General features: G+C 42.4%; 2 protein-coding genes across 7 annotated transcripts; one reads left to right on the top strand and one right to left on the bottom strand.

The window, feature by feature from the left end:
* Positions 1 to 30,394: 30,394 nt before the first annotated feature.
* On the bottom strand, positions 30,395 to 54,492 carry TXNL1 (thioredoxin like 1). Of its 3 annotated transcripts, XM_081213161.1 has the most exons (9): positions 54,302 to 54,492; positions 47,446 to 47,542; positions 44,995 to 45,168; positions 42,261 to 42,383; positions 41,478 to 41,547; positions 40,366 to 40,538; positions 37,917 to 38,021; positions 33,160 to 33,208; positions 30,395 to 30,660 (listed from the first exon to the last, which is right to left on the bottom strand). In XM_081213161.1, exons 1-8 carry the CDS (start codon positions 54,397 to 54,399, stop codon positions 33,179 to 33,181), a joined length of 870 nt encoding a protein of 289 aa, XP_081069287.1. In that variant the 5' UTR covers positions 54,400 to 54,492; the 3' UTR covers positions 30,395 to 30,660; positions 33,160 to 33,178. The 3 variants fall into 3 exon arrangements, with proteins under 3 accessions (XP_081069287.1, XP_081069286.1, XP_081069288.1); XM_081213160.1 differs by lacking the exon at positions 33,160 to 33,208 and having other exon boundaries at positions 54,302 to 54,489; XM_081213162.1 differs by lacking the exons at positions 30,395 to 30,660; positions 33,160 to 33,208 and adding an exon at positions 33,215 to 34,683 and having other exon boundaries at positions 54,302 to 54,491.
* A 2,706-nt stretch (positions 54,493 to 57,198) lies between these two features.
* On the top strand, positions 57,199 to 278,392 carry WDR7 (WD repeat domain 7). Of its 4 annotated transcripts, none has more exons than XM_081212627.1 (28): positions 57,199 to 57,385; positions 74,279 to 74,450; positions 78,303 to 78,409; positions 79,649 to 79,727; positions 80,688 to 80,862; positions 80,966 to 81,042; positions 82,239 to 82,358; positions 84,163 to 84,308; positions 85,550 to 85,664; positions 86,139 to 86,280; positions 88,276 to 88,524; positions 89,014 to 89,234; positions 91,676 to 91,871; positions 92,825 to 93,039; positions 102,419 to 103,185; positions 104,106 to 104,194; positions 108,451 to 108,537; positions 112,889 to 113,007; positions 116,132 to 116,255; positions 135,593 to 135,706; positions 178,714 to 178,935; positions 198,985 to 199,171; positions 213,880 to 213,997; positions 216,372 to 216,521; positions 221,808 to 221,890; positions 233,379 to 233,478; positions 269,751 to 269,855; positions 274,686 to 278,392. In XM_081212627.1, the coding sequence occupies exons 2-28, from the start codon at positions 74,292 to 74,294 to the stop codon at positions 274,887 to 274,889; spliced, it is 4,470 nt and encodes a 1,489-aa protein (XP_081068753.1). In that variant the 5' UTR covers positions 57,199 to 57,385; positions 74,279 to 74,291; the 3' UTR covers positions 274,890 to 278,392. The 4 variants fall into 4 exon arrangements, with proteins under 4 accessions (XP_081068753.1, XP_081068752.1, XP_081068755.1 ...); XM_081212626.1 differs by having other exon boundaries at positions 88,273 to 88,524; XM_081212629.1 differs by lacking the exon at positions 108,451 to 108,537.
* The last annotated feature ends 9,966 nt before the right edge of the window (positions 278,393 to 288,358 follow it).

The raw sequence follows: 288,358 nt of genomic DNA, 5'->3' as shown, positions 1-288,358 counted from the left end.
TGTGTGCGCATTATGTGAAGTGGCCTAATGGCCTTACACCAGGGATGGAGAACCTTTGCCTGCCCAAAGATGTTGTTGGACTACAGATCCCATCATCAACGATCGTTGGCCATGCTGGCTGGGGCTGATGGGAGTTGGAGTCCAACAAATATCTGGAGGGCTAGAGAGTCTCCATAATTTGTCCAGGTCCAGTTGCTGTTAAGTATAATTATTTATTTGACAGTGAAATGGGGGGATGTCTAAATGTGTATTACTGAAGGCTTTAAAGTGGGGAAATTCCACTAAAGTATACTAAGTGGTCTCTGAACTCCTTGGTGGGTTGATAATTAACTATTGTTGTTTTCTGCTAGCTAACATGTGAGTGTTTAACCTTAGATCAGGTGACAAAGGTATTTGGTTTCAAATCTCCATTTTGAAAGAGAGTTGCCTTTAGTCTTAGTTTCCAGGCTCCATGGAAGCTCAATAGCCTTTTGAGCTGGCATGCAGGCTAATGGAGCCTATATAAGAGAGAGCTATGTTTGTCAGCTCTGATTACAGTGGTACCTCGATTTAAGTACTTAATTCGTTCCGGAGGTCCGTTCTTAACCTGAAACTGTTCTTAACCTGAAGCACCACTTTAGCTAATGGGGCCTCCTGCTGCTGCCGTGCTGCCGGAGCACAATTTCTGTTCTCATCCTGAAGCAAAGTTCTTAACCCAAGGTACTATTTCTGGGTTAGCGGAGTCTGTAACCTGAAGTGTATGTAACCTGAAGCATATGTAACCCGAGGTACCACTGTATAAGTTCTAAACCTGTGCTGGACTTGCACAATACATTATTTGGGTGTATCTTTGATTTTTTGTTCTGTGTTTTTTTAAATGAAGTTCTGCAAGTAAAGCTTTAATTAAACCTATGGGTCTTGACAATGTTTTATTTCCAAAAGGAGTCAGTTCTTTTGCATCCAGTCACTTCAAGGTGCACCATATCAATATCTGTAATAGCTGCTTTGTGATTCATCTTTGCTGGGCAGTAGCAATGATTGTCTAGAGATTACAGGAACTGTTAAACAGAGAAAAGAAATGCCATGGCGCAGCAGCACAACTGGACACCTTCATCTGTCCTAGCTGCAACAAAACATGTGTCTCCCATACCAGTCTCTCTAGCTCTAACCTTCCAACAATTTGACTTCACTCACAAAGGCACACTCTTCCATTGCCTCCAGAGGCAGACAGATGCCAACAAAATACTAGGCAGAAGTCTATTTCTATCCCACTCTTCCAACAAGGAATTCAGGAGAATGATATACAGCAGAATCATAGCATCACAGAGTCATAGAACTGTAAGAGACCCCAAGGAGTCTAGTCCAGCCTTGCAATGCAGGAATCTCAACTAAAGCATTCATGACAGATGGACACTCAACCTCTGCTTAAAAACCTCCAAAAAGGTCGGGGCCACTACCTTTTGAGGGAGTCTGTTTCACTGTCCAACAGCTTTTACCACTGGGAAATTCCTTCTGATGTTTAGTCAGAATCTCCTTTCTTGTAACTTGAAGCCATTGGTTTGAGTCCTATCCTCCGGAGCAGGAGAAAATAAGCTTGCTGCATCTTCCATTTGACAGCCCTTTTATCAGCTTAGCCAACCTCCCTTGCACACATTCCAGCTTGTCAATATCCTCCCTAAATTGTGGTACCCAGAACTGGACACAGTACTCCAGGTGTGCTCTCCAATTCTGGGCTCCAGGAACATATGGAGGTTCACAAGTTATGCATCTCTACTCTAGCCTCTCCATCATCCCAGTTCTCTCGATGCAGCAAATGTGATGCGCATGGAAGTTGGATTCTGCGTGCACATTGCTTCCTGGCTCTGGATTGGAACCACATGCAGAAATCAGCAGCTTGGAAAGGAGGATGGAAAGCAGTCCAGAATAATTATGGAAAGAGGGAATAGGAGGAGAGGAGGAGACTGAGGGAGAATAGAGAAGAGAAGAAACAATCATGACTGTTATGGCTATCGGGTGGTTTCTCGAGAGCGATCAGGCAAGATGCCTCACTGGTCTTTTCAAAAGCTTTATTATTGGTGCTAAAACCTTGACAATGTGCCTCTGTTCCATGTCTTGCTCACTCACTAGCAGAATCTGAGAGTGGGCGGTCCTTAAACTTTCCCCAGCAGAGTATTTTCTTGACCCCCAGCCGACGCCTCCCCTCTCTGAGCAAAAGCCTACTGCGCAAGGAAGGCTTGGGTAAAGGGGGACCTCCCTCCTCCCTGCTTCGCTCAGGCAAGGTGTCCTGGCACTGCCTTGCATCCTCCGAGCCCTGCAGCTCTTCCCCACTAGAGGCGTGGCTTCCTTCCTCCGCTGAAGAAGTGCTGCTTCCCACGATTTTTGGAGGCTCTCTGTAATCCATCAGCCTTTCCCCCTCTCGCCTCTGATACGATGGCAGTTCCCTGACAATGAGCAAGAACTGCATAACAAGGAAGGTTGATGCACTTATCTATTGATTTCAACTTAGTCAAATCTTGGTCTTCAGCACTCTTGTCCTTTTCAGATCTGACAAAGTCATTTGAAACTCAGTTACTGCCCAATTTGCAGCAAACAAGAGTTTCTCACATGCTCATAATTTTTAAGGCCTGCTTGCATTTTGAGAGTCGGGTCCGTAATAAGGAGAACACTGATTTCAAACGAAGGTGGTCCTTTCTTCTTCTTCTTCTTCTTCTTCTTCTTCTTCTTCTTCTTCTTCTTCTTCTTCTTCTTCTTCTTCTTCGGCAAAAATGTGTGCCTGGACTGACTTCCAACTGTTCCTGTGTTCCATTCCAAAAATATGCATCTAAGAAGAAAAATATGTGTTCAGGGAGGCAGCAAAAAACAATAGCAAATATGCTTTCAAGTCTCAGTACACACACACCCCTCACTGAGAGTGCAACATAATAAGAGTAGGATTATTATGCAGTTTCCCCCTCTGAAAATGGAAATTCCAATGTAGGACAATGAAAGATTAGCCATTGGTGACCAGTTTCCCAGTTTAGCTTTTCCAGTCCTTCCCTTAAAGAAATATTTCTTCCACTGAATTCAGCTCAGTGTGATTGGTTATACAGTGAATTCCCCAAAACCTTGCAGTGGCCACCTCGTTTTACCCTATTGCTGCAGGACTGTTCATAATTTTTTAAGCTCAAGCGGGGTGGGGGGAATAACCTAGGGCTGCGATATGCCCAGAATTTCCTGGACATAGCTGGAATTCATCCATCAAAAATGGAACCCAGGTGGAATTTTTGAAAATTGGAAGTGGGGGGGGGGGGTTTGGTAAATTTCCCAAAAAAAGCTAAAAAAACTTCTTTTTTGGAGATTTTGCAAAAAAAACCTGCCCCCAGCAACTCCCCCCCCCCAACAACTTTTTGTATATGGATTTTCAGTTTTTGATATATGGCAACCCTAGACTAACCATTTTATTGGTCTGAGGTTAACATTCTTCAATGGCAAAACCTCCAGAGGATGCCTGCTAGCAGTGGGAGTGACCAAATGTGGATGTGGCCTCCCCACACTGATGCACATGCTCTTTCACATGTATGCCCAGAGGTACATGGCCCCTTCCCCACATTGCTAGTCTTGGAGAGGGTGATCTGCAGAACTTTGGCCTGGATCAACCTGAATCCCAAATCATGTATACTTGGGATACATCCAGATTGTTAGATTAAGGTTAGGATTATTGAATTTATACCCCTCCCCTCCTCTCCAAGAGGCCCAGGGCAGCAAACACATGCACTCCTTAAAAGAACGAAGAGAAGCAAAAACACTCTAAAATGTTTAAAGCAGTCGAAAAACAATTATACTTTGAAACATTCCTCCATCCAAAGATCTTGGAGTTGCTAGAAACAGTATTCTTCAGCCACCTGGGAAAACAGGAATGTTCTCAAATTCATCCTGAATGTTAAGATACATGCCTAGCTAGAGAAGCCATTCTACAACCAGGGAGCCACCACTGAAAAGGCCCTGTCATGGATTGGAGCCACCAGATGGGGTCCACCTTGAGAACAGTCTCCAAGCATGGAGGCAGAGAGAAGGAGATACACAGGCCGCAGCTCCTCCTTCTCCCCCTCATGATATCATGTTGAATCAGGATTTTAAATCCTGATTTTAAAATTTAAAATCCTGATTAAATATGTGGTCATGAGGTAAGGGGAGAAAGAGAAGCACATCTCATTTTCTTTCCCACCCCACACTGGACCATATAACTGTGCAAAGCCCCGAAATGGGTTCAGGGCTCAGATCTAGGTTAGCCCTGGTTTGTCCTAGTGTAGTCCCATACACAGTCCTAGTCTACTACAGAGAAGTATTTAAACCTTTCAGCCCATCTTTTTCAACTCATGGGGGGGGGGAATATTTAAAAGCACTTTTTCCAAAAAAACCCAGTCTTTTTTGTTGAGGATAATTCAGACGAAAATTCCCAGGTGTCGAAAAAGGTTATTTATGTATGCCATGACTGCGGCCTGTGTTTTGTTAGCCCCAGAATGGAAAACGAGCGAGGTCCCAGCTAAAGAAGAATGGCAACTTAAACTGATGTACAGCTTGTGGACCTAACATATAGAATAAGAGAACAAGAAGATCATGAGTTTAAAGAAGATTGGAAAATGTATGGGGGGGGGAAATTGTGTATACTTGAAAACGTTGACAGCGTTAAGATAAATTCAACAGTGTAAATAAGTTTTGACGGGTGCAATAATGGAATACAGAATGGTTTAGTTTATGTAAAACATGCAGGAATTTATGGCATGCAAAATGAACCATGGAAAGAGAAGAAGGGAAGTCATTGATATTTTAAGGTTGTGTAAATGAATACTCTAAATTGTAAAACAGAAAATTTGATAAAATTATATAAAAGGTAAAGGGACCCCTGACTGTTAAGTCCAGTCGCGGACGACTCTGGGGTTGCGGCGCTGATCTCACTTTACTGGCCAAGGGAGATGGCGTTTGTCCGCAGACAGTTTTTCCAGGTCATGTGGCCAGCATGACTGAGCCGCTTCTGGTGCAACGGAACACTGACACCAGAGCAGCGCACGGAAACGCCTTTTACCATCCTGCCGGAGCGGTATCTCTTAATCTACTTGCACTTTTTGGCATACTTTCAAACTGCTAGGTTGGCAGGAGCTGGGACTGAAGAACGGGAGCTCACCCTGTCACGGGGGTTTGAACTGCCTACCTCATGATCAGCAAGCCCAAGAGGCTCAGTGGTTTAGACCACAGCGCCACCCACGTCCCAAACATTATATATGCATATATAAAATAATAACAAACCTTTCAGCCCATCACTATGTCTACTTTAATAATCCCACTGCCTTTTTATTTCTTCCCTTCCAGCCCCCTAGAAGATCTTCTCTTTTCTCAAAAGACTGCATGTGTGAATGTGTGCTAGAGTTTTGCCTGCACATCACAGAACATGTGTGATTTTCTGGATTGGGGCAGGACATTGGGCCATCGGGCCACATCAGTGGAAGCACTGCTTCTACTTGCTCAATGGGGCTTTCTCCTCTCTTCTCCCTGGGCATGCCCCCTGTGCTCCCAAAATTGACTTGGAAAGGTGGTAAGAAGAACCCCACTCCACCATAAAGCAGCACGTCGGGGAGGAAGTTCTGTCTGTCTGGCATCTAATACGAATTCCACCCAGTGTGTTGACGCTACTCATGCAATACATCCCATATGTGTATTTGCTCAAGAGGGTACCGGGAAACAAAGCTTCTAGAACGGAAGGAAAAAAATGAGCAAATTAATATTCCATGGAAGCTTCGTTTAGCAAAGAAAAGTCATCTTTCCAGTGAATGGCACACTTATAATCTCCCTGTTTTGTTGTCTGGGAATGTGGAGTGGAGAAACAGTGGGCTTGGTGAGTAAAATACATGTTACAAAGGTTAGAAAAAGTCACTAAGCAATTTTTATTGTCTGTTTTTCATCAAGATACTGAAAGTTGAAAATTTCACCCAGTGTTAATAATACAGTATTAGTTACACATGACTGCCTTATTGGAACTAAACCAACATGACTTCTGCTCACTCAGTCCTAAATTTCTCTAGCGGGCAGCTATTTAAGCATACAAAAGGCTTCCTAATTCATAATATAGGTCATTACTTAGCTATGGGAGTTTTAACCATGGACCAAGTGTTATTTGGAACAAAATCACCGTAGGAATACTGCTGTAAACAATTATGGTTTTGTGGAAATTAAATATATGTTGGGTTGATGTTGTTTGTTTGTTTTAAAAAATACATTTTCCATTAAGCATAAGGAGAGGGCAACCTGTAGTCCTCTGTATGTTGGATTCCATCCCCCATCAGCCTTAGCCAGTATGGTCGATGGTCAGGGATGATGGGATTTGTAGTCCAACAACCTCTGGAGGGCCACAGATAGCCAATACTTGCCGTAAATGACTTAGCGCTCTTCAAAAGAGGCACTTCCCAGATCTTATAGCCCAGCCGTAAGACCTGCTGCTTTAACACACAGAATGTGTGTTTAGGATTCATGGCACCCTGTATAGAGACATAGAATAGTTGGGCACAATTATTTATTTACTGATATATTTTTAATTTTTCTTCCTCTTTCTTCTTTGGCGAGCACTTGTAGCCGAGTAAGATTGTCTTCCATAAACACAGTTTTAACAATGAGTCTGTAAGTGACTGGATCCAATTCTGGATCCACACGTCCTTCCACAGTGGGGACATTGGTTTCCGGGTGGGAGCTGATCACAGTGTGGATTTGCCAAGCGTGCCTTCCTCTTAGCACGTTTCTCCCTTATGTTCCGAGTTTGAGTGTCTTCAAAGCCCATTTACAGATAGGTAGCCGTGTTGGTCTGCCATAGTCAAAATAAAAAAATAAAAAAATTCCTTCCAGTAGCACCTTAAAGACCAACTAAGTTAGTTCTTGGTATGAGCTTTCGTGTGCAGGCACACTACAAAATTTGGTATCTGAAGAAGTGTGCTTGCACACGAAAGCTCATACCAAGAACTAACTTAGTTGGTCCTTAAGGTGCTACTGGAAGGAATTTTTTTATTTTTTTATTTCAAAGCCCATGACACTTTTGGTAAGGGCTGTTCTCCAACTGGAGCGCTCGCAGGCCAGTGTTTCCTAATGGTCAGTGCTTATACTACATTTTTAAAGATTTGCCTTGACACAGTCTTTAAACCTCTTTTGTTGACCACCAGCATTATGCTTTCCATTATTAAGTTCGGAATAGAGTAGTTGCTTTGGAAGATGATCATCAGGCATCCGCACAACATGGCCAGTCCAATGAAGTTGATGTTGAAGAGTCATTGCTTCAACACTGGTTTTAATTTTTATACTACCCTTCATCTGTAGATCTCGGGGTGGTTCACAGCATAAAAATACAATATAAAAACACAAAGCACATCATAAAAACAAGAACAAAAACCCACAATGCAAAACAACCACCACCACCCTCCCTCACTAACACATTTACAAGGGTGTCAGATGTTAATCAACCAAAGGCCTGGTTGAAGAGAAACACTTTCACCTGGTGCCTAAAGGGTTTATAATGAAGGCACCAGCCGATCCTCCCTGGAGACAGCATTCCACAAATGGTGAGCTACTGAAAAAAAGGCCCACTCTCATGTTGCCACCCTCTGAACCTCTCGTGGAGGAGACACACGAAGAAGGGCCTCAGAGGATGGCACAGGGTCCAGGTAGCTTCATGTGGAGAGAGTCGGTCCATTCAAAGTTAAGCACTTGTAAGTCTCACTGATTCTATGTGTCATGGGCTGGCTGGATGCAGAGGAGTGGTGGGAGGCCAGGGAACCCCCAGCGGAACAATCCTCAGAGTTAGGGGACTGGTAGTGGGACAACGATGAGTGGTCAGAGGGAGAAGGAGCAGACTGGGAGGAGGTGTCAGAAGCAGAAGAGGTAGCAGGGTTTACTGAGCAGGAAGAGGCTGTGGCAGAGAGCAGTTCAGATTCAGAGGCAGAAGCAGAGGCTGGAGAGGAGGTTGGCCAAGAGACAGAGTTGAGGCAGGCTGCTGAAGAATCCAGGGAGTCTCCCCCTCCTGCTGCAAACAGCTCCCCTCCCCACCGGTCTCCTAGAACATGCAGAGAAATGAACACAGCACAGCAGAGATTGGTTATGTGCAGATGCAGTTTGTGACTGCTTGGGAAAGACCCTGGAGAGAAGGAGTCTTAGAGCAGAGCTTTCCCAACTTTTTATGTTGGTGACACACTTTTTTGACATGCATCATTTTGCGACACAGTCATTCAGTTTTACTGGCAAACCTCTAACCCCTTTCCAGCCCCGGGAGGAGTGTGGGGAGCATTCGTGTGACACAACTACACACTGCAGCTGACACACTAACGTGTCATGACACACAGTTTGGAAAGCTCTGCGTTAGAGAGTGGTCCTTCAGTCCTCACAACTGCCTCATTGGGGAAAGGTATCCCTGAATTTGCACTCCATTTTCCTTTCCCTAAATAAATATTTTCTTTGCTTGAAATTTCTTGTTTTGCTTTGAGTCATTTGCAAATGGTAAATTGGGAACTGTTATATAATTTGCGCCTTCTCTTTGGGCTGTGGAATTCTGCTTTGACTCAAGGAGGATTCTTCCTTGACATATAGGTGAGCCTTTTCTGTAATTGTAACCCAGTTGTGGAACTGCCCCACACCTTCAAAATTTGGTTGGTGCTATACTTCTAGCGAGGGACGCAGGTGGCGCTGTGGGTTAAACCACAGAGCCTAGGACTTGCCAATCAGAAGGTTGGCGGTTCGAATCCCCGCGACGGCGTGAGGTCCCGTTGCTAGGTCCCTGCTCCTGCCAACCTAGCAATTCGAAAACATGTCAAAGTGCAAGTAGATAAATAGGTACCGCTGTGGCGGGAAGGTAAACAGCATTTAAGTGAGCTGCCCTGATTCGCCAGAAGCAGCTCAGTCATGCTGGCCACATGACCCAGAAGCTGTACGCTGGCTCCCTCGGCCAGTAAAGTGAGATGAGCGCCGCAACTCAGAGTTAGCCATGACTGGACCTAATGGTCAGGGGTCCCTTTACCTTTATACTTCTAGCATTTCAACACCAGATTAAAGTTTGATTGTTCACTTGCGTCACTAACATTCTGCTGTGTGGTGTTTTCCCCTCTGTATTTTTTGTGATTTTACTGATATTCACTGTATTATAGTTATATTTTAGGCAACCCTGCCAATCACCTACATTTTAGATGCTTGTCTTTAAACATCTTGCTTAAACCTGTGTGGGCTTTTTCTTCTTCTGCACTTCTTATTACCTGGTTTCAGGAGCTATGCTTCTCCCTTTCCCAACACACTGGGAGCAGGATCCTGTCCACTTATATATCATAAAACAATTAATTGCCTATGGTGATATGTAGAGTCCCAGTGATGATACATCAAGAAGTGTGACACTTGAAATCACATCTTCATTTCATTCTAGAGTAAAAGGGATTGTTGCAGCTTGACATGTTTATAACGGCACTGGAATTAATTAATTATACACCAGACAATTGCCTGTTGGTATAATTCAGAGCCCTTCCATTATGGCTGTCCAGATTAACTTTCAAAATAGTTGGATGGTGTGACAAGAAGATGCACAAGATTCTAGGATCTCCAGGCCAAGTTGGATGAGCTGGAGGAGCATGGCTTGTTTTTCATTATCTTGCGAAGATGGAAGCAAAGCGACCTTCTGGTGTGCATTATCAAAAACATGAGATTTAGAATGGTTTCGTTTTTGTTTCTCAACTTTATAATCTGTGGGTGTCGAGCGCCTGCCGATTAAAAACAGGCTTTCGGGTCGTGACCCCAGAACGGAACCAGATGTGTTTGCTCAAAGGACAAGGGAGCCTCCTTGCTTGAAATCAAAAGTGAGGAAAGACAGTTGACACACTGATGGACTTAATCATGGCCGAAAATGAAAGATTTTAGCAAATCATCTTGGCCTTTAGCAAATCATCTTGGGGTTTGCAAGTCTTACAAATGCAAAACAAAATGATTCTGTAGAGTCAAATTGCAGCTTCTGATTGATTCAAGTGGAAATATTAGTGTGGCTCATTCCATCACCAGTACTCCTCATAATCCTGCTTCTGTTCAGTTCTGTTCAGATTAAGGTATTTACCTGGATAGCTGCCTGCCCTCACCTCATCACCTATAGATCCTTCTTTGATGAGCCACTCTGGGTGACTCCCAATAGAATTAAAAGCCCAATAAAGCATCAAACATTAAAAACTTCCCTGAATAGGGCTGTCTTCTAAAAGTCAGATCGTTGTTTATTTCCTTGACATCTGATGGGAGGGCGTTCAACAGGGCGGGCGCCACTACCAAGAAGGCCCTCTGCCTGGTCCATTCATTTCAGCAGACAATCCAACAGGATTGTCTCCTGACAGCTAAAAACCAACAATGTACACAGTGCTCTTTTAGTGCCCAATTAACTATATGGAACTTTGAATGGCGATTCCCCTACTAGTCTTTTGGCACTGCTGGAGAGGAGGGGTCATTTGCTAGGAAGAGGATTTAATGGGCAGCGCACAGACACTGTATAGTCAAAGCAATGTTCTTTTAGCTGGATCAAATATTTTTCCAAGGAGAGAGGGACAGTTCACATAATGGCCCAGCTATGTCATGGCTATGTGCTGCGGGAGAGCAGGACCACACAATCCCCAGCATGGTTGCCCTGCCCAGAGGGCCAACTAATGCTAGCATGGCAGATGTCGCAGTGGCATGCCTGGGGGACAATGCTTCCTTTTGTTTGTGGAGCCTGACATCGAGAACGCTCTCCCCTACGCTTCGGAGGTTGCAATACTATGCAGCAAGTCCCACTTGGCTCCATGGGACTTATTTCTCCTGGACGAGATTGCACTGTACAGGGGCGCAATGGCTCACCGCAATTGCCACAGTGTTCTTGAGCCATCACTCCAACATGGTTAAAATGCAAAGATTTTCTGGCTGTGTTGGCAAGGGAGATGCTGTTCTAAATCTGCAGCTCTGTGTCAGTTCACACATGCACGTCTAATACTACTACTACTACTACTACTACTACTACTACTACTACTACTAATATAATTTTATTTATACCCCACCCTCCCCAGCCAGAGTCGGGCTCAGGGCAGCTAACACCAGTAAAATTACAATAAAAACATAATGGGGGGCGGGAACCAATTTAAAATATAGGTTAAAATACAATTTAAAATGCAGCCTCATTTTAATAGTAGCCCATAGATCAAAACCATAAGGGGAGGGAAACATAAGGGCCAGACTGAGTCCAAACCAAAGGCCAGGCGGAACAGGAGGTGGAAGGTAGAGGCAGAGGAGAATTTCATTTTGTGTAAAGTTTTAATTGAACGGACCTAATTCACACCTTCCTGCCAACCTAGCAGTTCGAAAGCATGTCAAAGTGCAAGTAGATAAATAGGTACCGTTCCAGCGGGAAGGTAAATGGCGTTTCTGTGTGCTGTTCTGGTTCGCCAGAAGCGGCTTAGTCATGCTGGCCACATGACCCAGAAGCTGTACGCCGGCTCCCTCGGCCAGTAAAGCGAAATGAGTGCCACAACCCTAGAGTCGGTCACAACTGGACCTAATGGTCAGGGGTCCCTTTACCTTTTAATTGACCTCCCAGGCAAAAACACGGTTCAGAATGCAATCATCCTTCAGTATGCTACTTCTCAAACGTCGTAATTTGAGTTCTCTCTTTTTAAAAAAATAAAAAAGGGAAAAAGTGCCCAAATGTATTTATTAAAAATGCAGACTTTGGGATGAAACTGATTTAGAAATGTATATATTGAAATTGAGGGTGTACTGATATTTAAATAAATGTCTTTTTTAAAAAATATGTTTTAAATACATGTTTCAATATGTATTTACAGAAATATGCATTGAAATATGAATTTTCATGCTTTTTTATTTAAACAAATGCAGATAGATGCAGAAAAAGAATGGGATGCGTTTCTTTATTTCTTTATTAAAATTTATACACTACTTGATGTTTATTTTTATTTTTTAAAAAAGCCACACACACACCATTCAAAGCAGATTGCAAAGAATTTATCAATAAGCCTGTGCAAAAAAAAATTGGTATTATTGGAGCAAACCAATCTGCCCAGCCTTTGCAGAAATGGAAGAGCTACTTATAAACACACACAGAGAAGGAATTGCAGCTGGGACACCAGGGACACGCAAATCGGCCAATTTCAGTTTCTCTCCATTCGTCTTACGTTCGGTTTTCCACACTTGCACATCTGTTTGCAATGTTTAAAAAATAAAAGTTCCCATGAAAATTTGTCAGCATTTTAGTACTGATTTCTGCTAATAATTTTTCTACGCAATTGTGCCCAATATGCACATTTTCCAAAGAAATCTTGCCCTTTAAAATAATGCATTTATGTACACTGTTTTCACAAATATATGCATTTATATTTGTACACATTACCTTAATATTTTGCATTTGTGTACATACTACTTGGCTGGCAAACTGCATTGCAAAATTTGGAGAAGTGCAAATCTCAACGGATGGCTGCTTTTTTTGTTTGCATATTGGTTTGGAAAGTATGAATTAGTTTGGTTCGCCTTTGAGTGTGAAGTGAGTCCAATGCTGGCTTTACATATAAGTTAAACAAGCTATAGCTTAGGGCCCCACTCTCTTGCCCCCCCCCAAATAAATTAAAGGGGGGAAAACCCTGGATGTACATTTCCAAAATATAAGATAAAAAACAAATAAAATAAAACCTACATAAAGCATCAGTGTTTTGTGTTGTGTAGGCTCCTATGATGTAAGTAACGGGCCTTGCCTGCTAGCCTGCTCCCTAAAATATCACTGGCTTGCTCATTTCTATATATAGGGTGCCTACATTCTGCATGTACTGGTTGAATGGCCACATGTACAAATGGCTTTAGATACCTAGTAGGTCCATAAATCACCATATAGCATATATTCAACACAGAAAACAGTGACAATTTGTTGTTGACAAAGGACAGCTGGACATATAAAGGGCCCCATTGCCTTCAGTAGCTTAGGGCCTCATCAAACCTACATCCGGCCCTGACCATTCACAACACCGCCATTCTTGACAGCTTCTTTCCAGAAGATGCAGCGGCAATTTCAGCCATTAGCAAGGCTTTTCATCCCTCCCCCACCCCTGCTTATGGGATCTGACAGTCCACCTTCTAAAAATAAGCTTCTCAGACATTACACAACTTGCATCAGCCAGGCCACTCATGGGCACTTACTTAAGCATGTCGGAGCTGATTCAGCAAAGAGGTCTGTCAGGGAACTGACATCGGAGGGAGAGGCGAAGGGGAGGCTCCCAGATGATGCTGGCGAAGGACCCAGCAGCAGGGGGAGAAACAGCTCAGTAGAGGGGGAAGCCAATCAGCGCAACACCAGGGATAAAGGGAGGCAGACGGGGGAATTGGAGAGAGGGCTCCAGGACTCTTCACTGGACATCAGTGAGGAGAGCCCAGGTCCTCCGCTACCCACGCCTTCCCTGCGCAGAAGACTCCCGCGCAGTGAGGAGGAGACTGGGTGTCAAACAACTTTTATGTTGGAAGAGGTTCAAGAAATGCCCACTGACGGATTCTGCCAGTGACTGAGGCAGCCACGATGAGAAGGGGCTGTGCAGTCAGAAAGGTTTAACAAGGCAAATTAACCGAGAAAGGCACCAGTTTACGCACGAGTAACTCATACCTATTACAAGGTCCAACACCAGTTTCTTGTATTTATTGTTGACAAAGGACAAGTGGACATATAAAGGGCCCCATTGCCTTCAATAGTTTAGGGCCTCATCAAACCTAAAACTGGCCCTGAGTGAGTCCAATTTATTTATTTGCTGCAGGTCCCACTTGCCTCTAATATGTTCAAAAAAGTATTCATCCACTTTGCCTTGCCATTCAATATCTTGCTCAAAGAGTTTCAGTTGCTGCTAACATTGTAACAAATCCCCCATATTTTCTCCTAACATCTACTAATCTTAATAATGATCCGAATAATACAGTCCTAACAATTCTAATCCTAATTATCCTAATAACAATGCCATTGCCAAGTCTTTTCTAAATCTGATTCCTGTTATAGCATTTAAATCATATATATATATATATATATATATATATATATATATATATATCCCTTAAATAGCTCGTTTCTCATAGCAATGCAGTGTAGATTACTCCGTGTCCTCTCCAAAGCCAAGATGAAAGCTACCCACCCAGAAGTCTTGCTTCCCGTTTATAATTATTCATTAAAATGCATTTCTTCCATCTGCGTGGAATTATTTATTTTTCCAAACATTCCTTCCTAGACAAAGAGCTCCACTCCACAAACCTGACATTACTAATTACTAATTTCCTTCTGCAAATGCAACCCACACATATGTACACTACTTTCCAAAGTCTCACAAAAACATTATAAGCGACTTTTTCTTTCTATAGGTCTCAAGTCCAAAGGGCAAAGGGATTCCTGGTTTGTCTGCCTGAGCTCCATTTCAGAGCGGTTAGGCACTATTAAAGTGATTTCTTTTTGTTTGTGACTTGTTTAGGGGTTTTTTCATCTTGGTAAGGACAGAGGAGAGACTCAAATCAATTAGCACTTAAAGGTGAGCCTACTTAAGTCACAGCGCTCAGACCCAAACAGAGCCATCCTTTAAAATCCACATTGCTCTGAATTTTGCAGTTCTCAAGTCAAGTAACACATACAAGAATCCATGTGCTAGGGTAAATTGTGCATAGAAATCCATGTAATAGTGAAGACAGCTTACAAAAATGCGTGAGATGAGAGAAAAATGCATTGCATAAATGTGTATACAATTGTACCTTGGAAGTCGAACAGAATCCGTTCCAGAAGTCCGTTCAACTTCCAAAACGTTCAGAAACCAAAGAACAGCTTCTGATTGGCTGCAGGAAGCTGCGTTGGACGTTTGGCTTCCAAAAATCATTCAAAAACTGGAACACTCACTTCCGGTTTCGATCGCTCGGGAGCTGAAACGTGAGAGTTCCAAGGCGTTTGGCAACCAAGGTACGACTATATTAGGCAAAATTGTACGTAATGACTAAGCTATGTCCATTAATTTCCATAGGTCTTCTCTGAGTAAAACGCAGTTGAATACAAAACCCAAGATGTGTAAAACATGAGAAATTTGAAGTAAAAAGCTGCTAAAACATTTTCATTAGGATTTGTTTGTGTTTTTTTAAAAAAAACTCCAAGTCATGTGGAAATGTGGAGAAGTGTAAACAGGAAAACTGAGAAACTGAGAGAAACTGAAATCAATATTGCTAAATACATGTGATGCTCAGACATAAGTAGGTTGACCTCCCAAAGGATGCTGTTTCTGTGTGTGGTAGCAGGTTATACAAAAAAGGGGAAGGGGACTCATGTCATGGGGAAGGGGTTCTTAATTCTTTTCCTTATACGGTGGTACCTCGGGTTAAGTACTTAATTTGTCCCGGAGGTCCGTTCTTAACCTGAAGCTGTTCTTAACCTGAGGTACCACTCTAGCTAATGGGGCTTCCTGCTGCTGCTGCGCTGCCAGAGCACGATTTCTGTTCTCATCCTGAAGCAAAGTTCTTAACCTGAAGCACTATTTCTGGGTTAGCGGAGTCTGTAACCTGAACCGTATGTAACCCGAAGCGTATGTAACCTGAGGTACCACTGTAGTTACCTTTGACTGGACTTAACCATCCAGGGGTCCTTTACCTTTACTTTTACCTTTACCTTATTGCATTTACAGTGGTACCTCTGGTTAAGAACTTCATTTGTTCTGGAGGTCCGTTCTTAACCTGAAACTGTTCTTAACCTGAAGTACCACTTTAGCTAATGGGGCCTCCTGCTGCTGCCATGCCGCCAGACCATGATTTCTGTTCTCATCCTGAAGCAAAGTTCTTAACCCGAGGTGCTATTTATGAGTTAGCGGAGTCTGTAACCTGAAGCGTATGTAACCCGAGGTACCACTGTACTGCTGCTCTTTTTGGTTTGCCATTGTTTTGCTTGAAGTTCCCTCACTAGCTGCTTTTTTGCTCTACAGGTGTTCACATAGTTTCCTTTGCAGGGCAAAAAGCATCTGTGTTTTTTTTACCTGGGAATGAGATGCTATACATGGCTGGACCTCTCATGTGATTCGGTGACTGAGCACTCTTGCTACCCCTCCTTTGGCTCCCATCTGCCCTGGAAATGGAATAGATTTGAGGAGAAGGTAAAATACAACCCTTCTGGGACTTACGTGTGTGTCAACGCTGAAGAACAAGGTGTCTGCTGACTCGCCGCGCCAGCGTAACCTCACCTCTTCATCGCTTCCTAGAGTTTGTAGCTTCATTTCAGCTTGTCAAAACCTCTGCAACGAGAGGATGTCGCGATTCCATGTGCTAAGACATTTGCATGCAGTGCTTGACATGAGAAGGGCTGAGAAAAAAGCGATGAAGTGCAAGAGCATGGCTTTTCAAATAATTGTGGCTAATGATAGCACGTGCCAGCACTCCTTTTCTTCCATATTTTGTTTGGATTAATTTAATGCCATGAACTTCCAGACAAGCAAACGTTACACACTCTCATGACAAAGTCTCCTCTGAAAACAGCGGTGTTCTTGCCTGCAAATTTTAGCCTTTTGGCACATCCAACAACCAGGTGAAGGAAGAGAAGGATGGGAAGAAATCTCCCCCATAGCCCTTCTTTATGTTGACATTCTCTGTTCAGGTATTACTCCTGAGCAGGGCTTTGTTGCGGCATCCCTCATGTGAAGACAATTAGTACAGTGGTACCTCGGGTTACAGACGCTTCAGGTTTACAGACGCTTCAGGTTATAGACTCCGTTAACCCAGAAATAGTACCTTGGGTTAAGAACTTTGCTTCAGGATGAGAGCAGAAATCGTGCACCAGCGGCGTGGCGGCAGTGGGAGGCCCCATTAACTTAAGTGGTACCTCAGAACAGTTTCAGGTTAAGAATGGACCTCCAGAACGAATTAAGTTCTTAACCCAAGGTACCACTGTAGTGTCCATTGTTAGCCCTAAGCATCCCAATAGCCAATTAATATATGCAGCACCCACTGCAGTGAGCTGTTTGAGCATCCCTCCAATTGTAACTACCAGTGGCGTAGTGTGGGGGGTGCAGGGGGGGGCGGCCGCACCGGGTGCAACATCTGGGGGTTAGGGTTAGGGGGCGCAAATCCACGGGTCAGGGGGCGCAAATTACTTGCCTTGCCCCGGGTGCTGACAACCCACGCTACGCCACTGGTAACTACAGCAATACTAGAGGTGGCTTTCTAATGGAACTCTGGTACACTATTGCATGGCAAGCAATCATCCACACATGTTGTGGTGTTATGGATTGGACCAGTGGTCTTTTTTCTTTACAGAAATGTTTAGGGGTACTCTCATTTTCCTACTCATATTGAAATACTGCCCCTCAGTGAGGCCAAACTTAGATTCACAAAATGTTTAGGGGTATGCGTACCACTACCTCCCACCAGAATTAAAGCACTGGATTGGGCTGATCTCATGGGTTGTTGAAGAGAGCCTATTTGATCAAACAGCAAATCAAACAGCAATGCTTGCATTTGCTTAGTCCCAGCAGACCTCCATTTAAATCTTCATTTTGACTGTATAAAATAGCATCAGTAAAAAATAGTGGTCAGCTCCACGCTTGCCCTCCTGTAAATGCAAGGACTTTATCCCTTCATGAATGAGAATGGCATTCGGTGGAGGACTCCATTGGAGGAAGAGAAGGGGAGGAGAGGAGATTTTTTGCCAATCCTTTGCTAATCCACTGCAGTTTCTAGTGCTACTACCCACACTGTCCCTCCCCTTTACAACAACTCTTTTTTTTGGGGGGGGGACCCAAAGGGCTGTTGTGGGGAGGAGCAATTAATGGGTTCCTTCACTGGAGAGAATGCCATTGTCACTGGAGGAATCCTATTTGATTGTGTGTCGAAATTCCAAGGCCCATTCCGAGTGAAGTGAGAGCAATGCTTCCAGCCCTCACTCTGAATAGGCACCTGCACATTCTGTCTCACCTTTCGGTTCTAGGTGAGACTGCTCTGCAAGACTGTTACTGGACAGGCACAACACACACACACACACAATTTCCTACAGGACTCATGTTGCTGATTAACCATGTTTCTGCTACCATATTTCAATACGATGGTGGTATGTGAGGAACTTTTAACCAAAGCAGCTTCGCTACGAGGCAAAACAGCCGGAGAAACACTCAACCTGCAGAGATAAATGAAGCTCCAGTCTGGAGAGGTTTCCCTGCCAGGTGCACATTAGCCTTTTTCTCTCTCCAAGAAACTCTAGCAGCAAGAACAGATGTGGAAGGGAATGAGAGGTGGGAGCGGGAGGAGGAATGTAATAGTGAAAGAAAACTCAAGGAAGAAGCAAGTGTAGTTGCCTGGACCCAAGATCACTGAGGGACAAAGCCCACAAGAAGAAATGTTTCTGTTCACACATCCTCCTGCATCTGATGTCTAGATAGTAGGCCCATTTTCACATTGCAACAACTAGCAAGAGTCAAATCTAATTGAACTGGCTACCTATCCAACCTCTTGAGCTGTAGAACATAACAGCACAGGGTCACCAATCAAGCAAGTGTGTGTGTGTGTGTGTGTGTGTGTGTGTGTGTGTGTGTGTGTGTTTATTGTGGATTGCCCCTTCTGCTGATAACCCTCCCAAATCTGTTTTGGAGGGTTTGGAGGCCCCCCAGTATGGTGGAAGAGATGGTGGGAGGAGGAGCATGCAGAGCAGTGCTCCCCCCCTAAAAATATATATATATGTTTAGGGGTACTCTTATTTTCCTACTCATATTGAAATACTGCCCCTCAATGAGGCCAAACTTAAATTCACAAAATGTTTAGGGGTCTGCGTACCCCTGCGTCCCCCCAGAAAAAAAAGCACTGATGAAGGGGAAGGGGGATTTGGCAAAAATCTCTCTGCTGCACTTTCCACCAGTGGGAACCTCCTTGAACTCCTAATTCAATCGGTGCTTCACAATGTATTTCATATATGGTTGCCCAGAAAGAGAGAGAGAGAGAGAGAGAGAGAGAGAGAGAGAGAGAGAGAGAGAGAATGAATTGAGCCTGAATATATATATTCCTTACCAAGATGACCCCCACCCCCAAATTCATTTTCTTAATTAAAAAGAAAGAAAGATCAGTGCATGACCTGTGTGTTTGTGTGCAGGGAAGCGTCATCTGTTGAATACCCAACCAAAAAAGACTGATGCACGTGAAATGAAACTTGGGTCGGCTGCTTTACTGAAGTACAGAAGATAGAGTATCTGGCGATCGTCCCTCGCCTCCAAGGCCCTTAGCGGAAAGCTGAAAGGGGGGGGGGGGGACAAACCATTGGCCTATTTACAACCAAGTATGATGTCATAAGCTATTAGTCAAGCAGTGGAAACTGGCCTGGCAAGACAGTTACACCCAAACCATTCTTTGGCCCGAATAAAGCATGTTAGTTAATAACTTTCTGTGCATGTGGGACAGGTGGCGATGCAGAGTTAACCACCTGGAACTTCAGAGATGTGTTTACATATTTTCCTTATGAGGTCTGTCTGCTTTTAAAGCACACTGTAATATATATTTATCCGGTGTGTGTAATAACTGGAACTGCCAACCAGTTTTTAGGATGGATCACTTGTCATTCGTCCTTTGAAATCTGATCTCCCAGCTTGGCCCTTCAAGAACCATCTGGCTCTCTTGGTAGTTTTTGTAACTTTCTACCAGCCAAAATGGTCCCTGGCACTTGGTACAGGCCAGATCCTGTCCCTTAGACCAGCAGCTCCTACCAGGCTGATGCAGAAATCAACGCTGCCTAAAATTGTTAGGGGTTTGTGTGGGTTGAACTTTCTGGGGAGATGCCTGTCTGTTCCCCTTCAAAACTGCTGTTCAGATGTGTCCAAAGTAGAGGCACGTATACATGATGTGCCTGTAGCACATCAAAGTATATGAGGTGTGCTATTCCCCACTTTTCATAGAATCATAGAATAATAGAGTTGGAAGAGACCACAAGGGCCATCGAGTCCAACCCCCTGCCAAGCAGGAAACACCATCAGAGCACTCCTGACATATGGTTGTCAAGCCTCTGCTTAAAGACCTCCAAAGTAGGAGACTCCACCACACTCCTTGGCAGCAAATTCCACTGTCGAACAGCTCTCACTGTCAGGAAGTTCTTCCTAATGTTTAGGTGGAATCTTCTTTCTTGTAGTTTGGATCCATTGCTCCGTGTCCGCTTCTCTGGAGCAGCAGAAAACAACCTTTCTCCCTCCTCTATGTGACATCCTTTTATATATTTGAACATGGCTATCATATCACCCCTTAACCTCCTCTTCTCCAGGCTAAACATGCCCAGCTCCCTTAGCCGTTCCTCATAAGGCATCGTTTCCAGGCCTTTGACCATTTTGGTTGCCCTCCTCTGGACACGTTCCAGTTTGTCAGTGTCCTTCTTGAATTGTGGTGCCCAGAACTGGACACAGTTTGGAAAGAATCATAGGTATACATAGGTATTAAGGGATGCAGGTGGCACTGTGGGTTAAAACCACAGAACCTAGGGCTTGCCGATCAGAAGGTCGGTGGTTCGAATCCCCAAGACAGGGTGAGCTCCCATTGCTCAGTCCCTGCTCCTGCCAACCTAGCAGTTTGAAAGCACGTCAAAGTGCAAGTAGATAAATAGGTACGGCTCTGGCAGGAAGGTAAACGGTGTTTCCGTGCGCTGTTCTGGTTCGCCAGAAGCGGCTTAGTCATGCTGGCCACACGACCCGGAAGCTGTACGCTGGGCTCCCTCAACCAATAAAGCGAGATGAGCGCCGCAACCCCAGAGTCGGTCAGGACTGGACCTAATGGTCAGGGGTCCCTTTACCTATACATAGGTATACATTGTTAGTGGAAAGCTGTCCCAGAGCTATACCATACTGATGTGATATCCATGTATTAAACAGCATACTACTAGGCCACTTCACCTCAAAAAGGACATTGTAGAGCAGAATAAGGTTCAGAAAAGGGCAACCAAGCTAGGAGGTAAAGCAACTTCGCTATGAGGGATGGTTGCAGCATTTGGGATTTATTTATTTTTTACTTCAGAGACAAGGTGAGTGAGAGCTGACGGGACAGAATTTATAAAATTATGCATGGCATGGAGAAAGAGGGTTGTTAAACTATGGAACTCACTGCCACAGGAAGCTTTGGGAAAGTGTTCCTGCGCTCAGGTTTCCCACAGGCATCTGGTTGGCCACTGTGAGAACAGTATGCTGGCTTGGCCTGATCCTGCTGTCTCTTCTCCTGTGAGGAGGTTCATGACTTGGAGTATTTCAGTAAATAAAAAAAAATGTAGGAGAGGGAACAACAGTGACTACTGTGGGAGCCTGCTATAGACTTCTAAGCTGGAGTGAAAACCTGGTTGATGCCTTCCAGGAGGTGATTTCCAAATATTCAAAAAGGAGAGATAGTAGTCATCGGAGACTTCATAGAATCAGAGTTGGAAGGGACCCCAAGGGTCATCTAGTCCAACCCTCTGCAATACAGGAATCCCAACGGAAGAATCCCAACTCTACAATTCTAGTATTCAAAGACAACACATTGAAATATTCAAACTGGTGTTTAATTCTATTTCCATTGCTTCTTTTATTTCTTCTTGTATTTTATTTTATTAATATTTGAATTCTATTTTAAAAATACTTTAGCATGTAGCACAGCATGTTGCAATTGCTAAATAGGAAGAAAAATCAATTAAATGGTCCACCAAGACCACCAGCAATTTTCAAGTGCTCCCAGAGGAGACGGGAAGTTTGAGGACCAATGTCCTAATTTGCTGCAGGGACAACTGAACACCTGATTAGAACAGAGGAAGTGTGATTCTGTCCTGGATGGACACGATCAGTTTTGTATTTTTATAAACTCCGAAGTTCTATGCTACAGAAGAGAAGCTTTTTATATAAGCATCATATGACAACATAAACATTCGTTAAATATCCACTGACTGTCAGTGCATCCATTTTTGTATCATTGGCTCCTTACTTTGAACAATAGGCATCGTTTAAATATATAATTTAATTTATGTTGATCTTCAAAATCCAAACAAATGATTTTCACACATTTCTCAAATGGGGAGAGGCCAAAAGAAGCAATTGTTGCACCATTTTGTATCCAGAGTTCAGACACCCTTGGGTTTATTTATTCATTATTTAACCTACTGGGAAGAGAATCCCTTTCCTTTTTTTCCTTTTTTTTTTGGGGGGGGGAATTTATCTTCTGCTGCTCAATCAGATTCCCATGGCATCAATATGTCGATTGTGTGCTGTTGTCTAAGTGGTGCTATTGCTGCTTGTTGTGCCTAAATTATTGTAAGCTCTTGGGCAGAACCTTTGCTGCCCTGTTTTGGAACAGCACCTACTTCTGAAAAATAATAATAAAAAAATTGACCTAATCTCAGGCTCAGAGCAACTGCAGCAAAACTTGTCCAGAAGTCAGCCCATGGAACAGCCGTACCTTATGCATTTCCATATCTGGACTTTTAAAAAGAAATAATTGAAAAGGAAAACCACTACAGAAACCACCCCTTGGACTGGAACTCATTTTTCTAATGGCCCACGGAGGCAGAGGTCAGGGCAAGAAAATGGTACCCTCTCTGGAATCTGCTGCCTGTTGTTTCTCGCTAAGGGTGACTGGGCGAGCTGGGGGAGAAAATAAACAGAACACAGCTAGGAAGGCGAGAGATAGATGTCTGAAATGCCCTGTGCAGGTAGTGACATCTAGTGGGTGAAAAAAAGGATGGTTATGCTGTTAAATGAAGAGTAATCAGGGTAGGGGTTGGGGATTGGCAGAGCCACTAGCGCTCTTACTTCAAATTTAAAATAATTTGAAGTGTCCCATGACTACTCAAGTCCCTCTGTACTTTAATTTTCGGAGAAAATTTCTAAGGCATTTCCTCTCAAGCAGTTATAAGCACAATGCTACTTGCCTCCTATGGGCTGTGCAGGGGACATGTCAATAAAACAATCTTTTTTCAAAATAACAATAGTTATTATTTTCCATACATAAACATAACAAAATAACAGCCAACAATAATCAAGAGAAAAGAATAAAACAGAAAAAGGAAAAAGAAGATAAAGCATAAAATACATCAAATCACCACATAAACTAAAACTTAATTAATTAATCAAAATCCATCTTCATAAACATATTACTTGACTTCCTCAAATCTCTTCCACCTGAATTTCTTAGCAATTATATATAGCAGTTTCCAATATCATTATTTCATAAAACCATATCACAGTCATAATCATATTTCCTAACTTTTCTTATCGTACATTTCCGTATTTATTTATTTAATCCCAATTTAATCCTAGGCCTTATTGCTACTTTCAAGTGATTACATATCTTTAATATTAGAATGTTTATTCAAATAGTCTTTAAATTTCTTCCAATCTTCTTGGTATTCCTCTTCTTTCTGGTCGCAGATTCTCCCGGTGAGATCAGCCAGCTCCATAAACTCCATCATCTTCATCTGCCATTCTTCTACCGTTGGTAGTTCTTGTGTTTTCCATTTTTTGGCTAGTAAAATTCTGCTTTCCCCAACCTGCAGATGATGTTTTCTTCTGCTCTGGAGGGTCTTCTTCTTCTTTGGCGATCACTCGTAGCTGAGTAAGATTGTCTTCCAAAACAGGGTTTTAGCAATCAGTCCGTAAGTGACTGTGGAGGCCAATTCTGGATCCACACATCCTTCCACAGACATAGGTTTCTGGGCAGGAGTTGATCATGGTGTGGATTTGCCAAGCGTGCCTTCCTCAGCTGCCCTGAGCCCGGCCTTGGCTGGGGAGGGCGGGGTATAAATAAATAAATAAATAAATAAATAAATAAATAAATAATAATAATAATAATAATTAGCACGTTTTTCCCTTTCATCCTGAGTTACAGGAAAGGAGATTCTGACTAAACATCAGGAAGAGTTTTCTGACAGCAAAAGCTGCTTGATGGTGGAATGGACTCCCTCAGAAGATGGTGGACTCTCCTTCCTTGCAGGTTTTTAGGCAGAGGTTGGCTGGCCATCTGTCATGGATGCTTTAGTGGAAATTCCTGCATTGCAGGGGGTTGGACTAGATGACCCTCGGGGTCTCTCCAGCTCTCCAGTTCTATGATTTTCCCTGACCAAAGGCCAGGTTGCCTTGAGCCAACAGGAGCTGAGGTCTCAAACATCTAGAAGGCACTGGGTCATGGAAGGCTGCTTTATTTGATTGACCTTTAATCAAAACAGATCCCAAGGTGATCCCCAAACAAACACCTTCCCCAAGCCAATCAGAAACTTCCAATTTTTGCAAAACAAATGTTGCAGGCCTCCATTTAATTTTACTGCATGTGCTCAAGGATTTCCATACTCCCTGCCAATATACAACAAACGTAGAAAACACTCTTCTGGGACTTGGGCTACTTACCAACCAAAACTTGTTTGACACCATTCTGTTTCTTACATGTCTGATGAGCCTGCCTGTTACCTCTATAAGCATGATAGGCTATATTTCATGAAGATGCCATGCTCACGTTTACAACACAGCCCACGGAAAGGTCAGTTACCTTGGAAGAGCATTTCCTGCTCTCAGCACCTGGTGAACATACGGAGAGTATTGAGACTTCCTTGCTTTTTGCCATCTCTCCTTTTTATCCAAGTGGATTACACCTCTATCTACTATTGGCATAAGATATTCTTCAGAAGTTTTTGTTGAGGTCAAAATTTAGTTCTGCTTGGGTTTTGCTTTTGCTGTTATTGATGTCGGTAGCTTATTGTTAGGTTTTATTAATACAGGGGTTGTTTAATTGCATTGCATACTTAGTGAGATTTTTTGTTTTCCACTACTTGAATCTTCTTGTTTTTATAAAGCTGTAAACCTTTTTTATGTTATAAGCTCCCTTGAGCAAGGCTTAACGATGGAAAGGCAATATGCAAGCAATGATTATTATGTCTTCTGATGCTTATTTCTACAAAGTGACGCCTATCCTTATTGCATAAGAGTGAGGGATCCCTATTGCTGCATTCTAACTCTCATCATCTCTGGCTATACTGGCTGGCACTGGTGAAAGTTGGAAATCTAACAACATGTAGACAGCTTTACTGTCTTTATATTTGACCTGAGTTTGTTTTTCCCCTTTCTCCACCCCACCCATGAGACCGTAAACATGAGAGCAGGGACCTGTCTTACTAATGGTCTTCATAAGCTCCTCCCAGATATTTTTCAGCTTGAGAGTGTGATAAAAATGCTTTAAACAAACAGATGTTTGCTGATTCCATTCAGGAATTAAGAGCTAAGTATATAGGGGAGGACGACACTTAACTGGAAGAATGACATGTTTTGTTTTCCATTCTGCAAACGTTCCTTTGTAAGATGGCATTATACCTTTTTGGTTACATCTTTATGGGGTTGGTTAAGAATAAGCCTTTATTATTGTAATGAGCAGGGGATGCAGGTGGCGCTGTGGGTTAAACCACAGAGGCTGGGACTTGCCAATCAGAAGGTTGGCGGTTCGAATCCCCGTGACGGGGTGAGCTCCCATTGCTTGGTCCCTGCTCCTGCCAACCTAGCAGTTAGAAAGCACGTCAAAAGTGCAAGTAGATAAATAGGTACCACTCCGGCAGGAAGGTAAACGGCGTTTCTGTGCGCTGCTCTGGTTCTCCAGAAGTGGCTTAGTCATGCTGTCCACATGACCCGGAAGCTGTACGCTGGCTCCCTCGGCCAATAAAGCGAGATGAGCGCCGCAACTCCAGAGTCGGCCATGACTGGACCTAATGGTCTGGGGTCCCTTTTACTGTAATGAGCTAGGATACAGGAATCCTTTTTCTGGATTGGATCGAATTTTCTATTACACCCCCACGCACAGAGATTAGCTAATTTCCTAGTTGATGTGTCTTCAATGATACCATGCTTTTTGGGCAACTGTGTTACTCCTAGGATTCCCCTTGTATTTGCCTGTAGTAGCCAAATTTGAGAATCCCAAGAAATCTCAGACACTGAGATATGTGGAACATAGACAACTGCCTGTGTTCTTAATTGAAAGCTTTGCTCATGGTAACAAGGCCAGAACAGGAAAAGGGATAAGCCTCTGTTTTGATACGAACCATCATTCCCTTTGTAGCGCAGGGATAAAGATCAGTGCTCTTGCATATACTCAAGTTTGGTCCTCTGGATGTTGCTGGACTGCGACTCCTAACATTTCTGGTCATTGGGCATGGCAGCTGGGGTTGATAGGAGGTAAAGAGCCGAACTTCCTCTTGTGTGGTTATGTACCTATATGTGATGTGAAAATTGGCAAGGAACGCTACTGGAAGGCATGTTGGAGAGGTAGAAGTTATGCCTTCTTGAGTTCTTGCTGTATGCATACTTGGGAACCAACTAAAGCAGGTGCATAGGACTTAACTCTTAAAAGGGAAAACGAGTTGTAGGAAAATCCACAATGATGTATCAGATCCTACTCTCTGGAAGTGCGAAAGAAACACCAGTTTTCTGACACCACCACCAATCAGTATGTACTGAGGACAAGAATCAGTGGATGAAAAGATCATATCTCATAAGCTTTTTGCTTACTTACTATACTTAAAATTTGCTTTATAACCATTGATGCCCTTTTAGTAAAAGAAGCAGTAACCTGTTCGAGATTTATTTTCTTACCACAAATTCCATCACCTGCTGTCTTTATCCAGAATATACTGTTAACAAGTTAACAACTTCACTCAGGTGTGACACTTCTTCCCCATCAAGATTTCACTATAGAGGTATGAAACGTTTGTTTTAACACATTTCATATTAACTGATTTATTACAGAAAGTCCTATTGATTCAGCAGGATTAACAGTCATTAAAACATGGATGGGAACAGGAACAAGTCACAAGAGAGCATCAGACCATATAAAATCACACACGTCTCGTTCAAAGAGGGGGGAAATTGCCATGTTAACAAATCTTTCCAGGTAAAAATATGAGGTCAGCAATACTTAAGATGAGGCACTTCAACAATAACCCAAAAAGAAAGTTAGCGGTATAAAGTTATAGGTAGGTTCAGGAACAGTCATTTACATTGCCATCATTATATCAGAAATATATATTTACCAATGTAAAGATACCCTTCTAAACACAATGACTAAAGAGACAGGGCAGAGGTTTAGGACCACCCAATACAATCACATCCTGGACAGAGTAAAGAAAGCTACTCTTCACATAGCACAGAACTAAGCCATGCAATTTATTGCTCCAAGCATAGCAATTGCCACTGGCTTGGATAGGTTTATTAGCTGTGACACAAGATCTGGAGGCAATGGACTTCTGAATACCAGATGTCCATACCAGAAAGTAAAAGGGGTGGCATTGCCTTCCTTCTTTAAAAAAATATTTTTATTAGTTTTCCAATAATAGCCAAATTATAACAAATAACAATTAATCCCCAAATTATACAATTATCAAAGTGCAAATCAACTTCTAATTAATACATTTTAGTTAAAGTGGCTCCCTGCGTGATGGTTTGGGTGCACTTCTGATCTTATAACACTGCATTCCATAATCTTAATTAACGTCAGTTACGTTTCCGCTATAATAATAATCCCTTAGTCAACAGCCACGCAATTATTTCCATTCGTGATTTTACAATATATAAATTTATAAAGCTTCAAGTGAAGAACTCAAACTATTACAATGTTACCTTGGTTCTCGAACAGCTTAGCTGTCAAACAAATCGGCTTCCGAACGCTGCTAACCTAGAAGTGTTCTGGTTTGCGAACATTTTTCAGAAGCCACATGTCCAATGTGGCTTCCGCTTGAGTGCAGGAAGCTCCTGCAGCCAATCGGAAGCCGTGCCTTGGTTTTCCAACAGTTTCGGGAGTCAAACGGACTCCCAGAACGGATTAAGTTCGAGAACCAAGGTACCCCAGTATCTTTATTCTGCCCTGCATCTGAGAACTGTTATATCCATGGAGATTCCTTCTGTCCATATATGGCGTTGTCTTTCACTTCCCAGCTGTTGCTTTCTCCAGGGGTGGCATTGCCTTCTAACCCTGCTTGTATGCTCCCAGAAACATCTGGCTAGTTGCTATTGGGAAAAGTATGTTGGACTCTATGGCTCTTTGGTCCAATCCAAGAGGGCTCTTCCTGTATTAGGGATGGGGAACCGGTGGCCCTGCAAGATGGAGGGCTACAGAGTCCTATGTTCTTAACAAAGGAGCACAGGACCAGGTCTATGCCACAGCTCTCCCTTTTCACACCACTTGTGGTACACTGTGATGCAGAGTAGCTAGACCACTAGCATCACAGGAGTTATCACACAGGGAAAATTCCAACCTATATACCACTATTAAACTCATTATCTGGATGTGGCTCCTTCTGCAGTCCAAATGGCATCATTCACACATGAAAGAGGCAGCAACAGGCTTGGAGGAATCCAAAGGTTTGCAGATGTACAAAAAACTCCCCTATAAAAACCTAAAGGGTTGGAAGCCTCAGTCCCCTAAATATGGCTTAGTTGGAGCTAAGATAATTGAGGGGAGAACAATGTGGGGAAGGGTAATGGAATGATATAGCGTGGAAGGGGCATAGCTGGTTGGAACGCTAATCAGCAACACTCCACAATGCAACATACATTCCAGATCTCGCTTGTTGAAAATGTCTTGGAAGTGTGTAAGCAAAACAACTTCACCTGCAATTTAGCTAAGTCCCAACCATTTTCCAAAAGGGCTTTTTTGCAGGAAACATTTCTAGTGGATTGTGTCCAACTTTTATGCACAAGAATTAAGTTAAGTATTAATACCTAAATCTGCCAAGGCAGGACAAAAATGCCTGCAGTATTTAACAAAAAAAGCAAAATAGAAATTACAGAATACTAATTACGGTAGGATTTAAATTCTTATTGGGATTTATTGTACAGAGAAAATGCAACCAATTTAAGTCAACAGAGTAATTATTCCAATTAAAACCTCTTTGTTAAAACTTACTGTGATTTAGAAACCAACCTCATATGGGCATGGTGCCGGTCAATGCACAATTTATAAAATCTTTATGGGGAGCTGTGCCAAGGAGATTTATAAAAGAGGCTTAAAACAATCAAGCCTAGACACTCATCCCTCAATAAAGATAACTATCTGCTTTGAATATTTCTCTATATGAAATTCTAGAGAGATAAAGTGAATTCACTAAAAGTTTATTAAAAACATTGGGTGGGGGAAGCATGACTCCTAATGTGCCGTTATTAGAAATATTTGATCATCACCTTCTCCCAGAGAGGTCAGATTTGGGGGGAAGGTAGCAAAACTGAAAGAAGACTGCAAAACTAGCCTCAGACAGAACACAAAGCTATTCAGCCTCCACATTCATGCTATGGGTGAAATCCAACTGTGCCTCTCCCACCAGCAGAGCTAATTCCCTGTGTACCTCCAAAATCTGTTCCAGAGGGTTGGGGGAGCTTTTGGAGCAGGTGGCAGGAATGGGAAGTTGCAGAAAGAGAAAAGCAAGTGTGCTCATGCAATGTTGGTTATTGCCCTGTGCATCTTACCTCACTATGAGGCAATACAGCGGGTAGGTATGGGGCATTACTATGCAAAACCTTGCTCCAGGATCTGCTCGTTTTGAGATCTAGATTCAAATTTGCTACAAAGCATGAGAAACTGGAACTGTATTGGAACTCCCTTGGCCAAGGATGGTTCACAAAAAAGGAATCACCATAGAAGTTCTGAGCACTAGTGATGTTTCTGGCATGCCATCCATCTGATTTGAGGACTCCCCCCCCCCCAACCCAACCCCGGCATAGAAAGAGCCAACAATATCTCTCTGAATAACACCAGTTGAGAGGGACAGTAGAGGTGATTTGATCTGAAGATTGCTACAAATTCAGGAAAGCCACTACAATTTATCGGCAAACAAGGAGATAGGAAACTCCTCTGAGGAAGAGGCCACAGCCAGAGAGCTTTGCATAAGCTAAGAGATAAGAGCGGCAGCAAACCCAGTCTTTGTGTAAAACATGTTAAGAGATCCTTCAGGTCTTTTTCAATGAACACATACAGTTCAATACAAGCTCCGGGAGAAATGCATCTATTATTAAACCTGATAAGGGTCGGCAACTGGAAACCCCTCAGCCAAATCCGTGGCCACCTAGCCTTGGAGTTGCCACCTGCAGAGAAGCTCTTGTGCCAATGGGATTTGTTGGCAGTTCACCTTGGAAAGGGGTCAAAGGGACATTGGCCCCACACCCTGAAGTCCCCTGTTTTCAAAGCAAGCTACTTTGACAGACAGTTGACAAAGATCTACGGAAGTGTGCCGAGAATTTGGACGAACCAATATGCCTCAATCGCTTGGAATAAAAACCATCTCTAAAAACAGAGACTGGGAAAATGAAGGGTTATTTAAACATTTTCGGCAAAAGATATATATTTAAATTAGAGGAGGCCCGAGTCCAGTTTCCATCTTCAAAGTAACACAGCAAATCTTGCACTAAACAACTTGGCAAAATTAATGGATTTTATTTACAAATTTATGACCCAAGATTACAACAGAAAACACTTTTTAGTGAAATCCTGTATTAACAAAAATGCAGTGATTTATTTGTAATGGTATTATAGTGGAACAGACTGACAGTCTCTCTGGCTATGGTCAAGCAATTTCCCAGGAGCTAGAAATAAATGTGAAGATCCCATGTTGATTGTAAATAAGGCCCTTCCCAGCATTTTCTTCATACTTTAGTGGCTCTCTCCTTTCTTGCCTACGACCTGAGAAAAGAGAAAAGTGGAGTTAGAACTTAGGCAAATAAAAAGGGGAACGGATTCCAAAGAGCAAGTCTTCTAGAGACTCCCCAACATGCATTCTAGCGCCAGTGGGAGAGGGATCTTGTAAACCAGCGACAGGGAACTTCTGGCCCTCTAGTTCTTGCTAGATTGCAACTTTCGCCACCCTTGACTGGCTGGGGCTGATGAGCCAACATCTGGAGGGCCGCCAGTTCCCAGTGCCTCTTGCAATCCAATTTTAGCCAGTAATAAAATGATCAGAGGATCAAATGGGGTAACTTTTAGTATGCACTCAGCCAATAAAGCAAGGTCTTATTCAAATACTGACTGCAATACAATCCCCACATGTTCATACCAAAGTTGAACTACCTAGGGTAGGGGGGGCCATCCAAGAAACTTGCCTACTTGTGCCCACGTTCAGATGCTTACAGCTAAACCACTATCTCTAAATGTCCTATACAGTGGTGCCCCGCAAGACGAATGCCTCGCAAGACGGAAAACCCGCTAGACGAAAGGGTTTTCCGTTTTTGAGCCGCTTCGCAAGACGATTTTCCCTATGGGCTTGCTTTGCAAGACGAAAACGTCTTGCGAGTGTTCCGATTTTTTTTCCGCTCCCCCCCCCTTTTCTAAGCCGCTAATAGCCTTTTAGCCGCTAATCCACTAAGCCTTTAATAGCCGCTAAGCCTTTAATAGCCGCTAAACCGCTAATAGCGCTAATCCGCTAATTGGGTTGCTTCGCAAGACGGAAAAACCGCTAGACGAAGAGACTCGCGGAACGGATTAATTTAGTCTTGCAAGGCACCACTGTAATGTCATGGAGCCCAGAGTAGGCTGAGTAAGCTATGATGTAACAATATTGCTGTGTTGGGTCTACCTGAGCTGGTCCACCAGAAGTAAATCTGTCAAGTATGCAACACGCCCACTGCAGGGAGAGCCAACATGTCAATATTGACTAGATTTCTGGAATGATGGGGTCTCTGTGCACTGAATTCTAAGGCAGCAGGGTGGGATTTGGCCGGAATAGCATACACTGTCATTACCAGTGTGCAAACTCACAATGCACCTCCTAACTTTCACAGCATTTCCTACTGGTGGCACATACAGCGGTTTGACGCCCCAAGGCTTCCTCCTGGGAACGCAGGAATGCAGCAGCTCAGAGGAACAGAATCAGTTTCTCTGCCATTAAGCTTAAGCATACTTACAGGCAGTAAACCCTACTGAAATAATGTCGAGTTACTTCTGAGTACGCATTGTTAGGAGGTTACGCATTGGAAAGAAGTTTCACTTAAACCAGTAAGTTCTGCAAGGTCTTAGTATCACAATGCAAACTAAGCAGACATGCCTTCCATTTGGTATGCGGTCTACCTATAAATCCATTTTCTTTTTTGTGTGGCAAGGGGAACAAAATTACATTTTAAAGCTAGTAACAGGTTTCTGTGTAAGCGAAGTACAAACCCTTGGGGTTGTATCATATGTAGTGCTAAGTTAAAGCCATTTAGAGGCACGCCTTGTTCCATGGGCAAAATGTTTTGAACCAGTGAAATGCTCTTGCAAAAGAGCCCTTGCACTGGAAGGGAACATAAGATACAGTCCTTGGTCATCATGTTAGTGACAAAATACTTTTTATTGCTGCTGACTGTTTCAGCAGATCAGGCTGGGGAAGAGAAAATAAACCGTGTTTCAGATCTATCCCATAGTAAACATTCTTGTGTTTGGTTGAGAGGGATATAGCAACTCCTTGGCAGGTGTACTGCTTATATTAATTCTACAGGTCTCACTTATCATACAGTATTTGTGCATTTAAGAAGGCATTTTCTTTCTTCTTCTTTTTTTAAAAATAGCACACAGTTCAGATAGTTCTGACGTTGATGATAAGACTCTCAAGTGCAACATCTATAAGCCACCAGTGATATCAAGGACCTAAGCTCATGGTCAAGAGACCCTTCCCCAAGCTGCTGCCCTCCAGATGTGGTGGACCCCAACTCCCACCAGTTCTAGGCATCAAGATGATGATGGGACGATGGCCAGGGCTGATGGAAATTATAGTCCAAAATATACAGAGGGCATCAAGCTGGGGAAGGCTGGTCAATACTATGAGGAGTCACACTTTAAGTAATGATGGCTCCCCCCTTTCAAGGGGGTGGAACTTAAGGCTAGCCTACCCTTGTGGGATAAGGATCGTTCTACATAGTGACATGCAGATAATTGAGTCTCAAATGCAGAGGCCAATGTAGAATTATTATCTCACAAAACAACACTGAATGAAAAAACACGCACAACCAACCAAATTAAGATTTAATTAAGCATGTTATAAACAGGCAAACTAAATCCAAGAAAGGCGAGAGAGAAATGTTTATTCTTCGGTAGCGCTTAAAGCATTGCGCTACAGGTTTGGATTAAGCAGGTACACCCAGAAATTAGACAATTATAATGTTAGCAGAGGTGGAGCAACCATTAAAAAATAATAATTGTATGCATCTATACCATTCAGAGAGGGAAATGCTCAAATGCTCAAGTGCCCCATGTGTATTACCTGAAAAATTAAATATTTTTTATATTGACGTTTCGTTAGCATATTTATAACCCCCAACTTTACACCAACAATTTCCAACCATGAGACTAATAAGGTAATTCAAACACAACAGAGCAACGCCTCTTGAAATATTTCATTATTCCTGGCACACTTTTTGCTTCTTATTATCTGTGCACTTCACATAAAAATTCATTCTCCATAAGGGGCAGATTTCACTCAGGTGGGTGACTTGAAGTCCCTTGACTGCTTTATTCGGTTAAGGATTAACTTGTACACTGGCTGTACACTCAAAAGTGGGCAGATTTATGCCCTATAACCCTGCCCAATTTTGCTACAATACATCTTTTAGCCATATACTGTCCTCATGCCACAGAACGCAATGCATTTCCAGATGACGAATGGCAGAAGAATACGGGGACGTACAATGCAGGATTCTTTCAACAAGGAAATGGGCTCACTCTTCCTCATTAGATTAAGAAGGCAGCATTGATAAGGCAGCATTCACCACTGCTGTACTCTAGCCGAGATACCACCTCATTTTTCATTACTTCACTTGAATGTGTCCACCACAGAGAAGATCTAAATTGTTCAATCATTTTTGAAGCGGCAGTGTGAACCCTAAGATGGACCCTCCCCTTCGGTGTTCAGACAAGCTGCTGCATCGTATTTCAAAACACACGGCTGCAAAACTAGTTCTTAGCGGATTGAACCATGGGTCCAGATTACAGGGATGTAGGGCACAGGTTGCCTTGGAGGGAGCCCATGACACATGTGACAGAGCACACGGTTAAGATGTAGCATCGCCGTTTCAGTGCCTGGATCTTCTCTGGACGATTATCTCAGAGAGCTGGTGCAAGAAGGGACAACCATCACTGGCCTAAGAAGGCCCCATGGTGATTCTGTTTGAGGCAGCTTCATACAACATAACAGAGGGCAGCTCAACCTTGAGAAACAGAAAAACCTCCTTGCGTTGAAGAGTCTTAAAGGCAAGTGCAGGAGCTGGGGAAAAAATCCCTATCAGGAAAACTTTAGCCACAGGTCACCCAGACCAGAGTTGCAGTTGAGAACACAGCAGACCTCTTCGAACTCCGTTACTCACAGTGGATACAGAACGCACAGATGCATAGGTGCAAATAATGAGCTGTCAGGTGAATTTCTGAAGCATCTAATAACAGAATGAGATGGTTTTTTGGGGTAGGTGGGACAAAAACAGTGTGCAAAAGAAGTTTTTTTATATATATTTAAAAAATGGTATATTAAAAACAAAGAGAAGTCCATGAGAAAGAGAGATTAAAAAAAGCAAAGAGACCCAGGAAAACCGTCGCAGAGCAGGATATGATGGTGCCCCAAGCGATGGAAAGGAGAAGGCAGATGCTAGATGAGCGGAAGGAGCAGGGGAAAAGGGGCGGTGTGAGGAAAGACCATTTAAGAAACAGAAATCTTCTGCATTTTTATTTCTTTGGGCCAGGGAAATGCTGAAAAGTAATGAAACAGAGCGTTACAACGAAGCAAAGGAAAAACCGTAGGAAGTGAACAGGAAGGGATGGAAGCGCCATGCCACAGAAAAGCTGGCTACGTATCTCATGCGATTGCACACCCTGGATGCCCTCCAAGCCAAAGGGAGTGGCAGGAGCTCTACTGTCGCCCCCCCCCCCCATGGACTTAAACTAACATCTGGCATTTCGAATTAGCAATGAAATCTATGCATACGAAAAAGGTCATGCCAAGCCTTACTCTGACCTAAGCAGCAAAGATTGCTTTCCCTCTCTCTGTCTTCCCGCGCACGTCTCTGCATTTTAAGCCTGCAAAGTTTGAGCAACACATGCAGCAAGCAAAGCATTCCCAGACTTCACTTAATACTATGGTAGCAATGGAAGAACTTACAACAATAAAAATGAAAGCCCTTAGGTGTTACTTCAGGCAGTGTAATTTAAGTCATACTTTCAGTTGCCTTTTAGTCTACATTCCAATTAAAGCAAGAGGGGAGAAGTTAGGACCTTAATAGATATTAGCAAGGGGAGCTATTTTGAGGGGGGCAGAAGTTTGGAGAAGTTATCGAACTCACATTTCTCTATGGGGAGCGGGAATAAAGGGCTATAAAGTATCAGTTTTCCTTGCTATTCTGAATACATCTGTAAGTCGAAGTCCTTCCATTGCATTAATGATATGATAAAGCTGGTCTTGCATTTTCCAAGGTGCCCCATTCTCAAGTTGAACAGAGAATGATGTGGAGAGCCAGAATATGACCCCTGGATCTGATGTTCCCTGTCCCAACTTTTCATGCATGCCATGTAGCCAAGCTTTTGCTCTGGAACTTTGGAGGCAATTCAGATCTTCTACGTATAGATGCTAAGCTATATTGTAGTGTTGCGTCTCTCTACGGCTGGAGGGGAAAATGGCAGCCTGATGGCTCTGTCTGGCCTCCAATGGCTTCTCATCTAGTCACCATTCCCAGGAGTATTCCTCAGTCGTTATTCAGCACATCCGATTCAGAGAGCTCGCTCAGCTCCTCTTCCACCATCACAGCACCAATAACGACAGATACTTCTCTGCTGGGTCTATCTTCTCAGCAATAGCATCAGGACTCCATCCTCAGAGACACAGATGCCACCACTGCTGAAGCAAGGTGAGGGAGCCACACCAGAAACACTCCAGCCAAGCTAGCTCATCCACTAAGACAAGGGTGTCTAAGAGAAACGAGTTTTCCGTGGAAGAATACTGGGCAACACTTTGCAGAATCACCCCCTTCTTTTCCAATGCACATTTAACTCAAGTCGCTAAAAAGGAATGCACCTCTTTTAAAAATCTGGATTTAGTTCCATCCCTGCCTTTAAAAACTTTGGTGTAACTTGCAAAACTTTAAATATTCAGTATTGTTTATTTAATAATGGGCCATTAACACCCCAATTAATCTCAGTATGTGCACATAAAAACTACAGTTTAGCTAAGCAATATATATTATTTTTCACTACAACGATTTTGGGTGCAATCCTATACAGTACTCCCGAATTGAAATCTACAGGATGTTTTGAGTCAAAACATATAGAATTGCACTGTCAGTGATCAGATAGATAATTCTACTGTCATAAGGACAAGGCTCTATGCCTTTTAGGATACACAGAAGTAATAATTTTAGTAGGTGCAGGTTTTCTCTCTCTCTTGCATGGCAAGCTGCATCCAATAAAATCTATTATTTCCACACACCTATGAAAAGTACAGGAGCCCTGCTTTCCATTGCATCTCTTCTCCTACTGGCTACCCAAAGCTCTTCTATTTCATTACTGTACTCTGTCTTACAGTACCCAGAACACATAATGCTAACACATTTCTCCTACTTTTGCCCAGTATCTGAAAAAGCTCTTTTGATGGGAGTATAGAATATTTACTGGGCAGACAAACATGAAGACTAAAACACACCATAAACAGTTAAGAAGTTTTTTTGTGGGCAACGCACAGCAACCCAAGTCAACCTTGATCACTTGAGGCAAATGATCAAGTTTTCTGTGCAAAGAGTTTCCTTCGCTCCGAACATGACTGCATACAAAATACCATGCACATTTGCAATATTTAAATGCACTTCTTAAGTCAGGGATTCCCCAAAATGCCGCTATCACATCTTGTTTCCTTTCAAAAGCATCATCTAAATTGCACTATACAGGGGGAGTGTGGGGAATCTTTGGCCCGCCAGATGTTTCACAACTACAGCACTGGGCCATGCTTGCTGGGGCTGGAAGGAAATCTAGTTCAGAAGCATTTGGAAACCCAAAGGTTCTCCACATCTGGTATAGGCTAATTAATTAACAAGGTGAGACCCACTTTCCTCTGCCTTGCAACATTGCCTTTTAGGTAGCCGACAACACTTGTTGTCAGCCCAGTATTATTTATCACATCGGTGGGTTTACAGCACAAGCTAAGAATCTGGGGGAGAAACAGACTGCTACCCTTTATAGCAGCCTCCTCAATCTAGTGTCCTATAGAGGTTTGGATCTATAACTCCCATCAGCCCCATGAGGCATGCCCAATGGTCAGGGGTGGTGGAAGGTCTAGTTGAAAATATCTGGAAAACACCAGGTTAGGAAAGGCTGAGAAGCTATAGAGTACCTAAGCAGGGCATCTAAAGATCAAAGGACCAACACGATTCACAATTTCTCTTATTCCTCCAGTTGTGTTGCTGGCTTTTTATACTCTCCATTGCTACTATCCAGCAGAGCTTCTTATATTCTGCCATTACAGAACTGGAGGCAGAATAACATCATTATTATTATTATTATGCATGAAGACATATGTTTTTTATACAGAAAACCGGTTTTCGTATTTATCTGAACATGGCTCCATATACGCTACCATAGAAAAGTAGACTAAAAGCCACAGTTGTCTTCTCCCTCTCCTCTTATCTCTGGCCTCTTGGAGATAAAGCAATCAATTCTGGAAAACCCTGGCTTAAGAGGTCATTTGGCTCTGCAAACGTTTTAAAGCAACCGTGCATTCTTTGGACACTTCATAAAGGCAGAATATCCAAGACAAATTCCACTCTTCATTTTTTTTAAAGCGAAAAGGCTACATCAGTTGCAGTGGGAATGGAAGACCTTTGAAGAGTCAGAACTCACAATTTATTACAGTGATGGGGAGCTGTTCAGCTAACACTGTCCCTTGCAGCTTTTAAAAACTGCAATCCAGTCTCCAATTTAAAAGACAGATTTGAACATACCCGCTTAAAATCATTCATGTTTGTTGCTTGGACTGGTGTTCCAATAAATGTGAAATATGAAATTCTCGTCGTTTCCTCATTACCTTGATTGGACTGGACAAATAACTGAAATGGAAAAGATCAGTACTGAGTTACATGATGTGGAGGAATCCAATAGCCCACAAAATAGTCAACTTATTTGAAGTTCAGGGAAAAGCAAAGTGAAGGGAAGATGGGACAGGCCTGACTAGTCTACCCCTTCAAGTTTGTTAATGGAAAATGTTTGGGTTGTATTAACTAAGTGATAGGATTCAAGTCCACGGTGGAGCTTGAACCAGGCAGTTAAAGGATGTCACCACCTTCTGGCCAGAAGAGTTGAGTTACACTAAAGGTAAAGGGATCCCTTGTCACAGCTAAAATGGCCGCTGTTTCTTTAATACGAATAAAGCTGGGTCAGAATGACTCAGCGGTCTGCACCAAGTTGTATATATAAGTGAGAAATGTTAGTTTGTTGCTGAGGCTGGTGTTTGGGTTGGTTGGTTAGTGCTGGTGTGTATAGTTATTCAGTTGTGTTTTGCACAAAGACTTTTAAGAATAAAACTCTGCAAGGATATTCTCGTGGACTCTTTTTGTGCCGACAAGGAGACTGAGGAGACAAAGGGAGGTCAGAACCCTTTCCTTCTTTTTTTTTGCTTTTTACAAGCACTGACATCCCTGACCATTAGGTCCAGTCGTGACCGACTCTGGGGTTGCGGCGCTCATCTCACTTTATTGGCCGAGGGAGCCGGCGTACAGCTTCCACGTCATGTGGCCAGCATGACTAAGCCGCTTCTGGCGAACCAGTGCTGCACATGGAAACGCTGTTTACCTTCCCGCCGGAGTGGTACCTGTTTATCTACTTGCACTTTGATGTGCTTTTGAACTGCTAGGTTGGCAGGAGCAGGGACCGAGCAACAGGAGCTCACCCCATCATGGGGATTCGAACTGCCGACCTTCTGACCTAGGCAAGTCCTAGGCTCTGTGGTTTAATCCACAGCGCCACCCGCGTATTTGGTGAATAGTAGTTACACTACTATTCACCAAATCCACTTCTAAGCTTGCTGGGGTCAAGTGTCCTTGGCCATCTGGTGAGAAGGATGCCCAACTAGTAAGCAATCCATCCTCTGAGCCTGCATTTGCACTGAGGTTCGAAAAGAATAAGTGTGAGAAGAATCCTGCCGATCCTGACCTCCTGAAACCCTCAGTGCAAATAAAGGAGATTCCTGCCTCCTTCCCAACCTCTGTTGAAGGGCCAAATAAGACTTTGGGGGAGGTATTGGGGGAACTAGTGATGAGTACAGTGGTACCTCGGTTTATGAACAGTCTTGTTTATTGTAATAGGTATGAGTTACCCGTGCGTAAACTGGTGCCTTTCTCGGTTAATTTGCCTTGTTAAACCTTTCTGACTGCACAGCCCCTTCTCATCGTGGCTGCCTCAGTCACTGGCAGAATCCGTCAGTGGGCGTTTCTTGAACCTCTTCCAACATAAAAGTTGTTTGACACCCAGTCTCCTCCTCCTCTCACTGCGCGGGAGTCTTCTGCGCAGGGAGGGCGTGGGCAGCGGAGGACCTGGGCTCTCCTCACTGATGTCCAGTGAAGAGTCCTGGAGCCCTCTCTCCAATTCCCCTGTCTGCCCCCCCTTTATCCCTGGTGTTGCGCTGATTGGCTTCCCCCTCTACTGAGCTGTTTCTTCCCCTGCTGCTGGCTCCTTCGCCAGCATCATCTGGGAGCCTCCCCTTCGCCTCTCCCTCCGATGTCAGTTCCCTGACATTTATGAACTACTGTATTTGGTTTACGAACTCTGCAAAACCGGAAGTAGTGTTCTGGTTTGCAAACTTTGCCTCGGTCTATGAACAGAAGCAGAACACAGTTGAAGGGCACCGGCGGCAGGAGGCTCATTAGGGAAAGCATGCCTCGGTTTAAGAATGGATTTGGTTTAAGAGCGGACTTCAGGAATGGATTAAGTTCATAAAACGAGTACCACTGTATTAATACAATCGTCAAAGTAACAAGTAGATATCAAGGTAAATAGCTAGACCTTCAAATAAGCCTCTTGGAAACAACAGATGAAAATAGGTTGCATGAGACTGGATCAGGTTTTCTTACTAGTCTATGAAACAAAAGGGATTTTTGCTGCTGCTTGCAAAAGAGTGATTTTTTTTGTCTGCCCAGACCCATCTTCAACTTGCTCTCCTCTCTTTCAAGCTTGACAGGAGCTGGGTCTGGCAAGCCTGAATATTCCAGGCTCCCATCCCTACCAGTTGCTGTATCTAAGAGGCAAGAGGGGAAAAAACATAGCTGGGCTTCACTGCATTAAAACTATGGTGGAAGTGGCAAAAGTTATTGGCGGATCTACCATGCTTTGGAGTCAGCCTTTTATAATGTCATAGGATTCTGTTAACCAGGAATAAATTCGAAGGTTTATACTCACAGTTACACTGTTAACATTCTGAAACTTTACATAGCGGAGTTGGATAATACTGTCTTCTTTGATATCATCTGGCGTTAACTCCAGGGCCTGAGTGGGTTCGCTTCTTTCTGCCTCTTCAAAATCCATTGATCGAGGGAGGTTGATAAACACTTTTATATACTTTGGACCCTGACCTGCGATTAAAAAAAAATGCCACTGACTCTTTTAAAAACCCTCAAAACATGATTTTATATACTTGACAGTATTTCAAAGTTCTTCTGTGTACGAAAATTATGTAGATTCAGAAGAACCGAGACAGGGAAATTATTATGTCCAATCTGCACCCCAAGGCAAAGAACCTTCTATCAGAAGCAAGCACATCACTTGCTTAAATTTTATAACTTTAGTTAGTAAGGGCTGCACTTAACACTACTGGCCAGTCTTCTCCAGTCTCCAGAAGTTGTAGGACTTTCAATTCCCATCAGCCCAAGCCACCATGGTCAAGGGTCAGGGATGGGTGTGTGTGTGTGGAGAAGGTTGCTACAGGTTGTATGGCTTTTACATGTTATGGGGAGCATTCAAAAGTTCACCCTTAGCAGGCTAGAGCATTAAAGTGACTACACAAAGCACAATTCCAACCTCAGCTGTGGAGAAAGTTAACTGGACTTGCCCAGAACTCCGTTCCTATTGCTGAGGAGTGTGTTCCTAGCCTTCTCAGGGCAGAGCTCATGCTTTCATTTCAATATATGTACCACACCCAATTAAAATAGGTGCAATAGAAATAAATGTTATTAGCAACCACGGTCTTCAGAACAATGGTGCCAAAAGATAGCTATGCTGACATGTCACCTGACAAAAGTGACACAACACATAATTTCGTAAATGCAGATTCTTGGAAATATACCGGAGTAGCCAGCTTGTTTTGCAAAGTTTTGCACTGCCTAGAGTGCATTTGCAGAAACTTGATGGTATGACGGCAATGTGCTTGATGGTCAGGTCCAGACTTTAAGACTTAGGAGCAAGAGAACAGGGTCACAAGCAAGGAACCTGTGTCTTGTGCTTTGTATTTTTAAAATCAACAGCGGCTGCATGCATAGATGGCTTCCCTTGAAAGAAGAAATCTTTTTACTCACCATTATCAGGCCCTTGAAACTTCATAGAATAAAGCTTGACAGGCTGATTAAAAGCTACCGTAATAAGCAGCTGTGGAGAGAGCAAAAGGAAATAAAAAATCTAAGAGGGATCTCAAATGCATTGACCCACAACATTACTGCACATGGATTTAGAATGCTGTTGTTTCCCAGATGGTCACCACCAACCTAGACCCCAGATGAAGTACCGTATTTTTCGCCCTATAGGACGCACTTTTCCCCCTCCAAAAATGAAGGGGAAATGTGTGTGCGTCCTATGGGGCGAATGCAGGCTTTCGCTGAAGCCTGGAGAGTGAGACGGGTCGGTGCGCACCTTTCCCGCTGTCACCCGACTTGGTTAGAAAGCTGGCGGGGGGGGGGGGGGGAGAAGCCTGCTCCTCCCCATCGCCAGCCCCGCAAACTCGGGGGACAGCGGGAGGCGCAGCGCCCCGACTTGGTTAGAAGGCTGGCGGAGGGCTTCCCCCTCCTCCAGCCCCGCAAGCTCCCAGAGCAATGCCAAAGCTGCACGCAGCTTCGGCATCGCTCTGGGTCCCGTTCTGGGGGCTGGGGGAGGCTCGGGCTTCCCCCGCGCCGGGGGGGGGAAAATAATTTTTTTCCCTTTATTCCCCCCCCCCAAATGTAGGTGCGTCCTATGGGCCGGTGCGTCCTATAGGGCGAAAAATACGGTATTTTAAACATGCATACAATTGGGAGTACTATTCTAGCCAAAAGAACACCTTTGTCCTTTTGATAGTATAATGCAATATTCTCTGGAAGGCAAAATACCTGTTCGTCACAGTCTGATTCCAGGAAGGTAGAGTCTTTACGTAAACAGTTATCAAACCCGTGTTCATCACTTTCATTAAGGCATTCACAGCCAGCTTTATTAACGAATGGCATCAAATCCATCTAGAAGTAAGAGACAGTGACAATGATCACCTGGCTGGGCTATACATTTATAAGACATTTACAGGGGATAAACATGCAAAACCAAGTGGCACTTATTTTTCCATACAGATTGATCATCCCTTCTCTTCTCTTTCCTACCCACCGTTTTCTCATCCCTTATCCCAAACCTGGTGCCTGTTGGTTTCTGTTTCCATCACTGAGCAGCTGCTGGTAGTCACAGGACTATGTTTTCATTCCACAGTCTAGATACTGTTGGATTCCCACGGGAAAGGGAGACGGAATGTGACGTTTCCTGGTTTCCTGTTTCCTTTGTACTGTCATTTCTTTGTTGGAGTTGCTCTCTGCTTCTCAGACAAGATGTATATTTGTATGCTCTCAGCATAGCTTAGTAATAAAGCTTAGCAATGTAGCCATACCTGCCTCATCCTTTCGTTGTGGACTCTGGGTTATACTCTACTGGGCTCAAGCCAAGACGAGCCATATCAGCTTGGAGGACCAGAGCTGAATTTAACTAACAGTGCCCTTCACGTATTTTGGACGACTCCAACCATTCCTGACCATTGGCCATGCTGGCTGGGATGGGAGTTGTAGCCCAAAACACCTGGTGGGCACCTGGTTGGAGAAGGCTGCTGTATGTTGTTGTTTCATGTCATAAATTACAATGAGCGCTTTGGCAAGACGGCAGTTTAGAAACAGAACACTTGAAATAATAAAAACAAAGATAAACACCAAAGGAGGGAAAATCTATTTACCTAATTGAAAAGACAGTCCAAGTACAATTCTGCAATCCTTCACTTTTGTGTCCTTCAGGACAGTTTTGAAAAGCTTTAGAAGCAAATGCCTTGTTGGAAGTCAAAGCTGCTACAACTGCTTATTACATTTAACCATTTGCTTAACTATTTGCATTCACACTAGACGCAATGAACGCAGCGGTACAGACAACATTTGTAAATCTGAACTAGTACAAATGCAAGTGGCCTGTATTCACGGGGTTATTTACAGGAAAAAGATTCAGCTGAAAAGGTAAACTGGGTAGCAGGGATTGCGTCTATTTAGCTGTGAATTTAAAGTACTTAACATCTCAAAAGAGATGCATTCTTGCATTTAACATAATTCTAGGTTAGCACATACAGTTTCCCAGCAAAGTCTAATGGATTGCATTTGCTAATTTGGAAAACAAACCATCACAGCACTGCAGCAGCCGGGTGTGCTTTTATTGAGCTACTGAACTATTAGCTGCGCTGGCACTTGGCTGAAATATTAAACACTGTACTCTGTCAGGGGTTGTATTAATATTTTGGGCAGGATGCGAAAGCTGACCCCTTTTAAGAGGAATATTATATCAAATGATGCTCAGAAACTGTCATGAAGATGACAGCTCCAGTTGAGTGTTTTGTCACATTAAGGTTCTCATTTACATGTACGTGTCACTCCAGCTGTCAGACAAGCCCTGATTTGCAACATTCAGGAGACCCAAGGTAAAACCTCAACAAGGAAAGATGGTTTTTTAAAAAGAAAAATCTGCTGACAGCTATCTTCTCTTAAGTCAAGGCAAAACCTTGAAGGTGGTGTTTGACAAAAAGATGATTAGAAATTCTGGTCTCAAGACTTCAACATCTGGACTAAAAGATTTTAAAACTCCCCTCCACTCCACTGCTTAGTGTAGGATCCTGCCCCAATTAAAAGTTCTAGAGAACTCAAACACCTGCACATGATTTAAGACATTTTGGCTGATCCCAATAGCTATGTGGACTTGCTGTGGATTTGACCACTTTTGTTTTTCCTGTGCCTTGGGAAAAACTGTTCCCAGCTCTTCAGGGCAGAATCCATAACCAGGAGAATGTGGGGTTGCTTTTTTAAAAAACCACCTGAAAGGGGATTTGTATTTTGAGGGTTATGTGCTCCCTAGACACCAAGCAACATTACACATTTTAGTACCCTTTTTTGAACATTTTCCAGGTCTTCAATAACCTGTTCAGCTACCGGAACTGTATGCAGTTCTGCATACGCACCATATGTTCATATCAAGGTATTATGTTATCACCAGTTTTATTTTCAATCCCCTTCCTAATAATCCCTAACATAAAATTTCCCCTTTCCACAGCTGCTAGACAAGAGGCCTGTTGTGAGCAACAGCTATAAAGACTTTGCATGTGCAGTAAGAGCAGTAACAGAAAGAGCTCAGTGTGTGTGTGTGTGTGTGTGTGTGTGTGTGTGTGTGAGAGAGAGAGAGAGAGAGAGAGAGAGAGAGAGAGAGAGAGAGAAGGGGTGGAGGGATGGAGAAAGAGAAATTCAAAATTCTATAATCTGGGCCAGGATTCAAAAAGTACTCTCAAATGCATCAATACATTCTGTATCTCTCCCTCCCTCCTGATGCAACAGAGGCTGCCTGTGGTGGAGGTGGAGTTCTAACTTTCAAAGGCATTATTTAAGGGGAGGAGGAGAGCAAGGAGGGACTGCAGTGGAAAGGAGACCCTCAGAAGTCCCAGATCATGCGAAGAGCTTTTGCACCTGCATGGAAGCTCCATCCTGATCCTCTGGATCCTTTTGAATGCAAATCTTTTAACACTGCACAGATAATAATCCACTAGAATAGATAAAATATACATACATATCCTTTTGGAATATCGGTATCCTCATTATTTCCAGGATCATTTTCTAGGTGCTGTTTGATTTTCTCTTCCAATCCAGCAGCGTCGGCACCTTGATACTGGTCAATGCGCACTTTGCTCCGGAAGAAAAGAAACGTTGGGGTTGCCGATATATTATTGGTTGCAGCTGTTCCCTAGCATTTGAGAAGTCAACGGTTAGCAATGTGTAGCAAGATTTTAGTATTTAATGAACAAAAGAGTACCAATCATCCCAGGTCATCCACATAAACATCAGCAGCAGAATGTTTGCTGCTTATATGGAAAAATAGTGCTAATTGGAAATACAATTTTCTATGTTGCTCCCCAACAGAGAAAAAGGTTTTCATGATGACTTTTTAATACAGTGGTACCTCTACTGAACGTGATCCATTTCAGGGTGCTGTTTGCACCCCGAAAAGTTCGTAAGTAGAGCGCCGCTACTGTACGTGCGCGATAGAGCACTTCTGCGCATGCTAAAACACTGTTTGCCTGTTGTATATTATTTGTAAGCTCAAGCCATCGTTAGGCATGGTGCCTGAATTGAGCCATTGGGCTGGTTCAAACATAATCATCTCAATGTAATAATCCCTGATAGGAACAATGAAGATGATGTGCAAGGGAGGAGCAAAGGGAAACACTAATTCTTAATAAGCCATGATTTATTAAGCCACACAGTTTACATTTGAACTGGCCAAGTGTCAAATTTTGCAGCAGTTTTGAAAGCACTGTGAAAAAGTTGACAAGCAGGAGTTGCATATCCACTGTTGAAAGACAAAGACGACACTTAAAAGCTCTCTGAATGTCTTCCCCTCACAAAAGTGAAGCGCATTATGATCCTATTACTATCTTTCCATGCACTTTTAGATGTGGCCTTATGTAATCTTGTTTTTGCGCATGAGATGAGATACAGGCTTAAGCCTTAGCCAAGGACTATTAGAGCCAGCTTTCTCCTGCACAACTAGGGAAAGAACACTGTATTGCCACATTCTTTTTAAAAATTTTGCTTCAAAGACCACTCGCAAGTTTCTTCAGACTCCCTGCACGAAGTTAAAACCACCCGAGATGAAACTGCACCAAATGATATTTTCCAAAGTTTTATAACTGTACTGAGAATAATGATAAGACCCCTATTACTATGTACCCAAGATACTGTTAGTTCATAAAAGAGCGAATGAACAACAGCTTTTTAATGGCTTAAATTTAATAATGTAAGCCTTATAGTACAACTTGCATTGTTAAATGCCAACAATAGTTCTGCATAATTAAAAAGCCTTTTATTGGATGAATTTAACATCTATACCAGAAAAAAAACAAACCAAATATGTTCCAAGTAGCCAAATTATACAACACGAGGAAACCAGAATTTGACATTAAATGCTACCAGGCTTCAAGTTAATAGCTGAAAAACGTAGCGTTGCTTGCAGAGGGTTGAAGCGGAGTCACTCAAAGGGCCAGCTGAATTGAACCTTTCTATCCACTGCAGTCACACATCATAAAATGTCACCTCAGCAGAACTTTCTATTCCTAACCCTCGTAATATTGATTATTTAAGATTTGTGTCGTACTCTAAAAAGATCTGAATTAGGAGAGGCAGCACAAGCTTGAATCCTGGCAATACCCCTACTGTGGGTAAGTAGTTTCTGTGCCTGAGAAATTGGTCAATTGCCTGCCCTGGGTGGGGTTGCACCCCCCTTAACGAGCAGCTTCACAGTTTGAGGGTCCTTTCTGGATCCAGCTCTGTCAACTCTGTATTACAAAAGTTTTTTTTCCAAATTTGGCAATACAATCTGAATAATATTTGATTGGAGTTTTATGTCACCTTCTCTGCATCTCAGTGGAGAAATCATGAGAGTTAGGAGAAAGCCCTGAACGTTCATTATATCTGGCCAATATTTGATTCAGACACTGGTATAGGCAAACTGGTAGACTACAGATAAATGTAACCACAACATTCAAATAAAAAAATAAAATTTAAATGACCCAATTTAGCATGGGATCATTGCATCCATCACATGACAGCTTGCTTGTTTTGAACCACCGACTTAAAATGGTTATCATGGATAGATCTGTCTACAGTTGAATGTACCTCCACCCACAGCAGCAAACTTAAACTCTACCAACCTATAACTTAAATTCTTGCCAATAATAACATGAGAAGCAATAGGTTTATAAAACTTAACCCTTACACATTTACATGGCATTCTGCTCCTGATAAATGCCAATCTTGCCTTTTAGAGGACAATCTACAGCCTATTCCTCCTCTGGGGTAGGTGTGCCCACTGATTGTCAACAGGCTTCTAGAAAAAATGTTTTAAATATTTATTTTATTTCTGGGCTGCATTTATATCCCACATATCAAAAAAATACACCTGTAGGAGTTAAATCTTGTTCACTGACACATGCTCATGCACACATACACAAACACTACTCACCTGGCATTGATGCACATCAACTTCTAAAAATGTCGCTTGGGGATATTTATTGCTCAGAGCGTTGAAAGCAGGGGCTATCCTTAAACATGGGCCACATCTGTCAGGGGGAAGAAAAGGACAACACACATCAGCACGTCCACTTAGATAACTGCAGCCCCCTTGGGATTCACATGGTAAAGTAGGCTAAAGCTAAGGATAACAGAGATTGTGTGGCTGGTACTGAGAACAGCAACCCTCACACTGCCATCTCTTCTTCCTTCCAGTAGTATGAAGTGAGATCCATCAAGCTCTGCTGAAGGAAAGTGGGGTGTAAAATAAACCACCATTACGCACCTAGCCTTCTCTCCCATTTTCTTTGGCTGCTGATAGCAGCATTGTAAGTTTCATTGCCACCCTAAGTCACAACATGTGTTTTAGCTTGCTAGATGTTACAGGGAAGGAGATTAGGGCTGGGGGATATCTGGTTTTCAACTCTGTGATATATCACCAGCTAAACATCACGATATACTGATATATTACAACATCTGAAATAAGGATGGAGCTATGTAGAGGCATTGGCTGGCTTCACAGTTTTTCCCACATTGTGATTTTTGCATAGCATACACACACACATCATGATTTGTGCTATATTGCCAAGTCAAAAATTATGAAACTGATACCACGATATGGACTATTGCTATATCGCCCAGCCCTAGAGGAGATGCAGGGCTTCTGCTTTTGTCACTGGCTGCATGCAATCTCCAAAACATCTAGCTTCAGACCGAGGAGATTGATATCCGACACTTTTTCAAGTCAACTTGACGACATCATCATTTCTCAGCAAAATGCATAATGAAAGCATACAGGTTAGCCTATGCAAAGCAAAATCCTTTTATACTCAATTGCAATCCCACAGCGATCGCCCTTTCGTAGAAAACCGTCTCGAAGCTTGGCATTAGAAACACATCTCATAATTTGTGTACTCCACAGTGCTGAGGGACTATAGGTAACAAGAAAACCATGAGAACTTAATGGTTCTCATAAAGAATACTCCCCAAGCTGTAAGTAAACATCCAGCTTTCTCGTGATGTAATAATTCTTGCTTATTAAAATACATTGCTCTCTGGAGAGTACAACACAGCACCTTTTGCTTCATTCCAAGACTTACAAAAGCAAGCATAGGAAAGGAGTTGTGACAACTTGCATCTTCTCTCACACACACTCCACATACGAATATTTCTGTGGCCCACTTTGCACGCACACTAACACCAACACAGCATCTCTGATTTATGATTATTAAATATTTCTCTTCATGTTGGGTTCACATTTCCAGTGTCAAGGAGCCACAGATTTTGGCTCCACTTAACTGAGCAATCCATTATTTGTGAATGGCACCAATTCCCTCCCTCTCCTCCCAAAGTCATTCGATTTGCACAGAGAATTCAGCGGGAGGGAAGAGTGGATAGCTCATCTTCCGCCCTGCTTCAGAGGAAAGCAGAAAGAGTGTGAAAGACTTGTATTGCTTCTGGTCTCCCCAGACCCTAATCAATACGTTGATAACTCAAGAGTAAGGGAAATTATTTTTATGCTGGCAGCTGCCAAGGTGGGGGATCCATACACACCATTCCAATATTTTATGTTCCTACTTCACATTCCTGAATACAAACAACTGTGCCGAGCCATGCACCTGGCTTAAAAAAAGAAAAATTGTGATTTCCCCCTCCCCTGAAGTCAGCAAAGAAATATGACTATCTTCTAATCTATCCATTACAAGGAGGGAGAAAGGTAAAAGTAGTGCAAGAAAAACATCACGAGCAGCTTCAATAATTAGACAAGGACATAATTTTCTTTGTTTATTGCTTAATCAACTTTGAATCTTCTCTTCATCTATTCACCCAGTATAGTTACAGACTATGTAAAAATACAGCAATAGTAAAAATACATAGTCATAACGTTAAAGATGAAACCATCCATCAACAAAGCATCTCAGCAAAATGCACAATTACACTGACCTGGAAATACCTCAGTCTGTCCCAAAGGCCTCTTATCAAACTGACCGGCATGGGAAGAGAATTCTATGGAAAACACAGCTTGAGCAAAATATGTTCTCCCATCAGCAGAAAAAGCAATACAGCACCATCACTTCTCATTGCTCCCCCGCCTTTCATTCCTTATTTACAATGACTTTCTCTCTGCTCAAGTATCCAAACCATTATTTGGGAAAGGGGCAATTTGGTTACAACTAGCATTTACGTCTGTGTTTAAAGCTTATTGCTAGCAGCATTAGAGAATTTCAATTACCCCAAACTACTAGGTCTCTCTACTATACAGACCTCTGTAGGTCAGGATAATAAGCTTAGTCATTTTCAGTATGTTTGTCAACAGTTTCTCTGCCAGTGGATGACACCAATGATGTCCTACTGATTTCCCACTGTAAAAGCTGACTGCAGAGAAAATGACTTTGCTACAGAAAATTACCAATCACAACAGTTCAATACTGCAATAGGGCATAACCAAAGAGACAGCTCTGAAAACTTCACATCAGTTAATAAGGGGATTTAGGACAAATTCTCTATCTTTACAGGGCTTGATCACAATTCTGGCTTCTACCTCTAGACCTTATTGTAGGCAAGGCAGAAGTATTCTGTGAGCTGGCACTTATTTACATAGTGGAATCAGGGAGGACAGAACTATACTGATTAAAATGGAAATCTATTCCTGTAGTCACAACAGAATGGGTCCCAGTGAAAAACAAGATAGCATATTTCAGTGGAGGGTTAGACATCTGACAAAAAAACAAAAGTTAGCTGAAGGCAACTCTGCATTGGGAAATTTAAAATGTCTGATGTTTTACAATTTCTTGTGTGCTGTAAGCCGCCTAGAGTGGCTGGGGAAACCCAACCAGACAGGCAGGGTATAAATAATAAATTGTTGTTGTTGTTATTTGATCAGACAATCACCATCGAATAATGGCCAAGTACTTTAATACTGTTAACTATTATGAAGGCCAAGGTATTATGATGTAGCTAACATAAGCAACTGTCAAGAGATACAGAAGTTCATTTTGAATCTTGTTGACGACCCCAAGGGATAGCCTCCATGAGAAATCATCAAAAATTGTCACACTAGACACCATGGCTATGGTAGGGAGAAAGGGCAATCCTTCCTCCATACCTTCACTATCAGAGAATATGATGATTCAGTGAAGGAAGCTGGGTACCACCATCTTCTTGGCTCCTTACAAAATCTGACTGTGGCCCAATATCGTCAAATAGCAGGTGACCATTTCACTAGTAGCTCTATCCTATTTTCATTTAAAAACTGATTAGAAGCCAACAGATACCTCCAATAATTTCAAGATGAAATATGGGTGTAAATGGCGCCACAAAATAATATTTCTGCAAGTCCAATCAAAATCTAGTGAATATATAAAAGGACCAGCACGAGGCAAATTCAGACCCTAGCTACCAGTTTAGCCATCCTTTCAGTCCACCTTACCAATTTTTAAAACTGAAAGAATTAGCTCTCACATGGCCAATAATGCTCAGCTAACCAGTACTATTGCTGGTTAGCTTGTTCTCATGCAACATTGCAAAAGCTGGTACCAAATGAGTTCTGATCAGGTTCAATCCCGGTTAAGATTAGGTGCAAGCACGTGGCACCTTACAACTTTCCAAAACTTATTACAGGGCTACCGTCCGGCTCTTTAGCTATTCAGAAATACATCCAGTACCAGTGTCAGTAGACATACTAGTTGTGATATTATTTCTTCAGGTCCTACTGAAGTTGCCCCACCCTGACTGATCCACCCAGTACTACCTGCTATTCCCTTCTGCCTGTTACACAGACTGCCAGCAAATGAACAAACATTAAATGAATAGCTAGAAATCTGCAACCCAACAGTTGGTTGGCTGGTTTAAATAAATAAGTGAAGCTTTCTCTAACTCACACACATCAATGCTGATTGGCTCTAGTTGCAACAATAGCAGAAACCACAACTGCCCAAATTGCCATGACAAGGTCTAGAGTGGGCCTAGCAAACCAATTGCACATATGCTCCTTCCTTGTAACGCACAGTAGATCCCACTTCTGTTGATGGGTCTCAGGTGATGTTTTGTTTCAGGTCCTTTAAAAGGTAAAGGTAAAGGGACCCCTGACTGTTGGGTCCAGACGTAGTCAACTCTGGGGTTTCGGCGCTCACCTCGCTTTACTGGCCATGGGAGCCGGCGTACAGCTTCTGGGTCATGTGGCCAGCATGACTAAGCTGCTTCTGGTGAACCAGAGCAGCACACGGAAACGCCGTTTACCTTCCCGCCAGAGCGGTACCTATTTATCTACTTGCACTTTATGCTTTTGGAGCGTACCCTGTTGTGGGGATTCGAACTGCTGACCTTCTGATCGGCAAGCACTAGGCTCTGTGGTTTAACCCACAGCGCCACCCGCGTCCTTTACAGTGCCTTTATTCAACCCCATGTCTGTGACATTCCTTTTTTCCTCAGGACCATACTTGTTTGAGTATGTTTAGCAACTGGGAACTCCTACAAACACACATGGTCCTCCTCTACCCTTGTGCATATATACTCCTTATTTCTCCACTTTCGAAGTTAGTGATAACTATGGTTTACCATGATGCATACTGCAATTTTCTCTCAAACCAGAGTATGAATCCAGGATTTCACCTTCAGAATATCTCCTACTAACTGCAAAAGGAGCATTCCTTTCCAAAGCAGGAAGTACAGCAATTAGTCACAGGATATCACTGAAACCCAAATTAGGGTGTGGGTTTAGTTCCCAGAGAAAGACGAAGTTGTAGTAATGAATCTGGGGAATGATGATGACTCTACAGAGAACAGCTCAGGCTATAACTCTGAAGCAGAGCCCAGCAGATGTAAAGATGTAAAGATATCACTTTGTGAATATCCTGTCACCCAAAAGCACTGTTTAGCCCTCCCTCTTGCAGGCTTAAGCAAACCAGAAGGTCTTTTTAAAAATTCTGCCAAGTCTTTGTACTGATACTATTGCTGGACCCCTAGAGATTGTTTTGTCTGCTTTATGATGTTTGTTCAATGGCTGCATTTTTACTGCTATAGGGCTTGCCCTAAAAGGCAGAGTAAATAAAACAATGACAGTGCATGCCATTTCAACTATGTGCTTATTGGGGTAGGCAGCTTTGAAAACCTGTTCCCTCTCCCTTCATCCTCAACTGCTCCCTATCTGGGTCATGCCACAAAACTTTGGTTTTGCACAGGAAATTACGGTACATGCTGCTTACTTGTTGTCACACAACTTGGCTGTGATGGTGGCAAGCTTCCTACACGTGCATGTGCTTGCAACACATGAGCTAACAGTAACTACGTAAAGGCAGGCTGCACACTGTTCCTAACAGAAATTCTGTAATGTGTGAAGTAGCCCTGAAAAGGGTTCAAGTTGTGAGGACTATCCCACAGAACTCTCACCAGTTGACGCTGGCATTCTGAACACCATATTCAATAGGGCTCCTTCCTGCTTCTGAACCTGTTGCTTCATTATGTTCTTTTAGAAAGTGAATTAAAAATTAAAGAAGTGTGATAATTGGCGAGACTAGTGAAATCAGACCCACACAAAAATCAGAATACATCAATGGCTTCTTGTTCACTTCAGATCTTGTCAGGAAAGCAGGCAAGAGAGAACTGTCCTCCTAATATATGGTCAACAGGAGAACTAGCAATGAACTTGTTTGCAGTGAGACTTCTGGAAATAAAATGAATTACTGGACTGAACATGCACTGAAAGGCACTTTGAGCCTTAATGTTAAAACTATGTTATGCCGCTCCCAGCCACTATTTCGCACTTAGCTCCAGTTGGTGCACCTCCAGGGTCACAAAACCAAACACAAAAACCAAACACAAAACCAAACAGCGCAAACAACAACCCTGAAGTACATCTGCCCCTACCTCAAGATCTATTCTCACAGTTTGTAATGGACAATATGCTTTCTCTACCGCCACACCCTCCTGCTGCAACTTTGTGACCCACTTACCTACGAGTAAGTCCCACTGACCTGAATAGGCCTTACTTATATGATTGTGTGCTTAGGAAAAGAAATCATTTGCTATGCAAAGAAAAAGGAACCATATACAGTATATAGCCTCAGACAATTTTGCTTCAGATCCCAGGGGGGAGGCATGTTAGCTGCCCAAGTCACTGAATTCATTACAACTGGTTAACATATTTGACTTTTAAATAATATGAATGAGCAAGCTTAGAAAGTAAAATTGTTATTTATTTCAGTGTTTTAACTTTTGCATGTTGTTAAAAAATAATTCCCTGGGTTTTAGCGTCTTATCTTTCTTGTAAACTGCTTTGAAATTTTGTTTTTCAATCAAGCTGTGTATACATACCTTACGAAACAAATAAAACAATTACATGCCTACACATTTATTTGTATGCCTCCATCAAACTATGCTCAAGGCGGCTTAAAACGAATAAAATACATAGCTACAACGTAGCAAAAGTAGCCAGAAACAAAAAAGTATGTTGGGTTTTTTTTAAATGCGAAACCGAACCGAGTAATTTCCTACAGGAATCGCAGGGAAACCTAAAATAAAGCTACAGAAAGCCAGCAGCAGCAACAACACCCCCCCCCAAAAAAAAATCCAAATAACATCCCATAAACAGGCGCAACCTCGGAGCGATACAGCTCTGCGTTAAACTAAAACCTGAATGTGGTGATACAATGGGGATAACGCCTTTCCCGTCCTCCGGGACCTTTGTGAGGGACCGAGCGGGGGAGGAGGATGAGGAGAGCCTCCTTTCCTTCAGAGAGGGAGCCGTACACGTGTGTGTGTCCGCTCGTGTGAACGCGCGAAGGGTCCCCGAAAGGGCCCTGCCTACTCACCCCCTCATGGTGAACTTGGCCACGACTAGCCGGGAGCCGGCGGCGCTGAGCTCGCTCTGGAAGTCCGCGTCGTTGGCGATCACCTTCACCCCGACCATCCTGGCGGCGGCGGCAGCGGCAGCAACACGCCCGGTAAGTGCAAAGTCACCGCGGGAAGAAAAGGAGCGCGGGCGGGGCGGGGCGAGAGGCTGGCCGGCCGCGCCCAGCATGCACCGCTCCCGCGCAGGCGCACACGGCCCCGGCCATCCCTTTCTTCCGCCTTCCTCCTCCTCCTCTCAGGCACCCTCGGCTGAGAGTTCATCCAGGTTCACGCGCCTAGGGAGAGGGGAGGGGTCGGCGGCTCACACTTCCGGTTGAAAGACTTAACCAACGGGCGAAAGCCGCCATTGGTCGCGAGTCTCTGTTGGGTGCTCTAGGCGATGTCTCGATGCTGAACTCCACATCCACCCTTAAGGCTCCGGTCACGAATCCATGTTGGGCGCTCTAGGCTTCGACGACTCTATGGTGTAAACCTTCCCCTCTCTCTCCCCTCCCCCCTTGCAAACGCACACGACGCTGCTTCGTCTTTTGCACTGGGGATAACAAAAAGAGTTCGGGTTTGCGCCGGTAGTAGTGCTTGCGGCGGTGGGTGACTTTTGTTGTGGTTCCACCGCTATGGGTTTACCCGCTTGACTCCGCCGGCGACATCTTGGAGAAGGGCAAAGTGCGACCTCCGGCTTCGGGGAGGAGCGCTATTGGTTGGCAAGCCTTGTCGTTTCAGCTTGGTGACCTTTGCGGGCGGAAGTGATTGGCTTTTCAGGGCAGCCGTCATAGTTCAGGGCTCGCGGAAGTGGGGGAAGCATGGGCGGCTGTATTGGTTCCGGTTCTGTGCATACCCGGCACCCTCCTGTTATGTACTGAGCTGAATAGGATCCAAAATAAAGCAGTCTGATTGGTCCTAGAACAATGCAGCAGTATGATTGGTCCGCAGGAGCCACCCAATGCAGCTCCAGGTGGAAGTGAATCCACAACCTGATTGGCCTACAGGAGAATCCCGGAATTAGCCAATCACGTGCGGCCCATTGTGTAAATAATGTATATAATGCAGATATATTGGGGGAACATTCATTTCTTGCTACTATGAGCTGAATAAAGAGCATGAAATCCACACTTGACTCCGAGTATATTTCACCTCCCATCCCAAAAATTATGAACTAGAATCGTATAATTTGCAGAGTTGGAAGGGTAATCCAGTCCAACTGCCTACAGTGTAGGGATAGGCTGCTGGCCAAATCGGGGGTTTTATGGATCTAACTGATTCACTAGCATAGCCTTGCAGAGTTGTGTGGTGTTGTGTGACATTTTTTTGTTTTTAAATCTTTGCTTCTTGAGGTCATCCAAAGTAAATGCACATAGGGTTGCAATGACACCAAGGTCCCACTGAAATCTATGGGCCAAGGCGTTTGTAATTGACTTAAGCGCCCTTCATTCCAGTGAGCCACCCACTCCCGCCGAACATTTGTGGGGTTAGGAGTGCGACCACCTCAAAAACTTCTGCAGACAGTAGAGAAAGCGTGACCTCCCTATAGCATCACGAACACAAATCATTATGAACGCAAAATAAAGTGGAACACCTGGAGGGGCCACAAGCCTATGCATCACTTAGATGTCCTACTGAACTTGAACAGAGCTGATTACCACTTAACTGCAGTCCTGTATTTCAGGTCTTTCTCTCTCTCACACACTGCCAAGTTAGGGATCCTCTATAAATACATGTATTTGAAAGGATGTGTGAAATGTCCTGTATTTAAGGTCTGGGTAGCCAAGCACAGACAAGATTTAAAAATTCATGTGTATGTGGTGTCTGCATGCATGTGTGTGTCTGTGCATGGGCATGGGCATAGCTGGGGGGGGCAGGTAGCTGCAGCTCTCCCCCCCCCAACAACAATAATAATAAATACATAGCAAACGGAGGTTCTGCCCTCCCCCCCCCAACAAAAGGCCTGCCCCTTCCTAACAAAAATCCTGGCTATGCCGACGTGTGTGAGAGAGGAATTCCACAGGGGCTGTCCTGTTAATCTGCAATAGATTGTAATGAATTGCTTTGAAGTCACTTCAGCAGCAGATGAAAAAAAAGCGCAACACAATGACTATGTACATATGCAATAGACAATCTTTATAGAATTCCTTCAAACCATAACAGGTACAAAATGAAATCTTTAGTCTCAAAGTCTCTGAAGCAAGGTACCAGACTTTATACGATGAAAGATAAGCTGTGAAGCTTTGTGTATTCAGCAAATATGTCCAACACTGAACAGTGATTCCGGATATTGACTACTGTTTCGTAGAATTCTTCGTCAACGTGGTGGGAGGATATAGAATTGCTTCATAAACCCATCTTATTTCGAATGAATGCATGTAAATGAAAATATCAAACGCTGTGGAACAGTGCTCATGTAATAATGTAGTACATTTGGCACAAGCAGAGACCAATTCTTAGGGGGCTGGACTAGAGGACCCTCAGGGTCCCTTTCCAGCTCTCCAATTCTATGATTGGGGGGTGGGGGAGGTTATTGTTTTTGTTAGTTTTGCAAATGGGGGGGGAAAGGCGACAGATACATTTAATAAAAAATGATGATGATAAGGCTGCAACACTTCGCAGGTTTACCTGGGCAGGAGGAAGAATTAAGCCCCCGACTGAGCGCCTTTTGCAACAAAACTAGCACACCTCCTGCCTGATTTGCACGCATTTCCCCCCATGCACTCCTCCTGCTGCTTTAAACCCCGCACCCTCTGCACTCCCCGCGCAGCGCCAGGCGAGGGCCGCAGGGAAGCGCGCCGGGGGCCGGGTCGCTGCTCCGTCTCCAGGGCAACGAGGCCTCCCCCTCCCTCCCTTCTGCCGCCAAGCGCCGCCCGGGCCTTTTGCGACACTTGCAGCGGGAGTCGCGGCAGCTGGAGGAGCCCGTCAGCTGATTTCCAGCGCCAGGCGTTGAGGCAGAGAGAGGGAGAAGCAGGGCGAGGGGCGGCAGGCGAGCCCGGAGGAAGGTGGGGGGCAAGCGGGGAGCCCCTTCTGCCGGCGGAGAGGCGGCCCCCGCCCACACCCAGGTAGGTGCTTCCCTGGGGCGGTGGGCGCAGCAGGACTCTCCCCAGACTCCCCTTGTCCTCCCCCATTGCTGAGTAATTTTGCTTTTTTGCTGCCTTCCTTCGCAGGTCGACCGAAGCGTCCTTCCTTCCTTAGGGTGTTCTCACCCTCCCTCTTTATTTTTATTTTTTTAGTGCTGCTTTCTATTAGTATTACCTTTGGGTCCTTCCCCCACCCCACTCTAAGAAGCTCGCGTTGTGTGTGGGGGTTGGTACTTTTGGTTTTCAGGACTCAGAGGCAACATCCTCCTATCTTTTCTTAGTTCCCTCTTTTTCAATAAAAAGAAGTAACAGAGGGGCACCCTCTCGACCAGGTGCCCCTTTTTGCCAACCTCGGCTCCCCCCCCCCCCCAAACCCACGAGAGGATGCTTGGCAGGCAATGCCCCTCTTGTCAAATCCACCCCACCCACCCATTTTGTGCTTCTAGCCCCCTTCCTCTCTAGTGTCGCCTATTCTGCCCCTCGTATATTTTTTCGTTCTTGATTGTTATATATCTAAGTGGGATTGCTTTCATTGCCAGTTGCTCGGCCTGAGGGGCTTCTAGGCTAGGAAGGGAAATGTCATTTTAAGAATAAATAGAAAAGTCACCAAAAGTCACAGTGTAAGGGGCTGATAAGCCCAGCTCCTTCGTATTCCTGAAACCACTCAAAAAGTGGTCTGAAGTGTGTCATTCCTGCTTTGGCCATTGATGATGGCTGGCTTTGCCGTGGTACACTTTTTGCCCTCTCCTTCAGCAGGAAGGTGCCACCCATATTCCCTCTGTGCCAAGTGCACTGCTGCCCTTCTCTTGACATTGGGGGGCAAGAGTGCCCCTTTCATAACCTCCAACACATCTTCAGATCCTTCCTTTTAACAATCAACTGCTTTCTGCTTGCTTCTGCCCCCCACCTTGCCTATAATGGCAACTGACACCTGTTGCCTAGTCTCCTTTGAGACTGATTTTGCCAGGCCTATCCTCAGCCCTGGAGTGGAAACTCCTTTATTCTAGCGCCTTAGAATGGCACCCCATTGTTTACTCGTACCATGTGTTGGTGAAAGTGAGGAAGAGCGGGTGACTGTGGAGTACCACAAACAAAACAAACACCTATTATAGAGTTCAACCAGAGTCACTCTTATGCCTAGAATACTTCCCGGACTTCTGGGAAGATACCTCCTCTTTAATGGCTCCTCACAAAACCCTTCTCTCTGGTGGACTGTGACTTGTGACTTGCATCTCCACAGCAGGATCTTTTGTTTGTAAATGCTACCTTGGCTGTTTGGTGCCCTGTTGCCCTTGTGGTTTGAAATCCCTTCTTCAGAGATGATGGCCACTGAACATTTGCTTGGCATGGTCTGGCAGGCTTAGTTGGCCGAGTTTCCACTGCAACATGAGCAGTGAGTTACTTCATTCTTACTGGTACAAGAAAAAAAGCATCTACAGTGGTGCCCCGCAAGACGAATGCCTCGCAATACGGAAAACTCGCTAGACGAAAGAGTTTTCCGTTTTGGAGGTGCTTCGCAAAACAAATCTCCTATGGGCTTGCTTCACAAGACGACAATGTCTTGCGAGTTCCTGCTGGTTCCCCCTCCTTTCTAAGCCGCTAAGCCGCTTATCAGCTGATCCGATCAGCAGATAAGCCGCTAAAAGCAGCTAAAAGCAGCTAATAGCGCTAAGCTGCTTATCAGCTGATCCGATCAGCAGATAAGCCGCTAAAAGCCGCTAATAGCGCTAAGCCGCTTATCAGCTGATCCGATCAGCAGATAAGCCGCTAAAAGCCTCTAAAAGCCGCTAATAGCGCTAATCCGCTAATCCTTCAATGGGCTTGCTTCGCAAGACGAAAAAAACCGCTAGACGAATTGAATCACAGAACGGATTCTTTTCGTCTTGCGAGGCACCACTGTATTTTCTGTGGGTGATGCAGTTGGGTGGCTGAACTTTCTTGAACTTTCTAGGGTGGCAGACTTTATCAGTCCTTTCCAGCTGTTTCTTTTCCCTGCAAACAATGTGACTCTTACCTCTAGAAAATTGTTGGTTATTTGAAATTTCCCTCACTCCCCAAAGATCAGCTTAAGTGAGTGATAAATAATAAACAATTGATACGCTTAGAAACTTGTTTTTTGGTAGTTACTTGTCACCTTAAACTTGGCATTCTGGCATCCCCTTTCTCCTTGTTCAAGTGGGTCTGTAGCAGAGTTTCAACCTACATTGTTACTGAAACCTTTAATCTTATGATTTGAGGCCATCATAATGCATTGTAACTTGTTTCTTTACATATTAGCTGTTGATCTCATTATGAGACAGACAAATGGGGTGTCTGGAAGAGAGGTATGCAAGGAGCTGGTATGAAAAAGGATAAAATATCAGGGTAAATTACTCTGTGTATGGCTTGAGAGAGCACAAACATTAGAAATTCAGCAGTTTTATGTTGAAGGTATGTGAGATGCTGTGAAGATGACAGCTTTGTTATTCAGGTGATATAGGAGGAAATCCCAGGTAGCAGGAAAGTCCTGACAAGAGGAAGGTAGGATGGCTCAGGAGGGGATTTAGCAAAGTTTTACAGAAATTGGGGGACAGAGAGGCATAATGCATGCTTCTGGCATTTATGAATAGCTGTTTCATCCATGTCTTCTGTTCTATGGCCTAGCTGCTAGGTGTGTGTAGCCACTATCTACTTCCAAACAGGAGGTGTACTTGCACCCCTCAGTAGATTTGTGCAGATCAGTTAGGGATAGTTACCACACCTGTCTGCTGATAAAATAATTAAACTGATGTGTGGGGAGGACCAATCTGTATTGCTATTAGGGTGCTGGGCTGCTTCCACAGTTCTGTGCCTACTTAATTTCCCCACTGTTTGCTTCTGCTGTCAAATCAGTGGTTTCTTTAGGAGTGGGGATATTTGTTTGGGAGGCAGGGATGAGGTCTCTGAACTGAGCTGCGCACCCCAGTTTAGCAGCTTCTTATTCTCTCCCTATCGAGCCAGCTGGAATTGGCAAGAAGCAAAATGTGCTGAGAAACTAGCTTGAGTTAATTAACACAAGTGCATTGGAAGAACCTTTTGTTCTATGGCTACTGAATAGCGTGTGATTTAAATTGTTGCTGTGTAACATGTGAGCATTTTAATCTAAATACAAGTTCATATTTCATACCGCTGAGTTTTGAATTGGTTCAGGTGTTGGTATATAACCTTTCTGCTATCATAACTGTTACTTAAGTATAGTAAACGCATGGTATAAATATTCAGTTGGTCAATTAGCTACCGTAATTTATTTCTTATATTTTCAACATCTGTAAGATCGCTGTCATTAATACAGGCAGACAATATACATCAAAAGTCGCACTAAGCATAGTGGGGCTTACATCTGTGTAAACATGCATAGAATTGCTCTGTAGGTCATTCTTGGAGGAAATGGGATGACAAAGGTGTAATAAACTTCAGATCAATAATATAATCTCTTTGGGAATAGAAGCTTCGGGAAAAGCCTTTAAGTCAGTTTCTTATAGAACAATGTGTTGGTGGCACACCCCAGGACAAATAGATGTAGCACAAATATTTTTGCATGCTTTATTGACAAGAAACCCGTGAATAATCAAGGTGTAAGGCAGAGGTAGATAAACATGTCACTGTTTAGATTATGATGGGCTACAACTCGCATTATACCTGACCGCTGATGGTACTGGCTGGGGCTGAAGGGAGCTGATGGCAGCAGTTTTCCTGCACCCTTCTGTAAGGTTTCCCAAAATGCCAGTTCCAACCCACGCAGTGGCGTAGCGTGGGTTGTCAGCACCCGGGGCAAGGCAAGTAATTTGCGCCCCCTAACCCGTGGATTTGCGCCCCTAACCCTAACCCCCAGATGTTGCGCCTGGTGCGGCCGCCCCCCCCTGCACCCCCATGCTACGCCACTGAACCCACGAAATTCAAGCAAACTTGCAGCTCTCTTGACTCCTGAAGTGCTCAGTTGCATCAGTAGAGAGTTTGTGGAGAAGAGGCAGGGGATAGTATGTACAGCTGGATAGGAAGGTGAATGTGATGGAGGTGTTGTGGGGGTTCAAGGAACAGAGGAGGTGCTGAATCAGTGCTGCTAATGACATAAGAGCTAGGTGAGCATGATGTATTTCCCAACTGTTAAACCTTGAAATTTCATTGTGTATCCCCCCTCCCAACATAATGTTGATTCACCTTTACAAGTGAGAGCGCATTTCCAAAAAGTTTGGAAAAACTGTTTCAATTGTGTTGGAGATATTGGGAAACAAGTGCATGCACACACATAACGGAGCAAAGTACTGATACAAACTGCATATAAAAAAAAACCACCCTGACACACAACCTTTAACTGTGTACATATTTCTGCAAACAGCTATTCTATATACATGTTAACAGAGCCAACATGGTATATGTAGAGGTTAGAGTGTTGCACTTGAACACAGGAAATTCCACTGAGCTATACAGCCAACTGTGTGTGCTTGTTGTGCAGTTCACAGAGGGGTGGCCTATGACAACCTAGTGATAGATCAGTGGAGTGTTGCAAGTTGTACTTTCAGGAGTTAGTAATTTCCTTTCACTGCCATGTTTCTGTCTTTTGGTGAGCAAAAGCCAGTAAATACTGAAGTACTGCTAGACACGAAGAAAAGACTGAGACACTGAGAACTAGTGTGGTAGAATAGCCGGAGTGCTCAGTTTGAACGGGCCTACCCAGATCCAAATCCTGTCTGAGCCATAAAGCTCATTTGATGTCTTCAGCACTTCCTTTCTTCCTAGCCTCCGCCACAGAATCTGTAGTGCAAGAGCATGGCATTGCTGAGCATGCTTACTCTAGTGGACTTCCTCTTGAGGAATTATGTGTTGAATACAAACTTCAGGGATGGTTATGATGATTAATTTTGCCATGGTGAAAAATATCCCTGTGATTCCTTACGGATACAACTCTTTATGCATTAGGGCCATGAAATACAAATCTCTCTGTGTAACGTGTGCCATGAATATGTGTTTTAAGGTAGTATTCTAGATCCGTTGAGGACCTCTTGAAGAAGCAATGTGAGCTTGCTTTAGAACAGAGATATAACTCAAGATTGTGGGGAAACTTCCCCTTTTCATTCTTTGGTTAGTAAGACAAATTATGAATGGTATGGGAGCTGAACTTAGGATTTTAGAAAACATAAATGATTATTTCAAAAATTTATGGATTTGAACTCTGAATTCACAAGTGTGATGAATAATTTGTGTTGTGACAGCTTGAAAGAGTCTCCTTTTTTCGCTTGAAACTATGAAGCATGTTTCCAATAGTGTACCTGAATGAGTGTGTGGAGGGAATAATTTTAACAGTAATGTGCTTTTTATAGTAATCTTAAACCAACACATTGCTTAAAACACTGCAGGATAAAAATTCATCTTGGGGATGAATTTTGCAAATATTTGTGTCTGTGTGCCTGTTTTCTTAACAGCAAGTGGAGGTACATGTGTGGGGATCCTTGGATCTTGACTGTTTTCACACACTAACACCCCATCCTGTGGAATTATATCCATTATATTTCATCTGCACATTCAGAATGAATGTCAGGAACCAAAAAGTCGTATTGAAAAATACAACTTTCAAGAAGTCTGATCCCAAACACGACAACTAGGCATTCCGTTTTGGTGACTGTAACCCTGGTTAAAGGGGGTATTTGGCACCTAGCTTATATATCAGTTTCTAATGCTGCCTGTGAAAAGGAAGAACAGAAGGAGGGAGGGAGGCAAAGACAGCACCAGGGCTTGCTCCAGTTGGACTGCCTCCATCCGCCTGGCCAAGTTCACGTTTTATATACCGTATTTTTCTGTGTATAAGATGATGCTTTTTGCTTAAAAAAAAAAGGCAAAATTTGAGTGCTGTCTTATACACGGATAGTGAATGCAGAGGGGGGACGTGTGATTAATGGCAGCAGCAGGCAGGATTAACGTGTGATTAATGGCAGCAGCAGCTGTGGCAAGGCAGGCGGGCAGGCGATTGGCGGCTGTGGCAAGTGGGCATGTGGGCTGTTGGTGGCGGTGAGCGGGCAGACAATTGGCAGCTGCGGCAAGGTGTGCGATTGGCAGTGGCTGTGGCAAGCGATTGGCAATGGCGGGCAGGTGGGTCAGCGATTGGCAGAAGTGATTCCCCCCCCCCAAAGCTAAACAACTTATTTTCTTAATTTCAGGTTTTTTAAAAATAGGGGTTTTTCTTATACATGGGACCGTTTTATAGCACTTGAAAACTGGGTGCGTTGGCAGAAAGGGGGTCTATAAATGCAATAGATTAATAAATCAGTGCCAGTTATTAACATGGTTCCTTTTGTCTTTTGCCCCACTCCTCCTCTCATCCTTTGTCCTTTTATATGCCTCTGACATCGCTGAATATATAGTATGGGTTGACCGTACAGTAATGCTGTATGGAAATCAGAGAGAACAGATTGAACACAATAGACAATATAAAAACCAAAAAGCTGTGCAAAGTGGTGCAGCTATACTTTGCGTGTGTGAATTTTTAATAAACTTTTTCAAAAGTTTTCACAATAACCTTAAAATCAAATACATTGTTTCGTAAGTTGACTTCCCTGCCTCACCTCCACAGTGTTTTTACTCAAACATTTTCTACTGCATTATTTCTTTATGTATCACAAAAAGTTTCTCTGTTGCAAATGTTTTGTCATTTTTCTTCTGCTGCTTTTATCTCGAGTCCTGCCCGCGATTTCATTTGACTGCAATTTTTTTTAATAGCCCACGAAAGGCCTCCATTCTTCTATGAAAAGTTCATTGTCTCTCAATTTTGCTTTCAGTTTTGCCATTTCTGCATTGCTTTCAAAAGCCGCTCCTCCTTTGTTGGAACCTTCCCTTCTTTCCATTTCTGTGCATGTTTTGAGATTACAATTCCCATCATCCCTGACCACTAGTCCTGCTAGCTAGGGATCATGGGAGTTGTAGGCCAAAAACATCTGGAGGGCTGAGGTTGAGGAAGCCTGTTTTAGCTGCTGTTGTCATATGCAAAGTGAGGATTTTCTTTGGAACATCTGTCCCTATTACACCTATAAGGAAAGGAAGATGAAGCAAAGGGAGTTAGAACTGTTTACTACCTCATTTCCTCCTAAGGAATCTTTGGTTTTGTTGACAAAGGAGTCAACAGGTTTCATTTTCTAAACCAGGGTATCCATTTAGTTTTGGGAACTGCATCAGTCCCCACCACTTCCATATATTCAGTGAGAAGTTCATGTGAACAGGGGGAAATGTACCCGTATTTTTCGCACCAGACCATAAGACGCACCTAGTTTTTGGAAGAGGAAAACAAGAAAAAAAATATTCCGAATCTCAGAACAGCAAGAGGGATCAATCCCTCTTGCTGTTCTGGCTTCTGTGATAGCTGCACAGCCTGCATTCATTCCATAAGACGCACACACATTTCCCCTTACTTTTTAGGAGGGAAAAAGTGAGTCTTATAGAGCAAAAAATACGGTAATTTAACTTGCATCCAAGGTTTCCACTGTGTGCCTTTCTAATGAAAACAAAGGGAGGTATTTTAAGGTTTATTATAAGTTGTATAACTTGCAAAGATCTAAGTTCTTGCATGTTTGGAAAGTATTAAATCCTTCGCAATTTAGTTTTTCAATTGTTTGAAAAAGATTAAGTTTGCAACTATTGGAAGCCTGAGATACTGCAGGCGGATGAGCCTGCTAGAAGGAAGGCATATGAATGCACAAATGAGTTAATGTTTGTGTTTATTGGCACATTATCAGAGTTCTTTCCCTCAGCTGTGTTGAGGGATTACCCTTATAAGTAGTGGCATAGCTAATTTTCCAGGTCAGTTCAATCTTTGGCCCTCCTGCGGATAATGATAGCCTGATTACTGATCGTTGATGTGGATTGGTCTCCATGGCAACTAGGTCTGAAACTGCCTCCTTAATTTCCTAAAAGCCCTCAAACAACCAGGCTCAGAATAGTGATTTGGATTTTTATTTGCAGCACTTTGTCAAAACCAAATAATGTTCAAATCCATTAAATACAAGTGCATTGAGTATTATTGCTGTGTGGGCCTTCCGTTTGGCCCTTGTTTTCTCAGCTTCCCCAGCAGAAGTTCCTAACAAATACAGCAAAAAAATATATTTTTTGTCAACATGCATTTCTTCCCAGATAATCTTCTGGTACTTAAAAATTACCAGAGGACTCAACCATTTCCCTCCTAACCTTTTTTGAATATAAAGGGCACAGTGGACACAACAATGATCTTCAATAGCGATATAAATGAAGCTGAATGTTTCTGAATCCTCGTGTTACCACCAGAATGGAGCACAATTGCTGCAAAACTGGCTCTAATCATTTGTCTCCACACCAGCTCATTTGGGCATTGCAGGATTCCAAGCTTAATTCTACAGCTATTGATTTTTCAATACAGTTTTCTCTCTCTCTTTCTCTCTTTCCATACTTTAATACAAGCCTTTACCTGTAGGAAAATATAAGCAATACTAAGATTTCCTCTCAAATATAAAGCTATAATCTTGGATATTATTTATTGTGATGATGGTATTATTGTGTATTTATCCTAATTTCCAAGGATATGACTAGTTGTAGTAGATAACACCATGTGATAAGTGCCCATGGAGCTATGTTGTATGGGGCTTATGTACCAGATTAATTTTACTATCCTGAATGCCATTTGCACTCTTGTCCTAAAACTTTTATCACTTGCTTTATGTGTGTACTTATGGTTCATCAAGGGACACGGGTGGCGCTGTGGGTTAAACCACAGAGCCTAGGACTTGCCGATCAGAAGGTCGGCGGTTTGAATCCCCGTGACGGGGTGAGCGCCCGTTGCTCGGTCCCTGCTCCTGCCAACCTAGCAGTTCAAAAACATGTCAAAGTGCAAGTAGATAAATAGGTACCGCTCTGGCGGGAAGGTAAACAGCGTTTCCATGCGCTGCTCTGGTTTGCCAGAAACGGCTTAGTCATGCTGGCCACATGACCCGGAAGCTGTATGCTGGCTCCCTTGGCCAATAAAGCGAGATGAGCGCCGCAACCCCAGAGTCGGCCACGACTGGACCTAATGGTCAGGGGTCCCTTTACCTTTACCTTTATGGTTCATCAGTTGAGGTTGATGTGCAGATGAGTCCCCTTCCAGCCCTCAAAATACCTTGGCTTGACTCTTGAGGTGCAATGCAGTGGGTGTTCAGATCCTAAAACCTTTATTTGTTGGCTTGTTGGTATTAAGGTTGCTATACAGTACATCCATTAGGATCAACTGAGCTGAACCTTGCATCACGCTTCAAAATGCAGTTTTGAGTCATGGCTTGAGCATACAGGTGTATAATTTAGTCTTCTCTAATCACCACCTAGTGCTTGTTTGCTTTAAACAATTATCATTTAAACAGATTAATAATGAATAAAACTTTAACATTTATTTTGCCCCCTTGTATGCTGTCAAATTACAGTTTATCTAAGTAGCTTTCAGTGTATTCAGACCTGGCTTTTGCCCTTAATTTCAGCTCATTTAAAAAAGTGTCAGTTTTGCTCTTCATTCCCTTCCTTTCAACCTTTTGGTATCTAAACTTTCCCATTGGCAATTACATAGGCCACATGTCACCAGGCCAGAACCATAGAATTGTAGAGTTGGAAGGGTGATGTGGTCCAATCCCCTGCAATGCAGGAATCTTTTGCTCAATGTAGGGCTTGAACCTACAACCCTGAGATTCAGAGTTTTATGCTCTAGTGACTGAGCCATCACTTGAAGGTGGGAACTAGGATTAATTAGGCACAAAAAAATTAGCAAGATGAAGGATAAATAGGGGCTGTACAGTGGTACCTCTAGTTGTGGACACGATCCGTTCTGGGGTGCCGTTCACACCCTGAAAAGTCCGCAACTACAAGTGAAACTCGGAAAATTAGAATATCGTGGAAAAGTTCATTTATTTCAGTAATTCAACTTAAAAGGTGAAACTAATAGATGAGATAGACTCATGACATGCAAAGCGAGATATGTCAAGCCTTTATTTGTTATAATTGTGATGTTCATGGCGTACAGCTGATGAAAACCCCAAATTAACAACCTCAGAAAATTAGAATATTAAATGAAATCAGCAAAACAAGGGCTGCAAATAGAGCAATCTTGGACCTCTGAGAAGTAGAAGCATGCACATGTACTCAGTACTTGGTTTGGGCCCCTTTTGCATCAATTACTGCCTCAATGCGGCGTGGCATGGATGCTATCAGCCTATGGCACTGGTGAGGTGTTATGGAAAACTAGGAAGCTGAGTACATGTGCATATATGCAAATAAAGGCTTGACATATCTCGCTTTGCATGTCATGAGTCTATCTCATATATTAGTTTCGCCTTTTAAGTTGAATTACTGTAATAAATGAACTTTTCCACGATATTCTAATTTTCATCTGTAGAGCAGCGGTTCTGCACAAGCACGGAGCACGATAGAGCACTTTTACGCATGTGCAAAGCACGCAGAATGCTTCTGCGCATGCGTGTGTGGCGAAACCCGGAAATATACACTTTTCGGGTTGCCGTGTTTGCAACCCGAAAATCCGCAACATGAAGCAAACGCAACTAGAGGTATGACTGTATATATATTTAATATCCCAGGCACTTTGAATCATTCTGTGAATCTGTTTGGTCCTTTTCCTTCTGGTTCTTGGATTCTTCTTTGCTTGTGGTTCCTAGAGTTGAATGGAGGGCTGAACAGTTATTTTCTTGCTTTGTTAAAGTCCAGGTTTTATGTACTGCGAATGCATTCCACAGGTAGGAGGATAACATATGGAATGAGGGACTGGGTAAAAGCGGCTTATAGGTTAAAAAAAAAAAAAGGTAAAGGACCCCTGGACGGTTAAGTCCAGTCAAAGGCGACTATGGGGATGTGGCGCTCATCTCGCTTTCAGGCCGAGGGAGCCGGCGTTTGTCCACAGACAGCTTTCCGGGTCATGTGGCCAGCATGACTAAACCACTTCTGGCGCAACAAGACACCGTGACAGAAACCAGAGCACAAGGAAACACCATTTACCTTCCCGCTGCAGCGGTACCTATTTATCTACTTGCACTGGTGTGCTTTTAAACTGCTAGGTTGGCAGGAGCTGGAACAGAGCAACGGGAGCTCACTCTGTTGTGGGGATTCGAACCGCCGACCTTCCGATTGGCAAGCCCAAGAGGCTCAGTGGTTTGCACCACAGCGCCACCCGTGTGGATAAAACTGGAGGTTGTTGTTGTAGGAACTGGGGAGGTAAATGCATCACTAGAGTTTTACTTAGAACAATCCCCCTAACCCTGTGACGTTATATTGTGACATGAGGATTCAGGGTGGGGCTACTTAGATAAGTACACTTGAAATCTCAGAGGTGGGAATCTCTAGGGCCAGTTGAAGTTTCTACTTACTTGAATGGTGTTCCCAGGTGTACCCTTTCCCCCTCTTCCCATATAAAGTGAATAGCTGCCATTCATTCACTTGAGGGTGACATTTCCCTGATATCTCAAGCCCTGCTGAAGGTATTCACATTGGAGTGCTGTGTCGCTTTAGCACAGAGAAATGTTGCTCACTCCCCCTAATCCTGGCAATCTGCAAGAATGATAGGCATTGTATTAGTTATATATATATATATATGTTAGCCAGCTGAACAAAAAGCTTTTCACTTGCAGGGGCTTGATGTGGACAGAAATGTGTTTATATGACACTGATAGTAATTAGACATTGGTGAGAGGTCAGAGGTGCAAGACCCACATAGCATTTCCAGGAAAAAGGGATGTTCTTAGTTACCCGGTCTGCTTATAATAAACAATAATTTTCTTTCCTTTTTGTTGTATAACCATTAACCTTCCTTTATCAAAATTTTCCTTAAAACCATTTCCCCCCACCCTGCTTTAGGGAGAGACAAGTTGCCCTCATTCAAGAAGGAAGCCACCTATCGGCTCGTTTTGGCGTAGTGCTCACAGTTGTAGTTCCTGTTGTCATATTTAGTGAAAGAATTAAGTAAGGGAGTGCACACTGATTGTGTAAATGAGAAACAACGCATAGGAAATTCTCATTTGGAAGTAAACTCTTTGTGCTTTAAGTCCAGGAGAGTTAGTATCTTTTAGGTGGCATTGTTCTGCTAATTGAAATTAACTGAGCTAACTTAGTCATGTTTATTAATTTCAGTGGGTCTTCTCTTAAGTTGAACCTAGTTGTACACACTTTCGTTTAGAGTGATCATGACTGTGTTATTTTGTGTCTGTGGAAATTTACAGAGATATAAATAGAAACAATGAAAAGACTAATATGCTGCTGAAAAAAGCTTGGAAGGCTTAAAGCTTTCTACAGACTCAGTGGGAGTTGGGTTGAGTTTTCTTTCAGCAGAACAGAGTGTTGGGACCTCCTGAAGGTCTGAGAAAGTGATTTCTTAATGATGTATTTTCAGGTTCTCCAGGCGGAGGGTTGGGGATCAGCACCAGTCCTGCAGAAAATATGTGCTTCAGAGTACAGTGGTGCCCCGCAAGACGAATGCCTCGCAAGACTAAAAACTCGCTAGACGAAAGGGTTTTCCATTTTTGCGTTGCTTTGCTAGACGAATTTCCCTATGGGCTTGCTTCGCAAGACGAAAACGTCTTGCGCTTTTTTTTTTAAAGCCGCTTGAAGAGGCGCAGTTGTGACGGGCCGTGCTTCGCAAGACGAAAAACATCGCAAGACGAAAAGACTCGCGGAATGAATTCTTTTCGTCTTGCGAGGCACCACTGTATAGTTATTCATAGCCCGAAAGCTTCAGGACTGTTTGTTAGCAGATTAATATGTTTGTGACTGTACTTTTCCATCATTGATGTGAAAATATTGATTTTTTTTCACTGAGATATATTTGGTATTCTAAATGTACTGTTAAAGAAGCCTGCACTGTTCCAACCGACCAGCCCTATCCTCTGTCAAAATGAGCCTGTACTTCTTGAAAATGAAGATAGTACTAAAAGCGTTCAGATCCCGCGCTAAAAAAACAAAAGGAAACAGGTAGTTGTAGAAACAACATTCCTTCTTTGACTAGATTTAATATTTCCTTTCTGAAAGCTTGGTGTTGGTTGGTTTTTATGTAGATGTTTATAGCAGCTTATTGGTCCTGTTCATTATGGTATTCCATAATTTTGGGGAATTTTGTGCAATTCTATGCCGAAATGTGTTTGATAACTTCCATGTATCCTGAATTCTACATGGACAGATATAATGAAGTTTGCAATGCTGTATGAATGAAGGAAGAGTGATACTAAATTCATTACCTTAAATGTGTTTTGGGAAAGTCGCAGAAGGGCAGTATTTTAATTTTTTGAAAGCTGAATATATTGATGTTTGCCTCTTGTTTTAAAGAAGTAATCTGTTTTTGATGAATATTTATTGTAATTTTATTAGGCAGAAATAAATAAATTGAGGAAATGTGTGCCTTTTTCAGTTGTGCACTTACTCAGTGCTGCAGTAGTGCATAGATATCTTGAGCACCTAAAATAGGGTGCTATGAAATTAGAAATAAGTTCCGTTCTGTGCAGGTCTAGTACCTTAAGCGTATGATGTTTTATTCTGTACAAATAATACCTGCAGATCATCATTATGGGACCAATGCCCACTTACGGTATAATACTCTACATATCTCCTCAGAATTGAGTCCTATGTAAGTGAATATACTGTATAATTGCAGCCTTGAAGCTGATTCTTGTTTTGTGTGTTTTGCCCTGCTCTCTGTCCAGATTGTGTGGTTCTTCGTATGTGATTGGTTTAAACATGTTTTATGCCAAAGGGAAGATGTGTAGTTTAGATAACAGAGGCTGATGTAAACTGAAACTGTTCAGAGGACTGAAATAAATTGGCAAGCTTTGAATAAGCTATATTCAAAATTTATTGACTTTAAACACTATCAGAGCAGTTGCAGCACAGCACATGAAAGACACACAAAACTTTTTGTATTGGAGAAGGAAGAAAACATGGCCATTTTGAAGCAGAAAATAATTTTGGTAGTCCAACTAGTCCACCAACTTAAGTAACAAAAATTCCCTTCAGCATGCTGTTGGATATTTGTCTTCCGGCTCAAGACATTTGCAGGTCTTGTCTGAATTACTTCACTGAGAGGCTGAGGTATTGCAGTGTGCTTTGGTGCGATTAACAAACCCTGTTCTTGCAAATTTTAGTCCAGCTGCCAGTAACACTAACAAATAAATGGCTTCAGGTGACCAGAAATCTTGGAAGGTGGTTTAGCATGATAAATTTTGGGAGTCTGATTTGTATGTTGGGTCAGGGTGTGTGAGGGTTAGGAAAAGGACCTAGATTGTCAAAGGGCAGGGCCGGCCCTCCAGTGAGGCAAGTTGAGGCAGCTGCCTTGGGGGACAGAAACCCCAGAGGCAGCACCTGCTGCATCACCCAAGTAAGTGAGGTTTCGGCGGGTGATGGGTGGTGGGGCAGCACCTTCCCGTTTCTCCTCAGGTGGCGAAATGGGATGGGCCGCCCCTGTCAGGACTCAGAAGGCGAAGCCTTTGGCAGTCTGGCCAAATCTGTCTGAGGACTGAGGTGAAAGTGAAGGCTGGGGAGGCAGTGGGATAGGTGAAGATGGGGAACTGGGGGAGGTTTTCAGGGCCAGAGAACACACAGGCAAATGATAGCTGGGGAGGGGAAATTGATGGAAAGGTAGGGATTGGGTAGGAACCAGTGCTGGATTTACGTGTAAGCTAGACAAGCTATAGCTTAGAAATTAAAGAAAAAACAACTGGGTGTACATTTCCAAAATATAAGATAAAAAACAAATAAAATAAAACCTACATGCAGCAACAGTGTTTTGTGTTGTGTAGGCTGCTATGATGTAAGTCATGAGTCCTGCCTGCTCCCTAAAATACCACTGGTTAGCTCATTTCTATATACAGTCATATCTCGGGTTACAGATGCTTCAGGTTGCATTTTTTCGGGTTACAGTCCCGCTGAAACCCGGAAGTACCGGAACGGGTTACTTCCGGGTTTTGGGGGTGTGCATGTGCAGAAGCACTAAATTGTGCTTTGCACATGCGCCGAAGCGCCGAATTGCAACTCCCGTGTGCGCAGATGTGTCGCTGTGGGTTGCGAACGCTGTGGGTTGCGAACGTGCATCCCACGCAGATCACGTTCGCAACCCAAGCGTCCACTGTATAGGGTGCCTGCATTCTCCATGGACTGGTTGCATGGCAACATGCACAAATGGCTTTAGATACCTATTAGGTCCCTAAATTACCATATAGCATACATTCAACACAAAAAACACTGAGAATTTGTTGTTGACAAAGGACAGCTAGACATATAAAGGCCCCATTACCTTCAGTAGCGTAGCGCCTCATCAAACCTAAATCCGGCCCTGGTAGGAACCAGTTGCAGTTTGAGCACGGCCAAGAGCCAGCAAATGTTCTTGGGCACCAGGAAGCCTGTGGCTTTAGATAGGAAGAAGGACGGCTACATATTTGTCTGTGGCAGATGATCCTGGTGGCATGGTCAGTTATGACAGACAGGGTCATATCTGATAGTGCAGCCTGCCCAAAGCAATAGGTACGACGCTGTGATATAAGTCAAATTTGTATTGACTTGTACAATGTGTGTTGATCTACTTGGATGTCCTGTGCCCTTATATAATAATTGTTGGCTGCATTAAGAATTACTCTGTGCAATGATTTAGAGTAAGAGGGACCATTGTGGTGCTAATCTTAAATAATGAAATAATCTTAAAATCGGGAGGGTGGAAGCTGCTTCGAAGGTCACATTTTGCTGTGTAATTTTCCTATGGCAGCACAAATCAAAGTTTTTTAAAGGTTTTTTTTTATGGCATACCAAATTAGCTGTTTACCACTGAAGTGATGATGCATTGAAGGGTGAAATAATAGCCAGCTGTTGTCTCTCTTCCTGAAGCACAGGCTCTGTGTGTACTGCAAAAAACCCAGAGAAAATCACAAAAAGGGAGGCCCATAATTGCCCCACAAACTTAAAGTACAAATGCCAATATTGCAAGACATCACTTACCTCCTACTTCCTATGACTATTTTTTACTTAATGGTAAGAAAACTATTTTTAAAATAGTGTACAGACTTTTATCAAATAGAATCCAAATATTTGTTTTTTTTTAAAGCTTCAGAAAGCATTCAGTTGTAACAGATGTAACAAAAAACCAGTCTATGTGTATAAGTTCATTTTTTTGTAATTGTTTTTGTTTCATATCCTGAAGATTTATTTTTAATTTTTACCTCTATATCTGCCTGCATCTGTCTTTGATTTTAGAAAGCAAACTCTGCCATGGATGCATGACTTCCTCTCTACAAATGCAGTGTGTACAGTTGTATTGGTCTGTATCTATGGCTCAGTCACAGTCTTAGTGTGTTGTGCAAATGAGGCCTCTGTGTATGCTAAGTATCGTTTGGAGAAAGAAACTGAACATCATCTTACTTGACTCGAGAACTTCTGAAATATTTATTTCCCAATGATGATTTCTCTTGGGCCACAGCTGATAATAGACAACATGCACTTTCTTTTCCCTAAATGACTGGTGGAGAAGCAAGGCAGCAGTACATTAACACACAAGTTTCTTTAATTAAATATTGAAGAACCCTTCATTACAAACTCAATGTTGAGTATTCCACTGCCCCTCTCCGGGTAACCTTAACTCATTTGGAATTTTGCTGGGTGAATAAAAAAGTTAAAGAGCTTTCAAACAGGTTTTTGTGTGTGTGTATTTTTGGTGGCACATGCAATGGTATTGAATTGAGATGCGTTTCTGTAGAACACTCTTTGATGTTTAGATGCATCACATATCTTAACTCAATACTAATAAAATTAGTTGGGTTATTCTTTACTTTTGGAATCGAAATAAGCCATTTTGGCATGTATATCAATTAATCATCATCATTATGCATATTGCATTTACAGGTGTGATACCATAATGGCGGGCAACAGTTTGGTCCTACCAATTGTGCTATGGGGACGCAAAGCTCCCACTCACTGTGTATCGGCCATCCTACTAATGGATGATGTGTCAATGATTGTAACGGGATGTCATGATGGACAAATATGTCTCTGGGACCTCTCTTCAGATCTGGAGGTAAGTTAACTGTGCACTATACGATGTCTTTCACAATGCCTAGGTTTGTTTAAATGTAATTAATGCCCTGTTTTGCAGAGACACAATTTAAACACATTTCTGAACGTTTATAATCAGATTTGAGTGTGTGTCTGGTAACCTACAGATAAGGCATAGTTACGGTATGCATGCTTCTTCCAAAGCAAAACCTTGTTGCTTGAGCTGATGCATAACAATCAATATATATTATTGATATTCATAGGGTTGCTTTTGTAGGAGAGAGTGTTGATTTTTTTTATCATTAGCATGGAAAATCAATGAATTCTGCTGGAAAGCGGCTCTGTTGGGTTCTCCCTTCCCCCTGACCTTTTGGAGGTCAGCCTGCTAAATCAATTTAACATGAATAACTAATGCAGACGCTGAACCTGGGAATGCATTGTCTCTTGTAAACAATTCTGTTTGTAAAACTGCACTCCTTATCCGCTTGTGTTTTTTTGGTTTGTGGTATAGTTAGGTGGTGGTGGTATTTGCAGTAAGCCTTTAAAGATCGTGGAGGATTGAATGCCAAATAAATAAACTAGAAGCTGAAGTTCACCTCTTCTGCATGCCGTGCCATGTTCTTTGTTCTCTTTATGAGGGTGAGCTTTCAAAGCTAATTGCATGTCTATTGCACATACATAGAAAATGACAAGAAGCAATGGAACTTTCAGTTGTTTGAATGATTATTGGTAGCTTAAACAAGCAATCTGCTCTGTGAAGTTCCAGTAACTTTTAAAATAAAACATTTTTCTACCAATCGTAGCCTTATGACGTTAGATTAGAAAGGCACATAGCAGCTGATTTGGCCAAGGTAACACCGCTTGCAGCTCCTGGATGCCATTTAAAGCAAGAGACACTCATTTTTAAGTGATCTGTTTTAAAGCAAATAGTGATAGGCAATTCTGAAGTGAAAGCAGCAATACAAGGCAGTGTGTTTGTGCTGGAATATTTTGTGGTTCTCTGCCAGTGAAAGGTGTGTACTCCTGACCTGGAATACCTTATGCATGTGAAGCAAAGCTGTGGAATGCAACAGCAAAAACTTTCCTATACAAATTAGATGAAAGGCATCGGCTTGCATAAATTGTAAACTGGTTCTGTATGCAAATAAAACTCTTAAATGTGGACTGGTCTTGCTGAGAAAGCAAGGCATTGGCCACAGAGTGTGAGAGCAATCGTTTGGTATTATGAATAGCAGGCACTTATGGGAATAACTACAGTGGTGCCTCGCAAGACGAAATTAATTCGTTCCGCAAGTCTCTTCGTCTTGCGGTTTTTTCGTCTTGCGATGCACGGTTTCCCATAGGAATGCATTGAAAATCAATTAATGCGTTCCTAGGGAAACCGCCTTCAGACCAGGTCCGGGGACAGTCTGTCCCCCGACCTCTTCTGAAGGCTGGGGGGGGGGGGACAAGGGCTTTTCTTCCCACCCCCAGCATTTTAAAAAACCCTGGGACAGCGGAGGACTTCTCCGCTGTCCGGGGCGATCTTAAAATGCTGGCGGGCGGCATTTTAAAATCGCCCCGGACAGCGGAGGACTTCGACGCTGTCGGGGCGATTTAAAAGCCCCTGGGAAGGCAGGCAGGGGGGACAAAGACTTTTGCCCCCCGCCAGCCTTCAGAAGAGGTCCTGGACCTCTTCTGAAGGCTGGTGGGGGCGAAAGTCTTTGCTCCCCCCGCCTGCCTTGCCGGCATGCAGAAGCCTGCGCGCAGCGCGCCCAGGCTTCGCGGATCTCTCCGCCAGCAGCGGCAGCGCTGCCGCTGCTGGCGGAGACTTGCCGGCATGTCGAAGCCTGCGCACAGCGCGCCCAGGCTTCGCGGATCTCTCCGCCAGCAGCGGCAGCGCTGCCGCTGCTGGCGGAGACTCTCCTGCCTTCAAAAGCCGTCCGGGATAGCAGGAAGCGCTTCCCTGCTATCCCGGACTGCTTTTAAAATGCTGGCGCTGGGGAGCAAAGCCTTTCGGCCCCCGCCAGCCTTCCTGGACCTCTTCTGAAGGCCGGAGGGGGGGGGAAAGGCTTTGCTCCCCACCGCTAGCATTTAAAAGAGGTCCCCAGAGATTTCCCTATGGGCTTTCGTCTTGCGAAGCAAGCCCATAGGGAAATTCGTTTTGCGAAGCGCCTCCAAAACGGAAAACCCTTTCGTCTAGCGGGTTTTCCGTCTTGCGAGGCATTCGTCTTGCGGGGCACCACTGTATCTGACGTTTAGAAGACATCTGAAGTCAGGCCTGTTTAGGGAAGTTTTTAATGACTGATGTTTTAATATATTTTTAATCCTTTGTTGGAAGCTGCCTAGAGTGGCTGGGGAGACCCAGCCAGATGGGTGGGGTATAAATAAATTATTATTATTATTATTATTATTATTATTATTATTATTATTATTATTATTAATCCAGGAACAGAAATTCTTAGACTTAACTACTGAAAGCCTCCTTGTTTTCGTCTAAAAGAATGGCTTCCATTTCATTGAATGTGTCATTAAGACTCAACAGCTTAAACATAATAGAATTTAAGAGGCTGCCTCTTTCTGTGTCTCATTACAAAATCTGAGAACCACCAAGAGCACCAACAAAGAAGTAGTCTTAATGGCTGCCCTCATGTTGTAGAACATCTATTGCCAGCTTGCTAAAGTCAAAGCCTGAGCAACTTTCAGAAGTCTTGCAGGACCTTCTGCTTTGGCAATCAGAACCCAGAGTTAAGGGTGGGGAAGCAGTAGTGCATCTAGGTCATTTGAGACTTTGGGCTGTATCCAGTGTTCTCTGTCCACTAGTGCAAGGCGTCCTGCAGTAGCAGATGGGTGACTTTTAATGTTATGTAACAGAAGAATCCAATGCAGCAGTTGCACTAGCAGAAACTGGTTGCGCAACAGATTGAGTGATCTAAACCGGGAGATGGAGGCACTAGAAGAACCCTTGTTTTCTTTTTGCTACTTCATTGTAAATAAAATAGTTGTGCCTTACATCATTATAATGCTTTTTAAAAAATAAGATGCTTGTCTCCTGTGCACACTCCCTTGCAAGGCATTGTAAAGGCTTTGGCTTTTACGGAGAGCCACCACCTTGTCTGACCAGCAGTTGGCAAAATACCGTATTTTTCGTCCCATAGGACGCTCCGTCCCATAGGACGCACCTAGTTTTTTGGGGGGGGAAATAAAGGAATTTTCCCCCCTTTATCCCCCCCCCAAAACCAGGTCGGGGAACAGCGGTATGGCGGTGCTGCGCCTCCCCGCTGTCCCCCGAGCTTGTGGGGCTGGCAGATGTCTGCCAGGCACGCGGGGCGGCAAGCTTCTATCCGCAGCGTGGGGAGCCCTGCAGGAACTCCCGCAGGGCTCCCCACGCTGCGGATGTCTGCCCGGCGCGAGGGGCGCTCTGCTTCAGAGCACCACTCGCACTGGGCGGCAGGCCGCTATCCGCAGTGTGGGGAGCCCTGTGGGAACTCCCACAGGGCTCCCGGCGCTGCGGATGTCTGCCCAGCGCAAGGGGCGCTCTGCTTAAGGGCGCCCCGCGCATGGGGCGGCAGGCTGCTATCCGCAGCGTGGGGAGCCCTGCGGGAACTCCCACGGGCTCCCCAGGCTTGCTGATAGCTTCCTGAAGCCTGGAGAGCGAGAGGGGTTGGTGCGCACCGACCCCTCTTGCTCTCCCAAGCTTCAGCGAAAGCCTGTATTCACCCCATAGGACACACACAGATTTTCCCTTCATTTTTGGAGGGGGAAAAGTGTGTCCTATAGGGCGAAAAATACGATACTTTCTCCATACCTATGGTAACTTTTGATTCAATGATCAAGCTCGGCAATTCAGGTGCTTTCTCGTTAATTCTGAATACCTTTGTTTCTCTGATCCCAGATAAATCCTAGAGCCCTGCTGTTTGGTCACACAGCTTCAGTTACTTGTTTGTCCAAGGCCAGTGCTTCATCTGAGAAGCAGTATATAGTGAGTGCATCAGAAAGTGGGTAAGTATAGCTCCTTCCCGCCCATGTGATTGATTTCTCAATTTTTCATTCTCTTAAAATATTGACTGCTGTGTAGCATCATAGCCTACTTTCAACCCATGGTGCAAAGGGTCATGAGCACTCATTGAACCTTTGCCCTTCCTCCTCCTTTCATCAGAAGGAGATGTCAAGAGATCAACCAAGAGATTCAAGGTTGTGGCCAACTGAGCCCTTTGTGCATGCAGAACAACTTCCCAAAGCACATCAGAGCTTCCTCTGGTTTGCTTCCTTCCCTTCCCACTCACAGCACCCCTAAAATCTACTCCAGAGATTTTGGGGAACCCCAGAGCAGATTTGAGGGTGCGCTAAGAGGAGAGGGAGGGTTGTTGGATCCTTCTATCTCAAGAGACGAAAGAGCACACCTCTAGGAGTGGAGTCAAACTGCTGTGTTAGCCCGGGACACAAGCCTGGGCAGTGTGTATGGAGGTCCTGGCCTGCCCAGACAACAAGACCCCTCTCTCAGCCTTGATGATACGGTCCAAAGGAAAGCAGAACAATACATTTGACACCAGCTTGGCTGCAGTAGTTGCCGGAAGGAGGCATGCAAGATGCCATCCATCCATCCGTCATAGAGACTCCACTCCAGATTTGTGTAGGGTTTACTCCTGACCCTTTTCTTTTCCCAACGATATCCTGTAAGGCAGTGGATGTTTAAGATGAGAGTTTTCCTTCTCCGATATGAGCTCTGTTCCCACTGTTGGACCCACTATTGGTCCCTTCCACTCAATCTGCCAGACATGCAGGGGAAATCCTCAACTTACTGAGTGTTTGAGAGCCATCAGATACTCTCACTTGGTTTAGCTGGCCAGCCCAAGGTGTGGCTGCTGTTACCTGCTGACAGCTTCTAGGAGCCACAGCCGAGAGCTGAATGCAGGTGGGGACCAAACGTGGACAAACTGCCCCAAAAGGACCACGGCGTGCTCCCACCAGAGGTACAACCCCTCCCCTAACATGCCATTGCATTTGCTGAAGTCATTCTGTGCAGACCTGCAGGTATAGGACAGAATGTAAATTCAATTAATAATAATAATAATAATAATAATAATAATAATAATAATAATAATAATAATAATAATAATAATAAAAAATAATAAAAAATAATAATAATAATAATAAATTAATTAAATTAGTCGGATACAGTCATTGGTTCATGTGAATGCAGGAGGATGTTTGGTTAATTGTCCTTTCTGTGTTGTTTAGGGAGATGTGCCTCTGGGATGTGAATGATGGAAGATGCATTGAATTTACTAAATTAGCCTGCACCCATACTGGTATACAGGTAAATGATTTATAAATAAAAGCCATAACTGGTTTTGAGTGATACTGCATATATAGGCTTCCCTATAACGGCTTTTTAAGCTAACAAAGTTTACAGGAACTCAGTTACCAGTTTTCATACAAGTACGACAGATCAGAGGGTTGAGGTTTTTTGCATTGCGAAACATGTGCACTGTTAATGATGTGTTAGAAAAACTGGCAAAAATATAAGTTGACTACACTTACATTCTGTGTGGGGTAACTGGAACCAGTTTTTCTGCCTTTCAGTACCAGCTGGAGTGTAGAAATGATAATTGGCAAGATGTTTCTGTGGTCTGTTATTAGTTTAGTAAATTCCATTATTAGTTGATGTGTGATATTTTGCAACAAGAATGAATGGTAATACGGGAACTGCAAAGCTAAATAAATGCCCAGTTCCTGTAATCTAGTGCAACATATAAGCACAGGTTGTTGCTGTGAAGTGCACGGCACCAAGATTATACTGCTGACCTTTGAAAAACTTGTTCAGCGTTGATTTCTGGTATTCTTTTAATTACATGTAATGTAATGTTAGCACACAACGTCGTTTCAGAGTTGAAGTTGTTGTGAAAGTGGCAGTACCTGCAGCCGTGCACAAGCTTAATGGTCAGCAGGGAGGTGAATGCTAATAATAATAATAGCAGTTTTGCTAGGAATTGCTAGGAATTTCCCAATCACAAGGCACCCACTGGCTTTGTTAAGAACAAAGCTTGCACTAGCAGAACAACTGTTGTTTGAGTGGGCTACTGCAGTTGGTTACCACCCATAGTTTTTATTATGGGATGCTTTTTAAAAAATAAATAAAAATCTGTTCTTATACAAAAATAGAATGCACCTATGGTCTGAAAGCAGATTCTGCATTGTGGATCAAGCACGCACATCCAGAGTACTAATTTATAAAGTTTCTGATATCTTTCTTTCCCCCCAATTTTTAAATATTCAGTTCTATCAGTTCACAATTGGAACCCAGCGCGAAGGGAGACTATTGTGTCATGGCCACTACCCAGAAATTCTTGTCGTGGATGCTACCAGCCTCGAAGTTCTTTATTCCTTGGTGTCAAAGATTTCTCCTGACTGGATCAGCTCCATGAGTGTTATTCGATCTCACAGAACACAAGGTTAGCCCGTGGTTGATTCTTACTTTTCAGGAACTTTCTCTGCAACCATTAAGAAACAATGTTTGGTGTACGGGTCTTGATGGTCTGTCTTCATTTTCCATAGAGGATACTGTTGTGGCCGTTTCGGTGACTGGCATTCTGAAAGTGTGGATTGTAACTTCTGAAGTGAATCACATGCAGGTAAAGAGAAACAGACCCAGATTCATACCGATAGTCTTTCTTCTTCCAGAATTGGCTTTATTAGTCAGTCTGGCTTTATCGCCAAAAACGATCAACAGTAACTTTTGCTGTGCTCCCATTACAAATATAGACTTATTTTCATAAATGCTTCTATTTCTGCTCTGGACAGATGGTGTTTAAAATCTGCTTGCTTAAGGGCTTTTTCTTATGACATGTTTACTTTGCCTTGACTTAGTCTGATACAGTACGTGCAGATAGAGAATGTCTAGTTTTTAGCGCGCGCGCGCGCGCGCACACACACACACACACATATATAAACCTTTTCCTGGTTTTGTTCCTTCCTTTTGGAAAAGGTGGATTAATACATATTTCTCCCTTAGTTTCATGACCTATCACCAGTGTTGCTTGTTTAGCATTTCAGCTGCTTTGAGAAGGGGGAATGTCTATTTCTAAGCCAGTGTGGTGTAGTGGTTAAGAGCAGTAGACTCGTAATCTGGTGAACCGGGTTCGCTTCCCCGCTCCTCCACATGCAGCTGCTGGGTGACCTTGGGCTAGTCACACTTCTCTGAAGTCCCTCAGCCCCACTCACCTCACAGAGTGTTTGTTGTGGGGGAGGAAGGAAAAGGAGAATGTTAGCTGCTTTGAGACTCCTTCGGGTAGTGATAAAGCGGGATATCAAATCCAAACTCTTCTTCTCTTCAGCAAGTGAATGCTAGATGTAGCCATCATGCTACATGAAAATTGCTTACTGAAGCTGAAGGCGAGTATGTCCCCCAGCTAATTCTTGAAAGGAAGTTATGGTTGGATCCAGACTCTGTCTCTGCAGGTGAACAGTGCGGGAAGTGGTTTTGGGGCCTGCAGGTGGAGAAAGAATTATCTAAAGTCCCCACGTCCTGTCCCCCCCCCCCCAACGCCAGTGGGATCGCTTCACTGGATGAAATTCCTTCTGTGGACAGAATGGAACTTTTTATCCATGGAAGGCAAGGTCTGGATCCAGCCCAGTATGAATTTAAAATCAGTTCCTCTCAAGCTAACTTTTAAAGCTACAAAAAAGTTCATGTGGCAGGAAGAAACAATAAAAAAAGAACAATCTGATTAGTTGTATTAATTATAGGAGTGCAAAGGAGGAGTTGAGGAATTTAATGTATTGGAGATCATTGCATGAGTGACTGAAATGCTTTCCTCTCTCTTTATAGGATACAGAGCCAATCTTTGAAGAGGAGTCTAAACCAATTTACTGTCAAAACTGCCAAAGTATTTCTTTCTGTGCATTTACCCAAAGATCACTTTTGGTGGTTTGTTCTAAATACTGGAGGGTAAGGATAACCAGTTAAGTAAAAGCTGGATTTTCTTTATTCTGCAAGCTACAACTACTGTCAGTGAGACACGTATGCAAGGAAGCTTAGGATAGTCAGATTATAAATCAACTGGATTTTGATTTCATCAAACACATAATCTCTTCAGTGCATGTGAGCTCACCCTGTTGCTGGCGTGTTGCTTTTGTTTTATAATACTACAGGCTTTATTCAAATGATAAGGTAAATTTTGATGCAGGAGTGGTAAACCTATGGCTTGGATCCGGTCCACCAGGCTACTTCAAGTACCAGCAAAATTGTGTATCTGTTTACTTTGGAAATGTGCCTTTTCTCCCTCTGGTCCAGCACCAGTTTTAGGAGGTTTTAGTTTTCAGAAAGCAGGAACGTGTGCTCCATTCTGTTTCCTGAGCAAAACAACTTCTAGCAGTGGTGCTGTAACAGAGGGACAAAAAGTTCTTTTCCAGAGTAAGCATAAGGCTGTTCTAAGCGTTGAGCTGAGAAGAGAAGTCTTCCCTTCTTTGCTGTGTGCTGCCATTGGGAGGAAAACTGCTGTCTCTGGGACCATTTGTGATATCAGGGAGGGGTTCTAATTTGGGACACAGAGAAAGAGTTCTATTTCTCTCTCTCTTTCTGTCTCTCTCATCTCTCTCTTGGGCAGGGGTGGACAGTGAATGTGTGATGTGCTGGCATGCATCCCTCAGAGAATTGCCTAACCGTGAATGTGACCCTAAGGCATAATAATAATAATAATAATAATAATAATAATAATAATAATAACAATTTATTTATTATTTATACCCTGCCCATCTGGCTGGGTTTCCCCAACCACTCTGGGCGGCTTCCAATAAAACACTAAAATACAATAACCTATTAAACATTAAAAACTTCCCTGAACAGGGCTGCCTTCAGATGACTTCTAAATGTCAGGTAGTTGTTTATCTCTTTGACATCTGGTGGGAGGGTGTTCCACAGGGCGGGCGCCACAACCGAGAAGGCCCTCTGCCTGATTCCCTGTAGCTTCACTTCTCGCAATGAGGGAACCGCCAGAATGAGGGAACCGCTGGACCTCAGTGTCCGGGCAGAACGATGGGGGTGGAGACGCTCCTTCAGGTATACTGGAGCGAGCCCATTTAGGGCTTTAAAGGTCAGTACCAACACTTTGAATTGTGCTCGGAAACGTACTGGGAGCCAGTGTAGTTCTTTCAAGACCGGTGAATGAAAGTTAGCCATCCCTACTTTAGTAGAATTACTAAGATCCCCAATATGACCTTTGCTTTCCCAGGCTTTTTTTTCTTACGAAAAGGAAAAGGGGAAAGAATTGCTTCTGGTATGGATTATACAATATTTGCAGGTCTTTGTCTTCTATGTAGGGAGTTCCTCTTGTACCTTCTCTGATGGCTTTCAGACACAAAGCTAAAACATTCATTTTCCACCAGGCTTCTGACCCAATGAGCCGAAAAGTTTCACAAATCCCTTTATTTATGTCTCTCCATTGACTGTGACCTTTTTTTATCTAGTGTTTTTAAGATAATTTGTATCTTAAAGATGTGTGCTGTCTTGGGCAGTTTGCCTTTAAATGGAAAGATGGGATATAGATCTTTTAATAAACAAAATATTTCTTTTAGTTACTAGTAAGATCAGCTGGAGTCAATTACAGTTCATTCTATATTTAGGGGATGCGTTTATAATTTGTTCCCTTTGTATCTAAAAAGTACAGGGAATTGCTGAGTTCTCAACTATCCAACTACAGGACAGAATTTATGATACAGTGATGGGTTTTTTGTTATGTGATTATTTTCTTTAGGTGTTTGATGCTGGTGATTATTCCCTGTTATGCTCAGTCCCCAGTGAGAATGGACAGACATGGACAGGTGGCGATTTTGTATCAGCGGACAAAGTAATCATATGGACAGAAGATGGTCAAAGTCTTATCTATAAACTGCCAGCCAGGTACACAGGGACAAAGGGTTTCACTTTTAAACATTTCATTTAAAGCAGGGGTCAGCAAACTTTTTCAGCAGGGGGCCGGTCCATTGTCCCTCAGACCTTGTGGGGGGATGGACTATATTTTGAAAAATATATATGAATGAATTACTATGCCCCACAAATAACCCAGAGATGCATTTTAAATAAAAGGACACATTCTACTCATGTAAAAACACGTTGATTCCCAGACTCTCCATGGGCCAGATTTAGAAGGCGATTGGGCCGGATCCAGCCCCCAGGCCTTAGTTTGCCTACCCATGATTTAAAGAGACATTCCTCCATGCTATTGGTTTAGAACAAAAATAGGTGATGTTAACAAACGGAATACCAAAGCATGGTCGCATCTTTGCTTCTCTAAAGTAAATTGTGGCTGGGAAAAACCACAGTTCCCTCACTTTGGAAATTGTGGGGAGCTGTGGTTAGTTCTAAAACGGAAGGTTTCAAACTCTTTGCATGTGGGACGGGAGGGGAAGCATAATTGGGCACGCTTTCCTTCAATGCTAAATGAAGGTTGAATGTAAATGGAATTTACAGTTAAAAGGCTGAAAGACGGAAGAAGTTCATGCTGTCCATATGTTTGCATTCGTGAAAGCTCTTCCTTGCTCAGTAAAACATATGGACTGCTCTCACTTATACCCCCCTGCCAAGATAAGGCTTTCTGATTCAGTGAAGTCTTCTGTTAACAGAAGTAGGGAAGGAGGTATTTTTCCTGATTTCCCCCTATGCCTTACTACATGTATTCTAAAGGGTTGGGGGAACTGTATGAGAACAGTTTGGTAATTGGCAAGGAGGGCTGCAAGCAAGAGGGGGGAATTTGTAAAAAATACATTTCCCTACCCACCACTTCTTAGCTTTTTGAAGCCTCTGCTGGAGGAACACAATTGGATGCAACACTATGTGATTTGCCTCTGTGGATTCTTTTGGCATAAAATGACAGGGACAAGCATTCTGTGCGAGAAGTTGGCCAGTTAAATAAGTATAAGAACCTGAAGGAGGTTCTACCTCCTTCTACCTCTACCTACCATTCTACCTCTGAGCCACTGATGTCGACCTAGTAGGTCAAACTAGCTCCTGAAGCAAATGAAGGAGCCTCAGCTCATACCTAGCTGTTTAGCCTGTGACCAATACATGTACACTGAAGCTGTGAGATTAAGCTTGTTACGTTTTGCCGTCTTTATATGTGTATGTGTGGCTCTCCTCCGCAGTTGCTTGCCAGCTAGTGATTCATTTCGCAGTGATGTTGGAAAAGTTGTTGAAAATCTAAATCCCCCTCAACTCCACTGTGTTGTGGACAGAGCAGTGGAGAAATCAGATAAGCAGGTAAGACTTTATTTGGGTTGCTGCAGTGTTCACAGCAAGGGGGCTTGTTAATTAAACGCTGTGTGGACAGTCTTGCAGTGAACATATTGAAACTGACTTTCCCAGCATCAAGTCTCTTATGACTGGAAGGGTCTGCCTAAGCCAGGGTTTCCTCAAACTGTTTTTGGACTACAATTCCCATCATCCCTGACCACTGGTCCTGCTAGCTAGGGATGATGGGAGTTGTAGTCCAGAAAACCAGCTGGAGCCTCAAGTTTTGGAAACTCCAATCGAAGCGCTCAGGTGTGGCTTGCCCCAACCCATTCTACCTTAAATTGTTTAACTGCAGATGCTGAGGATCATACCTGAGACCTCCATGTATTCACCAAGAGCTGTGTAAAACTGGGATTCTGATCCTCAAGGTTGCCCTCTAGTTCTTCCTTTTTCTCTGAGATCACTCTGATGCCTCTTTCTTTTTTTTCTTTTTTTTTGCAGTTATTAATCTGTCCTCCTGTGACTCGGTTCTTCTACGGCCGCAGAGAGTGCTTTCACAAACTGCTTATTCAGGGAGACTCCTCAGGGAGGCTCAGCATTTGGAATATCCCAAATTCGCTTGACCATCCAAGTGTGACGGAAGGTAGCTACTTTGCAATTAACTTTTCCATGCATCTTCAGCGCAGACATTTCCCTTTATGTGAATGGTGCTCATTTCTGTAAAATCTAGCAAGTCTCTAAAAATCCTGGAAAAGCTTCAGCATGCATTGTTGCCATCCCTGTGGGTGGGTGTCGCTAAATTCCCCTGCACACAATTTAATCGCTCATCCTCTCTGTTTCAGTTACAAACCAATTCATAAAAACCAGACTCTAAAAGAATGGCTGCATTTAGGCAGTTGTAATGTCTTGTGACACTTCAGATCTGAAAAAAGGAAGATTCTGGCATGAACATACTCTCTTGTGAGATGTTATTTGAAAATCACTCCTATTGAAAATAAGTATTCTTCATCAGATGTGCAAAGTAAGAAGTCTGCCAAGTGTAATAATACATGCAGGCAGGCGTGGTGAGAATAAAGGATAGAAACACATCCTGAAATGAAGGGTATCATACATGAGAAAGGCACTTAGATGAAGAAGTAATTAAACTTTATTCTAATAATCCTTTCTGAGGTGTAACAATGAGTTCTGAATTTTCAAGATTAAAAAATCAGCCTCTCTTTCATGGTAATCTAATGTTAGTATGAACTTGGGTCTGCAATATTTAGCCTGTTTTATAGGTTAGATTAAGTTATAGATGGGTAGCTTGATTTAAAAAGGCCACTCCAATTAATCAGGCCATAGAGTTGTTGTTGTTTTAAAAAACCCACCTTTTTCTTAATAGGGGAGCTCTTTGCAAAAACATATCGGAAGAGGCATTCTAATGGTGTGCGAAAGGGAAGGCATATAGCAGGATAGTGTCCACGATGACTTTTGCAGTCATCTAAAATAATGTGCCTTTTTCTTCACAGTTGTTTTTTCATGTAAAAATGTATGCAGATTTAATGGATTAAATTCCAAATGATGAATTGTTTAAGATTTCTTTAATCAGAGCACAATTCTAATTGTAGATCGCAGTGTTCTGCCTCCCACTTTCCCTAACCAGCACCTCTCTTTTAAAGTGTGGTGGGGGTGATATTTGTGTGTGTGTGTGTGTGTGTGTGTGTGTTTCAGGTTTACCTATAACCCTCTGGAGTAGATTGGGCATGGGGGTTGTGTTGGGAGGGGAAAGGAAATCCTCTTGCACAGGCAGAAGTCCTTTTGCTAACGGGATGACTTCATTGGGTACACTAGAGATAGGAAGGCCTGAGGGAAAATTGGGGGGGGCAGGTTTTTCCCAATTTTTCCCAATGCTGTTTTTTCCCCAGGGAAAAAACCCAAAAAAAACCCCACACCCCCAACAATTTGATATAGTTTGAATATTCCACATACTTCTTTCCCAATTTTGGCTATGGGAAAAATCTGCCCCCCCCATTTTTTCTGGGTTTTTTCCAGGCCTTCCCATCTCTAGGTACAATCAAATATGTCCACTCTGAGTATTACAATATTGTTTGTTGTGATTTTACTAAATCTTCAAAATAATCCCACAAGCATGGCTAGCCCAGAAATATTTTTACTAGTGTACATGCCAATATTGGTAACCTGCAGGCATCATAGAAAGGAAGAAGCCCCAGTTCGTGAATACCGTATTTTTCGCTCTATAAGACGCACTTTTCCCCTCCTAAAAAGTAAGGGGAAATGTGTTTGCGTCTTATGGAGCGAATGCAGGCTGCGCAGCTTTCGCTTAAGCTAGGAGAGCAAGAGGGATCGGTGTGCACCGATCCCTCTTGCTCTCCTGGCTTCAGGGATAGCTGCCCGAAGCCTCATTCTCCAAAACTAGGTGCGTCTTATGGTCAGGTGCGTCTTATAGAGCGAAAAATACGTTGATTTCCCAGATTTGTCACCAATATGTGATCCTTGCTGTAGACAACCAGGCAGGGGCCGTTTCCAAACATGGTTTTGTAAGGGGTAGCTTAACTGAAAAGCATTTAGAACACTTGTACTTTTACAGCACTTTATTCTGAGCATTTCGTTTTATTCCTTTGTTTGTTCTTTAAAGCAGGATTGAAAGTGACAACTTCCACTTCCCTGCAAGAAGCGTTCACCAAACTTGCTCCTCGTCCTGCTGGAATTATAGATCAGCTGAGCTTCATGCCCAATAGCGATGAGCCGCTTAAAGTGACGGCAAGTGTATATATCCCTGCACATGGACGCCTGGTTTGCGGCCGTGAAGATGGAAGCATTATTATTGTACCAGCAACTCAAACCGCTATAGTTCAGCTCCTGCAAGATGAGCACGTGCGCAGAAGGGGTGTGTGAGCAATCGTTAAAAGTGTGCCTTGAAATGTAGTGTTGAAGCATTTTATTTGCTCTGCTGATGTTTGCGATGTAGTGGTTCTTCTGGCTTAGGGGGTGTCTTCCTGCATTTGTTAAAATAGTTGAACAAACACAGGCATTTACTTTCAAAATCAAATGATAGATGTGAGTGCTTTTGGTCCTACTTCTGAATTATGTTACTGTGCTCTAGAATGTGGAAGATCTAAACGTTGCATTTACAAATGCAGAGTGTTGGAGTGCAGTTGGCAACTGCTGGTAAAACCACCCAAAGATTCCATAAATGGACCATAAAACGGTCTATTATGGGTGTGTGTTTTGCTGAATGGATGTGACAACAGTTTGTTTTGCGTTATCAGTAGTAATTATCATGGGCCTGCCGCTATGTATTTCTTTTTCTAATACTGAAATCCTTAAAATGACTTTCATACCCATTGCATGTTGTGTCTGCTCCCTAACTTTTTAGGTTGGCCGCCCCACAGAACTCTGCGTGGCCATCGGAACAAAGTCACCTGCTTGCTGTATCCCCACCAAGTCTCTACTCGTTACGACCAAAGATACCTGGTGTCAGGCGGCGTGGATTTTTCCGTCATTATCTGGGACATCTTTTCTGGAGAAATGAAACACATCTTCTGTGTGCATGGTGGGGAAATCACGCAACTTTTGGTCCCTCCGGAAAACTGCAGTGTAAGTTGGCGAATGCTTGTGTGACGGACAGCAGAGCCAGACCAGAGTCTGGTGGCGCAGCCTCCCCCCCCCCATTACACCAGAGCGCTGGAGCCCATTGCTGATTGGCTACAAAGTCAGCGAGTCACAGAAGGGGGAGGAGCAGCACTTAGGGAGGGAGGATAAAAAGGGGAAGTTTCTGAGGGAGAGAGTTAGATAGGGCTACGGTTCAGGTTAAGAGAGAGGGCTCGATTTGAGATGAGAGATAGGGAGTAGGATAGGATTTGACTGAGGCAGAACTGGTTCTGGGTTAAGTTAAGCATCCACTATCCATTGTGAGAGGACAGAGCCTCGCAGCTAAAAAGGGAGACCAGGTTATATTAGGAAGGTTATACAGACTGGAGTGTCCTGGGAGGGCTGAGACTGAGCCAGGAGAGGTAGAACCTGTGGGAATTCAGGCTACCTGGGTCTCATACTAGCCAGGAGGGGAGAGTTCTTCTAGGTACAGAAGACTCCCAAGTCACTAACAAGGGGTGAGGGGTGAGGTCATCCCCTGGGTCTCTTATACCATTTGGAAAAGCTCAGGAGTTGGATGGCATAGAGCAGGGGTCAGCAAACTTTTTCAGCAGGGGACTGGTTCACTGTCCCTCAGACCTTGTGGAGGGCCGAACTATATTTTTTTTTTTGGGGGGGGGGGAATCAACGAATTCCTATGCCCCACAAATAACCCAGAGATGCATTTTAAATAAAAGCACACATTCTGCTCATATAAAAACACGCTGATTCTTGGACCATCCGCGGGCCGGATTTAGAAGGCGATTGGACCGGATCTGGCCCCCGGGCCTTAGTTTGCCTACCCATGGCATAGAGAGTGGGTAACTTGAGGAAAAGTGTCCCTTGCTCATGAACCAAGGTATTAATTGGCAAAGGAAGCTGTATGGTGTTAAAAGTATTTAAGTGTCAGTATTAGAAACTGAAGTGTAGCCACTGATTTTGAGAGGTTAAGAGAAGCTGTCACTGTAACACTGTGTTTGGGCCTAAGACTTCTTATAGTTACCGTAGTTAAAGCAAATAAGTTAACTTCTACCTGAAAGAACGCATTTCCTGACTCAGTTTATTTCAAAAACTTCTTTTTGTTTAATGAAACTTTTCTTGTTTGTTTGGTCATTTTCTGCCTGAGACTCTAATCACTTAAGTATTCCCTCACACAAGATCCCCCACAAGATAAACTGTGGTAAATTGTAGAAATTTGTGTAATTGGTGTGCTGTTAGGTGTGTGCACTAAAATTAATTGGGGGCAGTTAGCGGGGTGAGTCCACTGCACTATGAATTGGTGGTAAGCGGTGGACCCGCTACAGCCTGCTTGGATTATGGCCTCTTGTATTATGGTTAATATAGAATTGGTATTTTTAAATTACAGAACTGTTATTGCCTTTGCTCTGGTTCATGTGATGGCTTTTTGTGTTGGTAAATGCTTGCGGGCATTCTAGGTGAATGCTTCTTAAAACTTGTTTAGAAAGTTATATAAATAGTTCAAGGTAACCGAGAGCATCCATTGTGTTGCGTGATCCTTTGAAATGCTGTGCGTAGGTAGAAAATCGTAGAATTTGACATAGGTGTTTATCCTTCAACACTGCTGAGCTTCCACGGTTTTTCCCATTCAGCCTCTGCAGGTATATAGAATCATAGAACTGTAGAGTTGGAAGGGTTCCAATGGTCATCTATCCCGACCCTGTGCAACGCAGGAATCTTAACCAGATTATACATGATAGGTGGCCATCCAAGCTCTCTGTAAAAACCTCCAAGGAAGGAGAACCCACTACCTTTTGTGGGAGTATGTTCCACGGCCAAACAGCTCTTGCTGTCAGAAAGTTCTTTCTGATGTTTAGTTGGAATCTCCTTTATTGTAACTTAGATCCATTGGTTCAGGTCCTACCCTCTGGAGCAGGAGAAAACAAGCACGCTCCATTTTCCATGTTGACAGCCTTTTAGATGTTTGAAGATGAGATATTTTGAAAACAAAGCAAGAGAATAGGAGCTTCTTGGGCATATGATGGAAACTCAGGGGCGGTAGCTCAGTTGGTCTCCAGGTTCAATCCCCAGCCTGGCAAAGACTCCTGGAAAGCTCACTAGAAAGTGAATCAGAACTAAGCACAGAATCGTGCTTGAATTGTAATGGCGGACATTGCTGTTTTCTCTTCGGCTGTTTCCACTTTGGCTTAAGCCAGTGCGCAATGCAAAGGCTTTTAAACAGAGGTGGTTTGGGTTTCAACTGTACAGTATTTGGGATTCACGTGCATCTCTCTCCTGCTCAAACATTCATGGGGTTCCCATGATATCCAGCTTCTTGCATCTGATGGCTTACTGACTAAATAAATGACAAGTACATGGTTTTTAAGATCCAGTGGATTTGCAACTAAAAGATCTGTGCCAACTGAAAAATATTATTTCCTCCTTTTCAGTCGAGAGTCCAGCACTGTGTTTGCTCTGTTGCCAGTGACCACTCAGTAGGACTTCTGAGCTTACGGGAGAAAAAGTGTATCATGTTAGCTTCCCGGCACCTCTTTCCTATTCAAGTCATAAAGTGGAGACCATCAGATGACTACCTAGTTGTGGGCTGTTCAGATGGCTCTGTGTATGTCTGGCAGATGGATACTGGTAAGAGAAACTGTGTAAGAAGGGACTTAATCATTTCAGGCGTACCCTTTAGCAATGTAGAAGGTAGCTCCATCCAATTTTAAATTTTGGAAAGGTTATTACTTGCGCATTATCCTGCCAAATAAATCTACTTTGGGAAACATATGCAAAGCTGCAGTGAATTAGGGGTTATTTGGCTATGAAATACATGATAAAAGGGGAAATGGCTGACTTGTCCCATTTTGTTGCCTTTCTGCTTTTATTATAGAAGATAAATCGTTAGTAACTTTGGGTTACTCATTCAACTAATGAGTTCTGTCACCCAAAGCCCCTGCACAAGGGCTTCTGCTTATGCAATGGGACTTCCTTCTCTGCTCCCCAGTTTGCTCCTGTTCCCTCCAAAATTTGCTCGGAAGGAATTGTAATACAGTGGTACCTCAGGTTAAGTACTTAATTCGTTCTGGAGGTCCGTTCTTAACCTGAAACTGTTCTTAACCTGAAGCATCACTTTAGCTAATGGGGCCTCCCGCTGCCAACGCGCCGCCAGAGCCTGATTTCTGTTCTTATCCTGAAGCAAAGTTCTTAACCTGAAGCACTATTTCTGGGTTAGCGGAGTGTGTAACCTGAAGTGTATGTAACCTGAAGGGTATGTAACCCGAGGTACCACTGTACTAACTCGAGAGTTTTGAGCAAGCACAAAATTGCCTAGAGCTCATTCTTCATAGTGTAGTTTACAAAGTATGCTGTCTTGCAAGAAAATCACGGGAAGTGCATTGCTGAACAGCTGGGCCATACTGAGCCAAAACTTCACAAGAGAAGGAAAGTTAACAACTCTAACTTTCCTTCTCTTGTGAAGTTTTGGCTCAGTACGGCCTAGCTGCTCCTATTCCATTAACTTCAATATACCTTTCTAATGTTTTGAATGCATTTTAACTACAGCCAGTTCACCCCTCTCCCCTTTATATCTTCTTAAGGTGCTCTTGATCGCTGCGTTATGGGAATAACAGCCGTGGAGATCCTGAATGCCTGTGACGAGGCTGTGCCTGCCGCAGTCGATTCCCTCAGCCATCCTGCTGTCAACTTAAAGCAAGCCATGACTCGGCGTAGCCTTGCGGCACTGAAAAACATGGCCCATCAGAAGCTCCAGACTCTGGCCACAAACCTCCTGGCCTCCGATTCAGCTGACAAAGTAAGCTTTGGTTGCGTCTTGTTAATACACATGCTAGCAAAATGCCTGCTGTCAGGACCGGTTGTGTGTTGAGGGAGGCCCTGTGTATTGCAAGGAATCCACAAGATGGTGGTCACAAAGGACTTGGCAGCATCCCAGCCACATCTGACTCCTTTGGCTTCGGGTGAAGTGACTGAAGAGGAGACAGAATCAGCCTGGGACCATCTGGGCTTGCTGTCCTCCTTGTCCTTGGCTTGTGCTTCCTTTGCAGTAGCAGAATGTGTGGTGGCCGGCTGCCATGGCCAGACTCCTCGGCCAGCTGCAGCTCTGAGGAGGAGATTTGAAAAGTGGCCTGAGGTGGTTGTGGGGCTCTGAATGTCTGCCCAGAGCTCCACCGATAACAGCATCACTGGTTGCCATTCATTTATGTGGGATGAAGTGAAGGGGCACATAGCCCTCTATGAATGGTAGCAGTCATAAATCCCTATCTGGATGTGTGTGGAGGAATGTTTTCCGGGAACAAAGGAGGCTGCCATATACATAGTCAGACCACTGATCCAGTGTTGCCTACACCGTCTTTGGCTATGCTTGTGGTTAGTGGGGAGAGAGATTAACCATGAGTCTGGGTACAGATAGGATACTTACCCAATCTTTGGCTTAGCCCAGTGTGGCATGTGAATTCTTCTCCAGCAGCCTGCATGTTCTCACTTTTGTTTGGCTCCATCTTTTGTACCTTGCTTTCCGAGGCTCAAGGCAGCTTCTAACAGGAAATAAACCATAAAAGCAATAAAAGAAGCAGCAAAACAAATTTTAAAAATGCAGTACGAAAAGTGTATCCAGCATCAATTGTTAACTTGACAGTTACGCCAAGCACTGAAATGACTAGTAAACAGGCGATAACTGAACATTCTTGTCTGATGGATTAAAGATTTGGAGTATCCTGGAAATGGTGAAATGAAAAACTTCTAAGGTTTTGAGAAGTTAGAGAGTTCAGTACTCAGCTCGCATTTTAGGGTTGCTGTATTTCAAAGAGCAAAAAAGAGGACACATTTGCCGACTTCTACTTTTAACTGTGGATCACTATGACGACTCAACCAATTACAGTCATACCTCGGGTTGAAGTTGCTTCAGGTTAAGCCTTTTCGGGTTGCGCTCTGCGACGACCCAGAAGTAATGGAGTGCATTACTTCTGGGTTTCACCACTTGTGCATGTGCAGACGCTCAAAATGACGTCACGCGCATGCGCGGAAGTGGCAAATCGCGACCTGCGCAGACACGCGGATTGCATTTGCTTTAGGATGCGAACGGGGCTCTGGAACGGATCCCGTTCGCATCCAGAGGTATCACTGGAAAAAGAGGATGTGTCCTGGAAAAAGAGGACATATGGCAATACTTAATGTTTCTACACTGAAACGGTTGATGCTGTAAGCATGGGCCTCTAAATTATGTACTAGGTGCTTTCAAACCCAGTCTGTCTTCCCACTACCACCCTGTGGTTAAAGTGTTTTACTTGATATATGGTTTTTTTCTGTTTTTTTCTCCCTTTCTGTAATGTGAAAACTTTCAAGTATGGAAAGTGATATTCCAGCTGCATCTGTCCCTTTTGAGAAGTACTTTGTGATAGCGATTGAAGCCAGGATCCGAGAGTGAGTCCTACATATGGCTTGCAACTGTTATTGTTCCTTAGTTCACAAGGAAAACCATTGCAGGAGGAGGTCTGCATGTAGGGATCACAGCTTCATGAAAAATGCATTCCAAGTGAGCCACTAGGGATCAGCTTTGCCACTTTCCTTGCAGTGGGGGATTTGTCTTGCTACTGTGGTGTAGAAATTTCTCATCTCTTTTTTTTGAGGGGGTGGAATTGGGCAAGAGAAACTTCCCTTAATGGCTTTGGCTTTTGGCTACAGTAAAGGAGCAGTTGTAGATGGGAGTAGATGGAGGATCCTAATAGCTAGTTTTATGGGCAATTTTAAAGTGAGAAAACTGTTCATAAATATTACAAATTATATATAAATATATTTTGCTGGAAATTGACTTCATGGCACAATGTCGTGCAACTCCAAAATCCCAGGCAAAATCTTTACAGTGTTCTAAATAAGGTTTCCTAACATGAGAGAGTAAAAATACAGAAGATGAGAAGATAAAACTGGGAAGTGATTTGATATGCTGCCGTAGGCAAGCTTTTTATTAGTAAGGCAGCTTGTAGATGATATATTAAGATTAAAAAAGTTACTTGTTTTAAAGTATTATAGGAAGTTTTATATACTTTAGAATGCACCAAGCAAATTCCCTGTCTCATTCCCCGCACCCCTCTACCCTTGTTTATTATCCCACATTCCACTGACTGCTGGCTGTTTATTGTAGTTCCGCCTTGAATTTCTACTATCAGATAGTGACATGGACCTTGCCTGTTAAACATTTTAATTATTATTTTTCCAAACAATAGATATTTTCCCTCCCCAAGCCAGTACCTTTTTTCGCTAAGCTGGAAATTCAAGCTGTAATGCATTCTGTGCAGGACTGCCCTTGAAAACTGTTCAGAAACTTCAAGTGGCACAGAACCTGATCTGGTTTATTCAGACGGAACCACAGTACATCAGTTCTGCCTATGACCACATTATGGTGTTGATGCTTACCTTTTAAGCCTAAATGGTGTGAGGTCTAGATACCTGAAGGAGTGACGTCTCCCCTATTGATCTTCCTCAGCGTTAAGATTATCAGAGGCAACGCTTCTCCATGATTCATCTATTGACACTATGCATGTACCAAACAGAGGGCCTTCTCTGTAGTGGCACACCAACTTTGGAATGTGCAAGAGAGGCATGCTCTGCAACAACATTGCATTCCTTTCAGCGCTGGGATAAAACCTTTTGATCTGCAGAAGCACTTAAAATTACTGTGTTTTTAGTTGCTTTTATGTTTTCAGTATTGCATTGTGGGTTTTAAAATTATTACATGTATAAAAAAAGATAAAGGTAAAGGATCCCTGACAGTTAAGTCCAGTCGCAGACGACTCTGGGGTTACGGCGCTCATCTCGCTTTACTGACCGAGGTAGACGGCGTTTGTCTGCAGACAGTTGTTCCGGGTCTTGTGGCCAGCATGACTAAGCCGCTTCTGGTGCAACGGAACACCGAAACCAGAGCAGCACATGGGAACACCATTTACCTTCCCGCCGGAGTGGTACCTATTTATCTACATGCAATTTGGGGTGTGCTTTCGAACTGCTAGGTTGGCAGGAGCTAGAACCGAGCAACGGGAGCTCACCCCGTCGCGGGGATTCGAACTGCCAACCTTTTGATTGGCAAGTCCAAGAGGCTCAGTGGTTTAGACCACAGCGCCACGCGCGTCCTATCATTTTTATAAAAAAGGATAAGCCATGCTTTCATTGTTATTGGGCCATTACATGTATACTGGCCCAATAACAATAAAAGCATGGCTTATCCTTTTTTTAAAAAAATGAAATCAGTGCTAGCACTTTCCTACTTGTTCTGCTAGACTAATGCAAAGTCGCAGAATCCAGTGAGGGCTGGTAGAATTGCACAGAGGTCCTGTGCATTTCCCCTGATAGGTTGGATCTGAGTGCAGCATTCCTATTCTTGGTTTCTCTGTTTTGGATTTTTATTTATTTATTAATAAAAAGTTGTAGTCCTTGAGTGTTAAGAAGGTAGGCCTGATAGTTTATGCCAATATCTGGGGACATCTCATAGACACAAGGGATCAGGCTTCCCAGGGAAAGTTTTTGGTGCTTTGTGTTGACAATGAACAAGTGCATGGGCATGCATCCATCCATTTATTTTGTATTTGTCTTTGCTTTGATGAAGAATTTTCCTTTTCCTTTTCTCACAATGTACAATAGCCCCGGCAGTCTCCTATACCCAAATAAGAATGTATACCAATATTTAGCTACATGATGACATTTCCACAGAGATTTAAAAAGATAATAATTATTAGATATCTTCTGTAGTGATACTAATTCCTACTCATATTAACTCTATCAAACAAATGGCTAAGGCTCATGATAACCTGATGTGGTGATTGCATTTTGGCACAAACATTTTAGAACTGTGTTGCCCATATATGAAAGTATACTGAGACGTTCTGTAGTATTATTTTGAACAAAGGGTTGCCTTGCTTTCTAATCAGGTTTGACAGTAGGACAGCAGAGGGCATCAGAGATCCACTTTTTGTTAAGAGTCATGTTTTCCTCCATGGATTTTATGGTTGGTATTCGTAAAATAGGGCAGTTCTGTGTTTTTGCAATTCCCCAGTTTTATATAGATTTTATCCCTGTTTAAAATCAGTGACTCCACACATGTGAAACTGACCAGTACTAGGATTGCAACCAGGTTTGGCTAATCCGCCATATTTCCAATTGTAGCATTCCAGTTTGCTGCCTTATTCCTTGCATGTCAAAATGATTTTAATAGGGTAACAAAGTCAAATGGCAGAGAATGTGTATGTGCACTTTGCCTTTAAATGTATTAGAGCTGGTTTGCTACAGGTACAAATAATATTGTTGTATGGATGAACATTTTAAAGAGAAAAGTAGCTTCTTAAGCCATTCATGCCTTCCATCTTGCTTTAAGAAGAAGAAGAAGAAGAAGAGTTTGGATTTGATATCCCGCCTTTCACTCCCCTTCAGGAGTCTCAAAGCGGCTAACAATCTCCTTTCCCTTCCTCCCCCACAACAAACACTCTGTGAGGTGAGTGGGGCTGAGAGACTTCAAAGAAGTGTGACTGGCCCAAGGTCACCCAGCAGCTGCAGGTGGAGGAGCGGAGACGCGAACCCGGTTACCCAGATTACGTGACTACCGCTCTTAACCACTACACCACACTGGCTCTCTAATTTCCTTCTGTACTTATGATAATTAAACTAAAGCAGTAGAACTTTAAGAAACAAATTCTCATCAATGTTTCGGATGATTGCGTCTTGCCTTGATAAGCTGACCTGTGTATGAGCCATGTGAACACACACAAACAGAGTCAACTATACCCTCCCATTTTGTATGAATCAGAACTGGCTAACTGCTTTGGAACTGCTCTGAGGTCTGTGGATGAAGGGCAGTATACAAATATAATAATAAAAATAATAATTTTTTTAATAAAGAATATGAATCCAACTCCAGACTCTAGCTTCATATACTGTCTCATTCAAAAGTCGTTAATCGTAGTTTGTCAAATGTTATGCAGGAATCCCTCAAATTGCATGGGGGTTGTGTCCCGAGTCATTGTGCGCTTGTGTGAAATTGCGTGCAATTAAAACACCCCATTCTGCCCCGTGCTGCCCCTGCCCCATCCCTGCCCCCACCCTTTTAGTGACATATTTTATTATGTTTCCAAGTCACTTCTGGGTTTGGCGCTGTGTGTGTGCACGGTCACACACATATTGGTCTTACCTAAAACAGGAGTTGCATGTATTTCAAAAATTTCATACAAATAATTTTAAAACAATCAAAATCACCGTTTCCCAATTTTGGATGAAATGGGATGGTATAGTTGCCATTGATGGCCCATTTCATGGTAAGGTTTGCCAATGGCAGTTCTCCTTTGCAAAGGTGAGGGAGCTATTAAGGTTGGTCACTGTGAGAACTGGTTGTTGTTGTTGTTTAGTCGTGGCCTACTCTTCGTGACCCCCTGGACCAGGGCACACCAGGCACTCCTGTCTTCCACTGCCTCCCGCAGTTTGGTCAAACTCATGCTGGTAGCTTTGAGAACACTGTCCAACCATCTCGTCCTCTGTCGTCCCTTTCTCCTTGTGCCCTCCATCTTCCCCAACATCAGGGTCTTTTCCATGGAGTCTTCTCTTCTCATGAGGTGGCCAAAGTATTGGAGCCTCAGCTTCAGGATCTGTCCTTCCAGTGAGCACTCAGGGCTGATTTCCTTCAGAATGGATAGGTTTGATCTTCTTGCAGTCCATGGGACTCTCAAGAGTCTCCTCCAGCACCATAATTCAAACTGGTAGTTGGGCATTTGATCTGATCCAACAAGGCTTTCTTATGGTATATTCATAGAATCGCAGAATTGTAGAGTTGGAAGGAACCCCGTAAGTCATCTAGTCCAACCCTCTGCAGTGCAGGAACCTTGGCTAAAGCATCCATGACAGACGGCCATCCAAGCTCTGCTTGAAAACCTCCAAGGAAGGGGAGTCCATAACCTCCCGAGGGAATCCGTCCCACTGTCAAGCAGCTTTTATTAAACTCTCACTGTCATTTTATCCAATTAAATCTTATCTAATTAAACTTCTCTTAAGAAACAGAAACTGGTGGCTGGATCTGGTGCGTAAACTTGTCATTGCCGCGTGTAAAATAAACAAAAACAAAAATAGATGTGATGAGACGCTCAACGGCTTGTTACAAGCTCTTAGATTTGTGTAGTTTGCAGAGAAGAGCGATATAGCTGACAAACACCCCTTTGCCTCTGCGGCGAGTTCCCAGAAGTCCCTTCCCTGCGAGGAGGTGAAAGGGGAAATTGACAAGAGGGTTGAAGCCTCTTGTCAGTTTCACCTCTACAGCCTTGAGCTTCCAAGATTGTCAGTTTCACTGCTGCTCTTTGAAATCTTTCTGGCAGGTTCTGTGGAAATCTTGCTCGAGTTCAGAGAATTACCTGCAAAGGCTGCAAACCAAAGTGGTGAAACTGATGAGCGTTCTCCATCACCGCTATCGCCAGAGAGCCTCCTTCATTATAGGGGATTTCAATTTTTTTTTCCTTCTGTAGGAGTTTTGCCTTTTGTCAATTTCACCATTACTGTGAAGAGTCTTCGGCAGGTTCCCTGCGGAGGTGTGTGTGTAAGGGGGACTTGTCACTTCCACAGCTGCACTTTTCAGCCTTTTGCGTGAGGAATAGATAACATGCAGTGAGTGATGAACTTGCCGGGGCAGGTGGATGCATGCATGAACAGTTAAGCATGCAGGGAGGGGGAAACACCCACTGTTTGGGATGGAGGAGGAACGTACGCACGCAGATAAATTGTTAGAAAACAGGAACTGGCCATGCAATGTGCAGCTGAGGTCAGGAGCAGAGCATTGGGTTTCTTGTTAAACGGCTTAGAGGTTTTGCTAAAATCACGCAGTACAGTGGTACCTTGGTTCTCAAACGCCTTGGTACTCAAACAACTTGGAACCCAAACACTGCAAACCTGCTTTGAGTGTTATGCTTGCGATTTGAGTGTTACGTTGAGGTCTGCTTGTTTTTGCTATTTATTTTGCGTTTTTGTTTTTGTATTTGTAGCTCTTTTTATTTTGTTTTTGTGACTGTGTGGAACCCAGTTCAGGTACTGGGTGACTGCAGTACATTGTTTATTGTTTTCATTTAATGGATCAGTGGTCTCATTAGATGGTAAAATTCCTGTTAAATTGCTGTTTTAGGGGTTGTTTTAAAAGTCTGGAATGGATTAATCCATTTTGCATTACTTTCTGTGGGAAAGCGCTCCTTGGTTTTGGAACACTTTGGTTTTGGAATGGACTTCCAGAAAGAATTAAGTTTGAGAACCAAGGTACCACTGTATATAAATTTTGTTAAGTATATATGCATAAATAAATAAATGCGTAGAATGGAAGCAAAGAGGCTCTACAATGCAGACTGGAGAAACACAGCTTTGTGAAAATTCATGGGGCTGGTTTAGGAACAGATACTGGTTTGGGAACAACTGCTGAAGCTGAAGCTTTAAATAATGTCAAGCTCTACACTTTCCTACCCTGCTTGGATTTTAAACATGGCCCCTTGGCTACAATCTACAGTGGTGCCCCGCAAGACGAATGCCTCGCAAGACGGAAAACTCGCTAGATGAAAGAGTTTTCCGTTTTGGAGGTGCTTCGCAAGACGAAAATGTCTTGCGAGTTCCTGCGGGTTTTTTCCCTCCCCCCTTTTTCTAAGCCACTAAGCCGCTTATCATCTGATCTGATAAGCCGATAAGACGCTAATAGCGCTAATCCGCTAATCCGTCAATGGGCTTGCTTCGCAAGACGAAAAAACCGCTAGACGAAGAGAATCACAGAACGGATTCTTTTCGTCTTGCGAGGCACCACTGTATCAGCTTCCTACAAGGCAGGACTTGAGAAGGGCAGGAACAGAGAGGATTTTCAAGGCTCCATCATAACCTTGACCGAGACCATCACAACATTTCTGTACAGGATACATTGAAATTCATCAAACAAAATATAGCTAGGATAATCTGGTGATGCGTTGTCTTCTTCTTCCCGCTCCAACCTACCACTGGAGACCAACTTGGTTTCCCATACAGTGTGAGCCCTTTCTCTGCCTGAAAATGTGTTTTGCTTGGTGGTGGAAACAGAGATTGAAATTGACCTCCGCTACTTAGCCCCCGCAAATGGGATTGGTATTGAAATCAGTCTAATTTGGCACAAGTTGAATGCGGCTTGCACTCTAGCGTTGTCTGCTTTCATCATCCTCACTTCCTTGGCAGACCAAGGAAGGATGCACATGCTGTTGACTAGCAAGGTGAGGCTTTGAAGAGGTCCAGGTTGATGGCCAAAGACAGCCTGTTGTTCTAGGGGCTGAACTGAGCATCAAAGGAGCAGATCTTAAAAATGTGTGCACAGAATCAACAAAGAGTTACGTATTCCATTTAGTGCCAAACATAAATCTCTGGGGGTATTTAAGAGGCGTGTGTTTGTGCGTGCTAATTCATTATTTACTGTCTCAAAGTGGCACTGGTAATTTTAACAATGAATTCAACAACTGCCCTGTGATCTTGCATTCCAAAGTGGGGGAAAGGAGAAACCCTGTTACGGTTATAATCTGATTTCACACTTTACCTGTGAGCTCAATGGGGCCTCGACTTCTGAGTGGACATACATGGGAATGTGCTGCAAGTCTTCTTTAGACTTCCCAATGTAGATTGGCTCTGGGGGAGACAATGCTTTTCAATGTTTTATTTCTGCGAAGGGAGTCCTGCAAACACCTGTTTATCAACACATGTCCAAAAAAGGTGGGGAACTGTCCGCGCCTTTGTCTTTTTCATACACGTATCTGTTTCTCTTGGATGAATTAATTTATCCCTTCTCTTGGGATCCTTGATAGACTTGGACACAGTTTGTACAAGTGCTACTATCACATAAAACCACATGGATAACCCAACAGATGCATGTTGGTTCCTAATGTTTTTTTAAAAAAGCATGGGAAAATGCAATTAACTGCTCAGCATATTTTTCAAAAATACGTTATACATATTGTTTTGGAGTGTTTCACATTTAATTATACTTTTTTTAAAAAAGGAATCATATAGTAATCTTAAATCATTCACATTTCAAGTTTGCTGTTTGCTTGCTTTCAAATGCCACAACTCTTCTCCTATCCAAGATACCCAGGTTATGTTTTGCGCAAACTCTTTGCAGAGTACTGCACAAGCCAGAGAAATAACTATTGCATGTTTTATTGCAGGGAAATTTGCCTAAGTACTCTCACAACTCTCTGATGGTTCAGGCCCTGAAGACTAACTTAACAGACCCAGATGTCCATGTGCTCTTCTTTGATGTAGAAGCTCTGATTATTCAACTGCTAACTGAGGAAGCCTCCAGGCCGAATACAGCCCTTATTTCCCCAGAGAATTTGCAGAAAGCATCTGGCAGTTCTGACAAAGGGAGCTCCTTCCTGGCTGGCAAACGAGCAGCGGTCCTGTTCCAGCAGGTCAAAGAAACAATCAAAGAGAACATAAAAGAACATCTCCTTGATGAGGACGAGGATGACGAAGAAGCCAGGCAGAGGAGAGAAGACAGCGATCCCGAGTACCGGTCCAGCAAATCTAAGCCCTTAACCCTCTTAGAATACAATCTAACCATGGACACGGCCAAGTTGTTTATGTCATGCCTTCATGCTTGGGGCTTGAATGGTGTTCTAGATGAGCTTTGCAGCGACCGCTTGGGGATGCTGAGACCACACTGCTCCGTCTCTTTTGGCTTGCTCTCAAGAGGAGGCCACATGTCGCTGATGCTTCCCGGATACAATCAGCCCATAGGCAAGATGCCCTCTGTTGATGCGGAGGTAGGGAAGTCTGTATCTCCCACGGAGGGACATATCAGAGGAACATACGGCATATCACGCGCAGTAACTACTCAGCACCTCCTCTCCATTATCTCCTTGGCTAACACCTTGATGAGCATGACGAACGCAACATTCATTGGTGATCATATGAAGAAGGGACCAGTCAGGTACCTGTAGAAAAAAATAAACAAACCTATTTAATTTACCTCTTTCATCCTTTGCTGTCTCGCTCCGAACCACCTTTCTTTAGTACACAGTTGTGCATTCTTTATTGCTAGATCATTGTTTTGTTGAATTTCATCCTAGATCAGGGTTTCCCAGACTTGGGTCTCCAGCTGTTTTTGGTCTGCAATTCCCATCACCCCTGACAACTGGTACTGCTAGCTAGGGATGATGGGAGTTGTAGTCCAAAAACAGCTGGAAACCCAAGTCTGGGAAACCTTGGCCTACATAAACCCAGAGCCAGATTGCTTTTCCTATTCTTTCTTATATCCTGTATTGTTATTCCAACTTGGCTGAAAGTAGTGAAGTTCTTGGTATTTGTACCTGGACACCAGTTTGGTGAGGTTTCTGTCAAATGATTAAAATGTTTTATTACATTTCAAATAGGCGAAAGTTACGTTGTGAAGGAGGTGGTTCATAAAATGATATTTGGTTTGTTGTTGCCGCTGTCTAGACTCAGTACAGGTTACAGCACTTGACAACTATTTGTCTGGTTTTAAAAATAAAACTTCATGGATAAAATAGAAGCTAAGAAGAAATTTATATAAGAATTAAGGTAAGCCTCTCCAACTCCCTTGACCACCATATCCACAAAAGATACTAAACCAGCCATTGGAAGGAAAGAAGGGAACTATAATTTCCAGAAAATAAAAGGGATAGAGGATACCTAGGGTATTGAAAGAAGAGAGGCTGAGAAAGATAATGATGATGAATTGGGTAAAAAGGGTACCGAGATCTGTGCATGTTTAACAGAAGATGCAACCCATTCTTAAGCTATTCTTATGTGGCACTAAGCCCAAATATTATATGGTGTGCAATATTTTCTGATTTTACATACCCAATTCTTGATTTTTTTTATTTGTAGACCACCTAGACCAGGGACTCCTGAGCTTGCTAGAGTGAAGACTCCTGCTCCAGTTGCCAGTCCGACAGCTCAAGGGCTGATTAAACAAGGTAACCTCTAGGCCCTTGAGATAATGGAGATATCACTCAGACTGTGGAATTGTCTTAATGATACGTTCTTTTCTCTCTTTTTTTCTGAGTGATTAAATTAAGCTGAAATGTCTGATAATTGCAAAGGATGGTCTGATAATTGCAGGTGTTTTATGAAACTGAAGGTTCCTGTGTGCATATGATCTTTTGAGTTCATAGCAGCAACATTTTTCAGGTACCCCGTGCTGACAGCCAAGCACCTTGCTGGAGGTTAAGGTGGTGGTCATATGTCTCTGATCCACCATTCTTTGAACTCACCCTGGATTCATCTCCTGGCTGTTCATCACCAGGGACTGATATGAAACCTGCAGTTGCCATGAGCCTTGCAGTCCAGTTTTGCAATCTGTTCCTAAACTGACGGATCAGCATAATTACAACTCAGGTTAATCCCGGCAGTTGTTCTGAGGGAGGGAATCTCTAGATCCACGCTGTTTGACTCCACTCTCTTTAATGCTTGGCATTACTGATCCTGTATATCTCTGGTATTCAGAGGTGGATAGATTAACCTGCGTGTGACTCAAGGGAGCCCACAAAAGGGCATGGCTCAAATAATATCTGGGCTCTTGGGGGCAGTATTCAGCTACCACATCCCATCAGTGCAAGGATGTCTGCTTGCACAGTGGGACTTCCCTGACCTCTCCTCTCCTCATGTGTGCCTCACCTTCTCCACAAAGCTGCTCCAAAGGGTTGGGGGAACCCCCTAAGACATATTTAGGGGACACATGGGAAAGGAGAGGGGAACAAAGTTCTGTTGTGCAAGCAGAAATCTTTGTCGGATTCCACATTCTCCTTATTTTCTTTCTGGAAGAGGAAACGTGTGTCCATTGACATCTGGGCAAAAAAAGGGTATCACCTTTCTGTAACACCTTTGTTACTCTCTCTTTGTTCTGCACATGGTCTTGTTTAACAGTGCAATATAAATTTGTTTTCCTAACTGGATCCCATGGTCTTCTATATGACTCTTGCAGTGGAAGCCTTTTGTAGTCCCACGACTTTGGCTTAACCAAAGGGCATCACGGCAGAACTGGGGCTGCAACTGTTCGTAATTTCTAGAACTTCCTCTAGTAAACTTTTCTTCCCTGATGAGTAGATCACTACACTTATTAAAATGTGTTGATTTCTTGAAGGTAGTTAATCCGTTAAGAAAAGCACCCTGTGCTTCCTATATGCCTTAATAGCGCTGTGCCTAAGACAGAGGGATCTTCTGCCTAGCATCTGATCCTCTTCTCATGGCTGCTATATTTAAAACATGATAAATCAAGCACATTGCCTTATGTTAAACTCAAGTGTAGATGTCCCCATTGGATGTCAAGGAGGTAAATGACTATACAACTTTTAGAAAGCATCTGAAGGCAGCCCCGTATCAGGAGGATTTTAATGTTTGATGATTTTATATGTGTTGGAAACTGCCCAGAGTGGCTGGGGCAACCCAGCCAAATGGTTGGGAAATACATACATACGTACGTACGTACATACATACATACATACATACAATTATTAGATAACACCCCCCCCCCCGGCCGGAAGGTAGCTTGGTTGTGAATGATTTGCGAGAGAAGAAAGTTAGAAATTGAATACAAATCCCCCTGGAAGTCTGTAGATTAACCCAAGTAAGTGTCCATGAATTCCCCCCTCAGTGTTTCTTTTCCTTTTTTGAAATTTAGTGGAGAGATAAAATTTCATTAACTGAAAAAACTTTTGCCTCCTTTTAAGCCACATTTAATAGCTGAGCAATCAAGTGAATGAAAGCTTTCAGTCTTGCTTTTGATGGGCAATGAACGGATGTGAAAGCAAATATTTCAGTATCTCACTGTATGTGATGCTGTGATGAAGTTTGACTTTTCTGTGCAGTAAAGTGTGTAAATCATTATGGCTGACATGCATTGGTAGCTGCCAGGCAGCAAAAAGGGCTTCTTCTGATATGGTGAAACTTCCCCTTCCCCTGCTCCTCCCCTCAGCCCCTCCAGAGCAGATTTGGGGATGGCACAGGGAACAGGGAAGAAGAATTATGTCAGGCAAGCAGAAGTCCACTAATGTGAGGTTGCATGTCATTTACGTTTTTGATTTTTTAATGTTCACAATGTAGTGTCATCTAAACCATGGTGCACTGGGAGGCCTTTCAATAGAAATAAAATAAAATAAAATAAAATAAAGTAATCATTTCTACCCCGCCCATCTGGCTGAGTTTTCCCAGCCACTCTGGGCGGCTTTCAAAAGAACATTGAAAACATAAAAAACATTAAAAACATTCAAAAGAACATTAAAAACATAAAAAAACCTCCCTAAACAGGGCTGCCTTCAGATGTCTTCTAAAAGTCAGATAGTTGTTTATTTCCTTGACATTTGATGGGAGGGCGTTCCACAGGGTGGGTACCACTACCAAGAAGGCCCTCTGCCTGGTGCCATGTAACCTCACTTCTCACAGGGAGGCAACCACCAGAAGGCCCTCAGAGCTGGACCTCAGTCTCTGGGCTGAACGAAGGGGGTGGAGACGCTCCTTCAGGTATTACCATCCTCATTGGTCATCTGTTAATGTGGTTCATAATGCTATTGTCATATTTATAGTTCATGCTCTCAGATCTACAGTTATTTGCTTACTTCTGCCCTGATAATAAATGGGGGAAAGTTTATCATAAACAGTAACAGCCAGAAGATTTTTATTCATGGAATCGTTAGATTTTTGTTCCACCTTTCTCCTAGCTATCACATTGTAGGTTTTTCTCATCAACCTTCTATCACTCGACTTGGTGCCTGTGACATGTTGTGCATTTCTGTGAGTTTAACTTTCTTAATTGCAGCGCAGCTAACATGCAATGGACAGGGGCTGAGCACAATCAATTCATGCAGCGTATTTTATCAGATTGCTCGAACGCCCCGTTCTGCTGGCCTACCAAGCCAGCTGTTGTTACTTTCAGTTACACTGATTGATATAAACAATGACAGCCAGAGAGACTGTTCTCTTTCTCCCACCCTCATCACAAATTAGTGAAGCTTAAATATCGAACAGTAAACTCTGACAATTGGAGTCTGGGTGTATTTTTGGAAAGCTTGTGCCTTTATCAGTTCAAGATCTTTCCCAATCCTGGTTTTCTGTTATTATTATTATTTAATTCACACGTAATACATGCTAGCTGGTTTACAGCGTTGCGCGTGCCATCGTGATGCATTCGCGTGGAAATCATAGAAGAAGTAATTTTGATGCAGATGTCTTAGAGTGACAAAAGAAGTTCACTGCATGAAAACCAAACATACAATTCAGGAAACAATGCTTAATCTGTTCTGGAGCCTGAGCTCATTGTTGTTCTGCAATGGAATAAAGGAGAGGGATTAATTTGAAGATGCTTGTGCATGACATATGGTAATTCTCTGTGAGAAGGAAGTGTCAGCTAGTGACCTCTAAATCTTAACATTGACCTCTGGTTGTAGAATGGTGTGTGCCATAAGGTCTGCCTGTCCTTTCATATGATAATTTGATTCATGGAGCATTAGCGAAACTATAAAGTTTATGGCTGCCTTTGGACTGCCTTCACATTAAAAAAAATAAGAACGCCACCACAATTCACAAAACGGCCATCGTAAAACGGCAGAAATTTTAATTTGGCAAAAACTATTCTGAGCAATTAACTTTTTAAAGTGGCTTCCTCACTGAAAGAAGTCGACAATACCCACTAAATCAATCTTAGTGTGGGTACTAAAGAGATTAGTTTTCAATGTGTTTTATTCGGCCGGGCCTTAAAACAATCTGCAGAGGTCAAAACATCCCAAATTAGACTTGTCTTAACTGTAAAGCTTTATTCGTGCAGTTGTGATGTGGATGATAATTTATATCCTGGTTCTTTGAGTTTATAATTACTTGTGATTTTAAGCCGCAATAATGTCATAATGTGGACTTTCTGTTAGTACGTGTTACTGTGTAACTGTGACCAGGATTTCCCTACCTAACGTGCTCACTCTGCTGTTTAAAATGGGATTGATGCAAGTTTCTTGATTTAGCATTTCTTGGTGTACAGCCCAAGTAACCAAAGTCTCACCCTGTGTTCTATAATTGACTTGTTTCTCTCTCACTAGAACGCTTCTTGAAGGGTTCTTGTATAGTAATTGCTAATATAGTCCCAGAGAGTTATGGTTCTCCTCCTTTCCCCATTCTTTAGTAATACGTACCGTTTTCTGAAACGTCTGTCTTCATTTTCCTCTTTATTTCTTCTTTCCTGCTCAAGTTGCTCCTGCTGTTTCTGCTAGCACTGAAGCTGATCTCTCTGGCTCTGACCCTGCTCCTTTACATACCTGTTTCTTAGTAAATGAAGGTATTCTCACCTCCGTTTCTATCTACTTGGCCTTTTTCTTTTTCTTTAAACTAACTTGCTCTCTCGTTGTTACATGCCTCTTCTAATCTGCACATTCATTCACTTTCTCAATTTGAAAACAAGCTTCATTTAGCAACCTTTATTTGCAACTAATGATTAGTTTTAATTCATTTTTCTCTGCCTTTAAGTGATGGTTGCACATCACTTAAGCAGCTAGTTTATCTGACTGGAAAAAAGAAATTTATATTTAATGAATTAAGGTCTTTAAATTCAATTTGTCCACCCTTTTTCACCTTGTGGGGGAAGGGACAAGGAGAGAACAATTACATATTTTTAATTTTCCGGTGGCTTCAGAATGAGGATTTAAGCAATTGAATCGCAACTGAAGGGATATTTTGGGTGGCTTAGAGAAAGTTGGCTACCTTGTGGATAACTTTCCTATTGATAAAAATTTATTTGCTTATAAATAGAGGGTGTTTTTCAGTGACAATATCTAAGGGTTTTGTTACCATTCTTTTATCTGTAAAGGAAAAGGCAAAATCTGAGATCTTGTAAATACTTGTTTTCTAACACAGTCTTGTAATGTGCAGGTAATTTCTTTCTCTCAAAAGATCACCTAGAAAAGATCATGTTGTTGTTGTTTAAAAAAAGAAATAAAAGTACCCTACAAACTGCAAAAAAATGAAAAAATAAAAGAAATAAAAAAGCAAAGAGCAAAAAAATGAGCAATTAAATCTGCCTAGCCTTGTTAACTTCAGTGGAACTAAGCTGATTTCTAAAAGAAGATGTGTCAGTTTAAATGATTTGTAGATTCTTCTGTTTGTAGGCGTTTTTGTAAATTCTACTGTTTATGAATTATGGACCAGTTTTCAATTATTTGTATACATTGTTCTCATTCATTGTGCTACTAAATGTATCCAGTTTTTCCTTTACACAAGAAATAGAGACTCTATTCCGCAGGTAACATCTATGTGTCCGATGGCTTAGTTGTCATGCTAAGAGAGAATTGCTTCATTCAGCTCTAAGTAGATACAAGCCTTCCTCTAAGTGGTGACTGGAAGATTTCATTAGAAACCAGCAACAATCCAGATTACTTCTGCAGTGATTAGACGTGGTGTATTAAAGTTGTGTCGAAAATTCCCCCTTTTCTAAGTTTGGAGGGTAAAAGTTGTGATTTTTCCAGGTTTGAAATTTCTCCCGAATACAAAGAAAAGAAAGACACTTCTCCTGAAAATAAAATCTAAATTACAAGCATATGCACCTTTGGGGGTGGTTTTTTTGTTTGTTTGTTTTTTTGCTGTTTTTCCTTATTAGAGTAGTCACATGGACGATCCTATAGTGACTGGGATGACATCATGATACTATAGCCAATCAGACTTAGCTATGTGATGACATCAGCGAGGGTAATTGGGAATAACATCAAATACAGTGGTGCCTCGCAAGACGAAAAGAATCCGTTCTGTGATTCTCTTCGTCTAGCGCTTTTTTCGTCTTGCGAAGCAAGCCCATTGACGGATTAACGGATTAGCGCTATTAGCGGCTTTTAGCGGCTTATCTGCTGATCGGGTCAGCTGATAAGCGGCTTAGCGGCTTAGAAAAGGGGGGGGGGAGGAAAAAAACCCAGCAGGAACTCACAAGACATTGTCGTCTTGCGAAGCAAGCCCATAGGAGATTCGTTTGGCGAAGCACCTCCAAAACGGAAAACTCTTTCCTCTAGCGAGTTTTCCGTCTTGCGAGGCATTCGTCTTGCGGGGCACCACTGTAAAGGCAATTCAACTTACTAAGGAAATATTATTGCAAGGCGGTGAAAATTTATTTAATAACATTTCTACACCACTTGCTTGTTTCAAAAAAACCCAGCACCCTCAAAGTGCTTTACGTAAATGAAAAGGTGTGCATTTTTCGACACAACAAAAACTAAATAGTTTTGCTTCAGCTCTAGCTATTGGAGCCTGCTAGATGGTGCTGCTAACCTAGGTGTACTTTGATTTTTTTTAAAAAAATAAAACCTGTGAGAAATTAATTCCTATAGTTAACAGTATGTGTAAAACACCTAGAGTTCTGCACTGACACAGTGGCGATTTCACTGTGAAACCCATTGCTTTCTGTTTATTTTAATGTCTGTATTGGTGAGCATCAAAACCAGCATTTTTACCCATGCTTTTTTGGTATTGTTGTGCTGTTTAGAACTTTGAAAGAGTCTTGTGTGTTTTATGGCTTTTTAAAGCTAGTGTTCGTTCCTCTGTGTATTTGATGGCTGATTGTCCATGTCTGGCTTTATGTATTGGCTGCAATTCTACACCTGTCTTGCTTATGTTTAAGTTTGGTTTTTAGCAGGGATTTAAGAGGGGAAAAAATCCTTGGAGCATGTTCATCAAGATTCTCAAAAAACTGGTGCTGATACCTAACAGTCTTGTTTCTTTCTTTCTCCTCCTCCTCCTCCTATTATTATTATTATTATTATTATTATTATTATTATTATTATTCATGGATGCAATCCTAAAAAAGAGAGAAAGATGTGCCCCAAGAGAAAACTAATTCTGGTGCTTGGAAATTTGAAATGTATTTGAGCCTTGTTGCTATTGTGCATGGAGGGCAATCTACCACACACCTGAACCAGCAGTACTGCACCTTAATGATTTCCCACTGCTGTTCCTCCATGTAGCCCAGGCACAGGCAAACTCAGCCCTCCAGATGTTTTGGGACTACAATTCCCATCATCCCTGGCCACTGGTCCTGTTAGCTAGGGATCATGGGAGTTGTAGGCCAAAAACATCTGGAGGACCAAGTTTGCCTATGCCTGATGTAGCCCTTGGAGAAGGACCATAAAACACTGGCTCAGGTGCAACTTTCCCTACAGCCAAAACAGGAGTTGGTAGAGCATCCATGTTAGTCTTTCATAGCTGCTAACGTATTCCCATCCCTTCCCTCTGGTTCCTTCCCCCCCCCCGTTGTGCATGGTAGCACATTCACCCTTTCCTCCTACCTCACAGGATATGTCACTTCCTGCCAACTGATTTTGCTAGAGGGCGCCAGGGCACCTGTGGCCTCAGGGCAGGATTGTGGCTGCTGTTCTCATGCACTGTCCTTATCACGTTGTGATAAATCTCTAGCATGAAAAACAATTTCATCGGTTTTATATTTTATGTGGAAAGCATGAGTCTCATACCCAGTCTGATTAAACGTCCTGCACTGGTTGGTTTAAACATGTTATCTCTTGTCCATCTGTCTGTCTGTCTCTCGCACATGCACACATGTATGCACACACTCTTCAAATCAGTCAATAATTGGATACGACGTGTTCGGTCCAAAGAACTTTGAGTAGAAGGAAAATAATTGCCCAAGAATTTATGCAGCATTGACTGTATTTCACTGATGTTTTCATGCTTCCTCTTGTGCAACAGGTTGTGCAAGCAGGGGAACATTAGTGAAATTAATTTTTCTCACTGATTGCTAGAGAATGGAGTGTAAAATTACCTTCCTATGACTCAAAGACACTTTCAGCATGTTAGAAAAGCATATTTACACCCAGTCTTCCATCAGACCAGCAAACAAGCTTAAGCTTTGATGTGATGTTGGATCATGCCCCTCATGGGGAGATTAGGAGGAAGAAGGGAAGAAATGCTATCCTCCTGATGGCTCTTCACATAGCTATTTTGTCAATTGCCCTAGCTTTCTTTTTAATCTCAGTAAAGGAGGGTCCTTAGGTTAGACTTGCAGGCCTGGCCCTCCAGCTGTTTTGGGACTACAATTCCCATCATCCCTGAACACTGGTCCTGTTAGCTAGGGATGATGGGAGTTGTAGTCCAAAAACAGCTGGAGTGCCAAGTTTGGTTGTGCCTCAGTTAGAGTGATTATAAATGCATAGTTATAGAAGGATAATTATCAGGTGGGAGTAAGCCCCTCTGAACCCAGTAGACTTATTTCTGAGAGGGGTTGTGTAGGATTTCACTGTTAATGCCCCAATGTAACTCTGAACTAGGATGAGCTTATATACCCGGAAGCTGTGCTTTCTGAAATCCGAAGTTATGAAGTGTAGGGAACAAATGGCAGAGACATCAAAATAAAGCAGTGAATAATTCAAATGTAGATGATAGGCGCTTCAAATAATGTCAGTAATCAGGAAGAGAGGTTAGCTGCGCATATACCGATAACGTATCAGTTTTAAGTGAAGCTATTCAGTACAACTGCATTCCTGTTGCTTAAGATGCAGTATATTTTTAAAAGGGGTCATTGTGGGCAAGCAGGTCATGATAACTTCAGAATTGACAAACGTAGTTGTGGATGCTAATAAATCTAGTGGCATTTGATGATGGCTGATTTCGTAATGCTTTGCCTGTGTCTTCAACAGGATGGAGTCAACTTGCCGCTATGCATTGTGTTATGCTTCCTGACCTGTTGGGCCTGGATAAATTTAGACCACCTCTCCTTGAAATGTTAGCTCGTAGATGGCAAGATCGATGCTTGGAGGTACTGTTTTTTATTGAAGGCAGCAGTGGGGGTGAGGGGAGGGTGGGTGGGTGCGAATGAAATGAATCTGTTGGCCAACATGGGGATATTATTTTTATGTCGGATATATTGTTCCAAGAAAAGCGTAACATAATTCTGGTTTAAAGGTTGGATTTATATATCTAGGTATATGCAATTCAATTTGCAGGTCAGTTTTGTAAAATGGAGAGTTAACATCCCCTCATAACAACAGTATATTGTAGTTAAATGGGAAGCTAGGCCTCAGAGAACGCGGTTAATCCAAAGTACATGATGAATCTTGCCGGCCACTGGATGTCATCGTTGTTCCATTACAGCATGTGGGACCACTTATGAATACCAAAACCCTCCATTTCCATAAGCCACAGACCATTTCAACATGTTTCGACGGAGCTGCATGCAGTTTGTTTACTCCTCATGCATCAGCAGTTCAATAACTGCTGCAAATTCATTTTTAATCCTCTTCAGTGCTATACATATTTTTAAAAAGAGCAGGAGGGAAGAGCACGCTTAGAGAACAAGAACCCTTGTAAGTCACGGTCCAGGAAACTCTTTCCCTCCACTATGTGTAGTTATTTGAAATGAAATGTTGAGAGGCGCCGCTTCCAATTAATATTAGTTTCCCCTCAGCAATGCTGAGGTCCATCATTTGCTTTTTGGTGTGGGTGATGACGGCAGGCAGAAAAGACAAAGACGTCTTTTGAAATTTGCAATGAATATTCAACTCTCTTCAAATTTTTGGAGCGGTCTTTTGTTCCAGTAAGGAGAAGGGCATTCAGCTGAGAGGTTTCGCAAGTCAGTTTCTAGAGAGAGCTTGCTGAGTTGTTCGAACGTAACTCCACTCGTCGGCAAATGGGGTTGGCATCTACTATTTTTGATAAATGACTATCTGGCCTTGACATCACATCTATGCTGTTGTGGCCAAAAGAAAAAAAGAAGAAGAAGAAGTTGATTGTGCAGCTTTAAAAGAAATATATGAGGAGCAGACCTGTGACATTTACAGTAGTGTTTTGAGCTGGCTCCTAAGCTTAATTGAAAATCTGCTGCCAGGATTGTGTGGCAGTGGTGGAGTTCATGCACACATGGTAGATGAAACCTTACTCTGTGCTAAGCTAATCTTTTATTTCAGTTTCTAGCCTGCCTCATCCCAAAGACTTAGGGAGGAGAAGCTGTGTGTGAACACACACTCTTTAGTGTTGCTAGTGAATGTCTAGCAAAACATGTAAGAATTTCAGCTTTTATTCTCAAGAATATTAAGCTTTAATTCTCCTGTATAATTTATATACCAAACTTCATCCAAAGATCACAGGGTAGTTTACAGTATAGAAACACAATAACACGCACCATAATAACAAACAAAAACAATACCCCCACAGTTTAAAAGGCCATAGATTGTTTAATTAGCCAAAAGCCTGGGAGGAGAGCCTTCCTAGAGACAGCATTCCGCAAGTGGGGAGCCACTGCAGAAAAGGCCCTGTTTCCTTGTTTCCATCTTCCGAACCTCCTGCAGAGGAGGCACGCAATGAAGTGCCTCATATCGCAGGGTCCTGAAGAGGAATCCTAAGCAATGCTGTGTTCTTGCAGTGTATTAAGGCAGTATCATGAATTCTGCGAATCAAGTCTATAATTCCACCAGTGCCAGGTTCTCTGTTACTTCTGAGATTTTTTTACACCCATCTCATACTGTGGCATAGTGGTGAGGGAGGTATTTTCCATTGGTGGCTTTTCTTCCTGAACCAGGTGTGGGAAACCTGTGGTTCTCCGGAAGTTATTGAACCACAGTTCACTCTATCCCTGACTAGTAACCATTCTGGCTGACTGGGACTGATGGTCATTGGAACACAACAACATCTGGAAGGCCACAGTTTAGGCACCACTGTTGTAAAAGGTGCAGTTCTGCTAGAATCCCGTGGGTCCCTCTCAGGGTTTTGTATGGCCAGTGTCTCCATGAGAATAATCTGTTGGCTTTGCCCATATGGCTCTTCCATCCACATGTGCCCTAGCAGGGTATGAGGAAGTTGTACAGTATTGTTCCTATGCATGAACGTGACATTGTTGATCACTGAACTGTCTGGGAAAGATAGTCCCTTTATAAATTCTGTTGTACCTAAATGGATGATGGAAGCATTTGGGGACCTTGTAAGCTAACTGCGGAAAGAGGTTTTTTATGCTATCTATCATGCCAACTATCTTTGCTTTGGTGAGATGTCATTCACAAGCAATATCTGCAACCAATTCATTTTGCATACCAGCATTCTTCTTTTTTTCTTTTTTTACTTGTAGGAGTGTTCCCCCTCCCCCATATCATCTGACTTGGACTTTGAGATTGGCCAGCTTGGGTTAGGGGGAACTTCTTGACCTGCCACCATCAGCTGTTGCATGGCAGGAGGTGACATGGGATCAAGTCTTCACTGTGATAGCACCCTGACTGTTGAATTCTCTCCCCTGGGAGACACCAGCTCTTAACAAAATTCCTGGGTTAAAACAGCTGTTTTCCCATCCAGTTGATTATTGAAGTCCAGAATACTGAAGGACTTAGGATGTGATAAACCATATCTATGATGGTTTTATAATTGATGAATAATTTTAATAGTTTAGTGGTTGTTTTCTCATACAAGCAGTTTTTTTGTGGTGTTTTGAAAATCACTCTGTGATTCCTCTTGTGGCAGAGGGTGCTAGAAAAGGTTCCTTAACGTCTGTGCGGGTGGCGCTGTGGGTTAAACCACAGATTCTAGGGCTTGCTGATCAGAAGGTCGGCGGTTCGAATCCCTGCGACGGGGTGAGCTCCTGTTGCTCGGTCTCTGCTCCTGCCAACCTAGCAGTTTGAAAGCACGGCAAAAGTGCAAGTAGATAAATAGGTACTGCTCCGGCAGGAAGGTAAACGGCATTTCCGTGTGCTGCTCTGGTTCGCCAGAAGCGGTTTAGTCATGCTGACCACATGACCCAGAAGCTGTACACTGGCTCCCTCGGCCTATAAAACGAGATGAGCGCCGCAACCCCAGAGTCAGCCACGACGGGACCTAATGGTCAGGGGTCCCTTTACCTGTACCTTTATGTGAACATTATGGAGTCCTTTTGCAAACATGTGTCTTCCTTGGGTTTGTAGGTACGAGAAGCTGCCCAGGCCTTGCTGTTAGCAGAATTGAGAAGAATTGAGCAGGCAGGAAGGAAGGAGACGATTGACATGTGGGCTCCGTATTTGCCACAGTACATGGACAGTGTTATCTCACGTGAGTATTTTCTGTTTAATCCAAATGTGCTTAAAAATGTGGATTTAAGAGAAGACATTTCAAGTAACAATGGAAACCAGTATATTTCATAGGGAAAGCTAGATTTCAGAGCTTGACATAGATCTCTTTCTCAGATGTCAGCATTGGATATAGGGATGTTGAAAGTCTGGGGCAAAGTAAACAAGTCCTTCAATGACAACTGTATGAATATGACAAGACATTTGTCCTTGAATTAATTCAATATTTCAAATTTACATTGTGTATATACCACCCTGATCTACCTCGAATCGGGCTGTATTGGTTACCGTAACAGACCGGTTGTATCACACCAGTCAAATTTCATCCAAATATAATGAAGTCTTTACTTTGGTGCAGACGTTTCAACCCAAGCTAGATCATTTAGTTCATTTTATTGGTGAGCAGGAATTTGTTTATTTCTAATATAGCAGACATTTTTATGACAACAAAAAACGTTTTGCCCAGCGGAATTGAATTTCCTTTTGTTGAGAGTGTTTTGTGTGTTAAATGCCAATTGATTTTTTTGGAAAGATATATAATGATCTTGTTAAATCTAAATGGGATATATAATCTAGATTTACATGGAGATACTCTGTGCTGTTTCCAAGAACAAATGTCAGTAAAAAAAATAACACTCAGTCTTTTGACCTTAAGTTTAACCCCAGCATTATTTATATTAAATAATTACATACAAGGTACATGGACAATACTTTGGGGGTGTTCGAATGTGGCAATAAACTATGTTATTTAGGTTATGAGATAGGAATGATTCTCCTTTTCAGCTGGTCCCCTTCTTTGCCTTCTTCATCTTCTTTTCTGTGGTTTCCCCCCAAAATAGTAGAATATACCTATTTATGTCCCAGCCAGCCTGTCCTTCAACCAATCAAATACGAGTGACACAGAATTCTCTTCCCCCTGAACATTTTTTCTGTGAGTGACCAAGAGTTTCTACCCACAAACAAATAAAAAGTGTAATTTTACAATCCTCTACCTCTGTATTTAAAATAACCCAGTTTTCCCAGACCAAGCCTATGTCACTAAACAACAGCCAACTCTCAACCAACAAGGAAGGATGCTTCCTATTACAACTTTAACCCTTAACCTCATACACATAAATTGCATCTAAATCAAGCACTGTTCTCTTAAACACATTTTTAAAGGTGCTTTCTCCACAGGTGTTGTTGGGTTACAATTCCCATTGGCCCCAGCCAGCATGAATGATGGGAGTTGTAGTCCAGCAACATCTGGAAGGCACCACATTAGCTGTCAATACCTAAGGTGCACTGCAGGCCCTGTCATGAGCCATGAAAACAGGTGATCAAATATAGCAGTAGGAGAGATCCCAAGAAACCAAAAAGATAGCATTATATTTCGTGAATGAAAAACTCAATAACCCCTGCATAATCTCTATCAATGGCATCTTTTTTGTATATCAATTTCTATTCCATCCTTCTAGATCCTAAGCATTATGTTTGCTTCTTTAATAGAAAAAAAAATGTATCATACAACCCAAAACAAACACAGCCAATATTTGCAAAAAGGGCTTTTGCCCATCTTGGAATAATATGCTGTGTACTATGCCATCGTACAGCTGCCTCTGGAAGTAAAAAAAAAAAAAGGTAAATGACCCCTGACAGTTAAGTCCAGTCGCGAACGACTCTGGGGTTGCAGCGCTCATCTCGCTTTACTTGCCAAGGAAGCCGACGTTTGTCTGCAGATAGTTTATCCGGGTCATGTGGCCAGCATGACCAAGACGCTTCTGGCGATACCCGAGCAGCGCACAGAAACACTGTTTACCTTCCCGCCGGAGTGGTACCTATTTATCTACTTGCACCTTTTGGCATACTTTCAAACTCCAAGTTTGGCAGGAGCTGGGACAGAACAACGGGAGCTCACCCCATCATGGGGATTTGAACTGCCAACCTGATCGGCAAGCCCTAGGCTCAGTGGTTTAGACCATAGTGCCACCTGCATCCCACCCTTTGGAAGTAGAGGGATATTATTACACCAAACCATAGGTAGCACAAGGTATGATTTGAAAAAACCATTTCAAGCAAACCATTATTTCTGTTTGTCTGATGATGTCTCAAATGACAAGGGGCAGTTTACTGAGTTAAGCTTCCTTAAACATGATTTGTTGATGGCTCCCTGATTTGTCATTGGTCCCTCGGTTCTGTCAGGATCTGGCATGGTTTGGCAGACCCAGATGGAAGAGGAGGAGGAAGGAGAAAAAGCAGAGCAGGGGCTTGAAGACTGGCACCCAGGGGTGGAAGTCCTCTCCCTGTGACTCTGGAGGAGAATCTGCCAGCTCTCTCCATTGCTCCTCCAGCAAGGCAGGGGGAAGGACTTCAGCCAGCCAGTGGGAGGGACTGAGCAGGAGGAGGGGGTGGAGTCAGAGGGCAGGGCACAGTCCTGTCGTCGAGATGCAGGTGCCATGTCTGTAGGTAGAATTAGACACCTCTACCTAGGTGGAGAGCATGTTTGAACATGCAGCCCTCCTGAAAGGTAAAGAGTGTCTTGCGAGTGATCTCACCTTGCCTTGTCCTTTAAAGCTTGGGCAGCAAGGTACGGTAACTGTTGGGACATCTTCATTGCTCCTCTTCAGTCCTACATCTCTTGTCTTGCTTGGACAAGAGAATCATTACTTCTTGGAATCATTACTTCTCGGCCCACTACTTGATGCTCAGCAGCGCCATTATTAGCCCGAATCCAGTTGTCTTCTGTATGCTCAAGGAAGAGCCACTTGTCATTGTGTTTTAGGACAGGAACGTGACAGTCATGACATCTCTGTTGAGCCTAAAAGTTCCTCATTGTAAGTGTTTACAACTTTTTTCCAGATGTAAATGTTTTTTCCTCAATACTCTTTTTTTTTTTTAGATAATTTAAGTTGAAGTTAAAAAGGTATAACTGGCTTTGTTTAATTCAGGCATGGCCAAACTTGGCCCTCCAGCTGTTTTGGGACTACAACTCCCATCATCCCTAGCTAACAGGACCAGTGGTCAGGGATGATGGGAATTGTAGTCCCAAAACAGCTGGAGGGCCAAGTTTGGTCATGCCTGGTTTAATTGGTTTGCAATTAAAATTCAGTAGGATATTTGCCAAATCTGTGCTATTCACAGACAAGAGACTGTGAGGGGAGGGACTCCATCAGGCAAGGCCTCTTTCCACCTGCCTTGCTCCACCCTCCCGTCTCTGCTTCTTATTTTGTATTGTATTGTGTTGTGCACTGTGGTTTGCTGTTGTTCTATTGATTGGAGTTTAGAAATTACTTATTGTAATTGTTGAGTGGATTTCTGTTTAATTTTGAAATGCTGATATTTAATATTATTCTATATTATTTTAATGAATGTTGAATGTTATTTTATTTGCATATTGTATATTGTATTATGCATATTGTCTTATTTATATGATGTTAGCCGCTCTGAGCCTGGCTTCAGCTGGGGAGAGCGGGATACAAATAAAATTTATTATTATTATTATTATTATTATTATTCAAGGTGGAATTCTAGAATATGGTCTTTTGACAAAATAAAATAAAGAAATAAACCCAAGCCATTGCATGGCAAGGCTTGTCTCATACGAAAGTTCATTAAATATTTTTAAGGGGAGGGGAGTTCATGTTTTTGTTGATTGTTCTTTTTTCTGTTGTAATTACAAATAAAAAATAGGTGGATAGCAGTGTTAGTGAGTACTGTTGTAGAAAATGCCCTAATATTAGTTCTACTGAAGAGCATGGTATTGATTTGTGCCATTAGTCTCTTTCTGATTTGCTGAAGAACTGAGTTGTTTTTTTTAATGCTAATGGAAATAAAGAGCTTTACAAAACACAGTGCAAGAATACGGGAACACATTTCTGCAATAAAGCAAGTGTCTAGGAAGCTTTTACAATATATATCTGTCCAAGTTTGGTTTGGTGCAGACTATGCTCATGTATATAGCATGTGTTAGGCATTGATTTATGGTACACTATTTATTTTAAGAATTTATAAACTGCACCACCATCTAAAGGTGGATTTCAGGACAGTCTGCATCAAAATTTAAAATCCACAATGCAATGTAAATCATAGACAAACAGAACTGCAAAATTGAACAGAATGAAACTAGTCAACCAACCAAAAATTGGATATGCACACATTAATCATGTCAGCTCACACATTCGTTTTTAAATAAAAAAAAGGTCAAAAACAATTATAATAAAATAAGCAATGATTAAATATAACACAGTATTAAAACAAGTCCAAATTAAAATCAAGACAAGGTCATATAGGAGGAAGAACAGATTATGAGAATAGCATAGCTCAGAGCAAAATTACAAAGCTACAGCAAGATTTAAAAGACCTTGGGGAAGTAAATGGGACGTCACCTGATGTGCAGGAAGCCATCAGAGTAGCTGTTGGGTGGGCTTTCCTAGGACACAGTATTCCATAACTTGGATATCACTGATGGAAGGACACTCTTCACTCATAGCTCCAAAACAACAACTTCCTCTTCTTTTTCTCCTTGCAAAGAAAACTCAGCAACTTTTTTGGGGTGGGGGGAGCAGGAAACTCAACAACTTTTGTGCCTGGCTTTTCATTATTTGAAATATGGCAGCCCTGGGGGCCAACAAGGACTTGCCTCCAACAAGGATGGAAGGGTCCAGGTCTGTGCTTGTCGGAAGATTCCATCTTCCAAGCACCCCAGTCTCTGGCTGTGTAGAGCTTTAAAGATCAGAGGCAGCACTTCGGATTGAGCCTGGAAACAACCTGGAAAGATGGCCAAGCATTGCAACGTGCGATCTCAGGTGGCAATTACGCAACCGTATTCTAACTTTTCAGACCATCTTCAAAGATAGTATACCCTGTAGAAGGCACTACCAAACAAAAGGTTACCAGGACATTCTCTTCCTGTGCATGTAAGGTCATAGCCGATGCACCAACATAAGCAGGTAAAATGGTGCTACCACCAACCATTTACTCCTCTGATGTTACAGATGGATCCCAAATTACTTACCTGGTCCTGAATATAGACTCCCTTGCACATGTGCTATAATGGATCGTGTCCTTCTTTTAAGAAGCAGCTTTATATATACAAACGAATATGCTAAGTGGATCTGTTGCCTCCCTAGTGCTCTGGCTTTTGAAAGGGGACAAATGCTTTATGCAGCTGTAAGAATTCAGTGGGTTGAACAGTAAATTATTATTAAAGTAGGAAATGAAAGAAAACTTGGTGGATGGTTATCAAGATGACTGATTCTAGGGTAACGTAATGTTTTCTCACTTCTGATTTCAACTGATTAATAATAAGATACTTTTAAAAAGCCAAGTTGTGCAGTTTGGGCAGCTTTGCACAAGTTTGCTCCATTTGTGTATATGTGTGTCAGAATTTGACGGTGTTATAAGGCTGCGGTGCAGAGATCCCTCTGCGCATACCCTGCGCATACTGAGGAGCCTTGTAGGGCAGCATCGAATGAGATGGAAAAGGTCCTGCTGAAAGGGAATAGTTTCTCCTCTTCTGCACTCCTGTGGGTGCTGGTGGAGAAGCAATTTGGGTGCAAGTGCTTTTCCCGTACTTTTGCACAGGTTTTCCTGGATCCTGATCTCACCCTTTTTTGTATTCTTGCCTTTGCCAACGACTCTTTTGCCTTATTTGGTATGCAGGATGGATGCCGCTAAAGGAAGAATTTAAGGTTTCGCACAGAATCATTCCCAGATTAGTAGGGTTCTTCTCTTGGTCTGTTGCTGATTAAGGCAGGTGAAGAAGGGAAGGAATGATGACCTGGTGTAATGGTAGTTGATTGCCGCTCTGACTTTCATTACTGTGTCCTGTTTTTGTAAGAGGAGTGCCCCCCCCCCCACTGGAACAAGTTAATTCATGCTTTCTGATGGAGGAAGTTGAGCCAAGTTTCTTCTTCTTTGCTTTCTGGGTCTAGATCCTGAAATGGAGAAGTTTCGGATGCAGCTCTGGAGGGTCGGAGTTCAAAGCAAGAGCAGTTGTCATTTCGTTTTTTCCCATTCATTGTCAAAATTTAGTATCATTACTAAACTACAAGTCCCTTAACTATTAGAGATAATGGTGCTGGCTATAAATCTAGACACTCGGGATGAATTACCCATTCTTCAGGATACACGGTATATTTTGTACTTTGTAAAGCTCTTGGAAGCTTATGTTGATGTCGAGCGGTATATAAATAAATATTAATAAATACACAGTGATACTGTTGATTACACACCTGGTAGTAATTATCATTACTCAATAACTGCAGTGTTAGGGCTGCAATCCTAATCCAGTTGTACGCAGTGCAATTTATTTCCAAGCGAATATGCATAGAGTTGCACTACAGATGACGGGCTGCATCGGAAACAGTTGTCTTGGATTAGGCTGTAAAGCTCAACCCTTAAGAAGTCTGTGCATAGCCCACTGATCTAGCACCTTAGCCATTTTATATATGTCAGACTACAATCCTGTACCCAATTTACCTGGGAATAACGGGAACCGAAGCTTACTTCTGAGTAGGGTTGCACTGTTAACAGAAAGCATTCAATATACTACTAGAAATATCTGCGTTCGTTTCTCCAGCAAATCTACTGATGCACACAAATCTTAAATATTGGGTGAGCTGTTAAGGATTTTCATAAAGGAATGTAAAATCCAGCTATGTTCTTTGTACGCCTGCAATTTTTCACCTGCCAAATACCTTACTCATTTAACATTTATTGTAGCAATTCTGTGGTCTAGTAACCTCTCTTACTCATATTTTTCATAGTTTATGTTTACAGCTTAATTCTCTAAAAGCCCTGGCTGTATGAAGTGATTGCTTCCTCAATTAGTTCAACACTTGTACCTTTTAAAATCCATTTGTTGGCTATGAATATATAAAACAAACACTGAGATTTAATCAGTGTAATGTACTGATGTAACTATATTTTGCTTTTAGAAGCATTACATTTTCATATACAGTAATCACAGTGTTTCTTCTGCAGTTTAAGAGCAGTTTGTCATCTTTTAGTTCCTTTACAAATCCATATGTCTTAAGACTGCAAAGAACCTGTGGCAGTTCGTGGGTTCTCTTCCAACAAACCATCATAATTGGCATCACTGGCGTAAATATATACATGCATTGACAGAGCAATGAGATCCAGATTAGTTTTTTCCATCTATGAGTGCTGGAAGTCAACTTTGATATGTCCATATGAAGACAATATAGGATTTGGAGGAGGCGCACATATATATACACACACACACACACACACACACAGTGGTACCTCGGGATTCGAACGGGATCCGTTCTGGAGCCCTGTTCGCATCCTGAACAGAATGTAAGACGCGACTGTGCGTGTGTGGGTCGCGTTTTGCCGCTTCTGCACATGCGCATGACGTCATTTTGACCGTCTGCACATGCGCGAGCTGCGAAACCCAGAAGTAACGCGCTCCGTTACTTCCAGGTCTCCACGGAGCGCAACCTGAAAATACTTATCCTGACGCGTATTTATCCTGAGGTATGACTGTATTAAGAAACAGAAGAACCAGTGATGGAAGGCAGTCAACATGAACTAACACAAACACATTTTAATGCTACAGAAAATTAAAATACAGAGGAAAATGAGCATTTAAAATTGGTACAAAACTTAGTATTGATTTGGAGATTTCTAGAAATGCTGAGAAACAGAAAAAGTTGGGCGAGAAACCATTGGTCTCAAGTGGCCGAGAGCCAGGTGCAAAATGTGCCTGTTACCTGTGGTGTAGTGGTTAAGAGCAGTGGACTCGTAATCTGGGGAACCGGGTTCGCTTCCCCACTCCTCCACATGCAGCTGCTGGGTGACCTTGGGCTAGTCACACTTCTCTGAAGTCTCTCAGCCCCACTCACCTCACAGAGTGTTTGTTGTGGGGGAGGAAGAAGGGAAAGGAGAATGTTAGCCGCTTTGAGACTCCTTCGGGTAGTAATAAAGCGGGATATCAAATCCAAACTCTTCTCTTCTTCAAATGCTGAGCATAGGGTATATCCCTTGGAAGTTTTGAGGGGTAGATGGCAGCCTTTAATGAAGAAAATTGCAGAAGATAGGCCAGATAGGTTGAGGCTCTTCAGCATGAAATACCTTGTGGCCACTTCAACTTCTAGAGGGTTAAATTCATACTGTTTCCCCTTTCTCCCATTAATGATACTGGTGAAGACTTATTTGCAAGGAAATTAGGAAGTCAGTGGTTGTATCTGTAAGGCAAGCATGATCAAGACTGATCAAATAAGGATGGTCAAATATGGGGCATTCCCCATATTTGAGCTGAGTGGGGATTTGAATCCTGCCTCCCTCCCATCCTAGTCCAATGCCCTAACCTAGGGTTGCCATATTTCAGAAACCCAGGACAAAGCGCAGCCTTTCAGATATTCCTCCCAGATGTCAATTCCGCCCTTGAAATCCTGGGGATGTCTGGGAAAATCCAGACATAATGGCAGCCCTATCTAACCACTATACCACACAGGCTTTTTGTTTATGTGGTGCCGACATCACCTTTACCTGCTCCATCTCCCCCTGTAGCACAATTGCTACATTTTGGGCAGATTTTCCCCAGCTCTTTAGAGGAGAAATGGGTGGGTATCTGGACACCCCGTCAAACCACAGAAATATATTGCTTTTGAATCAGATGAGTGGATCAGCATAGAAGGAATTGTAATCAAATTAATAATTGGATCCCGGCCCCTAACTAAGCACATTAGTCTATTGAGAACTTACAGTCATCCCCTTTAGGAGAAATTCGGATTGTATATAATTTTATACTTTCCTTTTAACTTCTTGTATAGCCTGCTGTGATGTCATAGCGAGAGGATTATGACTCTAGGTGAAAGATGAACAGCAGGCCCAGATGAGCTCTCATAGAAATGTACTCCCAATCCTCCCCTACCGTTTTGGTAATAAGCAGAACATACAGGAAAAACCGAGTGGGATGTTTTGGGACTTGAACATGTTTTTCTTTGCTTCTCCTTTTCTCCTTTGTTTTTATTTTAAAGGTTTAATTTTTAAAAGCTGCTTTGGGTGGGAGCTAGGGTGATTGGCTTTTTGTAACTGCTTTAGTCCTGATGGTGAGCAGTATCCGTCTCTTCCACATAAAACACATTTTCTCTCTCTTCCAAAACAGCTGTACAACTCTTGCACCCTGCTTGTCATGGGCATAGATTGTGTGCAGTCGCTCCTTGCGCAGCCAACTCCAAAATCATTGAATTGTGCCATATATTATTCCATTCTCTTTTTGAATTAAAAGGGCAGCTCGGGGGGGGGGCAGAGGGGGAGAAGAGAGATGGAAAGCCAATGTTGCTGGATAGAATGAAACAAAAGAATTTTTTAAATGGAGGCAATAAATACGTTTATAAAAGTTGATAATGAATTATCAGCAGGGTTCCCTGGCTCAACAAAAACCAAACATTATAGGTTGTAATTTTGTGCACAGTTTCCTGGGAGTAAAACTCATTTAATTCAGTGGGGTTTCCTTCTGAGTAGACACGCTTCGGATTGTGCCCTTCACAAAGTATCATGTTAAATTCCGATAAGCAGATGATGCGAGGTATTACTCAGTGTGCCCAGTTCAATTACTTGGCAATTTTATGATAATTCATCTATGCATTTAGATTATGCTTTAGTTCAGTTCTGATCGGTTTTTTCTTCGCACACGCATATACACAGTGCTTTCTTTCTAGAAAAATAGGTACCCTCACCATGAAGTTGTTACAGTAAGTGCCACACTTTTAAACAAAAAACAAAACAAAACAAAACAGGTGCTGGCACTGTGTGCCCTTGAGTACCCCCTTTTTTAAAAAAAGTGCTGCTATATTCCAGTAAGGTTAAAGGTAAAGGGACCCCTGACCATTAGGTCCAGTCATTAACGACTCTGGGGTTGCGGCGCTCATCTCGCTTTATTGGGTGAGGGAGCCGGCGTACAGCTTCCAGGTCATGTGGCCAGCATGACTAAGCCACTTCTGGCGAACCAGAGCAGTGCACGGAAACGCCGTTTACCTTCCTGCCGGAGCGGTACCTATTTATCTACTTGCACTTTTGACGTGCTTTCAAACTGCTAGGTTGGCAGGAGCAGGGACCGAGCAACGGGAGCTCACCCCATCACGGGGATTTGAACCGCCAACCTTCTGATCGGCAAGTCCTAGGCTCTGTGGTTTAACCCACAGCGCCTTTCCAGTAAGGTAAAAAAAGGCAAAGGACCCCTGGGCAGTTAAGTCCAGTCAAAGGCAACTATGGGGTTGCAGCGCTCATCTTGCTTTCAGGCCGATGGAGCCGGCGTTTTCTGTAGACAGCTTTCTGGATCATGTGGCCAGCAGGACTAAACTGCTCCTGGCGCAACGGAACACCGTGATGGAAACCAGAGCGCATGGATATGCCCTTTACCTTCCCGCTGCAGCGGAACCTATTTATCTACTCGCACTGGTGTGCTTTTGAACTGCTAGGTTGGCAGGAGCTGGGATTGAACAACGGGAGCTCACCCCATCACTGGGATTCGAACCACCAACTTTCTGAACATCAAGCCCAAGAGGCTCAGTGGTTTAGACCGCAGTGCCACCCGCGTCCCTTATTCCAGTATGTCACCATCAACATAGCACGGTGATATGTCTTTGTGTCCGACAGACAAAAGATCCTTATTCTACTTCTACACATTTGATAGCTGTCTTTCTCCGTCCACAAGGAAAGCAGCATGTTGGGGAGAAACATGGAAGCTCATTGGCAAGCTGGATTTCTGGTAGGACTCTGCCTAGTGCGGCAGAGTAAGATTTGGGTACCTCCGTCTTCCTGTGCATAGCCCCAGTGTCCTCTTCTATCCCCCTGGTTCTTATTACTGCTGTTACTTGTGACGGTGTCATCTGTGGCCTTTCGTGCTGGCACCATATTTGTTTTCTGCAAATAGTCCAATTAAGCTGCTGCGTCTGCAGTATCTGTACGGTTCCAGTGGCTTGGAAATGACTGGGAAGGTTACTTGTCAGCCTCAGGGAAGGGGAAATCCTCCCTTGCGAACATTTGGTGATTTGCATCATGAACACTGGCTGATTCAGTTCCTTCTAGATTTTCATCCATAGTATTTCATAGGGCAGTCTTGTTTTCTGACTGGAAAATTGGACACTGTCTCTTAAGGCATGCATATATATATATATATATATATGCAGGTTTTGGTGTCTTCGGGTGTCTTCCCGTGTAAGAGTTGGGGTGTCTAGGCGACGTTTCGACGAGGTCTCACTCGTCATCTTCAGGCTGGTGCTTTCGGCTTCTTGTTACTGGAACAGAGCAGGATCTCAGTGTTTGAGTTCCTATAAATACTGTTGAGGGGGTGTGGTGTATAGCCTCCAACGTTCTGGGCAGAGAGGAAGTTCCCAGGTTAGTGTGTCTTTTCTTCTTTTGTTCATTAATTACTTGAGGGATATCTTGAGTGATTTCTTGAGTGATATTCTGAGTACCACTTAGGAGGGTCATTAGGTGTGGATTAGTTGCTAAAGCTTTCGTGTCTTGACCTCTTGACCTTGTGAAGAGTTTTTTCTGAGAAGATGGCTGTACTGCACTTAGTTGTGCTCTGGCTTGGCTTCGTGTATAGGGGCGAGCTGTGGTTTTGTGCACTGCAATCCCTACACAGATCTGGCTGGCACAGGGCTTTCGTAGATTTTCACGGGTATAGGAATGCAGGTTTTGGTGTCTTCGGGTGTCTTCCCGTGTAAGAGTTGGGGTGTCTAGGCGACGTTTCGACGAGGTCTCACTCGTCATCTTCAGGCTGGTGCTTTCGGCTTCTTGTTCCAGTAACAAGAAGCCGAAAGCACCAGCCTGAAGATGACGAGTGAGACCTCGTCGAAACGTCGCCTAGACACCCCAACTCTTACACGGGAAGACACCCGAAGACACCAAAACCTGCATATATATATATATATATATATATATATATATATATATATATATATATATAGCTCCTGAAACCCAAAATCAGCATTCACAGCATTGTCAGGGGGTGGGGAAATAAGTGCATATATCAGCATTTTTCCCTGTTGTCAATTGTTAGGGTTTTGTGTTTTGTTTTCTTCGTTTTTGCAAAAAGAGATATTTTTAAGCATGGATGTTAATCTGTTCATGCTATCTGAATTTCCTTGTATGCACAGTTCTTAAAGTTACTGCACCATTGTATTCTGCCTAATCATTGATGTGGTGAAATGTTGGGGTCCTGTGTGAACCTTAGAAAATGCTATTTTCATTATAGCTACAAGAGGGTCAAATTGGTCTGTATGTAATGTTGGTTCTTCAAATCGAAATGCATTTTGAAAGGACTCCCCCCCCCCCCGGTGTGTGTGTTTATATATACACACACACACAGACACATATTTTTCGGTCAGAGCAACATCTTTTCTTAAAATGTGAAAATGATTGTTTTCTAGAATATAACACTGGATGTACTTGAAATCTTTGAGCACTCGATTTGTCCAGCAGGCAATAGAAATTCTGATATATTTTATATGTCTGATGGTGCTGCAGATAGAAAGAAATGGCTACTGTGTCTTTAATGGAAAGCAAAAGGTTATCTTTCTGTGGCCTTTGTGTATATGTGCTGATGTGGATGTAGGCAGCCAGACAGGCAATGTGTGCAAAGAGACTAGGGAACCGACTGTGGATCGATAGAAATAGTGTGAAGTGAATTAATGTGAGGCAGGCAGTCTGTCTGTCATAAGGATTGCAGGGAATGTGGGGCAGTACTGGTCAGTCACTGCAGAAATCTCTTTCCAATAAATTTAAACCTTCTGTCTGGAAATAAACTATAGACAAACTTGCACCTCCCATACTGTTAAATTCTTATTCATTTAGATAGTATTTTCACAAAAACTGTGAATACACTAACAAAACAACCCAAAAAAGAAAAATATTTGCAGGATGCTTTATATGAAATGAGCTTTGCACCTTTGAAATGATCCTGTATATCCACATTAGCACTCCAAAAGAAAAAGCAATAAATTCTTTATAGCAAGTATGATTCTGTCCCTATGTATCAATACCTGCTTCTTTCAAATTAAGCCTGCAATCCTGCGCACAGCTACATGTGCACGAGTCGTATTGACTTTAAGTACACATAACAGTTCTTGGGATTCCAGCCTACAGCTTTGCATTATTATGAAGCCTTACAGCAGGGCGTATTCAGAGCTGTACTTTGAAATTTTCGCAGAGCTTTCAGTTGAATATTGGGTCGTGGATATTCAAAATGGAGAAGGTCACATCAGAAATGTTAGTCCAATAAGATCTAATTTTTAGTAATTCAGAGAACTGAATGCAATTCAGATATGTAAGCTCTTAAAAGTGGTTGATACAAAGAAGTGTGTGTGTGGGGGGGGGGTCTTGGTAAGGGGGTGGGAGGAATTTTTCTGCACCCTGTGTTAGAGGTGGCCTGCCCTCTCTTTGGGATCTTCGAGTCAATGGTAAAGGAGTCAATGAACAGTATCCAACTACCTTATTCCTTCACTGCAATGATTTGTGCATGCAAAGCGGAACTTTTCCCATGCACTCCATAAATGAGGATTTTTCTCCCAACCCTCTAGAGCAGATTTGGGGAGGGCACAGGGTGATCATGGGAAGAGGCAGAGTGTTCTGTTGTGCAAGCAAAAATACTGATGGAACATGTAAGTTGGATGCCATCCGCTGTTACTTGCTAGGTTTTGCGAAAGGCTTTGGCATTCTGCTGAGTTCCTGGATAGCCCCAGCCTCTGGAATCCTGATTGGTGCATGTAAATATCATTAGGTTCCTCTGCTTGGGCTACTGACTTACGTGCCTTTAGTTCTGCATGCTCCCTGCCTGCATTGATCCTGCTATTTACTACGCTTTGCTGTTTCTTACTGTTCCTAATCCCTGCTATTTTTGTGGCGTTAGCTCCTTATTTTCTGAATTCCCCTTTGCCCCTCATCTCATGAACAAAACTCTCTGCTATTGGTTTGTGCTTGACTCGTGGATTCTCTTCTGAACCCACCATTCGGCTAATTGCTTTGCCCAGATTTCTGATCCAGCTTCTGTTAGCCCACGGTATATCGTGCTTCGTCTGATTCTGATTTAGTTTACACTTCCCATCTCCACTGAGTCTCTAATCCTGACAGCTGCCCATCCTCCAGTCTCAGATGCTTGTGATGTTGACAAAGGTTTGCTGCAGTTCTGGCCAGCACCTGAACCCCGCCACCCCTTGCTAGGTCTGCAAGCAAGATTTCTTTTCTTTTCTTTTTGCCACAGTTGCCACTTTTGCTACACCACATTTTCTTCTAAACGGGAAGCCAGAGGAGGGGGCTGAATTGAGCCAAAACACTTCTGAATGACGAACCCATTTAATCCTTGTGGGTGCTAAGAGTCCAGTGATAATGGTGGGAAGCTTGTCTTACATATAAGCTGGTCTCCTAAAACATTTTTTTTTAAACATTATGCCTGATAGTCCCTGAATGAGTCTTTGCAAAATGTCTTAGGTTGATTCCATGCCTACCTGCTCAACACTCTGACATGAAATGATAACTCATGTATGTAAAGCATTGAACTGTTCAATGGAGGCAGTTCATACTTAAATCACTGAGTGCCATTTGAGTAATGAGATGCTAAATGCTGCTCCTATGCACTGGTGGCATGCCCTGGGCTTCCCTTCACCAAATTGCCCATCTGCATCAAATACCATTGAAGCAGTGTCTAGTTCTGATATGTTACCTCTTACTTAAGGGTTGCATTGTGTTCTTGCAGTAGTGGAGCCCTTCCAGCATCAGCTACAACCTGATACAGATGGAGCCTCCAGCACCGATGTTCTGCTTATTTATTAGACAGTTTCTACACAGCCACATCACTGTGGTCTAAACCACTGAGCCTCTTGGGCTTGCCAATCAGAAGGTTGGTGATTCGAATCCCCGCGACAGGGTGAGCTCCTGTTGTTCGGTCCCAGCTCCTGCCAACCTAGCAGTTCAAAAGCATGTCAAAAGTGCAAGTAGATAAATAGGTAAATGGCGTTTTCGTGTGCTGCTCTGGCTTCGGTGTTCCGTTGGGCCAGAAGCGGTTTAGTCATGCTGGCTACATGACCCGGAAAAACTGTCTGTGGACAAACGCTGACTCCCTTTTACAGAGCCACATAGCTCCGTAGGGTTCTTGTGGTGGTGTACATCACATCAGAAAACATTGTAAAATGGCTACCATCAGAAGTAGCTCACTGAGTGTGTGGCCTTAGGCTGGTCTCTCACTCTCAGCCAAACCTACCTCACAGGGCTATTGTGAGGATAAAGTGGGGAAAAGGAAAACCATGTACACCACCTTGAGCTACTTGGAGGAAAAGGCAGTATATAGATGTAATAAATAAAGAATGGCTTCTACTCCGCCCCCCAAGATGTTTCTAAAATAATCTCATTATTGAGCAGCTGATCAATTTGTTCAAAAGAATAAGGCCATGTTTTAAAACACCAGAATAATAATTTCTACCATTTTATTTCAAAAAGAGTATAAGAGTTGGCCTGATTAACTGCTCTGGGAAGAGAATTCCATTATGGTGGCACCACCACCACTAAGGCCCCGTTGCTGGTCTTGACTAGTATAGCAACAGTTAAAAGGAAGTTGGAGCTAGGCCTCATCTACTGATCTTAATCCTCAAATAGACTAAAGTTTCCTCCCAGCCTGCAGGAAACAGGTATGGCAACAAACGACTTAAAAGAATAGAAAATATAGGCAAACTATTAGTCTGGAGGACAAGAAGAACGGAGTAGGACTTCTCCCATCCTGTACTGAAGTAACCACTTTGCGTCACATCCACTGTATTTTAGACATCAATTATTTATTCCTTATTTCGTATATAAAATAAACTTATTTGTTGGATTTGCTCTTTATTGGTTATCTAGAAAGCACCGGAGAATAGGAAGGTCAGGCTTGGTAATGCATGCTCTTGTTCATTGACTTTATTTCAAAAAAGAAGCCATATTTCACAGTCTGTCTCCATCTGATTTATTTCTGTTTTTCACATTCTCTGTTCTTTTCTCCTTTTCCCCCCCTCTGGGTTGCTGCGGCTGTCTTCTTTTTTTATTATTTATGATTCCCCCCCCCTCTCCATGGAGATTCGGATGAAATCTCACAGATGATTTGTTTTGTGAATAATAAATATTATTCCCAGCTTTTGAATGTTAAATATAAGCTTGTCTAAGCAGTGGTTTCAACGGAAGCTATGAATGCTTTCTAAAGAGTACTTTCGCACTTGCCACCAGCACTTCCTTGTTAGTTTAGAAGAGGGGTGGGTAGTCTTTTTGTACTTGAGGGCCACAATCCCTTGTGAGCATCCTCCTGGATGCCACATGCTGGGAGTGGAGGGGCCAGAGTAACCACTGTGAATTTTACATTTTGTACAGCAGTCTAGTTTCTACCCACACTCGCACAGCCCTCTCCATAGCCCTCTCCACCCTTTCTCCAGGCAAGCGCAAGACAGCATCATACCTTTCACTCTAGGCAGTCACTCAAGGGGGGTGAAAAACAGGACTGGTGAGGGATGTGGCCAGGGAAGAGTCTCAAGGGCCAGATAGAGAGACCTGGGTTGATGCATTTGGCCCCAAGCCCATGTCTTAGCTCATAATTAAAAGGTAAAGCGACCCCTGACCATTAGGTCCAGTCAAGGCCGACTCTGGGGTTGCGGCGCTCATCTCACTTTACTGGCCGAGGGAGCTGGCATACAGCTGGTCATGTGGCCAGCATGGCTAAGCCACTTCTGGCGAACCAAGGCAGTGCATGGAAACACCGTTTACCTTCCCGCCAGAGTGGTACCTATTTATCTACTTGCACTTTGATGTGCTTTCAAACTTCTAGGTTGGCAGGAGCAGGGACCAAGCAACAGGAGCTTACCCCATTGCGGGGATTCAAACCGCTGACCTTCTGATCGGCAAGTCCTAGGCTCTGTGGTTTAACCCACAGCGCCACCCGCGTCCTCCTCCGGCTCATAATTGCTTTGCAATAAATAAAGGCTTATTTAATGACATAGTCTTGCTGATAAGTTCCTTCTGTGAAACGAGGCTGTGCAATTTAATGCGGCCAACCACAGATTTTCTACTTCTGGGATGGGGTGGGGTTGTGAAAGAATGGTGAAACTTGAACATAGGAACCTCTGTGTTGCTTGTTAAATTATATTCACTTTGAGAATTGTGTGTGCGGATTTCAAATGTGTGAATGATTTCATATAGTCTTTACATTGGCCTGGATTTTTAAATGACTCTGTGCAAAATAAAATGGGGGCACTCCAAAAGTTCTAATTGGGACATGCATTACTTCCACCTCCTCTGCTTAATTCTGGAGTGAGCTCTTGGATTTCCTAGCACCTATAACAGGGCTGCAAGAATAGATAAGAGTGATGGAGAGTCCTTTTCTTCTGGAATAACCCCTTTCGGGACCAGTATAAGACTTTGGGGAAATGCTGTAACTTAGTGACTGGGCACATGCTATGCCTGCAAAAAAGCCTCTGGCATCTCTAGATAGGCTGGGAAATCCTGGAGAACCAGTGCCAGCTAAATAGCACTTAACAAGGTAGACCAATGGTGGTGGTGGTTGTTGTTTAGTCATTTAGTCGTGTCCGACTCTTCGTGACCCCGTGGACCAGAGCACGCCAGGCACTCCTGTCTTCCACTGCCTCCTGCAGTTTGGTCAAATTCATGTTAGTAGCTTCGAGAACACTGTCCAACCAACTCATCCTCTGTTGTCCCTTTCTCCTTGTGCTCTCAGTCTTTCCCAGCATCAGGGTCTTTTCCATGGAGTCTTCTCTTCTCATGAGGTGGCCAAAGTATTGGAGCCTCAGCTTCATGATCTGTCCTTCCAGTGAGCACTCAGGGCTGATTTTCTTAAGAATGGATAGGTTTGATCTTTTTGCAGTCCATGGGATCCTCAAGAGTCTCCTCCAGCACCATAATTCAAAAGCATCAACTCTTCGGCAACCAGCCTTCTTTATGGTCCTACTGTAAGGCCAGCTTCCCATTGTTTCTTTTTTGACTCAACTTCTGGTGACAGGTTTGAGCTTTCTGTTACATGGTGTTGCAGCACATCTCATTTTTATTTAGCTATGTTGATATAGCAGCAAAACCTGCCACTGAATCATAGCATTGTATAGTCTCTCTTGTAAAAGAAACATTTTCGAAAGGGAGCAAACCCCAGAACTGCCACTAAATTGCTGTTAGCCTCTCTGGGCTCCTAAGCAAGGTATGCTGTAAAGTAAAAAAATAATTAAGGAAGACTTGGGATCATCATTCAGTCTTCATAGCAGTGGGGTAATATAAGCAGAACATGGGAGGTCTCTGCCCCAATGAGCTTAGTTTCTTTTAAAGCTTTTCACTTTGGTGGCCATTACTACATCTGGTACAGTGGTACCTCTAGTTACGAACTTACCATATTTTTCTCTCTATAACATGCACCCGACCATAACACGCACATAGTTTTTAGAGGAGGAAAATCCGTAGGCATGCCACCCGTAGGCATTCCCTCCATAACACGCACAGACATTTCCCCTTACTTTTTAGGAGGAAAAAAGTAAGTGTTATGGTGCAAAAAATACGGTAATTCGTTCCGGAGATCCATTCCTAACTAGAAAGTGGTGTGCTTCTGCTAATGGGGCCTCTGGCTGCCGTTGCACCACCGGCACACGATTTCTGTTCTCATCCTGGGGCAAAGTTCTCAACTCAAGATAACTCTTCCAGGTTAGTGGAGTTTGTAACCTGAAGTGTTTGTAACCTGAGGCATTTATAACTCGAGGTCCCACTGTAATCTTGCAGTTTCAATATGTGCTTCATGAAGAACTATTTTCTAGACACTGTCCTGAATCTACGAACATTCACCCTCAATGGACAGTCCCAGGTTCAGGAATTATGAGAGAGGGAGAAGAAGTTCTCTCTATCCACTGCCTCCATACTGTGTGTAACTTTTATACAAACCTTATAAACTTAAAAGTCCCAAACAGTTGTGACTTTTCCTCATAGGAGACTTGCTCTAGCCCCTTGCTCATTTTCGTTGCTCTTTTCTGACCTTTTCCAGCTCTACAATGCACTATGTGAGGATGTTTCCTTTGAGTGTGTATCCTGATCAGATCTTCACGAGGTTCAAACTCACAACATCTTGGGAAGGGTCAACTCCCAAGAACTGGCCTTTTATCACAACACTTATCTTCAGGGAATCTCATGAACCCGGGTCAGGGTTGGCAAGTCTTCTGGGAGAAGGAAAGCTTGACAATCTGATTCCTATAAGAGCTGAGATCTGTATTTCCCCCTCCACTTAAATGTGATGTAAATATAATGTAAAGATCAACATGTTTTCTTTTGTTCTGTGAATTGAATGGTGTTATTTTGACATTTCAGCTGGAGTGACCACAGAAGCAATTCAGACCGCTACTCCTGCTCCTGAACAATTGGTATCTGAAACTAAAATTCCAGAAGAGGAGCATGACCTTGTTGATGAGGACATCTCAGCAGGTAAACATTTGTATGTTTAATCATTCTGAGCCAGATCTCTTCATGTTTTGTGCTGCAAGTTGCTTGAAGTTTCTACTATGCTTTAGTGAAATTGTATCCCAAATCTCATTTTGAAGACATTTCAGGAATAAAACATGGGATATATTTTGCTTAGAAACCATATTACTTCAAATAGTCATTTTATTGCATGCTTTTCCCTCACCAATGAACTTCAGAGGTGGCATGCATATATAATCTTAAAAAAAAAGTGGGGCTAAGCTCTCTTGGCAAGGGCTTAATTCTTCCAGTTTGGCTTGTATTCAGTTTGCATTCATTATGTAATTCAGAAGGTGATGGACGATGGATAGTCTTTTATTGCCATGTGTCTTGTGCTGACCATGGTCTCAAGTAGTTGCATATGGCTTTTAGGCAGTTGTAAAGATTTAAAACAGGGATAGCTGTCCTGTGGTCCTCCAGATGTTGTTGGAGTCCAGTTGTCATCAGTCCCATCTAGCAAGGCTCATAAGTCAGAGGTGAAGGGGGTTGGGAGTCCAGCAACATCTAGCTTTCCAAAGATAACCCCTGATTTAAGAATATCTTCATGGATCTAATGTTGGAAATGTGTATTCTTCTAAGTGGCAGGGTTCAAAGATAATTATTCCTTGGAGCTGCTTACTGCAAAATGAATTAATTAGCACATTACCATCTACATATGCAGTGGCTGACAAAGCAGAAGAAGCTAGAAAGAGAAGCCCCTGCCCTGAGCTGCTTACAATCTAAATATTAACAAAGGGTAAAAAGAGTCTAATGTGAATGAACTTTAAGGTGAAATTACTCTACAGCAACAGCTGCATAGAAAAATATGTTAAATAAACCATACTTCTTTCTTGAATTGATTTATTCTTGCTAACAGAGATGATGTAAACTATGACGGAAGAGTGCTTTGTACCCAAACAATTTAAATAACTAAAACACTTCCTTAGCATACTGGCAAAGCAGCTAACAAGTTGCAAACTTCCAGATTCTGCAGTCTGGCTCTTGGATTCTACGACTTGATTGAGCTCTATATAGATTTCTCCGCAGGTTTAAAAGAAAACTGTATTTATTTCTATCGACTGGAAGCCTATATAAATTACATTATGAAAAAATCTGGTAGGCATACAAAGAGTGAAAACGCGTATCAAGAGCTGTAAATTTTATTTTGGTGGCAATAGAAGGGAGCTGAGATTTAGGTAGTAGCTTGAACATTTATGCTACGAAACAGCATGGGGCAATAAATCAATTTGGGCTTTGGAAGATCTCTTGCATTTTGCAAACTCTGAGTAATGTTTCCTGCTCATTAGACTCACAGTTGTACATTTGTTTGTTTGTTTATTGCAGTTTTTGCTTTCATTTTATGCTTTGGTGGGTGGAATGGTTTTTAATATTTTATTTTTTGTTATTGAGAGCCTCGTTGTATTGAGCTAGGTTGTCAGCGTCCATCTGACTCGAGAGACATTGGATTGCAATTCCGGGGTTGAAGTCACTGGTGTGTTAGCAGCACAAAAGTGACCTCCCCAGAGTGCAAGTCTGGACAACGTTCAGTGGTACTCTCAAACTTAATCCATTCCGGAAGCCTGTTCCAAAACCAAAGCGTTCCAAAACCAAGGCATGCTTTCCCATAGAAAGTAATGCAAAATGGATTAATCTGTTCCAGACTTTTAAAAACAACCCCTAAAACAGCAATTGAACATGAATTTTACTATCTAATGAGACCACTGATCCATAAAATGAAAGCAATAAACAATGTACTGTAGTCACACAGTCAGTCAATCAGTAGCTGAACTGGGTTCCACACAGTCACAAAAACAAAACAAAAACGCCACAAAAACGCAAAAGAAATAGCAAAAACAGAGAGACCTCAGCGTAACACTCGACACGGAAGTGTGGCACTCAGATTGCAAGTGTAACACTCAAAACGGAGGATGTTTGGCTTCCGGGAAAAGTTCACAAACCGTAACACTTACTTCTGGGTTTGCAGTGTTTGGGTTCCAAGTTGTTCGCATACCAAGGCATTTGAGAACCAAGGTACCACTGTATATGGCAGTCCTGGGATGCCCAGATGACAAGAGCTCACTCTTGGCCTCACTGATGTGGTCCAAGGGAAAGCAGAGCGATACGTTTGGCACAGCTTGGCTACAGGAGTTGCCAGAAGGAGGTGTACAAGGCATCATCCAACCGTTGTAGGGACTCCACTCCACTGTTCAGAACTATTAGCTGCTCTTTCATACTGTTTTAAAGGTGTTGTATGACTGGAGTTGTTGTGTGGGTTTTAACATGCTGGGAACTGTCTAGAGAACATAGTTGGATAGACAGTATGATAGAATCATAGAGTTGGCAGAGACAACAAGGGTCATCTAGTCCAACTCCCTGCGGTGCAGGAATCTTTTGCCCAACACGGAGATTAAGAGCCTCATGCTTTACCGACTGAGCCATCAGTTCATTTAACCTATATAAGTCAGCAGAACTGACAATTGTGGGCACATTATTTTAGGCCATATGTAGGGCGGGAGCCTAACTATAATAAAAGGAAAGAAAATGATGGAAAGGCTCCTTCAGTATTTTCAAGCTATGCATGTTTTGTTAATTTAAATCCTAAATCAGCTCACATTTCCTGGAATATGTTAAAGAGGCATTGGCACTAGGGATTTTAGACATAAACAATATTTATTTAAATTCTGTAACTCAGTGACTGCCTTGATAGCTGAAGCATTCTGTTTTTCTTCAAAAAGTAAAGATTGCCTCTGATGGACACAGATGAAGCTGGAAATAGTCAAATCAATTTACAACTATAAAAATGATATGGAAAGAATAGCCCTTAGTTGCAGAATGACAACTGGGAAACTCAAATAAGGAAATATTAAGTTGTTACTGTGACAACTTAAATCTCACCCTGACATCTTAAAATATGATACAGCTTCTTTCTGTATCTGTATTTTAAATGCTAATACCTATTGATTTGCTTCATAATATGTGTGTGCGTGCGCACATGCCATTGTCCCCAGGAATTGCTTTCAGCAACTCACCTAAACTTTTTATTTATCATTTTTAAAAGAGAACAACAACACCCAAGATTTCGTACCAATCCTTGGGGAGATTGATATTTCCTTTTTCTTTCCTTTTTGGCAATTGGGGGCATTTAAAAATGCCGAAGCCTCTTTCAGATACAGATTTCCACATTACTCCCAATTCAAATATTCCTTGGAGGACATTGAAAAAAGAAGAAGAATTGTTGCATTATTTCTGCTTAAAATGAATTACACAGTTTGGTTATTCTCAGCTTCTGATTCGGATATTAGTTAAGCTAAAAGCAAAAGGGAATTTTTCTGCGTTGAATGAATTCAACCGGGAAGTTACAAATTTGGGAAAATGCAAAATAATATGCTGATTATTCCAGCCCAAGAATAGTTGGCTTAAAAAAAAAAAAAGATCTTTCAAGCTTTCAAGACACTTTGAGGAAAACATAACCACACATCCTTTTATTCTTAAGGAAGAAACAAATACATATTTTGATGCACTCCTGGTCTCTTCTTTAAAATGTGTGTTTATGCTTGAAAATTTAAATAGGAAAGTGCTGCACACCCTTTATATTTCTAATGGTAAATATTAACCCTGCTAAGTGGATAGAGCTGCATGGGTTAATACTGCAGTCAGTGTCTGTGACGATAGTCTTCGCCTCCTCATGGTCAGCACAGCTGACCACATAATAGGAGTAAAGGTCAAATGTCACTGACATTGTCAAAAGCAGAGAATATGATACTATATCACGACTTCTTGTTGACAGATAGAACTACATACCTCCAAGTACAAAGCAATATGCTCATAATAGGAACAAAACAGCAGAATATTCCAGAGCCTTAACGCAGAGCACAATGCACTCTTACCTCCCTGACCCATGACTTTCACGTTTCGCATTCGTGCAGAATGGCACAAATTGCATTTTACATCAACACTGGCTGCTTTAGCAACCTCATAAGAGGGGGAAATGCAGTAGTACCTCGGGTTACAGACGCTTCAGGTTACAGACGCTTCAGGTTACAGACTCTACTAACCCAGAAATAGTACCTCGGGTTAAGAACTTTGCTTCAGGATGAGAACAGAAATCGCGCAGTGGCGGCGCGGCAGCAGCGGGAGGTCCCTTTAGCTAAAGTGGTGCTTCAGGTTAAGAACAGTTTCAGGTTAAGAACGGACCTCCAGAACGAATTAAGTACTTAACCCGAGGTACCACTGTATACTAATGGTTGTTGTTGTTGTTGTTTAGTCGTTTAGTCGTGTCCGACTCTTCGTGACCCCATGGACCAGACCACACCAGGCACTTCTGTCTTCCACTGCCTCCCGCAGTTTGGTCAAAATACTAATGGTTACATCCATAGAAAAATGCTCCCAATTTCCCATAAAATCCCCCCAAATGATACATGTTCACCTGAAATCTCAGCAAAAATGCTCCAGCATCTCCTTTTTTGATGCTGTGTAATAGATAGGCGACAGAAACACAAATTTTTAAAATACTGAAACACCTTATTTTTTGTGAATAAGATGGCCTAATTCCTTCCATTGATTTACCCAAGCTTCATCAGTTTCCTACATGCAAACAGAAGAAAGAGCAGTAGACTTATTCTGGATGTGCGGTGAAATAAATTTTGCCACTTACTAGAGTTCAGCTGATTTAGAATAATTCTTGTCAGTGATATGAAATAGACTTCAAAGCAGTCTTCAAAGAGTTTGTGGGTTCTGTCAGTGAGCAGAAATTTAATTTGGAGATCTGGTTTATGGTGATCTGTATTCTGACCTGTTAGCACCAAGCAGAACACATGGAGGGATAGTGAGAAATACATGGACATGTCTTGAAATAGTTCCTCATTGTAGTCAGTTTTTCCATGTTAAGTCATTCACCTCAATAAGCAAGAAACACATTGCTTCGCTCCTTTCACTCCAGTACCTCTTATTACAAATATATTTCGTAGACATGGGAAAGTGCATTATCACTGTAAGTTCAGGAATGTAAATGCAATACAAATGAATCCTTTTTTTTTTAATGCATCTAGTGCTGAAAAATATCCTTTCCCAGTGTTCAGGGATATAGTTTGAAGGAGGATTTAGTGTGAGACTGAGTATTGATTTGGGTTTGTTGCTGGTTTCTGAGGTTCCCTGCTAATAAAGCATCTGTATATTCCTTCTGACTGGCAGAGTTGAGGTAATTTTGCACTTTATTGAAGGGTGAACTGAGTCTAGAATGCAAAAATAGAAGCCACTATGAAAATACATGCCATTGCTACATGCTTGGCTTAAAAACCAGTTTATTCTTCCTATGTCTGCTGCAGGGATATTTTCTAGAACTTTTATACATCCAACAGTGTACAGGGACAAGCAGTGTACAGAAGCTTAATGTGCGTTAAAATCAAAACATTTCACTTCTGGTTCTCAGCTGCATAGCACTTGTAGAAGTTGCAAATCACCCAGGAGATTCCCTCTCAAAAAGTTAAATTCCACCGAGGTCAGTGACACCTACTCAGAAATAAATGAACATAGGGTTGTGATTTTGTGATGTAAGACCCATCAAACTTTGGGTACTCATTTCGTAGAATCATAGCGTTGGAGGGTCATCTCGTCAAACCCCCTGAAATGCAGGAATCTCAATTTAGGCTGCTAAAGAAACTTAGAAGAGTAGCTTTTAAGGGTGTTTGTGACAGCAAGATTTTCCTATCATAATTATGGTTTTAGGATCACAACTCCAGACTTGCAGATTCTGAATGGTGTGCAGCAGAACTATTTGCAGTCTTTACCCATTTAGGAAGCCTTATTACGGTTGCACAGTAATGCTGACCTAGTTGAAGACGTGTTTGGTTTAGTACAAGGGTCTGCAACCTTTAAGACAAAAAGAGCCACTTGGACCCGTTTCCGAAGAAAAAAAACCTGGGAGCCGCAAAACCGGGAAGGTGACGTCAGGACGGTGCGTGACTAACACACGCACCGCCCCCATACGACGTCACAGCCAGTACAGCGCCCGCCACAGTGGGGAGTGTCGGGGCGCACAATGCGCCTCCTCCCCTCGCTAGTATCCGCCCCGGAGCCATGACAAAGGTGTAAAAGAGCCACATGCGGCTCCAGAGCCGCGGGTTGCAGACCCCTGGTTTAGTATTAAACAGACACTCTCTAAAATTACTGTCCCTGTTAATATTGTGAATGAAACAGAATAACTTCCGTTTTATACTCATGGCTGAAACCTGCAATAAATAACAAAAGGCCCCCAAGCCTGTCTTATTCCCTGTTCCTTCAGTGGCGTAACCCACTCTGCTACCAGTTAATATTGGTGAGATGGCATTAGGGACTCTTTTTCAGCAACTCTCTTTTTTCAGTAACTCTCCAATCTTTTTCGCAGTCAGCATGCTGCAACCTTCCAAGTGAACCAAATGTTCTCCTTCATTATCTTCTTGACTTTCTCTGAGGGTTCATTAAATTCTACTGCCCTCAGCTGCCATTGCTGCCTCTGACTATTTTTTTTACAATTAAATTATTATTTTGTTCAGCATGGGCCAGAAAGCTCTTGCTTTGCTTTTCACAAATCTGCATCATGCTGTTTTATAAAGTGCTTTTCATAATGTGAGCCTTTGTTTCAAGAGCCCAGGTTTATTTCCACTTCAGTAGAACCTTTGCATGTTTTTAAGTAAGAGAATCCCAAGATTGCCGGAAGAAATATCAACAACCTCAGATATGCAGATGACACAACCTGGATGGCAGAAAGCGAGGAGGAATTAAAGAACCTTTTATTGAGGGTGAAAGAGGAGAGCGCAAAATATGGTCTGAAGCTCAGCATCAAAAAAAGGAAGATCATGGCCACTGGGCCCATCACCTCCTGGCCAATAGAAGGGGAAGAAATGGAGGCAGTGAGAGATTTTACCTTCTTGGGCTCCATGATCACTGCAGATGGTGACTGCAGTCACGAAATTAAAAGACGCCTGCTCCTTGGGAGAAAGGCGATGGCAAACCTAGACAACATCTTAAAAAGCAGAGACATTACCTTGCCAACAAAGGTCCGTATAGTTAAAGCTATGGTTTTCCCAGTAGTGATGTATGGAAGTGAGAGCTGGACCATAAAGAAGGCTGATCGCTGAAGAATTGATGCTTTTGAATTATGGTCCTGGAGGAGACTCTTGAGAATCCCATGGACTCCAAAAGTTCAAACCTATTCATTCTTAAGGAAATCAGCCCTGAGTGCTCACTGGAAGGACAGATCCTGAAGCTGAGGCTCCAATACTTTGGCCACCTCATGAGAAGAGAAGACTCCCTGAAAAAGACCCTGATGCTGGGAAAGATGGAGGGCACAAGGAGAAGGGGACGAGTGAGGACGAGATGGTTGGACAGTGTTCTCGAAGCTACCAGCATGAGTTTGACCAAACTGCGGGAGGCAGTGGAAGACAGGAGTGCCTGGCCATGGGGTCACGAAGAGTCGGACATGACTAAACAACAAGTAAGAGATGTCATTGAAAGCTTATACAGTTGGCACCAGTGCCCATTATGACAACGCTACAATCAAATACAGATTTCTTACTTCTCTTCCCTTCACTTCTGAAAACATTTATTTAAATGCAATCCTTTCTCTAGTGCTTTGTTTTTAGGATCATTGGTAGTTCTATAGCAAGTCAGCCTACTTATGCATCTAGCTCAGTATTGTCTGGTCTGACTAGTACTGTTAAGCTCAGTAACAAAAATGGAGACCCTACATCTGGGGATGGGGAAACAATGGCAACTTTTTCCTTATTCTCTTCTTAGATCAGTTTCCATGCACAATCGGTGGCATAATGCCTGCTTGAAACACAGTTCTGTTGGGAATCATGGGGCCAGTGATTACCTATGCAACCATCTCTCTGTTTGTTTGTTTGTTTGTTTGTTTGTTTGTTTGTTTGCTTGCTTGTTTGCCCACCCTATTGTGTAAAAACCACTGGATCTGCAGGCGAAACCTTCACATACACACATAGCCGTATGGGTTCCTTGCATAAAGGTGTGTGGTAAGCAGACACCATGCATCTTTTTATGCGTATGGATTGATTCTCTGACCTAAACAGAGGCACTACAGAGCCTGGTGGAAAAGGAGGGAGGGATTTGCTCATCCCTACAAAGGAAACGTAGGGATGCCTACAAAGGTAGGCATTGAAAATTTTTAGTTTTGTGACATTTGTCTTGAGTAATACGTTGCATGGAGGATTGCACCGTGTTGGCTTGGGGGTTTGCATTTTCAGCAATCTGCCCTACATACAGTGGTGGCTTGGGTTACATACGCTTCAGGTTACAGACTCCACTAACCCAGAAATAGTACCTCGGGTTAAGAACTTTGCTTCAGGATGAGAACAGAAATCGTGCAGCACGGCAGCAGTGGGAGGCCCCATTAGCTAAAGTGGTGCTTCAGGTTAAGAAGAGTTTCAGGTTAAGAACGGACCTCCAGAACGAATTAAGTACGTAACCAGAGGTACCACTGTATATAATTTGTAGCACTGCCCCCAAAGGGTTGGATGGGTTGAATAGTATCCGCATATTTCGCCAGTGCCTGTTAGTGGGTTAAACAAATCCTTCAACTTCCCAAAGCCCTTCTGATTCTGAAAAAGGTGAGCCAAGTTCCAAGCCCTACAACAAGGCAGTAAATTTATGTGCACACATTAACATCCAGTTACACATCCTTGAAAATCTCCCGTACTGCAAAGCGTTGCCATTTTTAAAATTCTGCTTAGAAGGCTCTTCCCATAATTTCTGTGGCTTTTCATAAGATGTTATCTGTCTCTTGAAACTTAAACTAGTCTACGTAAATCACTCTGCTCCATTCATGTAAAATGGGCCCAAGTTGGCTGCTTTATGGTCCTCGAGGGTCAGAGTTCACTGCTGCTGTCAGAAACCACCGGCTTTTTCTTTCATCAGCATTACCGTTGCATCTGACAGCTTGCATCGCTGAATAAAGGGAGTTGCAAAGATGGAAAGCCGAGTGATATTGTCTTTAATAATTTATACACATTTCACCATTCCTTAAAGGAGCATGGCTGGCTAAATCTCACTTTTTAAAAATCATGGTTTATTCAGAAAACTTGTAAGTAATCCATGACTTTGGAACTGTGTGCGTGCATTTAGTTTTGTTCAACTAAAAGAAGTGCAAGAAGACAGAGAATTCTTCTTTTCAAAGATGACAAAGTTACTTAGAAAGCTTAAAAAAATTGTATTAAATAACTCAAAGCTGGACGTGTAAACAAAGTTTATTTCACACACCTATTAGTATGCCTACCACAGTTTGTGCTAACCCACAACATGGATCATAAACATCTGTTAAAGTTATGATAAATCCAGTTTTATTTTTATTTTTTTCCAAGGAAAATACAAAGTGTGACGCCGTCCTGGTTTCCTAAAATAATTCTGAAAATAATTTACCCAGATTTAGCTTACAGTGGGGCTGCAGATGTTGTGGTGGTGTTCTTTAAAATGTCGCCACGGAATGTCTTTTCAGGTGGTCCTTGCACTCTGGTCAGTGACCGAAATAAATCGATTCAATTGTGGTGTCCTTGCCTGCGCGTGCCTGCAGCTTTTCTCTTAACCACTTGGGGGTCTCATTTTCTTAAGTCAAGTACTATAATGAAGTTGGTTAGGGCTGGCATATGTCTGGATTTTCCTGGACGTTACTGGGATTTCAAAGGTGGAATTGACATCTGGGGGGAAATTTCTGAAAGCTGGTGTTTTGTCCTGGATCTTAGGCAAGTCAATCGAAAAATTGTGGTTTGGGGGGGTTTGTAAAAAAAAACACACAACAACTTTCGGGGTGTCTTGGTTTTTACTTTTTGAAATATGGCAACCCTAAAGTTGGTTATTAAAACTAAAGCACCTGCCTCTGACATATGTACAAGAAGGGAAGGCATAACTGTGGTACAAAGCAGACCTTTGTGGAGAAATAACCTTCAGAATGAACTTTCAGGTTTGGCCTTTGGTGTGCTGCATGATACTACCTCGCAGATGGAAATAAATTACATTAGACTGTGGCACACTATTATATATATTCTATATATTACATGGATTGCCCTTATAATTGATCACAAGTCCATATGAAAAAAGTTGTAATTCACAAGAGTAATGACAGCAATGTCTCATATTTCAGGGGTTTTACATCACACCTGTGAATTATGACTACCCATGTGCAAACTCTGATAAAAATGGGGGGAAAGGGATTTTTAAAAATCAGGCTGCTGGCCAACTCTGGCTTTTTTAAAAAAAATATGAGGTGAAGTGCACTACCTTTTTCTGAATGCATATACAAGCACCTAGGAATAATTCTTTGCTGGTCAACATAGAGGTGTTTCCTGAAGCTCTCTCTTGGCCAACAGTGCTGTTATATGAACCAGACAGCTGTCTTTAGGAAGGTGTTGGTAGCCGTAGTTGACAACTAAATGGTAAAAAACAAAACAATGGCAATATTATTTCTTGCCTCTATATTTATGCAACAAAGGGCCCTGTCACTTAGCCTTGTTCCTTGTATGTGAGCAAACTTGATCCAGGAATGAGGGATTCTACAGGAAGGTTCTGCCCTGCCGTCTCCTTAATTTTTTGTTATAAGCATTGTTGATCTGTTTTCTTCAGCGTCCAAAGCATCCAATAAAGAATATGTCCAACAAGTTGGTACTTCAAGGAGTTTAAATTAACACATAAGGAAATCGAAAAAGGGGAGGGAAATGGTAGCAGGGATAAACAAGTGCAGAATGTAGTATACAGTTATACAATTTTATTTTTTTATCTTTTAGCATTCTAGAGAACACCGCCCTCGGTGGTTTTGTGGCGCCAGCCATCTCTTCCTTACATCCCCTCCTCCCCAAAATTACCCAGCTTATTGGATGCAAAATAAAAATGGTGTCAAAGAGCTTCAAGTTGCAACTTGAACTTGAATCTGTGCACCCCCCCCAAAAAAAAAGCTTACTGAAAAGCAAAACAAACTCAAATGGGGGGGTCAGAGTAAGCATCCACAGAGGGTTGCTTGTGCCCGGTCATCTGCCCAGATATTGGGTGCTGAAAATGGGTCTTTTTGTGAGATCATTGTGGATTCATATTCCACAGTCCTAGAACTAGCATAGCATAACATCGGCTGAACGCCAACTTGCCATGTAAACTAGCTTGCCCATTTTATTTGTGTCTGTGTGCATTCTGATTCAGTATGTGGTAATCAAAACGGCACAAGAGTCCATGGTGCTTTATTTGCCACAGTTTTGATGTTCAGTATGTGCCAGGGCAGTCGTGCTTATATAACTATGAAACATTGCCAGTAGGTCTGGCTTCCTGGTTGCTTGGAGGAAATTGCTACCCATCCCGAGAAAATGGCGGACTGCATAATGCTACATTAAAAGGTAAATGGACCCCTGACCATTAGGTCCAGCGTGGCCGACTCTGGGGTTGCTGCGCTCATCTCGCTTTATTGGCCGAGGGAGCCGGCGTACAGCTTCCGGGTCATGTTGGCAGCATGACTAAGCCGCTTCTGGCAAACCAGCGCAGCGCACGGAAACGCCATTTACCTTCCCGCCAGAGTGGTACCTATTTATCTACTTGCACTTTGACGTGCTTTCTAACTGCTAGGTTGGCAGGAGCTGGGACCGAGCAATGGGAGCTCACCCCGTTGCGGGGAATCGAACTGCTGACCTTCTGATCAGCAAGCCCAAGGCTCTGTGGTTTAACACACAGCACCACCCGCGTCCCATTGCTACATTGCTTTCATGCAAATGTATAGTTCCTTTTCTTTGTATGGAACAATTCTATGGCAGCTCTAGCTCCACCATTGGCTATGTTGAAATAACCAATGTGGCATGCTCATTCAAATGAGTGAGCCCATGTGCCATTTTATATTAGCACTATCTGAGAAGTGCAAGCTGCTGATCAGATCTAGTGGTACTGGGCCCCCAGAAATCTGCTAGACTTTTCCTTGTGGCCACTATTTGTCATCGTTGTTGCAGTTGTAGCTTTATGGCTTTGTTTAAGTTGTACTTTGTCTTGATTGCCTTTCAGTCATAAAGATGATTTAATAATATGTATAAAAAAATGAAATGACTGTTTCCTGGCCCTTGAAACCCATTTATTCCCAATCCCCTTAAGTATAATCCCTCATATTCTCTTTTAAATCAATTTATATCTCTGACACACACACAAAATATTGGATATAAACTCTCTTGTACTTTATTCTAGCTATAGAACTTGGGTCACTTTGGTGCAAAGTAGGGATGGATGAATCTGTCTATTTCTTGTCTGCGTCAGTTTTGACATACTTCATTCATACGTCTATTCCATCCTGATTCAGCAGTAATTTGAATTTGTAATTTTAAAAACCATATGAAAAGACATACTTAGCTTGTACTTAATACATGCCTTATCATAAAATATATATTTTAATATGCATTTTATCATACTATTTGTACTTAAATACATATCATCTCTGTGTATGCATTCCGTGTATTATTATTATTATTCACAAAATTCAGAGAAGCATACAATCCCAAGAATAATTACATTCCAGTTTGTGTAGTCCATTGGATAAGTTTGTTTATAAATGCGGACCTATACAGATTATTTTCCAACCTTAGTGCAAAGGTGGTAGAGTTGATATTGGAAGCTCTGGTATCAAAATTCCTCGCTGAAGATATAAAAACAGTTTCTAAAGCTGTTTGCCATGCCGAGACCATTTTAGGCTGGTTTCCAAATGTGCTGAGCACACATTGTTGTATCTCTTCTATATAAAATTTTCAAAGCACAGGACTTCTTGGCAGTGTCGATAGGAACATTGCTTGCACTTTGTACATCTTGTTTCTTGAGTTGGCATTAATACCAAAAGCAAAATCTGAGACTTGTGCTTTTTGATGGAGCTGATGGGGATTGTTTTAGTCGGCTAGGTTACAATGCTGCATTGATTTCAGGGAGGTGTTTAACTCTTTAAAATGTTGATTTGATGTTTTAATGTGGGCTTGCTATGTCCCTTAATTGGATTAATTCAGAACCTGAATAAGAACAGACTCGAAGCAATTAGGACCAGGAGCAAAAGTCTTGTTGTTGAAGAAGGCGTTTAACAAGTTATATTTTCTTCATTTCTTCATGTTTCTGTTCAAGGCTATGATGTCTGAGCCACAGTACAAATAATTTAGAATGGTAAATACACAGTATATATTTCTCGGGTGTGCTTGTTGAAGCAAATATACTAGATAAGCGGTGCATAAAATAAATTTACACCCCCAAGCTCCTTTAGTCCCCTTGGGTGCAGCCAGAAATCCTTCTTCACTAGAAGCAAAGACCATGGTTCAAGAAGCCCAGTCTTTCCTGACGACACCACCCTCACAGCCAGTGGTTTATTTCCAGTATCTTCTTCTCTCTTCCTAGGCCATGAACTTCAACAGAAAGCAATGATGAAAAAACCACCTATACCCCCAAGGCCCTTCAGCTTCCTACCCAAAATCTCATAGTCCTCTGGATAAGCCGGGTCTGGCAGTATCATTTATATCCATGGGAATCAGAAGGAAGGGGTTGTAGTCAGTGGGCTTTATAAAAATTGGCACATCGTGAATCCTTGCACTTGGAAGAAAGCGCACACAGCATGGCTCCCAACAGTCCTGCTTTTGGGTGTCATGTTCCACCATGGATTCATCTCCTGCAGTGGGTGATCCTCCTCCTTCCTAGGGGCACCCCCTTCCCTGCATCCGGGACAGCCCATTTTGCTCTAGCAAGAAATTCCTCATCTTGGCTGATACCTCGAAGTGTGGATAGATGACCTTCTATTTGCTGCACCTTTTCTTCCAGCAATACAACCAGCTCGAACTGGCTGAAGATGTAGGTTTGGACATTCTCAGCTGCTCAGCCTCCGCGCCTAACAGCTGATGCGTGGGGTAGAGCAGTCACCGGCGCCGCTTTCCCAAGCACCCTCCAACCAGCCCCAGAGCTTCAGTTCCAGTTGTGGATATTTTGGGTACAGTACTTTTGATCTGGATTGGAGAAAGAGAGGCAGAGGGGACGTTAAGAGGGGGCTTACGCAATTTTCCACTTATGCACGCAGGGCGCCAGAACGTAACTTCTGCATAAGTAGGGAGCTGCCTGTATAACATGATGCTTCAGGAAATTGGGCAGAAGAAACAACAACTGAGAGATCGCAAGTACAGAGAAACTCCTGATCAATCCAACCAAACATGAATTAGAGCTCATTTTAAAACCTAGTCATTTTAAAACCTAGTCAAGAAATCATTCTTACTTCACTACCACTATTGCATCCACTCAATGCTGTCCCAGAGAGTTTTCCTAGGTGGTGATTTAGTCCAGACACGGCTACAATGGACTGCTTGGCAGCCCACTGTGACATGTTTGTGAAGTGCTTTGTAGATAAAATCGCTCGCATTTGTTCTTGGACTCCCCTTTAGTGGTGGTGGCAATATATATGGAGTTTTTGCCTGCTCTTATCCACTCCAATGATTTCAATTGCTTTAGCCTGAGGATGTGGATAAGGTGGTTACTTCTGTGGCCAACCATATATACTCTAGGGTTGCTTACAGTTTAGCCTGCAGTTGTCACCTTTGTTCACTCACCGTTCTCATTGGAATCCAGCCAAAGTGGCTGTAGCAAAATGGTTGCACTCCAACATTTTCCATGCTGTCCTCCTTTCCCCCCGCCCCATTCTTCTATGAATTGAGTTGTGCAGTGAGTTGGCATGGCTTGGGGAAAAGGGCTTTGTGGTCCAAATCACTGAGCCTATGGGCGAGAGATTCCCCACCCCGATCCAGACGTTTTTCAGTCTGGTTATGGGACAGAAGCTGAATTGACTATCCTTATGGCTGACCTTTGCAGAGGTGAGGCATGCAATGTGTGGTGCTGTTGAATCTCTTCGACCTCTTGGTGTTGTATTTCAGTACCGCTTACCATGGTATTCTCCATCACTCCCTGGGAGGACTGGGAACTGCCTTGGGAAGTCTCTTCTCCTAGAACAGCGGTTCTCAACCTGTGGGTCCCCAGATGCTGTTGGACTACAACTCCCATCAACCCTGAGCTCTGGCCTTGCTAGCTAGGGGTGATGGGAGTTGTAGTTCAACAACATCTGGGAACCCACAGGTTGAGAAAGGCTGTCCTAGAAGATAAGTTTGGCCTTCTACTTGCCACACTTTAGCCAACCAACAAAAGCTTTTTCTTTCTGTGATGTTCACTGGGTAAATATTTGCATTAAGCTTAATATATCTTATTTCTGCTTTGGAACCCCCGTGAGGGCTGAGTGTTGCAGATTAAAATTGTTAGGTACCCAAAAGTCTACAGAGACTCCATCACAAGCCCTTTGTCTGCTTCTCATCTGGATGGGTGGTTTGGTAGTTGCTTTCTGAGATGGGATACTTGCAGGTTCCAGCTGCCCATCCTTTTTTTTCATGTAAAAGTGTTTTTATTGGTAGGACTCCCAAAAGATAGACTTTGCCTTGTTGAGCTCCAGTTGCATCTTCCCGGGGTGAGGTTAGAAGAGGTTCAAATCCTCACTTCCTGTTTCCCATTCCATTGTGTTTTCCCACTACCAAATTGGGGTGCGTGGCTTGCGTTTTCTTGCAAAATGCTTGTCTGCACCCACAAACACTGATACAAACATGTTGTGTGCAGTTTTCACAAGCATTATCTCTGTGGATTCATGGGTCCTTTCTGCAGTGGGACTTGCTGTCTCCTTGAGAGCCTGTGACCATAAAGATTTTACATGGGAACCTTCTAACCACTGAATGGGTTTTTTTAAGGCAGAGGCCCTGTTAGCTTCTCCTGGCAGATAACGCTTGTGCACTGTGTGTAGGAGAGCACGTGCTCTTATTTCCTGTGATGTCCTCCTGGCTTCCCAGTTCTGTGTTGCTTGGTTGCCTTCCAAGTAATGTGAGGGTATTTTTAGGGAAACGTCTTGGCTGAGACTCGTGCATTGTAGGGGGTTGGACTAAATGACCCCTGGGCCTGGGGTCCCTTCCAACTCTGCAATTCTTTGATGCTATGTGTAGTGACAGTGCTGACAGGGTTGCTGTGGGGGTAGCTGTCAGCATCGCTACATCAGTTCTTGTTCCTCATGATATCATTTTGCATTCTGCTTGCTGATGGGAGTCGCAGCTAGGATCATGACTACCTTTTTCTGACATGGCTGTGTTGGAAGCTGCCTGCTTAACAGAATCACGGGATCTGCCTGTAAATGATAGCTGGCATGCCGGAGTTCATTTGTTCTTTACGCACCTTCAGTAGTCTAACTGAATTTGCATCAGAATATTTCAAATAATTTGCACCCAGTGAATAAAAACCACATCTTTAACATATTTCACAGAAATGTCTTGACTTGCAAGAATCTGAATAATTCAGCTGGAAAAACAATAAAAGATGACAGGGAAGTAAAATGCAATATTCTGTTGAGGGTTTTTTTTAAAAAAAATTTTACTGCCAGTTACCTTTTTAATGTTTGGATATCAATGGGTACCCTAACACATCATTCACAATGTAATAAGTAACTGATTTGTGCAAAACCTCATCTTCTTGTGTAAATGCCCATTTTATTGGAGCTTGCAGTGAAGAAGATTTTGATTCCAAGTCCAAGGGAAAGGGCATGTCTTTCCCCCCCTTTTTGTGTAGCACCTAGCATTTTTCGACATTGCATAAAGATTGTATAGTTAGTGATTTGTGCCCAGACCTGACAGTTTGCCCTGCCCTCCCTCCCTCTGTTGAAGTTGGGTTTTGTTTAAGTGAAAAATGGCAGGTGCAACCATGCATTACTTCCCTCTCATAAGACCACTACCTAAAAGTTGGTGAGGAATAGAAGTTTGCAACAAATGAAACCATCTGTCATCCCCAGCAAACAAGCCCAACAGCCCCACTGTTCAGGACAATAATGGTGCCAAAGGAGTCAGCCTCTGGACAAAGTTCCTGCTGGGTTTCATTTAAGTAGGTTAGACCAAACCTGAGAACCTTCCACAGATCCTGTCAACATAGATTTTGGTATGTGCTCTTGCAGGAGCCTGTCCTAGACAGATCAAAGAGGCTTTTAATTTGTATTTAATCACTCCTTGAAAAACCATCCACCATATCCTGCCCTGGCTATTATGTCAAATACTTGATGTAGTTAGTTTTTTTCTTACCCGTAGCAAATGTTGCCTCTTTTCAGATGCTAAATAAGAAAACCAACACTGTTTTCAACATGATGTGTTATCTCCTTTCCATTTCAATATAGGTTAGAATGCAAAGCTAAGGTACTGAAATTTACTTCTATAATGGTTAGTTCTGTATAGAACGTAAAGCTAATTATGAAAGCTTATTTCTATTCAGTTTAATCAGCAAAGTTTACAACATGCTACCAAAGGGAATGTTTCTGCAGCCAAATGATTGGGAGTGTTCACATAAATACAACTATTTTATTTTTTTTATGGAAAGCAGGAGTTCCTGGTTATTACACAAACTTCTGTTACTTACTTTTTAATAATTGGACTAATAGGCCATCAAAATAGGCCATTTGGACATAATAACAGTATGAACTTGAAACAAGAATTCAGTTATATGATAAGCAGGATGAACATCTTAAAGAGCTTTGGACATCTGTCCCTTTGAGAAGTCATAGAAAAGCTGTTCTTCAGCTCCTTACGAGGCTCACACTTCTCTGTGAGTGAAAAGCCTTAGAGGGATAGTTGTAGGGTATTAATTTAGGGTATTATAGAAAACGTAAAACCATTTTAATAAACACGAATACTGTTTCAGGGAATCAGATTCTTCCTGGATTTAGGGCGATACAGGCAGTTTTCCCACACAGAGCACTGAGCCAAGGCAGTGCAGAATTGAGACGATCCATTTGAGGGTACCATATTATGAAAAAATACCAAAGCCCGCCCCTGATGTAGGGGTTAACATCTTGGTAACATGGCGGCAATAATCTTAATAGCACAAAATTGGAAGACTGGAGAAATACCATCTAAAGAACAATGGCAAGAAAAACGGATGAACTATGCAGAATTGGCCAAATTAACGGACAAATTGCGTGAAAAAGACAATAGTGACTTTGGAAAAGAATGGGAACCCTTTACAGCATACTTGCAGAAACAACAACAACAAACAAAAGCATGGACATGTTGGCAGGATTTAAATAAACATTTACAACTTTATTTACAGCGTTTCAGATATTTCAGACCCAAGCCATATCGGGCTATAAACACAAATGTGAGCACCTTGGACTTGACCCACAAACTAGCTGGCAATGAATGCAGCAATTTTTAAATGGGGGTTATGCAAGTTCTAAATGAAACCCCAGTCAGTAATCTGGCTGCCATATTCTGGAACAGTTTACAAGTCACATTCAAGGGGTCTTTATTTGCAACTTTCTATAAAGTTGAACTATCAGGGTACGGCAAGTTGGTTTCATTCTGGGGGAAAGGAATAATGCCTGTAATCTCCCCATTTCCCCATCCCACAAGAAAAGGAAGTTTTATTGTAGATTGAATTTAGTTTGGTTTGTTTATGTGACTCTGACAAAGCTTGTTTTTAGTGTTGACAGTCTGTTGTGGAAAATGGTTTTCTAATGCTGCTTTAAAAATGATTTGCCTGTCTCAGTGACAAACTGTGTTTTCAAAATTATTTTTGAAATCCATGTTTGGGATGAGTGAAAGTTTAGCCTGAGGTGTTCCCCCCAACTTGTTTCCATTGCAGATATAATCCTGGGAGTGGGGCTTCTGTGGACCATAGCGATGGCTGCTTCTGGTTATTGTCTGTTTTCGCGTCCAGAGTTTCACATTAAACACTGCAAATATTCATATGATGTTGCGTGAGCCCAGTGGTTTCCAAACCTTCCTCCCCACAGACTACTTGAAAATTTCTGATGGTTTTGGCAAATCACTTCATGATTTTTCTGATTCCTTTGTTTCCGCAAAAAAACAAAACACAACACAACCCTACATGAATGCTGGTATGAGCAACAACAGGAAGTATATAGGAGTGGCTACATTCTTAATTTGGTATATTGTTGAACATTTTGAGGGGGCACAAATCATCTTGAATGTGGGAGCATCAAAAACACAAATAATCCTGCATGGACTCTAAAAAACCCATCTGGATACACCCAAAAGGTGATTAGTTCAAGGCTGAAGCTGGATGAAAGGGATAATTCAAACAAATAATAATAATAATTTGCTGAACCCCTGCAAGAAGAAGAGCACACGGACCGATGGGGCAGCTGAAAGGCAGAGAAGGCCAATTAGGGCATAGGTGGCTCAAGTCCGTACCATATTTGGACTTGAAGTAACTCAGCATGTACAGTGGTACCTTGGGTTACATACGCTTCAGGTTACACACTCCACTAAGCCAGAAATAGTGCTTCAGGTTAAGAACTTTGCTTCAGGATAACAACAGAAATCGGGCCCCGACGGCGCGGTGGCAGCAAGAGGCCCCATTAGCTAAAGTTGTGCTTCAGGTTAAGAACAGTTTCAGGTTAAGTACGGACCTCCAGAATGAATTAAGTACTTAACCCGAGGTACCACTGTACAGAGTACCAGCTGAACTGAGCAGCTCAGGAACACCATGTTGTGCTGTGACCTGCACGTATCAGTTTTCAGACTGATGTCCTCTCATATAGATTTCCACACACACAACCCACTGCTGGTCAAGTCCCAAAGAGGCACACAAATATTTCTACATGCAAGGGGGGGTTGGACTTGCATTTATCAACCAACTGCCCCATGGCAAATTATTATTGAAACTGAGCATTTCCAAGGCAGTTTGTAATGGGGTTCTGCTGCTCAAGAGGAGGAGAGGAGTCAAAAATCCCACCCATATCTTTGGAGATGCCTAACCATTACTGTTTGATCCTACCCTTTGTGTAAATACCATTATTTATTGTTTATTTAACAGAATTTAAGATGCTAATCCATCTTAGAAGAAAATTATTTCCAAAGATAATGTAATTATGTTCCGGCCATTCTGGCTGCGCACTGTCTCGCCAGAGTGGAACATGCTCTGGTTATCTCCTGCTTGTACTACTGCAATGTGCTCTTCATGAGGCTACAACTAATCCAGAATGCGACAGCTAGACTGATGACTGGGGCAGCCAACGGGACCACATACCACCGGTCCTAAAGGATCTACACTGGCTTCCAGTATATTTTTGAGCACAATTCAAACCTTTAAAGCCCTAAACAGCCTCGGCCCAGGATACCTGAAGGAGCATCTCCACCCCCATCGTTCATCCCGGATACTGAGGTCTAGCTCTGAGGACCTTTTGACAGTTCCCTCACTGCAAAAAATGAAGTTATAGGAAACAAGGCAGAGGGCCTTCTTGATAGTGGCACCCACCGCATGGAACACTCTCCCATCTCTCCCATCAGGTTTCAAGGAAATAAATAAATAAATGTTTTTGACATTTGATGTTTCATTACACTTTTATATTTGTTGGGAGCCATTGGGCAAACCAGTCAGATGGGTGGGCTACAAATAATAAAATTGTTATTATTATTATTTAGTTACTACTGATTTAATTCAAAATATGACACTATGAATGTCACAACAAGGCCAGTGCAGTTCACTTTTCTTTCCATTGCTTTTGTTGCATTTAGTCTTCATGACACCCTTTATTTTGAAATGAGGCCTCTTAATTTCAACTCTTACAGCTTCATATGGATTAACATACCCCACTTCCTTTTCCCCAATACACACTGTAGCTCCATGGGTGTCTATTAGAAGTCAATGCTACTCTTAATTCTGGAGTTTTGCGTAACTTGCATGTTTTGGCTTATGTTTAATCTAACATAGCCAGTTGGCATTTGAGCAGGAAAGCAGAAGAGCCCAAGGTGGAGTTAACCCTTTTCCACTTGCCCAAAGTTGTTGATTTCGTTATTTGATTGGAAAAGTTGTCCTGCCAAAACCTAGTGCTACAGACCAGAAAGCAGAAAGAACTACGAAATCATATTCCGCAATACTTCACCTTCTCTCAAAAGTTGTTTTAAGTTGTATATTTCAACAATTATGTCACCAATTTTGCCTCTTGTTATCAAATATTTAAATATTTAAACTTGACATAATATTATTCAAATTTCATCTTTGTTCTTATAATTCAATTATTTTCATGTTCCTTTCCACTAGTTTACTAATGCCGTATTGTTTTTACATCCTGCATCATTTTAACATTCATAGAGTTTACAATGCTTTTGCAAATAGTCCTTAAATTTTTTCCAGTCCTCCTCCACTGCCTCTTCTCCCAGGTCTCGGATTCTGCCAGTCATTTCTGCCAATTCCATATAGTCTATCAGTTGCATCTGCCATTCTTCCAGAGTGGGCAAATCTTGAGTTTTCCAGTGCTTTGCAATGAGTATTCTTGCTGCTGTTGTCGCATACATAAAGAAAATTCGGTCCTTCTTTAACACCAATTGGCCGACAATGCCCAAAAGGAAGGCCTCTGGTTTCTTAGGGAAGGTATATTTAAATACCTTTTTTAACTCATTGTAGATCATTTCCCAGAAAGCCTTAACCCTTGGGCAAGTCCACCAAAGGTGAAAGAATGTTCCTTCAGTTTCCTTACATATGATGTTGTAATTAGGAACACAGAAAAGGGAGACGTGAGGGAGTCATGAAAGAGGGTTATGGAAATGATACTTAAAAAAGTGAATTATTTTCTTTTTTGTGCTTTTTTATGTATTTTTTACTTGTATTTTTGTATGTTTTCTATGCTTCTTTTTTCTTTTTGATTTAAGTTTGTTACACTGTTTGAATTGCTTAAAATCTTTAATAAATATTTTATAAAAAAAGAAGAAGAAGAAAGCAGAAAGAACTACGGTCAATGTTTTCTTTTCCCCCCTGCTGTCTTTTTTTAATCTATTGTGGGGGGAACGTTTAAAGCTGTGAGCCAGCTGCTGTTGAAACTGCTGCCGCCCTTAACAGGCCCCACCACTGTGACTGATAATTCCATTGTGCTGGAGGAGTGCATCTGGTGTGGAAGGTCATGGAATTTGAGAGAGAGGTCCCCAAGGTATCTTGGCACCCAGCCTGTATAAAAGACCTGAGAAATGAAGAACAAAACTTTGAATTTTTGTCTGCTGGAAGGAAAAAACAGAGCTCTGTTGCACAATGGACAGCTGCTGCAGTTTGGAAGAGTTCCTGAACCTTTTTGCATCCAGTCGCTTTTACTTCCTTATTTTCTTTCGAAAGATTTACACCCATGTCATGATGGGCCAGTAGGTAGCATAGTAAAGGTAAAGGGACCCCCGACCATTAGGCCCAGTCGTGACCGACTCTGGGGTTGCGGCGCTCATCTCGCTTTATTGGCCGAGGGAGCCGGCGTACAGCTTCCACGTCATGTGGCCAGCATGACTAAGCCGCTTCTGGCGAACCAGAGCAGCGCACGGAAATGCCATTTACCTTCCCGCTGGAGTGGTACCTATTGATCTACTTGCACTTTGACATGCTTTCGAACTGCTAGGTTGGCAGGAGCAGGGACCGAACAATGGGAGCTCACCCCGTCGCGGGGATTCGAACCGCCGACCTTCTGATCGGCAAGTCCTAGGCTCTGTGGTTTAACCCACAGCGCCACCCGCGTCCCTGGTAGGTAGCATACCCATCTTCAAATCAGCTTCCAAACTTTGCCAGACATAGACTTGGGCTGGGAAATAGAACCCAATGGGTGTACCAAAGAAACGATTACCTCTTTTTCTCGTTGCCATGAGGTTCAGAAATTTGGTGAGGGTGCGATGCCGGAATAGTGTTGCACCATTCACTAGACTGTGTGTGTGTGAAATGCCAGATAAATACTAGCTCAATATAATATAATAGCCAAAATCTTCACCTGCTGCATGATATTCATTCTTCAAGGTTTGCAGTTCCCAGACCTCCTCTTTCCTCTGGACGAAAAAATTAATATGTCTCTGCTAACACCGCCAAATGCCACCTTGTGATAAAATACTTGGGGAAGGTGGCGATGCTGCCTGCCTCTTAACAGAGGACTTTCCCCTGCTCAGTCTGCTACTTGTTAGTGGCTATAGACTTGTTATAGATTTGTTGCTCTGTGTTTGATTAATCAGGACACTGTATACCCAAGGAGTGGGAGGAGAGGGTATTGAAAGCAAAGTGGCTGAGTGTCTCTGCACAGTTTTAAGCCACCAGCATAACCTAATGGCCATTAGGGGTTATCTTGTTAAAGTTTGATTTAATAATGTTCTGGCCTTTTGACCACAATCTAAATGAATGTGTGGCTGTTTGGCTTGTTCCTTCCTCAGCAGTTGTGAATATCTTTAAAGAAAGAAAGAAAGAAATCTGAGAGTGGGAAAAGGCTTTCATTTCAATAACAAAGAGCCTTCATCCACATCATGCTTTTTTATAAAAAAAATCATTTTCTTTCCTAAATAAAGATTGCACATAAAAATCAAATGCAATATGTAAGTTATGCAACAGAATTTGTATAAGCTGAGTAGTACAAACAGTATAAATATCCACTTTCCCCCCTTTAATAAACTAATCATAGATTCACAATATACCTATGATGGCAATTACTTTAGCAGTGAGAGGCTTTGCTCTAAAAGGTGAGACATGAATAAGATATATAATAAATAACACAATCTTAGTAATTATTTGGCATCTCTTCGTTCCTGACAATAAGGAAGTTGACTAGTTTTTCTAAGTATAACCCCCCCCCCCAGACACACACAATGCAAAAAGGTTTGATGACTTTCAATGGGAGAAACCCAGCTGTTTTGTTTTGTTTTGTTTGTTTGTTTGAACGTATTTACTGAGCAGAGTGGAGCTCCCTGGATTCCCTTGCATATGTGTTTGTCCATCAACATTCATTTAAGGTAAATCTGATATCTACAAAGCAATTTAAACACTTAAGAGTATTACGGGAACTAGTGAAAAAAATAAAAATAAAACCTGTTTGTTGACATCCCTTCCTAAGGCACTTATTAGAATCAAATATGTTAAAATAAAACAAAACAAACTCACTTTTGCAAAAGTTTACATTTTAAATTATCAAAAATTAAATAAACGTTGGTAGTAACCATTTTAGACTTGAAGCTAATAAATGTGTCTTGCATCCTTCTTGGTGCATTAGAGCTCACTGCTTTTGAAGTCAACACTGCTGCATTGATTGACATGTCTCGGAACCAATTAAAATTTCAGCATTTCCCTTGGGAGAAACATATCAGTTTACTTGGTCTGAAATATCCTGAATTGCTGTATACCAGCCATTGAGATACCTTTGCGATATTTATGTAAAAGAATTATCTCCTACTTTAGTTTTCAAAAAACTAAAAGTAATTGTGCTTGAGCTTGCTGGTCTTTTTGTGCATTTTTCCTGTTTTAAAATTACAGAAATTCAACCCAGGATTTGTATAGGAATATCAGTGAAAGTGGTAAAAGTGGTTTGCTTTTTTTAAAAAGCAACTTGTTTATGTAATGCTATAAAACAATTAAAAATTCACACAAGAAATGGAGTAAGATTTGCTTGATCAACTTCCCAATATTTTATCTAGAGGGAGCACTAAAACTACTTAATCTTAACAAAGGATTTTTCTTTTAAGGATAAAAAGACATCATTTGTAACACCAAATTTTAGAATATGCATTATACGTAGATGATTTAGAAAAGAATGTTAGTGCTGAGTATAAGTTCTCTGTTCCACATTTGCATCTCTTTCCTTATTCAGAGCATGGCAGGCCTTCAGATGTTAATGTAGTGAAACGTAATTAATTTACAAATACCCATAATCTGGCAGCTGCAAAATTTGCATGTAGAGCACTATGTTGCCACCTTCTTATGCCACGTTTTAAAAGTTTAATGTATGCGGCTCATTCTTGTACCCATTTTTGGCTGTGCGCTTTGATAAATAAATAGATCATCTAAGATTCAATAGGCCAATTGCAGCATATAATAGCTATTCAGAGGCAATTAAACTGCCTTTTTTCTTGCCGGCATGTGAATGCGCCCTTTTCCAACCTTCAACTTGATTCACGGTGATTCAAAATTAACTTAAAAGTCTTGTTTGCTGACAGCTTAAAGCTTAATTGACTGAAAGCCAAATAGAGTGTGTTCTGTATTCAGCACTAGGGCTATTGATAAAGCCATGTGTAAATTGCACATGTTGAAAGACAGCCATTGGGCCCCTGTTCTCGTATTAGCCCACAACTTAGCATTGCTGCACAGTCAGAATTGCTTTGTCAAGTCTTTTATCACACCAGGTTAACTCTCTGGAGTTTCCCCAGCAGCAGAAGCAACTCAGAGTATTGAGTCTCTTGGATACTGTCTTTTACAAATCTGACACCGGCTTGTATCTTATTGTATTGCCTGTTCCTGTCTCCCACCCCTCCATCATTGTAAGCAAACTTTGTGGTCCAATGCTTTCCTCATATTTATTTACCATACTTTTCAGTGTATAACACACCCCCATGTATAAGACGCCCCCTTTTTTTGAGGCTCCAAATTGAGAAAAGAGAGGGGGGAATTGCGATCAATTGTATGATCGCTCACCGACAGCAAACGCCAATCACCCAACCAGTTGCCGCGGGAGCCAATAGCCTGCGGAACTTGCCGCAACGACCAATCACCCGCCAGAACGTCGCTGACAATCTCTGGCTCACAGCAGCCACCAATCGCTCATCCAACCTTACTGCCATCCATGTATAAGACAACCACCATTTTTAAGCTTGATTTTTCAGGAAAAAAAACCTAGTCTTGTACACGGAAAAATACAATTTACTTTTAAATAATGTATTTCTCACCGTTCCGCCTTGGAGCAGCATACAGTTTTAAAAACCATCAAATATGAGAGACAATATAAACAGACAGACGACACAGGCACCACGATATATAGGAGAGCTCAAAAGCCTGATTAGAAAGAAAAGTTTCATCTGTGCTCTTAAGTGTAAGCAGTGAAGGAGCCGGATCTCCCAGGAGTACTGAGTTCCAGATTCAGGGGGCCACCACAGAAACAGCCCTGCTGTGCATTGCAACCTCACATATTTCTGAAGGGACAGCAGTATCATACTATTGTAGAATTGGGAAGGGACCCTGAGGATCATCTAGTCCAGGGGTGGCCAACTCCCAAGAGACTGCGATCTACTCACAGAGTTGAAAACTGGCAGTGATCTACCCCCTTTTGGGGGGTTCAGGTCAAAGATGTTGAGCTTGTTTTATGGAGGAGGAAAGCCCCATTTTGGGGGGGTGCAGGGCAAAAACGTTGAGCTTTTTTTAAGGGAGTCAAAGTTGTTGCGCTACTTTGGGGGGAGCCATTGATCTACTACAGACGTCCAGTGATCTACCGGTAGGTCACGATCTACCTGTTGGACGTGCCTGATCTAGTCTAACCCCCTGCAGTGCAGGATTTGCAGCTGTCCCATACGGGGATCGAACTGACAACCTTGGCATTATCATGTTCTAACCAACTGAGTTAAGCTGAACCTGCAGAAGATCTAAATTCTGGAGCAGGGTAATATGGAGAAAGGCGGCTCTTCAGATAACCTCGTTCTGAGCCAAACCAGCACTTTCCATTGTTATTGAAAGTAACTGTGCAGCCAACGCACTTGAAACAAAAGGGAGAGGTGTAATATGAGCCCTGTACCAGATATTCGCAGTCCCCTTAGGATCATTGGAGAGAGAGAGAGAGAGAGAGAGAGAGAGAGCGCTGAATCAGCATAGCAATGACACTGTACCAGGCGACCTCTTGTAGAGGTTTCATGCAGGTGTTAAAAAGCATAGGAGACAAAATTCAGGAACCGCCTAGAAGCCATGGCATCAAACAAATGTTTCTCAGGCTATATGCCTGGAACTGAGATGCCACCAGCTGTTTACTCTGCCCCCCTAAAAGGCATATTCGAGCTTGGTCAATCATTACCTAACACTTTGGGACCAACAAGTGCTTCCTTAGGAAGTAGTCTTAGCTTTTATTCTTGAGGTTTGACGGCATCATGTCTTGCTGAAAAGAGGCATTAGCCACAACAGTAGCTCAGTCAGCCCCTCTCTGGCAGCTTTTATTACCAGGCTGGGCAGATGTCTAAAGTGCATTGTATAAGAACCGTATCAACACCCTCAGGTTGCACAAACTGAAAATTATCTATCTGAAGCAGGTGCTTAAGTCACTAAACAGAAGACATAACGCAAGCATCTTAAGTTGGAATGAATATGAGCAATTTTATCAGAATAGTGTATTTCAAGTAAGTCGGAACATGACTAAGTTAGGTCCATTAATTTAAAACATAGTTGAATACCTTCTTCTTCTTCGGCGATCACTCATAATCGAGTAAAATTGTTAAAACACAGTCTGCAAGTGACTGTGGAGGCCAATTCTGGATCCACACGTCCTTCCACTGTGGGGGCATAGGTTTCCGGGTGGGAGTTGATCATGGTGCCAAGCGTGCCTTCCTCTTAGCACGTTTCTCCCTTGCGTCCTGAGTTTGAGCATGTTCAAAGCCCATGACACCTTTGGTAAAGGCTGTTCTCCAACTGGAGCATTCGCAGGCCAGTGTTTCCCAATTGTCGGTGTTCATACTACATTTTTTAAGATTTGCCCTGAGATAGTCTTTGAACCTCTTTTGTTGACCACCAGCATTACGCTTTCCATTTTTAAGTTCGGAATAGAGTGGTTGCTTTGGAAGACAATAATCAGGTTGAATAATAATCGGTTGGTTGAATACCACCCGGTTCTTGTCTTGGCTGCTTGAGTGTAGTGGAGAATTTGTGGTTTTAATTTTAGTGCTTAACCCTTTCTTGATAATTTAGGGCAGGCAGATTAAAAATCAAAGTATAAAGTAAAGTTCTATGGAACAAGCACCAGTTGCCACCCTCTGAAATAAAGCCCCCAACCTGAATCAAAGTATTAAAGTGGCCACCTGCCTTCAAAGGATGCTTGCAAGAAGTGAATTCCATTATCTTGGAGCATCCAATGACTATTTCTTTTTCTACTTATTTCTGTATGACTTGCATGGTTCTCTCCGCCTCCATTTTATCCTCACAACAATCCTGTCTGGCCACCCAGTGTGCTTTATAGCTGCCCCTTGGTCTTCCAGGTCCTAGTCCAAGGCTCTAACCAGTACACAGAACTGATTCATGCTTGCTTTGACATGAGAGACAGAAAAATAGAATTGGCTCTTTGTCATTTATGAGACGGTTCGGAGGGTGGCAACATGAGAACGGGCCTTTTCTGTGGTGGCTCTCCATCTATGAAATGTTCTCCCCAAAGAGGATTGCCATCATTACATGTCTTTAGGCACCAGGCAGAAACATTCCTTATTACCCGGGCCTTTGGCTATTAAATAATCTATGTTAAATGTTAAATCTATGACCTGTTAAATGCAGGGAGGGCACTGTTGCTATGATCATTTAATTATAATTATTGTGTATTATTGTGCTCTGTATTATGTTTTTATTACTATGCTGTGTAAATTATGTTCTTAGTGTTGTACACTGCCCTAGGATCTTTGGATAAATGGTGGTATCTAAAACAACAACAACTATTATTATTATTATTAGTAGTAGTAGTAGTAGTAGTAGTAGTAGTAGTAGTAGCAGCAGCAGTAGTTCCCTTTTGTGGAAGGAGGTTAAAGGTTAGACTGTTCCACCTTGGAATATGTCAAGGCATTGTGAATAAAAGCTAGCAGATTCAACTGCATAATACAACTGTCAAATACAATGTGATGTATTAAGAATTGGCCATAAAGAATAAGCTATACATGCATACACTGTTAGGGGGAGAAAGTGATAAGCACAGTCCGCCACCATTTAGTGTTTTGTGCTGCCATGGCAACCAGTGGTATTTAAATGAACATTGGCAGATCTCTGTGGTTATACATTCTCTCCCTTTGAAATAGAAACTCCCCTGCCCGCATCCCTCTTGGTTACACCCTGTTTCTAAAGCACAGCGTACGCCGAATATGCCACGTAAACGGTACGAAATTAGTTAAGTGATTGTGTGACTTAGAAAGCAGGATACAGAGAGAGAGCTGGAAGGTTTTTCTTTCTTGTTTTCGCTTCACACTAATGCATTACAAGTGGAACCTATAGAATTGTGGGTGTGGTCCTTATGGAGCCCCTAGTGCTGAGGAAGGGCTTGAGTAATCTGTTCTATGAAGCTCCTGCAAAGCTAATTCTGCCCAAGAGCAAGCTACGGTAATCCTGTACCCAGTTGGCAAACACCCGTTTGCAATGCCATGGTGTTCACAGTGTCACTAATACCTTCCTCATGTGGTGTGTATGTGAGTGTTTGTTGTTTAAATATGTGTGGGATCAGTGTTGTGAATCTACATGGATGCCAGTTTCAAGATGGCAGAGCTTGTGTATGTTATTATAACATGTCAGTTGTGCTCCACTTTGGGGGTCTATTTGCACTTGAGATGTTTCTAGTTTGCACGTTGCTCACTTAATACTCTTCTATGATTGCAATATTTCACCATACAGGCAATGTTGTTGCAATCCTACTTATTGTACGATGAGGGATTGCGTAATATGGACATGCTTCTTTTGGGTCCTCACCATGTCTCTCCCTCCACCCACTTATGAACCATGCAGAGCCACTGCATATCAGTTGCTTGGAAGCACAGGCGTGGAGAGTGTTGCGCTAAGGTGCTGCTTGTGAGCATCCCATGAGCATCTGGTTACAAAGACCTTCCCATGTGCACTCCGAGAACAGAGCGCTGGGCTACATGGGCCTTTGGTATGATCCTGCGGCTTGCCCAAAAGACTACCTGTCCCTACATAGACCTGATAGATTGATGAGATGTTGTCAGCAGCACCACATGTTATAGACCCATTATATAGTGATTATTTCCTTTTTTTAACGTGGCATTTTCTGCTGTTGCTCCATTCTCTGGACAGGTCTTCTCCCTACTGTACTGGAAGCACCATCAATTGCTTGCTTGAGAGGTCTTTTAAAGACCCATATCCCTCCCCTCTCTGCCCTGATGTTCTGCGATTATTAAGCTGAGCCCTTTTTGTATAATACGACAATTTGTTTCATTTTGTCCTTTTACAACTGTTCTAATACTTTTACTGTACAGTGGTACCTCGGGTTACATACGCTTCAGGTTACATATGCTTCAGGTTACAGACTCCGCTAACCCAGAAATATTACCTTGGGTTAAGAACTTTGCTTCAGGATGAGAACAGCGGCAGCGCGGCAGCAGTGGGAGGCCCCATTAGCTAAAGTGGTGCTTCAGGTTAAGAACAGTTTCAGGTTAAGAACGGATCTCCGGAACGAATTAAGTACTTAACCTGAGGTACCACTGTATATTTTTATGGTGTTTTTAGTTTTGTACACACCACCATGCCCTGTTTGTTAGCTGTCAAAAGAGGTGGGTTTTAGGTTTTGGGGGTTTAAAAAAGTGGTTCATATCCAAAGGTTTCCTTTCTTTGGCAGAAAATTCCTTCCACTGGAAGAAGGGAACCTTTGGATCAAACCAAGCTTCCCTCTGTGTTGTACCGGCTCAGTGACTTATAAAATCTACAGTCACATGTCTAATGTTACTCACCATTTTGCGTTAGGCTAATACTGTGAACCATTGGTTATCAGTGGCATCTCTATGCCACCATGGCCAGGTTAGCACTTAAACACAAGTCATGGTTTGTTTATCAAACCAGCCATAGGTTTCTCCACAGACAGGGCTATTCCCTAGGGAGGGTGGGGCCTGGTGCAAATCGTACTCCCTGCATCCCCCTGTTGAGTTTCTCTACCCACTACCTCTGCTCACAATTTATCTTTTGTCGTTGTTTTACCTCTCAGCTCAGCTTGCATTTTTATTTTGCTGCTACTTTAGGAAGGCAGTGCTGGTAGACTTTTAAATGTGCACACACACCAGGGATGGCCCTGCCCACAAATGATCCAACTATGTCTTATTTCCCAAGAGTTCAGTTTCTTTTCCAGCTACTTTTGTGTCTTTGTATCTTGGTAAAACATCTGGGGTGAAGTGGGGAGACCATCCATATTTGAGATCCATCTTGCATCTCACACAAAGCCATAGTTAAACTAAAGTTTGTAAACTGACTACAAACCAAAGTTTCGGATCATGTAGTTAGGAAACCATTGTTACGCTGCTGAGCGGGTTTCACGCAGAACCCTAAACCGGGGCCCCCCAGTGTGGTTCTTTGGGCAATGTGGCACCCACAGATAACCCCCTTAGTGTCTGCTAGGCCCTGCCGCATTTGTATTTTCAAAAATTGAGAGGGTTTGACTTTTCTTAAAAAGGTAAAGGGACCCCTGACCATTAGAGGGGTTGTTTTATGAGGGGTGTCTCCTCTTGTTGTCTGTGTTTTATTCCTTTATGGAAGGGAGTGAAGGTGTTTGGGTGGGTGTGATCATCATCAATTTTTGTTCCATAAGTTGGGTATTTTGTGTTGCCATGACAGTTTCTTCATTTTTCCAGATGTGCCCCCAGACTAAGCTCAATTACAGTTGACGTAATGTTATTTTAATATGTAAGTAGTCTTGGAGAATTTTTTATATGGAAGGCGACATATAAATGTTGAAAATAAATTACTATTGAGCCATGGCTTTGCATTATGTGAAAACCAGACCTCTAGTATGTTTAAATTCATATTCATATTTCTCTCTTTTTTTTTATTCCCCTATCTATTGCTTGTCTGTGGGCATATTTTACCTAGCAGCGCTCTCTCTTCCCTTCACGAGGCTTGCCTCATACTTTGTAGAACTGTGGTTTTAGACAGCTGTTTCAATATTTACTGAACGATGCGCTGCAAAATTGCAAACGGTTGAAGCTTCAGAATTACGCAGGAAGGAAAATCCAGCATTGTGTCTGCACTTGTTACATATTCAAAACTCAGCTGAATAATAATAGGCTCAAGGAATGCCAATGAGGCTGTGAGCCCTGCCTCCTAATCCTTCAGGAAGTTGCGCTGCTGATTCTGTCATCTGTAATCGTGCTGTTTTCCAACTCTTTCAAAGCACATTACAGCAGAAAGGATCTCAATACCTCACAAGTTCCCACTTCCCAAAGCCTTGTTAATTGTATCTGTGCAATTATTCCTGCTCAGCCTCCTGTTGCTACTGTTATTTGCCACTGTTATTCTGTGATGTTGGTGGCTTTGTGGGATAAAATTGTGCTGTGCAACATTTCTTATCTGTGTTGGGTATTGCCTCTTTTACCATTTTCTTTTTATAGAAGCATTCTTAAAAGTGCTGTTAAAATACCTCTGTAGGCACACCTTTGTTTTGGCATAGCATCCTGTTTAAACCTTTTGTAATATAATTTTTCTTTCAAAAGGATTTAATGAATCGTTTTCAGACATTACATGGAAACAGAAAGAAATGAGGCGTGGAAGGTTTTTTCATTTTTTATAACAGAAAGGCAACTGAATGTAATGTTTACATGATCTTTGTTATTTTGTGGCATTTAATTTTTTTTAGCAGCCAGATCTTTGGGGGGAAAATTGTGGGGAAAATATATTTTCAGTTTCTGTAAGACATTCCATTTTTAGTTTCTGATATTGCTCTATCTCTTATTGATTTCCTGGCAAATCATGGCTATCTAATTTTACCTGCCTTCTCATTGATTTCCAATAAGAATCTGGTCTCTTCATAAAGAATCAGGATAAGTTGCAACTCGGTTTCAAAATGATTGCAATTTAAAATAGTTTGTTACTCTTATACTTTTCAATAAAATAGTAATCATGTTTCAAAATGTAAAATCCAGAATACTGGTTTTATTGAAGTTTTACCAATGCCCAGTGAGGTTTGATACTCCAGAATGAATTGCTTTTATTGATCAGGTGTTTTTTTTTTTTGTAATCTAGCATATCTTTAAAAGCAGGAGTCATTTGGAAAAATATTTTCATATGTACTTTGATTTTTGTCTCATTGTAAGCTAGCCATCAGCATCTAGCAAGGTAACTGATGAGCTTGAAATATTTAATTTTTAGGAGGGTTGAATATTTTTTTAATTGTCATTATTTTATTATACTGTTTTTACCAGTGCCTGTGCATCAGCAAGCAAAGCAACAAATAATGGAGCAGGCTTGTGGATCTGAACATGTCCTGTTTCACTGCATAAATGAAATTTTAATTCATTGCAATTAGCTCAGTTCAGAGGCAAAAATATGAGTCACTCTCTCATACTGAAGATTTAGACAATTTTTGAGTTTAAGGCTATAATCAAATTCTTTATTCTCTTCTTGCATAAATGTTAAGTTCATGTCCTTATATTTCACAAAGCTTCACATATATTTAAGGTGTATATACTGGCACAGATTGCCTGTGTTGCATTTTTTTTTATCTGAGGACTTTTTTCTACGTTGCAAAACAAACATTTCACTGTATTGGAGAATGGGAAACCTAAAATGGTTGAAGGCAACTATTTCCCTAACATACAGCAAGAGCAGTGAGGAATAGTTCAGGACAAAATGGATTCTCTGCAGTTTTGTATGGAGCTGATAGATGATCCCTTTAATCAACCAGAGCTGGATTTTTTTTCCCATACTGCCTCTTCCCCCCCACCCCACCTTCCTGCAGTGTGTCATAGTAATTAATTTAATCCTGTTAGCATATTATAAAGAAGATATTCAATAATCAAATCTGTTTTATATTTATACTAGTATGAATGAACACTTCCCTTACAAATCAGCAACCAACACTGCAAAATCTCAGCAGTTTTTAATAGGCATTAATACATTAACAAGAATTATAGAAAGCTATATAAATTCCCTATTACCCAGCCATCTGATGCTGTTGTACAGATTTAGGCACATTTAAATCTACAGTAGCTAGCTGTGATATTGTATATGACCACCAAGTAGTCACGTTATGTTTCTTTTCAAAAGTGAATACTCTATCACTTATGCACAGCCTGACTTCTATAAAATTATTAGGTACGTCTCTAGAAAATGAATAAGAAGCCTGCTGTCTGCATTGGCTGTAGTGGTGTCAATAACATTTATATGTTGGTCGAGTTCACTGCATCATGGGAAGACTGGATCCCGCAATCACAATATATTGAAATTAGGAACGGAAGTATGCTTAGATTATTTTTGTGTGTGAATTACAATGAATTTCCGGAGGTGTAGAAGTGTGCTCCCACGGCAAGGAACATGACACAGGTGACTGCCATTACAGCAGTGCGGATAAATGTTAATTAATTATGAAAATTTTGCTCCTGTCACCAAAGATGAATGAAAAACCCCGACCAGGAAAGGTTTGAAAAACAACAACAAACCTCCAGCTCCATAAGGCAGGATGCGAAATGGCAAAGCTATAGACGTACTTGCAGTTTTATAACTTGACAAGAATGTCTGTGAGCAAAAAAAATAAAAATAAAGGAAGGAAGGGAGGGAAAAGAAAAAGGAAAAAGCTTGCTGGCTCTTTTAACCCTTCCATGTAATGACAGCAATTTGAAGGAACTTGAAAGCAATAAGCAAGGAGCATCGTTCACTAGGCTCTCTTATTCCACTTTGTGCCTTAGCATGTCAGTACATTGTTAAAGTTAAGTGTATCCACATCCCTACGAGCTAATGAATACTTGGTAGTCTATACTAATACTTTAGTGGATGCTGAACAAGTTTAGATGTTAAGCTTTTTAGGAAGAATGAATGATGGCTAATGATTATTTAATGACAGATCTCTGGACTGAAAGGCACTTAGCACTCAAAGTGTGCTGCAAAGCCTATTTCTCAGAGCTTCAGACAGGTTTATTTGGTCTCACCTTGAAGAGAACAGTGCTGTATTGATTTCATTGGTGTGGATTTAAACACGCCATTGGCTTAGAATAGCACCAACTATGCAGCAGAAAATCAGCACCTTAATCCTTGCGATTACTCGTAAGCTACTATGAAAACATTTGGTTCCAGCTGCTTGAAAAATGGAAGCAAATTTTTAGCTTTGAATGTTGAACTTTGTTTAAAGCAAGGCAGTGCTGTGTTGTGTGCTGTGATTAAAAGGAAGAGATGAGGTCAACTGTTCTTTGACTGCATCCAAGAGCAAATGGTTTTAATCCCATATTTGTCTGTTGCATAGTCTGCTCTATCCCAATATCTCTGAGCGAATTACACAAATATTTAAAATTTCATATTAAAGGGGAACGTAAAAACATTACAGTCCTTTCTACCATATATGGTAACTTAATAAATATTTAGTGCAGCCTTTGAGTCTACATTTCCTACTAAACTGTAACCCTGCAGATGTGCATATTCTCCCCCTGTTTGCTGTTGTTTCCCCTATGTTGAATTTTAGACTAAATTCCTTGGGGACTTGTCAGTTTGTTGCTTTATAAAAGCTCACGCAACTTTAGTTCTATAAGAATAATACATATATAATTTATGGTATTTTTCTTAATTAAGTATTCTGTGTGAATTGTATTAAAATTAGCTACCAATTTCTTGTTAGCCCCTTCTAGCTATTGACTTCAATGCTCACATGGAATCTATGCGAACGTTGCAACTCCTGATGTGGGAGGTTCATTATGCCCAGTTGGAAGTTGACAGCTTTTGTAGTCAAGGCTTAGGAACAGGACAAGACGTGCCCACCGAAACTGTTTAGGGGCCAAGAAGGTAGAGAATGAATAATATTTTTAAGCCCCATAAAATTTGAGAACAGAAGTGTGCTTGCTGTCAGCTCAGCTTAAAGTTTGTATATAAATTTTAAAAACTGATGGTGATCAGACACGATGCTAATCATAATCCTCCAGTAAAGGGTGAATTCCAGCAAACTTCATTGAATGCAGTAAGACATTTAGTTCATATCTAGGAAAAGGAAAAATCTGGTCCTAAACCTCCACTGCCTTGTGGGACATCTTCAAGAGAAGAAGGCATTAAGAAGTAAACCCTACACAAATCTGGAGTAGAGTCCTTAGGACGGTTGGATGGCACCTTGTATGCCTCCTTCCAGCAACTCAGCTGGTGATAAATGTATTGCTCTGCTTTCCTTTTGACCATTTCAGCATGGCCAAGAGCCCAGGACCTCCATTTCCAGGCTTGCACACTAGGGAGGTCACTTAAGTGCTGCTAACTTCACCCTCAGAGGTGACTTCATCCTCAGAGGTGCACTCCGTTGTCTCTTGAGACAGATGGATGCCAACAACGACAAGATGATGATAATAATACTCATCTACCTTATAAGGTTGTTGTAAGGAGTGTGTACATTCACATGTGCTGGATAAACGTTAAGGTAGTACAGTGGTACCTCAAGTTAAGTACTTAATTCACTCCGGAAGTCCGTTCTTAATCTGAAACTGTTCTTAACCTGAAGCACCACTTTAGCTAATGGGGCCTCCTGCTGCTGCTGCGCTGCTGCCGCGCGATTTCTGTTCTTATCCTGAAACAAAGTTCTTAACCCGAGGTACTATTTCTTGGTTAGCGGAGTCTGTAACCTGAAGCGTATGTAAGCCGAGGTACCACTGTATTATTCTTTTTACCAAATCATTTCCCTTAAATTGCTTGTTGCTCTACTTCTTTCATTTTGTTTTAATTGCTGCTTTTCTCTTATGCTGTGGTTCTCTTACTTTGCTTTGTGAGCCACCCTGGAAGTTCTGTCTTGGATCAGAACTCATGGGATTTCATATTTTAAATAAATGGAAGTTAGTTACTACTTAATGTCTTCACAGTCTGAACTGCATAACAGTCTTCACTGTGTTCAACATTTGATGCGCTGTGTCAGTTCTTTCAGCTCATGTGGAAATTCTTGAACAAATATAATATGTTAAGGCAGTTAATATCAACAGAAGAGATTTTGTGGGTGGAATACAGGATATGCAGCAAAGCAGAAATGTTTGTGCCACAGAGAGAGAGGGGGGGCAGGGAAAGAGAGGCATAGTTGCAATCAATGTTTTGCACATCCTGAGGTGCATCTGAAATTTTTATAAGTACTGTTTGGTGCTCTTCATTCAAGGCACATATAGCTGATGGCCAAGTGTAGTTCTGCCTCAAAAGTGGCACAACAGGAATTTTAACACCTCAGAGATGACAACACGGTAAACTTCCAATAGCTCAGGTCAGTAGATGGTGCCACATCTACATGAATTATTAAAGGACAAATAGCAATGCCCGAATATTACAGTTAATGTACCGCATCACTGACAACACCTTTTCTGCATTTAACGCCTCGTCTGATGCTTCCTAGTATCAAGGAAGGATCGAGACTGAAGAAGGATTTTTTTCTGAAGGACCGAAACTTACATTGACCCCAATTTACAGAAATATGGGGTCCAGCAGAAAGTCCATCCAGTTTTGCAAGGAATAGGAAGAAACCAAATAAATTAACTAGGATTAAAACGTGGAGAGAATATTCAGAGTGTTCCCAGCTTGGTTGACTGTTAAGAACCATCGCTTAAAACCACCAAATAGCAAGAATAAAACGCTGAAACAGTAAAGCATAGCAAGCAATGGTAGCTGCATGAAGCCAAAGCCAGGAGAGTAAAAAGACAAAACACTAGTCTTTTTTTTTTAATTTTTTATTGGTTTTACAACATTTTTTAAACAATACAAACAAATAAAAGACAAACAAACATGTATAATTTCATAACCTTTTTTCCCTAACCCTCATTTCTCGGACTCCCCCATACCTCCCCTTTCTGCATTCCAATTTCCAATATTATTTCAGCAGCTTCTAAATAATTTTATCAAATATGTGTCCTCTTAATCCTTTCTTCAACTTAATCTTATGTCACTGTAATCCCTTTTTCTTTCTCAACACCTCGACAAAACACTAGTCAACTGGGCAAATGGTCTTTACACCAGAACTTAAGTGGTGCCAAATGAGCCTCTCTAGAAAGGGCTTTCCATTGCTCAGCACACTTTGTAGGCAGCCCTATATATGAGGCATTCCCAGTATACACACACACACACACACACACACACACACTCCTAGTAGTGATGTATGGAAGTGAGAGCTGGACCATAAAGAAGGCTGATCGCCAAAGAATTGATGCTTTTGAATTATAGTGCTGGAGGAGACTCTTGAGAGTCCCATGGACTGCAAGAAGATCAAACCTCTCCATTCTGAAGGAAATCAGCCCTGAGTGCTCACTGGAAGGACAGATCCCAAAGCTGAGGCTCCAATACTTTGGCCACCTCACGAGAAGAGAAGACTCCCTGGAAAAGACCCTGATGTTAGGAAAGATGGAGGGCACAAGGAGAAGGGGACGACAGAGGACGAGATGGTTGGACAGTGTTCTCGAAGCTACCAGCATGAGTTTGACCAAACTGTGGGAGGCAGTGGAAAACAGGAATGCCTGGCGTGCTCTGGTCCAGGGGGTCACAAAGAGTCGGACACGACTAAACGACTAAAGAACAACAACAATATATGAGGCATTACAGTAGTCCAAACAAGATGTTATCAGAGCATGAATAATATGGCCGGTCTATCTCTTAAGGCAGGCACGTCCAAAGTCCATTTCGGGGGCCTAATATGGCCTGCCAGTCAGTTCAATCCTTCCCCAGTGGCAGTTTATTTTTGGGGTAAAATCATAAGAAAGCTCTAAAAAAAAAAGGTCAACAACTTTGGTTGGCCCTTTGGTCGGCCTTCATGGTCCTTCACTTCATCAAATCTGGCCCTTTTTGAAAAAAGTTTGGACACCACTATAAGGGTTGCAGTTGTGCCAGGGGTTATGAAAGGATCAGAGGATCAGTAAATTCTGTGGACTGAAACCAAAGAACTCACCTGCTCAGAATTCCAAGACACATTTCTATAATAATAAATTGGTATGGCATTTACCCCTCCAAGTTTTTAATACCTAATACAATAAAAGAGTACCATCATGTGCCTAATAGCAGATATAAAGTATCTGGGGGTAGTCCATCTCCCATAAAATAGCCTTTAGCCTTAATTCAAATCCATTGATTCCTGTTCCAGTTAAACCTGTAGAACTTAATATGTCTTTTAATCCTTTTATTGTAAGATAGGATAAAATTAATTTTACACTAGGACTGTGCAAAGCCAATTAACATGATCTTTGGAGTTATTTAGTAAAGTGCTTCAAACTGCTAAATTTATCCTGACCTCTTGGTTGCACTCCCTGACTGCTTTTTAAATGAAGTAATCAATATCTTGCAACCTTTTAAACAGCTTAAACTTTTTTTCAGATATTTTTTTACCTATATTTTATTTAAACAGATTAGGGATGAAAAATATACAGCTACAGTTGTCGACCATTTCCTGTAGGGCTGTTGTCTTTTTGGTTTTGGTACTCGGTCAGTGTGCTTGGAAACCTTTGTAAATGTGGAGTCAAAATGTCCGTTTGGCAAATAATGAAGAAATCTGTCACTTCCATTTACTTAGTGCATAGAAAGTGTGCTATCTCTACAACTTAAATGCACAAACCTTCCTTCTTCCCCAACGCAGCTTCTTTCCCCCCCACATAGGGCTATTTGAGGTTATTAATTTTCTCACCGTGATAGGGTGATCAACCGTCCTGTCAAGAAAATGGATCTCTGTGTCACCCTTTAGCATGATTAAATGGAGGCACATCGCTGTGAGAAAATACCAAATTTTCACGAGACAAATGAAACTTGTAGCGAGGACAACTTTTATAGACATTATTTCATTTTAAAATCTCCCATTTGGCTGTCAGTTTATTTGTTGGGAAGGGTTGCCATTAATTGCATGTTCCTCCTAATAACTCAAAAGACAGTAAAGGGGGGGAGAGAGAGACACCAGTTTCACACCTAAATCTCTTACACAGAACAAAATGTCAGCTAGTGTCCTCTAGTGAACATAGCTCGGTTTACGTAAACTGAGTTGCTAATCAGCTCCCCAAAACTTCACTTCCACTGCTCTTTCTGGCACTAAAACACTTGCAGCTTTTAAGCCTGGCTGCAGAACATTGAAATCTCTTGAAAGGCGGTCAGGAGCCTCAAAGTGCTTTCAGACGGGCGCTTCTTGTGAAAGAAACGCATCCGCAGAGCAGAACTGGAAAAGGCAGTCAACACGTTGATATGTTTTCCCCTTGCTTCTTGAGGTTTTAACATAGGGTTGGCTTGCTAAACCTGGACTTGCCAGAAAGAAGCATTTGGCCCTAAATGAATCCCGATAAAATGAAGGGTTAACTTGAGCTTGCTTTAATCAAACAAAAGGAAGAGCCAACGAGGGGGCTCCTCTCTCTCCCTTTTTGTTTTCCGAGGGGGGAGTTTGCCAAGTGCCCCTGTTGTTTAATTTCCTACTGGAAGCAGCACATGTGTGGGGCTTTCTCTCCCCCACCCCAGTTCTTTTCTTTAAACAGTGACCATTGCAGAGGCTGAGTGGTTGGGGTCAATGCCTTGCCTATTGATCAGTATCCCTGCAGTCCCCCAGCTCCAGCATCTGCTTCATTGGCTTCTTTCAGTGCTTGCTTCAGTACATTAGAATAGAAATCCATAACCAGAGCTGTGCTCATCCGAGCAGGGGAAGAAACTAAATTAAATGGTATAAAACAATCTTGGATCAGGAGTTTGTGCCAATTCATCTTGATCTAAGATGTCACACCGGGCTCTCTGTCTGAGCACCTGGGCTAGAGGCAGCCATAGTGAAAATAGATGGAGCTGCGATCATTCATTTGTCAGCTAAGGAGCTCGGCAGCGGTTAGCAATTCCCTTCTGCAGAGGTCAGCTGACAGAACAATCAGTGCAACTGCAGAATGGAGCTTTCCTTTGAACTATTGTTATGGAGCATGCTTCTTGGGGTGGGGTGGGGGCTGGAGGGGAGGGGAGCGTGGTGGTTTCCTTCCAGATCATTGTGCTCTGAGTGAAGCGAATTAAAAAATGGATCTGCCTAGGCAGACCCCGGTTGCGGTTTGTGTTGCGTTTAACGGTAGTCATTATATATACAAATTGCAGGTGATTAAAATGGTTACGTATCACTTAGCATAGAGTCCATTTTCATCTTTCTTTTTCCATACAAGGTGACTATTGATTTTTATTTTTTTTTTAAAGCTCCTCTCCTTCTCATTGTTAAAGATCACCCCCACCCACTCCTTTGGGTGTAAAACTATCAGAACTAGAGCTGAACTGGGAATCGGCTTTCTTAACAGAGGTTCCAGTGCTCTTTTTCCCTTTTCTTTTAAGAGAGAGAGAGAGAGAGAGAATTCATTTGCTGTAGTTTGGGCATACCATAGCAGAGCGTTTTTTATTGTTAATTCTCACTTTGTTAATCTCCAGACCTTGTAATTCTGTCCGTGAGTACCAAGTGGTCTCCTCTGATTTCTCTCAGAAGAGATTTAACATCACAGTTGTAGCAGGGAAGGGTGAGACTTCTAGTACATTGGCTATAATATACAGAAGTCTGTTTCCTGGTATATTGAAGAAGTTAAAGCTATACCTCAAAATGCAGTTGAAGTCATGGGTGATATACGAGCCATAGTCACGAGTAGACCCATTAATATCAGTGGACTTGTCCATTAATTTCAGTGAGTCTCTTCTGAGCATGACTTAAATAGGTAACATCCAGTGTCCTTAAATTTTGTAAATGCAGCCCTGCATGCTTATAAATATTTCTTATTTCTTTAAGTCATCTCCCGTCCTTCTCTTTAGCTGAAAAGGCTCCCAAAGGAGCTTACAAAAACCAGTACAGTCCCTGCCTTCTTCTGGTGTACAGTCTAAATAGAATGAAACAGAAGGAAAAAGTGATGGTGAGGTAGAAGGGGGAAGAACAAGCTTGGACCATCCTTTCTTAAAATTACAGTTCTTATAAGGACCACCTGGGGTGCAGACAGTTCAGATAGCCTGCTAGTATTGCTGTGTTGTTCATATTCCTTTGCCTACTGCATTCTTGCATTATTTCATCCACTAATGTAAACTGCTTTAGGGTCATCAGCTTTGACTTAAAGTAAGACCCAGAAGCCATGTAAAGTAAGTATTTGAAGGCAGCAAGGGATTGCGTGCTCTAACCCTTCTGTGACCTTGACCCCTAGGCCAGTGTAACCTAGAAAGTGAAACTTAATGCAAGGGAGAGGGAACTCTTCCAGTTGGGTAACTGTCTAGCCTTTCTTGTTATAAATGCCCCCCAGTGTTTATAATGTACTGCCATAACAGAGTGCAGGAAAACATAAATCCATATACTTCATTTGGTGAAACAACTACAGTATTTGGCTTTTAGAAGACATCTTCTAAATGTTTTTAATATTTTGTTGGGAGCCACCCAGAGTGATTGGGGCAATATGATGATGATGATGATGATGATGATGATGAATTTATTATATGTACCCTACAATAAAACACAATACATAAAAAATTCCCTATACTTCAGATGTCTTATAATAATAATAATAATAATTTATTTTTTATACCCCACCCATCTGGCTGGGCTTCTAAAGGTCATGTAGTTATTTATCTCCTTGACTCTGATGGGAGGGTGTTCCACAGGGTGGGTACCACTACCAAAAAGGCCCTTTGCCTGGTTCCCTATAAATTCACTTCTCACAGTGAGGAAACTACCAAAAGGCCTTTGGAGCTGGATTTCAGTGTCTGGGCTGAACGATGGAGACGTTCCTTCAGGTATACTGGGCCGAGGCCATTTAGGGCTTTAAAGGTCAGCACCAACACTTTGAACTGTGCCCGGAAACATACTGGGAGCCAATGTGGATCCTTTAAGACCAGTGTTTATATGGTCCTGGCAGCCACTCCCAGGCACCAGTCTAACTGTTGCATTCTGGATTAGGATTCCTGTTAGCATATGAGAGATGTCCACTATCTGTACCTTCCAGAAACAGTTGAAAATATTTTTGTTCCAACAGTCTTTCCCAGGTAGATAAATAAGTCTTTGCCACGAGTTACTATTTTGTATGGTTTCAGTTTTGTTTCAAATGTGTTTTCTGTTTTTAAAAACTGCTTTTAATTGTTTTTATTATACATCGCCTTAAGACAACTGTTGGAGCACCACCATAGAGAAAGACCTATACCATGTGTTTCATTGGTTGCACAGCAAGTATTAAGAGAACAAGGCAGTGGCTACTATACCACTTTTTAAAAAATGAATAGTAAAAGGAGCCATAAGGCGTGTATTTAAATTCTTTGCACAGTGAAAGGACCACCAGAGTTGCTGGAGTTAGAACAGTTTATCAGCCACCTGTCCTAATGCTCTTTGTGTTGTGTTTCAGGTTCTCTGTCTGGATTTCCGCAAATGAAAAAAATATCTATGTCGTACGAAGAGAGGCGAAAGCAAGCTACTGCTATAGTTCTGCTAGGAGTAATTGGAGCAGAGTTTGGAGCAGAAATTGAACCTCCGAAGTTGCTGACCAGGCCGCGCAGCTCTAGCCAAATTCCCGAAGGGTTTGGCTCAACGAGTGGTGGATCCAACTATTCTTTGGCGAGGCATACTTGTAAGTTTCTCTCTGCCCACTCCCCCTTGATGCAAGCTGTACAGTGAAATATGTAGTGCCATTATATTCTGTTATATAGCCCATTTCAGTAACAATGGGAAAGCCTGGCTTCCTGCCATGAGAACCAAGATGCAGAGAGCAACTGGTTCACACACACTCCACCACCCCTCTCCTCCTCCATGCACCGGAGGACGAAATCCAAAACGGAAGCTTTTGATTTTAAACTATTTCATCCCAAGGAACTTCCAAGGGTTCTGAAGGGTCACAGGTCTAAGACACTGTTTAATGATCATAGCCCCATATATATGTGTGTGCATATCTGGGAGCTGTTGAAAACCACTCTTTGGTACCCAAACACAGGATCTATTCACATGCTCTTAGTACTCTTAGAACTGATCCAGGAAGACCACTCTAAAATGCCTTAAAACACAACAACTAGTTTCCCCCCCTAAACTTGTCCCTAGTTTGTCGCCATTAGCTCAGGCAGCAATGTCTTTTCTGGACTCTCCCTCTCTCCCATGTTTTCATGGAATGCTTTCATGTCCTTTTTTGCAGCGATTTTTTCGTGTCCTTTTTCTGCAGCTCTGACTTTGCTCCTTTTATCCTTGGGGGGGGGGGAGCTGGATCAAGAATTTACAATCCCACTTTTTTTTTACTAGTGATGTCTTAATAGCAAAACTGAAATGTAAAGTTAATTATTCAAAAATGCTTTGGGTGACCATCCAAACCTCTGAGAAGTTACTCATTTTTTTTTATTCCCCTAGTTTATGAATATTGTAGGTGATTACCAGAATGGTTCCACAAACCAGTGGCCTTGGATGAATTCCTAAAGGTTACAGTAATACCCTTTCATTGCATTGAATCTAATAAGGCTGAGTGCTCTTGGGTCTCGTGTATACTTTCTTTCCAGATATACCTTTGTCTCATGCTTAATTCTTAATGCAGACACCACTTAGCTGAGTTTAAATCCAGCGTTACGATTCAAATAATCCTTCTGTGTTCTTTGTATGGGCCACACTGTACCCATGACTGCCACACCTCCCTTCTTATCATTGTTAATAAGTGAAGGTGAAAGGTAGGATGGGAACAACTGTTTATAAAGACTATTTCACTGGAAAGTCTTCATTCTGCTTTGTCACCATATTCTGTGCACTCTCACATTCATCCCATGAATATTAGTATTTTAGTATTTTTTTAAAATTTGAAGTGGGAATTTAAATCAGTGCACTTCCTGTTATGATTTTCAAAATATAACATACGACCTGGCCTCTTGGAAAAACTTTATTTTACTTTGTTTTATGTTTTGTATCTGAACACCAGTGTATCTTAACGTGCTTCCATTTCAGTATCAGAACCTTTATTTCTGACCATTAGCACCCAAAAAAGGTCTTTTTGGCAGCATCTCCACTGCTGAAAAAAAGAGGCGGTGGAGGTTTAATTCAGAGATTTGCATTTCACTTCCTGCAATTCCATGCTTATTTTCTGGGGCAGGCCTATCATAAGAGCCAAACAGTCTGTTTTGTTGAGGTTTACACACTGCCATCCAGGTTCTTCCTCCACAATGGAAATGCAGAAAGAACATCTTGACAGAGTGAGGTTACTTATCATTAATTGTAGTTCTCTGAGAGAACTGAGTGTTGCCTCTCTATAATCACATCTGTTGACCCCTTTGCCTTTTCCCTCGAGTGCTGCTCCCTCATAAGGAGGAGCAGAAGTTCTCCATCTCTCCAACACAACTGCAAATAAATGATACCGCAAGCCCCTTTGGGATTGAAATTATTGGCTGCCCCCTATCTCATGTGAACTTTGGATAATACTTGTAGTAGACCATGTTCATTCTGTAAACGAGTTTCAGCACGCAAACCATAAATACTTGAATGCTTATTCCTATCCCTGAGTACTGCTAAGAATTCCGAAGATGGATTATCATTCTGAAGTAGTCTTCATAATCGCTTGATGTTTTTTAAAAAAACTTGTAGTGATTAGGCCCTGTTTGAAGAATTAATTAAAGAAGGATTCTGGTGACCTTTCCTCCCGACCCCACCCCAAAATCGTGTTGCTTCTCTTTTGCCACGTGTATACAATCAAGTCATGTGAAGGGATCACTCATACAGTTGGCTTCATCTTGACTTAGTTGTTTGGCAAACCACGAAGACCTATCCTTGGAATGTGCAGTGAAGAAAACGTGGTATCCTTCCCTATGAACAACTGCCATGTGAATTTCAATACTAGGGTTGTCCCAAGTGCTGATTGTGAACATCTAGCCTGAGCGGGCGCATGTAGTAGACACAAAGTCCAGGGACGAAAGGAGACACATCATTGCTCCAGGCCAGGATCCAATAAACAAGGTCTGGTCAAGCAGAGATGAAGTTACAGTAAGGCTAAGTAGATAAAGGAGAAAGTAGGTCCAGATAGGCAAAACAAAAGGTGAAAACAGAGGCAGGCTGTGGGGTTACTTCAGCAACCAGGAAACCCAGAATGAACAGTAAGATTGGCAGCTAGCCCTGCCCCTGGGGAGTAGAGCCTCTACTCATAAAGGGTCCCTGCCTGTTTTAGAAGCTTAGCTGAAGTCTTCAGAGCCTGAAGAAGGCAATATGACCTCTTCAGAGAGGTTTTAGCACCACAGACACCTCAGGTGGTGGAATTTCAAGAAGGTGGTAGGTGCTGAACGCTGATTTTGAGGGTACCTTCTCTTGAAGGTTCAAGAAGTCCTCTGTATCATGTCGGCTAGCAACCTCCTCCTCCCAACTTTGCAATTGTCTTTTGATAACTAACACATCACTGGTGGAGGGACTCCACCCCCCTTCTTGTATTGTGCTTAATTCCCCACCTTTCATCAGGGTAATGTCTCTGCCACCACCTATTTTGTCCTATGATGACCCCTCTCTCAGCCAGTCTGGCCACACTGGGAGATCACTTCAGAACATCTGAAACTGAAGTCATATAATTGATCCTCCTAACTCAGTATTGCCTGTTTTGAACAGCCGCATCTCTCCAGGATCTCGTATAGAACCCCGCTCCCCAAGCATGAGCTCTTCCACTGAGCTGGTCCTCTCTCCCAAGGACCAAATGTAAACCACTTTAAGCTCTTAGGAGGAGGAACAATATGTAATAAACACAAATATTGTGGAAATTCAGATCATCCTCAGTGAAAACACAACCTTAGTATGATCAAGGTGAAGGATGCCTGATCTAAAATAATGAGCAGGGGGGAAGGAGTCTGCAGCCGAACTGTGTGTTGTCCCTCCAGCAGTTTAAATTGCAATAACAATTAGAAAGTAGCTCATTTTGATAAGTATCATTGATTTACTATGATAAGATGTAAAACTCTTATCACATGCTTGCTACTGTTGTTTTTAATGCCAATTAATTGTGATATTTCTGCTCTGTAAGGAAGGATGTGATTCTTTAGGAATTCACACAGTGACCTTGCCTGACATCTCACATTAATCTCTGTTGACCTTACAAATGGTTCATGAGATATTTAATTATAAAATGCCACGTAAAGAATTTCTCATTACAGATTCACCACATCACACCTAAGCAGCAGCTAATGCTATGTTTATAAAGTTAATGGGCTGATAAATCTGAATGACTCTTCTGTCCTGAATATGAAAATACTCTGTTCGGTCATTAAAGCAGTGTATTTTTCCAACCATGTGCCATCAATATACCTATTAATGATGAGCATTTTGCACTTCAACTCAGTCAGTGTCATGTCTCAAAATTTATTATCGGGCAGTGTGGATGTTGAGCTTTTTCCAAATGTGTTGTTTATTTCCAACATGCCTGAGTCGCATGTAATGCAGTTTGAAACACAACAGACGCAACAAATCAGGCACGCCCATTAAAGGTTTAACCCTGGTAACTGACCAAGCCCCAGTGAAAGCTTTGCGGTGTCTCTGAGCAGTGGGAAAGGCCTGTCTGCATTAAGCCCCAATCAACTTGCCCTCCTCATACATTTCCCAATCACAGCCAGATATTCTGCAAGCGCTGAGAAGACAGGAACCAAGGCAGATTAAAAGAGAATTTGGAATTGACACCATCATACATCAGGGACTGGACTTATGCAAATTGAATAGAGCCATACGGAGCCCAAGAGATCTGCAAGGGAGATCCACAACATTAGCTGATAGGATAGCGTTGGTGACAAGTGTGTGAAGTGATGGCGCTACATCATGTGTTTCCATAATTACAAGTTATGGTGAAGATGGGGGATTCTAAACAGTATTTCCACTTTGTGAAGGGATTCCCTATTTGTCATTGTGCCTGTCCCACCTTCAAGGTCAGCTTTGAAACTAATTAGATGCGTTCCCTCAAGGGGGCTTTCTGTACTGACAGGGGCATGCTCCAACAGTGTTTCCATCCTGTATACCTGAAGGAGTGTCTCCACCCCCATCGTTCAGCCCGGACACTGAGATCCAGCACCGAGGGCCTTCTGGCGATTCACTCACTGCAAGAAGTGAGGTTACAGGGAACCAGACAGAGGGCCTTCTCGGTAGTGGTGCTCGGTGTGGAACCACTGTGCCCTTCAGATGTGAAGGAAATAAGTAGCTATCTTATCTTTAAAAGACATCTGAAGGCAGCCCTGTTTAGGGCAGTTTTTAATACCGTATTTTTTGCTCCATAACACTCACTTTTTTCCTCCTAGAAAGTAAGGGGAAATGTCTGTGCGTCTTATGGAGCGAATGCCTGCGGGTGGCGGAGGGGATTTGCTGCAGTCGTGAGCAGAGGATCCATGGTTCCCCTTCCTTCCCTCCTCCGTGGCTTGCTTTGCTTGCTTTGAAACAGCAAAGCAGGAGAAGAGCCGCTTAGTGGGGAGAAGAGAGGGACAGAGAGCCTGGTTACAAAGCACGGATCCACATGGATCCTTAGGATTTTTGCACAGGGTCACCCCAAATTCACAATCAGATCACATAGCATGTCCATGGCTACAGCTTGCACCAAAAAAATCACCCACCCACTGTTGACTGGGGCCGCAGTGGTGCAAAAATGTGGTTACAAAGCATGGATCCACATGGATCCTCAGGATTTTTGCATTGGGCTACTCCAAACTCACTGTCAGATCACATGTCTGTGGCCACAGCATGAACCACAAAAATCATACATCCACTGTTTCATTTAGAATATATATTTTTTCTTGTTTTCCTCCTCTAAAAACTAAGTGCGTGTTATGGTCGGGTGCGTGTTATAGAGCGAAAAATACGGTATTTAATGCTGTATTGTTTTTAACACTCGATTGGAAGCTGCCCAGAGTGGCTGGGGAAACTCAGCCAGATGGGCGGGGTATAAATAAATTATTATTATTATTATTATTATTATTATTATTATTATTATTATTATTATTATTATTATTTTATTAAACCAGGTTCTCCAACACTATGGGCATAAGCATTGTCTACTGTGTTCAAAGCAACTGCATTAGAGCCATTTTAAAGGTTTGCCTTCCGCACGTGCTGTTGAGGGAAGTGGGGGGCAGATGGAGCTCGTCAACCTGGGAAGGTAGGCTGTCTAGGAGAAGGAAAACTCTTGACGCTAAACCTCCGCTGCCTTGTGGGATATCTTTGGGAGAAGAAGGGGCTAAGGAGTAAACCCTACACAAATCCTGAGTGGAGTCCCTAAGATGGTTGAACGGCGCCTTGAACGCCTCCTTCTGGCAACTCCTGCAGCCAAGCTGGTACCCAACATATGGTCCAAAGGAAAGCAGAGCCAAGGCCAAGCAAGGCCAAGAGGGAAGTCTTATCATCTGGGCAGCCCAGGACTTCCATACACACTGCCCAGGCTTGCGCCCCGGGGAAGTCACTTGGATGCTGCTGACGCATTGGTTTGACTTCACCCTCAGAGGTGCACTCCATTGTCTCTTGAGACAGACAGATGCTAATAACATTGTTTGCTGAATATGAGTTTCTTCTTGTTAAGTGTGATAGCATTGAGAACAGAACTCTGGTTTAGGATTCAGACATGTTAGTTTCCATGTAAGATAGAATATGGTTGATAGGTGTTAAATATGAGTGGTACAGTTCATATTCTGCTGAAGTCAATAGTAGTTAATTTCTTTATTTCAGTGGTCCATTTTTTTCAGCTTTTAACTTACAGTACAAACATTTATATTAATTTGACACGGTAAGATAATTACAGCACACTGAAGTTAATATTCACATGGGGAAATGCTAAATGCTACATTCCTGCTTTTTAACAGGCTATCAGGTTTTGCTGCAGTTCTAATTATATACTGTTTTAAATATTGAGGTAAATGACCATGTTAATAGCCCTGTGAAATTAATTTTAACTAGAAATGCAGATATAAAATCTGATGCATGCTTGGGGGGGGGGAAGGGTCGCAGTTATTTCCGTCGCGCACTTCTAGATTATAAACAAATATAGGTGGAAAATAACAATTGTTTACTGTTTCCATAGCACTTTAATATAGTTTCATAGCTGGGCTAAGAATACACTTAAAGCTGGTATAGTTGGATTCTCTCCATAAATTGAAACAAGACTGAGCTAAAGCTCATTTACTGTCTTGGAACGGAATTGATCTTGCTTTCACATTTGATTCACCCACTGCAGATTTTGAGAGGAAGAAAAATAGCATTGTTAGGTCAGTTTAACTAGGCCAGAGTTAGACGGAGAAGATTGGCAAACCCGTTGTTCTAATTCTTTTCTCTTTCTTTGTGGGCAATTTTATTAGCGATTGGGCTGATTTAAATGCATTTTACTGCCTGTGTAACATAAATGTGCACGTGTATTGTTCTCCCATCCCTGCCCAGAGAGTGATGTTGCTCCTTTCTGCATCCTTGTACAGTGGTGCCCCGCAAGACGAATGCCTCGAAAGATGAAAAACCCGCTAGACGAAAGTGTTTTCCGTTTTTCGATGCGCTTCGCAAGACGAATTTCCCTATGGGCTTGCTTCGCAAGACGAAAACATCTTGCGAGTCTTGCGATTTTTTCCGCTTTCCCCCCTTTTTCTAAGCCGCTAATAACCGCTAATAGCGGCTATTAACGGCTTAGCTGCTAAACCGCTAATAGCGGCTATTAACGGCTTAGCCGCTAAACCGCTAATAGCGCTAATCCGCTAAGCCGCTAATAGGGTTACTTCGCAAGACGAAAAAACCTCTAGACAAAGAGACTCGCGGAACGGAATATTTTCGTCTTGCGAGGCACCACTGTATATTTGATTAAGGAATCCACGGGTCTGAAGGAACCATGTGCACCTTAATGCTCTAAAAGATGACACACACAAGTTGATTGCTGCCATCTTACACGTTGAGCCCTCCCATTGCTAACATGTAGAACTATTGATGAAGCAGCTGTGTTCATTCCCACTCCGTCTAGGTCAGCAGCATTACAGCAACATGCTTTGTCGCTAGCCTTAAATTGCTGAATTTCTTGATTTCCCATCTACCAGGATCAAATGCATTTCTTTCTTTCTTTTTTAAAAAAGCTAGAATTATTTTCTTTTTAGCATCTGTGATTGAGAGATCTCACTGACATTTTTATCTAAAAATGCGTATGGCTCACTCAAAGGTTCACAGGTAGACATTTGGGAACATGTTTTTGAAAACCATGAAAATTCTTGGCAGAACTGATTGGCAGAATATTCCTTTTTATCACTCCAACTCTTTCTTCTTTTAAAAAACCCAGCTTTATTTACAAACTCTGGCAGATAAGATATATTTTTTTAAAAATCATAGTATGTCAAACAATGAAGTACAATAGTGAGCCTCATCTGGCAGGCTTGTTCCAAAGCCTCAGGGTCTTTGCTGAAAGAGGCCTGTTCCTCTCTGCCAATGTCTTGATCTGCTTTAGTGGTGATACCTTGGGCAGAGTGTTTACCAACAATTTCAGCTGGCCAGGGAGAAGAGGCAGATCCAATGATGTAATGCCCTGCTTGTGTGTTTGCTTTCTCAAAGCTAAAAAACGGCACTCGCATATCCTCCAACATTCTCAAATGAAAACAGGGACGTCCTAAAATATTCTACCCCACCCATCTGACTGAGTTACCCCAGCCATTCTGGGTGGCTTCCAACATATATAACAAACATAATAAAACATTAAACTTTTTTTATAAAAATCTTCCCTATACAGGGCTGCCTTCAGATATCTCCCAAATATTGTATAGTTACTTATCTCCTTGGCTCAGGGGTGGCATAACTCCATACCCTCCAGCATTTCTCCGATGAAAATAGGGATGTCCTAAGGAAAAGTGGGACATTCTGGGTCTGGGATCAAATCAGGAACTGGGACGGCTTCTTTAAAACTGGGACTGTCCCTGGAATATACAGGCACTTGGAGGGTCTACACTCGTTTCAAGTACAAATTTCCATTGCCATGTTTCATGGCCATGTGTTTAAATTGGCAGTCCATTCTCTTCTTCCAGGAATTGTTGGTGGACTCCAAAATGTGCATAGGCCGCGACTTGCCGGCATTTTCTTTGCTTTGCTCCCATTCTCTGCTCTTGATTTCTGTACCACTGAAAGCAAATTAGTTCCTCTGGGCAAATGCTTGTCCCTTTCTAACATAACTGCATATGCTAATTGCTCTGTATAAAAAAATCATATAAATTTGCCAAATGTATCTGTTCCCTTTCCCAGACCAATATGACTTCCAGCTACCTAAAATTTCCCATGTGCTAATGTCTTTATATAACACAGACATGAGTATTTGCAGAATCTCCTTGGAGATGTAATAAATAAATAGATAAAACACATGGGATGCCCACTTCCGGTTTTCTGATATCCTTGGTCAACATAAGCAAAGAAGGCAGCAGGGCCCATTCTTCAGGCTAGCAAGAGTCCTGACAGTCGGAAGGTGCATCATGGTCAATGGTGAAAGCAGAGCTTGTGTTCAAATCCATTTATACTAGAGCAAGAATGGAGAAGGAATAGAAGTTGCATAAGCCCAGGCTTCTTGAAAAGAGGTGATTTCCAACTCCTTGCTTCTGGCAGTCACTAAGTGGATACTGGGCCTCTTTTATGGCACAGCAGATTCCTGGGCTCATCTTTGACCTCTCCTGAATATCTGGCTCTCTTTCTGAGAGGCAGGGCCAATTAGTGTTTGGGAAGACTGTCTGATTTGATCATTCCAAGGAATGGTGGATGGAGGCAAAACAGGCAACATAAACTAATGCATGTCTCCTTATGCAAAAAATGCTATCTGTGGCTACCTGAGGTGGAGGGGGGATACATATTGTATCCCGCATCAGACTGAAAATAACTAATTGCCTTGGAACCATTGCATTTAAAGGAGACAAGTTAATACCATGAAGACAGAAGAATTGTGACCAACTTGTCTTCAAGGGTGAAAGTGGACATTGGATAAGAAGCATGGCAATAATCTGACATCTCACTTCATGTTTCCACAAACCTCTCCCCTTCAGTGGTTGTGTGGTCACACAAAGTGCAACAACAGGCATTGGTCTTCTATTTTCGTTGACAGTTCTGACTCTCCTGTAATACCTAGCTCTGCTTTAAAGCTCTCCTCTCAGCCTTAACTCCAGCTAACTTAAACCCCCCTTCTTTTGATCTCCAGTTGAAAGTACAGTGGTACCTCGGGTTACATACGCTTCAGGTTACATACGCTTCAGGTTACAGACTCTGCTAACCCAGAAATATTACCTCGGGTTAAGAACTTTGCTTCAGGATGAGAACAGAAATTGTGCTCCGGCGGTGCGGCAGCGGCGGGAGGCCCCATTAGCTAAAGTGGTGCTTCAGGTTAAGAACAGTTTCAGGTTAAGAACGGACCTCCAGAATGAATTAAGTACGTAACCAGGGGTACCACTGTATCCAGAATCTGCAGGGGGGGGGGGAGTGAGACAGCAGCATATGTCATTGTTTGAGTGATGCAATGGTCATCCTGCAAAGTTTCATTTACAAGGATCTCCATTAGAAAGTACAGGAAACCAAGGCTAACATAGTATTCATATACTTCACAACTTTGTTAATGTTCCCTATTGCTTGTGGTTTATTTTCTTTCTCTCCTTGAGGAAAATGTTCTAAATCTGGGCTCCTTGTTTGGGTCTAAATGTATTCAGAGTCCGTCCGTCCCGTCCCCCCCCCCCCCGTAAATGAAAGGACTTCTTTAACAGTTAATTGACTACGGTAGTGATTGGAGTTCAACCTTTGCAGGCCTTGCGTAACAGCAATCAAATTTTTTTGGACCCATTCACGATACAAGAGCAGGATTAACGGAGCAGGATTTTGAAAAACATATTGCTAGCATCCTATTTGTCTTCATTTTATTCTTCACTGAGCCCCAATATTTGTTTACAGTTTTTTGAGGGGGGAAATGCACCAGAAATCTTCATTTGCAAGCTTGCCCAGTAATGCTCTTGTAGCATAGATGGGATAAGCCACCTTTAAAACGTATACCCTTGCTCCTTTTTACAGTAAAGCCATAAAAAGCTGGCAGGCAAATAAAGAGACGGATCTTAAGCCTCTTTTAATAAAACAATTAAAGTAATAAAGTAATCTCTTACTGTTTTATTAATTTCATTGGTAGAACATAAAGGGCTTTGGGTGAAATCTTGAAATCAATTGGAGTCTTCCCCTGGGGTTCAAAAAGTCAAGATTTTATCTCGTATATTTGCACTTATGAGCACATATTTAAGTTTCATTTTAGGTGATAGCGACAAAAATCAGCAAAGGTTAAAGCTAGTTTTCTAGAGGATTATAGGAAATAGGCTGGCTGGGGCTTGGCGAAGCAAGGGAGGTCTTCGCAACTGCAGTTAAAAGACTAGGATTGTGAGCTTTGTTTCCCACAGCCTCTTCCTGGAGTGAGTACCCTCTCACCAGATGTTCCCATGCCTGAGTGATGTTAACCATGGCTAAAGCTAACACAACCAGGCTTTGAACTGCATATTAGGAGAGTTGGTCAGTAGGATATGGTTTTGTGTAGGCTGGTATGAAAGATATCTGATATATGAAGTACAGTGGTACCTCGGGTTACAGACACTTCAGGTTACAGACTCCGCTAACCCAGAAATATTACCTCGGGTTAAGAACTTTGCTTCAGGATGAGAACAAAAATCGTGCTCTGGCAGTATGGCAGCAGCGGGAGGCCCCATTAGCTAAAGTGGTGTTTCAGGTTAAGAACAGTTTCAGGTTAAGAACGGACCTCCAGAATGAATTAAGTTCTTAACCCGAGTTGTTGTTGTTGTTTAGTTGTCTAGTCGTGTCCGACTCTTCGTGACCCCATGGACCAGAGCACGCCAGGCACTCCTGTCTTCCACTGCCTCCCGCATTTTGGTCAGACTCATGCTGGTAGTTTCGAGACCACTGTCTAACCATCTCGTCCTCTGTTGTCCCCTTCTCCTTGCGCCCTCAATCTTTCCCAACATCAGGGTCTTTTTCAGGGAGTCTTCTGTTCTCATGAGGTGGCCGAAGTATTGGAGCCTCAGCTTCACAATCTGTCCTTCCAGTGAGCACTCAGGGCTGATTTCCTTCAGAATGGGAAGGTTTGATCTTCTTGCAGTCCATGGGACTCTCAAGAGTCTCCTCCAGGACCATAATTCAAAAGCAAACCCGAGGTACCACTGTATATATAACAGGGATGGAGAAACCTGTGACACTCCCAGTGTTGGACCACAACTCCCATCATTCCAGACCATCAGCCGTGCTGGTTAGGGCTGATGTGGTCCAACAGCTTTTGGAGATCGACAAATTTCCCATCCCTTCTATAAAAGTTTGGGTCAGCAGAGAAGAGTTTGACTCAGCATTGTTTCTATATAAAGCTTCTATGATTACAGAGGTTATATGGCTGGGCCAAGAGCAGCAGCTCCTTGTCTCCTTTCTAATTCCCTTCCCTATAATGTCAAACTAAAACATTTGATGTGGAGGCATTGTGTTGCAAGCTTCAGTGTCCCCATTCCAGTTTATTGGCTTCTGTTTACAGGGGTGGAGAAGCTTAACAGCGACATGGCCCTTGGATCACATGCTCTACTTCGCTCCTATACGTGCTGCTTTTGTGCTGCCTATTGTTGTTTTTCCATTTCTGTAGCTTTTTAAAATGTTCCGGCTTTAATTGTTTTGTTTTACTGTTTTTTTGTTTTACTGTAATTTTAACTTTTGGTGAGCCACCTTGGGAATCTCCGCAAGTCATTTAAGCAAATCGGTGGTTATACTAGATTTTATGAAAGGGGGGCAGAGATTCCATGTTTCTGCTATTGCTTTCAGAAGTAGCCATGCAAACCCTTCACCCTCAGATGGCTGAGATGTTGGTGGGTGTTTATAGAGAGAGAAAGAGACTGTGTAGTCAAGTACTGAATCCAGAGGTGTTACAGACTTACCTTGCTCTCCATAGTTTGATTCATTAAAACTTGGCATACAAGGATAACTGTGATTGACAAGGATAACTGTGACAAGGATAGCTGTGATTTTAAAGATGAATGGGAACCCTTTACAAAGTATTTAAAGAAACAGCAAAATGAACTGGACTCCTTGGCAGGTTTTGAATAAACATTCACAAACTTCTCATTGATAACATCTAGATAGATAAATTAAGGATCAGTAAAGTTTTGTAACATGCAGAAAATAACATACAGTGGTACCTTGGGTTACAGACGCTTCATGTTACATACGCTTCAGGTTACCGACTCCGTTAACCCAGAAATAGTACCTCAGGTTAAGAACTTTGCTTCAGGATGAGAACAGAAATCGCGCAGCAGCGCCCCTTTAGCTAAAGTGGTGCTTCAGGTTAAGAACAGTTTCAGGTTAAGAGCGGACCTCCAGAACGAATTAAGTTCTTAATCCGAGGTACCACTGTATGTTATTAAACCAGAGAGAGGAGCTGAGGGAATTCAGCGGGGGGTTATATTTGGGGGAGGAGGGAGGGGAAATGGGGGGGGGGATTAAGGATGATATGTTTTTTGATAAAATGTTATGTTGAAATTACTAATAATTTTTTTTAAAAAAATTGGCATACTGAATTGTTGCTAATAATTTCACTGAAGAAGATAATGACTGAAATCTGTATGCCATGTTCTTGAAGTTGCACTGGTTAAATCTATAGGGTTAACACTTCCTTTTATTTTACAGGCTTTATAATTAAATTGGGGCTTGTATACAGATCTTTTAACCTAAACATCATTTATTAGTTCTGGGGAAATTCATCTCTTCCCCCCCCCTCCAAATTCCATTCAGAAAGGAACACCCGGGTATTATTTGGACGTAATCAAAAACCATAGCAAGGAAGACTCAAATTGCCAAAAGTTCCCAAGGATAGTCGGCTCGTTTGGTAAACAGCTGCCAATTAACCAGCTTTATTCTGTGCTGCGCCATTATTGTTTGCGTTATTTTGCAGATTCATCGGCACATATAGCATATTGTAATCCTTTGATCTATTATGTAAACTTGTTAATAGACGCTGGGTAAATAGGAAGGCGCCAGCCATCACACGGCCTTGCTAATGCAGTCCTTGGCTACTGTACCAAGGCCAATGTATTGGCAGATTTGCATTAGCATAGACACTGCTCATCCTGCACTAGATAATGGACTCAAAGGTTAAGAGCAAAGGATCGCAACAGCCCCGATCAGCGGAGCTTTTCTAGGGCTAATTACCTCTTCACTGCGCTGACTCTAATGTGACATGTTTATTGCCTTAACTAACAACTCATTAGCTTAGTTGATGTTTTTGTCAATATTAATTCGTTCATTTAAGCCAAGTCAAAGCTTAAACAAAGATGTCCAGACTGAGAAGTGGGCAGCAGAGTGACTTTTGTTTAGTTCATCTTTTTTTCCCCTCTCTCTCCCCTTAGCTCAATTTAAACAAGATAAATGTTGACAAGAGAAATATTTAGAGTGTCTGCAGGTAGTAGGTGTTTACTAATGTGCTAGTGTTCAAGGGCCAAGGCGCTTTATTTAAATAAGGGGGGGGAGGCTTAAATGATTTGAGAGCGGAATGTTTAATAAATTAAAACGCACACTTAATGGGTCTCTGGAAGAGCTATTTGAAAACAACTCTGGCCTCCAATAGGTTAAATTTGGGTCCCTGGGAAGATGTGCGGATTGGCTGGCAACTTCTCGGCTGCTAAATATGGCAGGCAGTTTGTTCAATAAACAAAAATAAGAAGCTGGGTTTTGAGAACTGCCTGTAGGAGGGAAAAAACATAAAAATCAATACTTTATCTCAACCACAGCAATAAGTAGCTAAATGAATGATATTAAAAAGAGCTACTGTATAATAGCATCGCAGTAATGATCAATTACATTTATCTAGGAAAGTTACTTGTTTAGCCCTCATTCACATTTTACTAATGGATGATTGCCGTAGTTCATTATTTCAGCGTCCTTCATTTGAAAAGGAAAATAATCCATTACAAGATTCATTATCACAATTTCAGTATGCATAATCTGGACGTGGGAATAACTATGGCAGAGGCTTTTTCCTTTTTTGTTACATAGGGGCTGCCCAGTGCTATTTTTCTAGAAAAAGAGGTGCCAAAACTCAACAGGAATGGCAATTGCGCCCACATGAGAGGTGCCGGAACCCATCTGAGAGGTGCTGGAACTGAGTTCCTGTGAGTTCCCCTTGGGGGAAAGCCCTGGGGCTGCCCTTGTGTTTAAAATAGTGGGGGTGAGAGAGGAGACCATATTAATTTTGCATTTAACAGGCTGGAAGCTGATGATGTAGCACAGTATAGATCGGAAGGCTCCCAGTCACTTCTCCTAATTGAATGTAGCTGTTAACTCCAGTGCAGTAAACATAAATGAAAATGTGGGGTTTATTGTGTTATCTGTAGAAAGCCATAAACGCTCAGAGTGCTTTTCACCTCCCTCTCCTTCGTAGGGATGGGGAACCAAAGCAATTGGTGCCCATAAAGCTGCAAGAATGCAGGAGATCACCAGTGTAGGGCAGACGTAATGGCAATATACTGAAACGGCGACTGTGTGTTGTGGCCGTCTGTTGTAAAACTGTGTGAGGTCATGGATAAATCAGGAAATTATTATTATTGTTTTTAAAAATGGACTATTTGGACTGCCAGCAAGCCCCACCCGTAAAGTGGGGGGGGGGAACGCCACAGAATATAATGTCCCGATTAAAAATAAAGAAATGTGGAAACGTTAGTGCCACACAAATATTTAAGCATAATCTTTAAAAGGCAGTCTAAATAGAAAGCAGCTCAGGCTTCTGAACTTTGGGAAAACATTGCTCTGGAAGCTGCCTACTTTGGCTTAGTTCCTTCTTTGGGTGAGAAAGAAGCTTTTTTACTTCCCTGTTCACCATGGGAATTTTTTTTTTTTTTAAAGTTATAGCTATAAAAAAAATATTCTTATGATGGGTGAGCTTTGAGGGCATAGTAGCAAAAAATGTTTACTAAATTTCAGATAAATAGGTCCAGGGGTTTTATTGTACTGAGTACCATTAAATTTTCCTTTTCCTTTCCTTTCCTTTCCTTTTTAAAGAACTATTTGTAGCTCTTTCATTTTGGCAAAAGTTTATGAAATTTGCAAATATGGTACCCCCTTCTGAGGAGGATAAACCCTGACACATTTCAGTGGTTTTCATACAAATACTGTGTTTCCAGTTTTGGGGTGGTTCTTTTTTTTAACCAACTGACTTAATTTCCCCTAATTATTTTTTGTGGCAAATCTGTATAAAAATAGCATACACGGGAGAGATGGCATTGGCTAAGAAACCTGCCAAATTACAGACAGATCTGTCCAGGTTTTTGTGTGTGCGGATTTTGGTGGGAGAAGTAAAAAAAAAAAAGTTTTGCTTCCCTCCCTGTGATTATGTGAGCAATAACTTTATCGTGAAAATGGGATATATTGTAGAGGTTCCTGAAGGAATGTAACCTGAAAATTTTGGAAGGAGGAGCACAGGGGCCAGGGAGTTGAGTTGTTATGTTCACTAACTAGAAAACTAAGAGACAAGGACAATAAAGACTTCAAAAAAGATTGGGATCAGTTTATGTTGTACTTAGGAAAACATTGTAAAGAAGTCAACTCACTAGCAGGGTTTGAATAAACACTTACAATTAAGAAAACAAGTATCAAAGTTAAGATGCAACAATGGGGAAATAATAAAGGGTAAGATGTAGCTTGGGGGGGAAATGGTACAAAAAGAATAAGAATATAACAATATTTAATTAAAAGATTATGAAATTAAGGTAGAATAAGACGGGCAGGAGAAGCAAATATTTAAAGATCAGAAGAGGAAGTTGAGGGAAGTCATGGAGGGGTGATTGGAATCCATATATTTTCTTTGTGATAATAATGATTGTGTTGAATATAAAATTGGATAACTCAATAAAATAGAATCAGTTTGATTCCCTCCCCCTCTTTCTTTTTCCTTTCTCCCCCTGTGAAGAGGCTGCATCCTAATGTTTTAATGTTGTATTTTAATCTTGTTTTTAAAATTGTATTGTAATCAACTTGTTTTTATAATTGGTTGTTAGCCGCCCTGAGCCCGGTCTTGGCTGGGGAGGGCAGGGTATAAATAAAAGTTATTATTATTAAAACTATTTAAAAAGAAGAAGATGTTATGTTCACTCAGTTGGCACCAAATGTGACAGCGTCATGGATCCCTTGGTAGAAATGACTTCTGCTTATGTCTACAACTGAGAACCTTTCCCACATCCAAGTAAGCCGCCCCGTGATCTTCGGATGAGGGGCAATATGGGAATTTATTTTTTTAAAAAAAATACGAGTTCCTTCTCCTGTAAATTTGTGGACAGTGGACAAATTGTGCAGCGTAAAACCCGGCCATTCTGTCTGACCCCAGCAGTGGTGGGAGAGCTTTGTTCACTTAGCAACACTTAAAATAAGTGGCCAGTCATTATTAATTCATCTGGCATTCTTTGTAATAACATAAATCTTAGTGAACTAATTTGGTTTTAAAGTGCTTATAATAAGGAATCTCCAGAGGTTGCAACCATAATTGAGCTACTAATTAATTGCAACGTTATTTTAATGTGGCATTCTTTTCTTCGCTTGACTCTTCATCCGAGGATGTCAGCAGCCGTTTTGGCAACCGTTTCTTCTTTATCTACACTCAGCTCTATTGTCCATGTACGCACAGCGTGGCGGAAAGTTCTTTTTGTCCAGTATTGGTTTGGCAGTGTGGTCATAAAAGAGCCACGCCCACCTTCAAGCCAAAGCCAAGATCTACCATGTATGATCAGCGAAGAAAAGAGTTATAAGGAAGAAAGATCAGGTGTTGTAGGTTTCTCTAAACCAGCCCTGTGCTTTGCAAAATTGTAGCAAAAATTAAGGCCCACGGGTGAAGACTATGGATGGGCAATACAGTGGTACCTTGGTTCTCAAACTTAATCCGTTCCAGAAGTCTGTTCCAAAACCAAAGTGTTCCAAAACCAAGGCGTGCTTTCCCATGGAAAGTAATTCAAAATGGATTAATCTGTTCCAGACTTTTAAAAACAGCAATTTAACAAGAATTTTACTATCTAACGAGACCATTGATTCATTAAATGAAAGCAATAAACAATGTACTACAGTCACACAATCAATCAGTAGCTGAACTGGGTTCCACACAGTCACAAAAACAAAACTAAAAGAGTTGCAAAAACAAAAACGCAAAATAAATAGCAAAAACAGACAGACCTCAGTGTAACACTCAAAATGGAAGTATGGCGCTCAAAACGGAGCACGTTCGGCTTCCGAAAAAAGTTTGCAAACCGGAACACTTACTTCTGGGGTTGCAATGTTTGGGTTCCAAGGTGTTTGAGTACCAAGGTGTTTGACAACCAAGGTACCACTGTATCTGGTTTTCAGCACTGTGATATATCGCCAGCTAAAAATCATGATATACCAATGTATCACGAATAAGGATGGAACCACGTAGAGTCTTTGGCTGGCTTCATGGTTTTTGCCTGCTCTTGTGATTCACGGCCCCCTGCGTGAGGGTGGGGAGAGCGGAACCAACAGAATTAAAAGGAGTTGCGGGAATTGAGAGAAGCATTGGCTGGCTTCACAGTTTCCCCCACATTGTGATTTTTGCATCACACACAAATCATGATTAGCGATATATTGCCAGTTCAGTTTCATTGAACTTAGTGGCGGGAAAATAAGACGAGCTTCAGTCATTTATTTTAATGTGCATGCAGGCTGGCATGGATTTAAAGGTTAGAAACAGCAACATGAACCTGTGTTGGATAAGCCATGAATGTGATGTTAATTGTCAGGTTTTCGTGATCACAAATGAATCCAGTTCTCTAGGCGGCTTGTAAAATAAAAGCAAAGAATATGCAATATTTAAAATGCAATAATTAAAACAACAAACAACACAAAACTTTCCCTAGAAGAGGCAGAAGAAAGTAATTTGCAGCTGAGTTCAAAACCAGTTAAAAAGAGCAAGATCAGGGCTTTTCCCCCAACACTAAGTTCAGTGAAATTAACAGGCACTGGTGTGAGAGAGGTTTCGCTGATGACTTGCCAACTGACACCCCTCCCTAATAAAGCACCACCCTCCTGGTCTTGAAGACCTACTTATTTTCACTGGATTGTTCATTATTCTCTATTCTGATATTTCAACCTTTGGGTTGATAATCATGTAAAAAAAAAAGGTATCTAGTTTTCTCTTCGATCTGCAAGCATATTTATTATTGCTGCTTTTATTAACGGGAGGTTTTGTATTATTTTCTCTTTTATTTTATCATTTGAATTGCATTTTTATCTGTTGCTTTGTGAACCACCTTGAATAATCTTTAGACAGAAAGGTGACCCATAAATATTATAAATTAATAACATAAACACATTTACCGAAATCCTTTCTACGAATGTTCTGCTTCTGAGTTTTCGATATAAGGTCAGGGATTTGTACTGAGAGGGAGAATACTTGTAATTTTATTATGAATGGACAATGTAATTCAAATTGTTAAAACTTTATAAAGGACATATAGTTCATTGATATACAATGGAACCAAGGAAGGGAATAGGGGGAAGTCAATCTGTTTTGGTTTTGGTTTTATCTTTATTATTGTTTGTTTGTTTTTGGTATTGTTGGAAAATTAATAAAATGTTATAAAAAGGGATTTGTACTGAGAGGGAAACCTCTTAATCTGTCTGCCGTTGAAGAAGGAACTGGGGAAGCAGTGTCTCTGAGTAAGAAGTTGTGTTTTGAAGAAAATTAAGTGTGTGGCTGTGCAGCATATTCATCAGACACATTCATGGGGTTAAGATTTAAAGGCTAGCTAGGACATCTTCATCCCACTCCTGCGCCATTACTCACTAGAATTAAATCTCAGATTGCACCATTCATGCAGATTGAAAGCACTGCTAGTGGTTTCTCGGATGATGTCACCGGCATGTTGTTAAGGAGTCGTTAAAGACCGTGCATGTATTCTCATTAAAGTCTTGCCTTCTTCCCCTTCCTCCACCGCTGCATTGAAAGCTGATTAGAAAGCAGCAGACATTATGGCAAGAGCTGTTTTATCTGTTTCGTTTGCTTATTTTAAAGTTGGGTTTTGAGTAGTGTTGGGCGAACAAGCAACAGGTTCCTTCCCTCACCTCATCTTTAGTTTTTCCAACCGTTCACCGGATATTCTCAAGAACACAGGTCTTCCAGAGTATGTGATTTTAGGGTGGAGTTGCTTGTTTGGGGAAAGAGGGGGCTAGGGAAAAGTAAACCTCAAGGAATTTGCCCCCGTCTTCCCTCTGCCTCTCCTTGCCCCGCCAATTACACACAAACCCTTCTGAGGTGGGTTGGAACTGGTGCTGAGAGATTGCTAGGAACAGGAGAGTGCTTACCTGCTTCATCCTTAAGGCTTCGCCATCTTGAACATGCTCAAAAATGCATTTCTTACCAGAATCCATAAAATTTGTAATTTTCCCCATCCACACAATACATCAAAAGCACTGTCATGCTGCCTTAAACAGTCATGGCTTTCTCCAAAGAGTCCTGGGAACTGTAGATTGTTAAGGATGCTGAGAGTTGTTAAGTTTCAATTCCTGAAACGGTTTAATGGTCAATCCCTCTTCCCAGGGGACTCTGGGAATTGTAGATCTCTTGGGCAGGGGGCCTCTCTAGATCATAGTAATCTGTGTTTGATCTCTTTTTCCTGACTCTGGCTTTCTAATGTTTCTTGTGTGGCAGGCAAGGCCTTGACGTATCTTCTGCTGCAGCCTCCCAGCCCAAAACTTCCGCCACACAGCACCATCAGAAGAACTGCCATTGATCTCATAGGACGAGGGTTTACCGTATGGGAGCCTTATATGGATGTCTCTGCAGTGCTGATGGGCCTATTGGAGCTCTGTGCTGATGCTGAGAAGCAACTTGCAAAGTATGTACTTCACCCAATAATTTGGGGCGTGTTGTCGGGGGGTAGTAGTAATTGGTTTTGTTTCACGTGGTTTTCATTGAGATATCCAGTAGCACCAAGGTCTAGGGGGCCAGTTACACGTTGCCAGAAAAGTGGGTTTGATTCACACATGCAAACACTCACACACAAAAAGAGGATAGCAATTTGCATAAAATCAGCATATGGTAATTTATATAGAATCGTAGAATTGTATAGTTGGAAGGGGTCTTGAGCGCCAACTAGTCCCAACTCCCTGCAATGCAGGAATCTCAACGGAAGCATCCATGACAGGTGGCCACCCAATCTCTGCTTAAAAAATCTCCAAGGAAGGAAAGTTCACAATCTCCCGAGGGAAACTGTTCCAACTGTAGTAGATAGGTAGCCGTGTTGGTCTGCCATAGTCAAAATAAAAAAATTCCTTCCAGTAGCACCTTAAAGACCAACTAAGTTAGTTCTTGGTATGAGCTTTCGTGTGCATGCACACTTCTTCTTCAGTGTGCATGCACACGAAAGCTCATACCAAGAACTAACTTAGTTGGTCTTTAAGGTGCTACTGGAAGGAATTTTTTTATTTTGTTCCAACTGTCTAACCACTCTTGTTGTCAGAAGGTTCTTCTGTTCAGTCGGAATCTCCTTTCCTGTAACTTGAAGCTATTGGTTCAGGTCCTAGCTTTCAGAGCAGGAGAAGAAGAGTTTGGATTTGATATCCCGCTTTATCACTACCCAAAGGAGTCGCAAAGCAGCTAACATTCTGCTTTCTCTTCCTCCCCCACAAAAAACACTCTGTGAGGTGAATGGGGCTGAGAGACTTCAGAGAAGTGTGACTAGCCCAAGATCACCCAGCAGCTGCATGTGGAGGAGCGGGGACACAAACCCGGTTCACCAGATTACGAGTCTACCGCTCTTAACCACTACACCACACTGGCTCTTACACTGGCTTACTCCATCTTCCATGCGACAGCCCTTTAGATATTTGTCGACGGCTACCATATCTCCTCTTTTCCAGACTAAACTTCCAAGTTCCATCAACCATTCCTCATAGGACTTGGTTTCCAGGCCCTTGATCAACATGTATAGGTGCAAATTTAGCAACAATTATTAGGATTTTAATAGGAATACATTATATCTCACCATAGTGGGGAAAACACCAGGGCCTTGTGTGCCTGCCCCATCTAGTGACCAAGTGTTGCCCATTGTTGATGGGCAACATCAAAGCTCCTGCTCTTTTTATGGTTCAAACACATGTTCAAAATTAGTATGTTTTGTTGTGCACTTTTGACGTATTAGGTGTGATCTAGTGTGATCTCTTACGAAACCTGACACCCATCTTTCAAATATGGCTCCATACTGCATGTAAAATGGGAAAGAATCAATACCGTATTTTTCGCTCTATAGGACGCATTTTTCCCCCTTCAAAAATGAAGGGGAAATGTGTGTGCGTCCTATGGAGCGAAGACGCCATAGCCCCGTGACCCTCTCCCGACTGGAGAGGTGACACGCGGCTATGGCAGGAACCTCTACAGCCCCGTGTCACCTCCCCAGCCGGAAGAGCGCGTGCGGGGAGTGTCTGCAAGCCTCGCGCACCCGGCGGGAGGTCCCACCGGGTGCGCGAGGCTTGGGGCGGCAGCCTGTCGCCCGAAGCACGGGGAGCCCTCGGGAGGGCTCCCCCTGCTTCGGGCGAGTGTCTGCAAGCCCGGCAGGAGGTCCCACCGGGTGCGCGAGGCTTGGGGCAGCAGCGGGTGCTTGCGCGCACCTAGAAGCTTGGGGCGCGCTGAGCTCAGCACGCCCCAAGCTCCTGGTGAAGCGCAGCGATCCGCTAGCCCTGGGAGAGCCCCGCGGCTCTCCCAAGACTAGCGGACTGCTTGCGCGCACGCAGAAGCTTGGGGCGCGCTGAGCTCAGCACGCCCCAAGCTCCTGGTGTAGCGCAGCGATCCGCTAGCCCTGGGAGAGCCCCGCGGCTCTCCCAAGACTAGCGGACTGCTTGCGCGCACCTAGAAGCTTGGGGCGCGCTGAGCTCAGCACGCCCCAAGCTCCTGGTGAAGCGCAGCGATCCGCTAGCCCTGGGAGAGCCCCGCGGCTCTCCCAAGACTAGCGGACTGCTTGCGCGCACGCAGAAGCTTGGGGCGCGCTGAGCTCAGCACGCCCCAAGCTCCTGGTGTAGCGCAGCGATCCGCTAGCCCTGGGAGAGCCCCGCGGCTCTCCCAAGACTAGCGGACTGCTTGTGCGCACGCAGAAGCTTGGGGCGCGCTGAGCTCAGCACGCCCCAAGCTCCTGGTGTAGCGCAGCGATCCGCTAGCCCTGGGAGAGCCCCGCGGCTCTCCCAAGGCTAGCGGACTGCTTGTGCGCACCTAGAAGCTTGGGGCGCGCTGAGCTCAGCACGCCCCAAGCTCCTGGTATAGCGCAGCGATCCGCTAGCCCTGGGAGAGCCCCGCGGCTCTCCCAGGGCTAGCGGACTGCTTGCCGGCACGCAGAAGCTTGGGGCGCGCTGACCTCAGCCTGCCCCAAGCTTCTGGATTAGCGCAGGGGTCCGCTAGCCCTGGGAGAGGCGCCCGGCTCTCCCACGCTAGCGGAGACCTTGCCGGCACGCAGAAGCTTGGGGCGCGCTGAGCTCCGCACGCCCCAAGCTCCTGGTGTAGCGCAGCGCACCTGGGGGGGGGGGAAATAAAAATTTTTCCCTTTATTTCCCCCCAAAAAATCTAGGTGCGTCTTATGGGCCGGTGCGTCTTATGGTGCGAAAAATACGGTACTTTTTATTCCTTGCCTTTTCGTTAATCTCCTCCAATCAATCTGCTTACGGTAAGACAAAAGTCCTCTTCAGGCAGGTACTTGAAGAGGATACGTGTGGGAGACCAAGCTCGATTGTGACTGCTAGGTATGCAGTCACAATCACGCACCCATGTGCACACCAGTCGTGCCCCATGCCACACATTTGCCTTGCACATCTACATCTGTATGCATGTATGGTTTCTTCCGTGTGAACAGCAACTTTGATTGTCCAGGGCTTCTGTTCGCATTCATATTGGAGTGAATCCATGGCCAGCAGGGAACGCAGCTGGTGTGTGCATTGATATCAAAGGAACATTGCTAGTGGACCGGATCCCACTCGCTTCACTTGCATGCCCTCTTCACGCATGTAAGATGCATGAAGAGGGTTGTATTCTCTCTTACTCTTTCAATTTAGTGCTAGGGCAGACTGGCAAGCATAATATTACAGTAAATAAATATTTACTGTAAGGGACGCGGGTGGCGCTGTGGGTGCCTAGGACTTGCCGATCGTATGGTCGGCGGTTCGAATCCCCGCGGCGGGGTGAGCTCCCGTCGTTCGGTCCCAGCTCCTGCCCACCTAGCAGTTCGAAAGCACCCCTAAGTGCAAGTAGATAAATAGGGACCGCTTTATAGCGGGAAGGTAAACGGCGTTTCTGTGTGCTGCGCTGGTGCTGGCTCGCCAGATGCAGCTTCGTCACGCTGGCCACGTGACCCGGAAGTGTCTCCAGACAGCGCTGGCCCCCGGCCTCTTAAGTGAGATGAGCGCACAACCCTAGAGTCGGACACGACTGCCCCATACGGGCAGGGGTACCTTTACCTTTAGGGCAGACTGGCAAGCATAATATTACAGTAAATAAATATGAATAGCTAGTTCCATACAGCAGTTCTAAAACTGATAACTCGGTCTTGTTGTGCAGGTTGAAGAAAATGACTTCCTTTATGACCCTTTAAAAAGTACACCATATTTTCTAAAAACAAAAAACAAAAACAAGGTTTTGATTAATATTTTATTTTCCAGATTACTTTGGGAAAGGGAGATCCACCTGCTGTAGTTTTTAAAGTATAGTAATGCCATATATATATATATATATATATATATATATATATATATATGCTTGCAATCTTCTTGGATGTGTGGGTTTTGTTTTGTTTTTTCCTTGCCTAGGTAAAAAATATTTCAAGACAACCTTTTTCCATAGATAGATAAATAGATAGATAGATAGATAGATGTGGGGAAAATTTCTTAAATGTACACTGTGCTCAATCTCACATTCTTCAGTTCAAATAGATAGCAAATACAGTCAATTAAAATGATGAAATCAGATCATCTGTATAAATGTTTTGAGTTTCATTGCTTAAGACTTGTTTATTTCATGGAAATATGTGAACAAGTTATATCTTATAAACAGATGTATCTGATAAATCCTTGGAGTAAAGGCAATCAATATAACCATGTACTTTTTTATATATAAAAAAGGGAGGTGGGAATATAGTGTCAGTGGGTGTTTTCATTGTGAGCACAACCTTTCCTTGTAAGATGAAATATAAAAAATATTGTTCAGCTATTAGGATGGTCAAGTGCTTTAATTCATAGCTGCTTTCAACTGCCTCTTAAAACCCACAGGGACATTTTCCTGCACTATTGGGCAGGATTGTATTCTCTTATATAGATACATGCCTGCTTTTGTAAAAAGCGTTGATAATTGCTCTTCTGCCCACATCCTCCGTGATGAAAAAGCACGATCTCTGATTACTGTTTTGTTGGCCAGTTAAAATTGTACTTTAACTTGGGGGAAAATCAACACATTTGGGTGTTCACTTCTTCCCTAACACAACATAAGTTTGCCAGGCAATTTTTGTTATTCTAGGCAGAAGGCCAGAACAACGACAACAAAAATGACACCAAACTACAGACTTGCATTTTTAAAAATTACATTTCATTCCTGTATATGCATGGTTAATCATTTTAACTTTGATTTAGTTGCCCTGATTTTTATAAGCAACTAAAGCAGAGCATGCCAGCTCTCTAGTCACAAATAGATTTATGCCACTTAATAAAATCAAAGTGTTCTAAAATCATAAAATATAACGTGTAGGTGAAAGCCTATTATTGCTCCTTGCTATTTAAAAATTATATGAAAAGTTTGTTCAGAGCTGACCATTTGTTAATTTTTGCTTCCGATTCAAAGTCTGTTAAGCAAACTTTGTTTCATCTTTTTCTTTAATCCATTTGTTTGATGCTTGTAGCACAATATGTCACCATTCTTTCTGATAGCAATATTTTTATTAGTATTACTATTAAGAATATTTAATGCCTCTACCCTCTGTCTTCTGCTTGGTGAGTACTCAGAGCAGCTTACAAAAACGGAAATAATACAATAAATAATAATGTACAATACATAAACCACATAATTAAAAAAAAGAACTTGCTAAAAGCAGAAATCATAAAAAAGTTAAGTAGCAGACTATATTTTGGTTGGAAAAAGAACACTCCGGTATTACCCTCTAGTTCTGCTGCAATGTTAGCAATTCATGTGCCTTGCCCAAAGAAAAAGACAATAAAGTCATCTCTGTGACAAGAATGTGTTTTGATCTGTGCACTCCTAGCTCAAAAATTATATTCTGAGGCATGTTCAAGCATCTGAGAATATAAATGTCATGGATGAGACAACACACTCTTGCACGTATGAGAATGACAGTTGCACAGTTTTCTCTCAAGCTCTCAGTATACTTTCCCCCTCTCATACTGCTGATGAATTTTCCATGCATTCATTTTAATTATTTATGGAGCAGATAACAGGCAAAACGAAGAAGATTGAAAAAAACTGCATTTCTGCCTGCAGCCTTGGCACTGCAGTTTGCCATGAAAAGAAATTTAGATGTGCCATCGGGATTTCTTTGTGTACCCCACAGAATCATTTTGCAGCATACACAACTGATAGTACTTTTGCAGCATACACAACAGATAGTACTTACTCTATAGCATATGTGTAGAATCCTTCAATAAGTCTCCAGTAATTCCAGCTGATTTCAAAGTTTCAACGATTTAGCTGTTTCTTTTAAATTTAGATTATCACTGCACAAAAAGCCCTAACTCTCATCTTTTGAAAAGGAATAAACTGTTATTACACATTCCATTAAAAATTAATATATATGAATGTGAAAGATATAGGGTTTAATTCTGATCCTTCCATGCAGTTGGTACTGTGTTTACATTAAACTATTTCTTTTTACACACACACACACACACACACACATGCACACCATCTCTCCTATCATTTTGAAATCAACAATTTCCCTTCAATTCTGTAATTATATTACTGTAAGAATAGTAATAGCTACTCTTTCCTTGCATTAAGTTTTTCTTTATAAAAAAAATCCTGTTCAAAATCATGTGATTGAGGTAGATTACCATGTCAATGAAACAGACCTGCACAATTGCTTGCCTTATATGAATATCCCTAGTCATCATTCTGAGTCATCAAATGACTTGGACTTTTTGTGTACATAGTGCAGAGATGAATATTCAGAGCAACATTTTTCAGTGCGTTTTCTGGCAAAGTGAAAGAGGTAATGGATATAAAGTGTTGGTACCAGCTTGAAATGTTTTAAGTAAAATCTTCTTGTCTCTTTGGGGAGTAGGTATGTTTCTGTCTGTATCTTTAAATACAGCTTTCATGAAGACCATTTATAGTTGTTGTTATTGTTATTATTATTAAGGATTCTATTTTCAGCTTCCTAGCGCATCTCTAGCTGTCATAAAGATTAGTATTGCTCCCTGTATACAGAGCTGCTGAATAAATGAATGTATCAGCATGTAGCCTTGAGGAGACCAATGCAATTTTCATCATGATAAATTGCATAATAAGCGAGAAAGTGTTTGCTTATTAATCCATAACAAGATTTAGATTGAAAACGGCCTGTTACATCCGTGACAGGTACAGTACTGGCTTGCAGAAGGACTTAAGATGGAAAGAAATGGAGCAACAAAGTGTGCAGGGGGTTAAGTGTGCATCTTACCCTCCCGGTGCCCTGCTGAGCTGCCCCTTTTTTGTGCCTGATTTACCGTGCACAACAATAAGAGCGCACAGCTGCCTCGCTTCTGTCTGTGATGTTAAGCATGGTTTATAAAGGAGCTTTTATGTCGAGCGTGTGGTTCCGAGGGGGTGGGGGGAAGGGGGGAAACCACTCCGCATTTATTGACAAAGAAAAACACACGCGGTGTTTATCTTTTTGTGTGTTCGGTGCGCATCTGTGTGTGCATGCACACTGAATAAAATACATCGCCGAAGCTGCAGTATTCTGCCGAGCTTTGAATTTTCTCCTGCGCGAGGTCTATCCATCTCGCTCCCCCTGCCATCTTGTGCCTCTCACCTCCCTCCCCCCCCACACACACCCTGAAAAAAAGAGAGAGATTAGACTGTGGAAGATATGTTGAGTGGAACTGCACAGGAGGATTAAGAGTATTTTTCTAGCATTAATTAGGCTTTGATTTCTAGGCTTGGACATCTGTAGGGATCTTTGTTGCCCATAATTTCCCTCCTTTGCATTATAAGCTGCAGTTTGATTCAGATTACTCTGTACAGTTTGTTCTTGCACACTTTTGTATAATTAAGCACCGGCTTTTAATTTATTTTTTTTAAGTGGTGGTGGTTTTTTTTTGAGGGGGTGCAATTTATCAGTACTGTCCCTGCATAGCTCCCATCCATTTTGACGGAAATTGCATCGAAGCAGACCTTGGTGGCAGTGAGAGCCCTTTCTATCTTCAGGCTGCATTAATCGATGATGGCAAGCAACATATAGACTCCGGTCGTACAAAAAATATATATAAGGAAAATATATATCTGATTGTGTGTGAGAACCTGGGAGCCAGTGGAGAGATTGCAGGATATGAACATCAGATACCAAGGCTTAGATATCTTCTACCCAAGGAATTCATGAAGGGCTCGTTTGTCCTTCTGAGTTGAATGGAGTGGTCATATTTTTGGGGGGGAGGGAAAGGGAAATTAGTGATTTCCTCATAATAAACAGAAAGTTCTACAGCCCAGTTGCCCAGCAATAAAACGTTTGTGCATGTTATGGCGCCATCCTGCACGTGTATTCAGAAATAAGCCGTATTGAGGTCAGGGGGCTTACTCCTGGGTAAGTGGGGCTACAGCCTTTGTGCCTCTGAATTGCTAGCATCAGAAATATATGAACTGGAGTTATTATTTTAAATTCATAAGTGTTTACATACTTATGAACAAGTTGTTTACAAATTAAGTATCTCGTGTGTTGAGACAAATGTGTATATGCTTTGGGTTGTGCCACTGGGTGGTTTTTTAGGGTAGTTGAAAGGAATGTTTCTACCCTTTTATCATCTTTAAGTGACCTTATGAAAACTCTTTTCGTCATAGTGTTTGTAAGTCTTAGTTGTTTTCATATTTTTCAACTAAAAAGAAAGAATCCCCCGTCCCCCCAAATCCCCGGCTTTGTGCCCTTTAAGTACTGGAACCTACTTGTTAACTATATTGGTTGCAGTGAGGGGGGTGGGACTTCAGTGTGAAAATACTAATAAGTTAAAGGTTGAGATTATAGCATCATTGATTGAGCTGGGGCAGAGGACAACACATGCCATTTGTTTGTTTGTTTGTTTGTTTGTTTGTTTGTTTGTTTGTTGACTTTATGTCCCACCCTAGGGTGCCAAACAGTCTAAAAACAAGTTGCAATTAAAACCATTACCCCACCCAGGGATCTCAGAGTTGCAACGAACAGAGTCCCTCGCCCACCAAAATGTCTAGGGAAATAGGAATGTTTTCAGATTTCTCCTTAAAGTGAATCCTAATGTCAACACACACACCTGAATAGGGATGGCATTTGAAAAAATAGGGAGTCACCACTGAAAATACCCTGTCACACCTGCAGATTGTAGGGTCTGGGTAGTTGATATTGGGGGCGATGCTCTTTTCGGTATTCAGGTTCCAAACCATTTAGGGCAGGAATAGGCAAACACCGGCGCTCCAGATGTTTTGGGACTCCAGCTCCCATCATCCCTAGCTAACAGGACCAGTGGTCAGGGATGATAGGAATTGTAGTTCCAAAACATCTGGAGGGCCGCAGTTTGCCTGTGCCTGATTTAGGGCTTTATATACTAGTGCTGGGACGCAGGTGGCGCTGTGGGTTAAGCCACAGAGCATAGGGCTTGCCGATCAGAAGATCGGCAGTTCGAATCCCCATGACGGGGTGAGCTCCCGTTGCTGGGTCCCTGCTCCTGCCAACCTAGCAGTTCGAAAGCACATCAAAGTGCAAGTAGATAAATAGGTACCGCTCCGGCGGGAAGGTAAACGGCGTTTCCGTGTGCTACTCTGGTTCGCCAGAAGCAGCTTAGTCATGCTGGCCACATGACCCGGAAGCTGTATGCCGGCTCCCTTGGCCAGTCAGGGGTCCCTTTACCTTTACCTTATACTAGTGCTAACCCCTTGAATTGGTCCTGATCGCTCACTGGCAGCCAGTGCAGTGCTTTCAGGACCTGTGCGAAGGCAGGCATTTTAGCAGGGTGTCTTAAAGCTACAAAGTGCTCATTGCAGTAGCCTCCACCCCTTCCTTTGATGTGGAGGCATCAAAAACCGGCATCCACTTCCTCTTGGAAAGCTATTCTCTGCTATGTTGTTATGGAAGCTTGACTGTACTATACTCCTCAGCAGAAGTTCCCAACCCACTTGGAACTCGTCAACCTAAGCCTACAATATGGGACACATTTGAATTATTTGGCATGTATTTATCCATCTTCTGTCTTGCTTTTTCAGTGCTAGGAAATGTTCCATTGAAAGACAAATCATGGTTGTACAAAAGAGAGAGTTTGGCGGCAGCAGCTCACCCTGAAGGACTGAGAAATTGTGCCTGCTGTATTCTTTGCAACAATAAAAGAACCCCGGCTTTTTCTTGCATTTGGACACCACTGCTCTGTTTTTTATATCTTTCCATACAATCCTTTCTTTAAATGGTGCTGGCCTCACTGGTGTGATCTCTCTTACATCAGGGCGTGTCTCACTTGTGGATCTGAATCACGAGCTGACCAAGTGCTCTGTTGCAGGTGCGAGGAACCTGTGATCCTCAAGGTATTGCTGGACTCAACTCTCATCAGCTCCAGCTCACACAACCAATGGTCAGGGATGCTGGGAGTTGTAGTACAGCAACATCTGTTGGGCCACAGGTTTGCCACCCATGCTCTGTAGTAGAGCTTTCCGAACTTTTCATGTTGGTGACACACTTTTTAGACATGCATCATTTCGTGACACGGTAATTCAGTTTTACTTTCAAACCAGAGGTTAAACTAACCCCTTTCCAGCCCCAGGAGGAGCACGAGGAACGTTCGCACGACACACCTACTCACTGCAGCCGACACACTGTTGTGTTGTGACACATAGTTTGGAAGGCTCTGCTCTATCGCCTTGACAATTAAAGCAAGGTCCAGTTCACTCCAGATCTGTTAAAAGTTTACTCTTTCAAAAGAAAAAAAAGGGGTTGCATGCGTGTTAGCGGAATATGCTGAATATCTAAACTGAAACGTTGTCTTCATCTTGATTAAATATCTTCAGTATTCAACTAAGTCATTCATTCCATCAGCACAAGGAATTTTGGCTGTGCAATGGACCTCCCCTTCCTTTCTCTCTCCTCTTCCTACACACCTTAAATCTGTTCTGGGACAGATCTGGGGGAGGCTTCATGGTGAGAAGGGTGGCTCCATTGCACAAGTGGAAATCCTTGTGCTAAGGGAACGGATGCATTGGATACCACACTTTTCTTAGTTATTCTATATGGTGAAGGATTCTAATATCTTTGTAACCGTTAGATATTATGGAATTGAGTATTCTAGTATCATAGCATTAACACCAGTAGCAATATCATAGAAACAAAGGGAGCTGTTTTACTGCTTATCCATCCAGCCCACTATAGTCTACCGTAACTAGAAGCGGCTCTCCAGAGTCTCCAGCAGAGAAGGTTCTCATACTTGCTGCCTGGTCTTCATAACTGGAGATGCAAAAAAAAAATGAACCTAGGATCTTTTGCAAAGCGTGTCCTGTCGCATCAAGCTTTGGCCTAGTCCCTCCCCAATCAACATCATATTCACGCTACAGATTTCTGTTAACAGTAACACCCATAGCATTTTATAAATATGGCTTCTTGCATAACAGCAATCTGTGTGTAGGTGGGAATGATAGGCGGCCCCCCTTGTAGTGTTAATGATGTGAAAGAGTAAACTCCTCAATAAAATATTAAGCACTGGGACCAGCCTGGCTCTTCCTTGCCCATCTTAGCTTTGCATCTGCCTCTATTTTGGTCTTCTGACTTGGTGCAGTGTGCCTGCTCCCTCATGCAGATTTCTGGCTCTGACAGACCAGCTGGCCCAGCTATAGGAAGAGGTTAATCTCTGGCCACATACTAACACTACAGAGTGTCGTTAATGAATTAACAAGGAGCCTGTTGCTTTTCTTTGGGGGGGGGGGAATCCATGCTTTGCCCAACAGGAGGAGGGAGAGTGCTGTTGGCAGAAACACATACAGATCTTTCTTAGGACAGAAATTCTTAGGACTTTGCATGTTACCTTTTTAATACAGCTGCCTCTTTCCAGGGCTGCACTCAGAAGGTTCATAAGTACAACATTTTGCAAGATTATCCTGTGGCAGCAAGGGGGTATGTGTGCAGAAGAAAGAGAGAGGAGGAGGCTTGAGTAGGGCATTGATCTGGGAGGAGCTTCCAGTTTTTCGTGAATCTTTAGACATGTGTGCCGTGTCCAAGGGTACACCATGGCTTTCAGTAGAGCTGTTGCCATCAATCAACAGATTAATCCACTAAAGTTTAAGTTGATTGATTTGTGAAGGTGAGTTGTAACTGGTGGCCTGGTAACTCCTTTGTTTGATTCTGAGGTTATTTTGATGACTTTCTAGAAAAACCAATGCGTGAGTTAATTTACACTTCAGCGTCTCAAAACCTCATCCATGTTAAGGTTTGGGTATTTTTTTATTTATTCATGCAAATGCATTTAAGTGCATTGAATCATTTGAAAGGAAAATACTTGAATTGTTGATAACCCTCTTAAAAATGTTACTTTCTCATTCTGCCTGATCCGAGGCAGTAAAAGGGTCTTGGGTAAATGGGTAAGTGTTGAAGTCACCCAGTCTGATAAGAAGGTACAGGAATTCTGTACCCCCTTTCCACAAATGTAAAAAAATCATGAGCTCCAACTCTCGTTCTGTCGTCTTTCTAGACTTTTTCTCATCTTTAAAAAAATAGAGAGGGAAGTTTTTGTCTCCTCTTTCTTCATTCCATCACGTTACTGTACCTAACAGAATTCTCAGCCAACAATTTTTTTAACTGTAAGCAGCGTTATTCTAAGTGACATTGCAAATGAATGTTTTTGTTTTTTTAAGAAGTGTTAGCTCATAGAACAGGGCTCTTTCCTGCTCATCATCCTTGCTGTTTTCAGTGCCTACACAAAACTGATTCTAAGCATCAATGGTTACATCATTTGTAAATGAAAGGTGAGGAAGAGGTGACACAATAGAAGTTTATAATCTTATGCATGGTGTGGCGAAAGTGGATGGGGAAGTTTTTTCTCCCTGTCTCATAACACCGGAAGTCGTGGGCATCCAACAAAGCCAAATGTTGGGAGATTCAGAACAGATAAAGGCACTTCTTTGTGCAGCAGCACATAGTTTAACTATGGAACTTGCTGCCACAGGAGGCAGTGATGCCCACCAACTTTGACGGCTTTAAAAAAGGTTTAGAGTAAAACCTGGGGGACAAGGCTCTGTGTGTCTCCCAGCCACAATGACGGTGTTATACCTGCACTGTCAGAGACACTATGGTTTGGAACACCAGTTGCAGGGATTCGCAGGTGGGCAAAGGGCCATTGCATTCATGCCCTGCAAATACACAGCGGCATCTGGTTGGTCACTGTGAGAACAGGATCCAGGGCTAGCTGGGCCATTGGCCTGATCCTGCGGACTCTTCTTATTTGCAGGCAGATGCAAATTGAGGGGGAAGTCAGTGCAAATAGCAACCTGCTTCCTCGGATCCGAGTCCTTGCGATTCAGCTTAACCAAAAAGGTTCTCTCTGCAAATAATTAGAAGAAGGTGGGAAGGATCTTACAGTGATTTAGAGCTACAAATGCCAGCTGAATTTTTAGTGTGTAGTGGAAGTGTGAATTAGTACACGTGCCTGAAGACTCATCCAGGTCTTCAAGCTACGGACTGGACAGCATTATCAGGCTTTGGAATTTGCTCATGTTCTCCTTACAACTGGACACTTTTAATTCTTCCTTTGCTTCCTGTTTGGAGCAAACCTGAGGTTGCTCAATTTAGACATCTCACAGTGGTTTATTTACACCAGGAGCTGAAGGAGGAAATTGGTGTAATGGAAGCAGCCAGTATGCAAGTCAGAGCCCCGCTCATGATGACCAGACCATTAACTGGGCCTGTTTCACTGTATTATATTGTATCTGCTTGTCAGTAGATAATAAAGTGCTAGTTAATTAATGGAGTCCAGGTAGTTTTACAAATATTATATAGATAAAGCAGGAAATTCCCACACAGAGATTATCTCCTCCCTTGACAAGGGAGCCTACCAAAACTGCAAAGTACCCTGTATCAAACCACAGTTGGCTTAGGTTTGTGTTCCCTCTCTCTGTCAGAGGTGCCAACTTGAATAAAATATTGTGGGGGCCAGGTAAACCCCACCCCACATGATCACATGATGCAGTGCACACACACCATTTGAATGGGAATGCCCATCAACTTTGTGGGGGCCTAGCCCCTCAAATATTTTATTATTTTATTGTGGGGGCCAAAGCCCCCAGACCCCCCCCAAGGAGTTGGCTTCTGTGCTCTCTACATTGCTCTCTACTCCACGTAGATTTAGGTTGAGAAATATTGTTAAGTGCTATACTGAGGATGAAGAAAGCTGATACTTAACTTTAACTGTTCCAAATGCCTTACTCAAAGCTGGCTCTCCAGGTTACTACACCCATTAACTATATTTTCAAATGTCTAGGAATTAGCCACACATCAAGCCCAGTTGAGGTGTTTACAAATGCCCTACAGTGAGACTAGCAGGAAGGATCTTTTCGCAGTTGTTGGCCAACAAAAGCAACTTAAATTTGAAGTTTTTTTCTGCCGCATAAATTACTGATTGTTCACTGGCTGCTTACTGGTTGTTCATCGTCGCATACTAATCCCTGTGCTTTCCAGTATCCTAAAGTCAGTGGTGTTGTTGGCAACAAACAACCAGATATTTTGTGTTTGAATAAATTTTGTCTAGAGCAATGTAAGAAATTCCGCACCTGAACACCATGTTTTTGGTGGTGGCTGGTCTGCTTTTGGAATGGCTGAAGTTGAGAAGAAGCTGACTTAATGGAGGAAGCCCAAATGGAAATGAAGTCAGTATTTCCAGGGCTCTTTGGTCCTGTCAGCCGGAATAAGACAGGGTGGGGCGGCGGGGAGAGAGACACCAACTGTACTTGGCTGATTGCAATAGTAATCGTTGCAGAGTGATGTGCGTATTGCCTCTAAAACTTTTTCCAAGAAATAAAACTACAGTTCTTTTGCATGACACTGTACATTTGTGTTGGCCCGGGTTCTTGATATGTATTCAGTACTACGGCTAGATAATTTGTTAACAAGGCCTTTTTAACACTTTGGACAGATGCACATACTGTTTTCAATCTTCACGGTTAATTATTTGATTTTGTATTAGATGCTCGAACACCCTGACTCCTAATCACTCCTCATTGTTGGAAGTCCATTATATTCTAACTGTTTGAGTGCTCCCGTTGACCTTGAACTGACATTATAAGCTGTGTCTAATCTTTTCACTCTATATTTCTAATGCTTCTTTTCTTCCTCTTCTGCCCCCTCCCTTCTCCCTTTGTCTGATCTCTGATTAGCATCACAATGGGGCTGCCTCTGAGTCCAGCAGCTGACTCCGCCCGCTCGGCACGACACGCTCTCTCGCTCATTGCCACGGCCAGACCACCCGCCTTCATAACAACTATTGCCAAGGAGGTGAGCAAAAGAACTTTTCCAGGGCTCGCTGTGCTCCACTTCAGAAGGAACAATCGCTTCCTTGTTTAACAACAAGAAACATCTGGGCATTCACCATATATATATATATATATATATATATATATATATATATATATATATATATAATATTTTCTTGTGTACACTGGCATACAAGTGCAATATGTACACGGGTTTTTGCATGTGTGTGTGTTTTGGACACACACATTATATATGTGTATAAAGAGGGGTGGAAAACAACCAGACAGTCCTTCAGTCAGGCTCCGAACCCATAAAGTAATCTGCAGAGTAATTTCATGTGTATTATTTATTTGGGCCTCGGGCTCTGAGCTGATGACAATATTGTCAACTGTACTCAGAAACAGAACACTGTCATATATTTAATCATTGCTTTGTAACACTGCACTGTGACTTGGAGCCAAACAAGACATTTGCTTAGTACATAGCATGCAGTTTCATATCTGCTTCCCCACCCTGCACATATACTGGTGGAAATGTGGGGGGCGGCATTTTTTACTGGCAAGGCAGCATGCAGGGGGGACGATGCTTTACCCCCCACACTGCAGTTGGAATGGAGAGCCCCCCTGCCGTCCCTTGCATGGGTCAGAGCCTTAGAGGACAAGTCCCTATTAAGAAGAAACAGGCTCTCAGGTGGGAGCTGGGAGGGTCTACCTTTCTGAGTAGGGATGAAGGATATGATATTAATGGGATGAAGGGCCTTTGTATATATTCTTTTTCTTCTTTATCTTTTCTGTCTCTCTATTGCTTGATTTTTCTTTCGTCTTATTTTGGTTTTTTGTTATTCTTTGTTTTTAGACTAGTTTGACGTTTATTGTATTTTATGTTGAAAACTTTCAATAAAAAAAGAAGGAATTGGGAGTGAAGGGATAAGCTCTCCTTCCCAGCACACTGCCTTCCCAGTGGCCTTTGCCACTCCATTGCTCAGTGTCCCTCTGTACATATTCTCAGAGCCACCCTGTCTGTGTGAGAAAGCTTGCCAGCACACGCAAAGTACCGTATTTTTCCGTCTATAAGATGCCCCCGTTATATTTTGTGGGACTCCAATTTGAGAAAATGGGGGAGATGGCCCAGAGTTGTGGAGCTCACTAGACGTGAGAAAGCGTCTGCCCGATAGCCACCAACCGTTGGCAAGCGCAAGCACAATTGACACAGTGGAAGCCAATCCACAGCAGCCCTTGCCGCAGCCACCAATCACCAATCCATTGAACGAAGTAGCAGCCAATCCAAAGCAGCCCTTGCCGCAGCCACCAATCACCAACACAATTGCCGCAGCATCAGCCAATCCAAAGCAGCCCTTGCCGCAGCTACCAATCACACACCAAATCGCCGCTGACAACCTCCTGCTCGCGGCTGCAACCATTCGCCCGTCCCCCATTGCACTATCCGTGTACAGGACGAGCCCTGATTTTGAACATTATTTTACAGTAAAAAAAAGGTAGTTTTATACACGGAAAAGTACGGTATTTACTAATCCATACTGACTCAGCTTGAGAATTCATCTTGAGTTGCGAGCTGTCATTTTGACCTGGTTGCCAATTATGCACCAAGCATGAGACTTATTCCTGACTAGTTTATCCAGAGTAAGAACTGTTAGCATTGTGAACATCCTCGTTCGCCCCATATACTTTGCAAAGGAGGAAGTCAGAAGGAAGAACCCACTGATACTCATTATGAGCACTTAGGAGAAATAATCACTACCAATTAGAGCTTTCCTAGTACTTTTTTCTTTAAGAAAGAAAATCAGTAAAGTCCTGTGCTAGTAAACATAGCTGTGACTTTATTGCCAGGAAATAAAGTGAGAATCCAACGGAAAGGGTTAAATGTATTAATTGCTCGAGTTTCATAGACATAATACATATAATCTACAAATACGAGCAGATGTTCTTCATCCCCATTCTCTGTCATTAGTGTTCAGTGGGGATGACTCTGTCCTTCGTTCTGTTACACCTGCCTTCCATTTTAACTCTGATAATTTTAAAGAGAGAGAGATAGTTACTGAATAGAGAATACTGTGTTTGCCACAGTTTCTAGATCGTTCGCCCCGTCCCCTCTCCCCCAGCTACCAACAGTCCTTGGTGCATGTGGGGATTCACTAAATTACAGTGCATGCAATCCCATTGAGATTTCTTTTTGCATGGTGTTTTAGATCTATGTGCCTTTCTAACCTGTAAGACTTCAGCAAATACCCTGTGATTAGCAGGCAGGGCCAAGGATGGATATAAAAAGGGGAAGACATTGGTGCCCCTTACCACACAAGGACCAGCAATGTGGAAGCCAAAAATCCAGGGGAAAATTTGAATGTAAGCATCCCTAACAATCCTACTGTTTTTTACAGGTGCACAGGCACACCGCTCTCCAAGCAAATACTCAATCTCAGCAGAATATTCATACCAGTACGTTGGCTCGGGCCAAAGGAGAAATTCTGAGAGTTATTGAAATACTAATTGAAAAAATGCCTATGGATGTTGTGGATCTTCTTGTAGAGGTAAGGCCACCTTCTATGAGCCATGTTTGTGTTTCTTGTTGGGCAATTCGATGACCGTGACATTTGCGCAGGCCTTTCAAGGAGCTGAAGGCATTTGTGCCTATGTTTGACCTGGTTATTTTTTTAGAAGAAAAGACAAGTACGTTTTCATTGGCTCACCAGCTGGTAAAATAAATCAAAGCCTTTGCAAAGCACTTCGAGGAGGTAGTTCATGATAGAGAAGATGCTTTGCATTCAAGAGATCCCTGATTCAATCTCTGGATGGCGGTTAGGAAAGACTCACTCAAGATATGAATGGGGTAGTCTCTACCTACATGGATAAGTCACAAAACCAAAACCTGAACAAGGATGGCAGACTTCCAAAGACCTTCTTTGAACTTACAGACAATATGGATCTGATTGACATTTGGAGGACAAAGAACCCTCTAGGCATGGAGGGAACTTTCTTCTCTGAGGCCCATCTATCATGGACAAGAATCGACCAAATCTGGATATCAAGAGGACTGGCACCTAAGACAAAAAAAATAGAGACCTGTCCTAAAACCTGCTCCGACCACAATGCTTTGAAAATGGACTTGAGACTTACACCAGCTGGATCCTTCAGATGGAGAATGAATGACTACTTGTTTAGAGATCAGGAGATTGTGAAGAAGGCCCAAAAAACGCTGAAAGACTATTTTGAAATAAACTTGAATACTTCGGTGGAAAAGAAGACAATCTGGGACGCGAGTAAAGCCGTTATGAGAGGGTTCCTGATACAGCAGAACACTATCAAAAAGAAGCTCTGGAATGGTAAAAAGGACAAGATTTTGGAAAGAATAAGAGAGGGAGAAAGAAAATTGAGATTAAATCCAAAATCAAAAGAGGTCTTAAGAGAAATAAAATTTTATCAAGCACAATATACAAAACTGATAAACCAAGAAATTGAATGGAAAATTAAACAGATGAAACAAAGATCTTTTGAATCGGTGAATAAATGCGGGAAGCTGCTGGCATGGCAGCTGAAGAAGAGACAAAAATTGAACTTTGTTACCAATCTGGAGGTTGAAGGAGAATGTATTCAGAAACCAGAAGAAATTAGAAAGTGCTTCCAGAGATACTTTAAAAAGCTGTACACCCAAGGACCACAAGCAGAGATTGAAATAAATAATTTCTTAAAAAGTCATGGCCTGCAAAAGTTAACACAAGACAAACAAACAACCCTGAACTGTAAAATAACACAACAGGAAATTGAAAGAGCCATTCAGAATCTGCAAATAGGTAAATCCCCGGGCCCAGATGGGCTTACCTCCAAATACTACAAGACTCTGATGGAATATTTGACACAACCATTAATGGAGGTATGCAACCAGATCATGGAAGGGAAGGGGGCACCAGAATCGTGGAAAGAAGCATTCATCACTCTGATACCAAAATTGGAATCTGAAAAGACTCAACTCAGAAATTATCGTCCCATCTCACTCCTAAACGTGGATTACAAAATCTTTGCTGATATTTTAGCAAACAGACTGAAAAAAGTTTTGAATGAAGTAATTCATAAGGACCAAGCAGGCTTTCTCCCTGGTAGGCATTTGTCTGATAATACTAGGAATATTATTGATGTTTTGGAGTTACTTCAGACAAATATGAATACAAAAGCAGTTTTGATTTTTATAGATGCGGAGAAGGCCTTTGACAATATATCTTGGAAATTTATGAAGAAAAATTTGGAAGGGATGGGAGTGGGAAGGGCGTTTCAAAATAGTATTGAAGCAATCTACTCAGAACAAAAGGCTAAATTGATAGTAAACAGTGTGGTGACGGAGGAGTTTAAAATTGAAAAAGGGACACGACAGGGGTGCCCCCTATCACCCTTGTTATTTATTTCTGTCCTGGAGGTTTTACTGAACTGGATTAGGAGGGATCAGCTGGTGGAGGGAATACAGGTCGGAGAAAAGCAATACAAACTTAAGGCCTTTGCAGACGATTTGGTTTTGACACTACAGGAGCCAGAAACCAGTACAAAAAGAGCTCTTGAACTAATTTCTGAGTTTGGTCGGGTGGCGGGATTCAAGTTGAACAAACAAAAAACTAAGGTTCTGGCAAAAAACTTGACATCTGCAGAAATAGATGGGTTTCAGAAGGAAACAGAATTAAATGTGGTTACAAAAGTGAAATACCTGGGGGTTAATTTGACTGGGAGAAATTTGAATTTATTCAAGGATAACTATGAAAAATGCTGGTCAGAAATTAAAAAGGACTTGGAAACTTGGTCAAGATTGAAACTTACCTTGTCGGGAAGAATTGCTGCGGTAAAGATGAATGTATTGCCAAGAATGTTGTTCTTGTTTCAGACCCTTCAGATCGTGGACAGAGTGGAATGTTTTGGAAAGTGGCAGAGAGATATTACGAAATTTGTCTGGCAGGGCAAAAAGCCCCGAATAAAATTTAAGATATTAACAGACGCAAAGGAAAGAGGGGGGTTTGCCCTGCCGGACTTAAGATTGTATTATGAAGCTGCATCTCTCTGCTGGATGAAAGACTGGTTTCTGTTGGAAAACACTGATGTCCTAGATCTAGAAGGGCACAGCAATGTGTACGGGTGGCATGCATATTTGTGGTACGACAAGGCAAAGTCTCATAAACTGTTTAAAAGCCATATTGTTAGGAAAGCCTTATTTATTGTCTGGACTAAATACAAGGACTTACTTGAAAGCAAGACCCCGAGGTGGTTATCACCGACGGAGGCCAAGGCCATAAAACTACGTAATATGGGGAGTGGCTGGTTGAGATATTGTGATATAATTGAGAGAGATGGTGATACCTGGAGGTTGCAGAGCTTTGAAAAACTGAAAGGAAAGGTGCGAGACTGGTTTCATTATGCCCAAATTCTAGAGATTTTTAAAAAGGACAAAAAAATTGGTTTCCAGGTGGAGAAATCAAAATTAGAGACAGAACTACTTGAACCTAAGACGAAAGTGCTTTCAAGAATGTATAACTTGTTGCTTGAATGGAATACCCAAGATGAGATAGTTAAATCAGCAATGATAAAATGGGCACAAGATATTGGGTACAACATTATGTCTGAAGACTGGGAAAGGTTGTGGACCACAGGTATGAAATTTACGGCATGTAGTGCCTTAAAGGAAAACATTATGAAAATGGTATACAGGTGGTACATGACCCCAGTCAAACTTGCAAAGATTTATCATTTGTCTGATAATAAATGTTGGAAATGCAAGGAGGCTGAAGGAACTTTTTTTCACCTCTGGTGGACATGCCCGAGGGTGAAGGCTTTTTGGGAAATGATTTATAACGAGTTGAAAAAGGTGTTTAAATACACCTTTTGTAAGAAACCAGAGGCCTTTCTCCTGGGCATTGTGAGCCAGAGAGTGTTAAAAAAAGATAGAACTTTCTTCTTATATGCAACTACAGCAGCAAGGATTCTTATAGCTAAATACTGGAAAGCACAGGAACTACCCACGCTGGAAGAATGGCATTCGCAGCTGATTGACTATATGGAATTAGCCGAAATGACAGGCAGAATCCGAGACCTGGGAGAAGATGCAGTGGAAGAGGACTGGAAAAAATTTAAGGACTATTTACAAAAACATTATAAGTTATATGAATGTTGAGAGTTTGCTAAGTGCTTTGGAAAAACACGCTTCAGTATTGAAATTGGTCAATGATTGAAACTAAGTCTTAAGATTTTGAAACGTATAAATTATGGACTATATAACTAAATGAAAACACAAAAACAACTGAAATAAGGTATTAATTTGCTGTTTATTTTTTATTGTAAAGAAAGCAGGGGATGGAGGACGTGGGGAAGTCTGGTTGATTATGAAAATTGATCTGAAAAAGTGAATCTCTTCTTTCTCTTTAAAATTTCTTTTCTTCTCTGTAAAACCGCTTTTGTTGTGTTACTGATGTTGTATTTTAACCCTGGAAAAAAGCAAATAAAAAAACTATTATAAAAAAAAAGGAAAGACTCACTCAAAAAATTCAGAGAGCCCCAGCCAAAATACTGGCCTAATGTTGACTGTATGCCTGTCACATGAAGACTCCACTTGATAACTTGTCCTTACTGCTGCTATAGCGTGATGAGCCCATTCACCTTGCAGTACCTCTAGCATCCTCTGATTCTAGCATCAGTCTGGAGAAATCACATTTCCTTGGCAGTCATCACAGTGCTGAATACGAAGCAACACACCACTGTCCCCCAAACAGTTCGGTAAAACAAAATAGTGAGCTAGAGAGGAGGGACAAGTCATTTCCTGGAGGCTTCTTCAACTTGTGTTACCCATAGCAATATGTGCAGGTCGTTTTGCATACACTTCATGAACTAGTTCAGAAGATGGTAAAGGGTGTCCAGAGTAGAATCAACTCAAAAAAAGGGGAGATGGCAGAAATCAGAGATGGTGGAGAAGAGGGGACGGTAGATGAAGATAATCAATGAACTCAAGCCACAGAAAGGTTATGCAGTGGGGCAAGGAGAAGGTGGCAAGTAAAACGGGCTTTGTAGCTCATTTTTGTTGAGTGGAAGGAGTGACTGGTTATAGTTGGTGACTGAGTGGGAGATGTTGGAGTGATTGGATGGAGGTGTGGCAGTAGAATGGAATGAGTGACGCTGAATGAGTAGTAGGTTTTTGTATGATTGCGTAAGGCAGAATCTGGGTGTGACACATAGTATTTTGTGAGTCAAGAGACTGCCTTCGCAAGAGGGAGACTATTCCTGATTCTAAAGATGTTTCAAAATGTGCTGCTGTATTTTTGATTTGGGGGATTTTATTGTTCCACAGAGATTCCTGGAGGGCATTTATGGTGCTTGGGTTGGCACCTCCTGCTAGCTGTGCAGGCAAAAGCCTTTCTTCAGATTATCTCCCCAAAGCGGAAAGGGGCCATCCTGCCAACCAGACCAGCCCATTCTAGTGTTGTGGGTAGTGGGGTTGAGCTGAGCTCCTTTTAAAAAGTTGGAATCTCTTTTTCTTGTCCATTGGTTCAAATCATACCCTCTGAAGCAGCAGAAAACAAGCTTGCTCCATATTTTATGTGATAGCCCTTCAGATAGTTGAAGAGGACCATCATACCTCCTCTCAGTTTCTTCTTCTCCAGACTAAACATCCCCAACTCCTTCAACCATTCCTCATAAGGCTTGGTTTCCAGACTCCTAATCATCTTCGTCACCCACCTCTGCGCACATTCCAGCTTGTCAGTTGAACCTTCCTAAGCCTAGTATTTTCCTTACATTTTTTTTTTTTTTTTTTTTTTGGTATACTTAACATTTGTTTTCAAATTTACTTATAGGTTATGGACATCATCATGTACTGTCTTGAAGGTTCATTAGTCAAGAAAAAAGGACTTCAAGAGTGCTTTCCAGCTATCTGCAGGTAGGGTCACAAATTGAAAAGAGACTGGTGATGAGCAGATTTTGCAGCTGTTATAATTCCTATCCCTTCCTGTTACTATAGTTTATTGGCATTAGGCAAATGAATAGTCTGTCCTAGGAATGTTACAGGGTTTGGATCAATTTACATTGACTCCTATCTAAACCAAAATCATGGACAGAAGCTCATGTTCAGTATTAAGTTGAAAGTTCTTTGGAATAGCTCATAATGTGCCGACTTTTGTTGGAGGAATGGGACATGGAGGAAGGCGTTAATTTCCTTCATGAGCACAAATCATCCCATGTCTGAGATAAGCCAACAGGTGCATGGTCAGCCAAGCCAGTTGCTATGGAAACAGCTCAGTGCCATCTATATGATTAAGGCATGTCAGTTCATTAGTCAGTCAGTGAATCTTGTGAAGTGAATTGAAGTCTGTGTTACATCTTGGAACTGCTGAAGCAGCAGAAATACTTTGTACTTGTATATATATATGTGTGTGTGTGTGTGTGTGTGTGTGTGTGTGTCTGTATCTGCAAAGCCTACAAGCTGTATGTATATATCCATATCCAGAATGGTATTACTGAAGCCTTATCTTCTGCAGTAGTCAACTATTTCGGACCTTAAGTTGACTCTGTGTGGTGACTTGAACTGGGGGCAACTTCCGCTGAGTGGGTATCTCACCTCAGATTCCCAACAACTTTTGGGCATGGTGAAGGATCATTTCAGAAAACCATGCCCTCCTTTTTCTACTACCTGTTCTTATGGTTTGGGTAGCAGTGGCTATTATGCCCTCCACATGGCATAATCCAGATTGGAGTGAGTGCAGGAAAAGAAAGCAGGTTTTTCTATCTTCACTCTGGCATCTTCAGGGTAGAAAACGTTCAAGAAAAACAGTGCCATCAGTGAGGAAAAGCAATGGCTTCAAGATCGCATCCACAAGAGACATTGATACATGGCCATACAGCCCGCACCTTCCCATGCTATGATCTCCATAGGGCCCATGGCAGGTTTGCTGCCCAACCAGAGTTGATGTGAAGATCCAATTGTAAGGACCATGACGCCATGTGTATGTTGAGTGTTAAAAGTTCTATTGCTTCTGAAGATCTGCTTTAGAGGTTTTGATAGGTACCCATTGGCCAAGACTATCAGGCTGTTGGGCACATAGAGTAGGGTCTTTCGAGCTGTGGTCCCTCAGTTGTGGATCTCAATTGCAGGAAGAATCAGACAGGCCTTATCTCTTGATAGTTTCAGACAGCCCTGTCACTTCCTGGAATAGCCAAGATACCTTCCTGGTGAAGTGGTGGGCCATTAAGGAGAGCAAAGGAATTGACTTTGTACAAGCCAGCAAATGGGTGGCCCTCCCTCAACTGGCAGGTAGTTGTTGTTGTTGTTTAGTCGTTTAGTCGTGTCCGACTCTTCATGACCCCATGGACCAGAGCACGCCAGGCACTTCTGTCTTCCACTGCCTCCCGCAGTTTGGTCAAACTCATGCTGGTAGCTTCGAGAACACTGTCCAACCATCTCATCCTCTGTCGTCCCCTTCTCCTTGTGCCCTCCATCTTTCCCAACATCAGGGTCTTTTCCAGGGAGTCTTCTCTTCTCATGAGGTGGCCAAAGTATTGGAGCCTCAGCTTCACGATCTGTCCTTCCTGTGAGCACTCAGGCAGGTAGTTAGAAGAAGAAAAAGGCAGAGTTGAGAAGAGAGGTTGGACTGATGCGAGCTAGAAGCAAAGCAGCAAACTGGAAAGACAGAGACAGAGCAATGTTTGATTTTTGTTTAAATCCAAGGCTGTGGCTATGGGGGAATAAGGGTTTCTTGGGGCATTAATACTATGGATCCCTCCATCATAGGCTCAGGTTGTATGTATGTGTAAATAAACCACATATCATGAAGACACCACAGTCTCCGCTGTCCGTCATTTGAAAATGAAACACGAACCCTGGGTAAGCGCCTGGAACCCCTGGAATCTCATACCACTCAGAGTTTGGGGTGGCGTACAGCAATATTTAGGCTATGCTGGGTTCTCATGACAGTGCTAGCTTTTGAGCAGTATTTTAGAGCAGATGATTAGGCTATTATTGTCTGTGTTTTGATGTGTATTTTCTAAGCTGCTTTTGGGAAGATTTTTTAATTTTCAAAGCGGGCTATAGATCTGTTAAATAAAAGAGCACAGGTAGTGATTTCAGTGTAGCACGCTGTGAAAGCAAAAAGAGGAACGGCAATTCTTATAGGCTGCGCTACTGAAAATCTGCTCTGCATCACATACTTGAAATGCAAAGGCAAGGACAAGTTGGAATTAATGTGAGAAAACTCTCTATCCTGGAGGCATGTTTAATAGAGACACATTGCCTTTTAAATTGTATTAAATAGCATGTATTATATCTTATTGTACGTAATTATGGCTTCTATAAAAATGATACAGCGTTGTGCTAATGACAGTACAGATTAGCTTTCAGACCAGGAGAGATTTTTTTTAATATGATTTTGCTTTGTAACTCTGGAAGGAATCCAAGTGGAAACTTTTGACATGATCCTCTTACTAAATATTTTAATATGATAATGATCTTCCTGCTATACTGATTAAATGTTCAATTGCATACCTGTTGTGATCATATAGTGCTGTCAGTTCGAACAATATCAAAGCATATTCCCCCGCCCCCAGCTAAGCTGTTATTTTTTGTTATTATAAGCCATGATAACAGCTGTCTCCTAAGTAAAGTGTGGAGACTAATGACAATTCCATTGTCTTCTTTTCAGCAAGGGAGGGGCGCTGGAGGCAAGAACACTAGAGGCAATACTCCAATAAGAACAAAAGCCATTCCAATAGGATTTGTTGTTAAGATCCACTGTCCTTTTTGCTTTCTGCCACAAAGGCCTGTTGAGGGTCATGGGTTGGATTGACCTATAGTCTTCATGTTAGATTGAGTTGGGGGGGGTACTTTCATGGTCCTCATGTTCAAAGTAGGTTGGTGGTCACGTGCTCCTCTACTCCCAGACCCTGACATCCCCTTCCCCATCTGTCATGCCCAGTCATCACCTACTTTTGACCCCTCTCTCTGTGACCCCTCATGACAATCTCTGTGTTGAAACATAGATCTTAGAGACTCTCCCCCTTCACACATGGTTCCTACCACAGCTAACAGATCACTCAGTATACAACTTTTAGACTAGGGGTTCCCAAACTTATTTGGCCTACCACTCCCTTTTCGGGGGAGGGGAATACACAGCGCCCCCTGGAAATCTACCTTCTTTCAGCGAAGGGGTGGGACCGGCATCACAACATGCCAGCCATTGGCCAAATAGGCAGGCAAGCTGTGATCCACTTCCTGGGGCTGAGTGAAGCCAAAAAGGGTTCATCCAATCCTGGTAAACCTTCCCACCTCCAGCACAACGACCAGATCCAAAGTATTGGCTTAGAAAAGGTGTTCCTTCGTGCATGGAGGAAATGTCTCTTCCACAGTGATGCCTAATGTCACCCATGTACAAAACCCAGAAACAAAGAGAATATGCTTTGATCAATACAGCGGTACTCTCACGTGCAGATTTATTAGATCCGTCTGTTATATTAGAACTCACAGATTAAATCAGATTAAATCAACGAATTTGCCTTTCCTCTTCCATTCTTTTATTACAAGTTGGCCTTGGAGGGAGGCAAACTGTTGGAGAAGTAGTTATGGGGGTGGGACGGGACTACTTGGAAGGGACCTCCCCCTTCCCTTCCAAGTAGCCCTCCCCAACCCCCACCCTGCACACACAAAGAAATTACTGGTTTGCAGACTAATCTTCTCCCCTCCTTTTATTTGAAATTTTAATAATCTTTTAGACTTTGCCTTTGTTCTGGTCAACTTCATGTTCAATGAAGATTCCCATGCAATCTTGTTTACCAGAACTCAGGCTGCCCTGGAGCATCCTTTGCAGATCAAAGCAAAAAAAGTTAAATTGCAAAGCAGTTCAGCCGCATTGAGAAGTAAATTAGTTTAAACTCAAGGAAGCTCAATTGCTGGATCTTAATAAGGGCGAGCATCTCATTTTAGCAAGCATAAATTAGGCACCTTGCTAAAACTGTGGCCTACAACTTATAGTTTTAATAGTCTGCGCATTGCAGACCTGATTTGGAGCATCTACATTTACACTCTGTTTTTGTAACTCATGTATGTATGCTTCAGTGGTGGTGAGCCTCATATTTCATATTAATTGCTATCATTATCTAACTGCGCTTCAGGATTGCAGTGCGCATCAAGAGGACAGTCAGCCAATGTAATCCACATCGGCTTTCCCACAAGTAGCAGTGGGGATGTCCCATTTAATCTGTAACGTAAATCATATAGGGATATGCATCTTCATCAGCTTTCTTGAACCATTTGTTGCACAGAACTCTGTGGGTCAAATCCAGTATCTATTGACTGTGTTTTATTCAGACCGATATCTTCTGATATTTTGGCTAATCTTGTATTCTGACTACTGTATGTGCCATTAAAATGCCAGACAGGGATCCTGCAAGCTGAAACAATAGAATAGTAGTAGAAATTGTGTTAGGCATAGGGTAATGTAGTTTTTGACATTTTGAAAATGTTAGGAGTAGCAAGGCCTCCTCTTGTTTAGGCCTTAATTCAGCAAAATCTTCAATACAATCATTACCATGAGCCTTCCTTTAAAAGGAATGCTATCACTGAACTGTAGTTGTTTGATATTTGGGATTAAAATTCAGTGAGGAGCTACAGCTGAAGAAATGGTAACAATATTGATGGAGTATCAGTGGAGGTGTTTATTCTAGTACATCTTTGGTTTCTCCAGACTTTCCCTGAGCTCTGACCTTGATTTATGTTTCTGAACCCCCCAATTTCCTGTTGTTTATTTGTTCCGTGTGGTGTTTTATTTTGACTGTTGCATTGGTTTCATGTTGTGTTTTTGTTTTGATGACATTGTTTTTATATTGTACACCGCTTAGAGGTGTGTTTTTTTTTAAGTGGCTTATAAATGCTTTGTATATTAACTAAATAAAAATACAAGCGCTATAGTTGTTTCGGGACAGGGGGGGGGAGGCAGATGGAGAGGAAACAGGAAACAAAATGCAACTCAATGAAGAGAGAAAGTCGATTCCTAGGAAACTGAAGTGAGGGGATTGGGAATGCCCATGGTGACAGAGAGGAAGCCAGAGGAGAGGGAAAACCCCAGGAATTCTGACCTAAAGGTCATCATGAAAAAGGCTGTCCATTCAGCCTCAGGTCACAGTGAATCAAACATAACAGACGGTGTGCTTCAGGTTTCCACTTATATGCCCAGTTCTTATTGCTTGAATCTTTCAGATCAGGTCTCCAGGATCCAATACCTGAGTTCGGCCAGGCTGCCCAACCTCACCTCCTAGAGTCAACAAAAGCATCAGCAGCCAGACTGATAGGGAGAATGCAAGTCCACAGCATACCCCCCCTCCATGGAGACCTCCTTCTGACCTCTGTTTTAGAGCTTCAGTTTAACAGGGTGGTGAGAAGAGAGATTTCTGTGTGAGATTCCCTAGGCTTCTTTAGCTGTGTGCACTGATTTCTGCACATCCCCATTTCCTCCTGCCAATGCTTGGCAGCATCTGCAGCCAACAAAAGGCTGCTTCTCGAGGGAGTACAGAAGTGTGAACCTAAGTGTTCACTTATGGTTGCACTCGGGTTATTGTAAATATTTGGAATCCAATCTTATTCACTCTTTAAATAAGCATTGCCTAGTTTCCCCCTCTATTTATTTGTAAAAATAGACAGTGACTTGAAAGAATTACCATAGAATGGCTTGAGTCGTGGCTTATTTTATTTCAGATAAAATAGGTGTTAAGCAAACAGCTTATTTATACCAAAGGAAAGAGTGCCTGTGTCCCAACATCACCTTGAGGTTGATTGTTCAAAACAAGTGCAAACATTGCCCTTCACTATGTGAATTTATTTGCCATGGCCTGTCCTTCTCAAACAGTCATATCATATGTCAACTTTGAAACTGTGACAGTTCACAAAACACAAAATCTGTGGAACCTCTTAAGTATAGATGTATGAATTTCAAATTTATTGCTTAGCCAATTGGCCATTACAATGCAATAATTAGATCACCAATGACTGAACATGACCAAGCATTCACAACGTAATTGGCAATTTCAGATATAATTTAAATCAAATAATTGCATTACCTACAATTACTGATATGACAAATCAGCAATCTATCAAACCTATCAAAATCATTCATGTTAAGATAAAATCTTGTCCAAGATAGACATGTTTAGAATAAGTGAAATTAGCTAAGATAAACTTACTCTGAATGTCTATAACTGGAAAGTTGGCATTATGAGATAAAATCTATCATACTTTAAGAAGACTTAAGATGGAGAGTGGCAAATACGTAAATAGATATTCCACATTTCAGTAAAAGCATGTCAAATAAAATGGATCATCTATTATTAGTACCATTGCATGCACACCATCTGAATGCTTGTAGCAAATATTTTTAAATTCTCTCAAGACAGTGTGTTTTTAATTTATGTATTATATTTTAAGAGTTCTTATAAATTTAGTGGTCAACTAGCTTTATATATATATATATATATATGTAAGAATGAAATTTTGGGAAACCAGCTAGAAAAATATTTTTGTTCCTGTTCTCTGAGGAATATTCTTCTGTATTGACTCTACTAATATTTTTGTTGTTGTAGTTGTAAACGATTCTGTTTCCCATCTTGATTGTCTGATGTTGGGCAAGCCACATTTCCTTCCCTTCATTATTCTATCAAGAAGCATTTTCAGTTATACTGTCTTCTTACAAAAATAAAAATATTGATATAGAATAACACCAGTAAAAAAAAATACCAGCATGCAAGACCTCAGTGGTGGTGATGCAGAAAAACAGGCCTCTGCACCAGCTATTGCAAATTGTCAGGGGATTGTGCACACAGAAACACAGACTGAATTCATACTAAGCCAGAAATCCTGATTTAATAAGCTGGGAGATTCCTGAGGTCCTTTGCAGGTCCTTTGCAACCACTTTGCTTCTTCCTTTGTGAAAGTAACTGACAAAGTTAGGATTCATCATTTAACCATAGCTTTCTATTACGTGCAAACCCAGCCTGGTTCAAACCAAGCCAGAATATCAAGCCAACTTTAAATCAGGACTTCCTATCCTGGTTTGTTCTGAAGTCACAAACCATAGTTTTTAAGTTCGCACATAATGGAAAGATATGGTTAAGTGCTGGATCCCAGCATGTTCAGCCATGCACATGGAGGGAGGAGCCAGGGGGCTGCATGCTGGTGTGTGCTTTGCTTATTATGCCAGGATGTTTGACTTAGTATTGCATGTGAATATGGCCATACTGTTTTGGAAATCCCATGCAAGTAGCAAAAGCTTTAAGGGGTGTTTATTTCAATTGCATGAATTGATATTCCACCCTTCAGTATAAATATTTCCAGGATGGTTTAGAACAGGCTTCCTCAACCTCGACCCTCCAGATGTTTTTGGCCTACAACTCCCATGATCCCTAGTTAGCAGGACCAGTGGTCAGGGATGATGGGAATTGTAGTCTCAAAACATCTGGAGGGCCAAGGTTAAGGAAGCCTGGCTCAGGACAAAATAGAGAATTATAAAATCTTAAGACCTACAGATGCACAAAGAAAGATAAAACAACAGATTAAAAAACTAGCACCATTAAAAGACACTCTCCTCAAATTAAACGAGTATGAAACTGGTAGAAACTTATAGTGCTGATATATCCCGAGTAGATCTCTGTGTGCTGGACCATTGCCATGAAGAAGGATCAGAAATCAAGAACCTCAGTGGTTCTTGGGTGTCACTTTGTCGTGTCATCATTAACAACCCACTGCCTTTTTGCGAGAGAAATTGCAAACGTCCAGAATGCAAGGTTAACTGTTAACACAGCCCTACAAAATTGCCCCCATCTTTATATTCCCTTATAGGTTACTCTTCATTGCATTTAGCTTGGTAGTGTCACAAATTGTGCAAGGCTGCATTAGAGCGAAACTGCATTCCTGTGCACAGAAGTCTTTGCTGGTGCAAACTGTGTATGAAATTATGCTCCCCAAATTCTACTCAATCCCAATCAAGAAAGCACAGAGCCACCTGTTGCTTTCTCCCTAATCTATTGTTGTACAAAAAAACAAACTGCAGCAAAGCAACATCTTAGAATCCTTTTCAATTTTTTTGCCTGTGTTTTGTTCAGCCGTATTAAATAATTATGGACAAACTTCAGTGCCTCAGGCATCAGAATTCCTTAGACTAAAACCTCCTTGCTCTTCAGAATCGCCTTTTCAGTACTGCATTGTGTTTTGCCCCCCACTGCAGCTGAAAAAATAAAAGATGCCAGTATTTGCATTATAATCTATTCTTTCCTCATCCTCTTCCCGTTTTCATCAGGAATTTGTTTCTCCCTCGCAGTGGCGTAGCGTGGGGGGTGCAGGGGGGGCCGGCCGCACCGGCCGCAACATGGGGGGGGGGGCGCGCTCGTACTTGCAGCTCTCTGCCCCCTGCTAAAATCCATGGGTTAGGGTGCGCAAATTACTTGCCTTGCCCCGGGTGCTGACAACCCACGCTACGCCACTGCTCCCTCGTACCATCTTTCCTGGAAAGAAGGTTGGTTGGGGCTGTTTGCAATACAGTGGTACCTCGGGTTACATACGCTTCAGGTTACATACGCTTCAGGTTACAGACTCCACTAACCCAGAAATAGTGCTTCAGGTTAAGAACTTTGCTTCAGGATGAGAACAGAAATCGTGCTCTGGCGGTGTGGCAGCAGCGGGAGGCCCCATTAGCTAAAGTGGTGCTTCAGTTTAAGAACAGTTTCAGGTTAAGAACGGACCTCTGGAGCAAATTAAGTACTTAACCCGAGGTACCACTGTACTCTTCTATATCTATCTATCCCTCTTCCAAGAGAAGAGATTTTGGAATGCCAATGTAAGCAGGTGCAGTTAATGTTAGCATCGCCTACACAGTGCCATGCAGGAACAGACAGAAATCCCCCACCTGCTTCTGTGCGGTGGTGGCAGGAGGGGAAATCCCTTCATATAGTGGCAAATCAGGCCTTCAGTGCAGAAAACTGTAGCAGGCAATCAATAAACCAATGATCAGCATTTGATTTCCAGATCACCACCTAGTTAAACCATCAGCAGTAATCCAACTGTTATCAGTTGCATGTGAAAAGAATGAGGGAGGCAAAAAATATTGTATCTAACCTCCATATGGATGCTGTATCCTAGCTCCCATTTCCTCTCACAGTGAAGCCAGAAACACGGAACTGTGTGCTGACACGAATAATGTTTTTTTTCGCTTGCTTGGGTCTTCGGTGCTGCATATGCTTGTTATTCCTCGATTGTAGCCAGAGTTGTGCATATATCCACATTTGAATGGGCTTACCCTTGCAAAAGGAGTGTAGCACAGAAAAACAAAAACACACAGGGGTTTTGTTAGCCAGAACTCACAGGAACTCAGTTCCAGCACCTCTCAAGTAGGCGCCATTGCCATTCTAAGAGAACGAGGGAGGTGTTCAAGGTTAGTTCCGGCTCTTCTTTTTCTAGAAAAATAGCACTGCTCCTAATGGTTGCCATTGCAGTACAGCTTGCAGAGTTTGACCAGGGAGACCTGGGTTCAAATACCTGCCCAGCCACAAAACTTGCTAGGTGATCTTAGATGAATTAATGCATTATTATTATTATTATTATTATTATTATTATTATTATTTTATTATATTGCACTTTCAACCTCATGCGCCTTACAGGGTTGTTGGTAGGATAAAATGGGATTGTTAAAATGGGAGAATATCAACAATTAAAATGGTAGTCCTCCCCCAATTATTATTTTTTCAAACCATCCCAATTATAAATGGAATTAGTTGCTTTAAAGAATGACATAGGTTCCTGGCGAGGTACATATGGCAAGGCAAGAAACCCAGGATCAAATTCAAATTATTAACAGATTTAAAAGAAAGGGGTGGATTTGCATTGCCAGACTTTAGGTTATACGTTGAAGCTGCATGTTTAGTATGGTTAAAAGACTGGATTATTTTAAAGAATGCTAACCTATTAGATATAGAAGGATGGGATAACATAGTAGGTTGGCATGGTTATCTGGGTTATGAAAAAGTGAAAATACATAAGGGTTTCAAAAACCATATTGTTAGAAAGGCAATATTCAAGGTGTGGGAGAGAAATAAAAATTGATTAGAGCAAAAAAAAAACACCCGTGGTGGATATCACCAATGGAGGCAATGGCGGTTTAAAGGAAAAACATGAGTACCAATTGGCTAACATATAAAAAATTATTAGAAGAACGAGATAACCAACTAAGACTAAAGGACTGTGACACATTAAAACATATCGGCGTAAACATATTGGCTGCAATATCAACAACTCAACAGAATTTTCAAACCAGATAAAAGGGAAAATGGGTTTTACAAGATACTTTCTGAACTAGATAAAGAACTCCTCTCAATAATGAAAAAATCTGTCTAAAATGTATAAATTATTATTAAATAGGCGCCTAAAAGATGAAGAGGTCAAAGATGTAATGGTAAAATGGGCACAGGATTTTGGACACACACAATATAATAATAATAATAATAATAATAATAATAATAATAATAATAATAATAATAATAATTATTATTATTATTATTATTATTTTATTTATAAGAAAGTAAGAATGGGATGTTTTTATAAATTACATAAAAAAGGAGGTTCCCAGACCATCACTTGGCTTGGCGTAGATCCCACCGACAACCAGAATGTTTCTCCACAGATTTAACAGCTGATTACAAATATTTAGAATAAGGAACTACTAAGTACGTTCAAGGGTAGCAGGAAGTCATGTTATGAATCAAGGAGTCAAGCCAGTTAGATGTAAAAAGACAGCTTGTACTACTTACGTAGAAGTGTAATTGAAAATGTTTGTTTTGCGGGTACTGTTTTCTTTTTTCCTTTTCCTTTTCTTTTCTATGTATGTGGTTTTTTTTCTTTTTTGCATACTCTATGTGTGTATATATGTGAAATATTAAAATAAATAATAAAATAAAATAAAATGGGATTATTAGGAGAAGTGTGGGATGAAGAAATAAATTTCCAAAAATTAAATACTATATGTGTTTCAAGAAAAATCTTATCTGGACAGATTGAATAAATATCCTATAGTCTTTAAAAAAGACAGAGAGCTCCAATCAGGTCTATTCAGAGCAGTTTCTATGTTCTGCCAAGAGTCTTTATTCAGTTTAAATTGTTGCATAAGAAGCTAGATAGGTGCATTCATCTGGTAAGGTGCAGAGCTGCAAGACAAGGGTGTCATGGCAGTTAGAACAGCCGTTTGCATATCCCTGGCTAAAGTGGATTTGCAGGACCAGGCTGTGAAATAAAACGTTGATACTAGCAGTGCTATTAATTACCAGAGTGTAGTAAAAAAAGAAGTTTTGCATCCCTCACAGTCTGATCAAATCTCACTCGTTCCTTCCTCTAATGTTCAATTCAGGTTCTACATGGTCAGCTATTATGAGCGGAGCCACAGAATAGCAGTTGGATCTCGCCATGGTTCAGTGGCCCTCTACGACATCCGGACTGGAAAATGTCAGGTAAATAAATCATTGTGATCTCCTCTCTGTAAACTGTGGAAGTTATTGAAAGGAAAGAGACTAGCTCTGCACCAGTTGACATGCTGAGTCGCTGGAACATTATGGATAATGCTAAGGGGGATCAATAGTTTAATGAAGGACTCAATGTATATAGAGTCTTACTGTTTTCATTTGCTGTAACCGAATGGCCAGCACAGATGGGTTAATAATAGCTGTCCGAAAAAAGCCGTAACTTCTCAAAGGGTATCTTGAGTGTTTTGCTTACTTCAGATACCGTTCCCACCCTGTTAATTCTTCTGTTTGAAGTAGAGCTGTTTTAGTCAGATCATTAAATATATACAAGCCCATATTTCTCATATATATATTCAAGGCTTTTTAAAGCAAGCACGATAGATTAAAAACATTACAAGTAATCATCACCAGAATGTAGTTGAAATTAACCTGCGACCGTAAGCACAATTACTACTAAGTTAATCACACTGTAAATGTACTTAAGATCAAACTGTAAATTTATTTCATTGGGTCAAAACACGCCAGGTTCTTCTACCAAGGCAGAAAAAACAAAAATGTCTAATCTTAAGAGACAGATACCAGCCTTCTCACATTGCTAGGAGCCATAGGTCAGGATCGTCTGATACTTATTTTTCCTTGTGTTCTCAAGACACACACATACAAACCGTACCTTCTTCTTCTTCTCCCTCTCTCTCTATATTTATATATATATATATATATCCTAGCTACTTAGGGAAGAGGCAATCTATTCCAGTTTGCTCTCAGCTGCATTAAAAAATTACAGGCTAAATCTTCAGTTGCTTTTTTCTTAATTTTTAAAAATACCCTATTTATTTTAGAACGTGAGCCTCTGTTCTTCCAAAGTGCCATAGTTGCAGTGCTGATTTCTTCAGATCCCAATTACCGGGGGGGGGGGGAGGTGCAGGGAACTGTTTCCAGTCAGTGGCGCTTAGGTCCTGTGACCTCCACAGATCATTTTGGCAGGTCAGCAATGCCTCCCACCTGCCAATCACTCGACCTCACCCTGATGTCAGTGGAAGCATTTCCCCCTTTATTTCAAGCCGCGCAGGCAAAGGGACATGTCAGATGGCAATGGTGGTTGCTCGTGAGTAACCAGTCAGGACTCTGACCTGTCTTTTACAGGTTTTATTTTGGTGCAAAACTATTTACGGTGCAGAGCCACAAGTTCATGTCTGCCTCAGTCGCTAGCAGAATCCAGGAGTGGTCGTTTCCGGGTCTTCCCCCAACATAAGAGCTTCATCACTCCCAGCCTTTTCCTTACTTCTTTGCGTTTTACACCTCTGCGCAGGGTGGGCAATGGAAGGGGTCTGCTTCCCTTCTGACAGGCTTGGCCAGGAGCAGTGCTGAGGCTCCCAGCAGCATCCTCTGGTCCTTTCCCCTCTTCCCCACTGGAGGTGTGGCTTTCCTCACCACAGGAAGGGGAACTGCTTCGCAAGATTTTCGGAGGTTCCCTGTAACCCAACTGCCCCTCTGCTTCCCTACCCTGTTCCGATGGCAGTACCCTGACAGGACAGATCTTGGTTAGCACCACCAGCCAAGTGATTGTCAGCACTTGCAAAGGCGCTGTCTGCAAACCCCACTTTCAGCAGGGAGCTCCGTCCTTACCTGCCCCACACCTGACATCATATATGATGTCAAGTTGAGGGCAGGTGGACGTGGCTTGGGGGAAAGAGCTTCACTTGGGCCAAATTTGCCTGCAGGCTGGAGACTCCCAGCTGCTGCTCTAGATTATTTGTCTATGTGTTATAAAACACACATCTCATAAGAAGAGCATCATACTCCCATGCTGTCCTTCACTGAAAGAAAACCCGTGGACTGGCAATAAATAGAAGTGCCATTTAACATTCCAATATGGCCGGTACTGACATCTGACAATGAATATCAGAGGAAGCACAAATAGCTGGTCGTCTTTTGGCGTCTCAGCTCCTCTTTTGTCAGGCAAAAGAAGGGATTTTATTCTCTTATCAGGAGATACACGTGATTGATCCATCTTGAACTAAGGCTTTTCAAGCATGAATGACCTCAGTCCTCAGTCAGAGGAACCCTCACACATGGTCATGTTCTCACATAACAGTGAGCCAAAAAGCTTCACTTTATAAAGCAAGCTGGTACATACATACAACACAATTGCTTCCACTTCAGTCCTCACCTTGTGCTGACAGGTAAACAAACCAAGATGGGTAGAGCTTAGGAACATGGTTTGTTACTCCCAAACAAGCCACAACCTGTAAGCCAACAACAAACCATGGGTTAAGACTGGCTAACAAATGATGTTTCTTTCTCATTTGTTTTACTCTCTGTGCCTTCCCCCTTTATTTCAAACAATAGCACAAAGAAGAGTTCATCCTGTGTCCCTCCCTCCCTCCCTCCCACAGTTAGTTTGCTAACATGTCTGCAGGGTAAATACAGTGAGTTTTATTTCCACCACTAGTTCTAGAAAGCATGGCTCCACATTATGGATTCTAAAATGTGCTTTTAAAAATGTGTCTGTGAGTCTAAAGTAGCTAACAAAGGTCAGAGGTGTTGATGGACAGGCTGGGCAAGTGCTTACAGCTACATCTCTGTATGAATGGCTGAATCTGCAATGAAAATCTTCCCTCTGGCTTGGTTTGCCCTTGGTTCAGTAGACATGCTGGAGTATCTTATCTCCCTGACTTTTCCCCCCTTTCCTCCCAGCAACCTTTTAGGATGCATTCTGTGTTTCGGCAACGGGCAGCTTGAAAAAGGCAAATAACTGGCTTATATTTGTACCTTTTAGCCAGAAGTGTTTTGGGTTTTTTGTTGTTGTTTGACATGGCACCATCTTTTAAATGACTACAACTAAATCCAAGCCTTTTTAGGTAATTCGCATGAACAGCTCCATCAGCCGGTTTGGTTATATTCACAGGGAAAGGATGTTTGAGTGAGGAAAAGATGTTCTCATTGGAAGTACACTCAAGGACAGACTGATTCACACTATTATTATGGTCTGGGGTTGTGTAGGCACAAATGGCCTTGGAGGGAATGCCATGGGAACCACTCCATCTGATCACTCCCCCACCCCAAGTCCTACTCCATTCCCCCCCCAACATTTTCTGGGGGGGGGGGGAGGTTCAGTACAACTGAAATGGGTCCTCTTGAATTAGTTTGTTTTTACACAGGGTCCAACCAAAAACTTTTAAAGCTTTCATTGATAGCTTGCAGTGTAAAAATCATCCGGTGATTGACAGCACTACAAAAACATGGATCTAAGTCACAGGTCCTCATGTGCATAGGCAGACAACAAAACTATCAACAAATTATACAACAGAATAAATGGTAGTTTTCTTTTCCATTTTTCAAAAATGCATATCTAACATTCTCCTTTCGCCATTGACCAGGAAAAATTCTGGTTGCTATGTAAGGGATTTAGGGTGCGCTAGATTTGCTTTTGAGTGTGTGGCAAACAGGAGGGTTGTGTGCAACACTAGCAGATCCTACTAGATAGAATGAAAGTGTCAAGTGAGGCTCCTCGTGATCTTGCCGCTTGGAACAGAATGATATTTCTCTGTCCAGACTTTCTGTACTTCACAGAAAACATGGAAGCAACATGTCTTATTTTGTGCTGGATGGGGGAGAAAGACCCCTATCTTTCCCTGATTTCTCTGGCACCCCAGGCACTTGGGTGGGTCTTTCACTTGTCTCCAGGCTTTGGAGACTCTCAGAAGCAGCAATAAATTAGCTCACAAAGTGAGGGGTTGACTCCCCTAAGTCCTCTGCTCTTGCAAGAAGGCTTAGATGAATGTGTGAGAGTGGTGGCCAGAAATAATGGCTAACTACCACTAGGGTTGCCACGTTTCCTCTCCTTTTTTTCCATCACGTTGCCATACATCCAGGTTTTCCCTGACATTTTGCTGATTCGGGAAAATCCCCCCCGATGCCATTTTTACACCCGAAAATCATGACATGTCAAGAATTTTCCTGACGTATGGCAAGCGTAACTACCAGAAATCCCCAAACTTAGGAATTCCCTACAGTCAAATGACTTCATGGTGCCTTTAACAACACATTAGGCAAATTCATGGAGGATAGGTCTAGCAGGTTCTATTTTCTTGTTGTTGTTGTAAATTTACCTATTGGGTTTATCTACCTGGTTCACTCAACATTTTCTCAAAGTGACTAATAGCTATGATAGTTAAATGCAACCCACTTATAGAATCATAGAATCATAGAGTTGGAATAGACCACAAGGGCCATCGAGTCCAACCCCCTGCCAAGCAGGAAACACCATCAGAGCACTCCTGACATATGGTTGTCAAGCCTCTGCTTAAAGACCTCCAAAGAAGGAGACTCCACCACACTCCTTGGCAGCAAATTCCACTGTCGAACAGCTCTTACTGTCTTACTTATATTCAGAGGCAGGACACCACTGAAGATCTACTGCAGCAATGGGGATCCTTTGGTCCTCCAGATGTTGCTGGATTCTGATATCCATCCACCCCAGCCAGCATGGTCAGTGATCACTGGTTGGCCTGTAATTGGTCACAGGTTCCCCCAGCCCTGATCTACTGTTTGGAGACCAATCTGGAGAGCTCTTGTCTTCATGCCCAGCTTGTGAGTTCCTGGCATGATCCAACTGGTGTCTGTTGGAAACAGAATGCAGGGCTGGATGAGCCTCTTCATGGTCCAATAGGGCATTTTATTATTATTATTAAAAACAATAACACAAAGAGATGTGACAAACATGTATCATAATCTTCCTTTTCTGGGAAATGGTATTTGCAGCATCTGTTGTAAGCTAGGTCCCTGCTGGAAAAGTTAGTGTCACTGTAAACTTAACTGCTTATCCACACTGGAATATGGGACGCATCCCTTCCTGTAAATAAAGTTCAGTTTGAAGAAGGGAGTTCTAGCTGCTTCCATTTGACAAATGATTTCAATAAGTTTGTTGTTAATTATTTAGTAAGTTGGCAATTATAGGAGCCCGTTGGAGAACTTGTTAGCTGTTGCTCTCAGGAAGCATGTGGTTCTCCTGCTCCTGATCTTGTAGTCGCTTTTGAAATGTTGTGGCTCCCAGTGGCCACATTGGGTGTCTGTTTGCACCTAATGTAGTGCAGATGTCAGTGGCAGAGCTGGCAACTGCCCCAAATGAAATGTGTAATTCACAGGTCCCCAAAGAATCCAACACTTCCTCTTATAAATATGACACATCTTTGTTGCAAGCGAAGTGCCTTAGTCCCTACGCTGATACTAGATTTCAAGATTTTAAACTTCTCGCCTTACCCTGACGCCAGAGTGCAAGGGAGAACAACTTGTCTGCAGTGCATACAGTAAGCCCACAACTTATGCAGAGATTTCATTCCAGGGATCGTGCCTAAAGCCAAACCTGCACAGAGTCAAAACACATTGGGTTCAATGGCAGGTGGGATTGCCAAAGTCATTTTCCCCACCCCCTTTTAATTAATTAATTAATTTTGCCACACATGTAAAACTGAATGCGCTCAAATTAAATGGGCGTAAGTTGCCGGCTTGCTGTACACACATCCCTTAAGGTGAAGCTATACAGTCAATTTGTGCAGCTACGCTGGGTTTGGAAGCAGCAAATTGGGATCCAGTTTATAACCGTGCTTCCTCCTCTGGTTTGTAGCCCACGAATGGAATTGTAATACTGTGTAATGCTCGTGTTCTGTCAGTAGATGTCAGTCTAGTGCAATACGTAGAAACAGAATATATGCATTAGACTCGAGTAACAAAACATGTGTATTAGACCTGTTCTAGCCTATAGAACAGTTGTTCTTTCCATCACTACTTATGGCAGAGAGGTCCTTGGCAGATAAACTTCTTGTGTTCTGCAAGTGATGCTGGAGAAGGCCTGCTGAAATGTTCATGTTCAGCTCTATGCAGACTGTAAAGCCAGTTCTATTTCTGCATGGGAAATCATGCCAAGGAAACAAGCCCACATGAAAGGTTTGTATGTGGGCTAAATTACACTGATTCCAAACCTAGTCACCGTGTTTTCAGTAAGGTTTGCATCATGGTGCAAATGTTTGGATACTGCAGTGTTAAAAATCTTAATTTACAGCAGGGGATGAGAACCTGTGTCCCTCTAGATTTTGCTGAACTACAGAGAATCCTGTGCTGTGGGCCTCTTCAAATATGCAGTCAGTCCTGGAATGGCATCCCCTCACTGTTAATGAAGCCCCATTGAACAGAACTTTCATCTCCTAAAAACTCGCCATTCCTCTTGGAGCCCTATGTCTCATGTTCTTCAGTCTCCAAATGTGTTGCTTTCTTTCATTGCAACCAAAAGTGTAAAGCCAATTATTCATATTGCGTCCCAAAAGTCTGCATAGGAAAGAACACTGTTTCAATTTCTCCTCTTATCCCAAATAAGTCTCAGTATTGTATACCCATTCCCCCGGATATTATTGGAGAATATACCATATTTTTCTGTCTATAAGATACCCCCTATTTTGGGGGACTCAGATTTAAGAAAATGAGGAGAGATGGCCCCATGTATAAGATGCCCCCTAATTTTCGACATTATTTTTAAGGGAAAAACCCTTTAAAAAATTAGGGAAAAACACAGAAAAATACAGTAATTAGAAATGTAGGTGAAAATAGCCAATGCTGATTTAGGCTGTACCCTTTTCATGTTCTCTAAATTTTAGAAAATGAGAATACTTTGAGATGGTGGGCAAGGGAAAAGGTAGTGACAGCAAGGAGGCAGGGGGGTAACAGCAGGGCCATGAGGCTACAGGAATGTGGGTCTGAGCAAGTGTCCAGCCATGCCTATCCTTAATGCTTGCCCTGTCATCAGGGAATGGATGGGCTTTGTGAGTGCTGAACGGGTAGGTCACTTGGGGATATTTACAGATGGGTGAGTCATGGATGAGGGAAGGAAGGCACTTGATTGAAAATCTGGCTTTCTTGTTTTAAAACATTGGAAAGTTATCTGCAGGGAGGGTAGTCCTCGGAAGTCAAATGCGGCGCTCATCTCGCTTTATTGGCCAAGGGAGCCGACGTACAGCTTCCGGGTCATGTGGCCAGCATGACTAAGCCGCTTCTGGCGAGCCAGAGCAGCACACAGAAATGCTGTTTACCTTCCCACCAGAGCAGTACCTATTTATCTACTTGCACTTTGACGTGCTTTCGAACTGCTAGGTTGGCAGGAGCAGGGACCGAGCAACGGGAGCTTACCCCGTCGCGGGGATTCGAACTGCCGACCTTCTGATCGGCAAGCCCTAGGCTCTGTGGTTTAACCCACAGCGCCACCCGCATCCCTCTTAACCTGAGTTAAGTTTAGTTTAATTTGGAACTACATATCCAAGAGTAAACAAACCTATAATCAACTGCCTGGAAACCATTATATATTCCATAGAAAATTCTGCTGGCACACAGTGTATGAATTCAGAAGCAAAGCCCACTGGGGTTTTTTATTATTATTATTGGAGTGAACTCCTGGTTAAGCATGCTCAAGATTGCAGCTTTACAATAGCACAAGGCTGTTGTTACAAATGGAACATTTTATTGTTATCGTTATTATTTATTAAATTTGTATACTGCCCTATACTAATAAAATACCATTGCATGTCTCAAGATACTTTTGTTTAGCATGATATTCTGTTGATGCAATTAATAAAATTTCTTCTGCATTAAAATAAACATACTGTGTATCCTTTCTCTCACCTCAATGAGGGATGTACCTGCTCTATAGGACTTCTTTTAGTTTTTTATGATTCTGTAAAAAGGCAGGCAATGCCCCAAATCATTATGCTTTTTGCTTCATATTTTAGTGATATAATTTAATGGCATGTAGTGAAAACAGTCTGGTGGGCTTTGCCTATTAGTCATAGCTTCAGTTAACACTCAGTCCTCCATACATTCTTGGACTATGTATGCATCAATTCTTCTATCAATTTTTCATATACAACCCTCTAAATCATATCCGGCAGTAAGCTGACAGTACATGTGTGGTGGTGTTGTTGTTGTTTTAATTATTCACATCGCCTTGGGTTTGTTAGGTTGTTTTCATGTTCTTTACTTTGTATACATATCCCTCCAAAATGCAATGAATTATTTCTGGTGTGTGAAGAAACAAACTTCTGTTGTCTGAACAAAGGGAGACAAAAGGTTACTTTAGCTTGGATTTTTTAGAAGCAGACCAGTTGTTTCTGTATGCATTCTTCTCCCTTTTCAGCACATTTTTAATCAGGTCCCGAGCAATGATGGCTCTATATTGCAAACTTGGAGATTGCATCTAGTGATTAATGCCATGATGGATGCAGAGAATCGCCTTTTCCTTGAGAAATAATAAATCAACATTTATTTCCAATACATTTTTTGTTTGGTTTTACTGAACGGTTTCGTAAAATTAGCACCACATATTTAAAAAAGTAGTCATTTATTAATACTGTGTACAAAATATTGCCTCTGGCAACAATGATCTGCATTGCAATATTATCCTGTTATGTTGATTCATTAGTTTTGTAACAATCTGTACATATAAATCTATTAACCTAAGACTGTTACTCCCTGCTTAATTTTAAAGGCAATTGATCGTTAAGTGTTGTTTTCTAAATGGGCAACTTCAAAAACTTAATATTGTGATTGCCTGGTTGGAATCCAGGTAGCAGCTGGGGGGAGGGATCTTTAAAAGATCTCTCTCTTAGGAGTTCAGCTGCATTCCTTTTGGTATTGCACGATAAGTATTCAGAGTACATACCATTTCCTGTCTTACAGTCATCGCTCACTGTTTAGATCTGTTTCCATTGGACTTTCATGTTCTGTACCTTAGATTTCTTTTCTTTTCTGCTACAAACGTTGGTGTATAAAATGCTTTTAATGGCAGTTGCCTTGTGCTTTGCTGCAGATGAAGTTAGAATTCATTTCATTTTTAGGGTGCTTTCCTGTAGTGGTGGGTAGTGTATTGTGGGAAGTGGAACAAGGCAGTGTCCTTCCCATGGCTGTATTGATTTGCCCTTCAGCTGTTTGCAGTGCATAGAGAACCTAAGGCCTTGTTGTTGATTATCTACACAATGTCTCTGTGAACATTATTGACCCATTGCTGCTTACTGCCTGTGGCTCTTGATTTTTCACACCGTCTCCATGACACTCATAATAAAACATACTATCTTATTGCTACTCGGCTCTGGAAAGCAAGTGATGTAGCTTTAGTACAACTGCTGCATTTCTGGATAACATTTATTATATGTTGGACAGAGACCTATAGCTGCTTTAAGGCTGGACATTGTGTGTTAGATTTTAGCAGATTTCCACACTTTGGAAGAAAAATATTGTCGCGGTTTTGAAGAGGCGAGCTTACGAGTTGTGTCGCTGAAAATGAAAATGAACTGTGTGATTATTGCAACTGATTGCACAATATCGCTAAATCAACAGGCACTTCATAAGAGCTGAAAACACACGGTACTCAGCCTGGCGTTATTTGCAAGATGATAGTCACTTCAGTGGCAGTGTTTTGGCTTTCACTAATTGGCTGTTGGGCTCTGCTTAAAAAAAGAAATAAAAAGGTTTGCCTCCTACTTTATTCAGTGATTTGTGACGAAACAGCATTAGACTCCTATCCTTACTCGTTTTAAACTGGGATGATCCCGTAGATGTATATAGGAATATGTTAGGAGTACAGGACATGGTTTGATGGGCATGTCTGTTTAGCGCTTTAATCGATCACTGTGGCCCATGGTTTAATTCATACCATGGCAAAAGCATTTCAGTTTATTTGTATGGGATACCCTCCTTAAAATGTTGGGGTGCTTTTTTTTAAGTAGGTGAGTGTAATAGTGCACTGCGCTATTCCTGTTGTTTATTGGCGATGCATTCGAAGCCACACTAGGCCTACAGATCTTTTAATAGAGTTACTGCTGTCATATTAATTTACTTATACATTCTAGAAAAATATGGTTTAAAATTATGGCCTTCAAACGCGGTCATAATTTTGTTCTTTTACAGCATTGTAAAATTGCTTTTACAGCATTGTGGTTTGAGCACTGCTTAAATCATGTATTCCTTCCCTAAATGCATAACATGCTTAGCCTTATCCACTATGAATTTGTCTACCAATGGTTTCCAGTATTGGAGGCAATATGCTTCTGATTACCAGGATCGCAAGCCAGGAGAGGTCTTTTGCCCTCATGTCCTGCTTACAGGCTTCTCATGAGTAGCTGGTTGGCCACAGTGAATATAGGATGCTGAGTTAGGTGGACATTTTCACTGATCCAGCAGGGCTGCTGCTCTTATGCTCTTATTTCAGCTGGTTTTTCGAGTCTACTCAAGATTTGCAGCATAGTAAAATCTCTCCACAAGTGGGAATGAGAAAGCGGGAACCTTGTGTGCTTATGGATCCTTATGCAGTTTATGGATGATTTCTGATGCATGCTAAACCATGTCTTTTATTCCTCAGGAGCACTAGTATTTTTCATCAGATCACTGGTACTTTCTTTTGGGTGTGTGCAGAACATCACGCCTTGGCTTAATAAACCAAGAAACGAAGAAGACTCGTTTGCCAGATGCAGCTGTTTTGCTTCCCACTTTGTGCAAATGAGCCAACAAAACGCGAAAGTATTCAGTCTGAACCTAGAAACTATGGCTAGCATTAGCTTTGGAACAAGCCAGGCTACAAAGCCAATCTCAAACCATAGTTTTATATTCTTGCTTTTTCCAAAGCTGTTAACCATAGTTTCCTGATTTGGCCATAACTAGAAACTATAGTTAATCCAAGAGGTATTGTTTTCCTTGCCAGCTTATGGAAGGAGAGGTTGTAAATTGGGGAGTGGGTGGCGCAAGGCTACTTCATATTAAGCCAAGATGTTATCTTCCAAGTGCAGCCACTGAGAGACTGTGATAAACAATTAAATGGACTTCTACACTACATATGCAGACCTAATGTAGGTTTGTAAACTCTTGTGTTGACCTAACAATGGATAACATTAACATGAGTCCAGATATAATGTGCCACTATTGACTCCAAATGGTAAAGGGAGCAGGGAATGTGTACACAAGAGAGGAGGAGTACAAGACCTTATGGATTTGATCTTTTACACAGATCACAGTGTGAACTGTTTTTACACTTTATTATTCAAGAATTCTGTGGTGTCCTGTGTTTTTGACATTATCTATAGACAACGTTATTGCTTCACATGTGGTATATGCATGTAGACTCTACACCATAAAGAAGCAGCACTAAAGCCAGAGGTTTTAACGAAATACTACCCCCTCTTCTGAATTCACAACCTCATCAGTAATACGGGTTGCTCAGTATTTTCCAACTAAAGCAATAAAGAGGCAAGTAAATGAGTTAAATGGACTTTTGAGTGTCCACACTTCCCTCCTAAACGCTTGTCTACTTTGATTATCCCTGTGTGTTTTCGAAAGCACTTATTGCAAATATTTGCATTCCAAGTCCAGTTGGTAAGGAGTTAGCAATCTCAGGTTTCTGTGAATTTACATTTAAAATAAGCCTGAACAACAACAACAACAAAATCTGTATCGTCAAATGATAATGAGCAGCCTGGATTCTGCCCAAAATCACACCAGCAATTATTGTAACCCTATAAAAGCCTTTAGGGTTTCTATTGACCACAAAATGTGGTCATGTATTCTTCTGCTCATGCTTATGCAAACAGTGTTTTCACATGTTAACGATTCTGCTAAATATTTGAATTACAGCTACCCTGTAGTACATTGCAATGCACCATGTCATATGCTCATGGAGCCATTTCTTGTCCTTCCTGAATAGAGGGTGTTCTCTAATAAGAAGGTGATATGTCGTTGCAACCTTATTTTGAATGGCCAAATGTCTTATGTGTATGCTGGTCTGCTTCTTCTGAGTCATAGTTATCAGGTATTGTAAAGGTTAAACCTTATCATCTGTGCACACACACACACGGACACACACACAAAAAGGTTGAGGTTTCATCAAAAACTTCCATCCTCACAACCTGTCGGCCACAATTTGATGATTATTATTGATTATTTCACAGCCTTTCACTCACTCTCTGCCACTGCGGCCCGCCTTGATATACAGATAGGGCTGCAGTCCAGCTAAAATAAGACTCCATCTTGATAATGGACTGAGATGAGATATTGTTGTTTGATAAAGATAATTGATGTTTCACTGTGAATTGGAAAGCAGTTCCGAATTTACCAGGTCCGCAAGCGTGTTCTATCTGCAAATAGGCCAAGTGTTTACAGAACAGAACAAAAGACCTGGATTTTGACAGACCATGTTCTGTGCGCTTTAAAAGCATTTGCCTATTTTTCAATCACTGACTGCATTTCAGACAGCAAGAAAATATATAGGGGGATGCACCCAGCCATCCACTTCTTCCCTTGTACTCCTTTTAATTAAGTACTGGATTATGAGACTCCTTTTTGCCGGATCAGGCTGCCTTTAGGTGCCGGCTGAATATAATGTTTTCCTAAGCACACATTAAATTTCCTTTCCTTTCACAAAACCATTGACAGAACCGACGATTAAGTGTGGGAATTTCCACTCCACATATCAGCTGACGCATTCTTGTATAGCACGTAATTACTGTTAAGTGATTATATGCCTTTTGTTGGCCATGTCTGTTTTCAGCTGCTAGATTTAAGTTGATTAAGGTATCGCTCATCTTAGGTGCTGTTCATCCGATTTCTTTTTGTCTTGTTATCACCTTCATAACCCCTAATTAAGCAATAAGGCTTGACAGGGAGTAGGGTTATCATCAGATAATGACACCCCAAGTGTGTTAGAAGGCGCAAGGTTCAGCTGAGTGCCTTTAATCCTCCAGGGGTGTGATTATCTCATGATAAACATACAGCATCACAGCTCATTGATATTATTGCAGTCCGCTTGTGCCACTCATATTGGTACTGAGTCTCAACATTTTCACCCATTTTTTTCCTTCTTATTGTGCATATATAAAAGCAATAATTGGTCAGCAGGACTGTGCAGAGGCAGGATGTGAAAAGCCGCGTTGGCACTAAAAGTTGAAAGTTTTAGAATTAAATTCAGAAGGGAAAACGAAAGGGGAAACCTTTGCTTTTTAAAGGTAAAGTTAAGACATAAAAATGAGGCAGCTTGAATGCCAGAGAGCAGGCTGGTGTAATACTGAGGTATTCTTTACCTTCAATGGGCAGCCTACTTCATAGGGTATCACAGTACAAGATAGGGTTTCTAAAAGATTCGTCAATTGGACAATAGTAAACATTCAGCTAATCATGGTTAGAAATTTACACTGTTGCCAGCTGTAACAGTGTTTTATTTGATTGACCAGAATTACTGCTGGAACTGGGGTAGATCCTACAATCTGAATATTGTGGGATTTGGAGATATTTTTCTCTGATTTTCGGAAACATAAAAAATGCTCTCAATTCACTGAGCCTTCAGAACAGAGCACAATACATATCCATTGTTTTTGTTGTGTGTTTTTTTTAATGCCATGGCTTAGAATGTGGAGGTAGCACAGTACTTGGTAAGATCCACCATAAACCTTTATTTGATTACCTGGGTGGGTATTAAAAATTGGTCTGTTGTTTGGCTAAAGTGAGGAAATGCTTTGAGTTGTCAGCCACATTCAGTTAAAGCCTCATCATACATGACATTATTTCTGCAGGTAGAAAAATCACCACAAGTACATGGTTCTGAGTCCTTGCAGCAAAATAGATGTTCAGTCTACATTTCATAGTCACTAACTTTTCAAGTCAAAACATATTTACCAGGTAGTAAGTCCCACTGAGTTCTGGGTGGGATCAGAAATTCCATTGGGATGCATTGAAACAAATAGGAACTTCTCAGGCAAAATACATGCTAATGTTTTAATTTTAAAAATTCACCATTGTTTCATGCAAACCAAATTTCATTTTTGAGGTGTTCCCATTTTGCAACACTTTTGCCATATCGCTAACTTTGAGGCAACTTAAGAGCACTTACCACTTCAATTGATATGGCTTCCCCTAAAGAATGCCGAGCATTGTAGCTTGGGAAGTATGCTGAGAACTCATGTGAAAGAGGTCCACACCCAGGGCTTTTTTTCAGTTCCTGCACCCCTCAGGTGGGCACCATTGCCATTCTAAGAGAACAAGGGATGTGTTCAGGGTGAGCCTCTTTTTCTAGAAAAATTGCACTGTCTACACACACACCATATAGACACACACATGCGCGCGCGTGCACACACACACACACACACACAGAGACTTGCAGTTCCCAAAATCCCTCAGAAGAGGGAATGTTTGTAAAAATGTGTTTGTTTGTAGTGTATGGAGCAGGCATAGGCAAACTCGGCCCTCCAGATTTTTGGGACTACAGTTCCCATCATCCCTGACCACTGGGATGCTAGGGATGATGGGAGTTGTAGTCCCAAAACATCTGGAGGGCTGAGTTTGCCTATGCCTGATGTGGAGTATATTAAGGGAGGATTCACCAGTGGCAGCCAGAGGTGAATAATAGTGGCTCCTGCTCCTGCTTATTCCTTTTGTGGTGAAAACCATAACTAGGAAGAGGGTGTGCATCAGGGAGAAAGGGCAAAGATGGTGAACCAAATTCTAAGGAGTCAGAAATTTGGAACAGTGTGACCAGAAGCAACAAGTTGAGAGTTTAGGGTTTATTGTCAAGATCATAGATCTTAACAGGTAAAAACAAACTATTGTTATTTCAGTGTTCTATAAAACCAGACGGCATACACAAACAGCCGACATACTTAGTCATCATTACAGCAGTCAATCACACAACACATGAAAAGTGTTGGCGCACCATTTCTAAAGTGCTTAATATTTACAGATCTCTAAAGATTGCATGAAAACAGCAACATAAGAACAATAAAGCAGTATAATAAAAGCAGAAATAACATTATAAAACCCAGTAAAACAATATTGGAAAAACAGGAATCGGATACTAATGGGGGTCGGGGAAAGCCTAGGCAAAAAGATACGTCTTTATAGTTGTTTCTGTTTATAGTGGGCAATTAATGCTTACTTTTCTGTCGAAGAGTAAACTGGGTTGAGTATAGGTCCATGTAACCTTGTGAACCAGTACCAGCGAGAAAAAGGGGGAAAATGCAGATGACGTCTTTCAACGCACTCAGGCCTGGGCAGCACCTAATCTTTCTATAACCAAAGTCTAGTCTGGTGTGGAAAAACTTTACAGCAGAAACACATTAGCAGAAGTTCACTGGTATTCCTACAAGATTAGGACTATAGCTCAACTGCAAGATTGCATGTAGAAGATTCCAGGTCCAATCCCCAGCAACTCCCAAGGGAAAAGACCTCTATGCAAAACCCCAGTGAGCCACTGCCAATGAGTGTCAGAAATGCCAAGTGAGATGGATGAACTTGGTATAAGGCCATTTCCTATGTTCCTAAACTGTATCCTTGCAGCCAATGTGGGATTCACATTTTCAAAAAGAAATGTCTCGATCAACATGGGTTTGTCCCTTATGGCCGGTTGCTTTAAGCATGATTTTCTCCATTTGATTTTCCTCAAATTTCTTGTGCTTTAAAAACAGCGTCAGTTAAACATATTCCTTAATCTTTCCAAGGATGACCTATACTCCTAGTCTAGACATGACCTTTGCAAGTTACAATGTTGTTTCCAAGGGGCTTGTCTTCTCTTAAGGCAAAGCAACTGCATGGATTAAAAAAAAAAAGTTTTGCCTTCCACCTGGACCATAGGAAGATGCTTTATATAATGAGCTAGACTGTTGGTCTGTCCAGCTCAGTATTGCCTCCAGAGTTTCCAGAAACAGGTCTTTCCCATCCCTACCTGGAGATGCTGGCAAGTGTACCTGGAATCTCCTGCATTCAGAGCAGATGATCTACCACCGAGCTTTGGTGCTTCCCCATTTTAAGTTGCACTTGCCCAGCTGTTTTGAAACGGATCAGATGTTCCAGCGCTTCTGCTAGCGCAAAGATTTCAAAGGCGCTGATTGTGGTTTTGATTGATTTGGAGGGTTGCAAACAGAATGAACAATGGGAGGAGGGAGAATCATAGAACTGTAAAGTTGGGACCTAGTTGGAAGTGTCACCTGGTCCAACCCTCTGCAATGCAGGAATCTGAACTGAAGCATCCGTGACCGATGGCCATCCAACCTCTGCTTAAAAACCTCCAGTGAAGGACAGTCCACCACCATCTGAAGGAGTCCGTTCCACTGTTGAACAGCTCCTATCAGAAGGAAGTTCTTCCTGATGTTTAGTTGTAATCTCCTGTCTTGTAACTTGAAGCCCTCCATCAAAAGATGCCTCCCCACCCCCCAAAGGCTGGATCATACTGCTTAATCAAAAGCCTTCTGTAGACAGAAGGAAGTTTTCCGTCCATGAAATCTAGATCAAACACATCATTATATTGTGTAATCTTATAAAATTGGTTTTATATTGTTTTAGTTTACATTTTTCTCTCTGTAAGCTCCTCTGAATGTATATTAGAGTGGCATGTGATGTGGGTTAAATTAATTATAACGCCACAGTATGTGTGTGTGAACATGGGGAGTTGGGGAGCAGATGTGCACAGACCTCAAGAGAAACTGCTATGAATAAACTTGTACGCTTCTGGGAATTGATTATTTCTAACAGTGCAAGGAAGTGTTGGGTGAAGAACTCCCTTACACACTCATAAACACACCAAGACCCTTAGGTATATGTTCGTGAATTCCCTTAGGGTCTTGCTGTGGGGTCTTACAAAATGGCCTTTCAAGAGAGGATATAGGGTCATTTGAAGGCTGCAATGGAACTAAACCTTTTTAATCCCCATATCAAACGATAAACGTTAATCCAAGTAATTTACAGCATGCAAGAAAAATCCCATTTGAAACATTTTGGTAGCATGAAAGTAGAAAATGTGTGGATGCCTTTTGCTGCTTGGACAAATAACAGATGCTAAGCATCATCTTGATGTATTAACTGTTTTTAAAGGCATTTCCTTTCAAAATGCACAGCATTCCTGCCAGGAGATAGCAGGGTGGTGGTGTTGGTCTGACTCTGTTTCTCCCCCCGCTCAGTGCTTTAGTTCCCCATTTAATGTGAGGGGTTGAAACAGTTGTTGTTTCCCCCTCCCGCCTTCCTCTCTCCTTTGCTTTATCCAGTTCATTTGAGGTTTTGCCTTTTGGGGCTATCTTGTATGGATTGTCAAAATGCCTTGGGACACGTTACTGTACGTGAACTGCGCAACGCAAGAGCAGATTGCATGGTATTGACCGGCAATGCGGGAACGTGGATGTGCCTTATGACACAGCTGTTGGAGGGGCTAGCAGTGCAGACAAGCTGAGGTTGGCGGCGTGTGATCGCATCAATTCGGGGGGTGATTAGAGAGAGCATAGATTGTTAAAGCATAGCACCCTAATTCTCCCCCCACCCCCAAAAAAATTCAGCTTGGTAGAGCAAAGTTTGCTTCCAGCTCTTCTCCCCCCCCCATCCCCAATAAAGGCATATGTAGCATTTCAAGAGAGCAAGCACCGAAAAAGCAGGCTAGCATTAATTATCCATAATTGATTTTTAAGCATACTTTTAAAAAGTAGCATATTGTCGTCAGTGTGTGCAGTACTTTAAATAACCAGAAGATGCACAGCTGTCCTCAAAGGTGCTGCAGTGGTTAAACTGTGAGAAATTCGAAAGACAAGCTTCAGACAAAGGAAGTGTTTTTTTTAAAAAGAGAGAGAGAGAGAGAGAGAGAGAGAGAGAGAGAGAGAGAGAGAGAGAGAGAAAGCAACAAGCTGCAAATATCATCATTCCAGGCTTAAAACTTGATGTCAGTATTTACTGTGCTCCTCTTCCAGCAACACAGTGGCACGCTGTCCCAATGGAGATCATTAGATGTTGGAGAGCACCTTTCTCTTAGACCCCAAACACCTTATTGGCTTCTGCTTCTGTCATGCCTGGCTCTCCGTGTGCTCTGAGCAGCCTGGGGCCCGATTCTGTAAGGAGCCACTAGCATTTGCTTACTACCACAAGGGAGGCCCGACGTTAACATTTTCCACATTTTGAAATGGGGAGCGTAAACGGCCTTGTGACTTCTGAAACAAAGCCAGCTTTGCCTCTCCTCTTCCTGCCAATGGCCTCCATGTTGGAGACAGCCTTGCCTTCTATGTATGTGGTCGGTGGGAGACTGGCTCGGGGCAGGATCTTCCATATTGTTTTCGTTTCAAGGTAGCAAGATTCAATTAAATAGTTAACTCTGGTTTGACACTTCTAATTCCTTATTCATGTAGCTTCTGTTTGCAGAGTGTGTCTGGGTTGGAACTGAGCTACACAAGCAGCATAGCAAGCTAGGAGGTGCCAATTTCAATCTTATCAGTCCAATGGGCAGCTATGCATGGGGGGGGGGGAGCGAACTACCTTATTTATTTCCAGGAGCAGATTCCTGAGCGAATATTTTTGAAGCGGCTTTTAGTGGTAATTGGGTGGCAATCTCTTAATTGATGGCTTTAGGGAAAGAAACAGCCATTATGTGAATAGCTTCTTGGGGGTGGGGTAGCATTTAAGGGTGCATCTCTAGAATGTGCAAGTGCTGTGCCAAAAGAAGCCTCTAAAAAAGCCAAATACAACAATATGATAGGTGAGAAACCTGCTCTGCTGTTGTTCTCTGGGGCAGTCAGTTGAGCCGCCTTCATGGGTACCACCATTGCTTCCATCTTCAATCCAGAAAGTACCAGGGCAACATTGAAAGAGTGCAGTTCATCCCCAGATACTTGAAGAAATAAACCCTGAAGCAGAGAAAACAGCATGGCAATATTAGTGGTTTTAAGGACTGGGTGGTTTTAAGGATCTCCACTAAGATAGAGATGAGGAACCTGTGACCTTCCCAAAATTGTTGGATTCCAACTCTCATCTCCCCCAGCCAACGTGGTTCTCATTTTCTATGGTGTTTTTCCCCCCTACTGGTTTCTCTTCAGATCGTATAAATCTTTCGCCTTTTAATTTGATAATGATTTATTGTAATGGTTGAGAGCAAATTTACATTTAATTATTATTTGTTGATATTTTGAGAGTTAATTTTAATTTTGTACTATTGTGTTCTACTGGATTATTCCTTTATTAGATATAAGTTGTTTGTTTTAAGTCATTTTTATCATGACTTATTTGCATTGGATGCATTAAAAGATCGTTAAAAGAAATGAAATGAAATATCCTGAATTTCCCCCCCCCAAAAAACTAGGAAGCTTGCCACTTGTGTCATATGTAATGATAAAAGAATAGCTACCATCTCCTCTACTATGTGCGATTTTTAAAGATGCTGGCATAGCACTACAATGTACAGTGGTACCTCGCAAGACGAAAAGAATCCGTTCTGTGATTCTCTTCGTCTAGCGGTTTTTTCGTCTTGCGAAGCAAGCTCATTGACGGATTAGCGCTATTAGCGGCTTTTAGCGGCTTTTAGCGGCTTTTAGCGGCTTATCTGCTGATCGGATCAGCTGATAAGTGGCTTGGCGGCTTAGAAAAAGGGGGAGGGGGGAAAAACAGCAGGAACTCGCAAGACATTGTCGTCTTGTGAAGCAAGCCCATAGGAAATTCGTTTTGCGAAGCACCTCCAAAACGGAAAACTCTTTCGTCTAGCGAGTTTTCCATCTTGCGAGGCATTCGTCTTGCGGGGCACCACTGTACTGAAGGGTGGGTAACTTACATTTAAAATAAATGAACAAAAGTTTCACAAAAGCTGTTTAGGGAAGCTTTTAATGTTTAATAGGTTATTGTATTTTAGTGTTTTGTTGGAAGCCGCCCAGAGTGGCTGGGGGGACCCAGCCAGATGGGCGGGGTATAAATAATAAATTATTATTATTATTATTATTATTATTATTATTATTATTATTATTATTATTATTATTATTTGTAGCTGCTATCCTAAACCATGCGGGATTGTCACCCATAAATTATAATTATTTGGATAACTGTGTTTCTTTATAAAATTAACTCAAGTGACCAATAACATAACATAATAGTAAAACACAGGGTGGAAAGTCCAAATTTCCCAAATCACATGTGTGCAATAAAGCCAAGAGCATGAGAAAACAATCCAGCAGCAAAATGGGGAAACAGGACATTGACCCGTGCAAACACTGACCCCAGCAAAATAAGAATTTCTTGGCAGATCACCTGAAGCTTACGTTTTGGTGTGTTTTTTTATGTTGGAAGCCACCCAGAGTGACTGGGGCAACTCTGTCAGATGGGCAGGGTGTAAGTATTATTATTAGTAGTAGTAGTAGTAGTAGTAGTAGTAGTAGTAGTATTAAACCAAGCAAGCTTTTCCAGAGAGGAAGGTCCACAAGCTGGTGGCTGCAGTAGCAAAGGGACTGTTATGAATATGGTTTCCAGTTGGGGTGCGAGTGGTGGGCGGTACTGGGCTGCCTGTCTCCATATGATTCTGCCTGGTTATTAAGATCTTCTTCAGAGGTCTTTTCTCGGGCATAAGAGAAAAAAGCCGGCAACGAACAGGGATGGGGCCTTTTCTGTGATGTTACCACAGTGATGAAACTCCCTTCACAGATGTGTTTGCATGATGTCAATTTTAAAAGGTTTAAAAGCAAGCAAACAAATGAAAAACACCCAGTCATTTGCTGTTGCTTTTCAGTGGATTGTGGCGATTGTTCTGGCTGCTATTACTGACTTTTACAGCCTTACACTCCGGGAGGAAGGACACTTCTTCTTTTTAATTCTGCACCCCCAAGGCCTTCCCCAGCTGTGCTAGTATATAGCACTAGAGGGCTCAGTCCGAAACATGAACATTTTAGTGCTATAATGCCAGGGAGTGGATAACTCTGGAGAGCAGTGCAGGTGGATAGTGTCCATTTTTCCTTTTCTTCCTCCTTCAAAGTGGTCTTTTTCATCAGGGCATAGATCCCATTAGCTGATCTGGGCTTCAGCAGACCAATTCTAACTCTCTTCAGTCCTTCCCCCCCCCCCCTCTACTGACATTCAAAGATTCTGTTTCTCAACTTTCAGACTAAATTAATCGACCCATAACAGTCCGCTAAACATCTGGTTCCTTTAGACCCTTTCTCCCCCTGCCCCTGCCCCCAGGGCAAAATTCAGAGCTTCCTATAGAGTTAGAAAAGCCTTAATAGTTATGAGAAGTAGGGTGGTCATATGCCCTACTTTGCAGAGGACAGTTATCTGTTTGAGGGGAACTCCATTCCAGTCCAAGAGTGACTCTCAAAGATTAAGAACTATAAGGAAGAGGAAACCAGGAAGGTCCTTGAAGCTGACCATTACCAGCACTTGCAAGAGCAAACAAAAGTAACCTTTTTCACAGTTTTCACTATGACGAGATGTATTTCTATTTGAATGATAATAATTAAACAGAGATCTCCCAATATAGGGATCACTAGCCTTCCGGGGCTCATGGGCACATATGCAAGAGGAGAAACTGCTGTAGGCACCACATATATACAAACACACACACAACAAGCAAACATAGCAATTTTCAGTGGGGATAGAGAACCCTGTAAGCACCAGAGTCTGGTCCATATGTTCTCCATATGCTGGTCCATATGTTCTCCTGGTGACTCCTGGTATAGAGGCACATTTGCACCAGGCAAAGGATGTTAAGGGGGAGGGGAGTAAGTGGGCACTGGTTTTCTGGCAGTTCCATATTGTTCAGTAAATTCAATATTATTGCAAATTTAATCTTATTTTGGAATTGATAGATTTCTGCACATTTGGTACCCTGGAGTCCGTGACATCAAAGGTTAAGAGTTCCCATTTTAAATATCCAGCCATTTTAGCCCATGGTCAGTTCATATAATTCATTTAAAAAAAAAAAAGCCTGCAATGTAAAGTAGAGAAAACCTTAGTTCAGCCAAAAATAATTTAGCGAGAACAGCCTCTTTGCCTTGGCTTATTCAAGTGATATATCCTAGTGCCCTAGTTTGATCCTTGCCTCTAGAGCTCAGAAGAGACCTCAATTAAAATGCTTCCTTCCCCAAGATGAGTTGGAAACAAATAAGATTGATTTTTTAAGGGCGAAATTTATTGGAATATCTCTTTGAAAACTGATTTGCTCTACGAGATTAATTGCAAACGGTTGGAATTGCTGTCTAAATAAAATGGCATTCTGCTTTATGGGAAAACACTTGACCAGAGCTTATGGGTTAAGTGGTGCTGAACATTTACAGCCAAATACCTCTTTCTCTTATGCCGTGAGCAGTGTCTTCATGAAACATGACAATCTGCAAACTTGATCCTTGAAACAGAAGTTCCCAGAAATGCTTGGATGGTACAAGCAGATGCACAAGTGATTTCCTTTTCGTTTGTTTGTTTGTTTGTTTGTTTGTTTGTTTGTTTGTTTGTTTCCAGAATAATGTCCACAAGCGGAAGTTTGGCGAGACATTTGGCACTTAGATGCTGAGGACTGGTCATTTACCTTATCTCTTCTTACTTCTCAGGAGATCATAACTTTAATCTTTTGGCCGCACCATTAATATAAAGATTAACTGCATAAATTGCTTGTGTACCAATGTTCCTCACTTCAACACAGTGCCAGCCCCTCAACACCTCCCATTAAAGATTGGCAAATTGAAATGGGGAGCTTTATAAACTTGCAGAATTTCTAAATAACTGGCTTTAGAATTACCTGATACTGGACAACAGGCTGCTTTGAACATGCACAATTGTGGATAAGGATGAAAGAGCAGTTTTAGGGCACACAAGAGTTTCCCATGTGTCCACCAGAATGCTTTGTTTTTTTAGTGACAGTTTCTCGTGTCTCATCACAAGTTTCTTTTGAAAGTCTCACCAGTTTCAAAAGCAGTTTACCATGCAAGCTGGAGTTAACTGCCCAAAGCCTTGAGCGTGTGATAGTAGCTGGGTTGTTCTTTGCATCCGAAACATTTTTATTTTGTTTTAGTTCTTCGTTAAATAATTCTCTACAGCTTCTGTTTTATTTTTTGGAGGTTTCTACTCTTAAGGTCCTTGCGGTCCTGAGTCTGGTCACAAAGCCTATTCTAATTAAGCAGAAACTAATGTCTGGCTTTTGTGTTGGAAATGTGGCTTTAAAAATAAACTGTGAAATTATTTTATTGTAACAATGCATATCAAATATATATACCCTTACCTAATAAAAAAATATAGTGAGGCTGTTGAAGTCCTTATAATGCAGAAGATCTTGATTTCAGGAAATAGTTGTATTTTCAACTTAGGTGCTTTTTCAGTTTACTGTTATTTCTTACATACCATGACTTCCACAGAATACTCCAAATATACAGTATAATATAAAATGCCTATAGCCCTCTTGAACTCCATCAAAAGATCAAGGTAAATATAGCAACAAATTATCCAGATATGCTCTTTAAGTAAGTTAAACCGTGGTTTAAATTTATATAGAGCATTCTCCAGTCCTGTAAATCACATTGGTTTATATTCTTTTTGAGTCTTATATAAGAAATGGACAATAATAAACTAGGCTTATGGACTAGTGTGCAGACACAAAACTAAAAATCTTACTGCTTCTGAAATACGATTTTATGAGCAATACACTTGGTTGCTTAAGTGGGTTAACATTCCCCCCCCCTATCTGTTTCCAATAGAGAATAATGTGCTTGAATTATGAAGCCTCATATAAGCATGTATATTACCATATTTCTGTTCCATGTTTATTATTATTATTTTTTAAAAAAGAAAAGAATAAAATGCTCTCGATCTATTCATTCCAATGAACATCAATTTTGTGGGATTGATGGTTCAAGAAAAAGGATTCTTTGGTGATTTACAACAGCTAGGGCATGTAAATTCAAGATCATTATCCGTCTGATTAGGTGAATGGGATGCATTTTGCCAGTAAATTGTTTGGGTATTCATTATGGTGATGGTGGTGTTCTGCCAATTCTCAGTATTATATTTTGCAGTGCACAGAACGCTTCCTAAAAAGTTAAAGAGGTGCAAATGTTTTCATGGTTCTCTGTTTGCTTCTGTTTTAAGTGCATGCTGAGTAATATTTCAAAACAGCTTTTTTATAATAAAAAAAAGTTTGGAAAACATCACATTAGCCAGTTGTTAATTCTTCATAAAATTTAATATTAAGCAATAATATAACAAATTATAAATAGATTAAAATTTCCCCTGGATTGATTCATATTTCATGCTTACAAATAATAATTATACTCCTTGGTAGATTGATATCTCATGCTTGCAAATAATAATTATATTCATTTTAAAATGTGTGGAATGAACTAGTACTGCAGTCTTACTTCTTTGGTAAGGAAATAGTTGTGTGTTATGCCTCACCATGTCTGCTTCTTTAAGCAGATTGATCTCTTTTTACTTTTCTCTGTATTAAGGTTACTTATTAGGCATGGAGGAGGGACAAGCCAGACATTTTTGTGTGAACGTTCCAGATTTGCTTCTCCCAAAATGTGTACAGGAACGGCAACACACAGCTCTTTTCTGAAATGTAAACATTTCCGAATTTTGCCATTTACTTCTCTAACTAGAGAATATGTACCAAAAATGTGTATATTAGTGAGAGGTGCGTAGAAAACTGTATATATATTCACAAAAATAATTTGCAGAAACATATTATTTTGGGGGAGGCCCACTGTTTTTAAAAATGCACGCACTGTGTAAAAATTCCATACAGAAAGGTTAATATTAGAAATACACATGAATGTGTGTGTGTGAATTTTCATGAAGGTTTTTACCCCCCAAGCCTAAGAAGAAGAAATCTCAAATTTAGACAGAAATGGGGAGAATGGAAATAATGATTGGGGAAATGAGAAAGGGAAACTGACAGATTCATCCATCCCTACTTATTTACGCGTTGCTAGCCTTTTAGGGGAGCAAAGAGTTGTTACAAAAAAGGATGTTGCATCAGTTTATAAGCACCAGCCATACACTCCTGCATGTTTACACATAGAGGGATATCAGCTGCCCTTGTTCCAATGAAGTATTTTATGCCCCTTACTGTAATCTGTGAGGCAGGCCTTAACTACATCCACTTAGAGGTGAGTGCTCCTAATTAGGAATAACTGTTCAAAATGTGCTGTTGACTTTACTGCCATATTAATTTTTGGCAGTGTCATCTTGAAATATCTGAAACAGAAAAGAAGCGTGAGCCTCTTAAACTGCGAATGTAAATCAAATCTTTGTAAATGTCTGGCGTGCTTGAAAAATAGGCTGCATTGATTTTTTTTTTTAAGAGATCAGCGTAAATAACTTAATAAAATGTGATGGGTTTAGAGGATATGGGACACATTTGGTGGTTCTCCTGTTTAGCATCGCGTAACGCCGAGGATGTATATAAAACAGTATGTTTTAGATAACGTTTTGTGGAACACACGGTAACACTTGGATGGCTGCAGCTGTTGTCTAATTTTTTCTGGATTAAGTTTGGTCAAGAAAGACGCTGCCTCATTTTCAGCTTGTCATTTGCCCAGGAAGTAAAAGCAAATTGTAATGAGGGAATCACAGCAGGAGAACCTCTGAACAAATGAGAGGCATATATTGACTGACAGCCAGCATGCCATTTCAGTGATAAATGTATTTTTATACACTGCTGTTCAAGGTCACTTTCTGCTCTGTTTGTATGCTGGCTGTCAAATCATGCAGTTTTATGTTTTAATACAAAGTAATTTGTGGTGGCTGATGCAAAATAACAGCATTAGGAAATTATAAAATTAAGATGTATGTCCGCATTAAAAAATGTATCTAGTGTGAATCTAGCTTTTATGGAGAGACATTTTGAGGGGGGTGGGGAAGGTTGAAAACTAATTTCAAAACATAAGCATGTGATTTCCACCATTACCACCCTTTCAAAGCTTAATACTGAGGCAGCAATGCGAAACACAATGGGAAAGGAAGTTCAGCTGAAATAAAAGAGATTTACTTGTAGTAAATGCATGTAGGAGCAATGTGTATTTTTCCCCCCTTCAGGAAATGGCACTTTGGGGAGTAGTGCATACTCTGAATTTTCATAATATTCACTTACACTGGAAGAAGCCTCTTGCAGTAGATCTTTGTGAAAATTGTAAAGCCATTGTGAATTTATCTTAAATGTAGAATTATCTTAGAGGCTATGTAGATGTTGGCTTTTAATATGCATACCTCACATAAGCATGCAGTGTGAATTGAAGGACATATGCCTGAGTACATGAAAAAGTCTCAGAGTTACTGGCCCATACATAAGGGTTTGTTTGTTTTTTATGTACCTCTAAAATTATTAACTGAACATATAGCAAATACATGATTGGCTGCAGTTTCCTGTCTTCTGTGTACTTCTGCCAAAACACATAATGTGTGGAATGCCTTAGTGATCATGTGAAGTATGGAGATGGTCAGGCACACATTGAACAAAAACAATTGTGTCCTGCAGCATGGAGTGCATTATAAAGATGCATGTAAACATGTTTTGACGTGAAAGCTGCATAACGATCTAATGGTGTCAGATCAGTGGTCCATATTGCCCAGTATCCTGTCTCTGCCAATGGTTGTCAATATAATCTTACTTATTTTTATTATTATTTTATAAGCAAAGATCAAAGGCTGAGTTCCAGTTCAATTCTTCTGTTAACCCTAAAGCAAAAGAACCCTAGTTCTGGATGTCGTGTTTTTAGATTCCGTGCAGAGAGGGGTTGAGAAAGTGGTCTTTGCATGAAGAAATTGCTAATAACATTACTTCGGGATAACGTTTTACCAGGAATTACAGGTGGGAATGTATTGTTTACATTAGAGAAACTGATGGACTCTCACATCTCAGGAAGGGATTTTGGGATGAAGTGCTGAAAATATTTTGAAGAAAACAAACCATTCAAAGGCAGGATTGATCCATTGATGATGATGATGTTGATGATTCAAGCTGTGCCCCAAACAATTCCTCCTACTAGTGATCAGGAACGAATTTTGCCTTCAGGTCAGAATGAAACCATATACAACTTAATTACTCTGATTCAGTCTTTCCATATTGGCTCCCCTGAGATATTCCTTACCTTTTGGACACCACTCTTAGCATAAGACTATTAAGAAAGGCTTGCTGGGTCATACTTAAGGGGCCTCTCTGGTTCAGCATTCTGCTTCCCGCAGTCGCCAGATGGTTCTATGAAACACAGAAGCAGGATATGAAAATAACAGTATTGCCCTATTGTTAGACCTCCTCATCTTATACTCAGAAGTGTTATTACCTCTGAACATGGAATAGCTAATCACTGTTGCTGGACCTATCCTCTGAGATAGTGACCAATTGCCACATATTGCGGAAGTGAGTTCCATAAGTTATGTGTTGCCTGAAAAAGTACTTTGTTTTGTCTTATCCTGGATCTGCTTCTGGTAAATATAAAGGATGCTGAAAACAGGGTCCACTCTCTACATCAGGTTTAGCCAACATGGTGCCTTTCAAACGTTGGACCACCTCTCCCATCATTCTCAGCTAGCTTGGCCAGTGGTCAGGATTATGGAAGTTGCAGTCCAAAGCTTTGGGATGAGGGAGTGCCACTTTTGCTACTGGGCTCTGCACTGTGCATTTTCTAGAACTCTACTGTGTCCCTCCTTAGTTGTCTTTCATTGTGTGTTTTTTTACATGCTCTACAAATGCATGCATGAATATTGGGGCCTCTCTGACCCAACACATGGGGATGTAGCCCTAGAGGAAAATCAGAATTCCTGCTCCATGATTGCAGTCATGGGATTGTTGTCTATCACATGACGGTGTATGTTTTGACTCCACAGAGTGGGAAGTGATGGAGACAGGATGTTTGTGTTACTGTGTTCCGTGAAGTGGGACTATTGTCCTTTGTTCTTTCTTTTTGCTGTCTGATACTAGAGAGAGAGGGAGCCATGTTGCAGTGCTCCGTGTGTGTTTATATGTAAATAAAGTAGATTAGCCAAAATGCTGAGTTGCTGAGATCTGTTACACGAGCTGCAAAGACTCTGCAGATCCCTGTATGCCAATGTCTGTTGGCATTGGTCGCTGTGATGTTCGGGCTGAAAAAAGCTTTTGAAGCTCCTGAACGATCGACCAGGAGGGAGAGAACATGCCAGTCGGGCATGTGTCTCTGCCAGGGTCCTACTCGAGAATAGGACAAGCTCCTGACAAGGATTATGGGAGTTGCAGTCCAAAGCTTTGGGATGGGGGGGTGCCACTTTGGCTATTGGGCTCCGCACTGTGCATTTTCTAAAACTCCACTGTGTCCCTCCTTAGTTGTCTTTCATCGTTGTTTTTTTACATGCTCTACAAATGCATGTATGAATATTGGGGCCTTTCTGACACAACACATGGGGATGTAGCCATAGAGGAAAGTCAGGACAGCTCTGTGTATACATGGAATTACATTAGCTGTGCAGATCTCCTTGATGTCCGCAAATGGTTAGCGTGGTTTTCCAGTTCATTTTGAAAGGTCTGTAATGGCTTGATGGAATTGGCGCGGTGGAGATTGCTTGTCAGTTGCCATATACTTGGATCCTATTAGATGTTAATTGGAGCTACTTGATGAAATGCAGCCTTGATGAACCCCACAAAAGAAAGTCTGTAGCACCTTAAAGACTTGTGTATCATGTTACAGGGTTGTCAGTGCAGCAGAGAACCGGGTTACTGGGTGCTGTATAAATCCAGTTAATAAACAAATAATCAGGAGTGCAGAACAGGATCAGCCCACGCCTTTCCTTAAAAATAAAAGTGCCCTTGTTAACTGCGCTTTTCGAAAAGCACAATTATTATTTTTTTATAAAAAATTTTATTGATTTTACAAATTTTTTAAAACAATACAAACATATAAAAAGACATACACACACGTATAGTTTCATAACCTTCTTTTCGTAAACCATGTTTCTCAGACTCCCCCATACCTCCCCTTTCTGCATCCCAATGTCCAAAAGCTTTTAGCAACTCTAAATATTTCTGTCAGTCCTCTGTCCTCTTAATCTTTCCTCGAAAAGCACAATTAACATGGGGTTTGCACCCATGTCTGACAACCCTCTCCCACTGGTATCCAGTGGCAAATTGCCTGCGAACATGGATCTTCCATACAGCTATTGTGACCAATAGCCATTGATAGATTTATCCTCCAAGAATTTGTCTAATCCCTTCTTAAGATAGTGGCCACCATTACATCTCATGGCAACGAATTCCGCAAATTATTTCTGTTGTAGGAGTCAAGTCCTGATTTATTTGCTCCAAGGCTGCCCTAATCTCACATCCCAGCCTTATTATTATATCTAATTGTTCACTGTACATAACGTTTTGCCATTTATTCCAGATCTCATCTTACATATGTTGTCTCAGTGGCACAAATGCCCTGGGGTCCCATGTGATATCACAATACATGTCGTTGTGAGACAGTTCAGTGGTTTGACTCAGCATAGCGCTTGGTATGCAATTATTATTATTATTATTATTATTATTATTATTATTATTATTATTATTATTATTATACCCCACCCATCTGGCTGGGTTCTACCAGTCACTCTGGGCAGCTTCCAACAAAATATTAAGAATGCTAGTAAAGATTTGCCTTGGCAATGGATTATCCATACCCGCTGATGGTACCGTCTGGTGCCTGTTAAGAAGGCAAGAGACTGGTGGCAGGTGGAGCTGGCACCAACAACAGTCAGAGCCAACTAATTCTCGTTTTGTCGCCATCCTCCCTGCCAAACTGCAGGGGCAAAGGAGAAGGAAACTGGCAGGCAGTAACACACCCTGGGTAGACTGAGATTGGTGGGGCAGAGCCCTATATGCCCTAATGGACTAGCCTGCCTTGGACTCCCAGTATAGAAGTCAGAACTTGAATGATCACCTCTTCCCACCTAGACTCTGACATCTTTTCTTCTTAAGCCCTTCTTAGAGTACAGCTGCGAAGTGAGCTATCAAATGGCCTCTTCAGTGTTGGCACCCCAGTTGTAGCATGCCGTCCCCACAAAGGTCCGCCTAGTGCTTTCTTTAGTATCTTTTCAGTGTCAAGCAGATTCCGTTTTTATTGTCTCAAGCCTTTTACAATCATGTTGTATCTTTTAAATTTTATTCTAGCTCTGTTGGTTTTTTAATTCTGTCATCTTTCTAGGCGATTTTTTCTCTCTCACCTTACTGTGTTTTTGTCATATTGTTATATTTTTTATTACTTATTTTTTATTCTGAGAGTTGCTCAGAGAACCTTTTGTTAGGGAGGCTTTCAGATTAAACATAACTAAATAACAATAAGGAACTATGGGTCCCGTCCCCCCACTGTAGAGCAATTGGCAGAGCAAAAGGTTTGTTTTCCCTATATTTTCTTTTCTGCTGCTGCTGATTTTTTGTTTTCTGCATTAAATAAACACAAACCTTTCACAGATGCTAAGTGCCAATCATACGTCTTGTAAGCTGCTGCTAAATACATCCTCCCGGACAGGTTTTATTTCAGAAATGCGCTGCCCTTTGCCCACCAAAACCCAGTATATAGAAATGCTTTTGATTCAAATGCAAGGCTTTGCGTGGATGCGTGCACATACTTGTTTATTTGATGAATAAATAAGAGTGAGCCCTGCAAAGTGCACCCTGAATTACACTGAGGAGAGGGAAATCTGTTTTTAAAGGATTAGCATCTGCAAGGAAAGCACATAAATTAAAACATCAAAGCGATTTGGCTCCCTTAAGGATTGTAGTTATTTGGATAAATTGTCAGTGGCCAAGAGTGCAACAAGTTTGCTAGCAGTATTGATTTTCACCTTTGAATTACCCAAACATTTTTCATTGGCAAATATTAATTGCTTGTTAAGTGCTGAGGAATATGATGGCCAAAATATTGAACCCCATAACTAATCGGCCTTTTAGTTTTCCTTATCATTACATAGTGGAGTACTGGGTTTGCTCCTTCGACAGCAGAAGGGTTTGCTGAAGCCAGTGTGTCTTGTTTGTGAAGTACCACGGGCAGATACTGCAATTGGTTATCATTGTCTGCTTTTTCCTATTTTTAGTGCAGCTTTGCTCTCTGGCAATCAGCCTTGGGGAGTACTTTAAACTGAAGATTTACCCTTTTGGTTTTAGGGATTTCAGGGTATTAAACCTGGCCCTGAAAGACTTGAGGGTCTGGCAGGACCATGTTTCTGAAATCTTTTGCAGGAAGCATTGTTTTCCTATGATATGAGATATGCGTAAACCCACAATTCTCAAAATCGTAGGTTGTAGACAAGCCATCCAAGAAAAACTGTTTTTCCACTGTATCCTCCTGCACCTATTTGGATAGCACATAGTGGTGGGGTTTCTGGAGAAGTGAATTGATGTCAGACTTAATCAAGTTCAAGCCTTCGCTACAAACAGAGTGCTGAGGCTCCCCTGGTGTTTCCAAGTAGAGGCCAATTCTCATGATGCTACCGTGGGCTTTTTTAAGCAACCATTTTGTGTGAGGCAGGGACTTATGGATCTGGGTCCCAGCTGCCGCCTTGCAGGCTTATTTTCCAGCTATCTCAAATCATGGGAGTTTTGTTGTCAAAGCTCCGTGAGCTCAGGACACATAATATGGCTGCACTGATAGAGTCTGTTCTCAGAGACAGCTCAGAGGGCTTGTGCGCTTCCATGTCTCCTCCCTAGATCTTCACTAACACAATGGGAACTGCATTTTATTATTGTATAAATCTTTTTTTTTTTTTTTTGTCAGGGACGTACTGTGCAGTTAAGTTTGCTGCTCCAAAACTATGCGTGTGCTGGCATTAGGCAACATGAGTCAGTTGCATTATCATTATTTATTATCATTACCGTATTTTTCGCTCTATAGGACGCACCAGACGATAAGCCGCACCTAGTTTTGGGGGGAAGAAAACAAGGGGGGGGGATTTTTGAATCCCAGAAGCCAGAACAGCAAGAGGGATCTGGCTTCTGGGATACCGTGTGGCTGTTCTGGCTTCTGGGATAACCGCGCCAAGCCTCTTCAGGGCAGGCAGCGGGATGAAGGCTCCCCCTGCCCGAAGAGGCTGTGTGCAGCTAAGGCAGAAGCCAGGACAGGCATGTCGCTGAAGGGGAGCTGCGCAGTTCTCCCTCTCTGCACAGCGCCCCTTCAAGCGAAGTTGGAGAAGGAACAGAAGGAGTCCCTTGTGTTCCTCCTCCGGCTTCGCAGGACAGGCACATCGCTGAAGGGGCACTGCGCAGCTCTCCCTCTCTGCGCAGCGCCATTCACTCCATAAGACGCACTCACATTTCCCCTTACTTTTTAGGAGGAAAAAAGTGTGTCTTATGGAGCGGAAAATACGGTATTTATGGCAGTGGTTCTAATTATGTGCCACAGGTTAGCCTTTCCCAAGCTGGCACAGCTCTGATCAGCCTTAGCCAGAAAGACCAATGACCAGGGATGCCAGCAATTGTCACCCAAAACATCTGAAGGGCACCAGGGTTGGGTAAAAGTGCTTCAGCTTATATGAACTTGAAATCATAAAATTGTAGAGTTGGAAGGAGTGAAGGAATCTTTCACCCAACGTGGGGCTTGAACCCACAGCCCTGGAATTAAGAGTCTACGTAGAATGTTGTGAACTGGCAGCATTCGTTCCAAGAGCTTTTCTGCTGTCGAAGGAGCAAGTAAGGATAAAAGCTTGCAAAACAAACTCTACAGACAAAAATATAGATGGGCAGGACAGTTTTCTAGGCAGCAGGAAAGAGATTAGTTACATATTCTCTCTTATCCCAATCTTCAAAGTGGTTTGCAACAAATTTGCATAACGGGGGTGGGGAGGGGGGAGCCTCAAAGTATATGAAGGCTTCTTCCTAAATCAGTCGTAAGCAGCAGAAATCTCCCCTTTACCTAAAGTTCTAATAAAACGTAACAGCACAAGGCTTGTGAATGTGACAGCCCTAATCAATCCTGCGGTCTGGCTGTTAGGCACAAATTCCTGAAACAAGCCATAGGATGGTGAAGTCTGTCAAAACAATGATAACTAAGTTGCAGCAGTGCTAATGTAGCTTTGCAGAGGTTCTCAACCTGTGGGTCCCCAGATGTTGTTGGACTACAACTCCCATCATCCCTGAGCTCTGGTCTTGCTAGCTAGGGGTGATGGGAGTTGTAGTTCAACAAAATCTGGGGACACACAGGTTGAGAAAGGCTGCTTTAGAGGGAAGGCTGCTCTCTCAGTACTCCAGCACCGGAGTTGCCTGTGTATGAGCCTGACTCTGGCAACTCAAGAAACTGCTGGGGGACAATCTAAATGAGCCAACGGTTCAGCTCCAAATAAGGCAGATGGGTCAGCAAACTAAGGTCCGCAGGCCGGATCAGGCCCAGTTGCCTTCTAGATCTGGCCCATGGACCGACGGTCTGGAAATCCAGGAAGCCAGCATAGCGCACATGCGTGATGGTTTTTGCGACTCAGCCAGGCTTGGGGGTCAAAAGTGAGGCAGGCGGCTGCTCAAGACAAGCCCCTTCTCCATCCATCGTGCATGCAGAAATCTTTTCTTCCGGGGTGGGGAAGAGGGAAAAGGAGCCACAGTTTGGATTTCCACCATGGAGCTGCTAGCAACTGACCTCAGGAAGGGCAGTTGTGGCGGCAGGGGCTCAGAGACACCTCAGGAGCGACACCCGCCGGTGTCTGTGGTGGTGGTGCTCCCCACCAAAGGAAGTGGGGAACACCTGGGCAGCTGCACTCCAAAGCAGTTCTGCGCTCTGCTGGGGAGGCCACTCATTAGCTACACAGTGCAAGCCATGGAAAGGTAAATAGCCACTGCCTTGTCTTCCCTCACGCAGGGAAAAGAACATTTTTGCTTGAGCGGCGCCGGCCTGACTTAGCATGGCCAACGGCTTTTCCCTTCACCCACGCATGTGCACATGCTCTCCAAGGCTGACAGGAATGGCACGCTTAACTCAGCCCCCCACCCCGCCTTACAAGAGAAATAATAACTGTCAACGCGTAAAACGCAAAGGAAGCAGCGTTGGTGTATGGGAGAACACCCCCCCCCAAAAAAAATCACATTTGGGCAATGTTGGGGTTGGTCCCAATAAGGGTTTTTACCAAAAATGTGGGTCATAATCATGGCAACATATAGTCCAGCCCCCCACAAGGTCTGAGGGACAGTGGACCGGCCCCCTTCTGAAAAAGTTTGCTGACCCCTAGTGTAGCACCTCTATTTCCTTGATGAAATGCGGGGACACACTTCCACATAGGCGCACCCTGCACACCAGAATCCGTTGCTGCATTTTTCAAAATGCATGCAAGGAGACACGCAAGTAGTCCATTCAGATGCCCATGTGGTGAAGCCTCCCCAATGCATCTCCAATGTTTGTGCACATGTGGCTTGCGTCTGGCCATATCCACATCCCCTGCTGTCTTTCATTATGCACCTTTAGGCACCTGGCAGAAATGTTCCTCTTTCACCAGGCCTTTGGCAGATTGACATCCAGCGCCCTTCAAAAATGCGTTGGGGAGCGGGGAGTTATTGGGTTGTTTTTGTTTTTATTATGTGTTTGTGTTTTTATATTGAGATTTTATGTTGTAACCGCCCTCAGGCCCGTGGGTATAGGATGGTATACTACTACTACTACTACTACTACTAATAATAATAATAATAATGGTGTACTGACAAAGCAGGGAGATCCTGGTTCATGTCTCCATTCCGTTTCTCAGGCTAAACTACTCCACAGGGTTGTTATTGAAAATAAAACAAGAGGAGAGGAGAGTTAACGTATACCACCAAAAGCTCCTTGAAAGATAATAAGCAGGATACAAACTAATTTCCAGTATTGTGTGATAGATAAGATAATGAGCTGGAATATGTTTGGCTTTCCCTTCAGCCACACGCTCATTGAATATCCTAAGGCAAAGAGTCCTCCCTCTCTCTCTCTCTCTTTCTCTCTCTCTTCCTCAGCTCTTTATATGGGATAAAGAGATCAAAATGCTGACCTACCTTACAGCCTTGCTGTAAGAATTACTGAGGGGAAATATGTGCGAGTGCTTTGAACATTGGGGAGAATTTCTCCATTTCTTTATTGCTTGTCACTCACTCCCCACATGCACAGGCATAGATTAAACCGGACGTCGGTTGCGCAGGCCCACACCTGAGGGTGCAACTTTCATGAAGTACAGTCACTTTCGGCTCTGTTCCATTTTGTTATTAGCGTTTGCATAAATCTTCTTCCTGGCGTCGCACTTGTTTATGTAGCCTAGGAAACTCTAGGTATTCATTGTGGGTTAAGAGAGGGATCGCCGTAGGAATATAACTAGCTCTTTGAATCACGCCGTCTGCTGAGAGCCCTACACGGATATTCTCTCCACAGCCAGTTGACCCACTCGGCAGAAAGGTCAGCCTGCAGAATAGGTCAAAAGAACCCTCTGTGCGTCGAGGGAAGACACCATCGTGCATATATTGCTTCCCGACATGTTAGCCCGAATCATCCCTGTGCCCTGCTTAATGTGTGCTGCAGAAGAAGCGAGGGGACTTCCCCTCAGCAGTGCATTAACAGAGCCAATCTTTAATTTCGTTTTTTAAGGAGGAGAGTATAGCAGGTGCATGCGTGAGAGAGGGGTGTGGAGCATTCAGAGCTCTGATGAGGTTGGAAGAGGAGCATGTAGTGCTGCACAGGGCTCAGAATATCTTGCCCTGTCTTACTTGGTGCCAGACATCACCACCCCCAGTGACAACATTGGATAATTCACCCTGTTCTGTTGTGGGATGCTGTTGATGGTGGTTTTGCATTGCAGCAGTGAAGTGGGAAATGTGGGGTGCTCTCAAAGAGATAGTGATGGGCAGCTATGCTCTCTCTTAAGGCAAGAGTTGAACACAGAAGGCCGTGGATTCTTTAACCAGCCAGAGGCCTAGTCATACAGGAACACTTTTGCCTAGCTAGCTCTTCCAGCTTAATTTTATTTCAGAAAAGGAAATGGGGCTGATTCTGGCGGAACATGCCTGGGGGGCACATGTAGCCCCCGGAATGAGACAGACCTCTCCGGGTGTCTTCCTGATGAAGCGCAGCCCAGGACGTTCACAAATCAGTCCCAGTGCGCACCAACCTAGAAAGTAAACACTGACATGTGATGTAACAATCACACATCCAGCAACAGAGGAGTGAAATGCTAACAGATTCTTTCCATGGGAAAGTGCTATCGTTGCACATCACAACTATTAGTTTGATCTTCATAAGAGCAACCTCCCTTGGAAATCCGAAGTTATAATGGCCTTCAATCTATATCAGGCATAGGCAAACTCGGCCCTCCAGATGTTTTGGGGCTACAACTCCCATCATCCCTGACCACTGGTCCTGTTAGTTGGGGATGTTGGGAGTTGTAGTCTCAGAACATCTGGAGGGCCGAGTTTGCCTATGCCTGATCTATATGTTTGGTGTGTATTTGAAATCCTCTTTTAATCCAAATGTTACTATGGTTGGTGCTGGTTGACTAATTTTGTATATCATGGTTCTTTTTGTTCTTTATAGACCATCCACGGCCATAAAGGAGCCATAACAGCCGTGGCTTTTGCCCCCGATGGACGCTATCTTGCCACTTACTCCAACACAGACAGTCACATTTCCTTCTGGCAGGTATGTTTCATGTGTCTTTGTCTCATATTTGAGTAGGGCTGTTTTTCAAAACTGTTATATTCTCTGTCTGCCAGTCTCATATGTGGGTGCTGCAGACATAGTCTGAAGTTCCCCATTGTTTGCTATTAAAAAGAAATCCCAGGGTTTTTAAAGCTTGCAGTCTGGGAAAACCTAGTGTTGCTTGGAAGCCTATCAGGTGTTCCCCAGTGAGAACATTAGTAATGGCAGATGAGGCTCCTTATCGGACAGGCAGTCTGCAAGGACCAATATTCCCTTCCAGTGTTATAGCAACAAGGGGACTTTGGATAGTTTCAAGAGTACACTCTCAGGTCATACAATGCAGGGGGGAGGTTTAAAAGGCCTTTCAAGAGTACACCCTATAATACATCTGAGAACCTTCTTCAGTGCGCACGGGTTCAATAGCACATAAGCAAGAGGTTCCTTGGCAGAGAAGTCAGTAAAGACAGCTTCTCAGACCTCTGTAATGAAACATCCAAAGAACACCACAACCACCAAATCCCAAGAATAAATACCAGGAAAGCCTCCTCTGATAGTCTCATGTGCCTCCAAGAATCAGCTGAGCCTCAGCCACTTGAGGTTTTTTTTTAAAAAAGATACCTCAAAACCGTTGCTTAGCTTCCACATGGAGAATATTACATAACAGCTTGGCATCCAAAGAACGTATCTCCTTTTGCCTCCTCAACTTTTGGTTGTGACACTCAGAATTGGATAAAACAAACTCCCCCTTTTTAACCCGGAAAATACAGGAACAGAGGCAATTCCATGGGAATGTGCAGTTTCCAAGTTAACAATATTTATTTTAATATGTATTTATACTATTCCTTATTAAAGAAGAAAAGCAATTCAAACATGCTGTTTGCAAAAATGCCTGGTGCAGTCTTTCAATGCATCTTCTGATCCAGAGCCTCTGTGTAAACAGAAAGTGCAAAGGGTGTGGGGGTTCCCCATTCACTTCAACAGATGAGGCATACTTTGGGGTCCACTAGAGCTGTAGTTTGGTGGGTAGATTCAACCTAGGAAGCAGCCATTGACCTGCAGCCTCCATCTGTCTCGGCGGAGAGGAGCCACGACACCACATTCCCTCATGTTTCCAATGCACCCATGGTCAAAAAATATTGTGAATGTTGAATGAGTCTCCTTTCTTGCATATAAGTTTGGGCACAGCCTGCCGGAAAGTTCTGCTGCACACACCCCGCCCCTTGAAATGAATAGGAGCTGCACAGTTGAGCAGGTCCTGTTCATTTGAGTGGTGTACAAGAGTGTCATCTTCCTGGTAAAGGTAAAGGGACCCCTGACCGTTAGGTCCAGTCGTGGATGACTCTGGGGTTGCGGCGCTCATCTCGAGGGAGCCGGCGTACAGCTTCCGGGTCATGTGGCCAGCATGAATAAGCCGCTTCTGGCGAACCAGAGCTACGCACGGAAATGCCGTTGACCTTCCCGCCGGAGCGGTACCTATTTATCTACTTGCACTTTGACGTGCTTTCAAACTGCTAGGTTGGCAGGAGCAGGGACCAAGCAACGGGAGCTCACCCCGTCGCGGGGATTCGAACCGCCGACCTTCTGATCAGCCAGCCCTAGGCTCTGTAGTTTAGACCAGTGTTTCCCAACCTTTTTTGGGCAAAGGCACACTTGTTTGATGAAAAAAATCTCGAGGCACACCACCATTACAGCCCCATGACGTCAGCACGCAGCGTCACGCCGGGAGGGACGCACAAAAGTGTAAGTTTCAATTTTTTTCCCTCCCCCTTGCCGGGGAACCTCCAAGCTTTGGGGGTGGGGGGGGAGGAGGCAGCAAAGCGAGGCAGGAAGGAGAGCACGGCTTGGCTGGGTGAGCTTTGGCAGGGAATGAGAGCCGCGAGGCGGGCGCTGCGGACGGAGGCGCTGCCCGCCGAGCTCGCAGGCAGCCAGGCAGGCAGACGGCGAGAGCCCCGTGCTGGGCGGCCTCTCCTCGACGCCGACGCCTCGCCTCTCGCCGCCCGACTCGCCCGCCTCCCTCCAGGCAACATCTCGCGGCACACCAGGCAACATCTCGCGGCACACTAGTGTGCCGCGGAACAGTGGTTGGGAAACACTGGTTTAGACCACAGTGCCACCCCATCTTCCTGGTAGATGGTGTCTTTTGTTTAGAATTGGCGCCTACCATAGGCGCCGACTCCATGGGGCTTGAGGGGGCCCGAGCCCCCTCAAAAATTCGTTTGGGGGGGGCTCCGCCCCCCCAATAATCTCCGGCGCCCCTCCAGCAGAGCGCCATCGCCGCCCCTCCCCCAGCCCAAAATGCACAGGATCGGGCTGCATGCCTCCTGCCCTCCCTCCCGAGCAAAAGCTCCCCCCAATTTCCGCTCCGGAGCTGATTAATAGGCGCTATTCGCTCACGAGGAGGCGGCGCCACTTTATTTGCATATTCATGAGCTTATTTATTATTCATGAGCTTTCCCGGGGCCCCCCAATATTTTTTATAAGTCCGCGTCCGTGGCGCCTACGTATGCAGATATCTGTGCCAGGGGGAAAAGAGAGCTGGAGAAAGCTCTGACAGCAGAATGATTGCTTCCTTGCCTTGTAACATTCCTGTAACTATCAGCTATTAGTATATATTTTTAATCTACCATGGCTTTCTGCATGTCATTCAGTGATAACTGTATGTGTCATTAAAGAGTATTGAATTATTCTCCATCATCATACAGTGTGCGATTTCTGAAGCAGTGAATAAGAACCGTAAAAACGCTCTTCCATCACTTGCATATATTTAGTTGAGTTGCATGGGAAGATCTAGAAAGCAATCAGACGTATTGATTGAGATGTTTTACATGATCATCTAAGATTGCAGGGGGTGGCAGGGACAATATTCCTATACAGGCACGTGCTTCGACATATAAACTGCTCTGTTTAATTCCCACCCCACCCCTTGTTTCTTCCTTTCTTTCTTTTTTACGAAAAGACAGCTTTAACATAAAGAGTTAAGATGAGCCAACACGTTGCATTTTAAAATGTGACCTCGTCCACTAGTGATTCCTCCCCCACCCCCAGTGGTCTATTCAGTACTACTATTAATGCAGGAAAATCAGTAACATTAGTCATCTTAAAAGGGTTATTACTCAAGATGATTTAAATTGTGAAAATGTCAGTGGGGCTTGCATGCTCCCTGCTACAGATGCCATGATTTACACTCTCTGACACCATTCTGCTGCTGAGAAGGTCCAGGGAAAAAGTAATGGCTTCTATGTTGCGCTGATCAGAATTCAGAACATGGTATCGGCAATAGCACATCTTAAAAACGTCCTAGGATGTGCCAAGGTTTTCATATGTCAAAGTCTCAGACACGCAGCTGAGGCCGTCATCTCACCTGTTCTATGCAGATTCAAAGTTTCTAATGGGTTTAGCAGATTGCACCAATACAGGGCTTTTGCTTTATTTCCGTGTTTTTAAAGCACATCACGGGTGAAACAAAGCAATGCAAATTGACCAGTTATCATGTGAATTAGAAGCTCCAATGTTTAAAGCTTTGTCCCCTTTATATTTTGCCCATGGAATGGATGGAGATATAAAAAGCTGTTGCCTGTTATTGCTTTTTCCCCACCCCAATCAAAATATATAGGGTCAAAAACGCAAAAAAAAAAAATTATTCAGGAAGTGGCATTCAGCAGAGAGGATTGTCTCCATCACTAGACTGTGCAGCTGCAACAGTTCAAAATGCACACAGTCACAGAAGACGGTCTGAGCTCAATTAATATTGCAATTGCTCATCTTCAAAAACTAGCATTTTAAAACAAAGTTTGAGTCACCAGTTCTCTCTGGAAATTGGGGGGGGGGGGGTTGTTGGATTTTTCCAGTGAAATACTATTGACCCTGTCCATTGTTAGGCATGGAGGTTCCAGTAAGTATATGCAGCTTCCCTGTCTACAAAATACTTCCCTCTTTGCATCACTGGAGGGAGGTAGCTTTGCACTGAATTCACGATGCAGGATGCAGAGCAAGTTGTGAAATTGCCGTCGTTCCATTTTGGCTGCTGAACTTTGCAAGAAATGAAATTGGCATAAAACACAGGCAGGCTTTGGGTTTGTTCTCTTCCATACAGAAGTGTGTTTCTTTCAAGTTGCCGCCAACATTTTCAAATGTAAAATTCTAGATACATCTGTAAAATTGCCCTTATAATGATTTAGTAAAGGTAAAGGGACCCCTGACCATTAGGTCCAGTCATGGCCGACTCTGGGGTTGCGGCACTCATCTCGCTTTATTGGCCGAGGGAGCCGGCGTACAGCTTCCGGGTCGTGTGGCCAGCATGACTGAGCCGCTTCTGGTGAACCAGAGCAGCACACGGAAATGCCGTTTACCTTCCCACCAAAGTGGTACCTATTTATCTACTTGCACTTTGACGTGCTTTCGAACTGCTAGGTTGGCAGGAGCAGGAACCGAGCGACGGAAGCTCACCCCGTCACGGGGATTCGAACTGCTGACCTTCCGATCGGCAAGTCCTAGGCTCTGTGGTTTGACCCACAGCGCCACCATAAATAGCCTTTATGAACCCCTCTTTAAAAAAGCAAATGTGAAGGATCGGCCATGTTTTTCATGGTACTCATAATGCAACTTCATCAGGGATGCTCACAACGTTTTTATGGATTCTCAGCGGCTATTGGTTCAGAATGAATGGAAAGAAACTCCAGTTGAAGCCATATTGCTATCACGAGGAAGTATTATCAAACAATTTATCTAAGCTCTTACAGGGTGCTCTGCACATTATACACTGCTGTAAACAAATGTTTGGATTTCGATACTGATTGACTGGTCCTCTTTTTTTTTATCCCCTGATGGCAGATGAACACCTCTCTTCTGGGAAGTATCGGGATGCTGAACTCTGCACCACAGCTCCGCTGCATTAAAACGTACCAGGTTCCCCCCGTCCAGCCTGCATCGCCCGGCTCCCACAATGCCCTCAGACTGGCCAGGCTCATCTGGACTTCCAATCGCAATGTCATTCTCATGGCCCACGACGGCAAAGAGCACCGATTTGTGGTGTAGAGTCAGGCGTTCTGCTTTTCTTTCTTGCTCTCAATACAGTTTTGTTTGGAAACCCCCTGTAAATCTCATCTCCCTCATTGTGATCTTGACACCAGGTGGTCCACGCCAGGTTCCGCACCAGTAACGCAGCGAGATTTGGCCAGGGGAAATTGCTTCCCTACAGCAGAAGCCTTGCTGTTGACTTAGAGGCACACGTACCAAACTCAGCAGCCTGCAGCAGTTATGCCAGCATTGTAAGGTTTTCCCCTTTATCCGTAGGAAGAATAAGAACCATGAGAACGCAGCTGTGCTTCTTCGGGTTGCAACTGCTTCAGTAAGACTCTGGAAGATCTTAATTTTATTAAGTTAAAAGGGGGGGGGGGAATCAAATCACAGCATTTAAACCGGGCTTAATCTAATCGCTTTGAGAGTGGCTGAAATGATTCACAGGGTTTTAAGTTAAAACTTTTCTTCTTCTTCCTTTGAAGTATTTAGAATCCTGATGTTTACTGAAAGTATGTTTGTTTACATGGATGCTCCTCCAGCTGTGCTCCTAGCCTAAAATGGGTGGTGGCAGAGAGGTGGGCTTGTAGCATCCACACCACAGGTCTTCACATGCATTCTCATGGCACTTCTTGACTTACAGGACAGGGTCAGATGGCTCCCATGTGCATAGGAACTCCCCTGCGTCCACTAGAGATGCTGGTTCACAGCATTAAAGGTTTATTGTACCTGTCAGGCTCAGGATTTCACGGCAAAATATATGGGAAAGAGAATTTTCTACTTCCTTCAAACCAGCGACGCTTCCTTATATACATTCTTGATTGATTTGGAAATGATGGCGTGCTTTAATGAGCAAAGAGGCAATTTTATGTTTCATGTGTCAGGGAAGAGAGAATAATATTGACTGTGATGTTAATTTTTTTTTATTTGAAAAAAAATGAAAATTTGCAAGGTTACTGGAGAAAGAGGGTGGCTGTTAGCATTTCCTTTGCTGATAATATGGATATTTGTGCCCACGAGGGTTCACTCTCCCAGATTTCTCTTGAACTGGACCCAACAAAAATATGACCCCAGGGAATTTTGTTCTGATGTCAGCTTAATCATGATGCAACACATTTTCAGCATTTAGATTTCATTAAAGGACAGGGGTTTTAAGAGGTGGAAATATTTGATGGACTGCATCACTGGTCATTGGTGCAGGAAATTGCTACTATATTTTTAAACATTTTCAATAAGTGAGCAGTGTAAGATGTTCACATATCGCCTGTATTTATTACTGTGTGAATGCACCTGGAGTTTTGTTCCTGGTACGGCAGGGAAAACATTCTGGAGAATGTTTTATTTAAATGGTGGTGCATATAGACATGTGCTTTTCTAGCTTCCATTCTCTTTGCCTTAAATCTAGGGAATATGCAGAGAGAATGCTCTTAGTGTCTTCTAACACATTCAACAGAAATTGAGCCTGTCAGATCCAAAAATAGATTTTGAAGAATAGATAAAAAAAATGATGACTTCTGAGTTGAAAAACTATTGAGTACATTCTTTTAAGCACTGCTTGCATGCAGTCCCCATGGATATGAATGAGAATTGCACAAGAGTAATCCAGTAGTCTTGCTCTCATCTCATACGTTTCAATGGGGCCTGTGCTGAAGCAGTTCCTAGTAGTTTGCATACATTGATTTTTTTGTTTTGTTTTTTGTTTTGTTAAACATCTCGGTGGTCTGTTCAATACACTGTACATGTAAGTAGGATTACACAGGCTGCAATCAACATATCTATCTACATGAGATTTTAAAAGCAGAGAAAGAAATTAAAGACCATTAGGAATGTTTATCTCATAGTTGTTGTGAGTTTATATCCTTTTTAACTATGGCAAAGCTTAAATGGAGTTTATCTAATGGTGGTGAAATTCTGTTGTGGATCTTCCGTGTTTTTGAAGTGAACTTACGCAACAGGTACCAGGATTTGAAAAAGGCAAGAAAGCATACACAAAATATGTACGCTCTTTTCTACCGAATCAGAATGTTAGTATGATATAAACAGAAATGGACCATTTGTGCATTTACCCTTGGGCATTCCAGAGTCATATTTACTTCTCTTACACAGACTTCTTTGTTGTTCATCCATCCTTTCCCCTTTCCCTGTGGTGCCCATGATTCAAAGCTCCACAAGGCTCCCTTGCTCACATGGAGCTCTGCATGGAAGCTGCCTTGTCTCGTCAGCAGTGGCTAAATGCTTCTTGCATGCAGTGAGACTTGGTGCAAAGATTATTCCCCATCACTGCAGAAAATGGAAGGAACCTCTGCTTGCAGAAAGCTCCACAGACCCACTGTGATCAGAACTTTATATTACTATAAGCAGAGGGCTGATACCCAAAATGGCGCCTCTGTACAGAATTCCTCTCCTCTCCCCTTCTTAATATGTTGCAACAACATCCATGTCCTGACATTGACATAAAAGCAGTAGCCAGCCAAATACAAATGCACATAAGATTTACTTCAAACTACAAGGGGGGCATTCAATCAAGTGGCTGTTGATTTCACATGCCTGCCGCTTCTGTGTGTGTTGCAACATGGAGTTTCACTCTGGGTGTCTACCAGACCTGTTACATTATGCTGAATGAGAGCAAATCTGCCAAGTGGTGCTACACTTCAGTGGGACCTGTGTGAAGCCCCCGCTTATTTATTTCAAGTGCAGAATCTGGAGCAACTGCACTGCCCTGTTTTTGTTTTTATTTTAAATGCTTAACATGTATTTCCTAAATTCCAGCCGCTTTAAATAAAACCATGGAAAAACACGCTACATGCTTTTATCACTAGGAAGTAGTTCAGTGTTGTGAAAGATCTAAGAAAGAAGTTTAAATGCTGTACCTTCTTAAAATTATGTATTCTGCAGATATCTAACACGTGGTGCATTATGTCTATTTAAATTAAAAAAGGGGTACTTTCAAACCAATAGGGGAAGCTAGCCTGCAAAAAAAAGAGTAATTTAAACATGAGAATCAATATTTATGTGCTAGCAGCTACAACAATCCGCTAGGCTTTGAATGGGAACCCACATGACCCTCTCACTGAAATAAATGGAGACTGTGCTGCAGCAGGCAGCGTTCAGTGGATTTTTGGCCTAGAAGTCTTAATTTCCCTCACACGCAAATCAGCGCTTGAGTGACTTTCTCAGGCCTCACTGCAAACTTCATCACGGCTTAGACCTTTCAGCACTGCAGTAAAATTTGTATTGTCATTCCAGTGTAAGCTCTTAGTGTTTTATTGATTTGTTTAGTACTGTATTTGGATTTGTCCTTGTAAATGTAGAGACGTACGTGGCTTCATTGGCAGTTTACAAGCAAAAGATGACATGATGAGACACCTGTATGAAAATGTTGTCATGACTAAAGTCGCGGTGTACGGTAACTGATTAAAATGTCTGCCTCAAGAAACGACTGGGCGATTCCACTTATTGGCTGCTGCATGTACCCAATGGCCCTGTGTAGATAATGTCTGTGAAATAAATGCTAAATTGGACCAGAGAGTGCTTTCCCTATATTACAATCATCACATTGATTGCCACACTCAACAATGCCAGGCGGTTACACTAAGCCTGGCTGGACGCGACAGTCATGTTATAGCTTCGTTTGGAAATATATACCACAATTGTAGTTTCAGCCACCCACGCTCTATAACACCGAGAAACTAGCAGTAATAATGTTATAACATTCTGTGGGCACTGTGACCCTCAGTTAGCGATGTGAAATGAGGATAGGGAAATGCAAAATGTTGTAATGTCATGACACTTAAGATGTTAGAGAGGGAGTACAGGTGACGTATTTCACAGGACAGCCATGTTTAGCATCAGACGCTGTGCTTACCATATTACCTAGTTTGGCCCTTAGTTTTGTGTATGTGTGTAGAGAGAGACAGTCTGTGTTTCCTTTTGGTGTCTGGGACATTTCATTTTGGTAGGTAGAGACTCAGCTTCAGAAAGATCCGATTTATTCATAAGGCAAAAGGAATTAGGGAAAGTAATCAATGGGGGAAATACTCAGGCTTGTTATTTTAATTTTAGGGATGATGTGATTACATCCAGAAAGGAAGGCAGGAATTTAATTAGTACCCTCCATAGTACAGGAAAATAGGAGGTCTTTTTTTCTTCTCCCCCTCTCTCGAGAAATTGAACGAAGTTATTTGCCGAGACATTAAGACAAGGGCAGCTTCCCACTGGGAATGCTTCAGAATGTGCTGTGTCTCCTTCATCCTGCAGTTTTTCACTTGGATCTACATACCTGTGGTATCACTAGGCTAATTATTCTTCAGAGAGGATCATAACCAATAATTAATTCGGTCCTTTGGGTTGGTGGGGGGTTTTTCCCCCTTGGAAAAGCAGAAGAGTATGGATTGAGGTGGTCATTATGTAACAGAGGGGAGGGTGGGGGACATCAGATAACCACAAGCCTTCATAATTGCAACACTTCAAGAACCTCTTGATTCTCAAGGTGCGTTCCTCTGTTGCAATAATTGATGGCTTAAATATTTTTTTTCCTATAGGTAGAATCTGCTCAGTAAATGTTCTGTTGCTGATCACATAAACTGATCAAACGCAGAAAGGGCACGACATTAATAGGAAGGTAAAGCCAGGCAGTGCTGGATGAACTTTCACCTTTCACCTCTTCAGCTGACAGACAGAGCCGAGTGTTGAAAAAAATCAATACTTAGGAGCCAGGAGGGAAATATTTCCAACCTCTAACTAGAGAATGTATTTTGACAAGGCCAAGATAATCCAAGCTGCAGAGGAGAAAGAGAAAAGAAGACTCATTTTTAAAGCTTGACACTTCAAGGTGTTTTTGTACAATGGTTTAGAGAAAGCATCGATAACGTACAAATACCAAAGGTCAAAAAAGAAAAGCAGGGGAGAATTTCAGAAATTACATGCATTGTCTTTCTTTCTACTTGCTTTACCAAATAACAAGATTGCAGCCAAGCTTTGATTACCAGATACATGTACACGGACATTAAAGAATTATGTGATTCCATGAATTCTCCCCATTTGTGGGGAGTGGCACGAGTGGGGGATTAAAGGCATCGGTGTTCTGCCTGCAGCAATTCCATTGTGTAGCACGTCTGCCTCCGCTCTCTGCTGTATCCTGGCACTTCCTTGCAGTAATTGCTTATAATATTATCTAGTAAGTTGTTGAGCATCCTCTTTGTGAAATGGGAGCTACTGTCACATATACATACCAAAGCGGATGGGAACTGATGGAGCCCATTCTGCATGCATGCTGACCACTGCCAGAACTGGAAGTGTGAACAGACCCAACACACACACACTGTGTGAGAATTCTGTGTGCCTGTATCTGACTCCCGCACATTAAGTCATCACCTAGCTTTGCGGTCATCAAGTGATGAATATTCACGTGTGAAACAGACCTTAGATTAGCTCTCTCAGATTCTACGTCCAGAGATCGGCATAATTGTTATTGTTGTTGTTACCCCAAGTCAGTAAGTTGGCTAGTTTATTTACCTAGCTATTTATTTCAGAAAATTTATGCAGTGCTTGATGGTAAAAAACAAAACAACAACACCCTCAAAGCAGGTTACAAAAGATAAAACAGTCAAATTCAGAAAAAATTACAGCCATGCTGGTCTTGCAGAAAGATAAGCTTCACCCGGGCAGCTCAGCCCCTATATACGTCTACTCTGAATTCTGGATTCATTGGAATGCCCCCCAAGTGAGCGTACCTGGGATTGCAGCTTTGAGGTCTTACCATGAAGTTACAACTTGGGGTTTCCAACCATGGCCTGGTTCACACCCTAGGCAGTCTCCTTGATATCACCAGCCCAGTGGAGTTCATTCTGAAACCATCAACATCTGTATGACAGCTGCAATCACATAAAGAGCATCGGCCATGTGTATATAACTGGTACAGAGGCAGCAATTCATGTTAGGGGTGTCTCCATGCAATCCTTACCAAGTACAGCAGTCTCTATATAGTCTTGATGGAAAGCCATTGTTCTGTCATGCTCACTATGGCAGCAGCTACTGTACTAGAGCAACGCTTCCATTGCTTTTCAATGCACATGCAATTGTTCACTGTTACCTGTTGCAAGGTAATCTAGGAAGCTGCCTTATACTCATTGGTCCATTTCGCACAACATTGTCTACACCAGCAGTGGCTCTCCAGAGTCTTTGCTGAGTCAACTCAGAAATGCCAGGGATTGACGCTTGAACTTTCTGCATCCATGTTCTGTACCATTAATAACCTTATGGCTGTTTCTCAAAATTACATGAGAGTAGCCCATTCAAATCCAGTAAAACAGATAAATGCCCCCTCCATTAGCATAACCTCAGTCTCTGGAAGCCAGCCAATATTGTGAAAAGTAAGCATTTACTCATTGATCATCTGCAATTGGTTGGCATGTCCAAAGGAAAGAGTCTTTCCAGCCATGACTCCACATCTCTAGAACACATTGTCACCTGCACTGTGACAGCTCCATGATTTCTGGTGTTCAGAAAAGTTCTAAAAGAACCCCATGTTTTCATTTGTTATTATCCTGAGTGTGTTTAGGCTTGATGACAATGTATTATTATTGAAGGCTTATAATGATTATTTTGTTCCTGCATTTGTTTTGTTTTGTGTGTTATATGCCACCTTGAGAGGGGTTTTAAAGGTGACCTAAGAATATATCTAAAGGTGACCTAAAAATATAAATAAATGGGAGAGTGTTATTATTGCCGTAAAGGTGCCTTTGAAAATACATGACAGATCCCTGCCCCAAAAGGCTTACAGTCCTGAAATTCAGCGCAGTGGAGAATTCAACAAAGGGAAGGCAAGGATATATAGGCAAGGAAGATGATGGCTGCTGATTGATCGTTTATTTAAAATTTGTTGCTGTTTTGACATTTTCCATGTTAAGCTTGTGGACTGCTTTGAAGACCTTTTTTAAAAAACAAAAACTCAAAATATTAAAGGCCAGCCCAGTAGCACTGAGATCAGAATTTTGGGATAGCACAACAAAAGAGACAGCTGGAGATTTTTCTTCCTGCCGTTTCCTCTCCTCCCTCCCTCCCACCTCCACCACCCATTTATCAGAAGTAGTTGCAGGGGATTTTCTGTGCGCACCCAGAGAAAAGGCTGAAATAACGGCCAAAAAAAAAAGACAAATAAGAGGTTGAGAATAGGAGTGACGCATTCTTAGCAACAGGAGAGGCATCTCTCCAAACTGTAGCACAGCAATGAATCTGAACTGGTGCAAATTGCTTAATGGCTATGGCCACCTACTGGCTAATTACTTCAATATCACAGATGATCCTTCACTTGTAAGCTCTGCAACCTCCACTCAGAAAAAGATACCTGCGATGAGAGGGGGGCACTTGAGATCTATAGGGAAAATATTATTACAGGAAATTACAACTGTCTGCTCTTTTGTTGCAGGAAACAGGGCTTCTGAGCATTACAGGGTTTCTAACCGTCAGCACAATGGTGTTTTTCTGAGAGTGTTCCCCCCCCCCAAAGCATAGTACCTGCTCCTTGTCTCAAGGTCTTGCAAATTATACATTCCCTGTATGTTTTAATTGAGCGTCATCTTCAAGGTACGCCACTCGTAAGTGGAAGCAAGTTCTGTTTCGAAATGCAGAGGTTTAGCTGCGAGTATAAGCAAAACAGCAAGTATTGATCGAATATTTTTGCCAAGCCTCTAATAATGGTGCTCTTATTATTGTTAGTGTTTTATACGCTGCATATTTCTTAGGAGACGCAGCCGCTCCTGGTGGTTTACTGAAAAGCCAGTTCGAGAGAACAAATTCATTATTATCCTTTCAAGGGGGTGGGGGGGGTGGTTTAAATCCTCACTGTTAGAGGAGCATCCGTACAGCCCAATCCTTTGCATTAGCCCCATCACCGGGTAACTTCACTGAAACTCACTGGGCATCACTCCTGCTTCTAGCCCTCATGGTTGAGAACAAAACCTTTATGAGGTATAAAGCAAGCTCCTCTAAAGGCTGTGACACTAGAGGGCGCTCTGGGTGGGGTTTCCAGCAGCCAAGGAGAACGGTGGGTGTTCTTTAAAATTATATGCACATGCTGTGTTTGTTCTTTAGAATTATACACACCACTGCTGTGCTGTGCTTTTTGTTTTTGTTTACTTTTAGAGAAATCGGCGCAGAAAGAATTTCAGTGGGAAGAAGTTCTCGTAAAAAAGCAAAATTAGCAAATGCGCTGATGTCACGGGCTCGGTAACCCAGTTTTTTCAGCTTCTCACACCTCAAAGAAAGCCCAAGAGAAGGCATGATGTGGTGTAGTGGTTAAGAGCGGTAGACTTGTAATCTGGTGAACTGGGTTTGCGTCTCCGCTCCTCCACATGCAGCTGCTGGGTGACCTTGGGCTAGTCGCACTTCTCTGAAGTCTCTCAGCCCCACTCACCTCACAGAGTGTTTGTTGTGGGGAGGAAGGGAAGGGGGAATGCTAGCCACTTTGAGACTCCTTCAGGTAGTGATAAAGCGGGATATCAAATCCAAACTCTTCTTCTTCCCTCCTCCCATGGGGTTGCCACAGTCCATCAGAGCTTGGGGCAGCTGTTCCTTGCTTCCTTCACTAGCAGACCACCCTTGGGCTTTCCTTCAGACTCAATAAGCCCTGCTCATTTTGGCGGCAGAAACGTCAGCCAACTACTCTCCACCCATTTCTTTGTTGACCCTCAAGAGAGGGCTCCTGGCACCTTCAGGTCTCTCCCATCCTTCCTTCCTCCTCTCTCACTTTCCGAAACAATATCTCACCCGAAACACACAGCTAGCCAGCCTTCAAAAAATTCTCGCTTCTCTGAACTTTGCAATACAGTTCTCCAAGGAACGTGCACGCAAAAAAAATGTGTGCTAGGATACAGCATGTGCCTAAAAATGTATATATTAGTGAAGGTGGTGTACAAAAATACAAGTTAGTGGAAATGGCTTAAACTGTGGAATTTGCTTCTGCAAGATGTAGTGATGGTCATAAATTCTGATGGCTTTGAAAGAGTGTTGGGCAAATGTATAGAGGATAAGACTATCTGTGGCTACTAGGCATGATGGGTGTGTACTATCTCCACCAATGGAGGAAGTTTCCCTTGATACACTCAGATCTTCCCTTGTTACACTCAGATCTTGCTTTCAGGCTTCCTGTTGGCATCTTTTTAACCACTGTGAAGACAGGAAACATGATTAGATGAGCCTTTGGTCTGATCCAACATGGTCTGATTACAGTGGTGTCTGATTACACCAGTGAAGAAAACCAGAACAGGAGAATAGGAGTATAGCATCTAGATCAAGGGAAGTAATAGTGCCACTGTATTCTGCTCTGGTCAGACCTCACCTGGAGTACTGTGTCCAGTTCTGGGCACCACAATTCAAAAAGGACACTGACAAACTGGAACGTGTCCAGAGGAGGGCAACCAAAATGGTCAAAGGCCTGGAAACGATGCCTTATGAGGAACGGCTAAGGGAGCTGGGCATGTTTAGCCTGGAGAAGAGGAGGTTAAGGGGTGATATGATAGCCATGTTCAAATATATAAAAGGATGTCACATAGAGGAGGGAGAAAGGTTGTTTTCTGCTGCTCCAGAGAAGCGGACACGGAGCAATGGATCCAAACTACAAGAAAGAAGATTCCACCTAAACATTAGGAAGAACTTCCTGACAGTAAGAGCTGTTCGACAGTGGAATTTGCTGCCAAGGAGTGTGGTGGAGTCTCCTACTTTGGAGGTCTTTAAGCAGAGGCTTGACAACCATATGTCAGGAGTGCTCTGATGGTGTTTCCTGCTTGGCAGGGGGTTGGACTCGATGGCCCTTGTGGTCTCTTCCACCTCTATGATTCTATGATTCTATGATTGATATCATCATCATCACCACCACCACCACCACCATCAACATTGGCATACCACCCTTCAGCCGTAGATCTCAGGACAGTTCACAAAATAAAAAGATAAAAACACACAATACATCATCATCATGCCCTCCCACTCCCACGAACACATTTAAAAGGGCATCAGATATTAATCAGCCAAAGGCTTGGTTGAAGAGGAAAGCTTTCACTTCGTGCCTAAATGAAGGCACCAGCCAAACATCCCTGGGGAGAGCATTCCAAATAGGGAGCCACTGCAGAAAAGGCCCATTCTCGTGTTGCCATCCTCTGAACCTCTGGCGGAGGAGGCACATGAAAAAGGGTGTCAGAAGATGATCTCAGGGTCCAGGTTTATTCACATGGAGAGAGGTGGTCCAGCACTTGGAATTGGGCCCAGAAACTAATTGGCAGCCTGTGCAATTGGGCCAGGAACAGTGTAAAATGCTCAAACCGTCCTGCGCTGGTGAGCAACCTGACCGCCAAATTTTGCACCAGCTGAAGTTTCCGAACCATCTTCAGAGGCAGCCCTATGTATAATATATAACGTGTTGCAATAATCTAACCCAGAGGTTATCAGAGCATAGACAACACTAGTTAGGCTAGATAGGGCACAGCTGGGGCCCTGGCCGAAGCTGATGGAATTTCTTATACGTGACTATGTGTCTGATGAAGGAAATGTTGATTTGCTCAGAAGACCACCAATAATTGTGGGTGTTGCATGTTGGTTTTAGTTTTTGTGCTCATAAAATATGGATTCTTAAGTCCTTCTGTAATTGGTACTTTGCATTTGTTAACAAGCTGGGATAAATAATGGTCTGTTTGCGCTTAATAGACTATTCCCTTGGCGCTGCGAATTGCAGTCCTTGGGGTGGGGGATGATGAGCAGATGTTTTCTCTCAGCATCTGCCTGTCAATCTATAGTTCCCACAATTCTTTAGAAGAAGGTATGGCAAAGTGGTTGAAATCTAATCTACCTGCAACGTGGACCCATCGAAACTTGGCCATTCAGCCTTTTGGGACTGAACTACATGTAGCATAGTCAGCTCAAGAATTGGGGCAGACTGGGGTAGCAGTGTCAGTCAGTGAGGCTTTAGGCCAGGGATGGGAAAGTGTGGTTCTTCAGCTGCTGTTGGAATATAGGTAGCTTCCCTTCTCCTTATTCATTGGCCATGAAGGTGGGAACTGATGGAATTGGACTCCAACAACATCAAAACAGCCCCCAGATTCTCAGTCCTTGCTTTAACCCTTGGCCCTTGTTGTTGTTGTTGTTATTTGGTGACGGTGATGATGGTGGTGGTGATTTAATTTTTAAAATTCAACTATGCAAGGGTAAAATGAACGGCAAATCTCATACCTGTTTTGACCTTTAAATAGCTGGGTATTAATGTTTGTGTGTGCCTACGTATAGAGGAAAGAGACAGGCTATAGGAAATGTAAAAAGGTAAAGGTAAAGCAAAGCAAACCCAAATAAATTGAAAAAAAGTTATTTTGGGGGGTGGGGTGTAAAATGGTTCCTCCAAAGATATATTGCAATTAATTTCATTGGAGTTTCACTTCAAAGGTTCCGAAAGCCTGTCTGGCCAGCAAGCACAGCTGGTGTTTGCACTGCAGCTATATAAAAAATTTGAACTTAGTTTGTAAACTAAATTAACTGCAGCTAGTCCTGCATCCTCCTAATCACACACACACACACACACACACACACACACACACACACACACACACACACACCATCTCTGGCTTAGAAGTGATGTCAAATGTCTTTATTTCTCTGTGTGCATATTATAAGCCCATTTCTTTTTCTGAAAGCCGAGCAATGCAGCTGCCAAACGCGCTGGGATGTTGTAGTGCAACCCGTGCTGTTGTCCGCCCTGATTTCCAGGGTTCCCCCCTTTGTAAAATAGGCCCCGTGTTTCTGGCTAGGGCAAAGGGGAAGAAGGGGAGTTTGACGAACAGTCAGAGGCTTCAAGGGTAACTCATTGAACAGGAGCGATGCCTCCACCCAAGGAAAAGGCCTTTGAAGAGGCAGCTTCATAGGAGACCTTCCCTGATCCCTGATGTCGGCGGATTAAAAATTAATCTGCTATGAAAAATTAAAAGGTGAAACTTTCCTCTGGAGTGGCTCGGCAGCTCGGCTCTCTCTCTCTTGCCGGCAGTTGATTGTATATTAATGGGAAGGCTGAAGGAAAGAACTGATCATTCTAAATGAAAATACAGATTTGTGTAAAAATCTGGATTGATTTTTCTTAATGTCAAATGAGAATTGATATAATTGGAGGCATTCCCCTCTGCCTTCTCCATTGGAAGGATGATGTTTATATTTTTAAGAGCTTAATGTGGCAACGCTGCTGGGGAGGCGCGTCCCGTTTTGCCACTTGAGGTTTAAACAGGAAGGGCCACTTAGCCTTGCCGCCACCACCACTGCAGCTGCCACCACCTACCTGTTCCTGCCACCTGCTCGGTCATATCCACTGCCTGGTGGAGAAGCGGCACGCTCACCAGTGCTGATTTCGGGTGAAATATTGCCCCAAATGGATGCAATCTTTTTCTTATTACAGTGGTACCTCGGGTTAAGTACTTAATTCATTCCGGAGGTCCGTGCTTAATCTGAAACTGTTCTTAACCTGAAGCACCGCTTTAGTTAATGGGGCCTTCTGCTGCTGCTGCACCACCGGAGCACGATTTCTTAACCTGAAGCACTATTTCTGGGTTAGCGGAGTCTGTAACTTGAAGTGTATGTAACCTGAAGCGTATGTAACCTGAGGTACCACTGTATTATTATTATTAGTAGTAGTAGTATTAGTAGTAGTAGTAGTATTATAGATTTTCTTGATTTACAAAAGTGTTTGCAATGACTCTTTCTCGTATTTTTTTCCCATGTTACATTTTTACAAATCAGTTTCATTTGTTGAGATATTAGGAAGAAAAGCAGGAAAGAGGTGGAGGGCGGGGGAAATGATGGGTGGTGGTGGGGTGGCGGTGTTCTATTTTACTTACTATATGTAGGGTTTGGTGTCAGTGTTGCTTGTGTAGGTTCTTTGCTGTTCACTTGTGTTCCTTTGGTGGTGAGAGAGGTTGGGGTTGGCCTTGTTGTTGTTGTTTAGTTGTGTCCGACTCTTCGTGACCCCATGGACCAGAGCACGTCAGGCACTCCTGTCTTCCACTGCCTCCCGCAGTTTGGTCAAACTCATGCTGGTAGCTTCGAGAGCACTGTCCAACCATCTCGTCCTCTGTCGTCCCCTTCTCCTTGTGCCCTCAATCTTTCCCAACATCAGGGTCTTTTCCAGGGAGTCTTCTCTTCTCATGAGGTAGCCAAAGTATTGGAGCCTCAGCTTCACGATCTGTCCTTCCAGTGAGCACTCAGGGCTGATTTCCTTAAGAATGGATAGGTTTGATATTCTTGCAGTCCATGGGACTCTCAAGAGTCTCCTCCAGCACCATAATTCAAAAGCATCAATTCTTTGGCGATCAGCCTTCTTTATGGTCCAGCTCTCACTTCCATACATCACTACAGGGAAAACCATATCTTTAACTATAAGGGCCTTTGTTGGCAAGGTGATGTCTCTGCTTCTTAAGATGTTGCCTAGGTTTGTCTAGGGTTGGCCTAGGGTGTGGTTATTCATT

This window comes from Podarcis bocagei (assembly GCF_964188305.1).
Source record: "Podarcis bocagei genome assembly, chromosome: 11".
In the NCBI taxonomy this organism is placed as follows: Eukaryota; Metazoa; Chordata; class Lepidosauria; order Squamata; family Lacertidae; genus Podarcis; species Podarcis bocagei.
Note: the sequence above shows the minus strand (reverse complement) of the source record. Positions and strands in the feature narration are given on the sequence as shown.

Excerpts from the sequence above, each read along its gene's own strand:
- TXNL1 (XM_081213161.1), bottom strand. The coding sequence starts at position 54,399 with ATGGTCGGGGTGAAGGTGATCGCCAACGACGCGGACTTCCAGAGCGAG. Across the intron at positions 47,543-54,301 it reads GCCAAGTTCACCATGAGGGG|ATGTGGCCCATGTTTAAGGA; the intron begins GTGAGTAGGCAG and ends TCCCCCTGACAG. Across the intron at positions 45,169-47,445 it reads TTGATGTGCATCAATGCCAG|GGAACAGCTGCAACCAATAA; the intron begins GTGAGTAGTGTT and ends CTCAAATGCTAG.
- WDR7 (XM_081212626.1), top strand. The coding sequence starts at position 74,292 with ATGGCGGGCAACAGTTTGGTCCTACCAATTGTGCTATGGGGACGCAAA. Across the intron at positions 89,235-91,675 it reads TCCCTCCGGAAAACTGCAGT|TCGAGAGTCCAGCACTGTGT; the intron begins GTAAGTTGGCGA and ends CCTCCTTTTCAG. Across the intron at positions 269,856-274,685 it reads GTCACATTTCCTTCTGGCAG|ATGAACACCTCTCTTCTGGG; the intron begins GTATGTTTCATG and ends CCCTGATGGCAG.